The sequence below is a fragment of the Erpetoichthys calabaricus genome, chromosome 8 (genome assembly GCF_900747795.2).
Source record: "Erpetoichthys calabaricus chromosome 8, fErpCal1.3, whole genome shotgun sequence".
NCBI classification, from domain to species: Eukaryota; Metazoa; Chordata; class Cladistia; order Polypteriformes; family Polypteridae; genus Erpetoichthys; species Erpetoichthys calabaricus.
The window spans coordinates 93234877-93523234 of NC_041401.2; the positions used below are offsets into that span (position 1 = coordinate 93234877).

A 288358-nucleotide genomic window follows, 5' to 3' on the forward strand; every position below is an offset into this window, starting at 1 on the left:
CTGTGCAGGGTGTATGTTGTTCAAGTCCATCAGCGTACACTATTCCCCTCTGTTCTCAACTCACCCTTGAAGTCGTCTCATGCATCAGGTCACCAGCTCCTGTCTCCCTCACATATCCTCAGCTTCATAACAAAGTAGCTTTATGTAAAGCAACAAGGCCATCCAGCTATGCTGTTGCCTAATCGTATTTTGGTTTCATATAAACGTTTCTTTCTTCATCTTGTACAGCATTTTGAGCTACAACATTTGTATATAAATAAATGTTGTTGTTGTTGTATACATTTTCATTTAATGAGGACCACACTTTCCATGTGGTTAAAAAGGTTTAAACTAATTCTTATTTTCAATTTTAGCAGCCGCAAATTCCTTGCCAGAAGTCATTTTTCAGACAATCTTTTTGTCTAGCGTCACTTTCTTATTTACTAATCAATCACTTCTGCTAACAAATGACCAAATAACCTGATCCCATTTGCACCTGTTTGTACATCATAAGTCCATCATGGACTTTGTGGTTTGCAGAACATTCTGATGGTGCCCTAAGTAAAAAGGAAATGAACAGTTCTGATATGGTAACATTCTTTCTCTTCTTCTTCTTATTTTTCTTCATCTTTGCCCACTTCTATGTGTGGTCAATGTGCTTGATCAGCCTTCTACAAACAGTTCAATCCTGCACCTCCTCTCCAGTCAAGCATTTTTCCTTCAGATCTTCTATTACTTTATTAATCCACCTCCACTTTGGCTTCCCTCAATTTCTCTTCCTCTGTACTTTCATTCCCATCCCTCATTTGCCCGCATATTCATTGTCTTTCCTCATCACATGTCCATACAACTTCAACCTACTTTCTTGTACTTTCTTAGCTATCCCACTTTTGTTGTATCTCTGATTGTCTCATTTCTTATTCTGTCCTTTTTTATAACTCCACACATCCATCTCAACATTGTGTGTAAAATCTATGTGCTTTCGTAACCTGTCTATTCTAATACAATGTTGTGTGGAGTTTGAGCATCTGCTGACAGTGTTGAGTGCAAAAAAAAAAAATCAAAATATTTCCTTATATTGGCGAATCCCCACCCCTTGACTCCAAATCTCCAAATAGGTCAGGCAAGATGTCATCTATAACTGTCAATAATTAACGTTTGGTGCTCCTACATTGATTTAGGACTGGACTAAAACACTGCAGTCTAGAGTTCAAGGTGTTTAGCTATTAGTTCATAATAGGTAATATTTTTGAAGAAAATGGTAGTGTAACCCTGCACTTGTCTTCAAAGAGTATATACAGTCTTGAAAATAAAGGTTTCAGAGTAGTTCTTCAGAGTGATCCTATAGGGTAGCTTTTTACGTTCCTAAAAGAAACATCTACATAAAAGTTCCAGAAAGAACCTTTTGATCCATAAAAGGGTCCATAAATAATCATGAATAGATGATATTACATTTGTAAAATGCAATGTGCTTGTGATTTTAAAAAAAGAGTATCTATCATAGGCTAAGTTCAGGTTTTCTTGATCAGTATCCTACAGGTAGCCCACAATACATGAAAGATTTTTTTTCTTTTGTTCACAAGTTAGGAAAAGCCCAAAGAACCTATGTCATACATAAAGAACATTTCTGAAAATGAAACGATTCTTTGTCAAGCATGGGTCAAGCAAGGAACCACATAACCCAATAAAATGACACTGAAGAACTAGTGTTTGTAACAGTGTACAAATAGATCATTCTATACAAGTGTAACTTGAATGATCAAATTGGGTTTGCTTTTTTGTTTTTTGTTTTTTTTTTTTAAATCCCACATTGCCACTAAGCCATGACTCAATTCTATTTCCAGGTACGATATATGTTGCTGAGCAATTTATATGTCCTTCGTATTTCAAGTTATGTTCCTTTTGTAGTAAACAGAGCTGTAAAGTAGAAATGGATTCTGCATCGTGTGACCTATGATGTGTATCTTTCAGTAAAGTGCAAAGACTACTGAAAAATATGCCTTGATTATTATTATCTACATTACAGCAAATTGAATGGAACCAACCAATAATGACAATTAATGTTTCAGATGTATAATGTCTATCCATTCATCTATTACCATAAATGCTTAATACAGATTAGGTTCAAAGTGTTCCTAGTCTGTTTCAGTATCATTGGACACAAACATGAACAATGCTGCACAAGGTACCAGTCCATCAAAGGAAGCAGTTTTGAGGCACCAATCAACTTAACACACAAGTGTTTCAGATGTATTTAAGTAGAGTACCTAATGAAAAACCCCACATAGGCACGGGAGGAATGGACCAACTCCATGTTAACAGAGACCAGGCTGGAATTCAACCCAATGATTATGGAGCTGTGAGGCACTAATTCTAGGCATTGTGCCATTCAAGACTGAGAATGTAAACCCTGAATTATTGTACACTGTGCAAGGAGAAGAGGAAAAATAGTATAGGGTGACATGAGGATTTGATGTCTGAACTGAGAGTTTCATTGGGCCCATTCCAGTTTCATGCTCTTCATTTACTGTGGCACAAAGTATGCAACAAAATAAAATGACTTCACTCAAGGGAGATCAAGCCAGACGATTAACTGATACAATCCTATATCTCAATTATAAAAAAAAATCCTGTAGTGAAACAGTAGGGCATGATCTTCACGTTAAGATCACGGAAGACACTTAAAAGACCCGTGAGACTAAAGAGATTGGCCACGGAGCATCTCGCGAGGACCTTAAACATGAGACTTTGTGCCAAGAGATTGACCTAGGACTGTCTCGCGATGACGTAGAACATGAATAATCTAGGTGCAAATTCAGAAAATAAGGAAATTAATTATCAGCCCATAGCAAGTGGAATTGAAAAGAAGCACGTCCAATCCAGACAATGGCGCTATACACATGCAGAGCAGGTTAGAGATTATGAAAGCAATGGAGTTCAAAAGGCTAAAAGAAAAATGTTGGCGCGATACACATGTGGAGAAAGTTAAAGAATATGAAAGTAGGAAAATTAGAAAGTATAAAAAAAGAAAGTAAAGATCGTAGTAGCGCAAACAAATGGAAATTATTACTCAAAAAAGGGAAAATAATCACCACAGACCAGGTGTCATTGAAACAAAAGCAGGATAAAGCGAGGTCAGAAATAAAAGACAGAGTAGAAAACAAAGTAAAACATCATAAAGAGGTTAAAAAATAAGGGGGGCAAACACATGCAGAGAAGGCTAGAGATAATGAAAATTGGAATTCAAAAGCCTCAAAAAAATGTAGGTGCAAAACACATGCAGAGTAAGATACAGAATATGAAAGCAGAAAAAAACTACAGTGTCAAAACAAAGAAACTAAACATTGCATTAGCACAAAGAAAGAGAAATTATTACTCAGAGAAATAACGAAAAGGCGAATAGAGATCAAATATATGGACATAGGTGATATGTCAGAAGTATATAAATATTGTAAGGCTTTGAAGTTTAAGTCAAGAGAATTTCAAAAACGGAGTTTACCTCACATGCATTTATTGGTTACTTTGCAAAAAAAATTATTAACTGCTGATGATGTGAATCGTTTTGTCTGTGCTGAAATTCCAAACAGAGAAACCTATCCTGAATTATGGTACAAAGTCATTAAACACATGTCTCACTGACCTCATTAAAACGATTCAGCACATTGGGACTCGAAAGATTCCAAATATTGTTTTCACAGAAGTTCAGAAATAAAAGTGAAACTAATGAAATAGCAACAATTCAAAGAAAAAAAAATCTTAAAAGTGTGTATCCGGTAAAACAAAAATGGGGGTTGGCGAGCAGGGGGTGAAGCCACCTAGTTTTAAAATAAAATCAAACCAGTTGGCATTCTTCTCATGGCCTTTTGAATCACACACAACCCCATCATTATTGGTGCTCAGGTTGTGTGTCCATGTGCTTGGCCTCTGGTTGTCAACTTGAATTTGTTTTCAAACTTGGAGACATCCTTGGCCAGCTCAGTATGTTATTAGCCTTCTACTGTTCACATTTGTTTTGGACATCCTCAGTTGATCCTGTCCTGTACGTGCTGCTTTCCCCAGCTAAATACAAGCACGCTCACGCAAGCACAAATACTCATAAGGAAACACACAAGGTGGAATGAATGACAGAAGCTGCCCTGGGATTAACGCCAATCTGATTAGTTTTTTTTTTCCAGCAGCTTTGATGTGCAAATTACTCATCTGTGTTTGTCTCCTGATTACAGTTAAGTGTCACTGTAAATTTCATGAATTGGAGATGAGGATTCCCTTATGCTATTGAAGGCAACCACCACATCATATTGTGAAATATGGATTTGTTTCTCACATGATCCAATAAAAAAAACCTCATAGTAGCAATTAGAGCTTCCTGGGCTAGAATGAAGAGTAAGATTCTATATTAAGGGATGTTGGACTTGTGTTGTAACTAATACAATGCATTTTAGATAGAGGAACAAAATAAAGGTGCAACATGAAGCACATATCATGATACTGATAAAATTGCCTTGGGGGATTTGTTGACCCATCATTGTGCCGCTACGGTCACCAAGCTCCTATAAGATAAGATACAATCTTTCATTACACTCTTACATCTATACCAGAAGTAGGAGCTTTTACAGATCACTGAATTCAACCAATAAGCATCCATAGAATCCTTGGGTCACAGAGAGCTGACGCATATGAGGGCAGTTTTGAGTTAAAAGCAGGAGCCTTCCCTAGATAATGTGTTAATACTGAACACACCACTGCCTCAAGCTGCAGAGTTTTACATTCACTAATTTACCTTAAATGTCCATAATTGGGATTGGGAGAAGAGTGAAGAAAAATGTGCAAAATGTGAATGTGCACACACCATGAATGAACTATAGGTCAACTGTGAGCCAGCAGCACTAACCACGGTGCTACTGTGCTGCCCCAGAACATAACCAAAGAATTAATTGAAATTACACAATATTGGGGTTTAATATTCATGGAGACCCTCTAGGATAAAACAGCTTTTACACCACAGTCGAGAGTTGCTGGCACTAGTATCTTTCACTCCCATTGTGGCTCTCAAGCCGTTACTGCTGGCACTGCTACTGTCACAACAGAGCACAAGTAGTATGAACAACTAAACTGGGGAAGCTTCTGTGACCAAAAATGGGTGGCTAGTCTGAAGCATGGCTATACCCATTAAATAGCAGTGCAGCAATCATATGACATGAGTAGATGTTTAGAGTTTAAATCTATCCATCCATCCTTTGTTCATTTTCAAACACATCTGTCCAGTTAAAGACAACAGGGATCTGAGGCATATCCTAAAAGCATTGAAACCAGTAATGGATTTTGCACCTATCTATCACACCTATGCTCATGTTCAATCACAAGGTTAATTAAAAACAATTTACTTAAATATTACTATTTATTATAATTGAGTGTATAAAGGATAAGAACATAAGGCAATTAAAGCATCTTTCAAGGAAAAAATGAACACAGAGTCATATCTCTATGTTATGTTTATAGTTTCTCCCTGCATGCATCCACATTTATGGGAGGGCAAACTGTGTTTGGCCTTAGTCTGGTCATCCGTGAATATGCTGATGACTTGTGAGGTCTCTAAGGATAGTTCTTCAAACAATTAGAAGTGGAAACTTTCTTCAGTTTTTGACACTATACAGTCCTGGAAAAGATGAGTTGAGAACATGAATGAATTAATTATTGAAGTGCATAATTTTAGTATTTGGACAATACAAGATAGGCGTTATTATCATTGATTCATAAATCCAAGGCTCTGGGTTCAAACACATAGGCACTGCCTCAAAGGAAATTAGTCCTCTCAATGTATGCAGATTTTTTCTACGCATATCCTAAAGATATGTGGGCTTTGTTAATTGGTAATGTTAAACCTGTCCAGTATGGGGGATTGCAGGCATGTATGCAATTGTGCTCCATGATCAATTCTTATTCTCTACCATTTTACGCAGGAAGATCAGTTTGTTAGGCCAGTAAGCTTAGCATGCGTAATGGGTAAATTAATGGAACCAGTTATTAAGGAAAAGATTGAGCCTCACAAGTCAGGAAAATGTGCATTAGCTAATAAAATGGGTTCAGATGGGGAGATCATACTTCATTAATATGCTAGAATTCTATGAGGAATGAACAAAAGCCTGTGACTGGAGAGGTGCATATGATAATATTCACATTTATTTTCAGAAGGCTTTTGAGAAGGTACCACATGATAGGCTAGGCATCAAACTAACAGAAGTGGGCATTCAGAGCGCTGTGTGTAGGTGTCTACAAAATTGGCTTGAACACTAGGAACAAAGGGTTATGGTGAGAGCAACCTTTTCAGAATTAGATGATGTTAAAAGTGGGGCCCCTCAGGGGTCTGTGTTGGGGCCACTTCTCTTTATAATATATATAAATGATTTTGATAAGAATATAAACAGCAAGCTGGTTAAGTTTGCAGATCATACAAACAAGGAGGAAGAGCAGATGAATCAGCTCAGTCATTACAGAGTATCCTGGGGAACATCCAGGCTTAGGCAGGTTTGTGGCAGATGAAACTTAATGTAAATAAATGTGAAGTATTATACATTGGACACTGTTTGAGTACACTAAGGGATTCTTTCAAATTTAAAATTACAACATATGAGAAGGACCTTAGAGCTGTTGTGGACTCACCACAGTCTAAACCCAGACATTGTATAGAAGCGATCAAGGAAGGTAATAGGATATTAGGTTATATATCACAATGAGTGAAGTACAAGTCAAGAGAGGTTATGTCTTAAATTATATAATGTTCCAGTGAGGCCTCACCTGGAGTACGGTGTGCAGTTTTGATCTCCACATTATAATATTCCGGTTAACAGAAATTGCCCAAAAGTTGATAGAAATCTACGTTTTGTACCTAATACTTGTATGTAAAATTTGGTGGACCTAAGTGAAAGTGTACTCAAGTTATTGTGTTTACATGCACACTGTAAGGGATGGCTGGTAGTTTATCCAGTAACAGTAACCGAAGGGTGGGGGAAGGCAGCTTATCAGGGACACTGCCTCCCCCAGGACGATAGATGGCAGTTTCCCTGGACTGCAGCGGTGCCTCGGATGCCTGCAGGGCATTATGGGATTTGGGGTTCAGCAACACAGCCCTGCTGGGTACCGTGGGAGCCACCAGGAGACGCTGCAGGGAGTCCCTACTGTTTACATAGCCCGGAAGTACTCCAAAGTCATGGGGATGGAAGCACAGAAGTACTTATGGGCTGAAGAAAAATACAATTCTCCATCTGACCCCGATCAAGGACTATATAAAGGACTGATGGAGACCCAGCAAGCGAGCTGGAGTTGGGAGGTAGAGGACAGAACTTGCTGGGAGGTGTGGAGGAGAGATTTGGAGATTTAAATATTATTGTGATTATTTGTTTATTGTGGTGGAGGTGCTTGGGCCCTATTTGTTGGAAGAAGAGAAATTAAACAGCTTCTTGGTGTTTTAAAAACATGTTGTCAGTGTCTGTGTGTCAGGTTAAGTGCTGGTATAGCGCTATCTAGTGTTATAACACATACACACAGACATAATTCCAAAAATGGTATTTTCAGACTCAGGAGGTTTAAAACGTCAAGATTCATCAAAATCTCGAAATTGAATTGTTGAAGGATTCCAATATTTTCCCTGTACTTCATATATGAGAAAGTAAAAAATACATAGAACTGCTAGAAAAAACATCTAAAAAAGAGCAACTAGGGTGTTTCCAGAACTGAGAGGTAAAAGTTTGAGAACAGATTGAAGGCATTAAAACTTCTCAGTTTAAGCAAATGGAGATTAAAAGGTGACATGATTGAGATGTTTAAAATTATGAAGGGAATTAGTGGATCCCTGCTGCTACTGTAAAATAAATTCTTTAACAAGAACACTTGGACACATTTGGAAACTTAATTTTGTCAGAAAATTTTTTCACACAAAGAACCACAGACACACGTACACAAATTACCAATTACAGTGGTGGAGAGTTGGATTTTAGGGACCTTCAAAGTTTGACTTGATGTCATTTTGGAGAATCTTAGAGGGTACGTTTGGTGAGTCTGTTGAGTGCAACGGTCTGGACTAATCAAAATTGTTCTAATATTGTTAGAAAGATCTGCAAGATCAGTGGGTCACAAGGACACTAATATGGGAAAAAGTATGTCATGACACCAAAAAGGTTGAGAAATACTGTCCTAGATAACCAAGACCATTGAGTCATGCAGTTGTGACTGACATTGCAATGGATTCTTTTCTAGAAGGTATTTTTGATACTTATTAATTTATTCTTGTTTGTTCTGTCAAGTGTCTTTTAATGGACTGCTCTGTGTATCAACATACTATAAATAAAATAAAGATTGAATGAGTTCAGTAGTAGATGACTCAATACAAGATTGATTGATTGGAACAAAATTATTATGAGATATTTACTATACTATATCACCCATATGGGCACATAGTTGTAAGGGTTAAAATAATACTAAAAACATCTGCCTCTTGTAATATTGTGGTGCAATAATGAGAATGAATTATCCATTTTTCCTCAACCATCCTGGCCCCCAAACAGAGGTGACTGTAATTTTCTAGTTGTCATTTTTATTTATTCATATACAACTATTTTGTATGTAATAATAAATAATCCTGTGTGGCCATTAGGTAGCACTCAAGAGTCATGTCCAAATCCAGAATGAATGATAGTTAAGTTAAAACGTAGTAGTAGTAATAGCAGAAATAGATGTATTTATAGTATGAGCATCTCATTATAGAGAATAAAATGCAGTGATGTAAATCACACATGGAGAAAAGAAAAGTATGAAATAAATAGACAGAAAATAAATCCTAGAGCTGCACTGGGCCTAGCTAAACAGGCTTTAATCTCCATCTACCTGGCAAGGTACCTGATGCACTTGCCCACCTCATACTGCCGTACAAAATGTTTTTACTCACCATCTGACTTACTCCATTAGGGTCTGATCTTACTTTTTCCCAAAAGCCGAAATTTTGTCCACCAACCACTTGGCTACCCAGGAATACCCAATGGAAGGCAGCGTGGTTAGTGGTTATAAACTTTGGACTTCAGACCCTGAGGTTGTGGTTTTAAATCTTGCTATTCACTCTGTGTTATGTGTGACCATGAGCAAGTCACTTCACCTCCCTGTGCTCCAATTGGAAAAACAAAGAAATGTAACCAATTGTACTTCAGATGCTGTAAGTCACCTTCGATAAAGGTGTCAGGAAAATATATAAATGCAATATGGAGTGGTGTATGTAAATATAAGTTGGAGTAGTGGAACCCCTGGAGAAATTTTCCCAGAGCTCCCTCTAGTGTCCCTAGGTGTCCCTGCATTTCCGGGTCCCAGCTCACCTTTAAAGGACTAGGCAAACCTCAGATTACCTCCCAAGTATAATATGCAGCAAGGTGGCACATGCAACTTTATTAGACTCTCTATTCTAGGCACTCTATTCTATTAATACTACTTGCCCGAGTCCATTCATTCTTCCACTGTCTGCTTGTGATGATACTTTGACTACACTGACATTACTACACAAGTAAATCACTGTTAGTGCAGTGTTTAAGAGACCCATTTTTTGCATGAGTCCCAGAATTCCTAGAAATTCCTGTAACTCTGGCTCCAACTGAGTCTCCCTCCATACCTGTCATGCATTAAATGAAATTCTGAAATTTCATTACAATAGGAAAGAAAAAAAAATTAGATATTGGGGTTATTGTGTTGAGAAGTGAAAACATACTCTAAATAAGAATTACTATCAGCTACTGTCTTCTTCTTCTTGTTCGTCTTTCAGCTGCTCCCGTTAGGTGTTGCCACAGTGGATCATCTGTCCGCATATGGATATTGGTTACTGTAACAAAGATAAATAAATTTTATACAAATCATGCCGTATGCCAGTATCTGGGTACACACTTGCTTCAAGGAGACTTGTCACTTCAGTCTTCAGATATTCTTGCAGTTACTTTGATTCTTACATCTTATTTCTTTGTATTATTTTATGATCTGGCAAAATCATTTTGATACACAGTTAAGGAGGAAAGATAGGGCGAACACCACCAAGAATAGAAAGTGAACAAGAGGAGAACAGCAAACAGCCCTCTGTTTACTTATTCTGGTCCAGAGAAAATGAAAATGTGACAGCTGCATAGTGGGAGTACCATAAGAACATGTTTTTGTTTTACTTTTCCTTCAAACTGTAACACACTGTAACATATGTGACCATTCACCACCTATTCTAAGAGAGCACAAGTAAGAATTTCATGGTACTCTCTACAAGAGACAATAAATTTGAACTTGAACTTATACTGGAAGTTTGAAATATCTCTGAATTTCCTCCTCAAGTATTTCGAAGCATATGTCCCATTAACTGGAAACTATTTGTGTTTATATGATACATAGCTTCTGAATGAATTGCCTTAATTTTTACACTTCAGTATGCTATGTAACTCAGCATCCAAGTCTTAATCCTAAAGGACCAGAATGGTCACACCTTGACCCTACATAATGGCCAAACAATACAATGATTTCTCTAGGCAGTCATGATAGGGAGGATATCTTGGACAAGCTCAATTTAGGAAAGAGACAGACAGAAAAAGATGACACATTAGAAAGTGTGAAACTTGGGCAGGGGTGGCACGGTGGCGCAGTGGGTAGCGCTGCTGCCTCGCAGTTGGGAGACCTGGGGACCTGGGTTTGCTTCCCGGATCCTCCCTGCGTGGAGTTTGCATGTTCTCCCCGTGTCTGCGTGGGTTTCCTCCCACAGTCCAAAGACATGCTGGTTAGGTGGATTGGCAATTCTAAATTGGCCTGGGTGTGTTTGTGTGTGTCCTGCGGTGGGTTGGCACCCTGCCCGGGATTGGTTCCTGCCTTGTGCCCTGTGTTGGCTGGGATTGACTCCAGCATACCCGTGACCCTGTGTTCGGATTCAGCGGGTTGGAAAATGGATGGATGGATGGAAATTTGGGCACTATTTCTAAATTTGGTTTTGAATCTCTTCCAACCTGCCTAACCTGTAAAAAAATGAAGAGCTGGACTGTACATCGACTGTTTTTCCTTTTCTGATCTCCAGGTGTTTCTACAACCTACATATCAAGTTCAGACTTCATCAGTGAATCATAATACCGATCAGCAGATTTACAAGGCCAAAATTACGTGAAGCCTAATCTAAGGTTTGTAGGAGGGTTGCTGGCAGAAAGAAAACAATCAGATTCATCTCTTTTTTGGCAACAATATACCCACCTACATTATGTACCCATGGACTATTTTTTTTTTTTTTGCAGGATAATGTCACAAGGCTAGGAAAGTCCTGGAAAGGTTCCAGAATAATGACAGTGAATTTAGCCCAATGCAGCAGCTTCCCCTGTCACCAGATCTCAGTCAAGCTGAGCATCTGTGGGATAAAAACTAATTATCTATTCAGAGAAATACATCCAGCACCAACTAATCTACAATAATATGTGGTGTAGTGGTTTAGAAGTGAGCCAGCATCCCTGACACACACTATTGACAACTCACCAAGTCAATGTCAGGAAAATGTCATGCTGCTCTGAGGGAAAAATGAAGGGCCATTTCAATATTAGAAAGATACACTTAATAAAGTGTCCATTTAATGCAAACAACTGACACTAGTCTTAGAGAAACTTGAGATTTTCCACTGTTTTGAGTTTCCATGATGTAAACTGGTGACATTTAACATACACATATGAGCCACAATATTAAAATGACCTGTCTAATATTGTGTTTGCATCCCCTCATGCCACCAAAACAACTCACCCATCTTGGCATTGACTCCACAAGACCTCTGAAGGTGTCCTGTGGTGTCTGGCACCAAGTTGTTAACAGCAGATTCTTCAAGCCTTGTAAGTTGTAAGGGCCTCCATAGACTGGACTTGTTTTCCAGAACATTCCACAGATGCTCGGTTGTATTGAGTTCTGGGGAATTTGGAAGCCAAATAGCACCACAAACTCTTTGTCATCTTCCTTAAACCATTCCCAAACAATTTTTGCAGTGTGGCAGGGTGCATTATCCTACTGAAACAGGCCACTGCCATCAAGGAATGGTATTGCCATGAAGAGGTATTTGTGGTTTGCAACAATCTTTAAGTACAGTAGGTGTCATGTGTCAAAATAACATCCACATGAACACCTGGAACCAACACGTGCCCAGATCACACTATCTAAACCTGCTTGCCTTCTTCCCATAGTTCATCCTACTGTCATTTCTTCCCCTGGTAAATGAGGCACATAAACCTGGCCATCCATATGATCTAAAAGAGAATGTGATTCATCGAATCAGGCCACCTTCTTCCATTGTCAAGTTCTGATGTTTATGTGTTCATTGTAGGTGCTTTCATCGGTGAACATGGATCAGCATGGGCACTCTGACCAGTCTTCTGTGATGCCATACCATACACAGCAAGCTGCGATGCACTATGTGTTCTGACACCTTTCTATCATGGCCAGCATCAAGTTTTTAAGCACTTTGTGTTATTGTAGCTCTTCTGTTTAATCAGACTAAATGGCCAGCCTTTGCTCTGCACCTGCATCATGAACCTTGGGTGCCCTTGACCTTATTTGTTGGTTTACTGTTTGTCCTTCCTTGAACCACTTTTGCTTGGTACCAAACACTGCATATTGGGAGCATCCCACAAGACCTGCCATTTTGGAGATACTCTGACCAAGTCATCTAAGCATTACAATTTGGCAATTGTCAAAGCTGCTCAGATCCTTACACTTGCTAATTTTTCTCACTTCTAACAAATCACCTTCAAGATCTAACTATTCACTTGTTGCCTAAAACATCCCAACCCTTGACCAGTGCCATTGTAATGAGTTTATCACTGTTATTCATTTCACTTGTTATTGGTTTAATGTTGTGGCTAGATGGTGTAAGACTATCATCTAATAAGCATTACAATTTTTAGCTTTGAAGACCTCTGACAGATAAGGTCATGCAAAAAGAAAGTTTCCCCTTGGGGATTAATAAAATGTACTAAATACCAAGAATAAAAACATTACTAATAATAATCACTGAAGGGTTTTGAATCTCAAGGTGGTTGTGTGAAAACAGTAAATGTACTGTACAATTGTACCTCTGGTCATGACCATAATTCGTTCCAAAACTCTGGATGCAACACGATTTGGTAGCGACCCGAACGTAATTTCCCAATAATATTGTATGTAAATACAATTAATCTGTTCCAGACCGTATGAACTGTATGTAAATATGTTTTTTTTTAAGCACAAAAATAATTAATTGTACCATAGAATGCACAGTGTAATATAGTAAAATAAATGTAAAAACATTGAATAACACTGAGAAAACCTTGAACAACAGAGAAAACTAACTTTGTAAGAGTTTGCGCTAGATCCTTAAGTGTAAACACTTTTTTTATGAGTTTTAAGCACAGGGAAAAAAAATTAAATGCCACTTCTCTTGCGAAACTTTTCAAACAGTCCTCTACTGGCTTTAAATTCCTCACCTTCTCCACTCGAAGAAGGATTTTTTTTCAGTAAATCGCCATGAATCTTCCTGACTTTCTTGCATATGATCGCCTTGCTTATGATATCCTCTGCAAGTTGCTTCTCATTCAAGCACACTAACAACAGTTTTTCCACCTCTTCCAGCACTATATATTGTTTTGTCTAACAAGGTGCAAAACAATGGTTACCCCAAAATCCTGCCCGACTACACCAATTGTTTTGGCTTGGTAGAGTAATATATATATTGCTCTACTTTCCCCTATTGTATTATTAATATGTAGCCTTAGAATGCCTAATCTCACAGACTTACCACTGTTTATAAGGTACTATTGTATATAACTTATCCCTACCTTCCCTTCTATATCTATAACCTCAGGCAATTAGATGTAGTAAAAAGACAAGCAGAAGTTAAGTTACAGTTTAAACAATGTATTATTGATAATATTCATAAATAATAACAAAATGCAAAGTATATTTGAATATTGGCAACCATACAACCTGATTAAATGGTGATATGTAGTTCAGGCGGCACACAGTCTTCTAGTTACTTAAATGTCTCTAGTTAAGGCATCATTGGTGCTCAGCTTTCAGCCACATGTCTGTTCAAAATGGCTGCTGAGCTGTTCTTTTCATCATCACAGGTTAGCAAGAGAGATGCTTCTTTCAGATGTTGGTTAGTAAGAGAGAGATTGTGAGGTTAAACACATACATTTATAGATGTTCTGTCCAACCCTGAGAGCCAATAGGACATCATGGTACTTAAAGGCCTCTGAAACAAGCCAATTCCAAACAGCCATACCTCAGACCAATGCGGGAATAGAACATCTTAATACCTGCCACCCCCAAGACCATATGTCTTTAAGTCTTTCTTGCGGGGGTAGAAATGAATTAAGCAAAGAAACACTAACCAAACCGGTTTAGGGCACATCTTCCCCCAAATCCTGTCGTAAAATTCAAAAAGGCTCAGTCATAAAAGGGGGGGGGGCAAACACAAATGCCTCTCACCAAAGTAACACTAAATTACATTGCTTTGCCTAAAAATCAAATAAAATCTCACATCACAACAATATATATATACAGTTGTGGTGCCCGGCGGGCGTCCATGCCCGGCCGGGACGCCCAGGAGGAGTGGAGGAGGGCTTGTGCCTCCTCCAGGACACGAGGGGGCGTCCTCCCTGGTGGCTTTGGGGACCACGGGTACGGAGCTTGGAAGCTCAACCCTGTAGGGGCCCGTGGTCACCTCCAGGGGGCGCCCCAATGCCTTGGGAGTGTTGGCCCTCAGTGCTTCTGCCACACCGGGAAGTACTGGGGGGAAGAGACTTGAGGACACCCGGTGGACAGGGGTGTGGCTACGGAGACCCTGAGGATGCACTTGGAGCCCATCCGGGGCATATAAAAGGGGCCGCCTCCCTCCAGTCAGGGAAGCAAGAGTCGGGAGGTGGAAGACAAAGCTTGGCGGAGAGGAGTGGAGGCGGACCAAAAGACTGAGAAAGGCATTGTGTTGTGGCCAGGACTTAAATCGGTGATTGGTGCTTCGGCACTGGGTATGTGCACTTTTCTTGTAAATAAAAACGTGTGTGGTAAAACCATCATGTCTGCCTGTCTGTGTCCGGGCTGTACCCCACAATGGCATCCCAGATGGGACTCTCTGCCTGGTTCAAGGCAGGGACCCCAAAAAAATAATTTTGTGGGCAGCTCGGAGCAGCAGGTTAGCCCACACACGCTTCGCGGGAGCGACGCAGGCACAACCCCGCGTGAGCGATTCACCTCACGGCTCGCCACAGGTTCCTTAAATGGCCATGTTCTCCTGATGCGGGGAGAAGAACAAGGACTTTGCCGGAGTGCAGCGGGCTCCAGCAGGAACACTGTCGCCGAAGCCGTCCGGTTCGGCAGCGCGGCAAGGACGGCGACACAAGAAGGTGAGTCCCAGGAGGTGAGTGCCCTGCCCAATGGTTATAGGCCCCGTAGGGGCAAGCTTACCTTTTGTGTTGCAGGCAGGGACTACCTGGGACTGCGTCAGTGGCAACGGTATGCCGTGCCTCAGGCTGTCGATGGCGCCGAGGCAGCAGTAGACAGTGCCACGAGAAAGGAGTCGCTGCAGCTCGATAAGCAACAGCTGCTGCTGGAATCCAGAAAGGTACGTCGCCGCATGAGGAGACGAGGAAACAGAGCCAAAATGGCCACAGACCGGAAGCCGCTCCCAGAGACTGGCTCGGGATTGGGCGGTGTGTCTGACGTGTTCGCCGATGATTGGATGGCGGCTGGCACAAGGAATGTCAATCCCGGGCTGAGAAAGGACCCGACGGGGCCGGTTGGAAGGACCCCCAGAGAGCGGCCGGCGGATTTGCCTGAAAAAAAGGTAAGGCAACCGCCGACTGGCAATCTGTCTTTGCTCGCGGCGCTGTGTGAGTTGGAGGAATACCTCCAGCCCGCGGCGTCGTTATTCCAGGTGTTACGTGTCCTCCGAAGGCGATTGAAGGAGCTGGAGATGAAGGCGACCACGACCCTGACGTCGCTGCGGCAGTGGGCGGATCAGCGCAGCGCTGGAGGCTTCAGCCGGAGGGACGCGGCGGGGACGGTAAGTAAGACCGCCCCCGTACAAAGAAAGGGAGATCCTACCGATGGGGACCGTGATTTCAGTGATCGGGACCATGTCGGTAGGTCTCCGACAGCGGATGCTGCGGTGCAGGCTGCTCGCGTGGTGAGGGAAGCAACAGCGAGAGGGCAGGGTGGACAGGGGCTGATGAGTGCCCTGGGTCCTAGCGCCCGACGCCCCGAGCCCGCGACAGTCTCCCGTCGCTCTGCATGGACGCAGATGGGAACGGGGCTGCGCGTTTGTCATGCGCAGACTCAAACGGTCAGGGCGTCCAAGAGGGAAAGGAGGGATTGAGGGCTGAGTGCCGATTCCTCCAACAGGAAAGGACGTGCCGCTGGGTGCCTCTCCCCAGAGCCAGTGGAATGGAAAGAAAAGCAAGCGGTTCCGTCAGCTAGAGGGACACGCAACCCGCGGAGAGGGTTCCGAACAGGCAAGTTCCGGGGTCCTGGTAAAGGGGGGGAGCGCTGCCAGTACGTGGCACAGAGGGATGCCCGAGAAGGGTGTCCAGGCAGCATCTCTGCCCCTGTGTTTCTGTCTGTTGCAGGATGGGGCCCAGGACGAGCAGTAGGACCTGGTTCGTGGGAAGCCGTCCCTCATCAGAGGGACCGTCTGGCCGGACGACACTTCGCTGGCGATGGGGCAGCCTCTCAACCGGCAGAGGCTGCGAAGGCACGAGCGGCACTGAACAGCGGGGCGAGGAGATCTCGGAGGGGGTGCCGAAGAAGAGAGTTCCAGGGTGCCAGATTGGACCCTGGACAGAGAGTAGGATCCACTTCGGGATTGAGCCGCCCTAACGGGGTGTGTCGCTCGGACCATCGGGTCTTTGCTGGCGATGGGGCACTGTGGTGCGACGCCCAGGAGGAGTGGAGGAGGGCTTGTGCCTCATCCAGGACACGAGGGGGCGTCCTCCCTGGTGGCTTTGGGGACCAGCTTGGAAGCTTGGAAGCTCAACCCTGTAGGGGCCCGTGGTCACCGCCAGGGGGCACCCCAATGCCTTGGGAGTGTTGGCCCTCAGTGCTTCCGCCACACCGGGAAGTACTGGGGGGAAGAGACTTGAGGACACCCGGTGGACTTCCGGATTCACCATGGGCGCTTCCGCCACACAGGGGTGTGGCTACGGAGACCCTGAGGATGCACTTGGAGCCCATCCGGGGCATATAAAAGGGGCCGCCTCCCTCCAGTCAGGGAAGCAAGAGTCGGGAGGTGGAAGACAAAGTTTGGCGGAGAGGAGTGGAGGTGGACCAAAAGACTGAGAAAGGCATTGTGTTGTGGCCAGGACTTAAAGGGGTGATTGGTGCTGCAGCACTGGGTATGTGCACTTTTCTTGTAAATAAACACGTGTGTGGTAAAACCATCATGTCTGCCTGTCTGTGTCCGGGCTGTACCCCACACAGTATATATATATGCATACATATATTGTCATAGGAGGCAGGGGGTCAAACCCAGCCAGGATGCCTGGAAGGACCAGGAGTTGGCTTATACATCCCTCGGGCCACAAGGGGGCAACCGTCCTGGATGTTGAGTGGACCACGGGGATGGAGCAAGGAGGCTCAAGCCTATGGGGGCCCTTGGCCACCGCCAGGGGGCGCCTAGTGTGTTGTGGAGCCCGGGAGATCAACACTTCCGCCACACCTGAGAAGGTGGAGGAAGGACCTTCCAGGAACGCCCGAAGTGCTTCCGGGTGCAAGGGCAGCACTTCCGCCACACCAGGAAGTGCTGCTGGAAGAACATCATCAAGCACCTGGAGCACATCCGGGTGGAAATAAAAGGGGCCGCCTTCCTACAATCAAGGAGCTAGAGTCAGGAGCGGTAGCAGGACGAAGCTCCCATGAGGAGAGGAAAGGCGGCCCACGGAGACTGAAAGACAGGCCCGTAAGGAGGGTGATTGGTGCGGGAGCACTGTGTGTTGTGGGGACTTTATTGAAGAAAATAAACGTGTGTTTTATAAAGTGTTGGTGTCTGTCTGGTGGTGTTCGGACCCATGTCTCACAATATATATATATAGTTACCAGTAGGGGATCTCACCAAGTCCCAAACACCAGACACAGTTGCATTAACTCATTCCCCGGTTCAAATCAAGATACTTTTATTACAGAAAGTTTTCTTCTTGAATGTTTTTACAGTGAATATAAACACAATACTGTTCTCCCATCCTTCCTTCTTCCTCCACTTTTCCCCACTCCATTCCAGCATTTTATCCTCACCCACCCGAGTCCAACTTTGTGAGTACCGTTATGTGGCTTCTTTTATACTTAACCCAGTAGTACATCTGGTGCCATAACATTACATCCAGGAAGCACTTCCAGGCCAGGCTGGAGCTCTACGGAGCAGGGAAGTCACCTTCAGGCAGCAACCCTAAATGAGGAACCCCCTGAGGAACCCAACAGGGAGGCATTCCTAAACTGAAAGCCTCTTGTACATGTCCAAACTAGAGGCAGTCCAGAAGACAACTACCACCTATTGTACTGGAGGAATGACTGCTCTTTGGATGCAGTCTCCCCTACTCCATTTATTATATTTTCTTCCTGACTGGAAAACAGAAAAGGAGCCATCTCAGTGTCCTTCTGTAAAAGCTTCCCTGCTGGATAAGAGACCACCTTCCATCCCAGTCAGATGCCAGTCATCCACTACAGCATTCACAATATATATAGTGCAAAGTTTACTCACTCACTCACTCACTCACTCACTCACTCACTCACTCACTCACTCACTCACTCACTCACATGATGATGATGATGGTGCCATTGCAGAAGTGCAAGTTACCTTTGCCGAAGGCACTGACACATCCCCATACCATGACAGACCCTGGCTTTTGGACTTGTATCTGGTAACAGTCTGGATGGTCCTTTTCCTCTTTGGTCCGCAGCACACGGCGTCCATTTCTTCCAAAAAAGATGTGAAAAACCGATTCGTCTGACCACAATACACGTTTCCACTGCACAATGGACCATCCCAGATGCCTCCGAGCCCAGAGAAGTCGACGGCGCTTCTGGACACTATTTATGTAGGGCTTCCTTTTGGCACAGTACAGTTTTAGCTGGCATTTCCTAATGTAACTACGTACTGTAGTGCTTGAGAGTGACTTCCTGAAGTAGTCCTGAGCCCACGCAGTTATATCATTTATTGATGAATGACGGTTTTTAATGCAGTGCCGTCTGAGGGCTCGGAGATCACGGCCATTCAGTTTAGGCTTGCGCCCTTGGCCTTTGCGCACGGTAATTTCTCCAGATTCCCTGATTCTTTTCACTATGTTATGCACTGTAGAGGGAGAAATGCCCAAATCTCTTCCTATCTGTCTTTGAGAAACGTTTTTCTTCATCATTTCAAAGATTTTTGCCCGCACTTGGTGGCAAACTGGCGATCCTCTGCCCATCTTTGCTCCTAAAGGAGTAGGCCTTTCCTCGATGCTGCTTTTGTACCGAATCATGATTGCAATCACCTGTTAACATCACCAGTTTCAAATCACATCATTATTTAGTTATTATACCTTGTAATGGACAGCCGGGTCCCATTCCCGGCAGGGACGCCCCTGCTGCATCTGTTCCAGGGGAGCAGCCATGGTCACCTCAATACCTCCCCCGGGACGCTTGGTGGCAGCCTCCCTGGCAGCCAATGATTCCCCAACCCGGCGCATGGCTCCATGGGAGATGGAGTCCTCCACAGCCTGGTTGGGGGCTCAGATGGCTGCCAGGGGGAGCCGCATGGAGTCAGCAGCCTGGCTGGTCATATCTTCAGCCCCACCCGGAAGGGCAATTAGGACCAGGTGGCCAAGCACCTGGAACGCTTCTGGGTGGGGTATAAAAAGGGCCAGCCACCATCACTCGAGAGAGCCAGAGTCGGGAGGAGGAGGAGGAGGACTAAGCCTGAGGAGGAGTGGTGGTAAAGAAAGAAAGAAAGAAAGAAAGAAAGAAAGAAAGAAAGAAAGAAAGAAAGAAAGAAAGAAAGAAAGAAAGAAAGAAAGAAAGAAAGAAAGAAAGAGAAGAAGTGTGGTTTGTGTGCTATTGAAGGGCTTGTGGGACTGTGTTGGGCCTGTGGGACACGGGGAAGGCGTGCCCCACGGCTGAAGAAAAATAAAGGAGTGTGCTTTATTTAAGTACGTGCCTCTGTCTGAGTCTGTGCCGGGTCGGGCGCTATATAGCGCCGTTCACAACCTCATTACTACCCCTTAATTGCCCCCATCCCAACTTTTTTTGGAATGTGTTGCAAGCCTGAATGGCAAGAATGGATATTTATTTACAAATCAAATGATGTTGACAAAAAAAAACATGAATTATTTTGTGTTCATACTGTCTGCAATGAAATTAAATTTGAGGAGAATTTATAACTTGCTTTTTTCCTTTTTTATTCACATTTTCCACACTGTCCCAACTTTTTCTGATTTGGGGTTGTATATAAATAAAATATATAGTTTTTTTTGTGTGTTTATGTGTATGTTTCTTTGTTGGTATTTTATTAGTGTCATCTGTTTTGAGCAGCAGGATTCAGTTTTTTGTGCTGCTAATTCCTTAGGCTGAGTAGAAAACTTGCACTCTTCTTCCCAATGATACAATTTATTATTATTATTATTATTATTATTATTAAAGAGAATTTAAGAATTTAAGAACATTTAGCATTTTCTTTACCTGAATCTGAACCTTTACAGCGGAAGAAGTGGATTTAAAAAGAGGAGGAATAGATTCAAAGGTAGATGATATTACTTCTTAGGACTTCTTATCCAGATGGAAGGCACAGGTGCCCTGTTACTCAGGGCTTAGAACTCACAATAAGCAGCATAAGTAAATGCTTACAGCCAGGGTTTTGAATTAGTGTCTGTTCATGAGAGAACAGACTCGATAAAGTATTACTGGACTGAAGCCTAGTTGGACTTGAGCCACCTTGAGGATTAGGAGGACACTGACATGGCTACTGGAATGTGCACAGAGACATACAATGTTCAAAGTTATCCAGCAGTACAATAAAGACTTGTGGAAGGATGAAAGAGAAAGGAAAACTAGCACTGAGGGAAACAGCCCTACTGCTTGTATATTTAACTAGAATCTGCTCTCTCCCTCATGCATGTTTGTGAATACTTCCAAACAGAGATTTATTAAAGGTTTTTCTTACATTGACAAGGTTCAAAGGAGGTGTCCTTCACCGCAGTGTCTCTGTATACTTTATTTTTTTTTTCAGATGTGATTATTATTATTAGCATCTGATCTCTTTTATTTATATCACTTAAGTCAATTGATATTTCTTTTGTTTGTAAAGCACATTAAGCTGCATTCAGTGCATGAACAAATTTATTATTTTTATTTTCAGAAGGGGGTAATACCAGAAGCAAATAAATTCAGGAATATTCCCTGTCCAAAAACATTTTAAACTTTATTGAAAAGATGCCCTAATTTAAGAGTGCCATGTCTTGTCGTCACATATAGTTTGATTTGTGCTGAGTTCAATACAATACAATATGTAGGTCATACAGAGCTGCTCCTAACCATCCCCCTCCCCTTCCCTGCCCTGCACTCCCCTTTATTGGTCAATTGCATTGAATGCATCTGCACTAACAGCCATCTGCTCTCTGTCCTACATTCTTGTTCTGAAAGCTAGCAGGCCAAAACTGATGGAAATACAATAATTACAAACTTCATATTGCTTCATTGTAGAAAATCAGGAAATATTTAGCTAATAATTATAATTTTGCATAATGCAATAAAATGATATTTGAAAGTACAGAAGGTCAACAGTGCTTTGAAGTATGGCCATCTAACTTGTACTGTGTGTTTGTGGGGAAGAAACATAATGTCAACATCATAACAATAGTCTTATCTCCACCAACAACAGCCAAGAAAGCAGAAGTATGAGGCGCACCTTTCTTGTTTCAGTTTGTGTTTTGAGAATGCTTGCAGTAAACAGGGTGGAGTACTTTATTTTACAGTTTTCAAGCAAAAATGGTGAGCTTTAAATAACCTGAAAGTCAGTATATTAGACAGGAATGTGAGAGGTAACATGACTGGAAATTGGGAATTGAAACGGGTGACCTAAACTGAAGACATATTTGAAGTAGCACTGAAAGGGTGAAACAGCTTGACCCTCAAAATCCGTTCACGAGATTTATCTAATGAGTAGGTCAGCAGCTTTTCACATTCTAATTTTGGTTTACAGTAAAATGAGCCTGTAAGTATTCAGAGATGCTTACTTACTATTAAATTCCCAGTTCTGTTTTTTAATATTCTATTCATGTAGTGCGTTTTCATTTTTGGATGAATAATATAATTTTCAGTATTTGTATTCAGTCTCTCTTACACTGATCATCAGAGGTCCTTATTCTTGTGTCCCGTACTCACTCTTTCTCCATCCACATTTATCATCATTCTTTAACCTCAGTTTGTTCCTAACATATCCTCTCATCATCCTCAACTAATCAATTTTTGGCACAATTTTCTTTTTCAGTTTCCAGTGAATTTACACTATCTTTATTCGTTCTGTGATAACTAATTTTGTTGAGCATTTAGACTTAGATTTATTCATTTAGCAGCAGCTTTCATTTAAACTGACTTATGAATCATCGGTACATAACAATGAAGGCAAGGCTAGCCCATATGTTCAGATTCTTTTTGTAAGTGCTACTCAACAAGATTAATTACAAATAGTTGCAACAAAACATTACAATTTCAAATGCATAAAATTACTAGACACACATGCCACAATTTAGCTTCAGAATGGCACAGGAAAAAGGAAAGGGCTTGCCAATGATCAAAGAGAACATCAAAAGCCAATACTAACCAATACAAACTTAATCTGTATGCCAGTCTGGACAGGGAAGAAACATTATGAGGTGGTCGGTCTTGCCATTGTAGGGTGAAACTGCAGAAGAGATGAATAATCCAAAGAGAGACAGAAATTAGGTGATGTCCTGAGAGGGTCATGCAGCATTCCTGTGGATGCTAAACTGAAAGTAAATCCGTTGTATGGAAGGGTGCTTAACCCAATAACAGCCAAAGAAAGAACATGGATGAGTGGCATAATTCCAATCGATTTCATCCTGATTGAAAGGACACAGCAAGCCCAATCCCACTGGGGAAAAGTAAAACTGTCTTTTCCAACCAAAGACCACTGACCCTTGATTTGACACCTATTCCTTGAAAATTAGTATGAGGCTCAAGGGTGCAGTAACACCAGGAATCATGAGGAGACAATCTGACATAATGGCTGCAAATAACCCGAAAAGTGATCTTGGAATATAGCTACAAAGTAGCCCTGAGACAGGCGTTTAAATGTCACTCCTTACTACTGGGTCTAGAAGTATGAGGAGTGATGGACTAAGGCTTGCTTCCAATGGGAAAGTGAGGGCTGGAAAGAGAGAGGGAGAAAAGGGAGAATGTTTTACTTAGGTCTTCAGGGGGGAAAGTGGGGGGACCAACCCTATAGTCTGGGCTGCATCATTTGCTTTGCTACTTTTTGTTCGCCTTGTTTAGTTTAGTTTGAATAAACCATTCTTCTGATACATTTTAACTTGTACTTTCTAAGGTCAAAGAATTGCCGTCATCAAAACGGTATGTTGACATTGATTAGAACATAAATAAACATAGAAATCCATCTTAGTAGTGGCAGAGTAAGCCTCAAAGGGTGATCAGAGAGGGCTGGTGTCCATATTCATATTTAACATATCAAATCTATTTTGTCTGAGATGATCACCAGGATAGATTCACATATTCCCATCACTATTTTACTTTACCAATTTACATACAGCACTAGGAAAGCCTCTTAGTTCAACAGCTTTCAGGAGAATGGTGAGTTTAGGAATCAATATCTTTGAGCATGTAAACCAGGGGTCGGCAACCTATGGCACGCGTGCCACACTTGGCACGGCAAGCAATTTCAAATGGCACGCAGACTCTTCACGTTTCCTGTATAAAGTTGATTATAAATCGATTAGCGGGGTTTCCTCGTTCATTTCGGCACTTGGGCGTAGCAGGGTGCCAGCCACAGACTTATCCAGACTTGTTGTAACAGCAGTCTAAGTAGGTCAGGGGAACAGTCTATATGCGAAATCTCAGAAACTAACGACAGTAACGCCAACTAGCGAGATCAAAATTCTATTACATAAAAAATTGTGGCGCATTTGCTTTAAAACCTGTTGTGTGTATATCTGGATTTCGTTGTATACAAGCACAGATATAATTTTTCAGGTGATATTTTAACGATACCCACTATAGAACAACGTTGGTTTTTGCATTTTATAAATGTTTTCTAATATGAACATTGGTTACGACTTTCCGGTCACGTGCTGCAAATATGCAGATCTAGATCTACAAAGGCCGGATGCCGGTAGTTGAATAATATATATGGTTCATATTGATTAATCTAAATATATCCATTGTATAAAAAAACTGAGATGGTTATATTTTTATTAGTTCCTAGATCTACTTAGAAAAAACGTCAATATAATTAAGGCCCACGCTTCTAAACAAGCTGTGTACAGCGATCGGCATTATAGTGTCATTATGACTAGTTATAGCTGACAGTTTACTGACGGTTTTCCTCTCATATGCACGTATGTAGATCTATAATTCTGCGTTTAAAGGAAAGAAAAGGAAACTTGATCATCGACCATTTCAAGAAAATTGGACAAAAGAATATGGATTTGTTGGACAAAAAGATCGTGCTGTGTGTGCTTTCTGTCGTGAAAGTGTTGTGTGTCGCACATCTAGTGTACAAAGACACTTTCAAATAAAACACCAGTCTAAGTTTAAAACCTCAGAAGAGAAAAGTGAAGCTATCAAAAAAGCTATTTCTGGTTTCGAAAAACAAACTAGTATTTTGAGCAAAGCAGTTGGAATGAAGATTAAAGCTACTGAATGTAGTTATAAAATAGCTGAATGTATTGCTTTGAAAGGGAAACCGTTTACAGACGGAGAATACATCAAAGAAACTTCTTTAAGCAGTGCTGAAATTTTATTCGGTGATTTACCAAATAAGGAGATTATATTCACGCGTATTAGAGAAATACCAATTTCTGCAAGATCAGTTGAGAGGCGCATAACTGATTTAGCTGAAAATGTAACAACTAAACAAATATCTGGATTAAAACAATCTCAAGTATTTAGTGTTGCGCTTGACGAAAGCACTGATTTAAACGATTTGTCTCGCTTAGCCTTGGTTGCAAGATATCCTGAAAATAATCACATTTATGAAGAGTTGTGTTGCTTATTACCACTTCATGACACAACCAAAGCAGAAGACATTTTGACTGCATTTATTAGTTATTTTGCTAAACATGACATAGACTTAAACAAGTTATTCTGTGTGACAACCAATGGTGCTGCTGCAATGGTTGGCAAGAAGAAAGGATTTGTAAAACTTCTTGAAAATCATGTTGGCCGCAAACTTTTGAATTTTCATTGTATTATACACCAGGAGAGCCTATGTGCAAAGACCTCATCTCTGAATTTGGTCTCTGTGATGACAACTGTTGTTGAAATAGTCAACTTTATAATTTCTCATTCTTCACTGGTTCACAGGCAGTTCAAGTTTCTTTTACAAGAAATTGAGTGTGAATATGGAGATCTTCTGCTACACAGCAATGTTCGCTGGCTTAGTCGAGGCAAAGTTTTAAATAGATTTGTCAGTTGTCTTGGAGCTATTAAGGTAATAATTCATTACATTTATATAGCGCTTTTCTCAGTACTCAAAGCGCTATCCACACAGGGAGGAACCGGGAAGCGAACCCACAATCTTCCACAGTCTCCTTACTGCAAAGCAGCAGCACTACCACTGCGCCACCTGTGAGGTGTTTCTTAATGAAAAAAAGAAACATTTTCCTGAACTGAATGATGACAACTGGGTGTTAAAGTTGATGTTTCTGACTGACATAAGCACACATTTAAATGAACTTAATCTGAAATTACAAGGACAGGGACAAAGAGTACTTGATCTTTTCAGCTATTGGAAAGCATTTACAATGAAACTAGACATTTTTACCCGTGATATCAACATCAAAGCATTCAAGTACTTCCCGAATGTGAAGAATCTCTCAAATCAATTTGAAGTAAATGTAGATGAGCTTCAAGAGTACATTGAAGCACTCAAAGCAGAATTTGATAAACGAAGTAAAGACTTTCACATTCATGGATCCTTATTTTCGTATCTCATTAAGCCTGATATAATTGATTTGGAAACTACCCAGTTGGAACTATTTAGTTGGATGGATATTGATGACTTTGAAATGCAACAGATTGACTTCAGATCTTCAGAATTATGGACATCAAAATTTGTTGAACTACGGAAGTCTCTGGAAAATGAAAATCTAGAAAAGTCTGCAGCTATTCTCAGCTGTTGGACATCCCTTCCGAATTATTACATCTGTTTGAAGAAAATTGCTTTTGCTCTTCTTTCAGCTTTTGGATCAACCTATTCCTGTGAGCAAATTTTCTCTCACATGAAAGCAGTGCTAAATCCACAGCGTAGTCGCTTAACGCCTGAACATTCAGAAAATTGTGTCAAACTCAAAGTGACAAAGTATGTTGTCGATATTGAGCAACTGGCCAAGACCATGCAAGGGCAAGGCTCCCATTAATAATAAAAAAGTTTTTTTAAAAATCTTTCAAGAAACTCTATTTCTTTTAATGTTGTTTACAACTTTACATATTATTGAATATCACTATATATTAATTAATTAAAATATAAAAATAAAATATATGGTAAAATAAGCATATTGACCTCGACTTGTATAAAATGATATGTGATATTGGCACTCTGAATAATTTGAAACCTTAAGTTGGCACACAGTTAGCAAAAGGTTGCCGACCCCTGATGTAAACAATATGATTGTTTCGTAGAAGGTGAATCTTTGAAGAATAAATGGCAAGCATTGGATTTTTCTGAAATGTTAATGATTATGTGAACTTTGTGAACACAGGAAGAATAGGAAATTTTGCAGTTACATAATATTGTGGTCATCTTACTTACTCAGCTTGTCTTCAAATACAGTACTTCCTTTATTTAGTGTAGAAATCCAAACTACAAGTAGCCGTGGGCACTCTATCTCATGCTACTTGATTGTCTGAAAATGTTTGCTTACCAGAAGTCTAGGATTAAAATGCATCTGAAAATAATGGATTCCTCTTTTAACATTTTGTTGACGCCCAGCTACAGGGTACAGGGTTCAATTACAATCTGGTTAGCCTCTGTGTGTACTAGTCCCACTGTACACATGGTCTATCTTACACCTCAGAAGCATGCTTTTTTCAGTTATTTAGCTATTATAAGTTAGCCATATGTGAATGAGAAGTAATATTTTATTCAGGGTGGATTCCTACCTTGTTCAGTCGATAGTGGCGTAAGCCTGAGGTAAGGTCTCAATTCTTTTAAATAGTTTTTTAGCTGTAATTAAAGAAAACAGAGTTATTAATCAATGTTTTGTGCCTTTGTGTTCTACAAAAGTGGCTATCAGGCCTACTGGTTTTAAAACCAAAAGGCTACAACTCTTAAAAGTGGCTGTTCTTGTGAGTCTTCCAATGCTTTTGCTTAATTATTTATGACCCACTTGTGAACAAGATTAAAACTAAAAAGATGCCACTTTAAATCTCAGTTTAGACATCAACACCCTTACATGCCTCACAAAAGATTAACTAGCACAATGAGAACTTGGTTTAATATATAAAAGCTGTAAGAAACTGATCTTTAATGTGTACCCTAGAGTGGTTTACTCAATTTTGCTAACCCATTGGTTTGCTCAGAGCTATTACTTGTACAAGCAGTATATGCAGTTGTTTAGAGCCTCTCAACTACTTGGTGTCTCCATGTTTTGAGTTTTATTTTTTATTTTATTATTTATTTTAATAATCTTCTTTATTTGCAATATGATAAAAAAAACTGAGTTCAGTTCATGATTCAGACAGTCACAGCAGAAATCTGCCAGGCTGGGATAAGAAGTAGCCAGCACATTGTTAGAACATTAGAAAAGACTTGGACGATCTTCAGAACTGGGCAAATGCTTGGATAATGCTTAACATGGAAAAATGCAAAGTGCTACAAAGCTGGTAAAAGGAATGTAAATTATAAATACAAGATGGGAGGTAGATTCTTACAGGATGCAAAAACGGTTTAGGGCACAGGTGTCGAACTCCGGTCCTCAAGGGCCGCAGTGGCTGCATGTTTTCATTCTAACCATCTTCTTCATTAGTGAGCCGTTTTTACTGCTAATTAACTTCTTTTCCTTTAGTTTTAATTAACTTGACTCAGGCCCCTTAATTGTCTCTTTTTCCTTAATTAGTAGCCAAACAATAATGAGACATCAAACAAGCCACCATATGACAGAAAAACAGAAAAATCAACAGATTTGGAAATGTCTGCTGTGGCAGAATGAGAGCAGCAACAAGCCAATTAAATAATGGGCTTAATTAACAGCAAGAATCAGCTTCTCATTAAGAGACTGGTTGGAGTGAAATTGGTTGGAGTTTGAAATCCCAGTTTAGCAGGTCATCTGTTGGCTCGTTTCACGTCTCATTTCTGTTTGGCTGCCATTTAATGAAGAAACAAATCAATTCAGAGGACTGATTCCTTAAAAACAGGGCTATTAAAATGAAGGGAAAAGGAGTTAATTAGCAGTGAAAACTACTCACTGATTAGGAAAAGGGTTAGAATGAAAACCTGTAGCCACTGCGGCCCTCCAGGCCCAGAGTTCAACACCCCTGGTTTAGGGGTTTATGTTGACACAATGTTTTCATAATCTAAGCAATTTTCAGAAGCGACTAAAAAGACAAATAAAATGTTATTTTAAATGATTAAAGCCGTTGAAATATACAGTAAATCAAGGGACATTATTCTTAGACTACATAATGCACCAGTGAGACTGCATCTGGTGTACTATGAGCAGTTATGGCCACCATGCTATAAAAAAGACATAACAGCACTTGAAGCTGTGAAGAAAAGAGCAACCAGGTGCATCCCAAAATTGAAGGAAATTTCATTGTCATACTGAGACATACTCAGAGAAGTAAACCTGTTTAGTTTCGAGCAGAACAGACTGTGTGGGAACCTAGGGTATCAAAGGCATTAGTCTTACTGAAGCCAGACATACAGTATACTGTAATATATATGTCTGGAGACAAGTATGTGTAAATTTTGCTTAAAAGTGGTTGAGAACAATTAGACCACACAATGCTGTCCCATTTCAAAACCAATATCTATCTATCTATCTATCTATCTAACTCAAATAACCACTCATTACATAACCAATGTATGAAGAAGAGCATCTCTGTATGTAAAAAAATCAAACCTTAAAGCAGATGGGCTACAGCAGCAGGAGACCACTCCGAATGCCACTCCTGCTAGCTAAGAACAGGCAAATGAGGCTACAATTCACACAGGCTCGCCAAAATTGGATAAAAGAAGATTGGAAAAACGTTGCCATCAACAACATGAAAACATGGATCCATCCTGCCTTGTATTAACAGTTCAGGCTGATGGCGGTGGTGTAATGGTGTGGGGGATTTTTTCTTGGCACATTTTAGGTCCCTTAGTACCAAGTCAGCATCATTTAAATGCCACAGCCTACCTGAGTATTGTTGCTGACCATTTCCATCCCTTTATGACTGCAGTGTAGCCATCTTCTGATGGCTACTTTCAGCAGGATAACGCTCCATGTCACAAAGCTCAAATTGCCTCAAACTGGTTTCTTGAACTGGATTATGAATTCACTGTACTGAAATGGCCTCCACAGTTACTAGATCTCAATCCAACAGAACACTTTTGGGATGAAGTGGAATGTGAGATTCACATCATGAATGTGAATGTCCTGGTTTTTTAACTGGTCATTGATAATATCTTCCCCAGATTGATGATTCATTTAACTGTACTTCAAAGGATATTCAGTGACTTGGATATTCTCTTGTATTCATTCCTTGACTTGTGTTTTCCAATCACCTTTTCACTGAGTAGCTTGAAGTGTATTTTTTGTCTTCATTGTGTAGATTAGGCTACAATACTGACTCACCATCAGCTGAACCTTCCAGATAAGTGCATTTATTCTATAATTAGTTGAAACCCCACACAGGTGATCTCCATTTAACTTATTATGGGGTCTATAAAACCAATTGGCTGCAGCAGTCATGATTTAGGTGTGTCATATTAAAGTAATGTGAATACTTATACAATTAACTAGCTGTGTAAGCCCGTGCTATAAAAAGCAAAGGGTACAGGAAATTATTGAAATCATCATTAAAAAAATGAAATTTTCAGATATCAAGTAATTGAAAGTTTCTTCGGAGGTTTCGTTTTGCCGGCATGCTCGCCTCGCTTGTGTATTAGCAGTGGGAGGAAAAGTAAAAGGGAAACCATTTGCAGTTGTGCTCACCTCGCTCCTGTATTAGCCGCTAAGCAAGTGGCTCTTTCTTCGGAGGTTTCGCTTTGCTGACGTGCTGGCCTCCGCTTGCATATCCCCAGAGGTGGAGCCCTTACCCCGACTCCACCTCTCACTTCCGGACCAGAGAGACACACACATTTCCAGGCGTAGATGTTAATATATAAGATTATTTTGTGTTTTAGATTTGTAATTTATTTAGATGACTTTACATGTATCTGTTTTCCCTTTTGACTTTTTCTGTTGATCTGTGTCAAAAAAGCCACTACCAAGGGGGTGCATACTTTTTGTAGGCACTGTATACACAAAAATATATAGAATACAGTAAGAGTGTAAAAAGGAGAAGTGGATGAAATATAGCATGGATTTAAGAAATGTACTTTGAATGCCATAGTAGAATGGGCGGCATGGTGGCGCAGTGGTAGTGCTGCTGCCTCGTAGTAAGGAGACCTGGGTTCACTTCCTGGGTCCTCCCTGCGTAGAGTTTGCATGTTCTCTGCGTGGGTTTCCTCCGGGTGCTCTGGCTTCCTCCCACAGTCCAAAGACATGCAGGTTAAGTGTAATGGCGATCCTAAATTGTCCCTAGTGTGTGCTTGGTGTGTGTGGGTGCACGCCCTGCCCGGGATTTGTTCCTGCCTTGTGCCCTGTGCTGGCAGGGATTGGCTCCAGCAGACTCCTGTGACCCTGTGTTAGGATATAGCGGGTTGGATAATGGATGGATAGTATATGAATTTGAGTTAGTTGCTTATAAAGATGCATTTTAGAAATATAGATGCTTACAGAATAGTTATACCGACTTAAAAGCAGCATTCTTAAGTTAAGGTCTTACATTTCCTTTATTAATTTACAAGGCAGCTTTCCCAAGTTCAGAACACTTTAGAATATCAGGATACATCATCATTGTTTACAGGCCTAATTTTTACAGTTGGAGTACTGACAGATTAAATGACTTGCTTAGGGATAAGCAGTGAATTGAAGGCTGGAAGTGAACCAAAAACCTTGAGGTTTAAGGTTCAATACCTTATAAGCCCTATAGGACACTTTTGAAATCCTCACTTCATTCCTGCTCTATTAATTTTACTTGCAAAATCTACTGTAATATGTATGCAGTACAGATTGTTGTCTCATTTCGTAATGTAATGCGAATTGCTTTCCTACTGTCCTCCTAATGAAAGAGTCTATAGAAATGATTTAATGATCATTTTGATTGACTGATTGAATTCAAGTTAATAAATACCACTGAAGATTAAAGCCGAACAATTCTTTCACATGTACTTGAGGAGGGAGTGAGTGAATAGCAGAACGATGTTAAATGTGAGACAGGGATGAATTCCAGTACATGCCTTTCGCAGTATGTTAGCCACAAGGCACAATGATACTGGGTAATTGCATAAGAGAAGTCTCATTTCAGATTATTTTTAGCAGCTCATCTAATCAAAGTGCTATTAATATTCTTGTGAAAATGTTCATCTTAGAGGGATGCTCTAATTCCCAGAGAGGCAGGCAGCTAAAGGAGGATAAGCGAAATGGTCTGCTCTAAAATAAAACTGTGCCATGGCTCCACACTGAAGTAAAAACACGAATAGCTGTAAGGCTTAGTATTGAGGGCAGCTCAAGCCCAGATTATTTTAAAATTACACTTGCTTCTTATTTATAAGTCAGCATAATTACAGTCATATTTTCCGACATAGTAAGTTGGTGCCAGCAAGTGAATTTTCTGTCTGAATTTGTTTTTTGATTTGGTAATACATCTCTTTGACATTATTATATTCTTTCATTGAAGTTTGGCACTGAACCTTAACAATCCAATGACAGTAAACACCTGAGTGATGATGGAGATAAAAACATGTTACTCTTCAGTGAATGATCATACCGCAACTAAATAGGAAATGGTATTGTGCAACTGTGATAAAGTTAATGAGTCAATGAAGGATTAAAAGTTAATACACTTCTTACTTTTACTTTGTGTTCCAGTAGTCAAGCACATTACCTTGCTCAACTGTTAAAAAAGAAAAGGACAAGTGTCACCGGGATACAGATCCGCATGAGATGATTTCAAATTTTACCACACACCCTGTAAGTTACACACCTTTGGAATAGGACAACATATCTCCTGGAAAGCTTTGACCTGTGTCAGACCAATTCTCATACCAGCAGACCTGCATCAGCCCATCCATTCATTTTCTGTATTAGTTTTCTGTGAACCTGAATTGGACAAGCAAATGAGAAAAGTGATGTAAAAGGAGGGAGAGCTGAATGCTTTGACGCAGGTGTTATGGAACCTGAAGCTGACTGATATTTGAACACAGAAATTGTAAAACAGTTAAGCCTAGTCAACTTTTTCAGTTTTTCAGTAGTAATAATAATAATAATACATTTTATTTATATAGCGCCTTTCCCATGCTCAAGGCACTTGTAATGTAATGTGGTACAAATATCAACACCTTGGAATGCAGTAGACTTCTGTCTGATTTGTTTACTTTCTTTGTTGGATATTAATTCTGTAACTGTTATTTTACTTTTTTTGTGATATCACCATGTTGTGTAAGATAACTATTGTCAGAGCCACATCAATATTTTTCCCCTTCTTCATTTTACTTTGTGTTTTTCATTTCACCATGTTTATTTCCATTGTCATTATATAAAACATGTATTGAAAGACATAACTTAATTTTAGCTGAACGAAATCACATATCTGCTTACCTGATGTACTCCAAGTGAGGCCATGATTGGCATTAATGTTATGATTGTACTGATTGTTGCACTCACAAGAGGATAGGATTGGGAAATGACAGAGTGTGATGTAGAGAGACAAAGCAAGGAGTCATAACCGGAAGATCAATCAGAGTGAAGCATCTAAGCCCAAAATACAAACTGAATGACAAAAATCAAGGACACATGAGAATGAAAAAAAAACTCTAAAAGAGAGAAATTTGTCATAGTTTTGTTTTGAAAATTCAGACAGTTGCACTTACCAAAGAAGGATTTTAAATACTGCCACGAATTATGATGTCATGACAGTGTGACTTATGGTGCGTGCCCCCAGGAACCCATACTAACGTGCAGTAAAAATAATAAATAACAAACAATTAAACTATTAATATACTTAATGTAGCTGTGAAATGAAATCAAATAACATACACCAAGAATGAAAAAATATCCTAGCCATGAGGAATAAATTAATAAATGTGTGTTCACTCATTACATATGTCCTTACCCAAAAGTAATTTTTATTAATTAAAATAAAAAATCATTAATTAAAAAAAATAACAATGATAAACTTAACAAAACCCAAAGAAGATTAAAAAAATGAATGAATTAATTAAATACATCAAAACTCAAGAAAACTTTAAAAATTTACTGAAACTAACATAATATAATTATAAACAAATAAGTGGACTAAGAATGGGAAAATGAAAAAAAAAACAAAATCACAAAGAAATAACAAAAGCAATAAATAGAGTTGTCCTGTTTCAGTCAGGGTTCCTCTACTGGCTGGGATTTAAAGTCTTGTGCCATGTGTTTTCTGTTCATTTTTATGCCTTTTTTATGTTAATGTTGCTTTTGATGGTTATATGTATTCTTCTTTGCTTTTGATCTTGTCTTTAAGCTGCCTGTATTAGGTCCCATGTGTTTTGTGGGTGGTCCCCCAAGAGATAGTGGAATTTATCAATCACCACCACCCTATGCTTTTGTGAAGTAGTGGATTTTCAACCTATTTACTCTGTTTTTGACTTTGCTCTTCCTTCGGTTTTAAGCAACTCCATTTTGCCTTTTGTGCTGTACAAAGCTTGTTTTTGTTTCAAAGCATTTTGGGTAAGTGTTTGTCCTTGTTAGTAGCCTGGTTTAACTGTTTTCCCCTCCAGTGGAAGTGTTTTTTTTTTGGGATTTATGTGCTTTGGGACACCTAATTCACAACAAGAATAAACAACAATCTCCAAAAATGAAAGCCAAAATGCAATGTATGAAAGCCAAAAAATGTAATTAAAAAATCCATAGCATCTGAAGATTCTTCTTTTTTTAATTTGGTAAAAAAACATTATAACAAATCACAACTCAAACAAATGAGAATAATATAGCATGGACAATAGTATGGTTTGAAAACAACCCAAAAAGAACTCAGCATGCAATCACAACCTGAACAACAGAGCTTTACGACTAGAGAGCCCCATTTAAAATGGTTCAATGTACATGCAAAAACAGCATAAAAAAAAGTTCAGCATGGGCCCAGCATGTTTTTCAGAATCAGAATCAGAATCAGCTTTATTGGCCAAGTATATGTACACATACAAGGAATTGGACTCCGGTTTTACCTAGTATTGTCCCTGATGCTGTGAGATTGACTTAAGTGTTCATGAGAGTGATGGCCTGAGGAAAGAAACTGTTTACATGTCTGGTAGTTTTGGCGTACAGTGCTCTGTAGCGCCTACCAGAGGGAAGAAGTTGAAAAAGGTTGTAACCAGGGTGTGATGGGTCTACAATGATGTTTTCTGCCCGTTTCCTGACTTGAGATCTGTATAAGTCTTGAATGGAGGGCAGATCAACACCAATGATTTTTTATTTTAGAATTATATTATTGAGTTCTTGCCAAGCTCTGAAAAAGTTTTGAACATATCCTTGTCAAGAGAAACTGATTTTTTTAAAAATTTGATTTACTATAGTACACTACTCTCATGTACTTTGCCAAAAGCATTCTCTAAATATACAAAACATCTGTATATAGGACTAGGAGGAGTAGTTTAATGCAATTTATTTCCTTGTATTTTTATTTCTTTTTGAAATTTTGGAGATAACTTAAACCTTTATTTGCAGATAACCCCTATATGGAATTGTATTATTATATTATTTACTTCAAATGTCTATTACTATCTTATGAAAATAAAGATGTGAAAGGTCTAATACAGTGATAGTTATTACAGTAATCCCTCGCTATATCGTGCTTCGACTTTCGCGGTGTCACTCCATCGCGGATTTTATATGTAAGCATATTTAAATATATATTGCGGATTTTTTGCTGGTTCGCGGATTTATGTGGACAATGGGTCTTTTAATTTCTGGTACATGCTTCTTCAGTTGGTTTGCCCAGTTGATTTCATACAAGGGACGCTATTGGCAGATGGCTGAGAAGCTACCCAACCAGAGCGCATATTACGTATTAAATAAAACTCCTCAAATATATTGTGAGCACGGGGGCTGTTCGCACCCCTAGATGATACGGCCGCTCCTCAAAAAACGCTGAAAGATTACCTTCACATTGCTCTCTTCCTTGCTGGGCTTACATATGGCTGCTTTGTCAAGCGATATGCTTCCTGCACTGTGCTTCGCATACTTAAAAGATCAAACAGCACGTATTGATTTTGATTGTTTGCTTTTCTCTCTCTCTCTCTCTCTTGCTCTGACATTCTCTGCTCCTGACGGAGGGAGTATGAGCAGGGGGACTGTTTGCACCCTAAGACAATACCGACGCTTGTCTAAAAATGCTGAAAGATTACCTTCACGTTGCTCCCTTCTGTGCAGCTGCTTTATCAAGTGACATGCTTCCCACACAGTGCTTCGCATACTTAAAAGCTTGAAGGGCACGTATTGATTTTTGATTTTTTGTTTTTCTCTGTCTCTCTCTCTCTGACATTCTCTGCTCCTGACGGAGGGGGGTGTGAGCAGAGGGGCTGTTCGCACACTACCCTAGAGGATACAGACACTCCTCTAAAAAATGCTGAAAGACTACCTTTACATTGTACATCCTTGAAGCTGCTTTGTCCGGTGGTGCTTTGCATACTTAAAAGCCAAACAGCCCTATTGAATTTTGTTTGCTTTTTTCTCTCTCTCTCTGACATTCTCTGCTCCTGACGCGCACTCCTTTGAAGAGGAAGATATGTTTGCATTCTTTTAATTGTGAGATGGAACTGTCATCTCTGTCTTGTCATGGAGCACAGTTTAAACTTTTGAAAAAGAGACAAATGTTTGTTTGCAGTGTTTGAATAAAGTTCCTGTCTCTCTACAACTTCCTGTGTTTCTGTGCAAATCTGTGACCCAAGCATGACAATATAAAAATAACCATATAAACATATGGTTTCTACTTCGTGGATTTTCACCTTTCGCAGGGGGGTCTGGAACGCAACCCCCGCGATAGAGGAGGGATTACTGTATTAATAAGTATATAGTGTATACTTTCAAATGATTTATTATGTGAAAAAAAGTTATTAGATAGATAGATAGATAGATAGATAGATAGATAGATAGATAGATAGATAGATAGATAGATAGATAGATAGATAGATAGATAGATAGATAGATAGATAGATAGATAGATACTTTATTAACAACTGTTTTACAATTTTTCTTGGAGGTTATATTTTATTTGTTGCCACGGTTGTGGCCAGAACCAAGTATCATTGATATTAATAATCTGCATGGAGTGAAACATAAAACAAAACAAACTATACTAAAACAAGGTAACAGTAAAAGACTGGAACAGCACAAAGGAAGAACATTTAAAAATGTAAATGGGGTGTGGCACTATTGTGATTCTAACAGCTTAGTTAAAGAGTTTCGCTTCTTGGTATTTGCCCTTAATAGTTGTTCTTAATTTAGACTTTTCTTTTTTCTGTTTTAATTATTCCTTTCCTAATTGTTTTCTCCTTATGGCTTCTTATCTTAATTATAGTACAAATGTTCTTATTTAAAGTTAATAAATCAATATATTTATTTAACCTTTGTTTGAAATTATTGAGCTTTGGAAAGATTTTTTCCTCTTTTTGTCATAGTAATGATTTATTTTCCTAGTCACCTGTGTGTAGTGTTACCTGGCCTGTATTTATTTTTTGTTTTGTGATTGTTTTTGTTAATTTTGAATAATTTTTCATGTTTTTTTTCTGTAAGATTTGTTGTTTGGCCTTATACAATGTGACCTGCACATTTGAGATACAATTGGTTACAATTCTTTTGTTTTTCCAATTGGAGCACAGGCAGGTGAACTGACTTTCTCATGGTCACACAGGATCAGTAGTGGAATTTGAACCCACAACTTCAGTGGCTGAAGTCCAAAACCTTAATTACTACACTACACTGCCTGGCTTGTGTTAAATGTACTGTTATTTCATGTGCTTTGTGGTAGTGCCACTATGGGTGGGGATGCCTAGAATTCTCTGCTGCTGGTTCCATTTTCTGGCTTTATATTCTGTGTTAGAAGTGAGACCCTGCAGTGGAGCACTGAGTTTGTATTTGGAGTTTAAAAGTGAGTAATGCTATTTCTTGATTTTTCTGGTTTTCATAGAATTTTTCTTGGGTAGAATATTGTGAATTCTTTGCCATATTGGGTTTTAAGAAAATCGTTTTTGCCTTACTTTCCATCATTTCCCATTTTTCTATTTCTATTAATAAATCCTTCTTTTATTAAGATTACCCTTTGGATTGTCTATACAAGGCAGATATTGTACAGTTTCTCCCCCTTGTGTTATGTACTGAGGTATGTTTATTTAGACATGAGGCAACACTGAGATCACTATTGCTGAGCCCTTACTTTGTCTATTTAAGGCCACAGATGAGTATGCTCAGATCAGAAGATAATTACACTTGTGTATTTGTAAAGGAGGTTTGTAAATATTCTTATGTTCATTGGATTTTTCTGACTTTTTTGACCATTTTTGCAGTGTTTAAAGGACTGTGATTTCTGGATTTAATGTTAGGATTTTGTTTGCTTAAAGATTGCCCTTAAGGCAACTTTTTTTGCCTTTTTTGCTCCTTTGAGCATTATTTCTTGTATTTCTTTATTTTTTGCTCCCTCACCATAACCTATCGTCAATGGGGTGGGAGCGAAAGCTTTAGATTCGTCAAAAATTTCCCTGGATAATGAAAGCATCGATATCTTGATGATGGGTGTGTGTGTCTACATGTGTCTGCATGTCTGTATGTCTGTGTGTCACAGTTTCTTCAGGACGGTCAAGACCTGAAATGGCTGACCTGAAAATGAAACTTAAACCTGTTATGAAATGATGATGTGCTGATTAGTTTTTGAGCCTAATCGTGAAAGAGAAAGAGGCACTCTAGAGGAACCCTCCAATACTGTAATTCTGCAATTAATTATCAACTCTTGTCATCAATTGCTATTGTAATCACCTATTTAATGATCAGGAAGATCAGCATCAGAGCAGTAAATAATTATTGAAATGTTACAGTATAGTTTGGGTAACTTGGTTCCTAGGGCACAAAGCCTACTGACGCTCACGTCTGAATTATTTTCTATTAAACTCTTGTCTCAAAAACCAGACATAAGAATCATAAAAAGGTTTGGGGCAGCCACCCATACATTGGTATCCTGGCTGCAAAGTTGCAAAATGTATAACAGCACTGATGTGAACAAAACCAAGTCCAAAACAGAACTGAGGGAATAGGGAAAAGGTGGAGGCTTTTAAAGGGGAATACAGGAAATGAGGTCAAAGGGGTCGGGTTCATAAGGGTCTTCAACCATAGGCTCGAGCCCGGACATGAAATCACAGGGGCTGGAGCCAGCAAGGTCTTCTTCCATAGGCTCTGACCCGGAAGTGACGTCAAGAGGACCAGGTGGAATCTCCCGTGAATGGTCTGCAGGAAATTGAGAAAAAGAGTCAGTGCACGCTGTCACATCCTGGTCTGATTCGGAAATGCCCTTACTCAAGCCCTTTAGCTGCCTCCCATGCGCACGTGTTTGACAAGGCCCCCGCCTCAGCCCAGACCCGTCGGGTCAGGCGACCCTAACTGAGAGGTCATGAACCCGAGAAAGAGCATCAGCGTTGGTGTGAAGACAGCCCCGACGATGAATGAGCGAAAACTTGTACGACTGGAGGTCAAGAAACCACTGGGTGACCCGCGGATTCAACTCCTTGTGGAGGGCCATCCACTGTAAAGGTGCATGGTCCGTGACAAGGGTGAATTCCCGGCCCAACAGGTAGTACCTCAGCTGAGTAATTGTCCATTTAATCACCAAAGCCTCCCTCTCCACTGTCGCATACCTGGGGCCTCATGTATAACACCGTGCGTAGAACTCACACTATAACATGGCGTAAGCACAAAAGCGGGATTGTGCGTACGCACAGAAAAATCCAGATGCAGGAATCTGTGCGCACGCAAACTTTCACATTCTTCCACTACATAAATCCCGATCAGCGTGAAAAGTAACGCACCTGCACGTGCCTTCTGTCCCGCCCCAACTCCTCCCAGAATTACTCCTCTTTGAATATTCAAATCAATATAAATAGCCTTCTGTGAAAAGACAATGGGAAAAGCACAGGGGAAAATATAAGAATTTCAGCGAATACCAAGTGGAGGCAAAGAAAAAACGTACTATTTGTTAGTTTAAACAGTGGTATAATCAACAAAAGAAAGTTGATCGAGTGACAGAGTGTCGGAGAAACTCGAAAGCTCAAGTTCACAAAGTTGCACATTGTCCGAAATAAAAAAGAAATCACATATCAAAGTCGCTGTGAAAAGGCAAGTCGTAGCCCACCGTCTGAGTGTCATATGAAAGCTTATTAGGGTACAGACAAAAAACATAGGCACACAGTGGGAAAAAGGCATGAAATGTCAACTTTAATCTCGAAATTTCCACTTTAATCACGTAGTTTATTTTGCCATTAAAATAGAACATCATAAACTTCATCTTAAAATTGTTTATTTTACTAGTTTCTCAAGTAGCACGTTAAATGCTTTGTTCTGTATTTGATCTTCTGTGTGCTCTATGTGTGTGAATCACTACGTGCTTCCGTTCTTTCTCTTTCTCCGACAGGACACAGAATTCATTACATTCGTGATATTACAGCTCTCTGAATAATTAAAATACTGAGATGTATACGTGATATCATTTTCATGATGATAGGAATGAAAGCATGTTATTAAACATGGGAACACGGTGGCGCAGTGATTGTTCATATCTCACGCAAGAGGCTTGCTGCGCCATGTGTGACCTTCGATGAAATAATTTATTACAGAAGTACTGTCTCTTTCAAACGTACTAACCTCCAATTCCTGTCCTTACTTTTCTTTCTCCAAATACCCAATCGCCACACAATCAGCTCTGTAATAGACGTTAAGCCATCTGTAAGCTTTGAATGCCGATTCTTCAAAACTTTTAAGGAACATTGAAATATCTTCGTAGTACATGTTTAATTATTCCATCCATCTATCCTTCCAGCGTCGCGTCAGCACCAGCATTAACACAGCGCAAGGCAGGAGCTATCCATGAACTAGCTAGCGCTGCGGCACCGTGTCCTCACATGTTTAATTATTAACAATACAGATTATTTAAATGAAGTTAAAGTTTTATCTGTATACTATAAGCAACATATTTTGCTGCATTTCATCTTCAAAATGATATTGTCATCATACGCGCTTTATAAAGTTGCGCAGGTTGTGCAATATTATAACTGTAGTGTAAGTTTACAGTGAGGTAATTGTACTTATAAGTACAAACAGTTCTACAAGGAGCACTTGATGGACTGATTGAGTGCGTTTATAGTTCTTGGGATGAAACTGTTTCTGAAACGCGAGGTCCGTACAGGAAAGTCTTTGACGCTTTTTGCCGTGGTTGAGGTAGTATGTACTTGAAACTGTATACCGATAATTCTCTTTCCGATCAGCTGCTGCTGTGATTCCCCACTCAGATACAGTGATATAAATAATCCGAGTGGTGCAGTGAGAGTAATATGGAAAAAGATGATCCGCAGTGGCAACCCTTAACGGGAGCAGCTGAAAGAAGAAGAAGATGCAGTGAGCGTAACAACGCTAAAGCAGTTCTGGTATTTGGAATACTATGGCTATTCCCTGGACCATTATATTGCTACAAGTTAATTACAATCAGATGCATTACACTAATAAACAATATGCAGTTAATTTCAGTGTATTTATAAAGCCGCGTCAGGAACGTGGGTCTAAGAAAGAAAGGGTGACCACACAGGAACAGTAGCACTGTTTTGACGCTGGGTGCCGCCAATCTGCAAAACCGAGCGGAGAAATTGCGTACGCCAAGGTATGAGGTACCGTGGAAATGTGCGTGGATTTACGGCAAGTTTAGGTTTTATACATCGCGATTTGAGCGTGGAAACATTCATACGCAACATTTCTGTGCGTACGCACCATTTATACATGAGGCCCCTGGTCTCCCAGTCAAACAGTTTTCGGCTCAGGAACATGATGGGGTGTTCCACACCATCAACGCTTTGGCTCAGCACGGCCTCCAGGCCTGTGTCCGAAGCGTCCGTCTGGAGGATAAAAGGTAAAGAAAAGTTAGGTGTTTTCAAATAGGCACGGATGTAAAGGCCTGCTTCAAGTCACTAAAAGCAGCGCCTGTCTTTTCAGTCCATACCACAATGTTTGGAGCCCTCTTCTTTGTCAAATCAGTCAAGGGCACCACTCTCTCTGAGAACCAGGGCACAAACCGGCAGTAGTACCCCGCTAACCCGAGGTTCATGGTACCCCAACCCACAAGGTAGCCTAAATACTTAGCTTTGCTCAATCCAAAGAAATATTTCTTGGGATTAATCCAAAGCCTGGCCTCACCAAGTGTCCGCAATACTGATTTTACCTGCTGTAGGTGTTCCATCCATGTGCTGAAATAGATGACCACGTCATCCAGGTAGGCAGCACTGTATGAGTTATGAGGCCTGAGCACTTTGTCCACCAGACGCTAGAAGGTTGCCAGAGCCCCGTGTATCCCAAATGGAAGGCCAGTGTCCGCTAGTGCAGGCTTGTCAATCTCACTACTATTGGTGGGCAGCTTCGACTGCCATACGTGTGTCAGCGGGCCGCACTGTAACAAATACCATTATACAAAGTTACTGTAGCTTTCTTTCCAATACAGAAAACTTTAAAAAATGTAACACTTAAAGTTTAAAGTTTAAGGAAAAGTAATTTATTTCCATACAAGCTCTGTACAACAGCGTACAATTAGAGTCTTAGCCTCTTAGCTAGGTCCTTATATTATTATATTATATTCATTATATTATATTCATTGCTTATATAGGAGTCTTACAGTGTGAGATCTATTTCTTTTGTCCCGACACTTGACATCTCTTGTTATTAACCAGTTCATCAATATCAGGCTTGAAATCTTCTGCAGCTGCAACTTTTGTGAGGGATGAAAGGTGTTCAACGGTAAATCTTGAGCAATGTGGGGTTTTGGTAGCTTTCATTAACGAAAACAATTGCTCATAAAGGTAAGTGCTTCCGAACATAGACAGTACTCTCGATGCCAACTTATGGATCTGCACATACGAGGGTGGCAGGTAAACATACAAGCCTGGCACACCAACTTCGTTGTATTTTGCCTTCAGAATAGAATCTGACTGTAGTACAATCAATTCCATTTGGATATTCTCAGGCGCATTCTCAACGTCGTAAGAGTATGGTGACATAAACAGCGCAAAGTCCTGTTCATGTGAACTGAAATTACGAAAACGCTCACTGAATTCATTGCTCAGTAATTCAAGTTGGAAAACAAATCTTCCAAAAATCTAATTTTACTTTACTAAGTTTACTTCAAAGTTTATATTGTAAAATAAGCCAATATGCAAAAACCCCCTGACCTACACTAATTTTACAAACTCAAAATCACAAAAATTTGTTATTAAACAACTCAAACAACTTCTCGCATCCACTTCAGATCTTCAGCTGTAGTCTACACTAACTGTTCGTTACAATACTAACACAAAATTGCATAAAACTAGAGCAAAAAAACGTGAAAATATGCGATCTATTACTATTCGTGATGGTCAGTTCTGCCCAGTGGCCAGTCTCAGCAGCCCAGCCAGTAATGTAGCCTGCCAGGGACGGCTCTAGGCTCGTGGCGGCCCTGGGCAGAGAAAGAATCGGTGGCCCCCTTGCCCGCCAATGTCAATATGGTATCTTATGCACGGCGGATGGCCACGTCCGCTGCGGACACTGCATAGCCACCTCATGCTCATGACACACTTCTATATGCACGTGTCTGTAACTTAAAAACCAAGTGGCGGCCCATGATATTCTCATTACGGCAGAATGTTGTAACACTACATATAGCTTACTGCTCCGACTCGAGCGACATTAGTAAATACAGCGTACTAATTAACAAGAAACACAATGTTTTTCGGCCACATTGCCATCAGCTGTGTTGTTATTTTCTCTTTCTGTTTTATATTCAATATATATTGGCATGGCGGCCATGTGCAGGTGCACAGTTTGCACATGCCTAAGGCCGCCACTGCTGCCAGGCTGCTGTAGCTTAGCACTTCAGTTGCGACATCGCAGCTCATTAACTTTGGACAATGCTCGTGGCTATAATAGCAGATGACGTTTCCGGTACTGTAATGTCATGGGAAAACGCACTTTTGTCAGAAGGCAGAATTAAGAAAAGTCAATAAGTAACGGCAAAGATGCAGAATGATTCAATCACAAACGATAGTAATCATTTTATACAAGTTTAGTGCTAACTAGGATCTGTCATGCGGGCCGCACAGATTTCTGTTGCGGGCCACATGTTTGACATGCCTGCGCTAGGGGTGCTAAACGTGGTCTTAACCTTCTCGGAGTCCATTAAAGGAACCTAACAGTACCCCTTTGTCATGTCCAGTGTGGTCAAATATTGAGCCTGTCCAAGCCTCTCGAGGAGGTCGTCCACTCGTGGCATTGGATAAGCATCAAATTGGGAGACTTGATTAAGTCGACGGAAGTTGTTGCAAAACCTCCAACTCCCATCAGGCTTAGCGACCAATACAATGGGACTGGACCAGGGACTATAACTTTCCTCGATTACTCCTAGTTCCAGCATGTGCTTGATCTCAAGCTCCACTTCAGCATTTTTGGCCTTGGGAAGACGATACGGACGTTCTTGGACTATAACCCTGGGCTCTGTCACAATGTCTTGCTCAATCAGAGAGGTCCTTCCAGGGTTTTCACTCACTACCTCCAGGACGGACAGGATAACTGTTTCCAGCTCCTGTCGTTGTCTGGAACTTAAATCTGCACCGAAGTTAAGGCTAGCCGTATGAGGAATGAGTGAGCGGGGCTGACCGGAGGAGGGATCCCTGTGCTTCCACGGTTTCAGCAGATTTACATGATAAACCCACTCCCTCGGCCAATGATTGGGTTGACTCTCCAAATAGTTGACAAATCCTTTCCTCTCCTCTCCTTAAATTTGTAGGGACCTTGCCAATGGGCAAGCAACTCAGAGTTGGAGGTAGGTACTAGGACCATGATGTGATCTCCCGGGCGGAACTCCTGGAGAGACGTGCCACGGTCGTAATATTAGACCAATGCTGCTTGTGCTTCTTCCATGTGACTTTTGAGGAGGGGCCAAAATTTCCAAATCTATTGCGTAATTGTGCGATATATTCCAATATATTTGTAGAGAGAAGAGCCTTTTCTTCCCATCCTTCTTTTAAGATATCTAATATGCCTCGGGGTTGTCGCCCATACAATAATTCAAAAAGGAAGAACCCCTTGGAGGCTTGGGGGACTTCTCGATAGGCAAAAAGGATGAGGGGGGGAGCTGATCCCAGATCCTTCCATCCTTGTTGACCACCTTACGAAGCATTTGTTTGAGTGTCTGATTGAATCTCTCTACCAAACCGTTTGAGGATGATATACTGCAGTCTTTAGATGCTTTATTTTAAGTAACTTGGCAGTCTCCTTGAAAGTCTCCGAGGTAAAAGGTGTCCCTTGGTCCGTCAGGACTTCCTTAGGGATGCCTACACGTGCAAAGACCCCTACTAATTCCCGTGTGATGGCTTTAGAAGTGGCTGAGCGCAACGGAACAGCTTCGGGGTATTTGGTAGCATAATCCACAAGGACAAAAATGTACTTGTGTCCTCGGGCTGAGGGCTCTAGGGGTCTGACTAAATCGACCCCAATTCTGTGAAAGGGAACATCAATTAGGGGAATAGGAACGAGAGGAGCACGGTCCTTCCTAGGAATTTGTCGCAATTGACACTCCGGGCAGGAAGTGCAAAAGCGACGAACCTCCTCATTGATTCCCGGCCAATAAAAGCAGAGCTTGATCCACTCCAGGGTTTTCTCAGTGCCCAAATGGCCACTTAGTAGGTGGGCATGTGCTAACTCACAGACCTGCCGCTGGAAGGTCCGCAAGATTAGCAGTTGCCTCCTCTCCTGCCCATCATGCTCTGCTACGCGATACAGAAGGTAATTTTCTAACCCAAAGTGAGTACCCTGTGGCATCAACTGGTGAGTATGCTGGCCATTGACCAGGACCACTTCATTTTCGGTAAACTTAAGGGAATCGTCATTTCACTGCTCTCTTTTGAAAGAAGCCGGCGTTTCTCTAAATTGAAACTGCAAAAGGGAGAGAGGGCCCGGGCCAACCTCAAAGTGCGTGGTTTCCTTCCGTTCCGTCTCGGCGCTGGTTGATGACATATTACCATGCGATGGTCTGGGAGTTGCCACGTCACTCAGGGAAGCCACTTCGTCTCTCTCCGCCGGCTGGTTACATGGTGTGGAGGCAGCTTGAGACTGCTCATCCCCGTCTACAACTAGGCCTAAGTTAAACCCAGGAGTGATATGTGTCTCACCGCTTTTTATTTTAGACCAGTCCTGCCCCAGTATCACCGGATGTAGTGGATTCGGGAGGACGGCCACGGTTAGTTTCCGTACAGATCCTCCGTAACTGATGACACAAGTGGCGGACCTGTACCAGCGGATTTCTCCATGGACACAGGTTATACTGGTCTTAATCTTTAACCACTGTCGTGGCAGCACAAACCGGCGGATAACATTGGTAATGTTGCTGCCGGAATCGAACAAGGCTGTGGTCTTGTACCCGTTTACGATCACCACGCCTGCGCGTGGGACCGCCAATGGGTTAGTCAGAGCACACTAACCCCTCTTCCCCTCCACCTGCATTACTCCTCACTCCCAAGTGGTTTGCATGCCCGCGACTCTGGGGATGTCGGCGCTCTGGGTTGTATGGGGGGGTTCGGGGGGCTAAGTTTTGGGACGTAAGGGACGCTGAGTTTGACTAAGGGACGGTTCTGCTCCCTCAGATTGTGAGGCCGTCCTTTGTGTTTCCAGGAGCTCTATGAGCTCTGCCATGTTTTGAAATTGTTTACCCCAGACTGGCTGGGTGAAGCCACGGGGTAGTGCTTTCAGGAGCAGATAGCAGGCTGCTTGCTCTATTACTTGGGAGGGCTTGTTCTCCTGTGGCCATAGCCACTGCCCTACCTTTGCCCATAAGGACCAGGCTTGTTGAGGAGTCGGCTGCTCTGGGTTGAACCTCCAGTTTCTCACTCTAGTCACCTGCCAGTCTGGGGCACCCCTAGGTGGAAATCGGGGCTCTGGCTTCAAAGGGAGATGGGCACTCTCCTCCGAGAGCCCCTTTTGCCTCCCCCCTCTGGAGCAGCCCAATTCTGTGAGCCCCTCCCGCAAACTCCCTGGCCTGCTTAGTTTGCCTAATGAAGCGTGCGGGAGCAGAGTTCATACGGGGTCACTCCGAACCACGGAACACCCTCCCCGCCTGAAAACTCGGCCCTGGAACACTCCCACCTGGGTACATTGCAGGTCATATCCCCTTCTCTTCTGGGACCTTTCCATCCTGCCGGCTACGCCAATGTCACAAAATCTAGACATAAGAGTCATAAAAAAGGGGCCAGAGCCGGCAAGGTCTTCTTCCATAGGCTTGGACCTAGAAGTGGCATCAAAAGGACCAGGTGGAATCTCCTGTGAATGGTCTGCAGGAAAGGGAGAAAAATAGTCAGTGCACTCTGTCACATCCTTTTCTGATTCAGAAATGCCCTTACTCAAGCCCTTTAGCTGCCTCCCAGGCGCACGTGTGTGACACCCTTTTGTTTATACAGATTACATGTTGCGATTCTGTGCACAAGCTAAAGCTTTCAGCCATCTTCCTATTTTAGAGGACTTTTCTTGAATTTTGGTAGCATGTCTTCTTTTGGATCTTCTAGGCCAGAAGCCTGCAGTTTGTGGGTTGTCGTACATAGCTGGGGGTCAGACCCGGCTGGGACAACTGGAAGGACTGGGTCGTGGCATATTTGTCCTCCAGGCCACGAGGGGGCAATCGCCCTGGAGTAGAAGAGGCCCACGGAAGGGGAGCACGGAGGCTCAAGACCATTGGGGCCTCTGGTCACCGCCAGGGGGCACCCCGAGCCTCATGGAGCCCGGGACTTATTTACTTCCGCCACAACCATGGAGGATGATCCTTCCAGGGTCACCCGGAGTGTGTCCGGGTGCTCTCCTGACACTTCTGCCACACCAGGACGTGACGTCATGTAGAGCAGCTGGAGCTCATCCGGGTGAGGATAAGAGGGGCTGCCTCCCTCCAATCAATGAGCTGGAGTCGGGAGCAGGAGCAGGACGAAGCTCCTGGAGAGAGAGGACAGGTGGCCCAGGGACAAGGAGAGAGAAGGCCCAGGAGAAGGGAGACTGGGGCTAGAAGCACGTTGTGAGTTGCGCGGGACTGAGTAGTGTTGTTGTGTGGAGAAGAAAATAAAGAAGTATTTTGATAAAGATGTGGTCTCCGACTGGTGGTGTCTGGGCAAATATCACAGGGTTTAAGATGAGCCACATTTGTAGTGAGTCACCTAGGGCAAGCTGGTCAGGTTACGGACATGCCTTTATGGTCATTTTAGGGCCTTCACTCCCTTTTTGCTATGTTTGTGACTCCAAATCACAAGGTATTTGTAAGGTATTTTTAACTTGTAGTTAACTTTTGTAATTTTTAACTTGTATTTTTTTAAGTTTTGGACTTTAGTATATATTTAGTACATATTTTGAACTTTTAACATCAGTTCTCCATTTTTTAGGCCTATTTAGATCACAGCCTGCAAGTTGCTGTTGAAGAACTAGCTGGCTGCTTCTTTTAGGCAGGTCAGTAAAATCCATGACCTGTTTTTGGGTCTTTTAGAAAACTCAAACCTCCTCTTTCGCCACATCTGGAACTCTGTGTTGCAACAATATGCTGGTGATGTCACATGTCACCCCTATAAACAATGGTAATGTACTCAGAAATGTGTCTGAACATTGCAATCAAATTCTTGTGATATACAAAGAAAAGAAAAAAAACTCTCAAGAACTTTTGTTTTGGATTTCTGATTTTGTTTTCTTTTTAGTGTTCAGATTTTGTTGAAAGATTGTTTATTCCCTTGTGCTTCCGAGCCCAGTTTGCATTTTGAACGAGTTTGCAATTTATTTTAATGAGACATTCATTAACTTGTGACACTAATGCTGCCTCTAGCAAACTGGGGCCCTAAGTGGGGCCTTTTTCTTGGGCCTTCGACCGCCACTCAAGTATCCACTACATTAGTAGTTCTTAAAACAGCTTTAATTTGAACAATAAATATTCCCTATTATAAAAGAAAATCTTGAGATGAGACGAGACTATTGCCAAGAGATTTTTTTGAAGTCCTGCCCTCCTTTCAAACATTTTCAACCATGCCCACAGTCCTCTCACCTTTTATTCGTGTGAATGCTTTTGTCAGACACAGTTCCTGCGCTCTCAGCTCTTATAAATTTTTACGTTTTCTTCACTTTAAGTTCCCAATAAAAGAAGACTTATTATGTCCAAAACTTAATGAAGAATTTCATCCTGAAGGGTCATCAACAGAAGAAATGAGTATACGGGCAATCCTAGCACTGAGAAACGATGAAGTCAAATGAATTAACATGAAAATTGTCGATCGGTTACACTGCAGATTGGCTAAATGCGTATCAATAGACTATGCTGAAACAGTTGGTGGTGATTGTGCAGAAGATGAAAACATCAATTTGTAATATCCCGTAGAATATCCACAACCGTTAACACCATCCGGTCTTCCACCAGCCAAATTATTGTTGAAAGAAGGATGTATTGTAATGTTATTGCATAATTTATGTATGAGTGATGGGCTGTGTAATAGGACAAGATTAGTTGTATTCAAAATTGGTCAAACAATTCTGACAAGTAAAATTTTAACAGGCGACAAGAAAGGTAACGTAGTACATCTTCCACAGAAAACATTAGACACCAGAGGAGATCTTGACATGCCATTTGTATTAAAACATTTACAGTTTCCAGTTACAATAGGTTTTGTTATGAAAATTCACAAATCACAGGGACAAACATTTGAAAAAGTCGGTTTATTTGTAAGAGAGAAAGAAACAATATTCACTCATGGGCAGTTATACGTTTGCATTGTCACGATGTAACTCCAAACACGGAATCAAAATTCAAAGCGATATTGACAAAAAGTTAATTCCAAATATTGTTTTTACAGAAGTTTTACAGTAAAAGTATAAGTTTAAAAAGTATTTGCGTGTTAATTTCAAAGCCAGGCAGAACGAAAACGTATAACGCAACGAATACCTCTAACGCAACATGAAACATAATTTTCTTTCAATTTATTATGTTTTACCTATGGTTAATTACTCACTGTAATGTAAAATAGTTACATCTATTATGCATATGTAACAATTCCCATGAAAATAACAATCCGTATAAATTATAGATCCACTTCTCCATACGTGAGTGGCAGAGCCGTGAAGTGGCTAGCGAGTAGCGCCTGCACAGGGGTTGACAAGCGAAGCAAGCAAGGGAGAACCCCCAGTATAAAAAAATAATAAACAAAGAAGCACATATCACAGACTTACAGTAACTATAACTTTTTGATTTGTTTCCTTTATAAATTAAGGTCTGATTAGCAATAATAATAACTACTATAATATATATAAAATAAAAACTACTAATGCTAAAACTGAATATTTAAATATTTAAAATTTGTGTATTGGTGAAATTTACAAACATGTCCTGAACTGAACAACACTCAGAGCTCTTAATATGTTGACTAATGTTAGCAGCCTTTAAGAATGTGTAGAGCTCCAGAGGCTTGTGTGGCAATATCAAATAATACTCAACCATATGTCAGATAAGTACTATAACATCAGGTAATATCTGTTAAACATGTGATATCAAAACTATTACACATAATGCTATTGTTTCTCTGGTAAACTGCTAGCTTTAGTGTACAGACAATTGATGTAACATTGCATAGCTTACTGGAAGTTAAAAAATGTATATTTCTGAACACATCTTCAAGTACAACACAAAGCTGCTTCTTCATAATTTTATTTTTTCTTTTCTTGTTTGTTTTCATCTCTCTGCTCGTTAATGGAAAATGAGCACCGCAGATGACTGTCAACAACATTAATTTGACGATTCATAAAATAATAATAACACCATTAGGCAGCCCCCTCCCCATGTCGGTCCTTCAATCACAGGTCCCATGCACACTACGTGAAGGGGTAACTCTGCCTGACACACTAGGAAAACACAAAAACTTATGGGACATTCCTTTTGTCCTATTTGAACACAATGTCATGTTCGCACAGTGTTTGTGCATGAAAGCAATTCAAACCATCTCCTGTCAGTTTGCTGTTCTTGTGTTGAGACCTGGAGAGGCATTGCTTTTTCAAAAAAATAGCAAAAAGTAAAGTAAGAGTGTAAAGCAGGGGTAAGCAATGTCGGTCCTGGTGAGCCGCAGTGGCTACAGGTTTTCATTCCAACCCAATTGCTTAATTAGAAACCAATCATTGACAATCTCAGACCTTATTTAATTGTATGGCTTGTTAGTCTGTGCAATGTAAGGCTCTTATTTAGTAGATTTTTTTTCCTTTCCAAGGATATCATCCAAATGATTTAAAGCCTAAAACAGATCATTTTCAGTCTGTCACATTTTTCTATTAAGTGTTTTATTAAATCAAACAGTGCATGATGAACACACACAGATGTAACTGGAAAAAAAGCTAGCTGGAGAACTGCTGGCTGCTTTGTCTTTTACATCTTATTGCTAATAAGGAGCAATTAAAACACTGAATGCAGCAGTTTAAGATTGAAATAAGCAATTAAGGTTGGAGAACCTTAACAAGCGAGACCACTAAAATGAAGCATCAAAATGTCACTTAAGCAATATGTGCTTCATCAGCAATAATTGAGTTCTCGTTAAGGAACTGGGTTGGAACAAAAACCTGCACATACTGCAGCTCTCCAGGACCGACATTGCCCACCCCTGGTGTAAAGAAATGGGAACTATATGAAAGCCCAAAATATTGTAGTAAAGATGCCTCAACTTTGCTTTTACTTTTAGTCAGTGTTCAGGCATGTCAATATGTTTAATGGCATACATCTGGAGGACAGAATAACTGAGGCTTTCATTGTGAGGGTATTTGCAACTTTTGAATCATATTGATGGATGTCGAGTGTGTAATCCAGCAATGAGCAATACAACAACTTTACTCTAACAGTAGTATCTTTGGAAAAACGTAAAAAAATGAGGTAACAGTAGGAAGTAGTAAGAGATAAACTTGAAGAAAGAGTACTAGAGATAATTTGGTGAAAGAAACACAACTACTGTACAGCAGCAATTAGGGACCTTCTTGGTCAAAACTGGGACAAGGCAAAACAGTGTGTTTTGTTACCTGAAAATATTTAGAATTCTCATCAAGGGTATGAACCAAACGTGAATTTAACAGAAAAAGGTTGATTGACATCTTCTTGTTTCTGTGTCCATTTCAGGATTTAGAATGCACCATTATGTCTCTCTAACAGAGTTTGTCAAAAAAGGCTACAGATTTAGCCTTAGTTAAAGGTCTCTGATTCATTTCCTGTGAAATATCTCAAAGAAAAAAATCTGTAATACACCACATGCCGCAGACACAAATAGGCAGTCATGGGGACACTGACCCCAATTGTGTTTTGACCAACATCTACAATTAAGATGAGGAAGTGAAAGGAAGAAAAGAAAGGCACTGTCACAGGCTGTAGGTAGGCGTAGAGGGCCAGAAAGGGGAAAGGCCTGCCATGGGCCTAATTAACAAAAGTGCCAATTGCCTGTGTAAGACCTGCAGTAAAGCAGATTTTGGTCTCTGCTGGCAGATGGCATGTAATAACCACCAGGGAGTTCTGTTCTTTTTCACTTTCTACATATACATTGTCATAAACGTGGTGTGGGATGCTATTTATGTACAATATTGAGATTTCTGAATAACTCTGAGGCATCAGAGGATTTGAGACAGTCCCACAGATGTATAGAATACATAATATGATTTTAAGTATTATAATCCTTGTACTCCCATTTGTTTTGCACTAACAAGGTTCCCTTCGTAATTGCCCAAATCTAACTGATAGGGACCAATGTAATCTGTCGTGTATGCTACCCCAGAAGTAAAACCTCCATGGGTAAAACAACAAGAGAAAGAGAGTAAAAAGACAGAGAGAAAACTGGTAATAGTCCTACAGGTCGCCAGAGCACAAGAAGATGGTCTTTAGTCTACAGTACCAGAGAAGTGGGCAGCAGGCTGGCAAATGACAGCAGAAAGCTTACAGCTGTAACATTAGGGTTGTTGCTGACAAAGAGAAAGGGACCGTGCAGTTATAGATTAGATAGGACTCTGTCTCTGTTTTCCTTTATTAAAATTTTTGTTCTGTTATTTTTACAAATTTTTGGTTATATTCCCCATACTGATGTTTTTATTAAGTCCTGTTCATTGCTGTTTTTATTAAGTGATTTGGTTTTCTTTTTGCAATACTTTTGTAATTGACTTTAATTCTTTTGTATGTCATTCTTGTACTCTGTATGATGAGCCCAAAGTTTTGGAACCCTCTGGTGTAGCAGCTGTGAGGACCACCTTCAACCTTTTTAAAGCCACATTCCAGTGCAGAGGCATTAGCTTCTGCTTTTGCTATAAATTTGCTCTTAAAAACAACATTTTGTGTTGGCCTTTTTTATTTTGAATCCACTTCTCGCTTAAAATTTAGAATAATTTTTGAGTAAAATAAATTTACAGTTCTCCTCTCCCATTTTTGTGATTTACTACATATACACACACACGTATACAACTTCTCTTTGAATGAAAAACTGAAGAAATATTTTTGGTTCACTGCTGTACAATTTTTCCAGGTATTCCTGTTGTAGTTGCTTGCAAGATTTGCCTTATCTCTTTTTTTTAATTTTGGCTGCTTTTTATTTCTTTCCTTACCTAAGTGATTCCAGAAAGCTCCAAATATGCTGAAGTCAAGGACGAAGGCTCTGAGTTGGCTGATCCAGTACTCTTAGTGTTTCATATGCAATTTTCCACTCAATGTCGGTTTATGGCCACAAGTTAACTCAAAGATACTGAATAATGAAGCAAAATCTGTTATATTTTTCAGCAATCATCATTTTGTTGATTTTGACCAGATCCCCTACATTTGAACACTCAGATCATGACAGAGCCACCACCGTGCTTTACAGTAGCCTGCAGACTGATATAATGTACAAATGTACTTTTCCAGTTTTCCAGTTGAGGCAGCTGTCAAAAATCAAGCCTGTTTTGTCTAAACACAACCTTGAAGCAGTGATACATGCTTTTATAACCTCTTGTCTAGATTACTGCAATGTGCTTCTTTTTGGAATTAGCTAGGCCTCCATTGCTCACCTACAGCTGGTGCAAAATATTTAACTAGTACAAGTAAGCAAGAGCACATTACCCCAATTTTAGCTTCCCTTCACTGGATTCCAGTTAGTTTTCAAATCCATTTTAAGATTCTTGTATTTGTTTTTGAATACTTTAATGGTTGTGCCCCATTTTATCTGTCGGAACTGCTGCACCCATATGTACCATCTCGCTCTCTTAGGTCAGCAGACCAGATGCTTTTACTTGTTCCTAAGACACGCTGCAAACTTAGAGGTGATAGGGCTTTTTCAGTTGCAGTTCCAAAACTCTGGAACGATTTAAAATTGCACGTTCGGTAGGTTCCTGCTGTCTTTAAATCTTATTTCAAAACACACTTTTACTCCCTGGCCTTTGACCCAGTGTGAGATGTTGACTGGACCCTAGTTGACATTCTGTGTACTTTTTTTTATTATGAGTTTCTTCAGCTCTTATGTGTTTTTCTTTTTTTTTAACCCTTTTGGTTATTGTGTGTCTTATATGTTGGGTTTTATTGTACAGTACTTTGGTCAGCCCTCATGTTGTTTTTAAAGTGTTTTATAAATAAATAAATTAATAATTAAATAGATAAATGTACTTTTCACCATTTTGTCTTCTGACATATGCATGTGTTTGTAAATGTAAAATTTTTAATTTAGACTCATTGTCATTGGACACTGATTTTCATTCTGTGCTTTATAGTCTTTCACATACTTGCTGCCTTTCTGAAAGAATATTTTCTTAGCAGTAACCAAGTCTACAAGAGCATTTCATAAAGTCTTCTCTGCATGGTCAAAATGTATACTTTAGTGTTAGATGATCCTGGCAGATGTTGAGCTTGGATTTTCTTCTGCCCCTTCACAGTTGTGGAAGGATTCCACACAACACAGAGAAAGGTTTGGGGGCAGCTGCCTGTATACTTGAAATAGGCTGCCAAAATGGATGTTTAAGGTTCAAAAATGGTAGACAGACTTCAGTCCAACACAGAACAGTATAGACAGGCAAACATGGCGGTTTTAAAGCTGGGCAGAGGAAGTGATGTCATCGGGGCAGGAACTGGAAGTGATGTCATCGGGGCCAGAACTGGGAATGATGTCATCGGGGGCCAGAAACAGAAGTGAGGTCATCGGGGCTGGAACCGGAAGGGACATCATTGAGTCCAGGCAAAATTTCCTGTGGTTGGTCTGCCGATGAAAAAGAGAACGGATCAGTGCATTCTTTCACCGTCTGGTCTGGCATGGAATTATCCCTTTGTGATCCCTTCAGCTGTCTCCCATGCACACATATGTGATACAGTGTGCAGTATAATCTCTTCTGGCAGCACTTCAGGGTGTGGCGGAAGTGCTGCAATCCAAGGCTCTATAATCCTCTGGGTGCCCCCTGGTGGTGGCCATGGGCACCAACAGGGTTGAGCATCTAAGCTCTGATCCCATGGCCCCGATGGAGACCAGGGTGGCTGCCCTCTTGTGGTCCAGGGGAGGTATTGTCCCTCTCCCGGTCCTTCCAGGCATCCCGGCTGGGCAGGATACCCAGCCGTCTGCCATTATATATTGTGAATTAGGCACTGTATAGTGCCTGTCCCGGCACAGACTCACACAGAGGAACGTGTAAAAAGACCCAAAGACTTTATTTTTCTTCAGCCTGAGGGCATGTCTTCCCCGTGAACCACCCAGCCACAATACAGTCCCAAAAGCACTTAAAGTAAATCACACAACACTCCCGTTTGGCACCACCACTCCTCCCATCTAGCTTTGTCCTCCACCTCCTGACTCTAGCCTCTGAGTGGTGGTTGCTGGCCCTTTTTATAGCCCACCTGGAAGTGCTCCAGGTGCTTGATCACCTGTTTCTGATTGCACTTCCAGGCAGGGCTGTAGAGTTGTCCAGGCCAGCTCAGGGACCCATGCAGCACCCCCTGGTGGCCACCCCAGATCCCAACAGGGCTGTGGAGAACTCCATCTCCCATGGAACCCTACGGGAAACTGAGGAACCATTGTCAGCCAGGGAGGCTGTCACCAAGCGTCCCGGGGGAGGTACTGAGATGCCCATGGTTGCTCCCCCAGAACATATGTAGAAGGGGCCCGCCACAATATATATATATATATATATATATATATATATATATATATATATATATATATATATATATATATATATTGTCACACACGTGCGTATGTGAGGCAGCTAAAGGACTTGAGTAAGGGCAGTTCCAAGACATACCGGGATGTGGCAGAGTGCACTGACTCTTTTTCTCCCTTGCCTGCAGACCATTCATGGGAGATCCCACCTGGTGCTCTTGACGTCACCTCCGGGACCGAGCCAATGGAAGGAGACCTTGCTGGCTCCGGCCCCTGTGATGTCACGTCCGGGCTCGCACCAATGACAGAAGACCTTCATGAGCCCGACCTCTTTGACTTCACTTCCTGTCTTCCCCTTTAAAAGTCTCCACCTTTTCCCTGTTCCCTCAGTTCTGTTTTGGACTCGGTTTTGTGCACATCAGTGCTGAATTCATTTGCTCGACTTTGCAGCCAGGAAATTAATTACACGGGTGGCTGCCCCAAACCTTTTCATGAATCTTATGTCTGGTTTTTGTGACATTGGCGTAGTCAGCAGGATGGAGAAGTCCCAGAAGAGACGGGGACAGGACCTGCAATTCACCCAGGTGGGAGCGTACCGGGGCCGAGTTTTCAGGCGGGGAGGGGTTTCCTGTGGTTCTGAGTGACCCGGTACAAGCTCTACACCCGGCATGCTTCACTAGGCAACCTAGGCAGGCCAGGAAGTGTACAGGAGGGGCTCACAGACTTGGGCTGCTCCGGAAGGGGGAGGCAAAAGGGGCTTGTTATGTATGCTCTCTCGGAGGAGAGTGCCCGCCTCCCTGTGAAGCCAGAGCCCCGATTTCCACCTAGGGGTGCCCCAGACTGGCAGGTGACTAGATTGAGAAATTGGAGGTTCGACCCAGAGCGGCCAACCCCTCAACAAGCCTGGTCCTTATGGGCAAAGGTAGGGCAGTGGCTACGGTCACAGGAAAACAAGCCCTCCCACATAATAGAGCAGGTGGCCTGCTACCTGCTCCTGAAAACACTACCCCATGGCTTCACCCAGCCAGTCTGGGGTAAACAATTCCATAATATGGCAGAGCTCATAGAGCTCATAGAGACACAAAGGACGGCCTCGCAATCTGGGGGAGCTGAACCGTCCCTTAGTCAAACTCGACTAGAGTACATCCCAAAACCTAGCCCCCCCAGTACAATCCAGAGCTTGTGCCAACGTCCCAGGAATCGCGGGCGTGCAAACCGCTTGGGAGCAAGGAGGAATGCAGGTGGAGGGGGAGGAGTGGTTGGAGTGCTCTGACTAACCCGTAGGCGGTCCCACACACAGGCGTGGTGATCGTAAACGGGCACAAAACTACTGCTTTGTTCGATTCCAGCAGAAACATTTCCATTGTTGCCCGCTGATTTGTGCTACCGCAACAGTGCTTAAAATTTAAGACCGGCATAACCTGTGTCCACGGAGAAATCCACTGGTACAGGTCCGCCACATGTGTCATCAGTTACGGAGGATCGGTTCAGAAATTAACTGTGGCGGCCCTCCCAGATCCTCCACACCCAGGGATACTAGGGCGGGACTGGTCTAATATTAAAAGCAGTGAGACACATACCACTCCTGGGGTTAACTTGGGCCTAGTTATAGATGGGGATGAGCCGTCTCAAGCTGCCTCCACGGCGTGTAATCAGCTGGCAGAGAGAGACGAAGCGGCCGTCCTGAGTGACGCCCCGACCGTCATGTACCGACACATCATCCACCAGCGCCGCGGCAGAACAGGAGGCAACCACGCCACTTGAGGTTGATGCTGACCCTCTCTCCCTTTTGCGGTTTCAATTTAGAGAGACACCGGCTTCATTTAAAAGGGAGCAGTGGAGTGACGATTCCTTGAAGTTTGCCAAAAATGCAGTGGTCCTAGTCAACGGCCAGCACACTAACCAGTCGATGCCACAGGGTCCTCACTTTGTGTTGGAAAATGACCTTCTCTATTGCGTAGCTGAGCATGACGGGCAGGAGAGAAGGCTACTGCTAATCCTGCTGACCTTCCGGCGGCAGGTCTGTGAGTTAGCACAATGTGGAAGAGTACACTGACTCTTGTTCTCACCCTTGCCTGCAGACCATTCACGGGAGATCCCACCTGGTCCTCTTGACGTCACTTCCGGGACCGAGCCAATGGAAGGAGACCTTGCCGGCTCCGGCCCCTGTGATGTCACGTCCGGGCTCGCACCAATGACAGAAGACCTTCATGAGCCCGACCCCTTTGACTTCACTTCCTGTCTTCCCCTTTAAAAGTCTCCACCTTTTCCCTGTTCCCTCAGTTCTGTTTTGGACTTGTTTTTGTGCACATCAGTGCTGAATTCATTTGCTCGACTTTGCAGCCAGGAAATTAATTACACGGGTGGCTGCCCCAAACCTTTTCACAACTCTTATGTCTGTTTTTTGTGACAATATATATAGGAAAATAACTGAAAAACCCAAATTTTACAACAGTACAGTACCAGCATTTCAGGCATACTGGAAGTAAACCTCAGCTTTCTTCGCTCCCCACATTCCCATCAATACTTGTTATTGGGACTTCATTGTGACTCCACACCATTTCTGAAGCATGGAGCAAGAAGGGCTGTGAAGCTGCACTGACCACCCTTAAAAAAGTCAATGGAGAGGAAATTCAGATATGGGGCCAAAGAAGTTTATTAGTTACCATTGGGAATCTATGGTTTGAACACAAATTCTGGTGGTCTCTAGCACAAGAGTTGTGCATCCTTGGAACAGATTTATTGGTGGCACGCTGAGTGGTCCTGTACTTTGGAAAAGGAAAGCTGCATCTGTATAGGAGAGAAATACCTGTCGCTGGGTCATCATGACCTCAGCCTTCAAGTCATCAACACCCTTGTACCTACCAGGTTCACACCTTTGGCAAGAAACCCTGTCAGTGGCTTTCATCTTCTGGCTCAGAAAAGGTAAAAGGCAACACCACTATTTGGCAGACCCTGACACCTGAATATCAACCTGAACGGCCTCAATCTGCCACTACTGGTACAGCTGTCATCACCTTGTGGCAGTGCAGCACAGCTGATTTGCCAGAACACCAATGCCAACAACTTCACCTTTTGCTGGAGGAGAATTTGGACTTCTTTGCTTCTAGTGAAGAGGACTGCAATAAAACAAATCTGGTTCAGCACCACATCAACACAGGCAGTGCTGCCCTAATTCATGTGTGGCCACACCAGCAACTGTTCACCAAACATCAGATAGATGTAGAAATGATCAGGGAAATTGCTGAAGCAGGTGTGATTGAACCATCATCAAGCCAGTTGTCAGGTCCGGCCTTCCTTATCAAGAACACGGATGGTAGCTGATATTTTTGTTTTGACTACAGGAAGTTAAATGCTATCACAAACCTGGGCTCTGTCTCGTAAAAAAGATGCCTTTGATCATGTAAATGGCTCCAGTTGGTTCAACTCCTTTGATTTAAACAGTGGCTACTGGCAAGTCGCTTTAGCACCAGAGGCTCCAGAAAAGACTGCCTTTACCATCGGGCAATAGCTATAGCATTTTATGGTCATGCCTTTTGGACTGAGCAATACCTTGGTCACATTTGAATGTCTCATGGAACGAGTGGTGGCTGGCATTCCATTAAGCTGCTGTGTTACATATTTGGATGACATGTCAGTCCACACCCTTCACTTTGACAGAGCCCTAGCCAGCCTAAAGGAAGTGTTTGCTGCCATCTGGAACACAGGACTTAAGCTGAACCTAGCGAAGTGTCACCTACTGCTGACAGAAACCAAGTTTTTGGGTCATATGGTCACTGCAATGGGGGATAGCTACTGACCCCAAGAAGATTACTAGTGTGCGTGATTGGCTAAGGCCCAGTAATGTGCAAGAGCTTGGCAATTTCCTGGGATTAGCATCTTATTATGGGGCAGTTTGTGAGAGGATTTGCAGACACAGAAATACCACTATATGCACTGATTAACTGGAGCAGTGTGTAACAGTGGACACCAGAATGTGAAACTGTGTTCTGTCAACTAAAGGAAGCCCTTATCAATGCACCTGTTTTGCCTATCCAGATCCAATGGCATCACTCATTCTAGACACAGACTCCCTTAATCAGGACATTAGAGCAGTCTGGTCCAAGGTGGAAAGACAGATGGAAAGGGTGATCATCTACTATAGCCACTGCCTGAACTGACCAGAGCGACTACTATGTAACATGCTGGGAACACCTGTCCAAATTTAAGGATAAATCATGTATTGCACACCTAGCTTCTGAATTTCAAGAAAGTTAGAGGGTTAGCTGGCTGATATGCAGGAGTATGCAGTGCTTTCAAGTACAGAGATGGAAGTTGACACTCCAATGCTGATGCCCTTTCACAAAGACCTTTTTTCCTGAAGAACTGCAGTAACTGAACCAGAGTCAATCAAATACAGGCTATCCTCTGTGAATGCAGCGCAATACACGAGAAACTTAAAGAGATGACCACACAGCACAGCATCAGCACTGAATTCTAGAAGGCACAGGAGGAAGACACAGAATTGGCAGCAACTTGAGGATGGATAGCAGGACAGCACCTCCCATGGGCTGAAGTAATGCCTTTTCGGCCAACAGTGAAGACATACTGCTCGCAGTGGGACAGCTTTATCGAAGATGGGAAAGCCGATGCCTCAGCACCTGTGTTACCATGTCTTACAGAGAGTACACAGACCACCAATGGTGGGACATTCCCAGATACTGCAGTGTCTGAGACACCAGCTACACTGGGTAGGCTGCAGGCAGAATGTTAAGCTGTTCGTCCACTGCTGTGACGACTGCACTGCACGGAAAGGTCCCACCACTCCATTGCATGCACCTCTCCAACCTGTACAGGCAGGTATCCCAGTGGAGTGGGTGGCTGTGGACATTCTTTGCCCCTTTCCAACCACACATGCCAGGAATCAGTATGTCCTTGAGGCTATGGACTATTATACAAATTGGACCAAAGAGGCTCACTGAAGAGGTGTTCTGCCATTTTGGTGCATCTGAAGATCTCCTCAGTGACTGTGGCTTGAAACGTTGAGTCCGAACAAATGAAGGAGGTATGTTAGCTCCTCTGTGTCCACAAGACTCACACCACTCTGCTGCACCCTTAGAGTAATGGTCTTGTGAAAAGATTTAATCAGACCCTGGTAACCTATGTTTCCATTTTAACAGCAGAGCATCAAACAGATAGGGACAACATCTCTCTGCTGTACTGTGAGATTATTGCTCTGCTGTCAAGGAGTCTACTAGGTTTGCACCTTCCATGCTGATGTTCAGTCGAGAGCTGCAAACTCCTGTAACCCTGGCCCTTCGGAATCTCCCTGAGCATAAAATCAGCACAACTTTAGGACCTTGGTATGTGCAGATCTTGCAGGGGAGACTAGAGATTGCTCAAATACTAGCTCAGAACCATCAGAAGGATGCTAGTGATCAACAGACAAGGGTCTATGATAGTTGATGCCAAGGGAGACCACTACACCCTGGTGATCTGGTGTTGCTTTAAAAACCATGGCAAAAACAATACTCTGCACTTAATGATCCAACAGCTGGCATAGTCTGTGTAGGCCTACTATCCTGGCTTTGTAGTGATGGCTCAGAAAAAAACTTATGTTTTCATGCAGGACAGAGATTGAGATCTTTATGCTACAATACAAGCCATTGTCGAACAGTGTTGTACAATGCAATGTAGAAAACATCCATGGAAAAAACAATCATACATTACTCATGTCGCATAATCCATATATAAGTTATCTAGCCATGCAACATGTGCAAAACACATTAATTTTTGCTAAAATATTATTAAATATATACTTGTAGAAAAATCACAGCACATCATAAACAGGAAACACAAGTTACATGGGATTGAAATTTTGAACTGAAGATTTTTGACCAATGATTGTGGAGGAGGGGAAGATCTTCAATTCAAAAACTTCATCCAATGTGACTTGTGTTTCCTGTTTATGATGTGCACTGATTTTTCTTTTTTTGGATCTACTGTATCTATTTAACAACAGTTTAGCAATAAATACACGTTTTGCAGGTTTTGAGCATAGGATTGAATAAGTGACATGTGGATTATGGGACACAAGTGAGATTTTCTTTCTTTTTTTGTATTATATCATAAACTTTTTTATCTCAATTCTGCATAATTCACTACAAAACTACATAGGTTTTGTAACATAAAAAATATCCTTTTGGGTGCAGTATTCCTAGACAGCACTACAGGATTGTATTATGAAATGGATATTTTTAAGTTTTGTGTGCTCCAGTGGTCAATTCAAATATTTCTTGCTGGAATAATACATCTAGAAATGATGTAAATCTTAAATAAAACATGCAGATACTGTAAATACATAAAAGCAAGACTGCATACTTTTTACATGATACTGTATGGGATGAAGTGGACTTGGAAAACGGATGCAAGCATGAAGATAATTATAACAAATGGACTCACACAATGCAAAATATAATTAATTTATTACATTTTTCCAATAAGCAATGTCATAATTATAACAAAATATTGTTTCACTTTTGAAATGCTAACCAAATTTTGAAATTGGGAGTATGATTAAATACATTTAGATAAGAAAGAAAAATCATCAGTTTATTTTCTAAGCCACTTATTCCAGCAGCAGTGGATGCAAGGCAGTATCCAGGCTAGGATGGGGCACCAATCTGTTGCAGGGCATGCTCATACAGTCACAATGAACTTATTCAGAATTGCCAGTCTGCCTATCACAACCTTGAGATGAAAGTTGGAGAACATGGAAAACCTCCATTCAGGCAGAGGGAGAATGTGCAAACTTCATATGGATAGTCATTAGTTCTGGCACTTGACTCCCCAGTTCTGGGGATTTCTGGCAGCAGCACTAACTACTGCAACATTTTGCAGCCAAACAGAAAATAGGTATTTAAAAATAATAGACAAGTTGAATACTGAATAAGTTTTAAAATCCTTGGCAATATCTCCCTCCACCTCCTTAGCCAGCAAGAGTCTTATACATACAGGCCAGTCAATCTTTTTTAATCCTGTCATTCCAGTTCAACAAGCAATTCAACAAAAGGCTTGAAGGCTTGCCTTACTTACAGTATTTATTATATTTTAGGAAGCACTTACAAACACACAGTCACAGCATCACCTCTCATGATGGGATAAATTCTGACTTCATTGTTAGGTGGCAGAAGAAACTTACAGTAGTCTTACACTCAATTCTTGGGTTTAAAGACTTGGATGGGCGACTATAAAGCCATATGCCCATTAATTTCTTTTCTAGTTCAGCAATGCAGACAGCCTGAATTTAACAAGGCAGCAATGGGTACTAAAAAGGAATTACATCTAGTTGGAAATTCAGCTGCCAGGTGAATTAGCTTTTGCCTTTCCACTGTGGGATTTTTTGGGGGGGGGATTACAGTCTTTAAGAATCAACATAAAAAATTAAAAATCATGTAAAAAGAATCAATCTCCCTTACCTGGATTCAAACTGGAGTCTATGCATAATAAGACAGAACATTAACTAATGTATTATTATCAAATATAAGTTATCCATTTTACTGTCTAGCGTCATTGTGAGCCACAAATGTATTGAACGTATGCAAACAGTGGTTTTATTCTTTATACCCTTGCTCAAATCATGCCTTTTAAAATACTTAAGTGTTACACTCAATGATCTGTTTATTGAACATTTAAAATATTTTATAACATTTATCACTAAAGACACATTTAATGTAGAACATCTGTTCACATACATCCTTGTATGCTTAATAAGTTCAGAAAACTACTGGACTTGTCTTTCTAGCTATGTCAGGTCATGAGGCAGTTTCATTTGACTATTCTGGACTATACATTATGACACAGGATTCGCGCATTCAGTTGTGTCTGTCCCTTCATAGCTTACATTATGTATTCTTATGTGCTCAAGTGGGAATGGTTTCTTCTGAGATGCATTTGTTAATATGTAGTGTGTACATCATAATATTGTTCAGTGTTGACCACCTGGATCACAACTGCTAATGTATATGGTCCTAATTTATGATTTTTCTCCTTCAACCAGTTTGATGTAGTTTTGCAACTGGCTGCAGTGTCTCTATTTCATTTTACTGGATCAGTAGATCAGTACATTTATTTTCAAACCCATTGAATCCAAAACTTACTGTGGTCAGATCCTATTTCACAAAACAGTAAGCAGAAACCTTAACACAATTATATATACAGTACTGAACAATTAAAAAAATATAAAGTATCAATCAATCATTGAGTACAGAAAAACCAATATGTCAACAAAGTCTATAATTCCATTACATGGATATTATGCATTATAAAGCAGGACCAATTTTTACATAAGAAAAAACTATTATACATAAGGCAAAGAAACACATCTCAAAACCAAAACCAGATTAACAACTCAAATAGAAGAAACATGCAATAGTGAAATCAATCCACAATCAATATGTATATTGTCAAGTGTGCATGGGAGGCAGTTGATGGGCTCAAATGGTGTTATTTCTCAGTTGGACCAGGGGTTGGCACTATCAACTGATCCTTTCTCCCTTTGTCCCTTTGCAGATCAAGCAAGGAAAATGCCTCCCAATGACATCACCACTGGACCACCCACTGATATTGTTACATCCGGCTCTCTCTGATGATGTCAAATCCGCTCCAGAACCCAGCTACAGAAGACAAAATTTCCTGTGACTGCCTCCCTGATCCATCCTTTTCCTATTTCAGTTATATATATAACCCAGTCTCATCCTGCAAAGACGTGTTTGGTTGCTGATTTGCATATTTTTCAGTATACGGGATGGCCATAACCAAGCCTTTTTACGCCTTCTGCCTTTTCTTTTCACAATATATATAGAACGTTCCCATAAATTGATAAAATAATACCCACTTTTAATTATCCCACATGTCTTTACAACAAAACATAATGTTTTTTATGGCTATTCTCAATCTCTGTTATACCTTTTTTTTGTAATATGGTGACCAAAAATGCACACACTATTTGAGACAAAGCCACACTGGTGCATTGCGTAGCTTGAGCATATCCTCTCTAGACCTATATTCTACATGCCATTGTGTTTAACCTAGAAGCATATTGGCCTTTTTAACTGCTTCTTTACACTGTTGGAATATAGACAGTGATGCATTCACTTTGACCCCTATACTCTTCTTGTGAAGTGCAGTTTCAAGTTTCAGACCCCCTATTGTATATTCATTTCTAATATTTTAACTTCCTACATAACACTTTACATTTATTTACAGCATATTAAAATTCAGCTGGAACATGTTACCAGGTTTGAATGTGGTCCACACCAATCTCTTATGATTCTGATTTATGTTGTTGGGTATCTCTCATTCCACCTAGTTTAATGTCACTGAAATTGTCCACAAGGGTGTTGTGGAAGTCAAAGAGTTTTAGATATGGTTCTGTCCATTTTCCATTAGTTATTAAAAATTTATTTTAAGGGCAACAGTGACTTTTGTTAAATAACTCCCATACACTTACTAAATTGTTAAGTCCCTGATGAGTACTTCAGATCAGGGGTCTGTGGTATGCCACACTTGACTAAGACTACTTTCGCTCTTTGTATCTGTCATGTGTCAAGTTTGAAAACAGTTTTGAAATCCTTAGTGAAGATGATGTAGCCTGTGGCATTTCAAGAGAACAGATCAGTTGTTGAAACTTAATGTGGCCTTCTGGGATCTTGTAGCTTTCAGAAGGCTCTTTGGTATTTAAAGAGATTTTTGGATTAACAGCATCATTTTTTCCAAGTTTTCCTCAACAAAGAAACCCCTTAAGGTGACACACTGACCAACTGCTGCATTCTTTGTTCACCTATGACTGAGTGGCCAGTCTTACTGGGAAATGCAAAATAAGAATTGCAAATGTACTGTACACATTAGGCAATAAAGTTGAACTTGAATGCCTTATTGCATTCCTGCTCAGGTTTAAAAAACTATAAAGATTTTTCTTAGCCTTAAAGTTAAAATCATTTACTTGTGTCAGCTTGTCTCTGTGATTTCAGAATTGTCCTCTGTTAATATGGCACTTCTTCCTAACTTTCTATCATGGTTATGCCTTACCAGAGTCTACAGTTCTGGTCTGATTATGACATCCTTGATATCAGGTGTATAACAGAAATGTTTATCTGACAATTCTCATAGGATTGTTAATTTGACAATTTGAGGTACTATCTTGTGCAGCCTATGTTCGCTTGTAATGATGTGGTCTTTCATTTCATTCAATAATGTATTAAACAGGCCATCCACATGAAGTCTCCTGAACATAATAGCAAGTAGCATACCATGTCTAGTGTTTCAGAGTTTTTTTTGTCTGGAACACTATAATGTTTAAGATACACCAGGCCAATATGGTTGAACATTTAGGAAATGTTCTATTTTTGTTCTTCTCTACATGGAGATGGTGATGACCAGCACTTATCATAAAATGAAATTGTTTTAAAGAATAGCCACTAATCACTATTAGTCTGGTATTTAGTGGAGGCTCCTTCAATAAGCAGCTTATCTTTACCTATCTCTGTCAGTGTTTTTTCCTACTTCTTGTCTTGAATAACGTACTTCTTCAAAACTGTTCAATTTCCCACATTTCAAGTACGTTCTTCCCTTTGCTGAGCAATCTCTTGGTTTACTATGAGCCTTATTTTCTTAATAGAAACATCCACTGTTTCTATGTTGTGTGCTGAATGAGTGTTTTTTGTCTCTGGATTATGTGTTATTTGAGAAGGCATGAAATTCTACTAGCTGACTAATTATGTTCACTATATATATATCTACATATATGCAGAGAGAGAGACTACAAGGGGGAGCCAGGAAGTCCCAAACCACAGACACAGTAGTAATCCAGACAATATATTGTGATGCGTGAGTCGGTGTCTTGTACCACAAAGACGAGGCTGAGTTTCTGTACTTTAGCAAAACCAGCTTTATTCAAATCAAAATAGGAACAGCAATGTTATTTATTGTAGAAAGATCTACCATTCTACTTTACACAGACACAGCAAACAGGCAGGGTTGGGGCCAGGTCAGTGGCCAAGTTATAATGTTCCCTGCATCACCCATCGGGCAACTGGATTAGCAGCAGTCAGCTTGTAGTAACAGCAGTCAGCTTGTAGTTATTTCTGTGGCGCTGCGAACTTGCGGTTGCCTCAGCAAAGGACAAGCAACCCTCAACAGATTTGGCAGTCGCGCTTCTGCATGTAGTCCCATTGGGGAGGGTCTCAAAAGAGGCATATTACACCTATTCTCTCTCAACTTCACTGGCTCCCTGTTAACTACAGAATACAATACAAAATACCGCTCTTAACATTTAAAGCTCTCCACAACCTTACTCCTCCCTACCTCACTGATCTCCTCCAGATTTACACTCCCTCTCGCTTACTCAGATCTTCATCTGCAGCTCTACTTTCTGTACCACACATCAAACTCAGTTCTATGGGAGCTCGAGCATTCTCTCATAGTGCTCCTCAACTCTGGAATTCTCTTCCCTCTCATGTTCGTCAGCTTGATTCAATAGCACAGTTTAAAACTACTCTCAAAACTTATCTTTTCAAGCTGGCATATCAATTGTGAATTCTACACTGTTACTGCCTGTCATATTTGTTTATTTACTAGTTATTGCTTTGTGATTTATCATTTTCTTGTTTTTATTTAATTAATTGTTGTTTAACTTTATTGTGAGGTGACCTTGAGTGATAAGAAAAGTACCTATTAAATAAAATGTATTATTATTATTATTATTATTAATTGCGCTTCTGCGTGTCATGCCATTGGGAAGGGTCTCAAAAGGTCTTACAATATGAATAAAATAATGGTCTTTTATTCTCTTCAAGCACTTTTTCCCAAATTTCTTTCAGAAATCAGCCACAATAACCATACAAATCAATAATATATCAATAAATCATTTTCATTCCATCCTCCAATAAGTTTTGTCTGCTGCCTCCAGGCTCTGGTTCCCTGAAGTGAGGCAGCAGATTCCTTTTATGCTGCACCTAGGAATGCGTCTAGTGCCATGTCATGTCTTCCTGGGAGCACTTCCAGGCTATAGAAAAAGTAGGGAGGTCCTCTCCTTACAGCACCTTCTATTGATCTCTAGGGACTCCGACAGGACTGCACTTCTGGACTCCAAGTCACAAGCACCCCTGTGGGTGTCCCAATTGGGTTACCATATGAGGACCACTGCCACCTAGTGTGTGGGGGATGGAACCAATTCTGATCCTCAGCTTTTCCCAGTTCATCCATTATCTCATCCCGGCCAGATACAACTTTATTTCTTTGTCCTGCCGGCCAGGGACTGCAAGATGGGATGCCTCTTCTCCTTCTACAATATATATATATATATATATATATATATATATATATATATATATATATATATATATATATATATATGGTGAGGCAATACCAGGATTTTCTTACACAGTATGTCTGCAGAATTCTCTATCATATATGTTAACTTTCTTAGCTATTAATAAGTGTCCCACTTTAGTAAATGACTAGCAAAATATACTTATTCATGCACCTTTCATGTTACAAATAAAATCAATCAAACAATGGGATACTGATACTAGGTCTTGATTGGCATCAAATTGTTTTGATACCCTTGGACATCATCATCATCTGACAAAATACAGTGTAGATTTAAATGTTAAATAAAATGAGGGCCTTGCAATGCAGTCCTCAAAAAAATCTTTTGGTTATGCACTACCTAAAGTGAAACAGCAACACTTCAGGCTTACTACTGAAAAGGCTTTGAGGTGAAAAATGATGAGCTGCAGTAACATGGACAGAACATGTAAACTACACAAAAATTGCACAACTTAAACAACACACAGCACATCCGGTAGCAGTGACAAAACAAGTGGTCGTCATTTCAAAAAGGCGATGATCTTCAGGCCCAGATGCAAAATGGGCATGTTAACTTTACACAGGTGCACACACACCATATATGGCAACATAGGGACACTGCAGGGCCAATTGGTTCAGCTCCTCTGCCAAAAACAGGCTTGCAGCGCCTGAAACAAAGACAATTTCATATGCTACCAAACAACACTTTTCTAGGTAAGCAATTACATTGAGCAGGTAGAAACCTGAACAAAAACTGCTTAAGAAGACAAGGTTGAGAGTTGTTGTAAAACATTTCATAATAAATTAAATTACTAAGTGAATCTTATTATTATTTTGCACAACATCTATTGGAGTTGTGCCCCATTGGCCTTATTACAGAGAGGCCATTTGGTCTAGTTATGTATCCTACAGGAAATCTTTATCCTAGCTGTTTAGGTCATATGAATGTTCAGTTCCAGTACTGGTTACAGTAAGGATCAATACAGTACTTAACTTTTATTCATTTTCTCAAATTATTACTTCATAAAGGTACACTCCTTAACAAAGAAAGGTAATTGAGTCTGTAGCAGATGATTACTTATTAAGAGGCTTTTAAGAAACACTGTTGGTCCACCTGATAACTTACCCAGGAATGTCAGTATAGCAAAAATAACAAATCTGTATTTTTTAAAACTTTACTTTTAAATTATAATTTAAAAATAATAATTATGCATTAACTATATCGATCTGTGTACAAACATTTGTAGGTTACCTATGCCTATGATCTCCATTGCTTTGTTTTCAGCATATACTCTACCATTAAATTTGCAAGAAATGATCTTAGGGAACTTTTAGTGACTGACATGGGACTAGTTAAAAAAATTAATAAAACGCTGACACACAATGATAGGCAGTCCGCAGCCTGGGCTCTCAGGATTAGAAGACGAAACACCCTTGAGTATCTCCATGTCATACTTTGTGCTGCAGTAATAAAGAGGAAAAAAATATTATCAGAGCTTTCATCTTCTCTACCAATAAAGTGTGATTGATGTGTACTAATCTAATATTCAGTTGCCTTATTTTCCTTATTAATGAAGCGCTTGGGATGTCATGCACATTTCCCAGATACATTTATTATTTTAGTTGTGAGACACCCATGAATGCAGGAGACCTTTTCTCAGTTGTTGTGTTTGTTTATAACGTAGCTCCGCCTCAGACACCTCAAGACCACACAGTTAGCCATTACTTTATGCGAGCAACCAATTTCAAATCATCCAAAAATAAACAAGTACAATATACTCCCGCAAACAAATTAATGTTGTTTATAAACGAACCGACCAACCAGTTCACATGCAAACTACCCACACATGCATCTGACACTATCCACAATAGGAGCAGATATACTGAAGCTCATAAACAAATCATCCGCGCAAGCATGCGGCACACAATAAATAAAGAAATAAAAGGTCATATAAAAAATAGTGCATCCACAAAGGCTCCCTCGACTGATACTGTTACAAAACACACATCATTACAGCTCACACAGAAACGAGGCGTATGCACACAATCGAAAAACAATATACTGTAGCTCACAAAAAATCTATAATATATAGACGCAAAGCAATTATATTTATATATGTAAGCAAATACACTAATGGATAGTCATAAACAAATACCATTCGTACGAAAACAGAGGTACGCAATCCAGTGTAGTTTATGCACATACCAATAGAAGAATGCCAAAGGTACAAGGAAACAATTTACACGGGGAAACCAATAACATATCCGAACAATGTATATAAATCGCTACATTGTTTGTTAGTCCATGTGGGTTGACATGAAACACACTCTCCTGGTACTACTTGTAAAGCAATATAATTCAGTATCATGAACAAACTTTTTATTACTGTATAGTTGTCTATTATCACCATTTTTATGCGTTCTTTTAAATATATCTGATTACATCAGACTACCGATTAACTACAAATAATTATCGTATACCATAATTTCGTACTACGTATTGCAGAGATGCACCTGTCGATTTCAAAATGACAACGTCACTACGGCTCCATCTGGACTTCATTTCCAGCCACCTAAACTGAATATTCCAGTAGTAAGGAGGTTAATGGGATGGGGGAAATTGCTCGTATGTATTTTATTTTTGATTGGTAATAACGCGATGAACTCTTTCTTTTATTTGCGAAAAGACATGTCAATTAAAATTGGGTTGGGACCGTTTCCCTAGTGTGTCTGACATGAAGCATTTCATAGGGCGAGTAAGCAGCTGTTTATGCGCTTGATATTTTTCAGAACATTTACGATTGGTTGTTTACTGTGCGCGTGCGTTGAATTGCACTCTGAGTGGCCGTGTTTGTACCGAGGCGGGGTCGAAGGAGGGTCTTTTGGTGTTCGGCCGGCGCGTGTCCTCTTGTCTCAGTCGAAGCTTGAGCTCTATTAAGCAGAGGCACGAGTGACTGTGTGAGTGTCCGTTTGTTTTTGTGACGAAAGAAGAATTTTTCCAGTGTGGATATTATAATTATGATTGTTTTCTTCATATTTATATAAAAGATGTTATTTTCAAAAATGAAGGGATACAGAAGGACGGCGGTTTTCTGAGCAGAAGAGGAAAGAAGACAAATATCAAGAGTACACGCTGACCGTTCCTGGAAGTATTTATTTTGCCGTGCTGCCAAAGGAAATTTTAAATATATATATTTTTGTGATGCTTTGCTTTTATGTCCCTGGAGGGCGAGTGCGAGAGTCGGTGGAGGTGATGAGAGGTCGTGGTTCTTTTAAGAATTTGTATACATTTTAGAAGCGAGGGCTAACTTTCTCATCAATTGTATCTGTCTTTCGCTTCGAGGCCCAGTCAACGACGGTGCTGGTGGAGGACAGCAGATTGCGTTGACAATCCCTGGACTTGATGAGGGGGAAGAAAGAGAAAGGCTGGATTTCTTATCAGAACTGTGAGAAGATCAAAGGCTGAATTTCTTTCTTAACGTGTGAAAACCTTAGCATACGCGTTTTGTTTATTTTGATTAGTGATCACCGAAGGGGACGGAGGTGGGGGCTTTCCATAAAGTCGGAGATCAGATTAGAGGGGAGGGTGGGTGGACAGCAGGCATCCCAAAATGTTAAAGTTTTAGGGGTGGTAGGCTATACACCCTTTGATGTTGGGTGTTTGGAGAAAGGGAGGGAGGGTGGGGGGGAGGAGGGCGAGGGCATCTTTTGGCGCATCCGTTATTCTTGATTTGTGTTATTTAAAGTAATTGTTTCATTGAGATGACATCAGATTTAAAAAGTGGATTGCCAGCGTCCACAAAATAGTAATCGTAGTAGAACAAACCGAAGCGGATCACGTCAGGCTGGTGGCCGGAGGAAGATCAAGAAACTAGGTCAGGTGTTGTCATAGGCCAGGATGGAGTAGCACGTTTAATAAGGGGGTCCCTGCTGTGATCAGCGTAATTAAATGAAAACATGATTTTAGGATTTAGTGAAATATTTCTTTCTGTCTGAGCTAGCCAAACGATCGTTTGACGCTTCCACCCTTCTTCCTTTTCCCACCTGTCTTTTTGTTTTATATTTAGTAATTTTAAGAGGAGCATTTCTTTCTTCCATTTCTTTTTATTATTTTGTGTAAATGGCTCTTTGCGGAACTACGGCAACCAATGCCGCAAAGATGATGGCTGCATACAACGGCAGCGCCTCGGCAGTGGCTGCACATCACTCGCACCACCATCACCACCACCTTCCTCACCTCCCCCCTCCCCATCTGCACCACCAGCATCATCACCCCGGACAGCACCTTCTGCACCCCGGCTCGGCCGCCGCCGTGCATCCGGTGCAACAGCACGCTTCCACGGCAGCAGCGGCGGCCGCGGCGGCGGCGGCGGCAGCGGTTATGTTGAACCCAGGCCAGCAGCAACCCTACTTCCCGTCGCCGGCTCCAGGGCAGGCACCGGGTCCGGCTGCGGCTGCGGCCCCGGCTCAAGTACAGGCAGCAGCGGTCAAAGCGATTCACCACCACTCGCACTCCCATCACCTGCAGCAGCAGCAACTGGACATCGAGCCTGACAGACCGATCGGCTACGGGGCTTTCGGCGTGGTCTGGTAGGTGCAGGAAAACTGATCAGTTCATTTTTTTTTTTTTTTTTGGCTGTATGATTTATATGCAGATCGAGACTAATGTACTATTAACAAATTGATTCAACCTACCACTTTGCTTTTTCATCAAGTTCATATTAATCATGATTGCTAATTCGATTAACATTTAGAAATCTATAATATTAATTGATTTTAAATTTTAGTTGTGAAAATTTATTTCTTTTCCCACATGTGTTCTGCTCAAGTTCTAGTTCTACATAACTTGCAAGCATGTTTTTTTGGGTGTTAACAGTTCTTGTATTTCAATTTTATTCAAATGAAATAGTTACTATTAAGAACACAATCGCAAATCTGTTTTTTAATACATACTTTTTAAAGTACTTTAAGATAATCACTTGAATTCGCATAGTTATCGATAATGGGGTTGCACGTTTTTTTATTGTTATTGTACAGAATATTTAAAATTTATTAGTATTCATGTTTCTGTATTGGAAAAAAGTTGTGGACAAGTAAATGTATTTAATTCGTGGGTGTTCCCATAAGCATACATAGGTGGTAGGAATACACAACTCTCATGTGCTGCCGGAAGGGCACTTGGGATATAATTACACCTGCTGCTGCTTGGCAGTTTGGGATGATTGAGGCAGATTATGCATGATACTTAATCTATGGTTTTAAGTTACTTTTTTAAGTCTTAAATTATGTTAGCATCTAGAGGGCACACTTTTAAAGTGCATTCTGCTGTAGCTTCATTCATGGGTAAAAACCTACATTTTATACTCTCCCCATTCACACTCTAGTAGAATTAAGTTACTGCGTTAAGATGTCATTTTGGCAGTGCTGGCAAAGTAATTATTTATAGGAAGAAATGGAGCATACAACATTTTGGAGGAAAGACTAGAAGTTGATATTCATGTTTATTGTAATAAGTTTTTAAATGAGCTGTTAATTTCCATTCTCATTTTTTTTAACACTTTATAAAATTTGCATCTGTCTGAGATCCTTTTGGTGCCATCTTGAATGTGTGGTTTTTTAAGATAAGAAAAATTAGGCGTGGTGGCACATTCTAGGAAATATTATTTGTGCCACTTCTAATCCTGCTGTTCAGGAGGATGCTGACACACGAGTGTTTATGCTGTATGCGTAAGCCGTAAAGAAAAATAAAAAATGTATACTGTTGTCTGTGTCATACATATAAACACAGTCATACCATCTTGATTCAGTTCAAGATGTGAAGTCATACTTTAAGAATGCTGCAGTATAGTAAGAATTATCTGTGCCATATTACTGTGGGGTTAATAAAGTTTTACTGTCCGGTGAACATACAGTATTTATGTAACATTTTGAGAAGTAATGTTAAACATTTTTTTCTTTCTTTTTTTTTTTTTTTAAAGTGAAATCACCTGTAATCGTAAGATGCCAATGTAATTTCACAGTATTACATTTCAGAGAAATATACTGTAGCACTTGTGGCTATAAAAAAAAAAAGTGTATTTTTGGTATCTTCCATAAATAGACACTCATGCAGAGAAGCACAAAAGAGGTAGTGTGGTCATGTAGCTAAGCACTTGGATTTGAATGCCAAGGTAGCAGTTTCACATTTCTCCATTCCATTTCTTTTGTAATTCAGAACTTAAGCCCAGAAAATTCACAACATTCCCTTAAGTAGTCCTCTTGAGAGTTCTTTTATATTTCATCTGTAGACTATTCAGACTTTTCTATCATTTTTATCAATACCATGTGATGAGGCCATCAAGGTTCAGCTTTAAACTGATTCTTACACTGCAGAGCAGTAACAACTTAACGTTTATCTTTTGGGTGTGGTCAGTCTGATTGATGTGTAATTTTTGTCCTGTATCTTTTTAGCTGTAAGTAGGCATACAGTGGAACCTCGGTTCACGAACATCTCGGTACACGTACAAATCGGTTTACGACCAAAAAAGTTTGCCAAACTTTTGCCTCGGTTCACGACCACACACTCGGTATACGAACAAGCCAGTTTCCCTTTCGGTTTGTACATGTTCAGTCTCTCCCTGTGCATTTCCTGTGCAGCGAGCAAGACAGAGAGAGCGCCACATGCACACACACACACACACACACAGGCAGCGCGAGAGAGAGAGACGGGCGCACACACACAGGCAGCGCGAGAGAGAGAGACGGGCGCACACACACAGGCAGCGCGAGAGAGAGAGACGGGCGCACACACACAGGCAGCGCGAGAGAGAGAGACGGGCGCACACACACAGGCAGCGCGAGAGAGAGAGACGGGCACACACACACAGGCAGCGCGAGAGAGAGACGGGCGCACACACACAGGCAGCGCGAGAGAGAGAGACGGGCGCACACACACAGGCAGCGCGAGAGAGAGAGACGGGCGCACACACACAGGCAGCGCGAGAGAGAGAGACGGGCGCACACACACAGGCAGCGCGAGAGAGAGAGACGGGCGCACACACACAGGCAGCGCGAGAGAGAGAGACGGGCGCACACACACAGGCAGCGCGAGAGAGAGAGAGACGGGCGCACACACACAGGCAGCGCGAGAGAGAGAGAGACGGGCGCACACACACAGGCAGCGCGAGAGAGAGAGACGGGCGCACACACACAGGCAGCGCGAGAGAGAGAGAGACGGGCGCACACACACAGGCAGCGCGAGAGAGAGAGACGGGCGCACACACACAGGCAGCGCGAGAGAGAGAGACGGGCGCACACACACAGGCAGCGAGAGAGAGAGAGACGGGCGCACACACACAGGCAGGCGAGAGAGACCGAGGCCCACACACAGGCAGCGCGGGGGGGAGGGGCTGGACGCATAAGGTAGGAAGGCAGTTAAAGAATGCACTGGGCTTGATTTTGTTTTCACTTCTGTTTACAGTGATCGGTTCGTAGCGTGCATTGTTGCAGTGTTACTTTTCTTGGTGGTTTATTAAATTACGGATTTTTTCAAATGTTCATTTTTTTTCCCTGTGCTTAAAACTCATTAAAAAAAAAAAAGTGTTTTTAGCCAGCGGTTGGTAGCGCTATAGCGCAAACTATTGCAGTGTTAGTTTTCTCTGTTGTTCAAGGTTTTCTCAATGTTATTCAATGTTTTTACATTTAGTTTACTATTACGCTGTGCAGTCTGTGGTTTAATTAACTATATTTGTGCTTAAAATCTTAAAAAAAAATATATATATATATTTACATACAGTTCATATGGTCTGGAACGGATTAATTGTATTTACATACAATCCTATGGGGAAATTGCTTCGGTTCACGACCAAATCGGTTTACGACCAGAGTTTTGGAACGAATTATGGTCGTGAACCGAGGTTCCACTGTATGTCCTGAGAGACATCCCAAGTCACTGTTTGTGCTTCACTGGGTAGAGAAAGCAACTGCACATCATTTAAATATCTCTAGCTAGTATAATTTTAGTGCACTTTTATTTAAAGATGTATTTATTTGATACATTCTGTTGTTCTCTTTCTCTGGTCTTTTGTCCATCTGTATGCTTTATGAATTTTTTTTTTAAATAATGGTTTTGATAACTATTTGTTATTTTATACACTCTTTGAACTGTGTTCTGTGAATGAAGCATGTCCATCATTGTTGTAATTTAATGAGGAAGCCTTAGTGTTTCCAAACAGGAGATAATTTGAGTTGTTCTAGTACGGGCATGGTCTCTCTTCCACTCACCGTTTCTCACTACTTTGCTACCAAATGTGGTAATTGCTTTGAGTATAAAAAGCATATTTAAAAAGTTTGTCTAATGCTATATGGTGGCGATAAACAGCAGAAAGTTAAGTTGTGGCATCTTCTCTTGGGCAAATACAGTTTTGTCTGTCTATCTATCCATCCATCCATCCATCCATTGTAGCATAGGATCAATTGTGTTTGTAAAGAATTGGTAGGTAAACAAGGAAAAAAAGTTACTTGGTGGGAAGACTAGTTACATCTGAGTGGAATTTTGATTGTATAGTAACTTGCATAGATTGGAAAACTTTGTTTAGCTCTGTTTTTATCATTAATGTGTAGATATGCATTTTATTAATTGAATTGTATGTTAATATATTTAGGGCTGTTACAAACTTGTAATTTTAGCTCACGATTTAATTATCAAACAAATAATTGTGACTAACAATTTTAATTGTCTTTTTCTATTCAAATTTTTACCATAATTATAGATAATAAACCTCATGAAGAAGAGCCATTTATTGGCATTGAACATTGGAACATAAAAATTGAATTTCTTTTTGACTTTTAGGCTTTGTAAACAAAAATTGTGCAGGACAGATGTGACATCAATAACAATCCATAAGCACAGTCCCATGATCAAAATAAGCAATGTACAATGAACACCAGAGCACACCATATTTCTGTCATCTCCAACCACAGTCCATAATGCTCCTCAACGGCTAGGCAGATTCCGGGCAAGGAACATTAACATATTTACCTTATCTGGCTTAAGGCAACATCTCACTGGGGTCACTATGTTGCCAGCCATACTGATTATTCTCTCAGAGGTAGTACTTCTTGCACAAATGAACATGTATTTACTTTCTGACTTTGCCATCAAAGGGAGCCTTTGTTGGTTGTCACACCAACAGACATCAGAAACAGGTATATATGTTGCTATAGAAGATTTTTTCCCCCCACCCCAGAAAAAAAAATAAAATTACTGCATTATTTCACAGAAATATTGCCTTTTGCTGTCAGAGTGAAGTCTGCTTTTTATGTTCTGCGTGAAGCTTGCACAAGGTCAGTGACCAAAACAATACTTCAATGCTTTGGTGACCTGATCGAACAGTGAGTTGATATTCCTCTAGTCAGCACATGGCAAAGACTGGTCAATGTCACATGCCTAACAGTGTTACAGCAGAGGAAGTGAGACTCTGCTGATGGCAGAAGAGTTGTGCCTGTTATTACTGGTTTTAAGAGGGGAGAAAGAGAAGATGTAGTGTCAGCTCCTTTAACCAAAGCCAGGGGTGGGTAAATTCATTCCTGGAGGGCCGCAGTGGCTGCGGGTTTTTGTTCCAACCCAGTTGCTTAATTAGAAAACAATCCTTGCCAATAATTACATTTCATGGCTTGTTAGTGCTTTAACTCTGCTATGTCAAGTCATTCTCATATCCTAGATTTTTTTTCCATTCTAAGGATATCATCCAAATACTTTGAAGTGTAAAACGGATGGGTAATTCTCAATCCTTCACTTTTTTCTCTTCTCTTTCCTTCCAAGTATTTAATTAAACCAAATAGTGCACGATAAATACACACAGGTGTAAAGGGTAACAAGCAAAATGGATAACTGCTAGTTTCTTTTGTCATTTGCATCTTATTGCTAATAAGGAGCAATTAAAAACCAAGAATGCAGCTGTTTAAGACTTAAATAAGCAATAAGGGTTCATAATCTTAACGAGGGAGATAACTAAAATGAAGCAGAAGTGTTTCTAGAGCAATAAGTGCTTCTTATTAAGCAATTGGGTTGGAACAAAAACCTGCAGCCACTGCGGCCCTCCAGGAATGAATTTGCCCACCCCTGACCAAAGCGGTAAAGGACAGGCAAGAATAATATTCTCCTTATTGATGACCTGCATGATGAAGATATGCACATCATTTTTTTCAGGTTTATCTTGTGCTCTGGTGACCTGCTGCTCCATATTCAGCCCTTTGTTCATCATTCTGACACCCATGTAAAAAGCCCGTTCTCGAAATTCAACACTGTGGAAAACCCAGCATGCTTGAGTAGTGGCGTGTTGATGAGTCTGGTGTCATTTCTGTCATACAGTTCTGGTGACTAGTACAGATGTGTCAAATCAAAAAGTATTGAGCAAAATTTATAAGTATATATAGTGGCCTGTTTAGGGTCACAGGGAGCCAGCAATCAAGAAGCTGGTGCGCTTTAGCAGACGGCCAGGAGATGCGATCATAGGGCTTTGTAGTGCTGTGTCTGTGGCCCCTCTGCTGCTCAGGGGGTTTCTTTTTACAGTCTGCTTCTCCAGGTATTCCGTCTCCTTAAGCAGCTCCCGGCCACTTGTGGAGCTTGTCCCTCTCAGGTCCTGGCCTTAGGTTAGCTACAATATTTATAGAACACCAGAAAATGATAAAAATTTGCTGTTTTTCTGGTTATTTTCATTATGTTTTTAGGTTTATAATTAAAAACCAATGCTGGCTGGTGAAATGTGCAGTTTTTCATACAAAAGAAGAAACAGTAATGCAAAAGTAATGCACTGTTTGTAACACATTATATTTTAGTAGCATACTTTTACTGACAAAAAAGTAACTAAATAACACTTACCTTTTTTTTTTTTTTTTTTTTAATTTATTTATTTATTTAACTGTAACACTTTTAAAAGTAACCTTCTCCGAACACTGGACATCAGTAAATGAGCACCAGTCAAACCTTAAACGATGGGAAATGACATTTCTGCTTCTTCCGGTATTTTTATACAGGTGAATGGAAATGATTCTAACGATTATGCAAAATAATTGCTGGCAGCTCAAATTGTAATTGGACGATTACATAATAATTGTGAGAGGCCTGCCATTCACTATTAAAAAGTGTAAAATGTGGGAAAATTTTAATTAAGTTTCTGCTGTACTCATTTAAAAAAAAAAAAACAAAAAAAAAAACAACAAATGCTATGTGTGTGTAAAGTCAAAGCAGATAATAAAATTTTAAATGACAGTAATATAAGATTAAGAAGTCAATGTAAACAAAGAACTATGAGATTGCATGTACACACATTAAATTAACAATATGAATATATTGCAAGCTTATTAAGTATTTAGATAGTATCACTTTGTTATATGCAGACACCATGCACGAACAGTTCTGTCCCTGTTCTTGAGAAATATATTGTAATGAAAGGTGCACTCATTTCAAGAAGCAGCACTGTAAGCATGTGTTTTAGCGTATAACAAACAATGTTCTAAGTCCGCATAATCCTGAGCAGGACTGCATGAGGCAGGAGCCTAACCCAGTCAGCACAAGGTGCAAAACTGGCTAAGGCACCAGTCCATCACAAGGTGAACATGCTCTCAAAGACATGCACACACCACAAACGTGCTAGTGTCCGTTTGGCTTCGCTGTTCCACCTACCCTGCATGTCTTTGGACTGTGGAGGGAAACCCATGCAGTTATGGGGTGAACATGCAAGCTCAACACAGGATGTAAACACTAGCAGCACTACCACTGTGTCACCCTTTTTCGGCATGCATTACGAATTTTCCATTGTTCTACTTAACCACAAATCTGTCGTAGTTGCATAAAGTGTTACTTGTTTCCGATCCATTTATATTTTTGTCTGACAACTGGAATAAAGTAAAGGCATCGTAACTTTGTAAAAAATATAGAGGACTTTTCCTTCGATTAATGTTCATTTTTCAAAACCTTTGTTGCACATGTTTTTTATTGGAGTTTTGTCTTTTGATAAACGACTATACAGTTATCTGATTTTTGCTTTAAGCAGCTTTTGAATACAGATATGTATCACAGCAGGAACAGGTAATGGTTAACTGTGTCGCGGACCTAACATTACTGGGACTTGATACTGCTTGCTTAACTCTTATGCACTCTTCATATTGGACTGTGTGGTGGAATTTTAAATTACTGCTTAAATGTTTGTTTAAAGTAGTTTAACAGTTTGCATAGTATACCTTTGCAAACAGAATATTTCCAAGGTGGGTTCCCAGATAGGTTACTGATCTGCACAAGCCAACATCCTTTGAATTTCAACAGGTTTCACTTCCTCTGCTCAAAGAAATCTCACTATGGCACATTGCTCAACAATGGTGCAATCCCGCAGCAAGCATCCATGTTCATTTAATCTTGGCTTCAACTAGCCTAATGGCAGAGCGCTGCACTGTGCGTGTTCTAACTAACCATAAGCCATCACAATCGTGTTGTGTTCTGTTGCGATTATCATGTTATTTTCATTTTGCCTTTACGTTTTTATTTACTTTCGTATTTTCTTAGATAGTGGTGGTTTCCACCTCTCTTCAATCTAGTGAATGTCATTTTTGCAGTGTCTTTCTGATTGTGGAGTCATGTATACTTCTCAGAGATCAGTTTTGGGCCCACTATCCCTAATCTTGATGCATTTGTTAGGTCAGATTATTCTGAATAATATGGTGATCTACCAAAGTTCTGCAGATGATACACAGGTTTACCTATCTGTAGCATCAGATAACCCTGTTGCGTTAAACCCACTGATCCAGTGTCTTACTAGAATTATAGTAGGAATGGTAGTAATTTACTCATACTAATCAAGGAAATGGTTGAAAATTTTAGTTTTTGACAAATAAAAAGTTAACTTCTTTATTACCTTATCTTATAAACTAAGCCAAAAGAAAAGAATTTTGGCATTATTGTAGAATTTGATCTAAAGTTCATACCTCATATTAACCATTTTAATAAGACTGTTTCTTTTCATTTAAGAAAAATTATAAGAGTTAGTTGTCTTATAAGAACTCCAGAAGCTGAAAATGTAATATATGCTTTTGCTTTTAGCCAACTAGATTACTGTATTGGAATCCTAGCAGTACTACTGAAAAATGCTTAAATCAGCTGCAGCTTATTCAAAATATAGCAGATGAAACTTCACCAATAAATTGTTACGTTGATTGCCTGTATTCTTTGGAATTGATTTCAAAATTATCATATATAAAGCTCTGAAAAATCTTTCTTCTTAATATATTGGAGTGCCTAGACCATTGCATTCCTTCCTAGTCATGATGTTAGATCCCCAAACACTGGTTACTTATTATTCCAAGAGCAAAGTATAAAAGGAACTAGAGAGGGAGGCCTTTTTTCTGATATGCAGTCTGGAAAGATTTACCCATAGATATACATAGGCTAATACTGTGGAACATTAGTATTATTTTTTTTTTAACTTTTTAAAAACCCACTTTTTCTTTAATTTGACTTTTTCATAATAACCCTTTTTTGTTGCCAGGTCCAATAGTTTATAATATGTACTGCAGTGATTTGCACCTGTTAATAACTCTAGCTCTTCTCTGTTTAATTTTTCGGTTTTGTATGGTCTTGCACCACTCCTTCTGATCGATGTATTCAGCGACCAACTTTGATATTGAAAAGAGTGTGAATGCTGTTAACTTTTGATGGCTGGGGGATCTTTTGGTCTTGGAACCCTGGAGGTTTATTTTTTTTTGTTTTCCTCTCTTCCCTAGATATTCTGACCATAGCATCAAATTGTTGTAATTTACCTTTTGTAACCATTACATACTTAAAATCGGAGTTTAGTTAATAGTAATTTGAGCTATGCTTAGCGACTTGCTGGTTTTTAATTACTTGTTCGTTTATTTTACATTGTGTAAGCTTGTATCCACTTTTTTTCTATTGTAGTTCTCTTTACATTTTTGCATGAAAATGTACTATGTAAACAAACATTGTTCTTTGAGGTAAAATAAGCCTACAATTCACTGCTTGCTAGGATCCTTTGTGATCCCTAGATGAGTTTATACCAGGAACATTAAAATACAGGAAATAATGGTAAGCGTTTTATGAATCGGAAGTATGTAAACATTCACACTGAAATCTGAACATATTACTACCAAATTACAGCAAGTCAAAATAAACAGAATGAATATTTGTCTTATGTTTGGCAAATTTTGCTAAGCTGTGGAAGTTCACATAGAATGCTGTACCTCTAGAACCTGTGCTAGTGTAGCAGTTTTAAAATGGTTGCTGATGATTTGAAAGAAGACAGACACATCAGTATCTGGATTCTGCTGTTTATTCTGCAACAACGTCATCCAACTAAAAGACAAGCAGTAAGGGGCACAATCAACACACGTAGCGACAGGCGCTCTCTGTCTCCTGCAACAGCGTCATCCAGCTTTTTTAATATAATATAATATACATACAATGAAAACAAAATTACATAATATACAAAACAAAAAAAAATAGTTTTGAGAATGTTCACTAGAATAAAACATAATAAACTAACGCAGCCACATAAGCATGTAACAAAGGCAACCGGTTCTAAGATTATGTAGATGGTTGTGCTTAAATTTTGGGGACTAGGCTTCCAGATGTGCAGCAGACATTCTCCTGTTAATTTTTGAGATGCCATTCCCTTTTTCTTGTTTTTGCCTTCTTGCTGTATGGTTACTTTGTTTTATAGCTCACTTGTTTGGTTCATGTTATATTGTATGCGAAGTGGATTATAAAATAGTTTGGCACACACAGTTCGTTCAGTTTTTTTGTTTGGTTTTTGGGCATAATTTAGGATTTTGATCAGTAAATGATGTAAACTTTAATCAAATAGAGAAGACTTATTTTGCTCAAAACAGAATTATAATATGAGGTGCGATCCAAAAGTTCCCAGAATGCATTTATTCTGCAGCCAGAAGGGTAGCCGCTCGATAGCAGTTCAAGTTGTCAGAGCTGTTATCACGCGTTATAATGTCCGCGCAGTAGTTTTTCAAGTCGTAGTTCTTGTTTAAACTTCGGTTGTGTCTGAGAAGGGTTGTTCGTGAAAATGAGTGATTTGAAAGAGCAAAGAGTGTGTGTTAAATTCTGTTTTAAACTGGGGAAAAAACGGCAAAAGAAAGCCATGAAATGTTGCAACAAGCATTCCACAGGGATGTTCTAAGGCGTTTGCGAAATCGAATTCGCCGAACACATCCTTAGATGTGGGCTGACAAGTCATTTCTTTTGCATCACGACAATGCACCAACTCACACATCTCTGATTGTGTGCAAATTTTTGGCTTCTACAAAGTTTACTGCCATTCCCCACCCTCCGTACTCCCCTGATTTAGCGCCGTCTGATTTTTTTTTTTTATTTCCTAAGATGAAGATGAGGCTCAAGGGACGCAGATTTGAGACGGTGGAAGAGATCCAAGCGGTAACAACCGACGTCTTGAACACACTGACAAAAAAACGACTTCCAGAGGTGCTTCGAAAGCTTTAAATCTCGCTGGGATTGGTGTATCAACTCAGCGGGTGACTATTTTGAAGGAACTGTTCACCATTAATTGTTATTTGGTGTGTATGCTTTTAAATAAATGCATTCCGGGAACTTTTGAATCGCACCTCATAGATTACATGTGCAATGCTCCACCTGCCATACAGCAAATGCCAAGAAGTAAGTGACCTGTGTAAGGAAGGACTATGCTTACAAATTGGTCATTCCTTTGCTGAGGGGTCTAGATACTCTGAAGTGTAAGTACAGTACACTACTGTGTTCCAATAACGCATGTAAAACAACAGTGCTCCAGTCATATTGTCACTAGAACTTGAAAGTTTACATTCATATTGCCTTATAAAAGAAAAAGTAAAGTAATAAACCAACCCAAAACACTCATGCTTGCAACTGGAAAGCTGTGACTATGTCACCACTCCAATAGGAACAAACAGAAAAAAATGTAAAAACACAAACTGTTCAGTTTTAAATGCATCATTTTGAAAATTCAATTTTTTTATGAAAACGAAAACATTAAATGTTACTGTGCCTACCACCAGCCTTACCAATGTGCCTATAAGCAGATAAGCAGCCCAGCTGCAAGCAACACCATCCATGCTTATTATAGTTAAAGCTCACTGGCATCGACTGTTGTAACTATTATAAAAGACGGTAAACATTGCTTATTGTGCTCAATATATTGTGTCCTGAATCTGACAAAGTCTTGACACTTATTTTCTTAGTGGTGTGTGTTCCATGAATTTTCACACTATCTCGGTAACACTAAAGTTTGCTTTCTATCTACTTTCTTTGCTTACTGCTTGACTTTAACCTCACTGCTGCTTCCTTGCCTTTGTTATTAAACGTGCAACTGCTAGTGCTGGAGGGCTTACTGTATTAAAAAATTTTAATCATGAATGTCATCGGCTTACAAAATTATTAGGACTAGTGAAAAACCTATTTTACTTGTGTCTGTCAGAGGTCACTTTGTTATTACACTTGATTTGATTCAATTATACAAATTTCATCTACAAACATGACCTGCAATTTGATGAGGAGTGAATGCTGAAATTTTGTTTACACTGTAAAATGCTTTGTGATTGGAGATAAGGGTAGGAGGGGGCTGGGCTTGGGTTGCAACTGGCTCCTAAAATGAAACATTTAGGAGCCAAATTACAAAAACAAAATATTTTGTATTAAATAACAGACTTTTGTATCCTTTGTTCTATGCCTCTTGATCTCTATGCACATTTATTGTCTGATTCCCGCCATCCTTTAAAACTACAGTGGACCCTTGACTTCCGAACTCAATTCGTTCGTGAGGGCTGGTTGTAACTCAAGTTGGTTGTAAGTCAAGACTATTTTTCCCATAAGAAATATTGGAAATACCCATAATGTGTTCCGAACCTCCCACAGCAACACTTACTTAACCTTTTCATAATAAAAAAGGGTTGTATAATGTGCATAATTTACCAAAACACCAATAATTTTTCTAATGTACTAACCAACAAGTTATAAAAAGTGCCTAGCCTACCAGAAACAACAATTTCATACTGTACTCACCATTTAATTTGACATCTTTGGGCTGCAGGAAGGGAGGAGGAGGAGGAGAATGAAATGGAAGGTGGTTATTGTTTGGAAGGAGCCTCCTTATACAAATCTTTTCTTTGTAAAATTGTTGAGATGGATTTCGACATGCTGTACATATTAGTGAGATCGGTCACACGAACACCACTCTCATATTTCCGCACAATTTCCTTCTTCGTTTCGATTGTGATCGCTTTCTTTATCTTCGTTCTCTTCCTTCCTTAGCAATTGTCGAAAAAAATTACATAAATCACTGCACAGACCGAAATTACGTCCACAAACACATGTATCTGGGCTCCGACTGACGCTTACGAACGCTCTCGGGTGTTTGTTTACAATTGCGCAAGCGGATACACGTGACCGCATTCAGGTCGTAACGCAAGATGTTGGTCGTAAATCAAGTTGTTCGCATGTCAGGCTGGTCGTATATCAAGGGTCGACTGTATACTCTTTCTTTTTACCTGTTAGATGTACAGTGATATCTTGAGATACGAGTTTAATTTGTTCCATGACCGAGCTCGTAAGTCAAAATGCTTGTATCTCAGATTAATTTTCCCCATTGCAATTAATTGAAATGAGATTAATTCGTGCCAGCCCCCAAAAAAACCACCCCAATTTTTTGTTAAATGTTTTCAACATAAGAAAAATGTATTTATAATGAACAAATATTGTATACAAACAAAATAAAACCTAATACATAAAAGAGAATCTAAAGAAATAAACAGAAGTTGGCAAAGCCGATTAGCGTATTGTAATGTTTTTTTCTTTCACTTCACTTTTGCTTAACTTAATTTTCTTCTTCACTAGTTTTTTTCTTTTTTGCCACGCTTTCATCACTTTCATTCGCAGGGCGTTTCAATAGAAATCTGTCCAAGGAGCTTTGTTTAGTCCTCCCCTTTAGAATGTTTCTGAAATGAGTTAGGCAAGTGTCATTAAATAGCATGGCTGTATGTTCAGTTTCTTTTCAGTAAAGTCAGGCGTTAGGCAAGTGTCATTAAATAGCGCCACTGTATGATCAGTTGTAATTTTTTCAGGGTGTTTCTTTTCTTTAAAGTTCGAAACTTTTTCCCACATTGCAAACACTTCCTGTATCTCACTTTAAGAGAACCTCCTCCGCGATACCAATCTCCTGCAGAACCTCCGTATGTTGCTGCATATGTAGTTCCGTCAACTCCTCTGTCGTCAGTTCCTCGGAATGTGCGGGGACAAGCTCTTTGATGGCTCATATTTCGAATTTTGGCTCGTAACTCAAGACAAAAAATCGACCTAGTGATGGCTCGTATCTCAAAAAACTCGTACATTGGGGCACTCGTATCTCAAGGTATCACTGTATCTGCAAATTGGCCTTTGATGAGCAATTTGAGTGCTGTCCACTTAGTCTGGACAACCTCTAAATCACACCAATTGTTTGGCAAGGTGGTTTTGTAACCTGTTACTAGAGTGTAAATTTCATCCTCTCCAGAGGTGGTGATGTGATCAGGCCATCAATCACCTATCATAATTCAGAATCTTTTTTCTAGTTCCACTGTTTTTTGATTTAATCTGTTCATTTGTCTACTCTCTGTGCATCATCCTTCATGACAATATCCCCAATTTGGGTATGTAGTTCTAATTCGGTGTGTTGTATAAATTCTGCTTACAGTTTCTCATTGGCTTTTCCATCTTGCTTTTAATTGTAATGACTGGTGTTGAGCTTCGAAATTTGCTGAAGTATTTTTCACGGCAAATATGCTGCGTGCACTGGAAACCTTGTTCACTGAATATTTTCCTGGAAATTTTTGTCCAAGTTCCCCATGATGCTTTGCAAAGCCAGTATGACATCACAGAGCTGTATCTGCCATGTGCATAACTTTCATTCATGCCTACTGTGACAGCGTTTCCAATGTGACCATCACTCTCGTAACTGTACAAAGAAAGAAAATTTACATTTCAGCCGCTAAGATGCACTAAAACTGTCCACCGATGCACTTGACAGTGCTGTGCAATATTTTTCCTCCCTCTAACTGCATCGATTTCTTGAACTCACAGTTCAGTCAACCTCCAGGGATGTTTGATTGTTGTGTGTAGGTTATAAGTGAACTTAAAAAGGTAGAAATTGGTCCCAATACCACAAATGTTTAGAAACGCTGTCAGATATCCATCCCTCTTGCATTAAAATAAATATAAATAAATTACTTGCAATACTACCAGTATCAGATATCTAATACTGATCTTTGTGTGATTGCAGCACTTTATGGCTAATTATGCATGCAAATCTCAAAACAAGCCTTAAAGGAGCCCTTTCATTTTTCCTACCCTCCTCAGAAAACAAAGGACATGATGTGAAACAAGAAAAACAAAACATTTATTAGTATTTACAAGGCATTTCTCTCTTCTTGATGAAAGCAGAAGATGCATGGGAAAGACCAAATACGTTCCCGCTACATCTGGAGCCACGACTTCAAACATTGGAACAAGTCAGTGCTATGCTGTTGCTTCATTGCATTACCAATGTGTGCCCTAAGTTTGGAGCTCAGTGAGCACATTGATCTATATTTTATTTACTTTTTGCTAGTTTTAGGGATACAGTAATCCCTCCTCCATCGCAGGGGTTGCGTTCCAGAGCCACCCGCGAAATAAGAAAATCCGCAAAGTAGAAACCATATGTTTATATGGTTATTTTTATATTGTCATGCTTGGGTCACAGATTTGCGCAGAAACACAGGAGGTTGTAGAGAGACAGGAACGTTATTCAAACACTGCAAACAAACATTTTGTCTCTTTTTCAAAAGTTTAAACTGTGCTCCATGACAAGACAGAGATGACAGTTCCATCTCACAATTAAAAGAATGCAAACATATCTTCCTCTTCAAAGGAGTGCGCATCAGGAGCACAGACTGTCAGAAAGAGAGAGGAAAGCAAACAAATCAATAGGGCTGTTTGGCTTTTAAGTATGCGAAGCACCGCCGGTACAAAGCTGTTGAAGGCGGCAGCTCACACCCCCTCCGTCAGGAGCAGGGGGAGAGAGAGAGAGAGAGACAGAGAAAAACAAACAGTCAAAAATCAATACGTGCCGTTCGAGCTTTTAAGTATGCGAAGCACCGTGCAGCATGTTGCTTCACGAAGCAGCTGCACAGAAGGTAGCAACGTGAAGATAATCTTTCAGCATTTTTAGACGAGCGTCCGTATCGTCTAGGTGTGCGAACAGCCCCCCTGCTCACACCCCCTACGTCAGGATCAGAGAAAGTCAGCGCGAGAGAGAGAGAGAAAAGTAAGTTGGGTAGCTTCTGAGCCATCTGCCAATAGCGTCCCTTGTATGAAATCAACTGGGCAAACCAACTGAGGAAGCATGTACCAGAAATTAAAAGACCCATTGTCCTCAGAAATCCGCGAACCAGCAAAAATCTGCGATATATATTTAAATATGCTTACATATAAAATCCGCGATAGAGTGAAGCCGTGAAAGGCGAAGCGCGATATAGCGAGGTTCACTGTACTCCAATCGAAATTGGACAATTTCCCCCAAAAAAACAATATCTTCAGCCCCTGTTTTTCTAAGCTTTGTGGTAATTTAGTTGCAGTACTCCTTTACGCAAGGTATGCAGTAGTTGAGCCAACGCGTGTCATCTTTTTCAGCAAACTTCTTTCAGTGTAAACAAAAAAAAAAAAAAAAACTCGCCTGTATAAATATAGTAAATGTTTATTTTAACAGAAAAACTGCTATAGTGCAGTTAATTATTTAAAATGATTAAAACCTTTAAGTGCATGTATATTTACATTTTAGCAGTGTTTAATTGACAAAATACAATTAATTGAGTGAGAATATATATATAATAATTGTTAGTAAGGACTACTTTTTTAATTAAGACTTATTTCAGAGGGGTACATTAGAGAAAAAAAATGAAGCTATAAAACTATATGACAGCTTGTAGTTATGAGAAATCTTTTCTTTTATGCCATACTTATTATGGATAAGTATATTTGTACATATTTTTATTAAAGTATGAATTTCAAGGAAATTTTATTTCAGTATTTTATGGTCATTTAACCATAAGCCTACAGAATTTCATTTTGTTAATAAAAAATGAACAGTTAACTCCTGTGATCTATAGTTTAATTGTAAAAATACACTTTAATATTGGAAAGAAGACTAATGTAAAAAGTTTTTAAAGGGATAAAGAAAAAAAAAGTCTTTATTGAAGCAGTTTTGTTCTGTCTGCATCTTTTGTTGATTGAGGCATGGTGGCACAGTGGTTAGGACTTCTGCCTTACAGTTCAGATCACATATTTGGCCTCAATAATTGGTCCAGCATAGTTGGCATACTTTTTCCTAGCCCTCAGGGAAACGTAATAATCAATATAATCCACTCTCTTTTTTGTTTTTGAAGTTTCAGCAAGGTGCTCAGTATGAGGGCAGCTGTGTACTGCCCTTGTTGTGTATTTTGATCTGAACAAAGGAAAGTTTAAAAGTGTGCAGTTAATATGATACATGCAATGCTGAGTCTTTACTGCTGAAGGACTGTGGACTGCACAGCCTTACTCCACAGCAGCTGCCTTAAGCCCAAGCTTACTTTAGGGGCTGAAGAAATAGGCTTTCCAAACCAGCAGCAGAATGTCATTGACCTTTTAAATTACTGGAAAATGTTATTGTATAATCAACATAGGCTTTTCCAGTTTGTTCTGTAAACAGTAAAATGTTCTCCTCTTAGCAGTGTACCAGTTTCACCTGATGCACCCATGTTAATATTGGCTCTACCTACTCCAAATGCACAAAGTTTATATTGACACCATTTAGTCTGGTCTATATTATTTAAATAAACATTTTATTGTGTTTAGTGTTTGCTGAGCATGGCAATGTTTAAGCTTGTCCAATCCAACAAGAGTCTTACAAAAAAAAACTCCTACAATCACATCATCTCTATTTCATATATTGTCTTCAATGCATTCATTCTGTTCTTATTGCATTAGCAAGTTTTGGGAGGAATATTTTGAGAAAGGTAATTCCTTGCATGCATACATGTAGGGTTGCTCTATAATTGTTACTGTATTTGTTCTGAATGATTTTGTCCCCTCAAAATTCTCTTCGGGGATGGCTTTACAGCAAAAATTACAATACATTATTTGTAATGAAATTCATTAAGCCACAAACTCCTAAAGTACCATCCAGGCTTTTTGTTCAAACAAATTGCTTGATGTAGATAGTCGTTCAGATGCAGTGTTTCAGTAGTCACCAGTAACCTCACATCATTAATTTTTAGAATCAGTTACTATGGTCAGAGAGCCACTGGGAGTGGCATCAATCTCTAAAGTCTATAATTTTACAGTTCAGCATTATTAGATAGATAGATAGATACTTTATTAATCCCAAGGGGAAATTCACATACTCCAGCAGCACCTTACTGATACAAAAAACAATATTAAATTAAAGATTGATAATAATGCAGGTAAAAACAGACAATAAGTTTATATAATGTTAACGTTTACCCCCCCCGGGTGGAATTGAAGAGTCGCATAGTTTGGGGGAGGAACGATCTTCTCAGTCTGTCAGTGGAGCAGGACAGTGACAGCAGTCTATCGCTGAAGCTGCTCTTCTGTCTAGAGATGACACTGTTTAGTGGATGCAGTGGATTTTCCATAATTGATAGGAGCCTGCTGAGTGCCCGTCGCTCTGCCACAGATGTCAAACTGTCTAGCTCCATGCCAACAATAGAGCCTGCCTTCCTCACCAGTTTGTCCAGGCGTGAGGCATCTTTCTTCTTAATGCTGCCTCCCCAGCACACCACCGCATAGAAGAGGGCGCTCGCCACAACCGTCTGATAGAACATCTGCAGCATCTTATTGCAGATGTTGAAGGACGCCAGCCTTCTAAGGAAGTATAACCGGCTCTGTCCTTTCTTACACAGAGCATCAGTATTGGCAGTCCAGTCTAATTTATCATCCAGCTGCACTCCCAGGTATTTATAGGTCTGCACCATCTGCACACAGTCACCTCTGATGATCATGGGGTCCATGAGGGGTCTGGGCCTCCTAAAATCCACCACTAGCTCCTTGGTTTTGCTGGTGTTCAGGTGTAGGTGGTTTGAGTCACACCACATAACAAAGTCATTGATTAGGTCCCTATACTCCTCCTCATGCCCACTCCTGATGCAGCCCACGATAGCAGTGTCCTCAGCGAACTTTTGCATGTGGCAGGACTTCGAGTTGTGTTGGAAGTCCAATGTATATAGGCTGAACAGGATCGGAGAAAGTACAGTCCCTTGTGTTGCTGATCACAATGTCAGACGTGCAGTTCCCAAGACGCACATACTGAGGTCTGTCTTTAAGATAGATTTAAGAGATCAGTTAGTGCATGAAAGATTTTCAGAAGCCTTATGCATTGCCTTTATGACCCTTTTCACCTGTCAGTGCCATATGCTGCAATGAATGGATGTAAACCTGTTTACCATAGACAAGAAAAGCTTTTCTGGTACAGTTTATTTGTCAGATATGTCCAGCTTGTGTTAGAAACGCACACACACAAGTGACCTGAAAAAGCATGCTATGATAATGCATTTCACATCAAGGTGTTGTTAACCACACATCATTTTAAAGCTTCCCAAACTAGCACCTTGTTAAGACTGACATTAGTATACACTTTCACCTTGCAATTGGGTTTTCAATGTGCAGTGCTGTATTGGTCATTGTTCATGTCTATTGATCTCAGTCATGGCTATATCTAACGTATTGTCGGTTTAAATACTGAAAGGGTCATCTGAATTGAAAACATCGGCCTTCTTCCTCATAGACTGTGATTGCCTTTTTGTGCTACCATGAGCCTGGGCAATAAGGACACTTAACAGTCAAAAGTAGGTACAAAATGCAGGAGTGACTTTTATTAAAATAAAAGTATTCCAAAAGAGCAATGCATTCTTCTAGTAATCCAAACAATCCAAAATAAAATCCAGCGCTTGGGGAGGAAATTTAAATCCAATAAACAATTCTAATAAGATCCCAAGGGTAAAATACTTTTTTTCTCTCTGTCACTTCTGTCTTGCCCCACTGACCCATTTTTTGGGCATAGGCAGTGGTGTGGAAACACTGGTTAATGAGGTGCCTCTCCGGCTTGTCTTGCTGGACATCAGTGGAAAGCAGCCAGGACAAGAGGGCTGTCTCCATTTATCTTCTTTCGTCTTCCATCTTCCGGCCACAGATTCCCTAGGAGTGCAGTAAAAGTGATGCAGTCCGCCCCATGAGCACTTGTCACTCCACTCCTTAGTGGGGTTCACAAACGGTTTTGACATCTTCCTCCCACACTACCTCCTAAGCAAGTTCTGTTCTCTCCTTTTCCTCATCAGCCTTCCTTGATTAACTTTAATTTTACATCCTCTTGTTCTGCTTAGGCTGTACTTTATACCTCCGTGGGTTTCCTAATTTTGACCCATGGATAGTCCATGAGTAAACTGGAACCAACCATGCCCTTACAAGCTAGTGGGATAAGCCACAATCTCCCCATTAAACAGGGCTGTATGAACACACACACTCGCACCCAGAGAGCCTGAGCCACACTGTTTTTATTTAAAACCATGCATCGCTATGGTCCTAAAACGCCTCATCACAGGGTTCTTAAACCAGGATAGAATCTGTTTATGTGGTTATAACAATAATAATTAATAATAATACATTTTTCTGTGTTTTGGCATATAGCAGATGCAAAATCTAGAACTGTTAAGTTTAACTTTATTTGAGCAGATGTGGAAAGGTCAAAAATGGAATAAGCTGGGGAAAGTTTTTAAGTGTATAAACAGTTGAGCAGTAAGGACTAGAAATAGCAAATATTATCCCATTATATTAAAATGAAGCCGGTCCAAGTAATTATAGTCCAGTAAGCTTAATGTGTGCCACAGATAAATAAATGTAAGGAATTATTCAGGTAAAAGATAGAGCATCACATGGCAAGAACAGTAATGCTACTGAACAGTTCTGACATGGGTTCAGGAGAGGTGATTGTGTTTTACTGATATGCTGGAATTGTAAATTTTTTTTGAGGAAACAACAAAAGGATACTGTTAGAGAGCTGTATTTATCTGGATTTTTCAGAAGGCATTTCATACGATCCTCCACAAACGGTTCAGCATCAATGTAAAGTAAGTGGGAATTCATTGCATAGTATAGATGGGTGCAGAATTGGCTAAAACACAGGATGCAAAGGGTTATGGTATGAGGAGCCTTCTCAGAATTAGGTGTTAAAAGTGGTGTCCCTCAGGAGTCAATGCTAGGAGTGCTGCTTTATATAATCTCTAGATCTGAAATGGCAGATATTCTAGAATCGGTTGAATCATTGCAGGTGTACTTAGGCAGATTTGTGTCAGATGAAATATAATGTTAATAGTTGCAGGGTATTTTGTGTAGGAAGTAAAAGTGTTAGATTTGAATAATCCCTGCAAAGTTTGAAACTTGAAGTCCACTAAAAAGGCTAACAGAATGTTTGGTTATATCACATGGTGTGTAGAGCACATGTCAGTGGAGGTTATGCTCAAGCTTTAAACCACACTAGTGTTGGGGCACTTTCATTATCCCTGTATATTCTGAAGCAAAACAAAAAAATGTGGTGCAAACATTATATCTTGTCAGACTGGAATCCAAGATGAGCCTGAGGTGAGATGGAATAGAAGATGCATACATGGGATTCAGGCAGGAAGAGGCGGGTCCAGGAGGGCACATGCCGGAAGTGACATCAGTGGTGGAACTGATGTCAATCTTCCATCCTGCTGAGGGAGGAGAAGCATTGGGCAGCAGTGACAACCCCAGGACCGGAGGAGAATTGCCGTCATCAGAGCCCCTCGGCTGTCAACGAAATGCACTTGTGTGACACTTGCCAATACTAATTCTAGTTACTGCATACTTTAAAAAAATATATAACTTAAAATGTTCTTCAGTTGTTACTTTAAACTAGTCTTATTATCATTGTAGTTATTGACTGAGCTGCGGGTTCATAAGCAGGGAAAAGCACACACAATGGGTGAAAAAAAGGGAAAAGTGTTCCTTGATAAACATAGCAGCTGATCCCATTTCTCCATTCTCAGCTTTGCTTCAATCACACTGCTCCAATCCATCTCATTGTGCCCCTGCTGCAGCGCTTCATTTCCATCTCGCTCACCCCAACTTGTTCTCTTCATTTTGCAACATCCGCACCAGTTCAGAGTCTCCTTGTGCTTACTTGGGGTCCACCCTCTTGATTCCCACCTTTTTGCAACTGGGGAGGAGGCTTTATATTTTAAAGATGCAACGACCCAGGGCACCCTACCAGTCCATCAATGGAGTATTTAAAAATGAAGTACAGTGATCCCTCGCTATATCGCGCTTCGCCTTTCGCGGCTTCACTCTATCGCGGATTTTATATGTAAGCATATTTAAATATATATTGCGGATTTTTTGCTGGTTCGCAGATTTCTGAGGACAATGGGTCTTTTAATTTCTGGTACATGCTTCCTCAGTTGGTTTGCCCAGTTGATTTCATACAAGGGACGCTATTGGCAGATGGCTGAGAAGCTACCCAACTTACTTTTCTCTCTCTCTCTCTTGCGCTGACTTCTCTGATCCTGACGTAGGGGGTGTGAGCAGGGGGGCTGTTCGCACACCTAGACGATACGGACGCTCGTCTAAAAATGCTGAAAGATTATCTTCACGTTGCTACCTTCTGTGCAGCTGCTTCGTGAAGCGACATGCTGCACGGTGCTTCGCATACTTAAAAGCTCGAAGGGCACGTATTGATTTTTGACTGTTTGTTTTTCTCTGTCTCTCTCTCTCTCTCTCTCTCTCTCTCTCTCTCTCTCTCTCTCTCCTGCTCCTGACGGAGGGGGTGTGAGCTGCCGCCTTCAACAGCTTTGTACCGGCGGTGCTTCACATACTTAAAAGCCAAACAACCCTATTGATTTGTTTGCTTTCCTCTCTCTTTCTGACAGTCTGTGCTCCTGATGCGCACTCCTTTGAAGAGGAAGATATGTTTGCATTCTTTTAATTGTGAGACAGAACTGTCATCTCTGTCTTGTCATGGAGCACAGTTTAAACTTTTGAAAAAGAGACAAATGTTTGTTTGCAGTGTTTGAATAACGTTCCTGTCTCTCTACAACCTCCTGTGTTTCTGCGCAAATCTGTGACCCAAGCATGACTATAAAAATAACCATATAAACATATGGTTTCTACTTTGCGGGTGGCTCTGGAACGCAACCCCCGCGATGGAGGAGGGATTACTGTACACTGATGTCCTTAAACATCTGAATTGGAGTCCTAATTTTAACTCCATGGAAAATCTATGGTGAGATCTAAAATTGATGTCTGCTGCCTCCCCCAACTGACCTGACAGAGCCTGAACATTTTGTTCAAAGAAGAATGGGCAAATCTTGATCTTTAATGTTGCATAATATTAATAGACTTGTACAAAATACTATTTGCTGTAATGGCTGCAAGGTGTGGTTCAAGCAAGTACCGAACAGGGGAATGAATACTTATAAAATTCAATAACTGGAATAAACATTTTCTATTTTAATGGTTTATAGTCTTATTTCTTTTTTGGTTAGTACTTTAAAAGTGAGTGTTGGATTTACAAATAAAAACTTATCAAAATCCCAGGTTGTTGTGATTTATTTATGTGCAAAAAGGGTTAGATATATCTCATATCCTATAGAAGTGTATCAGCCTGGCCCTGAACATGACCAAGTCAAAATAACTCACCTGTTCGTACTGGATACAGAAACTGGTAACTGCTTAGATATGTTGACTAGATTAGACCACAATACTGAACTTTTTACTTGAAAAGTTTAATAGCATCATTGCTTTCAGGGAAGTTGTGGGAATTGTAAGCAGATCACTGTTACTATGTACAAAAATATTTGTTATGACTGTTGGGATCAGTGTTTGTTGTGGTCACAATCGCAACCCTCTTCCTAACTTTTGTATCTATCCAAGTAATCGTGGGATCGGACTTACCATCTGCTATAAAAAGGGCCTTCTGATTAAATTTCTGACCAATATTATGATTACTGTTTCCAACTTTAGTTGCTACTAAAAATATTATAGCTATTGTCATACTCAACAAAAAATTTGGAGGACGATAAAATGGACAGACAAAAAATGGGAATAGGAATAAATGTAAAATAAATATTTCCTGTCAGCAGTATTATGTAAATAAAAATCTTAAAAATTAGATCAATAGAATCAAATGCTTGTGCCAAACAAACTGTATATTGGATAGATCATTAAAAAATGCAAAAAAGATTATATTTTCATATGAATGCTGAGCACTGTGAAACATACAGTATGTATCAGATTACAAGTAAAATATTGCTTTGATTTTTATGGAGACTGTTATTAGGTATGCCTAAGTGGGGGAGATTAGGGAATGAGAATCCCCTTGATGAATAAGGAATGACTGCATGCTTTAAGTCACTGTTGCATTTTGAAAGAGAAAGAGAAGACCAGAAGAGGCTGTGTTTTCCCTGTATTAAAAACTGAAGTGCAAGTCAGAAAGAAGCTGCACTTCAGTCCCTCCGAGTAGTGAATATAATGGTAGGACAAAACAATTTGCTTCATTATAAGATGAGGTGATTGTTTATCTTCTGCAGCTCACACAGTTTATAACAATTTTGTTGAACTTCATTATTTTTTATCCTTGAATGTAATTATTTAATTTTTGGGTGAGAGGGGTGATATACTTATGATGCAATATCTATATTTGTCAGATAGTTAATGTATTGATACTGTGCACAATTAATCATTAATACATTTTTTGTTTGAAAAATGGTTCTTTCCATGTATACAGTATATATAAATACATTGTAAGGGTATCTACTAAGGACGTTTTAATTAAATAATTTTAATTTTTTTTTTGTGCAAGCGGTGTTGTATCATTTGTTTTTGCCCTTATTTTTATTTTCCTTTGTTTAATTCTTTAAAATGTAATTTTGTGGTTATGGGTGAGTGATTTATTTGAAACGTCATAACTGATTTGAATGTCGAGTTCATTGTTTGAATAAAGCGAGAGCTCCTTACTTTTTTTTTTTTTTTTTTTTTTTTTTTTTGTACTATTTGCTCATTTTTACTTTTGATTTATTGCATATTATTGTACTTTTAGCTGTGTGTGGTTTTTGGGACAAAAAATAACCTGAAGACTCCCTAGCAGTTTTATTATATTCATGAACTTGGAGAAGTGTCAGGTAATTTGCAAAAATTACCCAGGACATTGGACATGGATCCACCTGTGCTTTCTGCACCACTGGCTTTCGTAAGAAGAAACAGGTGATACCATATCTTAGCTGTATCGTTGGCATATGAATCCTATTAATCTATGTTGCTGAGGTGTCTCACTTGTACGTTGTTGAGCCACAACATTTGCATTCTTTCAACTTTGTGTCTGTTCATCTGTGAAATTAGCACAACGTTGTTGCTGTGTGGTGGCAATTGCAAACGTTTTTCATATATATATAATCTCTTTCCTGTTTTTCACTGTGGATGGTGTAAAAATGATAATTTTAAAGTGTTCTCTTATTTGCTGTTACATTTTACTTTTAATGGTATGGTCAGATTTAATTTTGCTTATGTCTAGGTTTGTTTATTCAAGGTCAAAGTTTATCACGAAAATTGCATTTTTTTTTTTTTTTTTTTTTTACTTTTGGTTATTTAAAGAAACACGAAAAGTTTGGAGTAACAAATCAGTTTTTATACTGAAATACATATGTATAGATTCCATTTGTATTTAAAGATCTAATCTATTACTTGGTCCCCTTCATGAAATAATGAGCCCAAAAGTGTTTGCATTTTTTAAAAAATGAACTTTGAGTCTCAAAAAGGCATGCAGGGTGAGGGGCAAGGAGACACTCTAAATTATCATTTTTGAACTGTTTGTCATGAAGAAAAGGGAAAATTTTTTTTTGTGCTCTGGAAGGTCCAAGTAATTCATATGCCAGGTTTCATTAAAATCAGTCATATTGCACCAGGAAGCAGTTACCCCCCATTTTGAACAGTTGTTCATTTTAATTTTTGCATTGATTTAAAAAAAACAAAAAAAAAAAGTAAAACGTTTCACTTTTGTCAAAATTAACTGAAGTACTGGTTTGGCCAAAGCTACGTTTTTCCTTTGTTTCCCTTTTCTTGTTTGTTCTAATCCTTTAATGTAGTTTGAAGTTTATTTTTCTTAAGTATGAATACGAAATATTTAGGATGCTTTCAAACACCATATGAAATCAAACTGACCTTTGTAAGTGTGAGTACTGAGAATAATTTACGTAGCTGAAATAAAAACTGGTTATTCTAGTTAATCTAAGAATTCATTTATTTAGGATGTCATTTAACAATATTTAATACATATTGTTGAAGATTTTGCCAAGCAAGGACTAGACCTTAATCTAGTCCAAAAAACACTTAATCGTTAAAGGTTCTTGCATCTTTTAAGCATGTGTCCTTGCAGAAAATCCTACTCAATAATTACTAATGGTGTTAGGGCTGCCATATGGCTGTCTTCATGATCCTATTTTAAAAAGGTTTACATTTAGGGCTGATAAGATGTTTACAAACACAAAGTAGTGTCGTATATCATATCTGTAGCTTGACAGCATTATTTTTGAAAGTAGTCATTTTTAAATGAATAGCAGAACCCCATTTACTAGCATAACATGCTGAAACCTGCTTAATGCAATGGAGGTCATCAGAGGCTGATGTCTATTTTGGCAGGATTGGGCTGAAGTTGGGTGACAATCTTAGACAAGTTTCTAGTCAATTGCAGGGCTCATTTATGCAGTCATACTTGTACAATGCTATTTTTGAATTACTGACTAAACTGACCTGCATGTTTTTGGGGATATGGAAAGAGAACCTAAGCAGATGCAGTGAAAACATGTGAACTCTTTACTGATAAATCCTGGGAGGGTGAAATGGACTCAATATTCTGGATGTGTGGGGCAGCACAGCACCGTAGACTTTGAAAACTTCCAAAAAAGCCGGCAAATAACTACTCTTTCAAGACTAGTTTCAGATGCATTATATATAATACACCTAATAGACTTTCACTTCCAGTGTAGCATTTCTGCTGCTCCTGTTATATATTTTGAAAATCAACACAATCATCTCAAAATACTGATAAATAAATACGGCACTGTTCCTTGAAGGAGTTAATCTGCTTGCACAGAATTAAATTTTTTGATTTACAAAAAGTGCCTGTGTTTCTGTTATTTTTGTAAGCACCTTTTGAATCATTTGATTGTAAAGGGATAGTCATAACCTATGCTACCATTATTATAAGCAGACTGTTTTGTAACATGTGACTTCAGATCCAATTAGGAAAGGCTTCAGGTCCCTCTGACCCTGTTTTGGGGTAAGTGGGCTTAAAGGATGAAACATTTAGAATTCATGTTGAAATGATAATGGTTAAAGCAATTTCTTAGCTTTGAATCCTCACTCAGACATCACAATCAGGATAATTTTTTTTTAAAAATTTTCCAGTGGTTTAAACACCATTCTGCCTCATTGAATGGTGCAAAAGCTCAAGGTTTCGAATCTTGATACTCCCACAATCTCCTGGATCATGACCAACAGACAAACAGAAGTTTGTGGGCATGAGGGACTGTGTATTAGAAATGGCGGTGTGTAATACTAGTTTACCCTCAACACTACTGACTTCTATCACAATATCAGCACGTGCCATTTACAGACATTTTCATATGACTTGTCCATCATTACTGCATTAATAATGGAGATGAGTCAGAGTACAGGAAAGTTGTGGAGGACTTTGTCTTGTTGTGCAGGGACAACAACCTGCAACTCAGTATGATCAAGATAAAAGAACTGGTGGTGGACGTGCGATGTGTCAAAAAAACCTCGGAGACCAGCCTTCATTTAGAGGAAGGATGTGGAAGTGGTGCAGAGCTACAAGTACCTGGTGGTTCATATAAACAACAACTAGACTGGTATGACAACACAAGTGGCACTGTACAAAAAGGGCCAGAGCAGATGGTACTTGCTAAGGAGACTCCGGTCATTTGATATGTGTAGCAAGTTGATGGAAATGTTCTACCTGTCCATAGTAGCCAGTGTGGTCTCCTGTGGAAGCAACTTGAGTACAAAAGAAGCACAATTCCTGAACAAACTTACCAGGAAAGCCTGCTCCATCACAGGGTGAACTCTGGACACACTGGAGGCTGTTGTGAAAAATATGATAATGGCAAAACTGGATGCTGTCATGAAAAAGTCCCCTCCATTCCCTCCAGTAGGCGCTCTCTTGGAGCACTTTTAGCTGCAGGCTCATTCCACCAGGGTGTGCTAAGAAGCACCTCTGGAGGTCTTTTCTGCCCACTCCTATTTTGCCATTCAGTTCTTCCACCTGATGTTTTTTTTTTATTTATTTATTGATTAGCTGGCTCCATTACCTTTCCTGTTAGTCTGTATATGTGTTTTATGTTTCTGCTGCTGTATGCATTTGAATTTCCCCAGTTTTATATAATCTTGTCTAATCTAATGTCATTAAACTGTAATAATAAACAACAATAACTGAAGAGCATAGTTTAGAATTCTTTTGTCTGATTACAGAGGATGCTGAATTTAGTTAAAAAAAAAAAAGGTAGGAATAGAAAACTGACGAGACAAAACATCAAAAAACTGAAACAACCAAACTTGTGCGCTTTCTACAGCAAAACACATCCGTGGTTGGATAAAGGGACTGCTCAGAAACAAGGGGACATGGTAGCAGAATTCTCAAGCAAAGATGGCAGTTTAGGAAAAGTGAAGATGCTTTAAAATTTGTGTGAGACCATAAAAGTAGAAGGAAGCAAAGTTACATGCCAAAAAAGCAGTGGCAAGAGCATAACAAGCCAGAAAAAATCATGAGGTTTGATGCAGTCCTGCTTAGTCTTAAGGCAGAGGTCCTGTTGCAATATTTTTTGTTAGATGCCAGAGATCCTCTACAATTTTTTTAGTTCCGGTGCCGCTGAGAGTGGCAGCCTTTTTCAGCAGCTCCGTGTATGACTGTATGTGTATGACTTTATTTTTTCTACTTTTTCTACTTTTATTTTTCTCTTTTTTTTTTTAATTGATCACTCCTATTTTATTTTTTAAATGTGAATTTCCCCTTGGGATTAATAAAGTATCTCTATCTATCTATCTATCTATCTATCTATCTATCTATCTATCTATCTATCTATCTATCTATCTATCTATCTATCTATCTATCTATCTATCTATCTATCTATCTATCTATCTATCTATCTATCTATCTATCTATCTATCTATCTATCTATCTATCTATCTATCTATCTATCTATCTATCTATCTATCTATCTATCTATCTATCTATCTATCTATCTATCTATCTATCTATCTATCTATCTATCTATCTATCTATCTATCTATCTATCTATCTATCTATCTATCTATCTATCTATCTATCTATCTATCTATCTATCTATCTATCTATCTATCTATCTATCTATCTATCTATCTATCTATCTATCTATCTATCTATCTATCTATCTATCTATCTATCTATCTATCTATCTATCTATCTATCTATCTATCTATCTATCTATCTATCTATCTATCTATCTATCTATCTATCTATCTATCTATCTATCTATCTATCTATCTACCTACCTACCTACCTACCTACCTACCTACCTACCTACCTACCTACCTACCTACCTACCTACCTACCTTATGCCAAGGAGACTTCTAAGTGAATAATGTCTGCATATTACACTGTTAGTTTAAAGTAGTTTGTATGAGTTTTTATTTTGAAATTCACTATATGTAGTGATAAACTGAAGTCTAAATGTTTTGTTACCCTGACTGATGCATACTTTAACTGAATTAAAAAAGTACAATCAAAAGTAAATTATGTACAGTTAGGTCCATAAATATTTGGACAGAAACAACTTTTTTCTAATTTTGGTTCTGTACATTACCACAATGAATTTTAAATGAAACAACTCGGATGCAGTTGAAGTGCAGACTTTCAGCTTTAATTCAGTGGGGTGAACAAAACGATTGCATAAACATGTGAGGCAACTAAAGCATTTTTTTAACACAATCCCTTCATTTCAGGGGCTCAAAAGTAATTGGACAAATTAAATAACTGGAAATAAAATGTTCATTTCTAATACTTGGTTGAAAACCCTTTGCTGGCAATGACAGCCTGAAGTCTTGAACTCATGGACATCACCAGATGCTGGGTTTCCTCCTTTTTAATTCTCTGCCAGGCCTTTACTGCAGCAGCTTTCAGTTGCTGTTTGTTTGTGGGCCTTTCTGTCTGAGGTTTAGTCTTCAACAAGTGAAATGCATGCTCAATTGGGTTAAGATCAGGTGACTGACTTGGCCATTCAAGAATTTTCCACTTCTTTGCTTTAATAAACTCCTGGGTTGCTTTGGCTGTATGTTTTGGGTCATTGTCCATCTGTATCATGAAACGCTGCCCAATCAATTTGACTGCATTTAGCTGGATTTGAGCAGACAGTCCTGTCTGGCCTGTGTCACATCATCAATAAACACTAGTGTCCCAGTGCCACTGGCAGCCATGCACACCCAAGCCATCACACTTCCTCCACCATGTTTTACAGATGATGTGGTATGCTTTGGATAATGAGCTGTTCCACGCCTTCTCCATACTTTTTTCTTGCCATCATTCTGGTAGAGGTTGATCTTGGTTTCATCTGTCCAAAGAATGTTTTTCCAAAACTGTGCTGGCTTTTTTAGATGTTCTTTAGCAAAGTTCAATCTAGCCTTTCTATTCTTGAGGCTTATGAGTGGCTTGCACCTTGCAGTGCACCCTCTGTATTTACTTTCATGCAGTCTTCTCTTTATGGTAGACTTGGATATCGATACACCTACCCCCTGGAGAGTGTTGTTCACCTGGTTGGCTGTTGTGAAGGGGTTTCTCTTCACCATGGACATGATTCTGCGATCATCCACCACTGTTGTCTTCCGTGGACGTCCAGGTCATTTTGCGTTGCTGAGTTCACCAATGCTTGCTTTCTTTCTCAGGATGTACCAAATTGTAGATTTTGCCACTCGTAGCAATTTCTTGGATGGGTTTTTTCTGTTTTCGCAGCTTAAGGATGGCTTCTTTCACCAGCATGGAGAGCTCCTTTGACCGCATGTTGTCTGTTCACAGCAAAATCTTCCACTTGCAAGCACCACACCTCAACACATACAAGCCAGTATTACTGTCAGAAGAGATTAAAGGCATATTACCGACGCGCACGCCTGTATTACTGCATGATAAAATTAAAGGTATATTACGGATGTACAAGCCAGCGGACGTACAAGACGGTATCCTTCAATAAGGGCACGCACAGGCATCCTTCAATAAGGGCGCGCACAAAAAGGCGAGCCTCAAAAGGGTGACCTCAATTGGGCGCGGCGAATAAAGGCGTGCGTAAATAAAGATCTGCACCTTTGTTGCTCTTCACATATTCCAGAGCCATTTGAACTAAATTATCTACAAACGCCTTTATTCGCCGCACTCAATTGAGGTCGCCCTTTTGAAGCTCGCCTTTTTGTGTGCGCCCTTATTGAATAGAGCCGTACAAGACAGTATTACTGTCACAGAAAATTAAAGACACACAATACACGGCAGCAGCCCATGAAGAACGGTCAGCTCAGCAAGTAAACATCAACAAAAGAAAGGCTGAAAGAAAGAAAAATACGACCAACAAAAAGAATGAGGTCAAAGTCCCTTGCCATTTAATATAGACTGTTCCTACTAATGTTTATGCACTACTGTTCTAGTGCCTGTTATTGTAACGGGCTAAATGACTAGTATATAATATATATATTAATATATTAATATATATATATATATATATATATATATATATATATATATATATATATATATATATAAATATATAAATAAAAAAATAAAACCTGAACAAGAAATATATAAAGCATATACCTTGAAAATGTCTGTTGTATAGATTATACAGTAAAAAATAGAGATCAACAATAAAGAATCAACATTCAAAGAACTATTCTTCATAATTTGTTTGGTTCCTCTTTGGGTAAAAAAACAAGCAAGCCCAACTAGACTTTAACATTGTCATTCAAAACATCTTTGTGAACATGAAGAAAAATTGTGTAAAGACAAACCAAAGAAAATTTAGATCTATGTTAACTTAATACTGCCTCAGCAAGTCCTATAATATAGCCTACTAAAGAAAGCTTTTACACTTGTCACATTACTTATTTACAAAATCCCCTTTTTATAGAAATCTATGTTATTGGTGAATTTTTTTTTTAAATGATACTCTAAAGAAGTATTATATAAACATAAGTATTTGTATTAAACAAACTGTCTCTCACTCCATTGCTTTCTAAATTTCCAGATTTATAACATTTCAGCATTTATTGATGAAAAGATGTAAAAATAATGCTTATTATTGCCTACTTATAGCCTGTCGATTTTTATAAAGCGTTTGACTCAGTTGATCGACCTGCCCTGTGGGACATCCTGAGGATTTGCGGGATCCCCTCGAGGTTGCTGGATATCATGGCCGGCCTATACACTGGTACTGTGAGTGCTGTGCAGAGTGGAGGCAGAACCTCTGTGTTTTTCCCAGGTGACTTTGGAGTTCATCAGGGGTGTGCTCTTGCTCCTACTCTGTTCAATGCTTGTATGGACTGGGTGTTGGGGAAGGTCGTGAGGTCCAGTTGCTGTGGGGCATCAGTTGGTGAAGAAAGATTCACAGATCTTGACTTTGCTGACGATGCTGTGATCTTCGCGGAGTCAATGGAGGCTCTGATCGGGGCGCTCAAGAGACTGAGCGAGGAGTCCGAGTGTCTGGGCTTGTGAGCATCCTGGATAAAAACCAAGATCCAGACCTTTAATGACCTTTTGGGCACAGCCATCAGCAGTGTCTGTCTGCGGACACAGTGTCGACCTTGCCGAGAGGTTTACGTACCTTGGCAGTGACATTCATGTCTCTGGTGACTCTTCCTATGAAGTCAGTAGACGGATTGGGAGAGCATGGGGGGGGGGGGTCATGACGTCACTGGAAAGGGGTGTGTGCTGCTCCCGATATCTATGCAAAAGGGTGAAGGTCTAAGTCTTTAGAGTCCTGGTGCTTCCTGTCTTGCTATATAGTTGCGAGACATGGACGCTATCCAGCGACCTGAGATGAAGACTGGACTCCTTTGGTACTGTGTCTCTCTGGAAAATCCTTGGGAACCTTTGGTTTGATGTTGTGTCAAATGAGCGGTTGCTCATGGGGTCCCGAATGAGGCACATTACCTGCATTGTGAGGGAGCGTTAGTTACAGCACTACGGCCATGTAGCGCGTTTCCGCGAGGGTGATCCGGCTTGTAAGATCCTCATTGTTGGGGACCTGAGTGGCTGGACCAGTCCAAGGGGTCACCCACGTAACACCTGGCTGCAGCAGATAGAGGGTCGCTTTCGGAGGGTGGGACTATGCTGTGTGTCTGCCTGGAGGGTTGCCAACCGGAATCCCGAGCTGTGTCGTCATGTAGTGGGAGCGGCAACACACTGTACCAGTGCATGCTCCCCAACTTGACTTGATTGCCTACTTTATAACTTATTTATACTTCATTTTTTCCTACTTTTTTGAAAAACTCTCTGGTCCTCAGTTTTCCATTGGTGCCCAGAAGAATGGGCTTATTTTGCTTATACTGTAGGTTAATCCAGGGGTACCTTATTACCATTATTGTTGCTGTTTGAATAGTGATACTCTGTTTTATCACCTTCTTCAGTTATTACAGAGGTGGAGGAATGGCCCTCTTCAAAGTCTAAAGGTGTGATCAATTCTAAAAATTTCAGAGAGGATCAGGGTTCATTTTGAAATTGAAAGATGTATACTTAAACCGTTTTGGAGGGTTGGTTGGGGTATGTTTTGTTAGGGTATTATGGATAGTGGATGTGACAAGTGCCGGCTTGTATCAAAAGGTAATGTAATGCCCACATCATGCTTTGTTTCTTTGCAATAAGTAACAGGCTGCTTTCTAATATTTTCAACCGCAGTAAAAATGATACAGTGATCCCTCGCTATATCGCGCTTCGCCTTTCGCGGCTTCACTCTATCGCGGATTTTATATGAAAGCATATTTAAATATATATCGCGGATTTTTTGCTGGTTCGCGGATTTCTGAGGACAATGGGTCTTTTAATTTCTGGTACATGCTTCCTCAGTTGGTTTGCCCAGTTGATTTCATACAAGGGACACTATTGGCAGATGGCTGAGAAGCTACCCAACTTACTTTTTTTCTCTCTCTCTCTCTCTCTCTTGCGCTGACTTTCTCTGATCCTGACGTAGGGGGTGTGAGCAGGGGGTGCTGTTCGCACACCTAGACGCTACGGACGCTTGTCTAAAAATGCTGAAAGATTATCCTCACGTTGCTACCTTCTGTGTGCAGCTGCTTCCTGAAGCGACATGCTGCACCGTGCTTCGCATACTTAAAAGCTCAAAGGGCACGTATTGATTTTTCACTGTTTGTTTTCCTCTCTCTCTCTCTCTCTCTCTCTCTCTCTCTCTCTCTCTCTCTCTCTCTCTCTCTCTCTCTCTCTCTCTCTCTCTCTCTCTCTCTCTCTCTCTCTCTCCCTGCTCCTGACGGAGGGGGTGTGAGCTGCCGCCTTCAACAGCTTTGTACCGGCGGTGCTTCGCATACTTAAAAGCCAAACAGCCCTATTGATTTGTTTGGTTTTCTCTCACTTTCTGACATTCAGTGCTCCTGACGCGCACTCCTTTGAAGAGATATGTTTGCATTCTTTTAATTGTGAGACAGAACTGTCATCTCTGTCTTGTCATGGAGCACAGTTTAAACTTTTGAAAAAGAGACAAATGTTTGTTTGCAGTGTTTGAATAACGTTCCTGTCTCTCTACAACCACCTGTGTTTCTGCGCAAATCTGTGACCCAAGCATGACAATATAAAAATAACCATATAAACATGGTTTCTACTTCGCGGATTTTCTTATTTCACGGGTGGCTCTGGAACGCAACCCCCGCGATGGAGGAGGGATTACTGTATACAAAAATTTCAATTGTTGTCTCGTTTCTACTGGTATACTGCACACCACTAATTTAGACTACCAAACAGTTTAAGTAAAACATATAGGTGTGTATCTGAAATACATAGACCCATATACATTTCATTGTAACTTATTTTGTTAGGATAGTTTTACATTATAATATATAATGATAGTTCTAATCATGTTTCTGTATATGGTCGCGTATTTAGTGGTAAGTGATTTAGGACGATTTTATGAGAAAGGAGGTATTTAAAGAAGAAGTACAACGTGGACTGTTAGTAGTATGTTAAGAAAATGAAGTTAAATAGGGTAGTTTTTGAAAAGTACAATTAAAATATCCTATAAACAACATGAAAATAAGTTTACCACTAAATACCTTTTTTGGTATGTAAAGAAAGGTTTGGTGGACTTGTGACTAAGGCTGTTATGTTATTTGAAATATGATTATTGGTTAGATTGCCTACAAAAAAATGTCCATAAATCAGAATCTGTGATTCCTTGGTTTATGTTGTACTGAATGATGACCAGTGCTGACAATTAAGGGAGTTCTTGGAAAACTTGGTTTTGGTGTGAGGAATTCTGAAAGCAATAAATTCTGCAGATTGGTAATGCAGTGGAAATGGCCCACTATGAATTATGCAAACATTTGCTTTTCCTTCCGTACATTACAATCTCAACATGTTAAAGATAGTGTGAACCAGATGAGAATAGCACATGCTAACAGCACATTGCTGAACCAACCACATAGCAAACCACCTGGATTGGGACCCGAGTGCAGCGGGTGACACCTCAGCACCACACTGGAAAAGAGGTATTGCAGAAAGTGTAATGATCCTACTTGAAGGTATTTATGTATTATGACCTTGGTTATTGTTTTGTCCCGGGACATAAAGTGCCAAGGCTGAATTCTTGGAACCTGGCAAAGAGTGTTGTAGTATAGTTTTCTGAAATTTGAGTCGATTATCATGTGCTTCTGGAGGCTTTCACAGCCAGTAATATTTTTGAATAAGATGCTTTTATGTTTGCACATCATGGCGAAGTTTTATTTTGTGTTCCTCCTTGCAAAATTTCTCAGTCTTTGTCCAGGTAGTTGGAAAAGGGAGATACACAGAATTTTAAAGTCATGGTGGAGATATTTGCAAATTAAACACCTTGGGCAACTTAAGGATAGGCTATATTAAAGCCTCTTTATTGTTGCTTGGGCATTGTGGTCTAAATCACGGCCCCATTAAAATACAAATTGCTTCTTCACTTTCATTTTTCTAGCAGACCATCACAGGTTTTTATGTAATTTTTTTTAGTTTTCCCATTAATCTTTCAGTTATACAGATAAAGTTGCCAATTGTTTAAATAGCATTAAACCACCACCAGGTGTGACAGTTTCTGTGCACTGATTTATGCATGTATACTGTTCAACGCCAGGGCAGAAGGTTCCATTTTCTTCACAATAGAGCAAAAGACTTTCCAGTCAAGCTGCAATAACTAATCTATGATATCAATATGTATTATTGATTAATTGACTAGTTATGTCACATGCACACCTACATCAGTTTTGTGAGAGAGGGGAAAACGCATTTGAGCTGGGGGGGAAAAAAATAATAAAGGAAATGGTTGTAGCCAAACTTGGTAGAACATACCATAAAAATAAAGTAGGATATTTAGTAACAAAAGCTTCTTGTAGCTTTTTTTATTTTTGTCATGTTTTTGTTTTGTAATTATTATGCTTTAATTATAGTTGCTTTATTTACTTTTTTAAATTATGCCATAGTTTGCACAAATTCACACTTTTAAGTAGCATCATTGTTTGTGCAAGATCAATTTAATACAAAAACTCCTACATAGAGATGTTTTAAGCCGAGTGGCAGTGCTGCAGTGGCTATTATCACATGCTTAGTAGCTTCTTCATTTTCATGCACCCAAGTGTTTCGTTTTTTTATTTTTTTTGATGTTTTAAATGGTTAGTGGTGTTTCCATTCCATCTTTAGCCTCCACAGCTCAACATAATAGTTTGAAAAGTATTATTTCTTGAATAAAGTTGGAAACTCAGAAACCAATCAAATTCCAAATAACTAAGTATCCCTTGTTAATGAAGATATAACACCCTAGGTAGATAGGTTGGGAGCATGCTGTGATGCAGCACATTGATGCAGCACATTGCCGCACCCATCACATAACGAACCACCTGGATTGGGACCCGAGTGCAGAGGGAGAACTGCATATTTATTTATTTATTTATTTATTAAATGGTGGCTGGAGTTTTCCCTGCAAGTTGGAGATCTGCTTGCAGGGTTGGAATAATGTTATACCCAGGACGAAGCCATTGCAGGTTTAAGGTCTTCTTTACCCTGTCTTTTATGCATCAGCTGCATTTCTTTTTTTTTTTTTTTTTTCCTTTTATTTCTTCCTCAAGCCATGAAGCTAACAGCACTTAAATTTAGGCATGGTTATTACTACTGCTTTAACAGTGTCTAGTATTTAACAGTGACACATGGGTTGCTGAGTATGTTCAACCCAAAATCAAATTTATAAGTGTATTTCAACACACATGACTCGGCTCATCATGTTGATTTGAAGAATGTGACAGCTAGTGCTGGGCGGTATACTGGTTCATACCAAAAAACGTTTTTTATTTTTGTTATGATATGGATTTTTCTTATAAAGCAACACCGGTTTAAATAACCTAAGCAATGTTCGAAATGTGGCGCAGCGGGAAACTGTTTAAGGGGGGACCTTTTTGACTGCTGCACTGCTAAACACGCATGCAATGGAGTACATGCGTTATTGGAGGTATTGAACGGTGAAAATGGACAGACATTCCGAAACTGAAGCTGTAACAGACCCAGAAGAACTTTTGCCGAAAAAAGGAGCCGTGTCTATTGTCTGGAGATACTTTGGTTTTAAAAGGTCAGATGTGGACCATTATGTTCAAATGTGTGAATACTGTTTCTATACTACTGGATAATACTGCAAGCCAAGTTGTACTTGTTTTATTTTTTTCAGTACTGTGTAATAGTCTGATGACATGTTGAATCTATTCTCGACATTTCCACTTTAATCTCGACGCTTATGACGAGTTTATTCTCGCCGTTTATGTCAAGATTAAAGTCATGTTGACTTTGTTCTCGTAATTTGTCGTTAATGTAGAACATCGTAAACTAAACTTCATCTTAAAATGAATATTTAATTTACTAGATTTTCTGAAACCCCTTCATAAGTTATGTAGCACATTAAATGCTTTGTGTTAAGTGTTCCCCAAGCCATGTTAATCGCTACGTGCTTCTTAAATTGACTTCCTCATGCACAAAGAGGAACAGCGATCACCACACAGAATACATTAATTTCATGATATTCCTGCTCCCTGAACATTTAGAATGCTAAGATTAAATACTTGATATCATTTTCATGATGAAATGCATTAAAGCATGTACTGTGTTAGTCATGTGGGGACACAGTTGCGTGGAGGTTGCACTGCTGCCTCACAGCAAGGGGGTCCCGGGTGTTCCCTGCCTTGAATTTGCATGTTTTTCTGGTGGGCTTACTCGGCGTGCTTCAGTTTTCTTTCAAAGTCATGTAGGATGTGGGGTTTTATTCTGTTATATTGACCCTGCTAGTGTATGTATTGCTCGTATTCGCCCTGCGATGTACTGGCGCCCCGTTCAGGATTTCCTCCTGCCTCTCACACAATGCTTGCTGGGATGGGTGCAACCCTGAATGAATGGCATAATTAAACATGTATAATGAAGATTTTTTTTAAAGTTCTGAATACTCTGTGGTCTAACTTTATAACTAGTTTTAATTTCACAAAGATGTTTATCGTGTGGTGATTGGTTATGTGGAGAAAGAGAAAGGAAGGATAGGAGCTGGGGGTTTGGTATATCAGACAGAGATGGCACGCATGCAATAAAGAGAGTCCGCTCAGAAGAACATCCATTGAATTCTGTGTTGTGACATTTCTGTGGAAATGTTGAGAATAAAGTCAACATGTCGACTTTATTCTCGACAGTTTATTTTTCTTCACTGTGTCCGGATTTTTTTCTTCTTCACCGTGGCCCTAATACGCTTCTGTAGGGCTATACCACAAATAGCATTATAAATGCAAGTTGCTGTTTTATTATTTATGTATATAGCTTAGCTTGAAGCAAGGTACAAATTAATGCAGTTTGCCTTAATGATGGTTCAGTTGGTAAAGATGTCATCACCAAGTTGTACTTGTTTTATTTTATTTTATTTTTATTTGATGAATACTGTGTAATGCACCTGGGCTTGAAGTAATAGTATTATTACTGGAAGTTGCACTAATATTTATTTTATTGTTATTATTTATTAGTATAAATATTATGCAGTTTAATAATGGTAAAGATGATTAAAAAGTCACATTAACATGTCAGTGGACAGAGATTGTTAACATTAACAGAAAATGTAGTTGGTTTACAAAAAATATTTACTATTTATTCCTTTTCTAAGACATGTTCAGTGCAATACAACTTTTGACAATCACCTCTGGATATTTTACTAAGTCTAAGTGCCTCTTTGGATAGTTGAAAATACAGTATGTTGTCAAAATTTTAGTTTAAGTTGTTTGCAAAATTTGTTCAATAAAAAGGCTCTATATTTTGACGGCATCTGTCATGCAGTGTGATTCCTTCTCTTCATTAGTGCCACCCCCTTGAAAACTATCACTTTATGGGGCCATGCAAACCTGTATTAGTACTTGTGTGCACATTAAAATTTTTTTTTTTTGTACAATGTACAATTCTCATGACAGTGGAATAGGTTATTCTTAGCCTGTCTACTGCAGTAATTGCAGTGGAAAATGTGGTTAACATCCATTCATGCATGGGGGGGAAAAAATACCGTTGAATACAGTGAAACCGGTATAATTTTGAAAAATACTGTGATATAGAATTTTGGTCATACCGCCTAGCACTAGTGACAACCAAGTCTTCTTATAAGATACTATATCTGATGGGTTAGTGGAAATGAAGGGAAATCTTTGGGGCTACAAAAATAATGATTTATTGCTGAAAATGAATTACTATACACTGCATTCATGACACTCCTTAAATGTCTGAATATGATGGAAGTCCATCAGTACAACAACTAAAAAAAAAAAGCAGCAAAAACACTTAAAGCATTTATTTGAAGAAATACTGGAATGCAGTATCCAATTATCATTACATTATTATAGCTCTCACCAGTGGCTAATTCTGGATGAATCCACTGTGTTATGAAGACTGTTCTGAATTAATGTTTTTGTAGTTGAAAATAATTATGTATAATGAGCAAAAAAAAAACCCACAAGAAAACAAGCCAACATGGACCGCTTGCAAAAGCTTGTCCTTTAGAAGCGACTCAGGTTAGAAATGGACTGGTGACATGCAAGGCCTATTAAACCAAGATTAATCTGTGAACATTTCACAGTTCAATTTGAAAAGTTTTAGAAGATTTTTTCTTGGGAAGCTAAGCCAAAAAGACTGAGGAGAAACTCTTTAACAAAAAAATTTAAAAAACCTCAATGTTTCTATCTAAAATTGACATCCCCTCCACTTACCCTGACTGGGTTCTTGCCAAGGTTATTATAGTTAATGAAAACTAAAATCAAAACAGAAACTATTCTTAAAAAAACATTTTCGTAAACTGAAATAAAATAATTAACAAAACCGAAATGAAAAACTAAAACTAAACTTTTAAAGTAGCTGGAAAAACTAACTGAAATAAAATAATTTACTAAAAATATTTTTATTTTAAATTTTTGAATGAATATTCTTGCCGTTTTGTCTTTAACCCTTGTAACTTTTAACTCTAAAACAGAAAGTAATCCGCCACAAGCCCACCTGCATGTATTCATCCAGTGAACTGTGGCTGATGAAGGAGGTCAGGTGTTTAAAGCATTTGCGGTGACAGAGCAAGCTGAATATGGGCGTGTGCAAGATAAAAAGCGATTTACTGTTTCGCCTTTCTTTGCCCTTGTTGTATATCAAGATGTAATTCAAACACCTGAAATCGGAATGTGCTGGTCAACAAAACCTTTATCACATGGACAGAAAAAAAAAGAGTGAGTAACGTTTGTTTATTTCTCAGGTGCCTGCTTTTTGTTGAAAATAATTCACCTGCCACTTCACACAGGAGAAATCCTTTTTGAAAATAAAACAGCACTGATCGAGAGACTGACGGTCATCATACAAGATCAGCATATTGTTACTGACTAATCACTTTTGCTTTAAAATGGTCGTTTAACAATGAAGTGATACAAACCTTGTAAAATTCCTGTGTTGGTAAAGTCTCTACTGAACTGCAGGTAGGTAGGAGAAGAGAGTCTACCAACTAGTGAAAAACAAAACATACTAATGTGTTTTTGTATTCTATATTTATTAATTTATCTTTTTTTACTTTATATTCAATGCTCAAAATACCTGATATTGTGAAAATAATCCAGTAGCAGAAATATGTATTAATATTTGTCCCTCTTTTTTCAATTTTTCTGTCTCTCTCAAAATATAGTTGAAATACCATATTCTTTTTGTTCTTAACATCAGCCATATCATACATATTTCATACCAGGGATTTTTCCTGACTTGCATCCAAGCCTGCTGGGGTAGGCTCCAGGTTTCCTGCAATTCTACTATGGATAAACAGGTTTAGATAATGTATATATTATTCCTAATGTCAGATGCTATCTCTGTCGTTTTGTGCCCGTCCACACACTGATTACTTACTCTTGCTCTGGTCATTTAAGGGTTTACTGTACTTATTCATGGGCTGTTTAAGTCTCACTGCTCCTCCTAACCTTGACACTAAATACTTTTTTCTTTGTTTCCTTTAATACAGCTAGGTGGGGTCTGCACACTAATTCAAGTCTAAGACCCCAATTCTTCCTAAGCCCCCATGATTTTCATGATCACACCTGTCAGAGCACAGTAGAATCTATTTTCTGATTTTTAAAATATTTTTTCAGGCCTGCAGGTGGTAAAGTTCTGTCTATAAATTGTATGTGCCTGAGATGGAACCTGAGATCAATATGGCTGGTAGAAAATAACAAAGCCCAGTATGGGAGATCTGCAGTGGGTTGGTGCCTTGCCTGGGGTTTGTTTCCTGCCTTGCGCCCTGTGTTGGCTGGGATTGGCTCCAGCAGACCCCCATGACCCTGTAGTTAGTGATATAGTGGGTTGGATAATGAATGGATGGATGGAGTATGGGAGATATTTCAATGCAATATTTAAGGCATTCATTATAAGTCCATTGTCTTGGATAGGAATGCAAGATAATATCGGATTTATATCTGTATCAGCAGATAATGGGTTAAAATAAATGACTCGGCATCGGACCGATGACTAAATTTGACCGATAATTCGAACCGATAGGGACAAAAGTGTGAAATTTCAATACCACCAACTTAATTACACACTTGAAGACATGCTATCCTGACAAATATACAGAATTCGCAGTTACTCAACGTGTTGATCAGTTACTTGAAAAGCTCAAACATTTACTGCAAAGGTGATGGAATTTATTGCTCTGGACGATCAGCCATTTTCTGTTGTAGAAGATACGGGATTTCGAAGGCTGTTTGAGCATCTTGAGCCCCGTTACCAGATACCCAGTTGCTGTTATTTTTCTGACAAAATGCTTCCAGAGTTATATAAGATTGTGGAAAGTCATGTGCACAAACTCCTTGCTGAAGATGTCACAGCCATAAGCTTTACCACTGATATATGGACATCTGATACGAGTGCTATTAGTATGCTTAGTTTAACTGCTCAGTGGATCGACCGCAAGTTTGAATTGCAGAAAGCAATCTTGCATGCCCAAGAATGCTCTGGATCACACACAGGTGCTGCACTCTCTGTGGCGTTTAAAAGAATGGAAAATACCCAAAGAGGATGTTCATGTAGTATTACGAGACAACACACGCAATGTTGCAAAGACTATGGAGGAATGCGGGATCCCAAGTTTGCCATGTATGGCTCATACTTTACAGCTTGCCTTGAACGACGACGTACTATCCCAGTGCAGCATTTCGGATGCAGTACCGATCGGCAGAGAAAGCATTCACAATTAGCCAGCTTGCGCCTCAAAACTATACAAACTGAACTTGGTATGCAGCTGAAAATGCTTCAACAAGACGTTTGGACTAGATGGAATAGCACATTCTATATGCTGCAAAGCTTGCTGGAGCAGAAAAGAGCCCTTGGAGCTTATGCCTCCAATTTAGAGTTACCTGCAACTCTAATGCATAATCAGTGGGGTTTGATTGAGAATATAATCACACTCCTTGCTCCATTTGAACATCTGACAAAAGAAATTTGCCAGTCTGAAGCCTTGGCTTCTAACGTTATTCTCTCAGTTAATGCTTTAAAACAACTGTTGACTAAAAGTGCTCATACTGACTTCGGAGTCGAAACCAGTAAAACCGGTAAAAGCGCTCTCTTGGAGGCTGTAAACAATCGTTTCATTGAGATTTACACAGAACCCATGTACTGTGTTGCCACTATTGTAGACCCGAGATACAAAGACTGCTATTTCAATGCAGATGTAAAATCACTGGCACTCAAAATGTTGCAAGCTCAGATGGAACTTGCATCGAACGAAATGCAAATGAGTGAATCACAGATAGATTGTCCACAACAGAACAGGGACAAGATAAATGACAAGGTGGCATGCATGCTCTTTGAAATGTACAACGAAATTCTTGAACAGAACACATTGATGCCTCAGGAAAACAGCCAGATGACAACAGAGGCGGGTTAAAAAAAAAAAAAAAAGAAGAAGCTCTGTGGAGATCATTACAACATTGTTTTAAGTAAATAACTAGGGCTTTTGGATCGAATATCACTATTCTAACATACAGTAATTTGAATGTATAAAAAATCTTGGAAGGTAAGAAAGAAAAATGGCAATTGAATGTAAAAGAGCGGTTGTTGGTTTTATCTCGCAGTAACTTTGGCTTTGTGTTACTTAAGACGTGCTGGACACTATTGTGGGATTTTACAGATATGTTTTTGCACGTAACATTTTAGGATCAGCCTATACGTGTTTCTGAATTGTTAACCCATATTGTTATTAGTCGTTAGTTAAACGGCCGGCATCGTCTGTTTTAAACACACCCATTTTAAAGATTGCTAGTTTTCATCAAGCGACTGAGCCAACTATAGCCTCTTCTTTGCTTCATATTTTTGTTCGGTGCATGTTAATTAAATAGTTTCGTAAATAAACACTTAAACTTATGTTGCATTTTTTTTTGTTACTTTGAAATATGCTGTCTGCTAATTGATTATAATACACAAAATACTTAAGACCACCACAAAGTAACATTTAATACACTTGTTTCATTTGTAAAACACGTAAAGGGTCACAATGCTTCAGTTTATTTACTGTAAAAAATAGACAAAGGGATATAAGGTCCTCCGGTCTCTAGGAAAAAAAGAAAAAAATGACTGCATTTACTTTGTTTGAGCAATCACTGACAATTTTGTTTGTTTTTCTTTTGAACATTGTTGTTAGAAAGTGCCAGTGCAGTGCGTGTCTTATTTCTCTTTGCGTTGCATTTCGTGGGAGAGCCATTCACATTCATGGAAGCCACTGTTTTCACCTGAGTCTCTTAAGCAATAATGAGCAACTTGTAAGCAGATCATGATCTACAGTGAAAAGCAAAAATATTAATCATAAAATGTTTCAAAAAACAGCAAATACAATACAATACAGACATGCATTCAATTCAAATGCCATATACTTATTTTTATTGTAAGGATTCTAATCTTAATCTGACAGCCCTGGTAATGCTGTATATGTATGCATACTACTCGGCAGGTGCAGGGATTTCTTTCTGAAGCACCAATCCCGAGGAATGAAAATCCACTGAAACAACTGGAGTCGGTTTCCTACCATTGCCAAAGTAGCACGCAAGTTCCTGTCAGCCCCATGTACTACTGTACAGCGAGAGATTCAGTTTGGCTTCTAATGTAATCAACGAAAAGAGAAACAGAATTTCCTGCGACAAGGCAGAGATGCTCTTGTTCGTTAAGAAACCCCCCCCATCATGCTTAAAAAAAATAGGAAAGAATGATAAGCCTCCAGCAAAAAAGTTATTTATTTCTTTACCGTTGTACGCTTTTCTGTTTTTTTAAATTTATAGATTGGTTAGATTTATTCCATCAAAAAGAAAGAAAAAAAGTATTATGTAGTATTTAATACTGCAGACTGTAAAACAAAGGATCAGATAGCCAGCCAAATGTGGTTGAGCAGAAGCCATTTTAATGATTGTAAATAATCTGCAAAAGTTGTTATTCTTAAGGGGTATTGCTTATTTCATTGTCATTGTACATTTTACCGTTTGTTTTTTCATTTTTAATTTTTTTGATTATTGTTGAATTTGTTGTATTTGTTCCATCAGAAAGAAAGAGAAAAGTGTTATTTAAAGCAACAACCTGCAAAACTGTTTCCCGTATAACCAACGTGTAGCCAGCCAAATGTGGCAGATATCATTTGTTTTTAATGATTGAATGTGGTGTGCAGAATTGTTATACAAATAAATGTTCACTTTGTCTAATTCTTGTCCAGACAGATCAAGTCTCATTTTTCTCTGTGTCTTTATACATATGTATATCGGCATCGGTAGATAAGTACATAGACATTACCAAATATGGCAGATATCATTTGTTTTTAATGATTGAATGTGGTGTGCAAAATTGTTATACAAATAAATGTTCACTTTGTCTGTAATTCTTGTCCAGACAGATCAATTCTCCTTTTTCTCCATGTCTTATAAATTTGTGTATTGGCATCAGAAGATAATTACATAGACATTATCGGATATCAGCATTGGCCCAAAATTCCCATATTGGAGCATCCCTAGTCTTGGAGCAGGATATGTTGTGTGCAGTGGACATTTAGAGTAAAAAACCCTCAAACCTAAATTTCATTACAAATTGGTCCATTCTGGGCAATAAAAGGAAAAGATAAAAAGTACCAACAGTCCACGCACATTTGTTCAGCACAAATGACATAGAAAATATTTAAAAAATTTATAAAACTGTATAAAATTGTTCATATTCGGTATCTGGTTTTGATTATGCTTGTTTTAATCAGACAAAAACAAAACTAGATAGTAAACCATGTAGTGTAGTAATCTTCCAGTAACATTAAACTCATGTTATATCCAAATCCTACAAAACTAAACTCCATAGTAGCTCTTTAACCACACCTTAATTACTAAAACTAAAACTGAAACTGATAGATATAAAAATAAAATAGAAATGTCTTTGTGAAATAAAAACTAAATTAAAACTAAAAATACACAATGAAGGAAAACTAAAACTAAACTAAATTTCAAAGTAAGATCAGAAAAAATGTAGAAATAAAAACTAATATAAAAAGGCAAAACTTGCAGCCTGAGGAGATGTCCCTCTGACAGGTGCAGTTAACCATCTATTCCTGGCTCAGGTTACTGAGCCCTCAGCAACCATTCCAAGCTGCACCCATCTCCTGCCGCAAGTCCCTCGGTGTCTGTGGGAGAAACTGTATATTGGGCCACTCCTACTCACAGGAAATCATTCTGTAGAAGTGCCCCTTCCTAAGCCTGCCTCTATTTTGCTCGGGATGGCGATCTCCCCTCCTGTCTCTCTTTTGGCCTTTCTTTTTCATCTCCTTCTAACCTCTGTTCTCCTTCTTATCTTTCTGTCCCTCTCTGCCGTGCAGGCTCCCTTTATCTTCTGATTTGATTGGGCACAGATGTGATATGCCAGCCCTCTGAGGCTTGAATGAGGAACCTGACTGACACTCGCATTTGCATGTGTATGCACAATCAGTCAGGCACTCCAACCATCTCCAGAGTGGCACAGGCCTACACACACCCGCACCTGATTCCGACACTACACGCTCACGAGCGTTGAATATTTATTTAAAATCTGCTAGACGCCATAGACCCCTTATCACATGCTCTCTGTTTTGAAATATTTAAACAAACAATAAATAGGTATGCTTTTCAAAGATAAACTCAAGTGAATATGAATTTGAACATGTCCAGATGTTGGTTTGAGTGGGTAAATGTAGCCCTATTGAAAAATGTAGTTAAGTCTGTAACTCCATATATGTAATTAAATTGTTTTAAAAAATTACTTTCGTATGTATTTTTTTTATGGGTGTAAGAGCATAAGTTGGTTGAACACTTCTTTACTGTTAAGGAGAGGAACAATTTAAACAATATTAGATTTTTTTTACATAACACTGCATAATGTTTTGGTACAGATATACTGGAATTAATGTTTGTGATATGATTTAAAAAGGACCACTTCCAGAAAAGCAATGTAAATATAAAATGTGTATAAAGCAATAATACAGCAGAACAGCAAAATTCATCAAATTCTTTTCAATTGAACCAGCTGTTTTTAAATATGAAAGCAAAAGAAAACAAGTTGTTGTTGGCTAAATATGAAAGGATCTGATCCAAACAGTTAGTATTGTGCAATGCCTTTGTACTTAAATATTGATCACTTCCTTTTTGTGCATCTACCATTTTTTCATTTATATCAAACATGGACTTTAACTGATGTGTCCGATTATATACAGTATTGTCTGTGTGTGGCATGGAAAGCAGTTGTAGTAAGATCAGAAATTATACTGTATGCTGTAGTTTATCTTTTGTATCTTTTAATGTTCTGTAGCATTTTTATAATTCTTTTTCTGATATACTAATACTTTTTTTTTTTTTTTTTTTTTTTAAGGTCAGTGACAGATCCTAGAGATGGGAAAAGAGTTGCCCTTAAAAAGATGCCCAATGTCTTCCAGAATCTGGTATCATGCAAGAGGGTCTTCCGGGAGCTTAAGATGCTTTGTTTTTTTAAGCACGATAATGTAAGTTTCTTCTCCCTAAGTAATGTTTTTCAGATAATACATATGCCAAAAAAATCTAATTTTAGTCCACAATCAGTTTACTCAAAAAATAAATTGTATACTTATATATACTGTAGATCTTTTTAGATTATTATGGAAATCATGATTTATGTTGCTATAAAGCTTTGTGAGTTGGTCTGTTATAGATTAATTGCCCTGTTTGAATGTTTACTTACTTTTAGCCTTTTCATTTTAATATTTTCACTTAAGTGTAAGAAATTGCTCTAGCATGTCAATTTGTACAATAATTGTTCCAAATGTTTTTTAAGAAATAATGAAGGTTTTGCTGTGGAGGGAAAAGGTTAATCTATCTTAATTTGAGCCTTTCCTGGCTAATAAAGACATCCTGTTTAATGATGTGTTTTCATACTTTTAATTAATGTACTATGCAGTCTTACTTAAGTTAAAACACAGCTGTTTTATTTCTTTTGAGATTTTTTCTTTTGATTTTGATAAAACCTTGCTTATAGGAAAAATGTAATAATGTAATACAGTGAAGCTTAATATATAGGGTGCTCCATGCCTTTTTAAATTTATACCATTACTATATTACCATTTTTACTTTTAATAAAGGTGTGTTTGTAAAGCATTACTTATTTGTAAGTTGTATGCTATTGCTTAAAAGAGACATGAAAATTCAAACAAATGTGACACTTGAAAACAGCTCTTCACAAAAAAAAAAAAACAGATTAGTGTATATAAATTGACAAGATCAAAGAATATGCCCATCTAAGGACACTTTGCACCTCTGGTAATGCATGTAAAAATCCTTTTTTTTTTTTTTTTTTAAAAACGTTAATATTTTTTGGATAGCTTTGGTAGTAGACCAGTTCTGCTGTACACAGCTTGATAAATTGCAGTACAGGATGCCGGTTCAGTTCAACAGGTGAGAGTATTTGGTCAGGGAATAACATACAGGACTAAACTAACCTGAGTTTCTCTCATTTGTCCCTTTACAGTTGCAATAGTAATGTAATACATGTGACCTGAATTAAATGTAAATGTTTTTTTTTTTCTTCAAATGCTACATTGCTTTAAGGAGTATGTGCCAAGCCTGCAGCCAATTAACACTGTGCATGAAATCACGAGTTAGCTAAGGTTGCTAAATAAGCATTGCTTTCTCTAAATACGCTGTTTTAAATGAGTGTTTTAAAGCTGTAAATATAATAAAAGAAAAATCATAATTAATGTGGTTATTTTTCATAATGAGAATGAAAAACTGAGTTTTCCAAATGGTACAAACGATATAACATGGTATATGGACATTTATAACTTGAAATTGTATTCCAAAAACCAGGATTATCTATAAATTAAAAAAATATATATCTTGCTTACTCTGGTTTTTTACATTGGAATCAACAGGGCTAGGATAAAGCTGAAAACAGAAGCCTTAAACTTATCATATTAGTCTGTTTTTCAAACCAAGATAGTTGCAGAGTATTGATCTGCATCTTGTAATTACACGCATTGTAAAATAAATTATACATGTCATTTCTGAACAAAAAACACCAATATTATGGGGTTCAGACATTTTAAAAGAAAACCAGTTGTGCATACTACCTCATAAAAGGTATCTTTTCTTCAAGAAAAATAGCAGCACTAATATGCAATAAAACACTTATTTTCAGATCCCTTTTGTTATCACAAGCATGTGCCGGAAACTTGGAAGACATCTTTTTTTGTATCGAAACTCAGGATATATCCAGCAAGTTTTAGGCTTTTATTTTCCGGTGGTGCTTCTTGCTCCATTGCCTCCATTATAAAGTGCCAGCACAGGCAAGATGTTTTTGAAAATTTGTAGAATACGCTATACTTTGCAACACAATTCACATGGCAAATGCATATATATGTTGGTGAAGAAGTAACCTTGACTTGAAAAATACCATACTTACCCTTTCATGGGTTTATCATAAAGCAGCAATAAGTCAGGGATCTCCAGTTCAGCAATGAATCAAAACAGAATTGGCATCAGAGGGATACTTTTAGGGTGTTGGAGAAGTGTTTATGTACTTAGTACAACTAATTAATCCAAGACTAGTGCGGTAGATAAAAAAAAAAAAAAAAAGTCTGTACTAAAATGCATTACGAAACATTGTGTTTTAAGGCATTTTCATACTCATGGTCAATTTACTTTGTCCCAAACCAAGAGATGATTATTAGTTTGTTTTAATCTCCAGGTAATTCAGTTGTATTTTAGACAGCAAATTTTCAAGCAAACCAGATATAACCATAAACGCTCCTTGGGTTGGTCATGGACTTTAATTCAGTGGGCAGAAACTTTTTTTTTTCCCTCTGTATAAATCATTAATATTCAACAAGAACTGCATTTGTGCACCGCAGTATTTGCCATGCTTCTGTGGTTTGTTTATTGAGCAGAACGTCATTTATATGATAACTAGAAAAATAACAGGAAAATGTGTTACATTGCATGCCACAGATCTGACACATTTCATTTGTGACTCAATGGCAAACTCTGCTGAGTTTTTACGGTAATGTGGCTCATTTAAACTTAAAACAGTGAATGACTCTTATGAATTTAATTTCACTGTATGATGCTTTGTATTTACTATTTAGCTTATCCCATATCACATGTCTACTGTATTTAGACCAGTAACTATCTGTTAATAAGTTTCACTTTGTACTCTTTGATTACCATTTACTATGTAGCATCAAAGTTAACTTGCCTCCAGTGTCCCATCGTGCCCAAAATGTGATTGCATTGAGGATGCCCCAACTTTGTGTTTCATTCTTGCAATATAAGATTAGGAGTTTTCATCATTGTTTGCAAAGGCGTTAGTTTCTTACTAACTCTGTATATGGTTGGTTCGACCTACCTAAACACATGTTAGTCAAGACCAGTGATTCTTAACTTTTTTTGAGTCACATACGCCTTTAAGAATCTGATGAAAGCTATGGACTCCCTTCCCCAGAAATATTCACATAAACACAACTTCGCATGCAATGAATATAATGTACTTTATTTATAGAGATTTGATAGTCTCATATATAAATGACTTACACAAAGTATTATTAAACTTTAAAGTAAACAATCTTAAAAAAAACCCAAAAAACTCCTTTTTTTATGCAAAAAGCAATGTCCACTCATAATTATGAAATACAATCCCCTTGTGCAAATTAAAACAGATATACAGTAATCCTTCGCTATATCGCGCTTCGACTTTCGCGGCTTCACTCTATCGCTGATTTTATATGTAAGCATATTTAAATTTATATCGCGGATTTTTTGCTGGTTCGCGGATTTCTGCAGACAATGAATGGGTCTTTTAAGTTCTGGTACATGCTTCCTTGGTTGGTTTGCCCAGTTGATTTCATACAAGGGACGCTATTGGCAGATGGCTGAGAAGCTACCCAACCAGAGCGCAGAGAGGCTGTTCGCACACTGATCTAGAGGATACGGACGCTCCTCTAAAAAATGCTGAAAGACTACCTTTACATTGTACCGGCGGTGCTTCGAATACTTAAAAGCCAAACAGCCCTATTGATTTTTGTTTGCTTTTTTCTCTCTCTCTCTCTCTCTGACATTCTCTGCTCCTGACGCGTACTCCATTGAAGAGGAAGATATGTTTGCATTCTTTTAATTGTGAGATGGAACTGTCATCTCTGTCTTGTCATGGAGCACAGTTTAAACTTTTGAAAAAGAGACAAATGTTTGTTTGCAGTGTTTGAATAAAGTTCCTGTCTCTCTACACCCTCCTGTGTTTCTGTGCAAATCTGTGACCCAAGCATGACAATATAAAAATAACCATATAAACATATGGTTTCTACTTCGCGGATTTTCACCTTTCGCGGGGGGTTCTGGAACGCAACCCCCGCGATCGAGGAGGGATTACTGTACTACTACTACATTTTTTACTACCATTTCTACTACTACTATATTATCTACTCTAAATCAATAGTAACAGACTGTATAGGCATCCATGGACCTCAGGCTAAGAACCCCTGGTCTAGACCTTTTTTTACATGGTTAACTACTGATCTACTTGGTCTGATTGTGTGATAACCCTCAGAGCCTCTTGTGATAACCCTCTTTCTCTAATTAGGTGCTAGGATTGATCTTATTGACTGCTACTTGTGCAAGTTACTTTATGCAAACTTACATGCATTTGTGGATTTATTTTTATAATGAGTCTAACTACTTACCAGAAGAGATACAATTAAAATACAATACAGTTTATTTTTGTATAGCTCAAAATCACCCAAGAAGTGCCGCAATGGGCTTTAACAGGCCCTGTCTCTCTTGACAGCCCCCCAGCCTTGACTCTCTAAGAAGACAAGGAAAAACTCCCAAAAAAAACCCTTGTAGGGAAAAAATGGAAGAAAGAAACCTTGGGAAAGGCAGTTCAAAGAGAGACCCCTTTCCAGGTAGGTTGGGATTGCAGTGGGTGTCAAAAAGAAGGGGGTCAATACAATACAATACACAGTACACAACACAAGTAATCCTCAATACAGTATAAAAATAAAAATATCACAAATACGGAGAAGAATTTAACAGTAGATAATACCACATAATATGATTTGGATTTGTTTAGAGTCCTGGAGACCTCAGCCATCAAGCTGCCTCCCCCAATTGGCAATTCCACAGCTGAGACAGCGCTGGACCAGCCAGTCCGATGAAAGGACCCATCTACCCAACCATTCCTGCGATCCTCCATCAGGGATGAGTTTACCTTAGGCAGGCAAAACAACTTGGCAGGTGGGCCGTGGCACCAAGTGCCACAAATGAGTACTGAGAAGAGAAACAGAATAGGTGAGGGTTAGTAAAAATTATAACTATCATGTTACTTATGTTTTAGTGCTAATGACTAACAACAGAGATGCAGTCTATACAGTTAATCAGCAGCTCTAGTCAGGATATGCTAAACTGAAGTAGTGAGTCTTCAGTTGGGATTTGAAAGCTGAGACCGAAGATCTCTTATAGTAGCAGGCAGACCATTCCACAGTTTAGGGCCCCTGTAACTAAAACTCGGCCTCCCACTGTTATTTTATTAATCCTTGGAATCATAAGCAGACCAGCATCTTGAGATCTTAATGTGCGCTCTGTTTTGTAAGTCATGATGTTTTCCATAATGCAGTTCTGGGATCTGTAGTTAAGAGTGTTACTTTGTTGAATCACATTTATACCTCATGGAAACTGCTACATGGTTTGTTTGGTACTGCACCAAAACCACGATGCCTCAAGAAGCAGAAGGCAATCCATGTTAATGATGACAATACAAGAGTTGCATAATACTGTATGTCTGAAGTAACATGATGCTGGGTTGCTTAGTGGAAGGTAAAACAACCATTCTTTTGCATTCATACATCAATTTTGCCTTTTGAATATAATGTTTTTATAATACATTTAAATTATATTCAAATATGGCATTCAATGTGACAAACCCTTATACAGTATACTGTGTATTTATATAATATATATAATTAAAATTGTGTTCAGAATCTGCCACATGCTGTCATTTGGCGAGTTTCTTGCATTCAAAAGAACTAAAACTGCTTTAGTCTTTTGTTGGAAAGTTCCAGAAATTAAAGAAAAAATTAATTTAAGAAAAAGTACAAAGCTAACTAAATGAGTGTTAACACTGGTCAAAAACTGGGCTGTGAACGAAAGATTGTATTAAATGAACTTTAAATTATAATGCAAAAATGTGAGCTTAGCAACATGCTCAGGCTAAGGCTTACTGTCTGCTCTGGAGGTATCTTGCCTGCTTCAGAGAATATCTACTTTGAATATGACAAGAACCATATAAGTAGGACTTTGCTAGCCTGGTCAAAGTGGACACTCTAGCCTTGTTAATCTTCCACCATCACAGTTTGCTTCTGTGTGAAGTATGTGAAAGTTTCATTCCTTAAGACTTTTCCATGAGCATCTTTATCACCAAGAATTGAGTCAAGTACGGAGACAGCAGTAATGTTGGAGCTGGGACTGCTGCTGGCCCAACTTTTTTCATTTGGAATACTAGCATATGCACTCTGGTTTGTACATGAAAGACTTCCATAAGCATCAGAAATTCCAGATAAAAATACCGTATTGCTTGTGTTTTTGGCTTTTTTTTGATGAACATAAGAAAGTCACTCTCCTGGGTAGAACTCATAGCCTTGTTGTCAATTCAAAATCTTTGCTAACTTCAGGGAAAAAATGTAATAGTAAAGTACAGATTTTTTTTTTTGGCTGTACACACCTGAGCAACTAAGCTGTGCAATATGAGCAATGATATGAACATGTTAAATAGTATGGAAAGCTCTTTTTTCAGGAGCTAGGGTTGTCTTTGTGAATGTATTTTAAAATTTTAAAGTAAATGTTTTTCTTTAAGTATAACATTCACAGAGGTTGGGAAGTAAACTCTTTTCTAATACAGAGAGTACTACATATTTGCAACACTTATCCACATAAATGAAGGCAAACTGCACTGTATCATGCTGTACACCTCTAAACATGTGCTTCTACCTATGCTATTTTCATTAATATCTAAAATATTCAATCTTATTCCATAATAAATTGAATGATCATTATATTGAATGTGTATGGGCACAAGTCATGTGTTTGGCCTAGTTTTGTGGTTCTTGGATATTGGAGCCATTCAGGACTTTTTATTTCACCACTAACAATACTATCTTACTATGCTGATTCTTCTTTGCCATCTGCCTTGTTTCCAACATGGAATCCAGGAAACTGATTTTTTTTTTTAAAATGTCCAAGCCAATTGGTCTTTTATACTTTTGTAGAATTAGTTTGTATTTAGCCCTTAACTGCTGTTGCCTGTATTATTTGTTCAAATATGTTTCCCTCTGTCAATAAACAGATGCAGAGAAAGAACACTTAATATAAAAACCTAAATAGTCAATGCTTACAACCTTTTGTTGTTGGTGTTATCAGCATCATTGATTAGTTCTTACACCTCTATAATTGAATCATTTGTTCCTTGTATGTTTTTAAATCAGTTCTGTACTCTGTCCTGAAATAGCAAACAAAATTTAACTCCTCATAAAATAGATCCATACACCAAGGTTATTATAGTTTTGCCTTTTTATATTAGTTTTTATTTCTATATTTTTTCTGACCTTACTTGGTCTAGTTTTAGTTTTCCTTCATCATGTATTTTTAGTTTTAGTTTAGTTTTTATTTCACAAAGACATTTCTATTTTATTTTTATATATATTAGTTTCAGTTTTAGTTTTAGTAATTATGGCATGGAGCGCCTATACGGAGTTAGTTTTGTGTCACAATCAGACAGAACTATACACTTAAAAACAGATTTGGATATGAGTTTAATGTTAGTAAACCAGGCAGTGTAGTAAGCTTCCACTATCTGGTTTTGTTTTTTGTCTGATAAAAACAAGCATAATCAAAACCTAGATACTGAATATGAATAATTTTACACAATTGTATAATTTTTAAAATATTTTCTCATGAAAATCACAGGGGCTTAGGAAAAACAGGACTCTTAGACTTGAATGAGTGTGCAGACCCCACCTGGCTGTATTGAGGGAAAGAAAGAACAAGCATGCAGTGTCCTGGTTAGAGGTAGTGAGTCTTGAATAGCCCACCATAAGAACAGTAAACCCATAATGAGCAGGGCAAGAGCAGGTAATAGTAATACGGACAGGCACAAAACAACAGAGACAGCATCTGAGATTAAGAACAATATATACATTATCTAAACCTGTTTATCCAGAGCAGGATCACAGGAAACCTGGAGCCTACCCCAGCAGGTTTGGATGTAAGGCAGGAAAACTCCCTGGTATGCAAAACGTATGATATGGCTGATATTAAGAACATAAATATGATATTTCAACTATCTATTTTGAGAGAGAAAGAGAAAAACATTGAAAAAAGGGAGACAAATATTTTAAAATATAATTCTGCTAATGGATTACTTTCACAATATCAGGCATTTTGAGTTGTGAATATGAACTAAAAAAGATAAATTAATAAATGTAGAATAAATAGAAAAACCCATTAGAATGTTTAGTTTTTCATCACTTGTCAGACTCTCTACCTTTGTTTGTATTGCTTCGTTGTTAAACGATGTTTTTAAAGCAAAAGTGATTGGTCAGCCACAATATTCTGATCTTTTATGTTGACCTTGTCAGTCTCTCGAGCAGTGCTGTTTTTTTTTTTTTTCAAAAATCAGGAGTGGTCTCCCTCGACTCTCTTGTATACTCAGATATGGGGATGGATATTTGAGGAGTAAACCGCAAGACAATGATTATATTGTTATATTATGTACATTAAGGAACCATCAACAACAAATCAAATTAATAATATATTGAAAAATTATTATAAAAGTAATGTTGAATAAATCGGACTCTGCAGCTGCATAAATAAAAAAAAAAATCATATGTGTTTAGGTGAAGTACCACTTCCGGGTGATGGATTTGGCCCAAAAGTTTATACAGACCTATAATTATGGTTTAACAACCACATGCCAAATTTCATCCATCTATCTAGTTGCGTTTTTGAGTTATCGTGTTTATATACACACACACAGACACACGCGCGCACACACACACAATTCCAAAAAGCAGTATTTTTGGACTCTGTGAGGTCTAGAACGTGAAGATTCATCAAAATATTGCGGTTGAATTTTTTCATGATTACTATACTTTCTCTATACAGTGATCCCTCGCTATATCGCGCTTCGCCTTTCGCGGCTTCACTCCATCGCGGATTTTATATGTAAGCATATTTAAATATATATCGCGGATTTTTTGCTGGTTCGCGGATTTCTGCGGACAATGGGTCTTTTAATTTCTGGTACATGCTTCCTCAGTTGGTTTGCCCACTTGATTTCATACAAGGGACGCTACCCAGCTTACTTTTCTCTCTCTCTTGCGCTGACTTTCTCTGATCCTGACGTAGGGGGATTGAGCAGGGGGGCTGTTCGCACACCTAGACGATACGGACGCTCGTCTAAAAATGCTGAAAGATTATCTTCACGTTGCTATCTTTTGTGCAGCTGCTTCCTGAAACGACATGCTGCACGGTGCTTCGCATACTTAAAAGCTCGAAGGGCACGTATTGATTTTTGATTGAAAAACCAAACTCTGTCTCTCTCTATCTCTCTCTCTCTCTCTCTTTCTCTGCTCCTGACAGAGGGGGTGTGAGCTGCCACCTTCAACAGCTTTGTGCCGCGGTGCTTCGCATACTTAAAAGCCAAACAGCCCTATTGATTTGTTTGCTTTTCTCTATCTATGTGACATTATCTGCTCCTGACGCGCACTCCTTTGAAGAGGAAGATATGTTTGCATTCTTTTAATTGTGAGATGGAACTGTCATCTCTGTCTTGTCATGGAGCACAGTTTAAACTTTTGAAAAAGAGACAAATGCTTGTTTGCAGTGTTTGAATAACGTTCCTGTCTCTCTACAACCTCCTGTGTTTCTGCGCAAATCTGTGACCCAAGCATGACAATATAAAAATAACCATATAAACATATGGTTTCTACTTCGCGGATTTTCTTATTTCGCGGGTGGCTCTGGAACGCAACCCCCGCGATGGAGGAGGGATTACTGTACTTCATATATAAGAACGTAAAAACGATTTCTCCTGTGCGAAGTGGCAGGTGAATTGCTGTCAACAAAAAGCAGTAACCTGAGAAATAAATTGAAAAGTTATTTACTCGTGATTTTTCTGTCCATACGGTAAAGTTTTTGTTGAACAGCACATTCTGATTTCAGCCGTTGTACAGTGTCCATTTTAGGACATCCTCCTCCCTCCGACAAAAACAAGTGCAAAGAAAGGCAGCACGCAAATCGCTTTCTATTTCTCACACTTTACGCATTTGCACTCAGCTTGCTCTGTCTCCGCAAATGATGTGTGAACAGCTGCCCTCCGTCACCAGCCACCATTCCCTGGATGAATATGTGCGGGGACGGCTCGTGGTGGATGACTTTCTGTTTTAGAGTTAAAACTTACAAGGGTTAAAGACTAACAAGAATATTCATTCAAAAATGAAAACTAAAAATATTTTAGTAAATTATTATTTTATTTCAGTTTACGAAAATATTTTTTTAATAATAGTTTCAGTTTTGATTTTAGTTTTCGTTAACTATAATAACTTTGCCATGCATTGCACCTTTTGCAGTGGTGTGAAAATCTTTCTATAAGAAAAAAGTTGTTTAACACTAGAATTACCAGAGCCTATGAAAAAACCCGTAGATCCGTCCCACCTTAAATCGCTTCTTAAATCCGTTCGCACCTCTCCGCCAGCATCTTTTGTCTTCTAAATGTTCAGATAAAGACAAGCTGCAAGCAGCCGGCTATTCCATCCCCCCACCGACTTAGTACGTGCACGAACTTCTCCCAGCTCATGCCTTGATTGATTATCTGGGATTGAAGTACAGTTTTATAGTGGAAATAATAGATCGTTATTTGGAACACACGCATTTCATGTGTGTTCCGTTTCTACAGTAATCTGTGTAAACACATTTTTAAAACAGAAACGTTTTTCATATTCTAGTAGTAAATGACAAAATGTAGGCATAAACTATATAATGTATGAAGCCTGAAGTCCAAATATCAAAGAAACGCTTTCACAAAAGGTACAAATATAACACAACAAGTGCACTTTTATTCAAAAATATAACTGCAGGAGGCATGCATGCATGCGACATTGACACATATTTACTATTACTGCCGCCGTGGCGCAACAGTATCAGCTGCTGACTGGGAATCGAAAGATTACGAGTTCGATCCTGTATGACTCCCTTTTGAGAAGTGAACTGCTCTTATTCTTACTATTTTAGAATAAAAACATATGTTTGATTTCAGTCTGTAACAGCCGGTGTAATTTATGATACTTGTAAAGGTTAGCTTTGTCTTTTTTTATTTTTTTTATTCACTTTTCATTCTCTCAGTCACGTTCAGGATCCTTCCCCTCCCCTCCCCATCTGACACTGCTGTTTTCACATACACTGCAGAGCTATAGTGCGTCTTTATCACGATACATACTACCGCTGTTTCTTTTGTACTCCAGGACATGCAGAGGAAAGCATAGTAAAGGGCAGTAACTTCAGCGCTATATGAAATCATCAGACACTCCCCATCTGACACTGCTGTTTTCACATAGATGCGCTATTATGCAATATTTTTTTTTTAAACAAACAGCGTCAGATCGGGTGTGAATTTATACTGCCGCTGTTAGAGTCAAATCAGAAGCTGAATAAGCTCCTGTTCTGACTCTAAGTAAAAAGCATGAATTAATCAACAGAAATAACCACGATTGACATTTTAAACTTAATGATTTACAGTGCATACCAGTTTATAAATTTTATGTCCGTTTGAGGTTAAAAAGAAAAAAAAAATAACACTTTCTCTCCAGCTGGGAATCGAACTCGGGTCTCTGAGGCACGGTAGGGTTGCTGCACTCTGAGTCAGCAAATCTTAACGTTACGCCACAGAAGGTGTTGTATCGTTATTGAACCTTTTGTGAAAGTGTTTATTTGATCTTTGGACTTCAGGCTTCACACATTCTATAGTTTATGCCTACATTTTGTAATATTTATTACTAAAATATGAAAAAGTTTCTGTTTTAACAATGTGTTTACAGTGATTACTGTAGAAATGGAACACACATGAAATGCATGTGTTCCAAATAACGATCTATTATTTCCATGGTGTGGGATGGACTAGCCAGCTGCTTGCTGCTCGTCTTAATCAGCACATTTAGAAGACAAAAGATGCTGGCGGAGAGGTGAGAATGGTTTTAAGGTGGGCCAGATCTACGAGTTTTTTCATAGACTCTGGTAATTCTAATGTTAACTCATGCTAATTGATCAAAATAACCTATTCATGTGGAAAGGCACACGTATTTCCCAGCACCTTTTGATTTTTCATTTGCTCGTTACTTAAGTTGTGCATTTTCAGAAAGAGCAAGTTATGGTATTGTGATGGACGACCGGCTATGGATTCCGGTCGCCACCCCCAGGCCGCTAGGAGGAGCCCTCCGTACAGCATGATGGTGCCCCGAGTTCCAGCAGGGCCTCATGGACTTTGTACTTTCTATACACAGCCCTGCTGGATACCTTGGGGACCACCGGGAGTCGCTGTAGGGGGGCTAGTGGGCTCTTGTGTGCCCTATAACCCGGGAGTGCGTCAGCATCACGTGTCCGGAAGGAACGACGTGCTCCCGGGATGATGAAAAGGACGGTTTGCCCTGACCCGGAAGGAAAACGGACTTGTGGGTTTGGCCAGGAACCACTTCCGGGTCGGGGCTATAAAAGGATTGTGGGAAGCCCAGAACACTGAGCTGAGCTGGGAGGTAGGGTGGCGACGTGTCTGGGCGAGGAGGATTGGTTTATTGAATAGTTTATTGTGTATATGAGTAGTGTGGTGTGTGGAGTGCTTTGTGCACATTATAATAACAAAATAAATAGTTATTATACATTCACCTGGTCATCAGAGTGGTACCTGAGGGTTCGAGAGGTGGACAAAAGCCTTAACTGCTACAGTATATACGATGTATTTAGACCCCCTAATCTTTTTCACATTTTGCTGTGTTGCAGCATAATGCCTTAATAGTTTAAAATTATTTTTTTCCCTCATTAAGCAACACCCAGTTTCCCCAGAATGACATAGCAAAAACAGAAAGTTAAAAATCTTTGCATATTATTAACTAAAAGTAAAAAAACTCAAATATCACACTGACACAAGTATTCAGACTCTTTACTCAATCACTTAGTTGAAGCACCTTTGACAATAATTACAGCTTAGACAGTTCTTGGTATGACTAGCTTCACACACTTGGATTTGGAGATTTTCTGCCATTCTTCTTTGGAGATCCTATCAAATTGTGTCATGTTGGATGGAGCGCTTCTTTTTAACTTGGACCTGAGAGTACTTCTGGCACATCAGCACTGTAACCAGAAAGCATTTCTGGTCAGGCAGAACTTCTGTCCGAAAGGGGAGCCTTCCCCGAGCAGCTACCTCTAATGGCACCCAATGATCCCAACAGGGCTGTCCACCAGAACTACAACTTCCATGCAACCTTGTGGGTTGTCTACATGGCAGCCAAGCAAGAGGGGTGCTGCCACCCAGTGTATTGGCAGGAACTCATGGCTGCCAGGGGCAGTCTCCCTGTGAACTTCCATATTAATGACCTCTCAGCAAGGATTGCCGTCTGTCTACATCCCCCTTTATAATTTACCACAGGTGGACTCCAAACAAGGTGTAAACACATTTCAATGATGTTCAATAGGATGGGATGCACCTGAGCCAAATTTCATAGAAAAGGGCCTGAATAGTTGTATTAAAGTGATATTTCAGTGTTTATTTTTAATAAATTAGTAAAACTTTTTAATATTCTTTTTTTGCTTTGTCATTCTATTAAGTGTTGTTTGATGAGGTGAAAAAATAAAATGATTTCAGCAGAAGGCTGCAACCTAACACAATGTGAAAAAAGTGAATGGGTCTGAATACTTTATGAAGGCACCACATATAACAAGGTACCTTTTGGCTGACATTTTAATTTCAATTAGGATTAATAATTATAATTTATAATAATCCTTTTTAATCGACAGTTTCTGTATTAAATGCCTCTGTTACTGTTTAAGCCTAATGAATCAAGTTTATTTCTAATTCCCTTACTGTATCCATTTTTGTCAATAACTAAGATTTCTGTTTTCTCCTTATGTTGTTTCAGAAAATTAATACTCCTCGACTCAGAAACACAAATAAGACATTGGGTCAGTGAACCAGTAGAGTTGGGGTTCATCAGGTGCTATTGATAAATATAGTTGTGTGTCATCAGCATAGCTGTGGTAGCTCACATTATGCCTTGACATAATCTGACCTAATTAAAGCATGTAGATCGAAAAGAACAGTGGACCCAGAATAGATGCTTGTGAAACACCATATAGAATATCATGTGTCTTCTAAGTATAATTACCACAACTAACAAAGAATTTTCTACCTGTTAAGTAAGAGTCAAACCAATTTAAGACATAACCAGAGAAGCCCACCCACTGACTAAGGCGATTTATAAGAATATTGTGATCAGTGGTACCAAATGTGGCACTCCGATCTAAGAGGATCAGAAAATATAAACGGGCTCTGTCCTCATTAACCACCAAGTCATTAACTATTTTAACCAGTGCAGTTTCTGTACTGTGATTTGTTCTAAAACCTGACTGAAACTTATCAAGAATAGCATGTTTATTCAAGTGATCATTTACTGTAACTGCAAAATGACTGTCTTTTCAAGAATTTTACATAAGGCAGGTTAGTCTAGAAATGGGTCTAAAATTGTCAAACATTGGAGTCAAGATTATTTTTCTTGAGCAGGGGTTTAACAACAGCAGTCTTAAGACAGTCTGGGAAGAGCCACACACCTAATGATGAATTTACTATGTCAAGCACACTATCAATTAGCACGTTGGGTACTTCTTTGAAAAAGCTTATTGCTTTTAGGTCAAAGATGCAGGTGAAGGGTTTCATTTGAGAAATTATTCTATATTGATCGAGTAAAGCTATCCTGATGAAAGAATTTCATTCACTTAAAATGGAATACCGGGATTTAATAGGATCAGTATTGGGGCATGCACTATATTTTTGCTAATATCATTAATTTTGTGATTTTAAAAAAAAAAAAAAAAAATTGCAAAAGCCTCAAGTTTCACTGGAAGTTTTTTGGAGGCATTCCATTGAATGACCTCAGTTTAGCAAACGATCAATAGTAGAGAATAAAACACTTGGATTACCAGCATTATTAGTTATAATTTCTGTTGTTGTATTCTGTTATTTTAGCCTTCAATATTTAAATAAATAATTACTAGTAAATTACTGCATTGTTTCCTGAAGTAGTTTTTTGTTTTCTTGTTTGTATATACCGGTACACTGAATTATATGTTAATGTATTATTTATTGGGTGGTGCAGTGGTAGTGCTGCTGCCTCGCAGTTAGGAGACCTGGGTTCGCTTCCTGGGTCCTCCCTGCGTGGAGTTTGCATGTTGTCTGCGTGGGTTTCCTCTGGGTGCTCCGGTTTCCTCCCACAGTCCAAAGACATGCAAGTTAGGTGCATTGGCAATTCTAAATTGTCCCTAGTGTGTGCTTGGTGTGTATGTGTGTGTGTCCTGCGGTTAGCTGGCGCCCTGCCTGGGGTTCGTTTCCTGCCTTGCGCCCTGTGTTGGCTGGGATTGGCTCCAGCAGACCCCCGTGACCCTGTAGTTAGGATATAAAGGATATAACGGGTTGGATAATGGATAGATGGATGTTTTTATTCATACATTTGTCACTTGAAGACTATGGTCTTGTTTATACTTCAAGCTCAGAACACGTACACGCACACATCATGGCTGCCACATGTTCCCAGCGTTCATTTGACGCGTCCTCTGAGCACCTCCTCAGAAATTAGCGCGATGCATGCGTGAGTTGCAGTACCAGCAAAAGGTCAGGGGGCACAATGTGATAAAAGTTGGAATGTGACGTCCGAGTCTATGTTTACTATCTACAAGTGACAGAAAGCCGCTTTGAGGATCTTCCGGGATCAATGTGCACGCTTCGATGTTTGATGAATGGTTCGATGTGGTGAAGCAAAATGCCGAAATACAAATACATTCGTGGTGCTGTTATATTCAGGCATCGCATATTTCCCTTTTTTTTTTTTTTTTTTTTTTTTTTTTTTCCTCTCTCATCAGAATGTATGGCAGTGTATTTGAGCCAAAGAAAAAAAAAATTAAGGACATAGTGAAAAGGTGTATTTTGTAATTAAAGTGGATATTTCGGCTTTAATCTCGAAATGTTCACTTTAACCTCGTAGTTTACTTTATTATTAAAGTAGACCGTCATAAACGTCATCTTAAAACCAACCAAGTTGTTAAGCGCAATTTGCATTTTGGGGTTCCTCCTGAACTGACAGCAGCAATTGCCACACAGAACACCATTACATTTATGATATTCCCGCTCTCTGTACATTTAGAATCCTTAGGTTTATATTTGATATCACTTTCATGATATGTGTTAAACTATGTATATTACATTTCACAGATAAGTCGTTAACTTCATTTAAATAATGAATTCTGATAGTGCTGTCACAACATGTGTAATTATTATCTGCCTCGCAGGGAGTCACGTCCCTTGTGTTCCTTGCCTGGAGGTTACATGTTTTGCTGGTGGGTTTCCACAGTGTGATCCGGCTTCCTTCCAAAGATATGAAGGATTGGGGATTTGGTGACACTGAAATGACACTAGTGTGTGTGTGTGTGTGTGTGTGATTGTGTTCACCTTGCGATGAGCTGATGCCCCGTCCAGGGATTGTTTCTGTCTCATGTCCAATGCTTGCAGGAATGGGTGCATCCCTGGATTGATGGATTTAATCATTAAACATCCTTTTCAGAGATATTGCGGCAAGGTGTTTCAGGCAAAGCTGAACCTGTTCCCACCGTGATATCTTGCACTGCCACCTGGTGGAATCTTCGATATTTACATAAAGTATGCGCGCAAGTATGAACAGTACAACGCTTGCTTGCTCAATGAAGCTGCAAAAATGAAAAGTAAAATGCATTTCCACTTTGCATTTTCATTTTAAAGTTCTCAACATGCAAATAGTGAGGGTCAATGGGCGGGGCTTTGTACCTTGATTTCCCACAATTCTTTGTCCTTCGTAGCTGTACAGCCACTTTGATTGATAGAATAATTCTCACTTTGACTGTTTTTAATTCACATGATTTTGATCTATTCACCCCCGTACTGCAAGCTTCACAGCGAAACTGTCTCACAAAATCCGAAGACAACACATAATTGTATTTCTGAAGTAATTAATGTGCAATTTAGCTACAATATTTAACATGACAGAAATTAGCCTTTATTATTTCATAATTTTCATCTACTGAATTTACACTGAAGTAGAAATGGGACACTTTGTATTTCTGTAGTATTATAGTGTAGCATCAGCACAGGGTACCGCAATGGGTGGATTCCCTGCTCTTTACGTGGCTCTTTGAAGTGTCTTGCGCTCCTTAAAAGTACTGCAGATTTAAAGGACTATGATTCAAAATCACTTGAACTAAACACAGTCAAAGTGAGAAGTATTCAATTGATTGAAGTGGCTCTACAGCTATGAAGGACAAAAAAATTATGGAACATTGCTAAGCCCCGCCCATTGACCCCTGCTATTTGCATGTTGCAGTCCTTTTAAGGATAGCAAGACACCTCAAAGAGCCATGTAAAGAGCAGGAAATCCAGCCATTGCGCTACCCTGTGCTGACACTACACTATAATACTACAAAAATACCAAGATTCCCATTTCTACTTCAGTGTAAATAGATGTAAATTATGAAATAATAAAGGCTAATTTCTGTAATGTTAAATGTTGTAGTTAAACTGCACATTAATTGCTTAAGGACTACAATTATGCATGGTCTTCGGATTTGGTGAGACAGTTTTGCTGTGAAGCTCACAGTACGGGAGTGAAAAGATCAAAATCACGTGAATTAAATACAGTCGAAATGAGAAGTATTCCATTGATTTGAAGTGGCTATGAAGGACAAAAAATTGTGGATAGTCGCTAAGCCCCACCCATTGACCCTTGTTATTTGCATGTTGAGAACTTGAAAATACAAAGTAGAAAATGAAAATTCAATGAGCAGCAGGTGGCACAAGTGTTTATTTGCATTTTACTTTTAATTTTTGCAGCTTCATTACAGTTCAGGCTGAAAATGAAATTGTGAATGGGGTATTTTATTTTAATTTTAATTTTTGCAGCATTCTTGTGCGCAGACTTTAAATATGAAATTGCAAAAGAGAGATTGTATTTTCATTTTATTATTTTAATTTTCATTTCCTTTTTTTGCAGAAAATATCTCATGTACTTAGACCTACAGTGGATTCAGAAAGTATTTACAGTAATCCCTCCTCCATCGCGGGGGTTGCGTTCCAGAGCCACCCGCGAAATAAGAAAATCCGCGAAGTAGAAACCATATGTTTATATGGTTATTTTTATATTGTCATGCTTGGGTCACAGATTTGCGCAGAAACACAGGAGGTTGTAGAGAGACAGGAACGTTATTCAAACACTGCAAACAAGCATTTGTCTCTTTTTCAAAAGTTTAAACTGTGCTCCATGACAAGACAGAGATGACAGTTCCATCTCACAATTAAAAGAATGCAAACATATCTTCCTCTTCAAAGGAGTGCGTGTCAGGAGCAGTGACTGTCACAGAGATAGCCCTATTGATTTGTTTGCATTTCTCTCTGTTTGGCTTTTAAGTATGCGAAGCACCGCGGCACAAAGCTGTTGAAGGCGGCAGCTCACACCCCCTCCGTCAGGAGCAGATAAAGAGAGAGAGAGAGATAGAGAGACAGAGTTTGTTTTTCAAGCACAAATCAATACGTGCCCTTCGAGCTTTTAAGTATGCGAAGCACTGTGCAGCATGTCGTTTCAGAAAGCAGCTGCACAAAAGATAGCAACGTGAAGATAATCTTTCAGCATTTTTAGACGAGCGTCCGTATCGTCTAGGTGTGCGAACAGCCCCCCTGCTCAATCCCCCTACGTCAGGATCACAGAAAGTCAGCGCAAGAGAGAGAGAGAGAAAGTAAGCTGGGTAGCTTCTCAGCCATCTGCCAATAGCGTCCCTTGTATGAAATCAACTGGGCAAACCAACTGAGGAAGCATGTACCAGAAATTAAAAGACCCATTGTCCGCAGAAACCCGCGAAGCAGCGAAAAATCCGCGATATATATTTAAATATGCTTACATATAAAATCCGCGATGGAGTGAAGCCGCGAAAGGCGAAGCGCGATATAGCGAGGGATTACTGTATTCCACTTCACATTCTGCACACTTTACTGTGTTTTTAATAGCCAAACTAAGAATGCTTTAACATTAATGCTAAAAAGCACATGAGTGCTTGCTTAATTTTAGAATACTAGCATTTCATAGCTACATTGATAATTGACAATTCTGTTTAACCACTTAAAGCTAGGTTATAATGGAACTTCCTTATTGCTCAGCTTTATCAGAACTGCAATAATCAAATTTTACATAGCTAAAAACAAGTGTTTGATTTGTCCTTGTTTTCAGTGGGAAAATAACATACAGTATTTTAAATGTTCATGTTCCACATTTGCATGTTTGACATATGAACGTATGACTGTATGTTATATAGACAGCTTATAAGAGAAACTCTGAGAAACTTGACAAGGTACACAAGCCTTGAACAGAAACAATTTATGTAAGAACTTTTTTATTATCAATTTTTCTTTATTTTTGTGTAAACTACTTTTCTTTGAAATTTCACTTAAAGTTTTAAAATGAAGATACTTGAGCTGTGGAATTATTTACATGTACACGTGGCAATGAGTCAAACTAATTGCCTGAAGCTCATGAAAAAGCACAGGCTGTGTAATTTATGAAAACCAGGCGAAACCAGCTGCAGTGTTGTACATTTCATTTTAAGTCAATACATGTGCCATTCTTAATCACTAAGAAATTTTAAAGAGTATGGCACAGTTTGGGAGTTGGCACAAAGTAGGCTGTCTTCAAAGCCTGAGTGATTGTGCAAGATGAAGAAATCTAGTGAGGGAGGCCATCAAGACACCTTTGATAACTTTGACAAATAAGCTACTGTGGATAAGATTGGAGAGAATGTACATACCACTTCTGTTACATCAGTAGCAGGTTTATGGCAGAGTGGCAAGTAGAAAGCTGTTTATATATAATATAATAATACAAAACACATCAGAATCAGAATTCATTTTTATTGACGAGGTACACTAATGTGTACTAGAACTTGGTAGTTTACTAGTACCTTGTGCCATGTACAAGGAGAGAACACAGAATACAAAAAGATAAATATAAGAAGATAAAATATAAAATGAGAAAATATGATGCAGCATACAAGGGCGGTACAAAAATAGAGAGACAATAGGATTAAAATCTGCAATCAGTCTAGTGTGCAGGTAGACGTTTACTGGAGAACAGGCGATGCCCTGGGTGAGCCGGATCAGCAATGATCTTAGTGGCCCTCTTCCTTATCCTGGACTTATATAGGACTTCAGTGTGCGGTAAGTTACTTTCCTTTCACAGGTTTCAATGATGCATTACAGATTGGTCGTAGCCCGAAGAGAGGCAGCATTAATCTAGACAGTTATAGACGATGTTAGAATGGACTTAATGATGGCTGTGTAGAATTGAACCAGTTGTTTAAGGGAGTCTGAATTTCCTCAGCTGCCATTGTATCAGTAAATGGGAGGGATTTTATTGACTTGAAGTGATTTTAGCTTAAAGTTTATGAAGAATAAAGTCATCATCATAATCTGATTTATCGTACCGTCTGCACATAGTCATTTTATTCACCGATGTTGTTTTCAGTTGCTGAAAAATAAATACAGTACTGCTTAAAATCAATATAAAAAAAAAACAGTAAATCAAATTCATTATATCAGTGTCAGGAATTTTTTAGACAGACTCTTTAAAGCTGCTTTCACAACAATATACAGTGCATCTGGAAAGTATTCACAGCGCATCACTTTTTCCACATTTTGTTATGTTATAGCCTTATTCCAAAATTCATTAAATGATTAAATTCATTTTTTTCCTCAGAATTCTGCACACAACACCCCATAATGACAATGTGAAAAAAGTTTATTTGAGGTTTTTGCAAATTTATTAAAAATAAAAAAACTGAGAAAGCACATGTACATAAGTATTCACAGCCTTTGCCGTGAAGCTCGAAATTGAGCTCAGGTGCATCCTGTTTCCCGTGATCATCATTGAGATGTTTCTGTAGCTTAATTGGAGTCCACCTGTGGTAAATTCAGTTGACTGGACATGATTTGGAAAGGCACACACCTGTCTATATAAGGTCCCACAGTTGACAGTTCATGTCAGAGCACAAACCAAGCATGAAGTCAAAAGAATTGTCTGTAGACCTCCGAGACAGTATTGTCTTGAGGCACATATCTGGTGAAGGTTACAGAAAAATTTCTGCTGCTTTGAAGGTCCCAATGAGCACAGTGGCCTCCATCATCTGTAAGTGGAAGAAGTTTGAAACCACCAGGACTCTTTCTAGAGCTGGCCGGCCATCTAAACTGAGCGATCGGGGGAGAAGGGCCTTAGTCAGGGAGGTGACCAAGAACCCGATGGTCACTCTGTCAGAGCTCCAGAGGTCCTCTGTGGAGAGAGGAGAACCTTCTAGAAGGACAACCATCTCTGCAGCAATCCACCAATCAGGCCTGTATGGTAGAGTGGCCAGACGGAAGCCACTCCTTAGTAAAAGGCACATGGCAGTCCGCCTGGAGTTTGCCAAAAGGCACCTGAAGGACTCTCAGATCATGAGAAAGAAAATTCTCTGGTCTGATGAGACAAAGATTGAACTCTTTGGTGTGAATGCCAGGCGTCACGTTTGGAGGAAACCTGGCACCATCCCTACAGTGAAGCATGGTGGTGGCAACATCATGCTGTGGGGATGTTTTTCAGCGGCAGGAACTGGAGACTAGTCAGGATAAAGGGAAAGATGACTGCAGCAATGTACAGAGACATCCTGGATGAAAACCTGCTCCAGAGCGCTCTTGACCTCAGACTGGGGCGACGGTTCATCTTTCAGCAGGACAACGACCCTAAGCACACAGCCAAGATATCAAAGAAGTAGCTTCAGGACAACTCTGTGAATGTCCTTGAGTGGCCCAGCCAGAGCCCAGACTTGAATCCGATTGAACTCCAACCTGATGGAGCTTGAGAGGTGCTGCAAAGAGGAATGGGCGAAACTGGCCAAGGATAGGTGTGCCAAGCTTGTGGCATCACACACACACACACACACACACATGAGAGAGAGAGACAGACACGCGTGTGCACGCGTGAGAGTGAAATAGACACACACACAAACACGAGAGAGAGAGAGAGACACAGACATGAGAAAGAGAGAGAGACACACACACACACACACACGAGAGAGACACACACACGAGAACGAGAGAGGCACACACACACACACACGAGAAAGAGAGAGAGACACACACATACATGAGAGAGAAAAAGAGAGACACACACACACACGAGAGAGAAAAAGAGACACGGGCACGCGCGTGCCAGAGAGGGCTGGCCACATAATCCACTGTAATCATGTTTTACAACAAAACAACAGAAAAATTTAACTGAAAAAATGAACTTGGCAACAAAATGTAGACTACACTCATGCTCGCAACTTGCAGTTCTTGTTGCAGATTGATGCATTTTTTTTTTTTTTTTTTTTGCGGTGGGACGTCGGATAATACAGAATGTTGGATAAGCGAAGGTCGAATAAGCAAGACTGTACTGTATCTTCATCCTTAATAACTAGTATAGTATATTTTCATGCTTAGATATTGATAGAATATCAGGAAAGGTTTACACGTTTCCTTTGATAAAGATTATGATTTATACATAGAAAGAGTACTGTGTTACTCTTAATATCATTTTGAAGCATTGTTGTTCATGCACATTGTCTATACAAACGTCTTTAACGATCTAGATCAGGGGTTCTCTATCTGTGGCCCATCTCACTTGACCATGCAAGCGTGGTCATGCTCCTAGATGTTACTGACATGGAATGACATATCATATGCATTGGTCATTTCTCCACATATTTATATTTAGCAGTTGTTTGTTTAAAATCTTATTACAGTTAAAGGCTCAAAATCCTCCTGTAATTTGTGTGTCTGTCAGATCATTTTATTTGAACATTTTACAATATTTCCTGAATGATTCTAATTGTATTTCCCACTCAGTGTATAAGGCGAAAAACGCACAAACAGCAGACAATTAGGAGGTTGGGCTTGCAAAAGAGGAGGGGTGATGGAAATCAAGAAGCATTGCATTCTGAATCCAGAAGAACAGAAAATTCAGAGATGAAGTGACCTGTGTATAAACTAAGTTTTAGTGGTATGAAAACAACAATTCAGTTTGCTGACCCTTCCTGGTATAGGCAGCCCCTTTTATATGTGCGCACACTTTCTATGCAATGTTCCAAATGTAGTCACATTTTCAGGCACATCTCACGGTCAGTAATCTGCAATCACAGCTTCATTCGCTGTCACTTGCTTGTCACCTGACTATATAAAGATTTAGTCACCTCTAGACCGCATCAGATAGCTCACTAAAATATTTTTTTGTTAATTATAAAAGTTAACCATTTTATTTTGAAAGCTTTTCAAGTTTTGCTCTTACTAATTGTAAAAAAAATGTTCAAGTTACTTTTTGTTTAATGTTCTTCTTCATTGGTGTTTTTGTAATGATTTGATCTTAAATATTATTAAGCAAGAATTGAATTCATTATCCGATAAATATGTTCTTTGTTATGTGTAAGTGTAGCATTTTGTGTCTTTTTCAAGGAAACGTGTTCATTTCTTATTGTGGTGGAGCCAAATTAGCTTGTTGACAGCTACGGGAAAAATAAAAAATTTGGAACCACTTGTCTATGCTTGGTGAACCTGATGGAGGTTGAGAAGTGCTGCAAAGAGGAATGGGCGAAACTGGCCAAAGATAGGTGTGCCAAGCTTGTGGCATCATATTCAAAAACACTTGAGGCTGTAATTGCTGCCAAAGGTGCATCGACAAAGTATTGAGCAAAGGCTGTGAATATTTATGTACATGGGATTTCTCAGTTTTTTTATTTTTAATAAATTTGCAAAAACCTCAAGTAAACGTTTTTCACTTTGTCAGTGTTGTGTGCAGAATTCTGAGGATAAAATGAATTTAATCCATTTTGGAATAAGGCTGTAACATAAGAAAATTTGGAAAAAGTGATACGCTGTGAATACTTTCCGGATGCACTGTATTTTCCCTCTCTTAAAATTCTGTAAGCTTTTAATTTTCTCTTGGGGAAAAATGAAGTACACCTGTCTATCCATCTAAACCACCAAAGATAATAAATACTGTGTAAAGAAATGGGTATTTAAATAAAATCCTTGAAATTCCTAATTGCACTCTAATTGAAAAATAGATTTTAATATAAATCCATCCTCACCAACGCCCTACAGGACTAAGATTGAGGACATTTGTTGTGAAACACTGCTGGTCATACTTATTGTTGTAGGACTTGGCAGCTTTTTCAAAACTGATAAGACACGAGCCAAAATGTCAAAGTTCATTCAAATAAATAAATAAAAAATCTAAAGATTTTATTTTTACATTCAATTTTGACCAGTGAACTCTAAATACAAAAACCACTGATATACTGTAATTTATAATCAGAATGTTAAAAGTTCTCAGTCCTAAACATAAGAGAATAAACTGCTTTCACATTTTTATTCTTTAAAATCAGATATAGTATTAGTGTGGAAGACCTGTTTAATTAATAAGGATTAATTTAGGCTGCAAAGGGATTGGGTCAGCTAAGTCTTTTACTGCACTTTTAGATTTTAAGATCTCTCCAGAGATGTTCAATCGGATTCAAGTCTGGGCTCTGGCTGGGCCACTCAGGGACATTCACAGAGTTGTCCTGAAGCCACTCCTTTGATATCTTGGCTGTGTGCTTAGGGCCGTTGTCCTGCTGAAAGATGAACTGTCGCCCCAGTCTGAGGTCAAGAGCGCTCTGGAGCAGGTTTTCATCCAGGATGTCTCTGTACATTCCTGCAGTCATCTTTCCTTTTATCCTGACTAGTCTCCCAGTTCCTGCCGCTGAAAAACATCCCCACAGCATGATGCTGCCACCACCATGCTTCACAGTAGGGATGGTGCCAGGTTTCCTCCAAACGTGACGCCTGGCATTCACACCAAAGAGTTCAATCTTTGTCCCATCAGACCAGAGAATTTTCTTTCTCATGGTCTGAGAGTCCTTCAGGTGCCTTTTGGCAAACTCCAGGCGGGCTGCCATGTGCCTTTTACTAAGGAGTGGCTTCCGTCTGGCCACTGTACCATACAGGCCTGATTGGTGGATTGCTGCAGAGATGGTTGTCCTTCTGGAAGGTTCTCCTCTCTCCTCTGGAGCTCTGACAGAGTGACCATCGGGTTCTTGGTCACCTCCCTGACTAAGGCCCTTCTCCCCCGATCGCTCAGTTTACGTGGCCGGCCAGCTCTAGGAAGAGTCCTGGTGGTTTCGAACTTCTGCCATTTATGGATGATAGAGGCCACTGTGCTCATTGGGACCTTCAAAGCAGCAGAAATTTTTCTGTAACCTTCCCCAGATTTGTGCCTCGAGACAATCCTGTCTCGGAGGTCTACAGACAATTCCTTTCATTTCATGCTTGGTTTGTGCTCTGACATGATCTGTCAACTGTGGGACCTTATATAGAAAGGTGTGTGCCTTTCCAAATCATGTCCAACCAACTGAATTTACCACAGGTGGACTCCAATTAAGCTGCAGAAACATCTCAAGAATGATCAGGGGAAACAGGATGCACCTGAGCTCAATTTCGAGCTTCATGGCAAAGGCTATGAATACTTATGTACATGTGCTTTCTCAATTTTTTTTATTTTTTAATAAATTTGCAAAAATCTCAAGTAAACTTTTTTCACATTGTCATTATGGGGTGTTGTGTGTAGAATTCTGAGGAAAAAAATGAATTTAATCCATTTTGGAATAAAGCTGTAACATAACAAAATGTGGAAAAAGTGATGCGCTGTGAATACTTTCCGGATGCAGTGTATATTTGCACACCTGCCCAGATGTACATATAATGCATTAACTTTGAATACAGCAGGTCCAGCTTGTTGTGTCCACAAAATGAACATGCCATTAAAAGTTTGTTCCATTCAGACTTGCCAGATTAAAGTCACCAGCATTTACATTGACTCATCTTTACAGTACTGATAACAGAGTGAATCATTTCTATGGCTGTTTAAAAATAAACATCAACAGGATGATGCAGCTCACTTCTAGGCAGTAACATGGACGAATTAAGTCAGCATTTCAAAGTCTGGTTCACACATAGCAGCTTAATTTGTAATGTGCTTGCTTGCTTGTATTTGTCATTCACATAAACCTCCAGACTTAGATTTATGATAATGCATAAATACAAAATCAAGAAAAATGGTAATAATGAAAAAGTGCATAAAATAGAGAGATAACCAAGAACTAATTCCTCATGTAATAGGATAAAACAAGAACAAAATAAATGTACTCGGATACAGTATGTACAAATAAAGTTCTGTCTGTCTGGCTTAGGCGTGGGTGATTTAGACTGTGAGAAACAATTAAAGTACTTGATTATATCAAAGTCTTTAATTTGAATTTAAACAATTCAGATTTTTAAATCTATCTAACTGAGAAAAGGCAAAGAATTTCAGAGATTTGGAGTAAAAATAATTAAAGGCACGGGCTCCAAAGAATTATTATCTGTAAGTTGGAATGGACAAAAGATGGACATCAGCAAAGAATAGAGTTGGCGTATAGACCCTAATTAAATCTACTAAAAGGAGATGAGCCCCACCTTAGAACAGTGTAGCTATTGGGCAATACTTTTTTCCAAACATTTAGATAAGAAAGGTAAATGTGAAATACAGTATATCTTCAATTTGAGAACATTTTAATGTCTAAATTTGTTTTTTTCAATAATGAAGTAATTGCTTATATTTTAAAAGAATAAAACGCCAGAGGTTAATGGTAGATTTATTATATGTAAAAGGACAGGGCAAAGATGAACATGTTGGATTCTAAAAAAAGAGGTGTGAATTGCATCAAGAGAACAATAAATAGGTTTAAGGGAGTTCAATACTTAACCCTAAGTCAGCAACATTTACAATAGTGAAAAGAGTGAGACTGAAAAGCAGTTATTCATATGAGAGTATGCAGGTTTTTAATGTTATGGTAAAATAACACGATTTTGGAATGGGTAAAGCAAAGGCGGAGTGTGGTGATATTAATCTTGGCAGGACAGAGAATAATGATAATTAATTCTGATAAACCTTAAATTCTTTGTGATAACTTTTGCTTTTTCTAATCAAACCTCTGTGTAAATCCCAATTGATTTGATTGCTGTTTGTTTTTAAATGTGAACATTTCCTATTTTGTTGATTTAAGACTTTTAGTAAACCGAGGAAAGTATGTTGGATTTTTTTTTATAGTAGTGGGTAGTGGGTTTAACTGGGACAGAGTCCCAGGTACTGCAAATAATGAATGCTTAAAAAGACTAAGACAATAGTTTACATCAGTGTTTCCCAAACTTTTTCGATTCTTGGCAGGCTTGCTGAATCCAGGTTTTCCAAAGGCACCAGTCCTGTCAAATTCTAACAAGTATACTTTGCGAAATATCCAATCATTTTTTTTAATTAAAGGGTTAGGTAAAAATAAATAAGTATTTAAGATCACAAAAAATGTAATCGAACAAATTCAACTAATTATAATTAGTGGATGGATAAGCCTGTTGATCACCGCACATTTTCTCAAATCTTGAAATCAAACTGGACACAGCCACTCTTACTTCCTTCTCCACATTGATTTTCGCGTGACACTTCGTTTTTTTCACGGCGATCGCCAAAAACTCAGCTTTGCACAAATAATAAGTCTCAAATGGAATTAAAATTCTCTGAGCTTTACCACACAGAAGTGGATATTCATCTTTTACGAATATCCAAAATTCAGTTAATTCCATGCTGCTAAATTTTATTTTCAACGTATTGTTGCGATAACAACTCAATAAGGTTTTCTTCTTCTGAAACAGTAAATTCAGATGGAGCACTGCCATTAAATGGATCTTGAATCCATGCAAATGTATCGATATTATCATTTTGAAAATGCAGGTAATATTCCATTACAACAAATATCTTTACAACGAAATGTTCATTACAATGAAGTATTTTTATGGTCCCGACAGCTTCCCCATATGACACAAGTCTATAGAAATCTCGTTACTACAAAGTACATTCAGCAGATACTTTCATTACAACAAAGTGCACAAATGACCTTGAAATGCCTGAATGAATCATGCACAGAGCAGTTAGTTCTGTGGCTGCAGCTCAGTTGTGCACAATGATCACCAAACAGAAACACTGTAATTTTTTTTTCTTTCTTCAAACTTTCCTCAAACTGGTTTTTTTTTGCCTTTTTTGTTTCCTGTGGTTTTCAGTGATGCCTTTTGCTTATTGCTCGTCAACATTTGAAAAACATCCATTGGAATTTAACTCATTGTCACCCTCCTATAGAAACGGCAGACACGAAAAAACAATAACAGTTCATATTAGAAAAAAAAAACTTTAATTTTCTGCAGCTCTCGATTGCAGCAAAAAGGAAAAAGACGTTGCCAGTGAATTCGGAATTTCGCCATTGACACTGTCAACTTTCTTGAAAGACAGAGCAAAAAAAAATCTCAGGTTGCAAACGTATGTGTACTGCTGCATTTGAAGAGGTCGATAAAGCCGTTTTTATGTGGTTCAGTGATGCTCGTTCAAGAAACATTCCTATTAATGCGGCACTCATTCAAGAAAATGTGAGTTTTGTAAACTTTCTTGGGACATCCCACAAATAGACAGCAAACCGAAGTGCGATCTCCGCGTCAGTATGGGGCAATAGCAGGCTCACAGATATGCTGCGTCCCTCCGCCAAAGTAAACAGAAAAGATCTCGATGGGTGATTCAAGGTTAGGAGCATTCATCCATCCATCCATTTTTCAACCCGCTGAATCCGAACACATGGTCACGAGGGTCTGCTGGAGCCAATCCCAGCCAACACAGGGCACAAGGCAGGAACCAATCCCGGGCAGGGTGCCAACCCACCGCAGGACACACACAAACACCAAGCATACACTAGGGCCAATTTAGAATTGCCAGTCCACCTAACCAGCATGTCTTTGGACTGTGGGAGGAAACCGGAGTGCCCGGAGGAAAACCACGCAGACACAGGGAGAACATGCAAACTCCACGCAGGGAGGGCCCGGGAAGCGAACCCGGGTCCCCAGGTCTCCCAACTGCGAGGCAGCAGCGCTACCCACTGCGCCACCGTGCCGCCCAGGTTAGGAGCATGTACATTGTAAATGCAGATAACAGAATTACTTGATCACTGACCTGCATTACCCTGCCTGACTGCTGTGTCTCTGTATAATAGAGTTGCAGATCACGCTACAATAAATAAAGCTGCTGTTCCTGTTTCAAGCTGAATAAAGCTGGTTTTGCTAAAGTACTGAGACTCAGCCTCGTGTTTTGGGGTGCAAGACAGGGACTTATAGCGCGACCCCGAATCTTTTATGATTTGCTTCTGTGGCGCTTCACTGCAGAGCTGTGAGCCTCCTATTGCCCTGCCCCAGCAACAGACAAACAATCTTCCACAGACGCTGCAATCGCGCTTCAGGATGCACTTCAGCGTGTCGTTCCCATTGGGTGGGGGGGGTTCTCAAAAGAGTTCAGAAACCTCACAATATGAAGAAACAAAAAGGGGGATTCGGCTTCTGATTGATAACTCTGCTGCCCACAACATGCTTCCACATTTAGATAATGTTCGCATTGAATTCCTCCCACCCAATTGCATGGCAGCTCTTCTGCCACTGGGTTTGGGCATCATTCGCACCCTGAAAGTGTATTATCACAAGGAAATGCTGAGAAAAATTCTCGTCAGCATAACTTGTAGGCAGGAGGAGAATAAAATTAATGCGAAAGAAGCTATTGAAATGATTGCTAAAGCACTATAGCAACAAATACAGAATTTCATTACAGCAAAAGTTTCGTTACAACAAAATATTTTTTAGGTCCCTGGGAGTTTGTTGTAACGGAATTTTACCTGTATTTCTCAAACCAGGTGATAAGCTGTGATAAGTGTTCTTCAAAAATAGATTTCATACTTCGAGAGAAATCAACTCCATTGAAGGTCAAAAACCTGCAAGGGGATACACTCTTTACCTCCATCTTCATTCATTCATTCATTTTTTCCCCCCATAGTTTTTTTTGTTTTTGTTTTTTTTAATAAAAGTTTCAATTGACTTTAAAAGGTACATTGTGCTTCGCTGCAGGGAGAGATTCAGAGCATTCAGCTTTTCAAAAATATCACTTAAATATGCTAGTTTTATGAAAAAATCTTCATTCACAAATTTTTTGGTATACTTGTGGTCTTCCTCTTTAAGAAAAATATAAATTTCCTGTCGCAGTTCAAACATATGTAACAAAATGTTACCATGACAGAGGCATCATGAAGTTCTGTAGTACAACAAAGACGTGTGCTCAAGAGCCCATATCCTCACATAATTTTTTGAAAAACCATGCCTTAAACAGCCGAGTTTTTATAAAGTTTACTACATTCACTACATGTTCTAAGACCTGGTTCAATGTAGAGATTCAGATATTTTGACGCGAGTACTTCCCTGTGAATAATGCAATGGGTGCATTGCCTGCAAACTTCCATAACAGCTGGTCATAGAACCAACAGTACGTACATCAGCGCAGTGATACTTTTACAAAAGAGAATATCTTCTACAATCTTATTGCCATCTGTAAACCGTACATATATCAAGTGAGCATCATTATTATCATCTGTGGCCTCATCCAGATGCAACCCAAATTCCTTCCATTTTATTTTTTTAAATTAATTGATCATCGAGGTCCTCCGCTATGTGCTATATTCTGCAAATGATGGTGTTATTGGACAAAGGCACTTTTGAAAGCAGTTTCCCAGCAGACTAACAGATCATAATGTTCACTATATCTACAGCAGCCAGTAGGATGAGTTCTTCTGTGATGGTATGAATTTTGCAATTAAATGTGCCACTTGTAAGATCCTAGCAAAGAATTGCTTGGTATTTGAAGTCTGCTTATAAAAACTACCTTTTTGTTGATTTAACTCTTTTAACTTTCTGGTAAAGTAGTTACGAGATTTACTAACCATGCTGGGATGATTGGTTTCTAAATGGTGTTTCAACTTACTTGGTAGCATGCACTCTGGTGCCAAAACTTTCATAAATAGTACACACTGTGGCCTCTCTTCACCATTGACATCTGTTGATGTAAAACCAAAGTCCAAATAACTGTCGTCATATTTTAGATTTTTCGCTTCTTCACACTCTTACCACTGGTTGATGGTGTGACCTCTTTATTTTCACTCTCACAACACTTATTACTGTTTAGTAAAAAAAGATCCATTTTTAAAAATACATAAGAGAAGAAATATTTCAAAAACTTCACTTGACTTAATCACAAGAGTATTCAGTTGATACAATTTCCAAAAACTAATTCATCACTAAGACTGTGTGAAACTGACAGCTATTTATATAGGAACACAAAGTACCGAGAAAGTTCGACAAACTACTGAAACAATCGAGAAACTTAATTATTGTAGAGCGCCTTCTAGTGACCATTTGTAGAGGCTTCCACAAAGAGTTATTACTAAGTGAGTTACTGGTTTGCACCAGGTCTGCCAGATGTTGAGTCCTATCACATTGAATTGAAAATGGAAATAAAATTATGAAAATTTAGTAATATTTCGCGGCACACACTTTGGGAACCACTGGTTTACATCATAATTTTTAAAATAAATCCGAATTCATCAACACTTAAGTTTCTAGCTGGCCATATACTAACTTACACATGGTAATAATCTGACATGTTATGAAAAAGCATAATTTGAAAGAGCATTTTTTTAATAGCAATATCAATCATGTTATCTTTAACATGAGATAAGCTTATCCTGGATTCATAATTCTTTAAAATCACCAGGCATGATTTAAACATCATAATTAAAAAAAGAAAAAAATATTTGAGTTAAATCAGTATTTATCAAGACTTAAGGGACAAAAACTGATTAAACTTTCATCCAGGAATGTCAATAATTCTAGGTTGTAGCTGGTGATCTGACGCATTTTTGGCACAAATGAATAATTTGGATTTTTTTTGTTTAATAAGATCTAATATGTTTAACATGAGTTTGAGAAAAAAAAAATAACTTGAGTTAAGTTAAAAGTAGTGATCATAAAATGTGTTGTTAAAAAAAAAAAAAAAAGTTAAAATCCCCCATTACAATTAATCTTCTGCATTGAGACAGCCTAGAAATAAATGACAAAAATAATAATAATACATTACATTTATATTGTGCGTTTCTCACTACTCAAAGCACTACCACACAGGGACGACCCTAGATACGAAACCATGGTCTCTTTCCTGCAAGGCAGTAACGCTACTGCTGCACCACATGTGTGGTTACTTAAGAATGCAGAATTTCTTCTTGCATTTCACAGTTAGTAAATTACTGCAATTATAAAGGAAGTATTCAAAGGAATAACAACTATGCTGTATTTAAATGAGCTGAAATTATTGATGGAAAAATAACACTTTTAAAATTAATTGAAGAGTGAATAGTTAAAAACTGGAAGAGTCTTATTGTATAATGACTGTATGTTTAGAAAAACGGCAGACATTCTCCATCCCAACATAGTTGAATGAGTCTCACAAGTTGAGCATATAATGATCACAGGAACTGTGCTAATAGTAATAAGGTGAAATGCTTGTTGAAGTCCTGGAAATTGCTGTTTAAATAAACAGTGCTGCTGCAGTTTGAATCTAGCATGGTAACTGAAAAAAGGAGGAATCCGTGGTGTTTTTAATAGTCACAGCTGTAAACTGCAAACATACCCCAGTATATAAAACTGCAGATTCCAGGAGTTGGCTAGGATCCATCCAAGCTCCATCTAATGTGAAAATGTGCATAAAATCTGGCCCATATTCATTATGTAATGAACAATAACTGAGCAAGCTCTGCCATTAAAAAGTTAATTCCTGGAACACCCAGAGAGGCCCAAGCAAGGACTCAATAGACCAGGATTGTCAAGTTCCCATCTTGAAGAGCCAGAGTGACAGCAGATATACTTATTCCTTCCACATGCTTCATTAGTACCCAGTTACTATTACTAATAGAACAGACTTCATTGTCTTCATTTTAATTGACTTGCCTTCTAAAGACTGGCCTAAGGGGTTTGGCGTTATTTTTGGCACCTAAATTACATACCCAAAAATGAATGGCTATTGTTATGCCTATGCATATTTAATCAAGGAGCTTCAAATGACTAAAGAGTAAGGAGAATAACAATTCAAGTTATTAAAATCAATATCTGCTTTGGAGAGAGTCAGCAGCAACAAGTTTCTTGGGGTGTATATTTCTGATGACCTCTCCTGGATAATTAACACCAGCTCTATTTTCAAGAAGGCACAATAATGCCTAGTTTTTCTGTGGACACTGAAGCGAATGAGCCTTCCACCTACCCAGTCTTACCACCTTTTGCAGAGAAACTATGAAAAGTGTTCTGACAAACTGCAGCTTGGGATCAGCAAAGCCCAAGAGCGCAAGTCTCTGCAGCATGTAGTGAGGACTGCTGAGAGGATTATTGGGGTCTCCCTCTCCTCAATCCAGGACATCTTTCAAACACACTGTCTGTGTAGAGCCTATGCAATTGTCAAAGATGTTTCTCATCCATCACAACCAGCACAGCCAGGTCCTATGACAGCTGCTTTCCTCAAGCTGTCAAACTTTTGAACTTCTTCATGTCACCCAGTACCATATCCCTATAACATGTATCCCCCAATTATATACTGTCACTTTGCGCTCTAATATGAATGTCAAGCTTTGTTTTCAAGCTTTGTAGTCCTGCATCTTTAGTCTTGTTATACTGTATTGTTGCTTTGGTTTTTGGTAATGTTATGGTGTGTGTCAAATGTAATATTGTTTTGCCTATGCACCGAGGACTGTAAGGAACAAAATTTTGTTCAGTCATATACAATAATCCCTCCTCAATCACGGGGGTTGCGTTCCAGAAGGTGAAAATCCGCAAAGTAGAAACCATATGTTTATATGGTTATTTTTATATTGTCATGCTTGGGTCACAGATTTGCACAGAAACACAGGAGGTTGTAGAGAGACAGGAACTTTATTCAAACACTGCAAACAAACATTTGTCTCTTTTTCAAAAGTTTAAACTGTGCTCCATGACAAGACAGAGATGACAGTTCAGTCTCACAATTAAAAGAATGCAAACTTATCTTCCTCTTCAAAGGAGTGCGCGTCAGGAGCAGAGAATGTCAGAGAGAGAGAGAAAGAAAAAAGCAAACAAAAAATCAATAGGGCTGTTTGGCTTTGAAGTATGCGAAGCACGGCCGGTACAAAGTAAAGGTAGTCTTTCAGCATTTTTTAGAGGAGCGTCCGTATCCTCTAGGTCAGTGTGCGAACAGCCCCTCTGCTCACACCCCCTCCGTCAGGAGCAGAGAATGTCAGAGAGAGAGCGAGAGACAGAGAAAAAACAATCAAAAATCAATACATGCCCTTTGAGCTTTTAAGTATGCGAAGCACAGTGCAGGAAGCATGTCGCTTGATAAAGCAGCTGCACAGAATGGAGCTACGTGAAGGTAATCTGTCAGCATTTTTAGACGAGCGTCCGTATCGTCTTGGGGTGCGAACAGCCCCCCTGCTCACACCCCCTCCGTCAGGAGCAGAGAATGTCAGAGCGAGAAAGCAAACAATCAAAAATGAATACGTGCTGTTTGATCTTTTAAATATGCGAAGCACAGTGCAGGAAGCATATCGCTTGACAAATCAGCCATATGTAAGCCCAGCAAGAAAGAGAGCAATGTGAAGGTAATCTTTCAGCGTTTATTGAGGAGCGGCCGTATCCTCTAGGGGTGCGGACAGCCCCCTTGCTCACAATATATTTGAGGAGTTTTATTTAATACGTGCTCTGGTTGGGTAGCTTCTCAGCCATCTGCCAATAGCGTCCCATGTATGAAATCAACTGGGCAAACCAACCGAGGAAGCATGTACCAGAAATTAAAAGACCCATTCATTGTCCGCAGAAATCCGTGAACCAGCAAAAAATCCGCGATATATATTTAAATATGCTTACATATAAAATCCGCGATAGAGTGAAGCCGCGAAAGTCGAAGCGCGATATAGCGAGGGATTACTGTACTATGTATATGAATGAATGATAATAAAAATTAAGTTGAGTTAACAAAAAGTCGAATAAAACGTTTGCTTCACATCAGTATCAACTAAATAAAATGGGAAAAAAAATTAGGGGTTTTAGGAATTCCTTAATAAAAACTGGATTTTACAGTATATAACCAAGATGTTATGATGCACAACCCTGGAATCCATTTCCTTTTGTGCCCCAATCTGTCAGCTATCATTATACCAAGTTTGCATATCCCATAGCATTGCAAAGTTATACTGTTTGGTACAAGGTGTCCCCTTTTTACAAACTAAATATTTAGTCTTTTGCACCTAAGCAAACCCTCAAAATAAGTATTGCTGTTGCAGTTATATATTTTTTAGGAAAAAAAATATATACAAACAATTACACGCACAAACTATATAATCATCTGAAGCAAGAAGTAAACAATTTGTAATATGTATGTGTAATTATGTGCTAATCCAAAACTTTACATTGAAAATGATTTTGTATGCCAGTCCTTGTAACAATTTTTGTTTACCACTTGACACAGAGTAACCTGAAAGTTTGAACAACAGATTGGGTGTTTTGTGCTGCAATTCACACATCTGTGGCTCAGTCTTCATATTTCATATCACTGGATTTGTGTAGCTTTTATAGGACTTCCTCAATTATATGTTTTAATTTAAAGAAGACATCTCCCTAGTACAAACTTTAGGTCTTTGTGCTCATCATCCAAACAATCTGCATGCACTCTCACAGAAGCTTGTGTGTAACAATGTAAATGTTATGTAAAGATTAGCTGTTGCATATACAATATATGTCCTGCCTTTTTTGCACATCTGTGACATATAGTACAAATGACCAGCCATAGATTGGAAAGGTGTCAAACTCGGCAATCCAATGTTAATGAGTGTTTCACTGTATGTGTCTCAAGGTAGGTGAGATCTTTGATAAAAGCAGATTCACTCATCTATGATGTGCTGCTTGCCTCATCATATAGATGTGCAAATGACATATTTTGTTGATGGAAGAGAGCAAAAACATGGGAACCTATGGTTTTTGAAAGGATACACTCTTGGGTATATAAAAATGGCATTATTGATTTTGATTGACTTGTGGGTTTATTACAACATACACAAACAACTTGGAAATATGGTGGTAGTGCCGGTTGAACACCTAATGCATAAGTGGTTACTTAGAAGTCAAACGATGTTAAAGACACAATCCTAAATGTCTTAAAAACAATTATAAATCAATAGGGCAGCCAAGATAAAAGCATGGTTTATTTAATAATCCAAAAAGTACCAAAAAGTTCCACTAAAATCTAAATGGATAACAGACACTCATCACTAAAAACACAGAAACTCACAGCAGCAGTGGTAGCAGCCATATCGGGTTAGCAGGTTCATTCTTTATCAGTTATTGCTGATAATGCAACATACTTTTTGAGGATGAATTTTTGTTCATTTATTTTGTAAGATTGAGATGTAATTTAAGGTGAAATGTGCCTTCCATGAAAAAAACATTAGAAATAAAAGTAGTGGTGTCCAATTCTGCCGCTTTTACTTTGTCAGTGCAGTTGAATCTCTGAGGCATGGTTTCATAACGTGTTCATGTTTTTATATACAGAGTCTCAAAGAATATTTGAAATCTAAATATTTTCTCCTTGCTTTGTCTGCAGTTGTTGAAGAGGCAGCATTCACTGAATGGGACAAAACCTAAGACAATGACTGTTGTTTTGCTGCATTTATAAAACAAATTTGATTCTTAGATGCTGTAGGCACTAAAATGAATATACAAATTTTTGCCCTCATGAGGAGGCTAAGAGATATTTATAACAGTAATACTGAAACATTTATTTGTTAACAGTGCTCATATTTGCTAGCTTAGGATTTTATCATGCTTTCTGCAAGATCACTGCAGGCACAAAGTATATATTGCCCTTAGCAATACATAAAAGTATTACAAGGGCAAACATTGTATGAGGAATTAGGGAGGTCCTCTACAAATATTTAAGAAAGTATGGTAAGAATAGCCATATTTTTTAAATGTTTGGCATTGAAACTGCTCCTCTCTCTTGGGACTGGAAAATGTTGGCGGATCAAAAGTTTCACCTGTTTTCTTAGTAAAAGGTATGAAGTGCACAATGTACATGAACAGGTTATCTTATATGAAAGGGAGGCCACATGACTGCTGATCTCAATTCTCTTTTTGGGTAAAATTTTGGCAAATAAACAGTTGATCTTGAATGCTACTTTTCCATATCTTAGCTTCTGTCTTCCTTAAAATAGGCGATTAAAACAATGTAAGCATTTTGACCAATAATTTTGCAGGGTTGTTGCAGTTAAACATAGTGAGTACATAATCTATAACATGCAGAGTTGCAGCATTCCAACAGACTTTATTGAATGAGCAAAAATTCAAATATGATCTAAACTTTTCAAACTATGCTGAAACCACCCACAACCTAACCTTGTCTTTAATTGTAATGCTAAAAAGAAGAGTAATATTTATGTTTACTTAAGGTTCATATTTAAGGGAAAAAAATCTTGTTAGAGTAAGATACCTTGTTGGAGAGCAGAGTTAAAGCCAATACCCGTTTATTTTTCCCCCATACATGTTTATATCAGCCTGCTTTCTCCCCTCACCCCCAGTGATTACATTTTATACACTCTGTTGATTCACAGTATGCTTTTGAATTATATGTACAGTGTTGTGAAAAAACTGCCTGCTTTGTAATTTCCTGTATTAAATAAAAATTTAGTACATATTTTTACTTGCGTCATTTATTGAATTAGCAAAGTATATAACATCAGTTGTGTGGGAGAGTAAAGTAATTCCATTGATTCAGCATAGCCAGGAAGGTTGGGGGTTGGAGATTTTGGCTATAGGGATGAATGCTAGCAGGATTTTAGGGAGATTTGGTCCAATTAAAACTTAGAAGATGCCCTGTGAATTATCAGAAGGAGTTGTCAATCATAGAGCTAGCTCTGCCAGTAAATCCTACTACCATGTCCTTATCTGCATCCTTATCTCCTGGTTTTTGTGGCAGAGGATTAAATAGAGTTTCCTAAGACTGAAAAACAGAATATCTTGGCTAAGAAAAGAACATTCCTATAGGAACCCGACATTCATTCCCAAAAGAAACCTGCTGCCTCGTTGTTAAGACTGTTTAGTCAAAGCTAGGCCTACTACATCAAACTGTACTTTATGTCAGCAGTGTGGTCACAAAGCTCGATCCCTGATGAGTAGAGGAATTTTGGAAAAGCTAGGGATTACCTGTAGGCAACTTGTGCTTGGGTCCACCCACTGGGCTGAAAAGGAGACTATGTATAACATAGAATACACAACTTGGGCTAAAGAAATGAGTGAAAGAGTGGAGTATTAGGTTTGTTACTCATAACGTAGTATTCAAGATGGACAGGATGAGATGGATTGTGTTTACTGCATACATCTTTTCTTTCTCTTTACAGGAGATAGTGAGTGGTTTTACATTATATTGGTATGGATCACACAATGGAGGAGATGGTGTCTTAGTAATAGTGAGGAAAGAATTGAGGAGTAAGATAATGGAAACTAGGAGGGTTAGTGATAGGTTTCTTAACATAAGAATACTATTCGAAGGTGAAATTATGAATGTAATATTGACTTAGGCATCTCAAATGGAATGAATAGAATACATCTTTTAGAGACCAGCTAGAAGCAGAAATGATTGTCATGATTTGACTCTTTTTAAATTTTATAGTAATTTCTTGGCCTCAAAAATTATTAAGCTAGCTTTTTGCCATTTTGTGTGTGTGTGTGTGTGTTGATGATGATAAATTAGCTCAACAACCCTTGGAGAAGAGACAGTACTCTCACACCCCAAAGACATCAAGTGTTTTTGTCACTTCTGTTCATTGACTATTTAATAATCTAACAATACAGCAATTGGTATAGGGCCTTAAACAGTTCAAACAGAACTTCAGAAAGTGTATGCCCAATAAATATAATAGACAATCGAGCTGTGGTAACCTCTGTTAAAAGGCAAAGGAAGAGCTACAGTATAAAGAAACAACTTACATAATCCTTTAAGCACACACTAGCTTTAATTAAACATACTTTCATGAAGGCAATTGCAGTTTGCCATAGTTGTCCATGTTTCATGTACACTGCAATCTTTATCATCAAAATAGGCATTTTTCTCTGTGTGTCTTTCCTGCTCATCCCATAACCCTCTAGAGGGAGCCTTGTATTTTAGCTCTGGCCCTATAACAAGCACTCCAAGGTTTTCCTACCTCATTCTCAGTGGTAGTGATATTAGATCAGATAAACTTTATTAATCCCAAAAGGGAAATTTTAGATGCATACAGAATCCGAAACATAAACAAAAATCCAGACTCACTGGACAAATAATCAATTAATCAATCAATAAATGTATATTGTGCAGAAATTGTAAAATTAACAGTACACTGGCTACTGTGGACTTTGTGAGACTTTCCCGGACACCACCAGTCGGAGACCACATCTTTATAAAAAGCACATGTTTATTAAACATTAAATAAACACAAATCCACACAGCACACAATGCCCAAAGCAGTAATCACCCCAAAATCAAGTCTTTCTCAGTCCTTGGCCGCCTTTCCTCTCATCCTGGGAGCTTTGTCCTTCTCCCACTCCCGACTCTGGCTCACTAACTGTAAGGAGGCGGCCCCTTTTATTCCTGCCCGGATGTGCTCCAGGTGGCTGATGATGTCCATCCGGCAGCACTTCCTGGTGTGGCGGAAATGCTGCCCTTTGAACTGGAAGCACTCCGGGCGTCCCTGGCCGATCCCTCCGCCATCTTGCCAAGTGTGGCGGAAGTAATCACATCCGGGTCTCCTGAGGCTTAAAACGCCCACTGGCGGTGGCCACGGTTCCCAATAGGTCAAATCCTCTTTGTCCCTTTCCTGTGGTCCTTTTTTTATCCAGGGCGGCTGCCCCCATGTGCCCCGGAAGCTGATTCATGTCTCTTTCCAGTCCCTCCAGGCATCCCGGCCAGGTAATGACCTCCGTCATCTGTGACAACTTTTAGAATATTTCCAGCAGCTTGCTGCATACATCAAAAGACTCGAGTCTCCTCAGGAAGTATAGTCTGCTCTCGCCCCGGTTGTACAGCGTCACTGTGTTGTCACACCAGTCCAGTTTGCTGTTTATGTACTCTGCATCAATTCTACATCTTCCCCTTGAATGGTGACTGGTCACAGAGTCTCTTCGACATGCCCAAAGTCCACCAACTAGTTTTTTGTCTTGCTGATGTTGAGTTACATGTGGGCCTCCCTACACCACAATACAAAGTCCTCCACAAACCTCCTGACTAGTCTCCATTATTTATGCAGCCTATGATGGAGGAGTCATCTGATAATTTCATAGGTGCCAAGCATTGGTATTAGACTGAAAACCCATTGTGTAGAGGATAAGCAGGAAGGGAGACAGGACAATTCCCTGTTGCGCTCCAGTGTTATGTAACACCATTTCTGAAACACAGTCATTTAGCCTCATGAACAGATAGTCTTTGATCCAGGAGATTGTGGTGGCATCAAGACACACAGCCTTATGATTTTTTCCCAGTGGAAAAAATCAAAGAACATTGTCCTGAATGTGGTGCTGGCTTTGTCCTAGTGGGAGTAGGCTGTGTGGAGCTCGTAGATCAGAGCATCTTCCACACCTATCTGTGCCTAATATGCAAACTGCAGTGGATCAAGATGTTCTGAAACCAAGGGTCAAGCTGTTTCAAGGCCAGCCTGTCGAAGATTTTCATGATGTATGAAATAATAGCAAGTGGTCTGTAGGACTGCACAGGATGATTTCCACAGCAGGGAAACCTTCTGCAAACTCTGGGAAAAGAGCAGGTGTTGAAGGACCCAACAGAGCTGATTGGCACACATTTTCAGCACCCTGGGGCTGATTCCATCCCGCACTACATGAACAAATGTAACTACTTTTTTTCCTCTGTCTTTAATTGATGCTGTCATAACAATTACAAGTAATCTCAACATTATTTCAAAATGTTATTTTTATTTTATTCATTCATCTGTTTGCTGGGACCACTTAAGCCTAGTACAAGGCTGTAAGGTGCAAGGCTTGTACAAGAAGCATCAATCACTAGGCACACTAAGCTTGACATGCTAACACACATTCACTTACATAATACTCCTTTTATTGACACTGCAGTAAAGCTCCAGAAGTTGAAATTAAACTTTTTTTTCAAAATAATCACTCTCAATACTAATGTGGGGAAGGTGGTAGCAAAGGGCCCTTTAATTTAGTCTATATTTATAGACTAAATTGACATAAATAAGGCTGTAAAACACTTTGCGCGGAGTGCTTTGATCACTTCACCTCATGGTCATAAGATCATTTCTAATACAGTCAGTGGAGTGGTTGGAAATGTAAACTCCATGTGTTGAAAACAACACACATGAGCACGTTTAAATGTAAAAGAGCATCCATTTTGCATGTTCTTGGAAGTGTGCACGCTTCACTTGAGCTCTAAGCCTGATTATATGTTTCTCGAACATGATGAAATTAACTAAAAAGAGCAGTGTCTTTTTAAAGAAGCAATTTTATTTGATACTAGCAAAATACCCGCGCTTCGCAGCGGAGAAGTAGTGTGTTAAAGAGGTTATGAAAAAAAAAGGAAACATTTTAAAAATAACGTAACATGATTGTCAATGTAATTGTGTTGTCATTGTTATGAGTGTTGCTGTGTTTTTATATATATAAAATACACACACACACATATAAACATATATATACATATACATATACACATATATATACATATCTACATATATATATATATATATATATATATATATATATATATATATATATATACATATACACATCCACATATCAACATATATATATACACATATATACACACACACACGCTTTATGGGTGATGATTGTTTTACTCTTTATTTTATTTTATTGTAGAATCAACTCCTATCTGCGCACAGCAGGGCAGCCGTGGGCGGATGCGTATGGTGTATTCACTCCATGTTATCGTGCATTGCGCTGTCAGTGGTATTTTGATAAAAGAATTTGAACAACATATAAGAAGTGTATAAATTATTAAACAGTAAAACATTAATATTTAAGAAGTAAAGTTACATTAAGTACTACTGCAGTGCCTTCGGGTATACCTCATTTTTTGTTTGCCCATTACATGCTTAAATGTATACATTTTTTGGTGCACCTACCCAAGAACACGCGACATATAACCGAGCGTGGGAGAAGCATGGATTTTAAACACGCGTTGAGTTCATCTGCTGGTCTCCCTCGTGGAATAACTGGTAATGTTTGACTAAAATCTACAGCGAGTAAAACGACATTACCTCCTTTTTTTTTTTTTTACGATCTCTGAGATCTTGCTTTTTTCGGTTCAAGGCTTCATAAGCTCTTTTATGTTGTATGGTGTACTTATCCCAAACCATCATCTTTGAATGTTGCAAGACTTTCGCCTTGTATGTAGATCGGGGTAATTACATTCATTGCATTCCTAGTCTGAATCACAATCTGATTGTATGGGTGGTTACCTGGCACTGTAGGGTTGCCACCCATCCTTTAAAATACGGAATCGTGCCGCGTTTGAGAATGAAATTGTGCGTCCCGTTTTGAATCAATACTGGACGGGATTTATCCCGTATTTTTTTTATCATTTTTTTTTTAAAGCAGCGTCTCATGCAAATCATCCCACACGCATTTTATGAAGATGCCTCCTTTCGTACTTTTGATTGGGTAATACTTGATGTCATCGTTAGTTTGATTGGTGTTTTTAACTGTCCAGTGAGGAGGGCGTGTCTTTTAAGTACAGTCTGCAAAGTGTTGGCACTGAGATGTGGCGTCAGCGCCATAGTTGAAGCCCCTAACGTTGCGGTCAGCAAGTCGGCTAACATCCGCCATGTGCCGTCTTTCAGTTGCGAGAAGCAGATCATAGAATGGTTGAAACTGTTGCCCCTAACGTTGCGCCACGGCGTGTGGTTCGTTTATACCTCGTGTCTTCTCATTAAACTTTTATCTCGCGAATATGTTATTGCAATCCACAGCGGGAGCGTTTCTATAAACTTAATTTAAACTTACGTTTTACACCGTGCTTTGTTTCCCTTATGAACATGCTTGTATGCTTAACTCGCTCCGTTCTCAATTGTTTAATTAATTTTTTGCTCTTCGCTGTTTGCGGCTGTTCCTCCATTTCCCCCTACTTCGTTCTTTTATCTCGCGAATATGTTATTGCAATCCTTAACGGGAGCGTTTCAATAAACTGATTGAAAATAGTTTTGCATTTACCTTTTTAGTAAAAGGATTGAAAATAGTTTTGCATTTACCATTTTAGTAAAAGGCGAGCTTTTAAGCCTGAGAAATCACCCCGTAAATGCACACGTTTAATTGGACATGTGTTAATATGTATGGTTACACAGTATTAAAAGACAGTGAACAATCGTCAGTTACCTTTCTTCCCGCGTTTGATAAAAGGTGAGCTTTTAAGCCTGAGAAATCACCCCGTAAATGCACACGTTTAATTGCACATGTGTTAATATGTATGCTTACACAGTATTAAAAGACAGTCAAAAATTAACGTCATTTACCTTCGTTCCCGCGTGTGACTCGTGCTGTAAATGTCTTCCTTGTTTTTAGTTCACGTGATTACGTAGGAGGCGTGATGACGCGTACGTGACTCCGCCTCCTCCATTACAGTGTATGGACAAAAAATATGTTCCAGTTATGACCATTACGCTTTGAATTTCGAAATGAAACCTGCCTAACTTTTGTAAGTAAGCTGTAAGGAATGAGCCTGCCAAATTTCAGCCTTCCACCTACACGGGAAGTTGGAGAATTAGTGATGAGTGAGTCAGTCAGTCAGTGAGTGAGTGAGTGAGTGAGTCAGTGAGGGCTTTGCCTTTTATTAGTATAGATGAATGAAGACATTTATTTATGAATTACTGTTCAAGACTCTGAAAACTCAAAGCAAAATACTTTGTATTATAGAAAAGGCACACATATCTTTGGGCTATCCGTATTACAGTGTGCTGTATGTTTTGATTTTTCTGATTGCATATCATTTGAAGCACTTAACGTTAACTGATATTTGTTATTGTCACACATTTTTGATTGCATTTTTGTGGATTGACCAAGAAACCAAAAGTTACTTTGTCGTTCTTCTGAACGCCAGCTGTCATTATAAATGTACTTAATAATATGAGAAGGTGAGTTGTCACTCCAAATCTTCCCATAGAATATGTATGCAGTCAAACTCCAGTAACTTAAAAAAGAAAGTAAAATAAAATTTAAAAATATAACAACTGAATACAACAGAGTTAGTGCTGGCTGACTGCCGCCATCTGCTGGCATAAAGATGTTTTCTTATTAGTGAGCGAAGCTTCCCAGGCTCTTATGACATGGCCAACTTCAGAGCTTTCTGGACTGTGCCACATTTCTATAGATTCAGCTACTCTTTTTATCGTAATGGCTAATGCTGCTACCATGCAAATCCAGTATTTTGAGATCAAATGCATTGTTCATATGGCATTTGCACATTTCTCTTATTATCTATGTGGACTTTCCTCTGAGTACTCCTTTTTAACTCCCACATCCCAGCAGATGTGCAAGTTACATTAACTGCTGATTCTGCATTGGTTGTGTGTGTGTGAGTGTGAGAGAGAGAGGGAGATTGGGGGGTATGGGGGGGGGGGGGGGGCTGTAATGGATTGGTGCTGTTTTCTGCCTTATGCCAAGTGCTGATGCAATGGGATCCAGCTTCCTATGAGACCTATTTTATTTCTTTTAATGGAAAGAAAATGAGATACAGTACCAGCATAGGAGAAATTCCATGTTAAAAACTTTCTACTGTATCTTAAATAAACAGCTATTTGAAGACCTTCAGTCTTCTAAAATTGTCCTTTTTGCCTGATGATCTGACACACTTACATGCTATGAGTATAAAAACCCATGTCTGTATTTTATTTTTCATTTTTGGTTGGTTGTTTTAGTCTTTTTTCCCACTGAATTCAAGTACAATTTGCTTTATTATAGAAATGTTTTTCTTTGCATTTGGGTAAGAGGTAACTGAAATATATACTATACATATGAGACAATACAAACTTTTACAGTGTAGTAAAGGCAGTTAAATAGCAGAACAGAAAGAATATATATCTAGTTTTGATAGAGGATACAATTTAGCAGAAATTGTTGAACAAAAAAATTATAGCAGTGACTTTAAGTAGGTATTAGTAGTAGTGTGTTGTTAATTAGGGATGCTCCAATCAGGTTTTTTAAGGCAGCTACAGATCACTGATTTCATGTTATTTGATTGTCCAATTCCAATTTTTTATTTTTTTTTCTCTACTTTATTCATTTAAAAACCTTTTTACACTAAGCTTCAGCATAACCAGATGCATAGAAACCTTGTGTCTTATATTAAAGTGTATTTTTATAATTAAACTATAGACCTTGGATGTTCTGTTCATTTTTTATTAACAAAAATAAATTCTGTAGGCTATTTGTTCAGTGGCCGTAAAAATATTAAAATAAGTAGTTTTCTTAAATTACACACTTTAACTAATGAATTTCCCCTTGGGATTAATAAAGTATCTATCTATCTATCTATCTATCTATCTATCTATCTATCTATCTATCTATCTATCTATCTATCTATCTATCTATCTATCTATCTATCTATCTAATAAAATATGTAAAAAAATATATGTATCCATTATACATAAGGGCATAAAAGAAAATAAAATGCTTCTCATAATTACAATCTGTCGTATTGTTTATCTCTAACAACTATATATACACATACACACACACGCTCGCGAGCATATTTTCAGTTGTGTGTGATAGGTGAAGCGACAATGATTTTTTTGGCGAGAGTACTTTCAGTTTTGTGTGGTAGGTGACTCGTTATGTCACTCCAATAAAATGTCACTTCTTTAATTCGGTATTTATGTCACTCCTTTGTTATGTAACTCCTATGAAGTGTCACTCCTTTGATACAGACATATATATACACATACACACACATACACATACATACACACACACACACACACACACACTCCCTCATACAAAAATCAGTTCATTGATATTAAAGTAAATATACATGCACTCATAGGTTTTAATCATTTTTAATCATTACTTGCACTACAGCTTTTTTGATGTTAAAATAAACATTAACTGTATTTGTACAGGGGTGTTTTTGTTCAGTGTATCAGCTAGACATTCTTAATTCTTGAGGTGCAATTATAAATATGGAATACCTTTTTAATTATGTAGTTCTTGTTTATTACTAAAACCTATGCTGCATGGCACAGCAAGAAATAATAAACAAGTACAAATCAATCCATCCATGCATTATCCAACCCGCTATATCCTAACTACAGGGTCACGGGGGTCTGCTGGAGCCAACCCCAGCCAACACAGGGCGCAAGGCAGGAAACAAACCCCAGGCAGGGCGCCAGCCCACCGCGGGGCACACACACACCAAGCACACACTAGGGACAATTTAGAATCTCCAATGCACCTAACCTGCATGTCTTTGGACCGTGGGAGGAAACTGGAGCACCCGGAGGAAACCCACGCAGACACGGGGAGAACATGCAAACTCCACACAGGGAGGACCTAGGAAGTGAACCCAGACAAGTACAAATCATTAAAAAAAAAAAAAAAAGCCGCAAAAATATAAAATGTTCATAAGTTGTTTATGACGAAGACACAAAACTAACATGTATAACAGGATTATTAGTAATAGACAAATTTTGCTGTTAAGCTAACATTTTTCATTTTTCTATTGCAAATGTAAGCTGCTGCAGTTAAAACAAGATAGCTATCCAAACTAAAACGCTATTTGCTTTAATTAGAGGAAAATATCTATCTATCTCTCTCTCTCTCTCTCTCTCTCTCTCTCTCTCTCTCTCTCTCTCTCTCTCTCTCTCTCTCTCTCTCTCTATCTTAAAAAAGTAGCATTATTGGTGTCTAATTGCACAGGAAGACTTCTCTGATTTCTTTTTCTCAGTTTATTGCTCCACTTTCTTCAACGTAAATGCTAATATTCCAATCGCCTCTCTCTAGCTCCTATATGGAAAAGTCCGTACTGCTAAAACAAGCCACAACTTCCTGCTCTTTGTTTACACTGCAGGAATGAAAAAAGATGTGCGAAAAAAAAGATGTGTGCTGGCTGAACTACCATAATTCATTGCATAAAGGAGCACTGCGACTAAATTACCATAAAGTTTAGAAAAGCAGGGTCTGAAAAGATCGCTTTTTTTTATCAATCAATTTACCGATCATCAATGGAGTCTTTTTTTGTGAAAATCGGCTGATTTGTATCAGCAGCCAATCGATCATAGCATCCCTGTTGTTAAAAGATTACAACTGGCATGAGAGCTTTAGTGATTTTATAATATCTGTATATTGAACATTTTTTGCACACATGGTTTGTTACCATTTCTTTTGCATTTTTTTATACATTGTTCAGCATTTTCTGTAAACTATGGCTCAAAGGTTAATCTCAATGTTTTCATTTATTTGTCACGTTAAAGGTACAGCAGTGTTGATTGAATATACTGGTTTTCTTATTTAATATTTACTCTGCACCTAAAATAACAACCATGACAAGATACTGTGTAAACATTATGCAAATACAGGCAGCACCATTCAATACGTTTTAAAGAGTTAAAAGGATTTTATCTATTCAGCCAGCCAGAAGTGATTTTAATTCACTAAAAAGAACAAGGTAAAGTGTGTTTTAATAAATAGCAGACAACAAAATGCTATAAAAAAGAGTGGAGATTATTTTTTAATCTATGGCAAGAAGAAATGGACTTTACTACTGTATATCTTTTTCCACATTTCAAACTTCCTTTATTAAAAAGAAGCAAATCTTAAAATAATCAGTATCTGACTACATAAACACTGTATATTTGAAAAACATCACAGATACAGCTACTGTTTTTTCAATTTTGATAAAATATATCAGGCAATGTGGCAAAACGCTGTGTGCTTTGTAAGAGGCAGTTTGTAAGTGTTCTCGATATTTAAATGAAGACTAATGCAGCCCAAAGTACATAACAAGATGGAAGAACAAATAAAGCAATTCCCATCTAGTTGTGTGAAATACCAAGCACAACAGCAAGAGTTCACATAATTGTGCATAACTTGAAAGTTTTTGTGCATATTATTTATTTTATGCTGTCCGATTTTTGACTTGAATGCAGAATGAGCACAATGTTATGGAATACTATGAATTTATGGTTCTACATTATGAACACTATTTTTCTTTCACCACACTTATTCTACACTTTACAGAATTTCATAACTACATTATTTCAGAATATTATACAATATTGCCAAGGCAATTAATTCTATTACTATGAATTTTAGCAAATCTGTCTGCTCCTTTGTCCATGTCCAAGCCATCTGTGTGTTGATGTCATTAATGTAAAGAAAATACATAAGTATTAGCAAAACTCATCTACATTTATATTGCTTAGTATGAACAAGTACTTTTATTAGCTGGTCAGTTTACCAGAACTTTTCATCAGTTATTACATTTTATTTATCATCTTTTGTAACTACGTTCTGTATTTCTATATGGTTTTGTTTTCTAAATAAAGAAAGAACAGGACTTAAGCAACAATAGAAGTGAATCAGGCTGTTTTGTATTGTGCCATAAAAAACAACCAAAAAAAGCGGAAGATTGCAATGCCACTTGTATATCTGTGATGGTCATAACCGTTGAACTGACTCTCCTTCATTGTCAAATATGGCAGTGAGAATAATTGCACTGCCTTCGTACAGTAACCTTATTAAACAAGTGTTTCGTGATGATGGGATAATAATTCTGCCACGTTTTTCACAAATAAGTAATGAAACTAAATTTGTTGCCAGTGCAATACATGTTAAAAAATGGGATTGTTAAAAAAATGTAATTAGTTAATAAATATACAAAATTATCTAGCACATGGTTACTTCTCGGCATGGAGGCCAAGGTTTATGTCCTAGATCCTCCTTACATGGAGTTTGTATGTTCAAACCATATTCATGTGAGTTTCCTCCCACAGTCTAGATATCCAGGTTAGGTGAATTGGCGGTGTTAAACTGGCCCGTGTGTGTGTTTGACCTAATTGGCTGGCGCCCTGTCCAAGGGTTGTTTCTGCATTGTGCCCTATGCGTACTGGAATAGGCTCCGACTTCCCTGCAACTGTAGTCAGGGTACAGTGGGTTTAGAAAATGTATGTATAGATACTCTGAAATAACATATCCTTTCAAAGTTTTTCTTTAAATACTGTGCGTATTAGACATATTGCTCTTAGTCTATATGAAAATTATTCAAAGTAAATGAATTATTTTATATACCAATCACTGTTATTTTTTAATAATAATTTTCTCTGGGAAAGTTTATTCTTAGCTTAGATATTATTGTACATCATACATTACCATAATTAGAATTTTTGCAAATAGTAGTGACAATGTTAGTACGTTTTTAGTGAAGTGTTGAAGTCAAAGATGACTTGGTGTGACTTGCTTGAATAAAACCAATTAGTCAACTTGACATGCTTGGATAAAAACAGCAACTCAAACTGACTTGCCTGAATGTAATCCTTATAACTTGAGACTCAGCTTGAAATTTGTAGGTTAGGACTTGAAGCTTACTTGAGGCTTGCATATGTACAACTTAGTCCCATCTCTGCAGCACAGCATAAACAATGATAAACGAGAAAACCATTGCCCATAGGCCTCCCTATACTGAATTTGTCCCTGTCCAACACACAGGGTGTCTAGAGCACTTATCCACCAGTATACTCCCCTCTAAACATCTACTCCACACCTTTCTCGACACTTTTTTCCTCCCATCTTCATCTTCCCAACACCCATTCTATAAATCTAAGCTTGTTGGGCCTTTCATAAGACGGGGATTTTTTTGAATTACTTACAGAGTGACCTCCTGAATTATTAGAGTCAGGAATACCATCTGGAACTGTTGAGACTTTCCTTCCATTATTCCCTCATATGTCCCTTCAGTTTTCTATCATAATTTAAAAGGCCAGACAGTTCAGGTCTGTTTAGACTTGTAATTACCCTCTACAGTGAGTCCTTCTGCACAAAAGATTCCTGTGCTGAATTTGCACAGATAAATGGGTAATTTCAGAATATGATATTGGGCAGTCAACCAGCAGCTTTCATTTGTAACTTGGTTAGCACTGCTCTCACATTATTTTCTTTGTAACTGTATCTGATGCAGCAGATTTCTAAGAGTAATCAATTATCTTGTGACTTCCTGACTGATTTACCAACTCAACAGGTACTTTAAGTTAAAGGGCAGAGATTTCAAACAAAGTATTTTTGATGTGGTCAAAATAAAAGATATGCAAGATTTTTGCAGTTTATTTCATTAAAAAATAAGATGTTCCATCTTCATTTGGAAAAAAAATGAAGAATTTATTTTTCAAATGTTCCCTTAATTACATAATTTAATGTTTGTTTTTCACCAGGTCCTCTCCGCACTTGACATACTACAGCCCCCACACATCGATTACTTTGAAGAAATGTATCCTTCTTCCATGATGCTATGCAGAAGCAATCATGATGAGAAATCTAATACAGTTAAGTGAATAGTAATCTAGTTGCTGGAAACTCCTTCTAGAATTAGATTGTTATCCACCATTAAGTGTTAATGTGTTCATCACTCTGAAGGTAAGGGAACATTAAAAATTGGAAAATAAAAATTTGAAATACTTATATTGAAGTTTTATTGATTTATAAGTAATTTTTCAATGTAATCATTCTAAACTAGTGACTGGAATTAAAGCACCATGCTCTGAGGCTTATATTGGTTAACATCACGCTCTTTCAGTAAATGTTTGATGATTATTTATCTTTTTTGTAACTGTGGTAGAAATCAACATCTTAATTATAGAAAGATAAATCAGGCAAGAGAAAAGCTGTTTATTGTATCTTTTAATTACTCCTCAGCAAAATGTGTTAGAGGGAGCATTCTCCAGAAGAAGTCTGTTACAGCATGGACAAAGAATAGAGGTTCATTTTTATAAACTATTGAATTTACATACAGTGTCAATCAATGGTTGTTTTACACCCAAATGACTTATATAAAATAAAAAGTCTATTATATTCTGGTTGTTCCTATACCTTTGAGTTGAGCCACCACCCTTGACATTTCTATACATATAACAACTGTCCATTCTGGTTTTTATAGGACATCTGGTGACTTCTTTGTCTTCTCTTAGTCATCTTGCAGTACATTTTGTTGTTTACTTGACCTTTATCTGGTTTCCTGATATGTCTGAAAAGGTTCCTGACATTTAGTAACCATTTATGCTTTGTCTTTAAGATGAATGCTATGTTACAGTAAAATGTATTCTTCCACATTACCTCTCATTTCAAGAATTTGCAAACAATAGTTCCTTTAAGGCAGGTGTAATATTGATTTAAATTTATATGGTTGAAGTTGTACAAGACCATCACGTGCTGTCATTTTTAAAATATACTGTAATATGTATTGTAACATTTACAGGCAAGAAGAGTATTTTCTTAAGCCAATATTTTTTTTGTATAGTGATTAGCAGTGAGTTTTTAATGTAATTAAGACCTTGTCAGGAAATGGTTCCTGATAGCAGTTAAATAAAATGATGCACACAGAACCTTCAGAAACTTATTAACAGTAGTCAAGTGGTTGATACAAGTCATTGGAAAAATACATTGCACTCATGACTTCAGCTGTTGTAGTTGCCAAGATTAATTTTTCCTCTTTATTTTGGTGGTTAAATTAGTTAGATAATTAAAAAAAATATAGCTATTGACACTGTACTAGGAATATGGATAAGTATCAAATAAAAAAATGTGACTTTTCCCTTTTTCTGTACTTTTTGTCGTTTTATCCTTGCTTTTTTAGAAATGTCTCATGACACATACTAAATTTGCTTTTTAAATAGAATTTAGCAACATAGTAAGCCTTCACAACAGCATCAGAATGTACTGTACGGCAGCATATTTGAGTTGCAGAGAAAAAAAATTAAGGACATGGTGAAAAGGTCTGTTTTGTGATTAAAGTCGAAATTTTGGCTTTAATCTCGAAATGTCCACTTTAACCTTGTAGTACATTTTATCATTAAAGTAGACCATCGTAAATGTCATCTTAATACTGACACAGTTGTTAAAATCTGTGTGCTTCTGGGGCTTCCTCCTGAACTGACTGCAGCAATTGTCACACAGAACATATAAAATTTATGATTTTCCATCTCTCTGCACATTTAGAATCCTTAGATTTATACTTGATATCACTTTCATGATGAAATGCATTAAAGTATTTACATTTTACAGATAAGTCGTTAACTTCATTTAAATAATGAATACTGATAATAATTACACATGCTGTGGCGGCACGGTGGCAGAGTGGCAGTACTGGTGCCTCGCAGGGAGTCACGTTCCTGGTGTTCCCTGCCTGGAGTTTGCATATTTTCCTGGTGGGTTTCCAAAGACATGAAGGTTTGGGGATTTGGTGATGCTAAAATTATGCTAATGTTTGTGTATGCTTGTGTTCACCTTGTGATGAGCTGATGCCCCGTCCAGGGATTGTTTCTGTCTCACACCCGAAGCTCGCTGGAATGGTTGCATCCCTAGATTGATGGATGTAATCATTAAACATCCTTTTCAGAGATATTGTGGCAAGGTGTCCTCAGAATTTAATGGATGTTTCAGGCAATTCACAACACAGTGAAGCCAAATGTTTTCTCACCATGATGATATCTCGCACTGCCATCTGGTGGAATCTTCCAGATTTACGTAAAATATGTGCACAAGTATAAATAGTACAATGCTTGCATAGCAGTAGAGACTGCTGGAGCACTAGTTGCGTCGCATGAAGTATAAACCTGGCCTTAATGGTACGACTCGCTTCTCTGAGAATGATGCATCAACCTGTGACTGTTTAGTTTTATTGAGGAATTAGATGATATGAACCTGACCTCCATTAAATTCCAATTGAGGCTTACAGTATTTCTTAAATATGTTACTTATTTCTTGGTGTTCATTACCTTTAATTCCAACTGCTTTGTTAGTCTCTGCAGTTGCATTTAGAAGTCCTTTTTTGTATGTATTGATCTAAAGCCCTTTCTCATGCTTTATAATAAGAGTGGCATGACTTAATAAATAACTTGCTCTGTTTTTTATGTACTGTCCAGGTGTTGCTCTTGCTTAGTGCCCAGTGTATGCTGGGGTAAGCTCCAGCTTCACCACAGCCTTGCCCGGGATAAGTGGGGAGATGGAAGGATATATTTTTTTTTTTTTTAGTTTATAATTGGGTGATTTTTCTTTGATCAGTATTTCATACGCTTTGAGTCACCAAATTTATTTTTAAGTAAACCATATGAAATTCTGTAGTTGTCTACTTGGATTTACTCTCAAGTATACTGTGTTCTGTCAGAGATATATCAGGAGAGGCGCTGGTCTTTATGAAAATATCTCTTTTGTAGAAGTGAATTTAATTAAGTGATTTGATAGTATTAATGGGTCAAGTTGCCAGTGGTACGTTGCATTATTGGTGATTTGAGTTCCAAAATAAAAGGAGCATTTTCTGAGATGACAATAAAAACAGGCTTGCAATATTTGACAAAGGACATAAAGGTGAAGTACTCAATTTATAAATAAGTATGATAAACTGGCAAAAAAAGGAATATTGTCTTGAACTTGGATGAAGAAACCATCATGGGTCTGAAAGATTTAGTTTCTTAGTAAAATGAGAAATGATTGTGTCAGTTGTAGATATTATTGTTGTTAAGTTGTTAATAACCTAAGTAAATCAGGGTTGAATACACAGTTTATATCTCCTTCTGTTCTCAAGTTATGAGAGCTTAAATGGAGAATACTTGCAAAAACTTCAACCATTACTCCTTTGCCATCCAAATCTGATGTATATATTAACAAAAAATAATTTTGCTTTGTATAGTTTACCCACTACTACAATAGAGTGCCCTTTGTGGTTCTATACTGTCTTAGTAGCTGTGATGGGGATTGCTTTGTGATTTCAAATTAACATTTGTGTGACCTTTTTTCAGTGGAGAAACTTGTCCAACCTTACCTCTTTTTACGTCAAGATTGACCCTTTATATTTAAGTGTATTTTTTGCAAAAATACTATTTCAGACCTATTAGGAAGCCGAGTTTCAAAGGCACTTCGGCTTGCAAAATTTAATGAATGGTGCAAGTTTTTTATGGTTGTTGGAAATTTGGAGTTCAACTTTTCAATTAAGAAAAGAAAAAATCTTTTTAATTTTCAAAATTTTAGTCAGAATTTCATAGTTCACATGGCTGAGGCCTGCCACTAGTAATGTGACCAGCAGTGCTTCCGGAATGTTATTTTGGGCACAGAGTAAGATTAATGTTTATCCATCCATCCATCCATCCATCCATTGTCTCCCGCTTATCCGAGGTCGGGTCGCAGGGGCAGCAGCTTGAGCAGAGATGCCCAGACTTCCCTCTCCCCGGCCACTTCTTCTAGCTCTTCCGGGAGAATCCCAAGGCGTTCCCAGGCCAGTCGAGAGACATAGTCCCTCCAACGTGTCCTGGGTCTTCCCCGGGGCCTCCTCCCGGTTAGTCGTGCCCGGAACACCTCACCAGGGAGGCGTCCAGGAGGCATCCTGATCAGATGCCGAGCCACCTCATCTGACTCCTCTCGATGCGGAGGAGCAGCGGCTCTACTCTGAGCCCCTCCCGGATGACTGAGCTTCTCACCCTATCTTTAAGGGAAAGCCCAGACACCCTGCGGAGGAAACTCATTTCAGCCGCTTGTATTCGCGATCTCGTTCTTTCGGTCACTACCCATAGCTCATGACCATAGGTGAGGGTAGGAACATAGATCGACTGGTAAATTGAGAGCTTCGCCTTGCGGCTCAGCTCCTTTTTCACCACTACAGACCGATGCAGCGCCCGCATTACTGCGGATGCCGCACCGATCCGCCTGTCGATCTCACGCTCCATTCTTCCCTCACTCGTGAACAAGACCCCGAGATACTTGAACTCCTCCACTTGGGGCAGGATCTCGCTACCAACCCTGAGAGGGCACTCCACCCTTTTCCAGCTGAGGACCATGGTCTCGGATTTGGAGGTGCTGATTCTCATCCCAGCCGCTTCACACTCGGCTGCGAACCGATCCAGAGAGAGTTGAAGATCACGGCCTGATGAAGCAAACAGGACAACATCATCTGCAAAAAGCAGTGACCCAATCCTGAACCCACCAAACCGGACCCCCTCAACGCCCTGGCTGCGCCTAGAAATTCTGTCCATAAAAGTTATGAACAGAATCGGTGACAAAGGGCAGCCCTGGCGGAGTCCAACTCTCACTGGAAATGGGTTCGACTTACTGCCGGCAATGCGGACCAAGCTCTGGCACCGATCGTACAGGGACCGAACAGCCCTTATCAGGGGGGCCGGTACCCCATACTCTCGGAGCACCCCCCACAGGATTCCCCGAGGGACACGGTCGAATGCCTTTTCCAAGTCCACAAAACACATGTAGACTGGTTGGGCAAACTCCCATACACCCTCCAGGACCCTGCTAAGGATATAGAGCTGGTCCACTGTTCCGCGACCAGGACGAAAACCACACTGTTCCTCCTGAATCCGAGGCTCGACTATCCGCCGGACCCTCCTCTCCAGGACCCCTGAATAGACTTTTCCAGGGAGGCTGAGGAGTGTGATCCCTCTGTAGTTGGAACACACCCTCCGATCCCCCTTCTTAAAGAGGGGGACTACCACCCTGGTCTGCCAATCCAGAGGCACTGTCCCTGATGTCCATGCGATGTTGCAGAGGCGTGTCAACCAAGACAGTCCTACAACATCCAGAGCCTTGAGGAACTCCGGGCGTATCTCATCCACCCCCGGGGCCCTGCCACCAAGGAGTTTTTTGACCACCTCGGTGACCTCAGTCCCAGAGATGGGGGAGCCCACCTCTGAGTCCCCAGGCTCTGCTTCCTCATTGGAAGGCATGTTAATGGGATTGAGGAGGTCTTCGAAGTACTCCCCCCACCGACCCACAACGTCCCAAGTCGAGGTCAGCAGCGCACCATCCCCACCATATACAGTGTTGACACTGCACTGCTTCCCCTTCCTGAGATGCCGGATGGTGGACCAGAATCTCCTCAAAGCCGTCCGAAAGTTGTTCTCCATGGCCTCCCCAAACTCCTCCCACGCCCGAGTTTTTGCCTCAGCAACCACCAAAGCCGCATTCCGCTTGGCCTGCCGGTACCTATCAGCTGCCTCCAGGGTCCCACAGGACAAAAGGGTCCTGCAGGACTCCTTCTTCAGCTTGATGGCATCCTTCACCGCCGGTGTCCACCAACGGGTTCGGGGATTGCCGCCACGACAGGCACCGACCACCTTACGGCCACAGCTCCGGTCAGCTGCCTCAACAATAGAGGCACGGAACATGGCCCATTCGGACTCAATGTCCCCCACCTCCCTCGGGATGTGGTCGAAGTTCTGCTGGAGGTGGGAGTTGAAGCTACTTCTGACAGGGGGCTCTGCCAGACGTTCCCAGCAGACACTCACAACACGTTTGGGCCTACCACGCCTGACCGGCATCCTCCCCCACCATCGAAGCCAACTCACCACCAGGTGGTGATCAGTTGACAGCTCCGCCCCTCTCTTCACCCGAGTGTCCAAGACATGTGGCCGCAAGTCCGACGACACGACCACAAAGTCGATCATCGAACTGAGGCCTAGGGTGTCCTGGTGCCAAGTGCACATATGAACACCCCTATGCTTGAACATGGTGTTCGTTATGGACAATCCGTGACGAGCACAGAAGTCCAATAACAAAACACCGCTCGGGTTCAGATGAGGGGGGGCCATTCCTCCCAATCACGCCCTTCCAGGTCTCACTGTCATTGCCCACGTGCGCATTGAAGTCTCCCAGCAGAACGAGGGAGTCCCCAGAAGGTATGCCCTCTAGCACCCCCTCCAGGGACTCCAAAAAGGGTGGGTACTCCGAACTGCTGTTCGGTGCATACGCACAAACAACAGTTAGGACCCGTCCCCCCACCTGAAGGCGAAGGGAGTCTACCCTCTCGTCCACCGGGGTAAACCCCAATGTACAGGCTCCAAGTTGGGGGGCAATAAGTATACCCACACCTGCTCTGCGCCTCTCACCGGGGGCAACTCCAGAGTGGTACAGAGTCCAGCCCCTCTCAAGGAGATTGGTTCCAGAGTCCAAGCTGTGCGTCGAGGTGAGTCCGACTATATCTAGCCGGAACCTCTCAACTTCGCGCACTAGCTCAGGCTCCTTCCCCTTCAGAGAGGTGACATTCCACGTCCCAAGAGCCAGCTTCTGTAGCCGAGGATCGGACCGCCAAGGTCCCCGCCTTCGGCCACCACCCAACTCACACTGCACCCGACCTCCTTGGCCCCTCCCATAGGTGGTGAGCCCATGGGAAGGGGGGACCCACGTTGCCTCTTCGGGCTGTGCCCGGCCGAGCCCCATGGGTGCAGGCCCGGCCACCAGGCGCTCGCCATCGAGCCCCACCTCCAGGCCTGGCTCCAGAGTGGGGCCCCGGTGACCCGCGTCCGGGCAAGGGAAAACGCCGTCCAAAATTGTTTTTCATCATAGGAGGTTTTGTTTAACCGCTCTTTGTCTCATCCCTCACCTAGGACCAGTTTGCCTTGGGTGGCCCTACCAGGGGCATAAAGCCCCGGACAACAGAGCTCCTAGGATCATTGGGACACGCAAACCCCTCCACCACGATAAGGTGGCGGTTAAAGGAGGGGGATTAATGTTTAGTATTTGTTTATATCACTTTCAGTGTAATCCCTGTTTTTTAGGTGTACATTCAGTAAATTGCATTAATGATTTCACAGGAAAATCTTCTGTCCATTTCAGTTTTCATAAACCTTAGAACAAAGCACTATTCAACATCCATATTATGACAATTTACATTTTCCTCCCACTTCTTTGATGCCAAAATTGAGCTTTATCTTATTTCTAAAGATTTTAAATCAAACATTAGCACTTGCTAACCATTTAATCACAAATCAGTATTTAAGTTGGCATTATGTTAGTGTAGGGAGATTAACCTATCTAACACTGGATGACGTGGGACTAGACAATGGATGGGTAACTTTCAAACAATAGATTTTGTCAGTATCGTCTTTACAAATAATACAGTTGATTGATTAACTCTTTTAGGGCTAATTTTTTTTTTGTTTCTTTTCTCCCAGGGCTGAATATTTTTCCAAAAACTAACATTTTTTAAAAAAGAACACAAAGCAATTGTTTAACATATCAAATCAACAAAAAATATTTACTTTTGACAAATGTTACTGTCTTGCATGTTGTATGAGCCTGAATTCTCTATGTGTTGTTTTGGTGCCTATTTTTCAATTGTCTGTTGCTGCATTTTCTAACATATATTGTTAGTGTGTACTGTAGAGAGACAAGTCACCCATTTGCCATCGTGCCATGCCACTGCCACCAAGTTTTCTGCCTGCATGAAAACCGTATTGTCACCTCTTTTCATCTTCTGAAACTTTATGAACTTTATGTATGGCATTATAGCCTGGCTCACCCCATGGGATTTGCTTCTGTTTATTACAGAAGTGAATAAAACTTGGCAGCAGCACGTACCTAAGCCACCAGGGGACAAAACACGTTTGGACCAATGCTCCCTGAAGTTATATCACCAGTTCTGTCCCATCTCTATTTGTAATGCCACAGCGCGCTTCATCTCGTCTTTCGTTGTGGGTTTCCACTTTGAATAACGAGAATGCGATGCAAACGCAGCCCGCGATTCAAAAAAAATCTCTGCCTACCTGTTTGTCTCGTCTGACAGTAGCTGAAAAGCAGCATCAGGAGAGAGCAGCCTGAAGTACAGCAGCTGGTGATCTGTCGTGTCCAAAAGCAAGCCATGCCGTCTTGTAAACTCCGGTAGCCATATCGGCTCTCAACGGATCAATGTATGTGTATTTATCCCACGTGAACCTTGCCGTAGATGCATCGGCTGCGTGAAGGCACTCAACTGGCAGCAGATCCGCTAGCGCGGCATCGGCTGGTGTCTGATCAGCTGATGCCTGCTTCTAACTCTCTTGCTCGATCTCCTGATCACTGCCAATAAAGTCCGATTCTGAAAAATCAAGAGTCCGACTCCGCGGTAATGCGCAAAACAACGTCTGCCAAGTGTTTTCTTTTCTGCACTTGCTTCGCTGCCTTTTCACATGTTGGTGCCATCTTGCCATTGTTTACATTTCGCAACTCACGCACACGCAATGTTTATTTGCCGAGTCAACGAGTCTAGCATTCCTCCAAGCACAGAGGGAATGCCTGTGACGTGACAGTGAGATTTGTCGCCATTAACAGCTGATTGTCGCCCTTTATCCCTGGATGTCGACTTTTGTCGACATTCGCCTTCAACCCCTCCTGTCGACAAAAGTCGACATCCGCCCTAAAAGAGTTAAACTGTAGCAAGCAGAGCTAATGAACAATTCAGTAATTAATACAAAGATAATTTAAATGTTTACTGATAGTTTTTATTGTTCTTCTTGTAATTTATAATCTTTCAGTATGTTTATTTAGGTAAGAAAATGCTACAAATCTATTTTAATAAAATATTAGATTATTTGGTAAATATTTGTCATTTTAAATATGTTTGTGTAACATTGTTTTGAAATACTGTCTTTTTAGGGCTGATGTTAAGATGGATGCTCTGCTTCCTACAAAAGATCCTCATACATTTAAGTGGTATAAGTGTTTGTAGTTTGTGCTTTCTGATGCTAGATTGGTTTGATGTTTTGCTAAAATTATATACAAAAGAACTATACAAATAATATATACAAAAGAACTATACAAATAATATTTACAAAACAAATCCATCAACTAAAGTACTATTAAGGTACTTTGTAAATTTTATTAAACCATCACCTATTTAATGACAATATTACATCAGTATTTTTTGGCTAACAATAGCTGTGGCCAAATTGCAACAGTGGAGAGGAAAACAAAAACCCCAAGAAAAAAGTCATTCAGTTCCATGCGTGAACAGTTAAACCAATTTGTGATAGCAAACTCAAAAATAATTGTAGCTTTACTTATTTTATGTTTAAACCAAACTACCCTTACATGACCTTTTTATGTGTATTTTGTAGAACATTTTACTATTCTTGTTTCTTGTTTATATTACATTCTGTCTGTTTTCATCAGTATGCGTGAATTGGTGACAATGTTCACCTCTGAAAAAGAGCTATCTAGCAGGTGAGAGCAGCTGGAAAAATGAAAAAACAAACACTATATTAAGTAAAAAAAAATGTACTCAATATATAGAAATATACAAGAACTGTACAAGAAATATTTAAGATGTATAAATATCTATGTATAACTTAACGTGTGTATTGACTGTGAGAGTGTTTTATTATTAAAGGGCATTTATTGTCTTAGACAACTGAAATGGTGTAAGATGGGGGCTTGTCTTATTTAAAGAGTTTCAGTAGAGAAAGGTTGAAACCAGTGAACTTTTCTTTACTTTATTTAACAATGACTATAACAGCAAATATTTAGATTTTATTTTACCCTGGAAAATGTTGTTGCAGCTGAGTCTTTTTTTGGCATCCCTTTTTTAATGTGACTTTTGATGGAAGCAAACCTGTTTTAGCACTAACAAGGTTAGTTCCTGGAAACTAGGTCTCGCAATGTAAATATCAGATTTTAGTTTTTGTTTGACTAATAATATGTATGAAAATGTAAAAGTGAAAAGGTGTGTTTAAGAAGGTATTCAAAATACTCTGGGGTGTTAGTGTAACATTTATATTATTTGAAATTTGTGTTGCAAAAAAAGCTTAATTTCTTTAAGTCTGTATTAACAGTGAGGTAGAATGAACAAGATTCTTATTTGATACTTGTTTCTTTTTCACTGTAGCCAATAAGTAGAATTTCTTTTTTATCCTTGTTCAGATACTCTACATCCATTCTGTAATGCTAGGCAGACATTTAATCATTAGCATTTGTATCAACTGTTGCTGTCTGCAAAGCTGTGGAAATTCACTCTATGTTGATGAATGACCTATAGGGTGCATGTGTAATGAAAATATTAATGGACCAGGGATTGATCTTTTGGGCACACAATACTGTATGTAAGGGATGTTTTGATACAAGATTTTCTGTATTTGACACCAATCCCAGTGAAATTTCACAACACTCAATACTCCTTTAAGAAAAGAAACTCCTTTCACAGGCTTTTTTTATTAAAAATAACTCCATTATTCAAGTGGACAATATTGTGCCTTTTCCTGTAATAGAATATAAAATAACAAAATCATGCATATTGGCTCATAATGACAATTATGCAAATAGATTTTTACTAATGATCAGAATTAAAATGTTTTAATTTTACTTACACTTCCAAAATTTTCAGGCCTGCCAATTAGAGGGTTGAAAGCTTTTTATTCAGCTGGAAAAAATATTTTTGACTAACACCCAAATGGTAAGGTAATAATAATTATAATTCTGTGCCAGTATATGGAAAATCAGTAGAAATTGTAATGAGCATATTTTTTTATTTAGTTTGGGAAAAAAATTGAGATACACATTATTTCAATATCTCCACTGACTACTAAGTTATGAATCGAATCACATGCTTATCTGTGACTAATCTGAATTAATACCATTCACAAAAAATAAATAAAAAATCAGCCTTCAGCCTGACCATAGCTTTAGAAATTAATGCTTTTATGTGTTTACAGGATACTGTATATGGATACTAATCCGGAAGTCAGTATTTTTTGGGGAAAAAAAAGCCAACTTGTAGTTTCAAAAGATATATTAGCTGTGTAAATATAAAGAGAGAAACAGTGAATAGTGCACTCTTTTATTTTAGTCCTGTTGAACTTTGTGCTGTATTCCTAAACTGACAACAGTGGGTGTATGTAATTAGTGGAGTTTTGCTAAAACTGTCATGTAATGACAACAAAAAACAATTATTTGAACATACAAGGGTTGATAAAGTTTTGAGCCTCACAGATTAAAAGACTCACTAATAGAACTATATGTTTTATTTTTTTACCAAAATCCCTATGAACATAAACTCTAATATGCTTGTTTTGTCCTGTTTCTGAAACCCCTCTTCTGTACATGAATTGATGATGCTTTCATCATTGGCATAACTTGCCCATGGAAACAATGTTATTTTTGATTAATTTTTTTACATTTTGTTTCTGTACTCTTTCATCTGTCAATTAATGTTCAATGTAGTTTTATGAAGTTTTGGTCAGATGGATTGGTTATTGGCGATATTTTTGCCTCAGAAGAATTGAATAGGATTAGAAAAGAGTACATTAGAGGATCAGCTCAAGTTGGATGGTTGGGAGACAAAGTCAGAGAGGCGAGATTGTGTTGGTTTGGACATGTGCAGAGGATGTTAAGGATAGAGCTGCCAGGTAAGAGGAAAAGAGGAAGGCCTAAGAGGAGGTTTATTGATGTGATGAGAGAGGACATGCAGGTGATGGGTGTAACAGATGCAGACGACAAAAGGATATAGAAAAAGATGATCCGCTGTGGCAACCCCTAACGAGAGTAGCCAAAAGAACTGGATTGTTCTTGGTACACCTTGACTTGATGTGACTAAATCTCCAAAGGTGTATTGTTCTTTAACAACAGAAATTCTGTGTTAGCATGGTACTTGATACCGAATTTTTCAAAATCCATGATGACTGTGTTCTACAGTGTAGTACACATATTTTAGTATGCAGGAGCTAATCTTTGGCTACTTACAAAGTCAGTGTTGCAGAACAACCCTTTCATATTCAAGCTCTAAATATTTTGATCCCTTCCCCCTTGTACAGTATTTTTAGTAAATTTTATAGTGTGTAATAGAGTTTTATTTTGAATATCAGATAGCATGACTCACTATAGTCAGGCAACTTTGAGCTGTTCCTTGTGTGTTAGTGTAAATGTAACTGTATCTGTATCATGACAATGCCAGCACGCAACAAGGAACAGCTGAGAGAGAGGTTTACTACATTGTCAGTTTAATCTAGTGGGAATTGATGATAATGGTAGAACGAATAATTAAACTGTCAAATGCTGTGGTAAGCCTCACCTGGGATTACACAGGAAAGTTTTACAATAAACATGAATTTTAGATTTATATGCCCTCTTTTTCTCTAGCATTTCGAATCATGAAGAAATAAGTTACTTATTTCTGACCTGGAGTAGTTCAAGTTCAACATTTTCCAGACTGTTATTTGAAAAGCCTTAAATTAAAATAAGCTACAAGATTTAATTACACACAAGTGCAGCTCCATTTTTTCTTAAATTCACTCCAGTTTCTTTCTACTGTATGTGGCCACTGTTCAGTACTTTACAGTTAAAAACAACAGATTTAGCTAACAAAATATAATACTGTAGGTGCATACAGTAAATTATTTTAACAAACTGGATTATCATGTGATATAAAAATGCATACAAAGCAAAAAAAAAAAAAAAATTAAACATCATGCCACAGACTAGTTTAACAAGCCGTATTGTTACAACAGGTTACATAAGCCTTTCATTGTAGTTAAAATGTTTGCAGTGACTGAAAAATATTATGTTTAGAACTTTATTTCAGTGTGTTATTTATGGTAATAGTTTGCACTTAATTTGACGACAAGGCAAATCATGCTTATGTTTTGGTAGTGGCGGAGTTTATGAATAAAAATGTATTGCCTGTTTTATCATTTAAACCTTTCCTATGCCTTTAGTCCCTACATTCTTAAATATACAAATTATAAATACTCAGGTTTGCTAAGATGGATTATGTATTATTGGTACTTGTTTTTAGCATATTTCTTTGTTTGAGGGGTGTTTTTTTCTGACTAGTGTGGCTCTATATAAGGAATTTTGTTTTAAATAATCCACATATTTTATTGTTGTTATTGGAAGACGTGTTTGGTTAATTGTAAAATCAAATTTTCCAGCATTAATAAAGATTTTTGTTAAAAGTTTTTCAGTATTTTATTTCTTTTAAGATCTTTCTGTTTTGTATGTCTCAGCCTTTTTATCATATATCCAAAAACGTGTTTTTTTGTTTTTTTTTTAAATTATATGATATGGAAGTTTTAAAGTTGTTACATGGAAGGGATAATTTGTGCAGGCTCAGAATCTACAGCATTTTTTATTGGCTTTTATTTTGTCTGTCTTCCTCTTTTGGTACATGAAAATATAATTATTTAATTACTTGAAGTTGTTTTTTACTGTACTAATTTGTAAGATTTTTCTAGACAGATGTATAATTATATTAATTTTCATAGACTTGGCTGTCTGATGTTATCCTTCCACTATCTGTAAACTAATTTGTAAATTGTACAATGCTGTCTTATCCACTAGAGATAATCCTGGCCATATGTTGGCTTTGGTTAAATCTTTTCTCTCTGAAATGACTGATCTCTATCTACTGCTTATGTGTTTGTTTACCAGACACTGAAAATAGCAGTTACACTTACGTAGCTCTTCAATGGCTTAACTTAAGACATGCTTTTCTCTCATGCATTTATCTGTTGTTTTATATTTCATAATTTTTTTTGGAAAGTTCAGTTAGAAGGACTTGTTGTCTTGCAGTGAATAGACATCAGTTAAAAGATTACGTTCCTAAGTGTTTCTGTAAAGCCAAAATAATTGCCAATTTAATTATGTTTGATATCATTTTTATTTTTCTCTTTATGTTATCAAGTAATTTGTGGATACACAAAACACATTAACCAGAAACCAAGGTATGATATAAAATGCTAGAAACCAGTTTGTAGAGTTTTACTGTTTTGATGCTGTAAAATTTCTTTCATAGCCTTTAATGTTTTCATGTAAACCACCATATTACAATTAACTTGAGTACAACCTTAAGCAATTGAAATTGATTGATGTTGCAGACAAGCAGCTGATATGATGCAGTGTTCCCTGCTGCTTGCTTGCGACTCTGCCTAGCAGTTCACTTTTATTAAGTATATAGTTTTTTGCTGTCAAAAGCTATTATTGTATGAGTAAAAGAGGCAAATATACAAGCTGAAAAAAAATTATTCAAGTTAAGTTTGAAACAATAAATTAATACAGAATGTTTCTTTTTTTTAAGACCAGTGATTCTGAATATCTGTCAGTGCTTTTAAATGGAATGTTTCTGAAATGTGTTCAGTGTAGTGCACTGCAAGAAGCAAAGAAAATAAATAGTTTATTACTAAGAAAATGAATAGTTTTAGCAATGAGTTCTATATAAAAATATTTTATTGCTCTTTTGAGGTGCAATAGATTTCATAGTTAACACGTTTGCAAAATGTTTTCTGTAAGAATGACACGAGATGCAAGTTAATATGATTTATTATTGAAAATGATAAAAGCTAGTTTGTATTTTTTATTTACTGCCTTAGTAGCTTCCATGTAATTTGATTGTAAATTTCTAAAAATTGTAAACTTTGAAAACCTATCAGGCTGTTTACTTCTATACAAAATACTATATTTCATTCTTTGTCAAAATATCAACAATCATTATATAAAAATATATTTGCTTCATTGTATTTTGTATTACATTACATCTATTAGAAAATGTATACAGTGCTATGAAAATATTTCATGAATGCTTCTTGTCTTTGGCCTATATTTCATAGTAGATAAAGGGCACCTGATTGAATAAATAAAATATATATACAGTGGAACCTTGGTTCACGAACGTCTCGGTACACATACAAATCGGTTTACAACCAAAAAGTTCACCAATCTTTTGCCTCGGTTCATGACTACTTGTTGTTTGAACAAGCCAGTTTCCCTTTGGGTTTGTACATGTTCAGTCTCTCCCTGTGCATTTCCTGTGCAGCAAGCAAGAGAGAGAGTGCGACACACACACACATAGGCAGTGCGAGAGAGAGAAGCACACACACAGGCAGCGCGAAAGAGAGACAGACGCACACACACAGGCAGCACGAGAGAGAAACAGACGCACACACATAGGCAGCGCGAGAGAGAGACGCGCACACACACAGGCAGGCGAGAGAGACAGAGGCACACACACAGGCAGCGCGGGGGGGGGGAGGGGCTGGACGCATAAGGTAGGAAGGCAGTTAAAGAATGCACTGGGCTTCATTTTGTTTTCACTTCTGTTTACAGCGATCGGTTCGTAGCGTGCATTGTTGCAATGTTACTCTTCTTGGTGGTTTATTAAATTACGGATTTTTTCAAATGTTCTTTTTTTTTTCCCCTGTGCTTAAAACTCATTAAAAAAAAAAAAAGTGTTTTTAGCCAGTGTTTGGTAGCACTATAGCGCGAACTATTGCAGTGTTAAGTTTACTCTGTTGTTCAAGGTTTTCTCAGAGTTATTCAATGTTTTTACATTTAGTTTACTATTATGCTCTGCATTCTATGGTTTAATTAACTATATTTGTGCTTAAAAACTTAAAAAAAATATATACATACAGTTCGTATGGTCTGGGATGGATTAATTGTATTTACATACAATCCTATGGGGGAAATTGCTTCAGTTCACGACCAAATTGGTTTACAAGCAGAGTTTTGGAACGAATTATGGTTGTGAACCGAGGTTCCACTAATATATATATAAAATATATAATATTTATATATACATTTTTTTATTCTGTCTGATGAAACAAAGTTATCCAAGAGCAATTGGCAATGTGTATATAAATGAATTGACCACAAGTTATGTTAACTCTCTTAAAGGAATGATTAGATTCAAGTGAATCAAAACGGCCAGCCAACCCTGCTCAGTATCAGTATCACTTATCGTGACCCTTGCTGCCAGAGTTAAATTGCCAACACAAAGTTTCAACAAGCAAATAATTCCACGATTAAAGGAAATTGCTGAAGAGATCAGAATGGCATACTAGGTCCCACACTTAATTTTTTCTTTTTTTTAAGTTGTAAATTCAGTAGAGGTGCTGTATCAGGAGCTTAAATGTATAGTTTATTTTCAAAAACCTAAAAGTATTTCTAAATTAAAGCAGCTCTCTCAGGAAGAGCGGATTAAAATGTATCTAAAGAGATTTGAGATTCTAATACTACATTGTAGAAAATATTTGGCAGCAGCTATTGTATTTAAAGGTGGAGCAACCAATGTAAAGTGCAAAGAGGGCAGTTACTTTTCCCAGATAATGCCAGCTGGTGTTAGATAAATTTGTTCATTCGGTAAATAAAATTAAAAAACACTATTATATGCACACTCATATTTCCTTTATCTAATATTAGATTTTACATGAAGACCTGAAAGCATTTAATGTGAAATATTTGAAACTGTAGAGGTAATCAGGAAGTGGCCAAATGCTTTCTCATGGCACTATTTATCTGTATATGTGGCTTCCTTGGTTATGACCACATACAGATATATCAGTACACATTAAATTGACTTAATTATAATTGAGTTTGAAACTGGGAGGTTTTTTGTTTTTGTTCAATAGAAGATCATTTGGTTTTGAACAGTTAAATAATTTGCTAGATTTAGATACTTAAGAGATGAAGAAATATTTAAATACTCATATATTATTAACTTTATTAACTCAAAAGAATGTCACAATGGCACAGTGCACTTAGTGCTCTTAATACACGTTTCACGTAGTAAAAACTATATATCTGTTTTTGCCCAGCCGTTTATATTGTCAAGTGCAACAGAATTTTTTTTTTTTAACTTGCATGCCTCTCACACTCTAGTGACAGTAGTACAATACCAACACAGATGGTAAATACAGCCCCAGAAATTATATGCGAGAATTATTGAAGAATGAGTGGTTGTTGACCAGCCCTATGTCCCGTGCATTAAAAGGATCTCTGAATCTAGTGCTGCATGAGCTAATAGTCTTGTATCATTTGCCAGAAAGTAGTAAAGGGAAAATTGATTATTCAGAATGAGATCTTTAGGGTTAGTAGCTCCTTCTTAAACAGGTTAAAAAAATCATGAATGCTTACTATGATATTTAAAAGGATTAGCAATCATAAGTAATTGCTGGGAATTGACTGCAGAGACAACAACAAAAAAAAAAAACATACAAGAACCAACTCATAACATGTCACCACTCTCCAGTGCCTTGATGATGAAGTTACATTTTAGGTGTGTTCACGTGTAATGTGAAGAGCATCTACTGCAGTTACCCATGCCTGTCTGTCCATCTGTCTGTCTACATTAAACAATTCTGTTCGCAGTTGGCACAGTTATTTTTCAAGGAAATATACTAGGACACATTTTTATTTAGTTATCTTGAGGGGAGGGCACTGTACAATTTTTTTTTTTTTGGAATTGTAAAATCTCCTATTGAAACACACTGGTGAATTGGCAAACTTAAAACAGGAAACCTCCTGTGTGGCTTTAATTACATATTAATTTACTGTTTCAAGTTTACCTTGAGAGAGAGGTCACTTCAACTTGTATAATTTGTAAATTTTTCTTTTACTTATCCAGCAGCCACTTCTGAAAACAAAACAAATCCCCAATGCAAGTTCATTTAACCATGCTTTAAGGAACATGTTGTTGGCAGTAAGGACTGTATTTGGTTACCATTTATCTGTGCCCAAAGAGAATGAAAGTAAAATATTTAAAATAAGTGTCAGCTTTGGTATTCCCATTATAAATTATAAAGTCAGCTTGTATAAAGATTTCAGAAAAATTATTAATAATAATAAATAAATAATAGGTCACTGGAGCTGCTTACTGTTGGCCATGTTATATACAATTGCTCACAAGTGAAATATTCCTGCATTAGATGAAGTCTTGCTTTTCCTTGTGATACGGCTTTCGATTTTTGGTCATTACAAAACACAGTTTTACAGGAACCTGTATTCTCTTGAACTGAAACAGGTAATCAGAATTAAAATTGGAGTATGTCCAGTATTATTATTATTAGATGTTTACAATTTTCACTTGTTTAAATTGTTCACTTTTCTTTTTGTTATTTTTTTATCATCAGTTTTGTGTTCAAACTTTTTTAGGATTTTTTTTGGCCATAGGCAAAATCATACAGCCATTAATCAAGAGTTGAATGAGCTGCTAAGAATAAACAAGTATTATTGCCCAGGGCAGTTTAATATCTGTAAAATATGATAAAGCAGGTATACAAAATTATCAAAAGGAAAAGAATCTAAAGCTAATGCATTATATTTATATATAATATAAATGCATATATATAAACAAGTACCACTATAGCTCATTGAGCCCACCTGAAGTAACTGTTCACAATTTGTAGATCCAGTAAGCTTCTCTCCTTAATAGGAGATTGTTGTAATCTCCACTTCTGGTGTGTGATTTAACAGTTTCAATAACAAAGTGTTTCAGCTCCACTTTAATGTGCATTTTATCAGTAAATTTTCTTGACAATGGGTACTTTTCAGATTGAGTGCATATGTTGGTTTTATGTTGCTTTGTATGCAAAGTTGAGTTTTACCAAAGTAAATATGGCCAAGGGCAAAGTAAAATGTAAATTACCCTTTTTATATTGCAGCATAATTCAGATTTGTTGGTATATATTCTCATTTATTCATAAACAGGATTAAGAGAAGCACTTTAAAACACTGGCATATTTTACAGTTCTACCTAGATTTATCTTTTCCTGCAGCGTAGATGTACTGAATTGGGTAGACAAAACAAGCTTGGATGGCAACAGACAGACCACTAGTCATCATGCATGGATAAAGCTCTGACATTTTTCATGTTTAAGCTGTACTTGCTGAAGTAATGTTTTTAAAGGTAACAGCATTAATGTCAAATGCATATACTTAGCATTGACACATCATTCAAACTGCAATACAAAAGGTATAATTCCACTTCTGCCTCTACTTCACTTTCCCTCACTGAACTGTTACAGGGCTTGCAAACCATTGAGTTTTACATATTCACTGAGCTTTGCTGTACTTTCTTTTTCCATTTCAGACCTCACTGTACATGGCAGACATGATCACATCTCTTTTTTCCTGTCCAGAACACCAGCCGTTCTTCACTAGTCTGTCCACCATATTGTTTAATGCTGCTGTGTGGCCTGTCATTTCCTTCTGCCAAATTTATCAGTAAATTTCCAGATCTGGGGTCACATTTATAAAACTTGCATACGCTCAAAAAAGCCCCCCAAAATGTCTGTGCACAATTTTCCACACAAAACTTGGGATTTATAAAAGAAAACAGGAGAGTGGGTGTATATTTATGGCAACTACAAACCATGCATATGGAACATTTCAGAAAAAGTGGGAAATCGCAACACCCTTGATAAAGTAGAAAAAGGTAGCCAAAACACCTAAATGATGATTCATAAGCATAATAATTCATATTAGGAGCTGTTTTTTTTTAATATGCATTGTTTTGATAAATGTATTAAGCCTCAAAAGTGATGAATTTAACATATACACTCTATGGTAGTTGCCTTTTAAAAGGATCAATGCTGCGTATTTGCATTGAAGAACTTACTTAGGTTTTCCTCAGTTTATATCAGCTACCTGTTGTTAATTCTCAGGATTAGAAGCCATCAATAATTGTATTAAGTAAAAATTTGGGTGTAATTCACTCTCTGCGTACAGAAAGCGATAAATATCTTGAACTATAGCATATTCTTGGCCTAATGGTTTAAAACAACATATATTTTTTGACATTACTTGGAGAGTATATAGTAGGCAATAAATTGTTCAGGACTGGCAGGATTTTTTTTTTTTTTTTTTTTTGGCCCATAATGATGACGATTGACTTGTGAGTCATTTTAGACCACCATGAGCCATTCTCTTGTAACAATGTGCCTAATTGGGAGTGGAATTACAAAGACAGACAGCCCAAAGTGGGGCTACATCCGCTCTTGTACCATGGTTTTTATTAACAGATGGCTTTTTGGAAACTAGCCAACAGGTCAGGAATATCTCAGTCAAGTTTTAGTCTCCAGCATGCCCATTGTGCTGAAAGCCATAAACCAACTGCTGAGGCACTACATTAATTTTTTATATGGTTTGGGTGTACAGGTCAAGATTGAAAGGCAATTTACAGTGGTGTCCAGTTTTCCTAAGTTAATCAAGGTAATTAACTGCACTCATACAGTAGTAAGGGCATCTAGTGAGAATGAAGCTGCTTTTGTTAAGCAGTTACATTCCATTAACATACAAGTAATCTGTGATGCCCAGATGAGACTGACAAATGTCAGGATTGTTCTGGCATAATGGTATATAACTTGGCAGCTCTGATTATAGATGCTATTCAGATATCAAAATTAGAGTGTAGATGTGTTTTGTTTTTTTTTTTTGTTTTTTTTTTTTTCCTTCTCCTGTTGCACTCTACCGGTGATGAGAGATCCAATTCTTTTCCTGGTAGAGCTCACCACGTTTACAGCAGCAGTATCATGTTACCATTCAACATATTTGCGCTTGTGGCATCTGCACTTAGGTCACCATGTGAAGGTGTCTTTGTGTACCTCCACTTTAAAAACGAGAACTTCTGCACTCTTCAAAGTTTTTGCTATTTGCTTTTCTTCTCGGTTTTTACAGTTGCCTTACCCTACAGGCAAATCTATATTTGTGTGAGGTTGATTAGTATAAACCATATGTGGTTGTTTCAGGATGGTAAACAGGCAGAGTACACACAGACAAGTTAATTGTGATTTGTAAAGTTTAAATTGTATACAAATGTGCATACTGCAGGTTTTACCTTGAGAATTCAAAAAAATTATAAAGCCTAAAATTTCTAAATTTTTAGAAATATTTTAAAAAATGATGCAGTTACATATGAATCCAGATCAAAATAAGCAGAAAAAAGTTTTCATATATTGTAACTAATGGTTAAAAAAAAGGAAAATAAGTCAAAGCCAGTTGTGAAGATTGGGTGTCATTATGATTTATACTGTATGATCATTATTGTAAATGTTCTGTTCTAGTTTTGATAATTTTTAAGTATAGTTCTGCTTCTAACTTCAATCTGTTCCTGTATTTACTTTAAAGAAAGTATAGAGGTTGCCAAACATTGGCAACTTTGTCTAAAACAATAGCTTTCCACTCATGGTTGATATAACTAATAATACAATGAAATGTTAAATATTTGTTTTATCGTTAAAATTTGTCTTCCTTGTATATTAGTCTGTCAGTTTCTTAAACTTTTCTAAAAGTGGCGGCACAAAAAAAAAAATGACAACTAAAAATCTTGAAATGTTAGCTGACCAGACCTGAAAGAGAGGGACATGGACAATGCTTGGCAGCCTGCATGTGCAGGTTGGGGAGGTGGTGATGAGAAAGACCACACTCGTGTGAGATTCTCATTTTCACAGAAATCCATTGGTCTCGGTGTGAATTATGTTATTGACAGGGAGCTGTTCATCGTTGAGGCAATGGGTGCTTTGAAAGACTTCATTTTGGAAAGATAAGAGTTTCAGAGCAGAAGCCCTGTGAAACAGGTTGAACCAGTGATTCATGTTCAGCTGCAGTGTATCCTTTTAAGTCTCACTTTTTACCCTTTTTTTCTCTACCGTGCAGCTACTCTTTTGTATGACTACATTGATATGCGATTACTTTCATGTAACAACTTAAGAACATTTTCATTTACTTTTGTATTTATTTAAAAACTAGGCAATTTAATGACAATTTTTAATTTTGAAATTGATATTTTTAATAATGTCAGCACTGCCCAGCCTGCAAACCCTAGTTGACATAGATGGGAAAGGGTGTCAAGCAACAAATGCATTAAATCTAATTAAGGAAAACAAAACTTGTTATATCTTTGAAAATTAATCACATGCATTAATGCATTAACTTTGGCAGCCCTATTTTTATGCATAGTCACAAGTACAGGTGCAAGTCCCACTTACACATTTCACTTTCAGTGTTATGGGACATGCCTTCAAAATATTGAAACTACAGAAGTTTGCCTCTTCTGTAGTGGCATTGCAGCTTGTCCATCTCACATTAGATGTCTTTACCACTCATGCAGATTCTTTCCTACTCTCCTGGGAATCGTCTGGCACAGCCCCAATCTGATCTAGAGCTGCAGTGTTTTGCTGCTCTCCCATAATGTGCTGCAGCTTCCGCTGGATCATAACCTCATGCATTTTTTTCTTGCATTGTTTACCTAAATAACAGTCTTTTGTGTTTATCTTGCATTTCCCTTTATTAACTCATTCTCTGTTTTATGCGATGTTCTACTTGTATGTGATGTTAACTACTAATTACATTTTTGTTAACTTTTTTTCTGCTGCACTTTGAAAAACAAAAAAACTAATACAGATTTCCCTGGACTAGTACATGTTTCATCCTAATAGTCCATCAATTTTTTTTTTTTTTTTTTACATTTTAGCCATGTCAATGCATGGTTGATGCACTGCACAAAACCAATTAATTAAAAAAAATCTATTGTAAATATATAGTCATAATGTTTATCATGCCTTTTTAATCCTTGTAATCATGTTTCTGTTACTTTATTTTCAATTAAAGTTAATTTTAATCATATTTAAAGTAACAGGTTTTCACAGAAAACTATTCTTTCATGGAATCCGTTGAAAATATTTTATTTCTTTAGTTGAATTTTCAGTTACTGATTTAATTGAAATGATTAAAATGAAATTAACAGCAAACTGTTTTCCAAACCTTGCTCTTTGATTGTCATAGAGTTGGCAAATAAGTGAGTAAACAAATTGGCTTTGGTCAACCAGTTTGGAGGACACTGATGTGAACTAAATCATATGAAAGTTAATTTTCTGATCCATTATGTTTTTCTAGTGGATCATATAATAACGGATGTCAATGTAAGAACCTATTGCTTCCATCTCAACTTTAAAGCTTAAACATAAACTAGAGTGGTCAAGTCCTATAAGCTAAATAAATAAATTGTATATCAACAAAGCTACTTGCAGGCTATATTATCTTGCAAACTTTATATCTATAATGGAACTGAAAAAGCAGACTAATGGCACATTATGTCATCCTAGACAATAAATAACTTGTATCGAGCCTTCACAATGAAGCAAATCATGAACTTTGAGGGCTTTCAAATTAATTTTTTTCCCCCTCTGACCTCAAAAGTTTAAATGGAAGGGGTGCCAAACTAGGAGTTCATTAATGGATAGAACAGGAGTTGGAGATATTAACTACAGGACAATAGGGGCTTCAAGCCTACAACAGATACCTCAAACCAGTGCTAGCAGCAGGTGGTAAGCCCAAAGGCCTGGAACTGTAGGGTAACCTTGAGAACCCTTAGGTCACCAGTGCATTTAGATCTCTCATGTGTCTTGCAAAGGGAGACAATTTATGCTTAAGGTCTGTAAAGGCTTAATGGAAATAAGATTCTCACTGCATTGTAATTGCTGACTTTCCTAGTTTTGTGTTCACCTAAACTGTTTTAATATATTTTATTACCCATGTCCTCACTTACTAATTGCAGATGACACTTTCTGGTGAGATCAAAAGTAAGATTACAAAAAGTAAATTAAAACATTTTCAGAAGGTTTTTCCAAATTCAGTGGTGTTCTTCTAAATTGTATTGATTTTGTTTATTTACATGTATTTCCCTAAACTTGTTGACTAAAGAATTTTAAAATTGAAAAAACATTAACTTGTACTAAAATTCTTCCTCTCTTATCCTGTCATTCAGGTTTTCATTTCATTGCTTTGCTCTACTTTTTAGCTATCTTTAACTTATTGGCTCTTCACATTTAAACTGGTCTGGTTTAATGTTTGGTGTTGGAAGAATGAGTTCAGTAGGATTGTCTTGGTTTACTTTTATGTCACAAGCTAAAAAATCCATTAATTTATCTAGACAATAATCTGATGGCTTCTGTTCAAGTTAATTTCACCTCTGAGCCACTTAGTAAGAAGAGCTTCTCTGCTAATGTGCAGCAAGCCTTGAACAGTGCAGGTGTTTTTCAGACACTCATTTAACCTAAGATGGTTTAGCTGGCATGGCAACTACAAGCTGAGACATCTGGAACACATTATGCTACAGATTCAAATTCAAAAGGATTTAAACCTAATAAGAGCACTACTCGCACCAGATCACGATGTCCTTGTGAAACAGGGATATTTACTTTGCTACAGTGATGAAAATATATTTTGCCTGAATCAGGGGAAGAACAGCAAAATAAACATTAGTAGTCATCTCTGATAGTTGTAAGCTTTTGCAAAAATGATCATGAAATTTATTATGACTGCAATGTATATTTTTGAACTTTATTAACCATTATAGAGATGTATAGATTTTTTTATTGAAGGAAACGTAGAAACAATGCTATAGTTTGTAACAGTTTTGTATAATATAAAATAGGTTGACTTTTTTTACTGTTTTTTGCTAAAACAGTACATTTAAAGAAATACATCTTATATATCACATTTAAAATGTTAAAGTAATTTATTGTTTATTGAAGCTGGAATTTCAGTTCTAATAAATACAATGTTTAAAGCAAGTTTTATATCATTTTTGCAGTAGCAGTGTTGAGGAGCTGACAAATATTGCATTCTGTTTGTTTAAAAAAAAAAAACAGTCAAGTGGTTCAGAAATATCTATTTTTAAAAATGTGAATGTAGTGTGAACAAATTTAGTAAATGTAATGAAGCTGATTGGTAAACATTGTTTCTGGATTGGATTGGATTTACAGTAATCCCTTCTCGATTGCGAAAGGTGACAATCCGCGAAGTAAAAACCATATGTTCATATGGTTATTTTTATATATTGTAAGCCCTTATAAACTCTCCCACACTATTATAAACATTTCCCGCACAATTATACAGCATAAACCCTTTGTATTCTCTTAGATATTAGGTAAGATTCGTTGAAATTATGTATGTAAACACACTGTTTATATACAGTAAAACCTAAATATTATTTTAAAGATATCGAGCGTCTCCGATATCACATATGTTACAGCCATTACGACAGACAGGCCACCAGCAATAAATACGTACAATGCAAGAAAAATTATATACAGTAAAATGTGTGTACAGTTACACTAAATTATGTACATGTAATAAGTACTGTACATAGAAAATTAATTATGGTTTCTCACCAACAATCGGACGACTTGTCCGATAATGATGAGTATAATTTTACTGCACAACAAAGGAGAGCGTTACAGCTCTTCTAAAGGAGCCTCTTCAGGCGATTGTGTAGCACCGCCGTTGTTCTTCTTCCAGCAGTCTTCAATCCAAATCCCTAAAGCAGATTCCATCTGGACTACCGCCTTATTACATCCATTTAGAACTTGTTTTGCACCCTGGTTAAAGGAGACTGCGGCCGTAGATCTTATATTCTTTTCCTCCTTTTTAAATAAAAAGAATCGTGGACTCATTGATGCCATAATGGCGTCCTACAGCGGTGTAGCTGTTCCCTTCCTTCAACATATCCAAAACTTTTACCTTTTCGGCAATCGTTAGCATCTTCCATTGGCGCTTGGCCACAGCCCCTGAAGCAGTAGCAGGAGCACATTGATGCTGAATGAACGAGACGAGACTTCCTGGTTAACGCAGCGGAATTGAATTCGTCGCTCCGTCGCTGAGCCAATCAGCACACAGGAACTTAACTGCGTGCTCTGATTGGGTAGCTTCTCAGCCATCCGCCAATAGCGTCCCTTGTATAAAATCAACCGGGCAAACCAACTGATGTACCAGAAGTAAAAAGACCCGTTGTCCACAGAAACCTGCAAAGCAGTGAAAAATCCGCGTTATATATTTAGATATGCTTACTAGTGCTGGCGGTATACCGGTTCATACCAAAAACTGTTTTTTATTTTTGTTATGATATGGATTTTTCTTATACTGGAACACCGGTTTAAATAGCCTAAACAACATTTGGAACGTGGCGCAGCGGGAAACTGTTTAAGGGGGACCTTTTTCACTGGTGCACCACAAAATACGCATCCAACAGAGTACATGTGTTAGTGGAGGTATTGAGCGGTGAAAATGGACAGGGAACATTCTGAAACGGAAGCTGTAGCAGACGATAAAGTTGCACATGATAACACAGAAGAACTTTTGACGAAAAAAGGTGCTGTGTCTGTTAACTGTAGATACTTTGGTTTTAAAAGGTCGGATGTGGAGCATTATGTTCAAATGTATGAATACTGTTTCTATACTACTGGATAATACTGCAAGCCAAGTTGTACTTGTTTTATTTTTTTATTTTTTTTCAATACTGTGTAATGTATCTGGTTACTGTGTAATACTGTGACGGTGCCGGTCCCCTACAGACTCCTTCTTCCCACATGGGAGTCTGTTGAACCAACACCGTCGATAGTTATGACCAAGATGAGCTGGGAAATCTCATTGAAGCCAGGGGATGTTGGAAAGTGCTCAAGTGCTTTTGTTAAAAACGGTCAAAGTAAAACCAAAAGTGTCCGTTGGACAGTGTTCAGAAAAATACAGTACTCAAATAAATAGCAAATCCATAAAGCCAGTGAAATGTGGGGATAAAATCCATAATAAATATATACGTTAAAATGCTGTCTCTCTCCTTACCCGATCGCAGCACACCAACTTCTGTCTCCACGGCTCACCCTTCACTGGCGTTGTTGACGGAGCCTTGGCAGCACGAACTGCTTTCTGCCAACCCCGGTTTTAGCTGCCGCCACACTGCACAGCCAGACCGTCCGAGGTCGGCACACCTCCCGTCTTCCTTCGTGCTCACTCAGTCACTCCTCAGATCCATTTGGAGGTCTTGCATTACGCTCGCCCCACTGCACACGCTTACTCAGGCGATCTAGGGGCTGGTTCACCCCACTAAGCCTGCACTCCCTCATGGAGCCCCAGTTCGTGCTGCCTTCTCCTTCCTGGTGTCTGGATCGTCTCCCATGACTGCCTTTTCCCTTCTTTAACCTCCTTGTGTTCTATCTTTTCTTTTTTCCTTCCCCCATCCTACTGGCCCATAAATATACGTCTTCATCCGTGGGCTCAGCGCCTTATTCACACGGCACACTAAGCCGACGAAGCAATTGAGAATGATCAGATGCGACTCGCCCAAATCACCTCATCAACTCCCTGCGGTCGAGCAATCGCGCCCACGAAGACAGACACGGCGAACTGGATTTAAAAACGGACCTTTTTTTTTTTTTTTTTTTTTTTTTGACCCACTAAACAACAAATAGTATTATAAATGCAAGTTGCAGTTTTATTATATATTATATATTATATATATATATATATATATATATATATATATATATAGCTTAGCTTGAAGCAAGGTCTATATTAATGCAATTTGCCTTAATGACATTGCATGAAGTGAAGTGCCGCTGTGCTTTTTTGACAAGGAAGGTGGTGTTTTGTTAGGTCATCCATGGTGTGCACCCCCAGGAACTTGGACAGGTTCTTGTTATCACATCAGACAACAAGTTGATTCACTTAGGCTCTGTGGGCCGAGTCATTATAATTTGTACAATTAGAAAAGTTAGATTGAAAGGTGATTTCTGTACCTATATCAGAATGTGTACAGTACTTTATGATTATTATTTAAATCAGATGAAACAGATATTATATTTAGGCAAGTTGTTGTTATAATCTTTTACAATACTTACTGTATGATGCTTCTGTTACATTACATTTAATCAAAGACCTCCTTTTCTTTCTGTGTTTTTATAAATTTCAATAAACCTAAGAGGGTATCTTCATGTAATGGGAATATGTCTGTTACCACCTAGATTAGAGCCATATATTTTATTCTATTCAGATATTTTAGTACTTTATTTTTTACCTCTTTCTCTTTGTTTTATGCCTCTTCACTATTAATGTGCAGAGCAATACAGAAGTAGCTATAGTGTTTTAGAGTTAAAAATAGGGATAGTTGCTGACCTTGTTCCCCTGTCCAAGGGACAAAAATGAACTGTCATTGAGCATTGAGCTTTGGATCATTTCAGAAAAAGGCTTCTTCAGTTCACTATTGATCTTAAAACTAAATCTTCAATGCATGTGAAAGTAAGAATTGTTGTGATACTAAAATTTCAAACTTTGATAAGTAGTACTAGGGTGTTACTAGGGTGTTGTACCGTGTTAGCCATTATGAATGTATAGAAAAGCCAAGCAAAATGACACCTTTTATTGGCTAACTAAAAAGATTACAATATGCAAGCTTTCGAGGCAACTCAGGCCCCTTCTTCAGGCAAGATACTAAAAAAAATATTGAAATTCAATACAATTTTCAAAACCCAATACAGTATATAATGTAACTAAATATATTTTTTATATAAATTGCAATTTGGTATGCATTAAAATCATAACATTGATTGAAACAAATAATAGAAATTTTAGTCATTAAATGCAAATACTTAAAGTAGTGTAATCTTTTGATATGGTATGATGAAAGTTCTGTAAACAATAAAAATCTATTTTTTTTTTACATTGATGAAAACAAATACTGTAGTTCAAGGAAACATTACAAATGTCAGTTGTATTAGTATTGCAGTCTTTCAAAAACAGTCTGTACATATATTAAAACAAATATTAAATAAACATTCAAGTAAAGAACATTAATGTGGTCTTTTGTAAGCAGTTGTTCAGAAAGGCCACTCACAAACAAACTACAGTAATCCCTCGCTATATCGCGCTTCGACTTTCGCGGCTTCACTCTATCACGGATTTTATATGTAAGCATATTTAAATATATGTCGCAGATTTTTTGCTGGTTCGTGGATTTCTGCGGACAATGGCTCTTTTAATTTCTGGTACATGCTTCCTCAGTTGGTTTGCCCAGTTAATTTCATACAAGGGATGCTATTGGCAGATGGCTGAGAAGCTACCCAACCAGAGCGGGTATTACGTATTAAATAAAACTCCTCAAATATATTGTGAGCACGGGGGCTGTTCGCACCCCTAGAGGATATGGCCGCTCCTCAAAAAACACTGAAAAATTACCTTCACATTGCTCCCTTCCTTGCTGGGCTTACATGTGGCTGCTTTGTCAAGCGATATGCTTCCCGCACGGTGCTTTGCATACTTAAAAGATCAAACAGCACGCATTGATTGTTGATTGTTTGCTTTTCTCTCTCTCTCTCTCTTGCTCTGACATTCTCTGCTACTGACGGGGGGAGTATGAGCAGGGGGACTGTTCGCACCCCTAGACAATACGGACGCTCGTCTAAAAATGCTGAAAGATTATCTTCACATTGCTCCGTTCCGTGCAGCTGCTTTGTCAAGTGACATGCTTCCCGCATGGTGGTTCGCATACTTAAAAGCTCGAAGGGCACGTATTGATTTTTGATTGTTTTTCTCTGTCTCTCTCACTCTTTCTGACATTCTCTGCTCCTGACGGAGGGGGTGTGAGCAGAGGGGCTGTTCGCACACTGGCCTAGAGGATGTGGACGCTCCTCTAAAAAATGCTAAAAGACTACCTTCACATTGCTCCCTTCCTTGCAGCTGCTTTGTCCGGCGGTGCTTCGCATACTTAAAAGCCAAACAGCCCTATTGATTTTTGATTGTTTGCTTTTTTCTCTCTCTCTCTCTGACGTTCTGTGCTCCTGATGCGCACTCCTTTGAAGAGGAAGATATGTTTGCATTCTTTTAATTGTGAGATGGAACTGTCATCTCTGTCTTGTCATGGAGGACAGTTTAAACTTTTGAAAAAGAGACAAATGTTTGTTTGCAGTGTTTGAATAAAGTTCCTGTCTCTCTACAACCTCCTGTGTTTCTGTGCAAATCTGTGACCCAAGCATGACAATATAAAAATAACCATATAAACATATGGTTTCTACTTCGTGGATTTTCACATTTCGCGGGGGGTTCTGGAACGCGGAGGGATTACTGTACTAACACACTTAAAGGCTTTACGTAAATGCAGACAGTATACATTGCATTTGTGTATAAATAATCTGCAATGCAATTGTAACTTCAATATATTTTGGAAGAGAGACTAGCATATCAACATACACTTTCTTGAGGCTTTTGCATGCTTTTGTTGGACTATAGATGAGTCCTGACTTACTAAATACACACTCTAAAGCACAGCTGGAAGTATACGAGTACATAGAGTGAGTAGTGCCACATTTTATGCAGATGAGCACTGAAACATTACGGCACCTTACAATATATCCTAAATGTGGTAAAATATAATTTTTAAATTGGAATAAATAAGTTTTGTGCTGCTTCAGCAGGGTTTGCTGTGAGGCTTTAAAAGTGGAGGGTGTATTAGAGGTGTAGTACTAAGGGGGTGTTGCCTCTGAATGAACAGCAAAGAATAAAAGTGACCCATACATAGAAATAGAGACCCCTTTCATGATAGATTAAACATTTTACTGGAATACAAAAATACATTTTAACCTATAGAAAAAGTCAATGTCACATCCTTACTTTAAACGCAACAGTTTATCGTTTTATACTTATTAATGTCTATATTTTAGAAATAAGATACCTCTTGATATTTTTGTATTGCAGTTCTTGCATACAGGGTTGCATGAATCTTGGAGTTTCCCATCCCTGTTTGCTCCGGCTGCCCTGTTTGTCAGTTAAGTGTACTATTGAAGGCTCTGACACTGCTCTAACTGCCATCTTATTAACATTTGTGTGTTGATGGAAATGGGGCTCCCCATTGGCATGCCTTCTTTCTGTCTATAGTATTTTCCATTAAAGTGGAAGTGGGTTTTCTGGCAAAGTGATATTAGATGCATTATGTCCGTAGAATTCCGGGCAGATCACATCACACAGTTTCATTTTGTAGTAATCTTGTACGTTTAAATGGTTTACTCCGGGTGGTGTTAATTTTATTTAGGTGGTTTTTGTTGGTTTACTTGCTGTTTGCTCATAGGTAATGGTGTTGTAGAGCATATCCTCTATTGCGGTGACATACTGCTCTTTATCCACTACAACTGTCATGCCTTCTTTGTTGGCTGGTGTAATAACAAAGCTGTTGTCATTTCACAGCGATCTTAAAGCTCTCTGTTCTTTTTTAAAAATACGAACAGTCGAATATCTTACATGTGACTGGCTGGCCATGGCACACCTTACTTCTTGTGCATTGTCTGCCAGTGTCTTTTTGGTTTGTATGATGTGTTCTAGGGAGCGTAGAAATTTCATATTGGAGGCATCTTTGTGATTTACACTAGAATTACCAGAGCCTATGAAAAAACTCCGGCCCACCTTAAATCGCTTCTTAAATCCGTTCACACCTCTCCGCCAGCATCCTTTGTCCTCTAAATGTGCTGATAAAAGACAAGCTGCCAGCAGCCGGCTATTCCATCCCCCCCACCGACTTAGAATGTGCGCAAACTTTTCCCAGCTCATGCCTTGATTGATTATCTGGGAGGGAAGTGGAGTTTTAGAGTGGAAATAATAGATCGTTATTTGGAACACACGCATTTTATGTGTGTTCTGTTTCTACAGTAATCTGTGTAAACACATTGTTAAAACAGAAACTTTTTCATATTTTAGTAATAAATGTTACAAAATGTAGTAGGCATAAACTATAGAATGTGTAAAGCCTGAGTTCCAAAGATCAAATAAACACTTTCACAAAAGCTTCAAGGATGCTACAACAGTTTCCGTGGCGTAGAGCGCTAAGATTTGCCTCTTAGAGCGCAGCAGCTTTGCCGTGCCTGACAGACCTGAGTTCAATTCCCTGCTGGGGATAAAGTGTTCCTTTTTTTTTTTTTTTCTTTATAACCTCAAACGGACATAAAATTTATAAATTGGTATGCACTGTCAGTTAATGAGATTGTTATATTTTCATGTGGGATGCTCCTTTAAAAAATTTTTTTTAACAATTGAGACTGCAATTAACATGAACAACTGTCCCTATAACTTTTATTTTTAAGATCCATAACACACAGACAGTCAGACCACTGCGTAATAGAGAGACAGAGAGGCAGAGATGTATAAATAAACAGGGAAGCCACATGTACTGAAAGAAAAAAAAAAAGATCAACATGTGCGTTGTTCCTGCTGCACTGAATAAGCTCACATGCTCTAACATCACCCCTCCCCCCGATCTGACTCTCTAAGTAACAGCATAAGTACAGACGCAAACGAAGTGCATGTTTGTACTGTATAATATTAACAAAAAGAGCAGCTTACTACTGAAAACGGCAAATATAGGAGTGAGTGGGGATCGATCCGGTGACTCTTGATTACACTTGGTTTGCGTCTGTACTTGTGCTGTTACTTAGAGAGTAAATGATTTCCTTTTTTAGTTCTCATTTTTAAAAAGTTGCTCAAATCCACTTATTGCCTACTTGTACTACAGCAAATGATAGAATTACAGATTACGAAACATTTTCTGTTACATTCCGAAAGGATGCAGCCAACTCCAGAATTAAGTATTTGCTCAACGACTTTATTCTTCTGAAATATTTTTTTCATTACTTGTATATCTCTTAGTCTTAAGAACAAGTATAGTATGGGCAATAGTGCATTCTCTGTGCCTGCTCCTGTATTGTGTAATGCTCTTAGTCAAAGCACTGTGAGGTTAAATCATAGGCTGTCTTTAAAAATAGACTCACAATATTTAATATATGTGTAAACTTGTTGATTTTTCTTTCTGTTTGAACTCTTATCCCTTTTATGTATTTATTTATGTCTTGCATGTACTCTGGAGTTCTAAAATCCAAGAGTATAGTTGAATTGTAGGTTTTAAATAAAGGTAATAATACTGTAAGCCATTTTAAACTTAACAGGATATTTATTATTTTCCCATTGATTTATAAATATTGTCACAGGTTTCCCTTTAATATTTCAAAGTAGATAGTTTGTAAAAAAGAAAAAAAAAACTTTACGCAGTTAACAAGGGGCAAACATGTAATTTCTGAGGTTATTCCATTAATATATTCTCTGCTTTTGGAAAGATGTTGTAGAAAAATAAAGTGACATGAATAGGCAGTTACAGTGGAACCTTGGGTCATGAACATCTCTGAACACATACAAATTGGGTGACGAACAAGTCAGTTTCCCTTCCGATTCGTACACGCCGATGATTTCCACACGTGTTCAGGCTCTCCCTGTGCATTCGCTGTGAACTCTTTGTGCTCTATTTCGTTTCCCTTCTGGTTCGTACGGACCAGTGATTTACGCACGTGTTCAGTCTCTCCCTGTACCAGTACAGTACATTGTTCTCGGTCAGACGTGCATCGCGCAGAGGGACTTTACCTCAAAACTGTAATCTTCTCTCCACCCAGTTCCTCCTCACTTCCTTCATGCCAGAACACAACTCATGCAAGGTTAGTTTTTGTATAAATTATGGATTTTTCAAATGTTCATTTTTTTCCCTGTGCTTAAAACTCATTAAAAAAAGTGTTTACAGTGATTGGTTCATAAGGCTATTAGCGTGAACTCCTGCAATGTTACTTTCTTGGTTGTTTATGGTTGGTTTTTAATAAAGTTCGGATTTGTTCAAATGTTCCTTTTTTTTTCCCTGTGCTTAAAACTCATTAAAAAAAGTGTTGACAGTGATTGGTTCATAAGGCTATTAGCGTGAACTCCTGCAATGTTACTTTCTTGGTTGTTTATGGTTGGTTTTTAATAAAGTTCGGATTTGTTCAAATGTTCCTTTTTTTCCCCTGTGCTTAAAACTCATTAAAAAAAGTGTTTACAGCGATCAGTTCATAAGGCTATTAGCGTGAACTCCTTTAATGTTACTTTCTTGGTTGTTTATGGTTGGTTTTTAAATAAAGTTCGGATTTGTTCAAATGTTCCTTTTTTCCCTGTGCTTAACACTCATTTAAAAAAAGTGTTTACAGTGATTGGTTCGTAAGGCTATTAGCGTGAACTCCTGCAATGTTACTTTCTTGTTTATTTATGGTTGGTTTTTAATAAAGTTCAGATTTGTTCAAATGTTCCTTTTTTTCCCCTGTGTTTAAAACTCATTAAAAAAAAAAAAGTGTTTATAGCGATCGGTTCGTAAGGCTATTAGCGTGAACTCTTGCAATGTTAGTTTTCTCTTTTCAAGGTTTTCTCAGTGTTATTCAATGTATAATGAACTATTTTTGTGCTTAAAAACTTTAAAAAAAAATATATATTTACATTCAGCTCGTACGGTCTGGAACGGATTAATTGTATTTACATACAGTCCTAGGGGGGGAAATTACTTCGGGTCACAACCAAATCAGGTTGCGACCAGAGTTTTGGAACGAATTACGGTCGTGACCCGAGGTTCCACTGTACCTTCAAACCAGACCAATAGTAGTCAACTCCTAAAGAATGTATGACAGAAAAAGGTTGAGAACTCCAAATCTCTTGCTTATTTTAGCGTATGTAATTTTGAGATTAGCAAGTAGCAGCAACTCTCCCAAAAATGAAGGATATATTTTAATGCAATGAGTTTTTTGGGGGCATTGTAAGCTTACGGCATGTCTGCCTGTTTGTTCTGTTGCTGGTGTTTCATACTGGTTAGGCTGTCATACTTTATTCTTAATTTTTTAGCTACATTATGATCAGAAATATGGAATTACAAATGGAAAAACATTAAATAAAGACATTTTGTATAAATCTTTAAGCACTCTTCATTCTTGTATGCGGGTCTTTTTATGAATTGGGCACCATTTATAATCATTGTTTCAATGCCAATCCTTCCTTTTTCTGACTCTGCTTGGTGGGAAAGTGATACCTTCTCAGCATTGTAGAATGCAATGCAGAAAATAATCATGGGTAAGCATCAAAATTAAGACATAGCAGACTCAGGCTTAAAACCACACTTGCCTATATTAAGCTAATTCGAAATCACACACAATCTAATATGCGCTCTTTTAAGTTGTTTGAGCAATTTTCCTCAATTCTGTGAACTGAATGAATTCATTACTAGACTAGCTATTTTCTTATAGCTATTGTAATGTACCACAGTGAAACCAAATATGACAAATTTGTAAAATTTCAACCAATCATATTTTGTTTTATTTCAATTACTAGTGTTAGAGCAGATTTATTGGCAGTGTTTAATCTTGTTCATTTCAATACTCCAAAGTATGTAGACACCATTACCAACTTTACCTATTTGTCACAAAATACATTACGTATGTTAACAGATTTTAATGTAATGGAATTTACCCTTAAATGAAAATGTTGTTTTATCATTTTACTGTTATCTACAATTCTGTATCAGATGCATGTTTTTATGTTTATATATTTTTCTCTTTCCTTAACTTCCTTCAAATCTCAGCTATGTTGTAACAGAGTTGATGCAAAGTGACCTTCATAAGATTATTGTGTCACCACAACCACTTAGTTCAGACCATGTGAAAGTTTTCTTATATCAAATACTAAGAGGTAAGTGCATCTGTTTTATTAAACTAAAATTAATTGAACCTTTGTACACTATTTACTTCTTGCACCACCTGGTCAGAATATAGTAATCTGTCCTAATTTACCCCATAGTTAATTTATTCCAAGTGCAGTTGATAGGCACACCCTCTGTTTCTAACTAAGGTACTATAAAAAGTGGTACCATCATAACAGAGTTGGGCATGAGCTTAATTATCTGTTTTAATTACCTTTAGATGTTTTAAAGTAAGTTAGCTATTCTCACCACTTTGAGAATGGAGATGTGCTGCATATTGATTAGCATATGAAAGTCAGAATTTCACTGTACTCTGTACACATGATATTAATGACCCTGTAACCCTGTAGTTAAAGGGTGTCTCTGAAGACTTTCACTCATTCAAGTCGTGTTTATGTCTTTTAGTCTCAAGTCAAAAACAAGTGGACTTACTGTGCATTCCTGGAGACATTCAGATCAGTAATGATCTTCAGGAATACATAGCAAGTCATGTTGCTTTAGATTTCCTGCTAATAGATGTAGTTAAATGAGACTTTTTTTCTCTACTTTTACATCATGTAATGTCAAGAAAACCTGCTTTTTTATCTTTTTCTCTCCCAGAACAGAAATTTCATACATTTTATTGCTCAACATTTTGTCAGCTTTATTTGTTTAAGCATATCTCTTTTCCTACCAAAATAGGTTGTAAAGAGTTAACATTTTTCTGTTCAGTTAAGTATTATGTTGATATCTCCAGGAGGTGTTAACATTTTAGATGCCTTTTCTAATGAAATTATTTGTAATTTTAAGTACAGCATTATGCTCAAAAAATCCAGAACCTTTTTGGTATAAACAAATATTTTTTACAAAGCTCTGGATTTATTGTGAACTTGTGGCATATATAAAATGGTGCCCTGTGACATATCCAACTGGGCGTTTTGGTAAATTATGCCTCATTTAGACATTCATATTGTGGAAATTGCAGCGTACATCATAGAATGTCTATAGTATGTCATATTGTCATTTCCAGCAGATGAGTAAAAAATGTAGTTAAGCATTCAACTAATAAATAGCCACAGGAAACCATGAGCAACTAGTTATTATGCTGGAAGGAAGCCCAAATCATTCTGCCTACACTGATCTGGTGCTGTTCTAAAATCCACGATTGTCCATGTAGCCTTCATGTGCAAATCTCTTGGTCATGACACCCAAAAGTAAAAAGGCTTTATATGAATGAGTTGATACTAGTTAGTGAGGCAGGTGGTAAACGTTGTAATGGACTTTTGTCTAAAGTCGAATATTTGTTGGTCTAGTGTGCTATTTGGAAATAACTGGAGGGTACCACACCTCTGATATTGATTTACAGCATTCCTGGAGAAAAGAAATTTCTGTCAAAATCTGAATTCCAATGAGCCTGATAAATTGGCTCCCCTTTTTGCACATTCTGCAATGTAATTTGACACATGCTGGGTTTTAGCAGCTCTAATAAGAGCACATTATTTTAAACTCAACAGTCTTCATTCCAGATTTAAATTATATGACTGATAGATTATCCTTACACTAACAGTAAATGTTTCCATAATTTTGTAGCTATAAATTCAACTCATTTGTCAGTTTTACTCAGTTGAAATTTTTAGCATAGCTGACTTTTACGACCATAGTAGGCAATCCAGAATGTATTCATTGATTTATTCCCTTTTGCCCTAAACGTAAATGGAAGCCTGTTTAAAGACTTATGAACATCAGTTGGTTGTCATCAGAATGGTCACAATTTCACATACTGTACATATGTCTAACATTGGGTTAACATTGGCTTTATGAAAGCTAATATTTGAATTCAATTCATTTATATTTGTACAGCTGGTGAAATTGCCATCAAAGCAACTAACTGTAGAACACTTATCCTGATTTCACTTTAATCTATCTCTGCTTGGTTATCTTTGCGTAAGATTATATTCATTCCTGGCCATTCTTATATATAGTATTGCACTCCTCTGATTAACTATTGATGGTACTGTGATGTTTAACTTTCTTGACTAGCATTTGAAAGTAACATTCTAGATAAAATATGAAACCAGGGATATCAATTTAAATTGTATATATTGTGTATCATAGCTAACTAACACAAATAGTTAATATTAATCCTAGTATATTTCAATAGTGAACATCCAACAGAGAGTTTACATTTAATATTACTGTACCACACCAAGTATTATACAGTTTACATGTAGATGGACCTTTGCTTGTAAATGAATTATGCTCTATCAATTGAATACAGTATGTGTAGTTTTTTGGTGTTTTTAATAGCTTAAAATGGCTTAATATTAGCATTAGTGGAATATTAGCTATATCACATTGAATTTGTCAATAAATATTGGCTGTAAAAGAACAGCGGCCAACTGGAAATGTTGTCATAATTAAACATTGAAAATTTGCAGTCTTCACTTGATAGATCAACAAAAGAGACAGACAGAGACCAAAAGAGATAGCATTGAGATGGTATTTGTTATGCACATGTATAAATAACAGTGGTTTTATGGCTCAATAATGTCTCCAATTGATTCATTAGATTGCTTCTTCAGGCCACGTGCAAACAAACCTGTTTGACTATGCAGTAATCCCTCCTCGATCGCGGGGGTTGTGTTCCAGAACCCCCTGCGAAAGGTGAAAATCTGCAAAGTAAAAACCATATGGTCATATGCTTATTTTTATATATTTTAAGCCCTTATAAATTCTCCCACACTATTATAAACGTTTCCCACATAATTATACAGCATAAACCCTTTGTATTCTCTTAGATATTAGGTAAGATTCGTTGAAATTATGTACGTATGTAAACACACTGTTTATATACAGTAAAACCTAAATATTATTTTAAAGATATCGAGCGTCTCCGATATCACATATGTTACAGCCATTACGACAGACAGGCCACCAGCAATAAATACGTACAATGCAAGAAAAATTGTATACAGTAAAATGTGTGTACAGTGACACTAAACTATGTACATGTAATAAGTACTGTACGTAGATAATTAATTATGGTTACTCACCAACAATGACACAACGACTTGTCTGATAACGATGAGTTTAATTTTACTGCACAACAAAGGAGAGTGTTACAGCTCTTCTAAAGGAGCCTCTTCAGGCGATTGTGTAGCACTGCCGTGTTTCTTCCTCCGGCAGTCTTCAATCCAAATCCCTAAAGCAGATTCCATCCGGACTACCGCCTCATTACATCCACTTACAACATGTTTTGTGCCCTGGTTAAAGGACACTGCGGCTGTAGATCTTATATGCTTTTCCTCCTTTTTAAATAAAAAGAATCGTGGACTCAATGATGCCATAATGGCGTCCTACAGCGGTGTAGCTGTTCCCTTCCTTCAACATATCCAAAACTTTTACCTTTTCGGCAATCGTTAGCATCTTCCGTTTGCACTTGGGCACAGCCCCTGAAGAAGTAGCAGGAGCAGATCGTTTTGGATCCATAACGAAAGGCTTGACTATGCACAAAGATAAACAAAAAAGAGCACAAAAGTTAACTCTTTACACAGCGAAACATGTTGATGCTGAATGAGCGAGACGAGACTTCCTGGTTAACGCAGCAGAATCTAATTTGGCGCTCCGTCGCTGAGCCAATCAGCACACAGGAACTTAACTGCTTGCTCTGATTGGGTAGCTACTCAGCCATCCCCCAATAGCGTCCCTTGTATGAAATCAACTGGGCAAACCGACTGAGGAAGCATGTACCAGAAGTAAAAAGACCCATTGTCCACAGAAACCCGAGAAGCAGCGAAAAATCCGTGTTATATATTTAGATATGCTTACATATAAAATCCGCGATAGAGTGAAGCCGCAAAAGTCGAAGCGCAATACAGCGAGGGATTACTGTACAACCAGGTTGTCCATAGTTTTGTTTCTTTTTTTTTTTGTATCAGGGATACGTAAACTGAGATTCTTTAGGTAATATCATTATGATTAAGATCAAATATAAAAATTATTGCTCATTATGTAGTCTAACTTAACTTGAAGAGAGATCAGTGTCTTTTGCTTGGGGGACATATTGGCATGAGTTTCAGCAATAAAGATGAACTTTTTTTATTTATTTATTTATTTTTTTTTTGTAGAAACAGTAGCTAAGCTGATGATGGCATGAAAGCCTGAGGTACAGATCATAATCTAGAAATGACTGTTAGCTAAAGTACAGACTCTTTGACTGTAATGTCAGAGAATCAATTCACCATTATTGAAATACCAAAAGATGGAATTTCTAAAAGACCTGTGTCCGATACACTTCTGGATGCTTGTATAATCAATATCAAAGTTTAGTAATCTTGTTCTGGTAACTCTTGGTTGTGTATCACATTGTTAAGGTAATTTACATAAATTATTCCTTTATTCTGGCATTACATCATGTCCATTTCTCTTAGCATGTGGTGATACAATATTGTCCTATACACATGGAGAATTAAGTACTGTACATTATGAAACAAGGAATATGTAATGTCTCAGCATATATGTGTATGATTATATTGGTGCCAAACATATTAAGAAAATCCAACCAAGAGATTATTTAAGTGCTTACCTGATTTATTCATATAGTACTATAAAGCAAATACTGTAATCCCTTGCTATATCGCGCTTCAACTTTTGCGGCTTGACTCTATCGTGGATTTTATATGTAAGCATATTTAAATACAGGATGGTCCAGATCTAATTATGCAATTTTCATTACGCTATAACATATTAAGCTTATTACATAGAGAATTCACAAAAAATTATTTTTGTTGCCGATAGATGGCAGCACCAGCCCTGCATTCGTTTATTGTAAGATAATTCGAACAATTCTTTTGTCTTGCATTGTTTTCCTGCATTGCATTAAAAGTTGCATAGTTAGATCTGGACCACCCTATATATATCACGGATTTTTCTCTGGTTTGTGGGTTTCTGTGGACAGTGTATCTTTTAATTTCTGGTACATGCTGTCTCAGTTGGTTTGCCCAGTTGATTTCATACAAGGGATGCTATCGGCGGATGGCTGAGAAGCTACCCAATCAGAGCATGTATTACATATTAAATAAAACTCCTCAAATATATTGTGAGCAGGGGGGCTGTTTGCACCCCTAGAGGATACAGATGCTCCTCTAAAAAAACGGCTGAAAGACTACCTTCACATCGCTCCCTTCCTTGCTGGGCTTACTTGTTGGTGCTTTGTCATGCAATATGCTTCCCGCATGGTGCTTCGCATACTTAAAAGCCCGAACAGCACCTATCGGTTTTTGATTGTTTGCTTTTCTCTCTCTCTCTCTCTCTCTCTCTCTCTGACATTTATACTTAAAAGCCTGAATAGCTGCTATTGATTTTTGATTGTTTGCTTTTCTCTTTCTCTCTCTGACATTCTCTGCTCCTGACACGCACTCCTTTGAAGAGGAACATATGTTTGCATTCTTTTAATTGTGAGACGGAACGATCATCTCTGTCTTATGTCATGGAGCACGTTTAAACTTTTGCGATCCCTCCTGGGTATCTGACGTAGCTGGCAGACTGGGCAAGACTGACAGAAACTTCTGACCTCCTCGTTGATCCCGGGCCAATAGAACCGGAGTTTCACTCGCTCCAAAGTTTTCTCAGCCCTGAGGTGGGCGTGAGCTGGTTCGCAAACCTCCTGCCGGTAGGTCCGTGGGACTAACAACAACTTCCGCACCTTGCCTTCGTGTTCCGCAACTCGGTACAGCAGATCATTCTCTAAGACAAAGTAGGGTCCCGGTGCCGGGGAATCTGCCGACGATATGCCGTCTACAGATACGATGGCATTCCTGGCAAACTTCAGGGAATCATCATTCCACTGTTCTCTTTTAAATGACGCTGGTGTAGAGCGAAACTGATATATATAGATATAGATAGATATACATAATATAATATTAGGTCTGGGAATCGATTTATAAAAAAAAAAAAAAAAAAATAGTCATGTAATTGTGTACAATTAATCACGATTAAATGCATCTAATATTAAAACATGCAACCATATTTAACATAAATTTTATGTAATCTAAATCATGAAGTAAATATACACTGAATCACAAAATTAATGTATAATCAACACAAAGGAATTTTAAAAAATTTAATGGCATATTTTAAACTTAAATAATGACCTGAAATCTGTCCTTTTAACAAAACACTACTTGAGCAAGTACAACTTGAATTAGAATGCTGTCTTAAAAGGCAAGTTGAAAAGAAGGCAATAAGAAAACTAGACCAAAGTATCAATTCTCAAATTGGTATGACATATGAGACATAGACGTGTCAAAGTAAAATTAAAACAAATCAAAACAACTATAGACTTTGAATGCATTGCTAAAGACTGACTTAATTGAAATAAGCATCTCTTTAATGAGCATACTTGTGTTAAAACTCCGCAAATGGCATCCTCAATTGTTCATTACCATCAACGACTTTATAATTATACTCTAAAGAAGTGTTTCTCAACTGGTGCGCAATGAGAGCTAGCCAGGGGTGCCATATAGGACCGCCTGTATGAGTGCACAAAGGGACAAAGCAGCTGAGAAATGCATCCAAAGTGCTCACTAAGTGCTGTGTCTGTGAACACCAACCTTCAAGCTGTTTTTTCCTTTCTTCCAGGCGCCTGTGATAATCCTGCCCCTTCGGACAATTTAGCAAGTGTATCGATTTAATGTTTTTGTGGTTGGTAGAATCGTGATGTGCCTTGGGATTTTTTGAGTTACAGAAAGTGTGCCACAAAAAAAAAGAAAGTTGGAAAACACTGCTCTACCTACACCTTTGCACCTGGCATGCTAAAAAAAGATCTCCATAGGTGTTATCTTGATTAAAAACTGACACTGTATATTACTTGGGTTGGTATGTTGTGTTCTTTGAATAAATTAACCAACATACTGGAAACTGGAATAAAGGGTAGGATTAATCATTATACTTTTGTAGAATTTTGTCATCATATTAGGGCAGTAAGCACTGTAAGCTACTTGACAGACTGGCAGTTAAATACAGTGGTACTAGAGACTTATCTTGGTTTTAATGCCACTCAAAGAAAACATATTTTGCACATATGTGATATAACATTGATTCAATCTTCTTACTGAAACATAACATAAAGAAAGAGAGAGAGAGAGCATACTTTTCACCTTCACAACTTTTCTTTAATATTGCTTCAGGACTACCATAAACCCCCTTCATCCCACTCTTCTGCACCTGTGTTGGTGGGTATAAATCAAGGAAGTGAATGCCGCCAGTACCATGTACTGACCTGTGTAATTTGAAACTTTTAAATAAAATTTTATTTGTCAAAACTTTTAAAGGTAGTATTTAAATATGGTACTAGATGTGTATGTAATTCTTTAGATTCACACTTTATGGAGCAATAATACAAAAAAGTTACTCAAAAAAAACGTTTATTTTGGGACATGGGAAGGCTTGAGCCCGCAACCTTTTGAATAGGAGTCAGCAGTTCTTACCACTGTATTGCCCAAGAAGTTGCAACAACAAAGCACACTAACCCAATTTCTATTTCTTCGGTTATAGTCTTGAATAAAAGCGCACTTGTTCAATTATATATGTACCTTTTGTGAAAATTCTTATTTGATATTTGGACTTCAGTCTTCACACATTATACACTTCATGTCAAAATTTTGTCGTTAGTACTAAAACATGAAAGAGGTTCATCTTTCAGGTATGTGTTCAACATTTCTTGCATTTCCTGTCATCCTACACTTACATAGATCTTTGTAGACACGGAACACACATGAACTGCATTTGTTCCAAATAATGATATATTTTTTAGCCTATACAGCTCTAGGTACTACCTCACTCTCTGATAAACAAGGCTTGAGCTGGGAGAGGTTTTTGCCATTTCTGCGACGGTGGGAGGATGGGATAGCAGGCTGCTTGGGCTAATCGACACATTTACAAAACAAAAGACTCTGACAGAGAGGTGTGAACGGTTTACGAGTTTTTTTGTAAGCTTTGGTAATTCTAGTGTTATGGCATCAGTGCTAAGCAATGTGTAGCTGTGGAAAAATTAAAGAGGACAACTGGAACTCCTTAAAAATTATAGTGTCTTCAAAGAAAAACTTATACTTTTTAAAAAATTATGTAGGTAATCAATTTTCCAGTATAGGTGACTATTGTATTATTTTTGTTCCTTGACTATTTATCTTTTGTTTTTTATGTTTCTGCCACTGTATGCATCTAAAGTTTCCCCTGGGACTGACCTAAAAATACTAAAGTTATACTTTAAAAAGTGCAACACTTTAATTATAGTAGGTGGGCCGTATTCAATAGACTCATCTTTGAATCCTTGATGCATCACATTTGGATCAGACATTGAGTTTTCATTCAAAATTTTATTTCCATCTCAGATGAGTATTTGTAATTTGAGTATGTTATGTAAACAATATGCAATGATCTTTCTGCTAGGATTTATGTTTAATCAAAAGTTGACTTTACTGAATTTACTGTGTTACATGTTTGTACACAGTGTGCAGGTTATTACTATAAATAAACCTACCATACTGTAATTCAGTGCTGAATGCGCAAGGTACACACAGCAGGAACCTTAATGGTTACCAAATGTGAAAATACAGTGGTGTGAAAAACTATTTGCCCCCTTCCTGATTTCTTATTCTTTTGCATGTTTGTCACACAAAATGTTTCTGATCATCAAACACATTTAACCATTAGTCAAATATAACACAAGTAAACACAAAATGCAGTTTTTAAATGATGGTTTTTATTATTTAGGGAGAAAAAAAATCCAAACCTACATGGCCCTGTGTGAAAAAGTAATTGCCCCCTTGTTAAAAAATAACCTAACTGTGGTGTATCACACCTGAGTTCAATTTCCGTAGCCACCCCCAGGCCTGATTACTGCCACACCTGTTTCAATCAAGAAATCACTTAAATAGGAGCTGCCTGACACAGAGAAGTAGACCAAAAGCACCTCAAAAGCTAGACATCATGCCAAGATCCAAAGAAATTCAGGAACAAATGAGAACAGAAGTAATTGAGATCTATCAGTCTGGTAAAGGTTATAAAGCCATTTCTAAAGCTTTGGGACTCCAGCGAACCACAGTGAGAGCCATTATCCACAAATGGCAAAAACATGGAACAGGGGTGAACCTTCCCAGGAGTGGCCGGCCAAACAAAATTACCCCAAGAGCGCAGAGACGACTCATCCGAGAGGTCACAAAAGACCCCAGGACAACGTCTAAAGAACTGCAGGCCTCACTTGCCTCAATTAAGGTCAGTGTTCACGACTCCACCATAAGAAAGAGACTGGGCAAAAACGGTCTGCATGGCAGATTTCCAAGACGCAAACCACTGTTAAGCAAAAAGAACATTAGGGCTCGTCTCAGTTTTGCTAAGAAACATCTCAATGATTGCCAAGACTTTTGGGAAAATACCTTGTGGACTGATGAGACAAAAGTTGAACTTTTTGGAAGGCAAATGTCCCGTTACATCTGGCGTAAAAGGAACACAGCATTTCAGAAAAAGAACATCATACCAACAGTAAAATATGGTGGTGGTAGTGTGATGGTCTGGGGTTGTTTTGCTGCTTCAGGACCTGGAAGGCTTGCTGTGATAGATGGAACCATGAATTCTACTGTCTACCAAAAAATCCTGAAGGAGAATGTCCGGCCATCTGTTCGTCAACTCAAGCTGAAGCGATCTTGGGTGCTGCAACAGGACAATGACCCAAAACACACCAGCAAATCCACCTCTGAATGGCTGAAGAAAAACAAAATGAAGACTTTGGAGTGGCCTAGTCAAAGTCCTGACCTGATTCCAATTGAGATGCTATGGCATGACCTTAAAAAGGCGGTTCATGCTAGAAAACCCTCAAATAAAGCTGAATTACAACAATTTTGCAAAGATGAGTGGGCCAAAATTCCTCCAGAGCGCTGTAAAAGACTCATTGCAAGTTATCGCAAACGCTTGATTGCAGTTATTGCTGCTAAGGGTGGCCCAACCAGTTATTAGGTTCAGGGGGCAATTACTTTTTCACACAGGGCCATGTAGGTTTGGATTTTTTTTTCTCCCTAAATAATAAAAACCACCATTTACAAACTGCATTTTGTGTTTACTTGTGTTATATTTGACTAATGGTTAAATGTGTTTGATGATCAGAAACATTTTGTGTGACAAACATGCAAAAGAATAAGAAATCAGGAAGGGGGCAAATAGTTTTTCACACCACTGTATGCTATAGTTATTATAGTTATTTTCACTGCTAAATCTGGTTGTGAGCTTTCAGATTTTTTTGTTACATTTTTTTTTATATTTCTTCCCCATTTTCATCCTTTGAACAGGGTATAAGTATTGGAAAAAGGTAAAATTAATGTTGTAGAAACAACCTTTTTCATGCTTTCTGAGTGCTTTAGCTCATGAGCCTAAATGTTGGTGATATCTCTTGGCTCACACACCACCTGAAGTTGGCTTGATAAAACCCTGTAGACTATACAGTAGTCAGCGCTTGCCTTTGCTGAAGCTCATAGATTGTTGTAATGATGACTAGCTGCCATTTCCTATGTGTACAGGGTTTTTTTTTTTTTGTTTTGTTTATAATAACCGAGCATTAAAAGCAGCAAGCTAAGTTCAATTCTCCTGTACCCAGTGCAACAGTTTTTAAGTATATAGTATTCTTCATGGCTACTGTAGGTTTATAAATACTATTTTGTAATACCCAATATTGTCTTTCAGTCAATAGCTATTTTAATTTACAGACAAAGAAATATATTTACAACAGTATAATGGTCATTGTTCTCCTTTTTCAAATGTAGTATGAATGTGAAAATAAAAAATTAGTAAATAACATTACTTTTCTATTTTTGTAGGTCTGAAATACCTTCATTCTGCAGGCATTTTACATAGAGATATTAAACCAGGAAACCTCCTTGTTAATAGTAACTGTGTCCTTAAGGTAAATCTCCAAAATCTATTAATTATGACTTTTGAGAATTGCAAAATGTGAATTTATCTATGTCAATAGTTGCCAGTTAGACATTAAAGAGGACTTGACGGTATTTCATAAGTGATTCTTTCCCATTACAATTACAATTAATAAATACATACATAAATAAAATTAAACTTGTCCTGTAGTTAGAAATAGATTTCAGCTTCATGGTATTGGTAAAACAGTTTCTAACTCTTAGCCAGCTGATAGGAGATTAATACAGTAGTTGTGTAGACTTTTCTTGTGAGGTTAATTCCTACATTTTCTTATATAAGTAGTTGTCTGCTGTCCGTATACAATATTATACTTCTTGTTTTGAAGGTTCTACTTAAAATTGACTCTAGAGGTAGATATTGGGATGTGAAGGCTATCTTAAGCTAAACCTGCCATTCTTAAGTGCCCCCCCTATATCATACAAATAGACACAATACATGGGCGAGAGACTACATGTGGCCATTGGAAAATGTAAAAGCACTTTGCTTACACCCATAGATTTCAAATGAACAAACTGCATCCTGTATAAAATGGTGCAAAATTAGCATGTCTTAAACACTCATTGCCAAAAGATTACCAAGACAAGATGGATTACAGAAAAAACTAGTGTGGGACATCTGAGATACAGAGTTGTCAGACTGCATCTTATTTCCAAAACTGGAATAACATTGTCCACAACCAAAATGATGAGCCGTGTGTCTTAAAAAATATTTATTTTGCAAAGCATTAAGTACACACAAAGTAAGGTTAAGAAAGACCACTCCAAACACAGTGAACAAACAAAACAAAAGTCTAATTTTACTTCTATGACTTTTACACATAGATTTGAATTCTTGTTTTCAGGTATGGTGGTTGGAGTGGCCAACTCAAGTACCTTCTACATGTCATTCTCACATCCTTTTTCTTTTAGGCCATTGTGATATCCTTCAGTCAGTGATTCTTCACCACAAACTTTTATCCTGCTCAAAATCTCAGCTAAGTTTGTGCATTGAGGTGGCTTTAAACCTCATCTTACAGTTAGTTTGAGGCCAGCAATGTCTTTACATGATGACCCCTAAAAGCTGGGAAGCAAAGTCTTTCTGGATCATGTAATTAAATTGGCAAAATGGTCTCTTTTTTTCCCTGGCTTAAAGATACTGTACGAGCTACCCAGTAACACCACAGTGATCTTGTGAGCCTTATATTATTTTCCATGTACCTCACCCCTTTCTGTGTCAACAGAAGGTCATATATCCTAAGCTCAACTAGTTTTATATGCATTTTATTTTTCTGGAGAAGCATTGCATACCTCCACCTAGTATTTCACTCTTTCTGGCAAGCACACACACACACACACAAAGGTGCTGTTGTATAAGCACTCTTAGAAATATATCACAGTGGAACCTTTGCTCCTGAAAACCATTTGCTAATCAAACGCCACATCACAATGGGAAGATGGCTTACTTGTATGTATTTTACCCTATTTTCTTACGCTGCAAAAAGCAAGAAATAACAGATATGTTCAATATCAAATGGTATATAACTAACCAAAATCATCATATCGGTAACAAACTTATCAACTGGTGTGCAGGAAAGACATCCCGTTGAAAAATATGTTTATGGATTAAAACTACTGCCCTTCTGCTGATCAGCCATTAACACATTGATTTACTGGTGACATCCTAGATGTTACCATTGCGTCTAGGTAGCTTTCCTTCAGTACACCCATAGTTTCAAATGAATGACTTTTGAATCTGAATTGACTTTATAATATACCAAATCATCTGCTGTAGCAGCCAGCAAAGCCATCTTGTGTGTTACCATAACTGAAGCACCTCTTTGATGTAGGGATCTCTGCACTATTGACTTTGTTTTTACAATGATGAGTTAACAAACGTTTTACATTCAGTTGCAAAAACTTTTTTTTTAAAAGGCCTGATTCATACCTGTCTCTACCCATGGGAGAGTCAATCTTCATTAGTCACTGTGACTAATGTTAAAAGGGGTAATAGAAGAACCATTTGTAATCATCTCCTACTTATCCCTGAAACTCAAGACACTCGTAACAGCCCTCTTGTTGACTACAACAGTAGCAGGAAGATTAAATAAATTAAAATACCCTACTGATAGAGTAACATAAAAACTGTATACTGTTAGGAACTAGTCCATAATAAGGAAGGAAATTACTGTATAAGAAATGGCAATAAACACATGGTACTTATTTACATCTCCTGTCAGTTGTTTAAGAGTCTGCATGTGCATTATTTATTTTTTAAATTTAATTTAAATATATATTTGTGCATATACTTTCCATGGTCTACTTCCCTGTTAAAAGTGTTTCCCTCATTGTTTCATTTCCTTTCCAGAATTTTTGGGTTATTCTTTCCAGTATGCTCAATATTAAGTTTCTATATAAAAATGTAAGCAATAATAAGAACTTTACTGCACTGACATGAAAAAATGAAACATTTTTTTTTGTTTTTCTTCAAAGAAACTCATATTTTTAAATTCTATTTCGTAATTCTTTTTAATGCCTGCAATAGATTTGTGACTTTGGTCTAGCCAGAGTAGAAGAGCTTGATGAATCTCGTCATATGACTCAGGAAGTTGTCACACAGTATTACCGAGCTCCAGAGATCCTAATGGGAAGCCGTCACTACTCCAATGCCATTGATATCTGGTCAGTTGGTTGTATCTTCGCTGAGCTACTTGGAAGAAGAATACTTTTTCAGGCACAAAGTCCTATTCAGCAGGTTAGTATAACACTAAAATATAAAATTTAAAAAAATATAAACAAGTATTTATACTGCTTATAGTAAAACATGTTATTTTTGTCTACTAGTCATATTTGCAGGTAGTAAGAGTATCTTGGCTTTTCTCTGTTTTTACCTCAATTGTTCAGGATTTCTTTTCAATAGAAAAGGTGTATGGTTTTTTAGTAATGAACATATAGATTAATGTTGTATTAGTATTATCACACTGAAGTGTGTGTTTACAGAATATTAGATTGTTTAAAATCTGAGGTTCATCATAAGGGCATAGTGTAGTAATAAAGTGTTTAGAGAATTTAAGGCTGTGTTTGTTTAAGAATGTGGTTGCAGTACCACAATTAATTTTCTAAGCATTGTAAGGTAAATGTGATTGCTTAATATAATCCACAGATCTGAAATAATTTGATATTTTGTTTTTTTGTGATGTATGATCTAATTAATTTCATCAATTACATTGTGATTTACAGTTGGATCTGATCACAGATCTGCTGGGAACACCCTCTCTAGAAGCCATGCGAACTGCGTGTGAAGGCGCCAAAGCGCATATACTCAGGAGTCCTCATAAGCAGGTAGGCAAACTCAAATACAAATATTGTAGACAAAAAGGAGTTTTGAGTACAAACATGTTGGAAGTGAGATAATGTCAGATGTACTCAATTTGACATTTTTATTGAGGTCTCTTTCAAATTTGTCATGTTTAGATGCTGCACTTAGAATAGATCAAAGGATTGACCAAACATATTACAGAGAGAAAAACCAGCCAAGAGTAATTGTTCTGAAGGTCATGCCACATGTAGAAGCGAACCCTACTGTATCTTTACTGGAAGTTTAAACATCTTGCACTATCTTTGGCAATGTCTCCATCAGTAAAGTGACAAGTCAGTTTCTATTGCTCCTTGCATAATCCTACTGCCAGGGTAAAAATAGTCTGTATAGTATTGCTATATAGTTCAGTGAAGCCCATACTGTATGCATCTTTTCCATGACAAGTCCATGAACCTAGAAGGACTTTCTGTATGTTTGAGGGGCCTGTATTTTTTTAAAACCAAAAAGCCGTGGACAAAGCCAATAGATGTTCTGCTTGCAAATTGTTGATAATTTCATGAGTGTGTTTGTGTGTGTCATGGTCGTGTCCTTTGTTGACTTTTCCTAAATTGCTGCATTGCAAATGATTATATTGTTATAACTTTAAAATTCTGTTTAGATAATGTAATTAATGACTGCATTAGCTTATCCTGCCGCTTTTTTTGACATTATTGAACATTGTTGCCCAAATGTGAATTTCTATCTCTTCTGCAGACAGCTAAAAAAATAATCACATAGAAAATGTTACATTTACAGTCACTCACATGGTTTCACAATGTGTCATCAAGAAAATATAAAAATCTGGAAAACTGACAGTGGTATACAGTAATCCCTCCTCCATCGCGGGGGTTGCGTTCTAGAGCCACCCGCGAAATAAGAAAATCCGCGAAGTAGAAACCATATGTTTATATGGTTATTTTTATATTGTCATGCTTGGGTCACAGATTTGAGCAGAAACACAGGAGGTTGTAGAGAGACAGGAACGTTATTCAAACACTGCAAACAAACATTTGTCTCTTTTTCAAAAGTTTAAAGTGTGCTCCATGACAAAACAGAGATGACCGTTCCATCTCACAATTAAAAGAATGCAAACATATCTTCCTCTTCAAAGGAGTGCACGTCAGGAACAGATAATGTCACATTGATAAAGAAAAGCAAACAAATCAATAGGGCTGTTTGGCTTTTAAGTATGCGAAGCACCGCGGCACAAAGCTGTTGAAGGCGGCAGCTCACACCCCCTCCGTCAGGAGCAGACAAAGAGAGAGAGAGACAGAGTTTGTTTTTCAATCAAAAATCAATACGTGTCCTTCGAGCTTTTAAGTATGCAAAGCACCGTGCAGCATGTCGCTTCAGGAAGCAGCTGCACAAAAGATAGCAACGTGAAGATAATCTTTCAGCATTTTTAGACGAGCATCCGTATTGTCTAGGTGTTGGAACAGCCCCCCTGCTCAATCCCCCTACGTCAGGATCAGAGAAAGTCAGCGCAAGAGAGAGAGAAAAGTAAGCTGGGTAGCTTCTCAGCCATCTGCCAATAGCGTCCCTTGTATGAAATCAACTGGGCAAACCAACTGAGGAAGCATGTACCAGAAATTAAAAGACCCATTGTCCGCAGAAATCCGCGAACCAGCAAAAAATCCACGATATATATTTAAATATGCTTACATATAAAATCCGCGATGGAGTGAAGCCGCGAAAGGCGAAGCGCGATATAGCGAGGGATCACTGTAGTTATTTTAGTTACATAAAAGCCAAATATAAACTCATTTGTAATGACAGTAAAATGTTTTTGTGTAACTTGGAATACAAAATACACAACTAACATCAATTTGTTATGGGGTAAAGAGGAAAACAAACTTACAAGATAGCACATCGTGGACAGTAAAAGTAGTAAGTGAAAAACACAGCACTGTAAGGCAGCTCACTCACAATGATTTCACAGATTAATCAGAAGCAACATCCATTAATAAATAATTTGATTTGAGTACCGCTGTATTGAAAAGCTGGTGTAGGCCTACATATTGAATTGCATTCACACACAGTCATATGTATTGAATTATATACACGCATAGTGGTTTAACAGCAGATGCACGCTCAAATAATATTTTTTTTTTTACTAAACAGTGACTCATTCACTGCCAAGTCTTTTTATATCTTCAGCACAATACAATCTCAGATATGTGTCATCATCCTCATTTAACATAAACAAAAAAAACCCACTGTTGATTATTGCATTTGTAAGTAAACTCAGAACATTAATGTTAATGAACAGTTATTTCTGATTAATTGTATATGCTCTTTCATTCGGTGTTGAGCAAATCTGACAAGTCTGGAATTCAATTTTGGATAGCTATTGATGTGAATAACACATTTATACTAAATGCTGTTTCCCCTATTTGGAGAACAATCTCACTCATTTACCAGGGAAAGACAGTCTTCAACTATGAAGATGCAGCTTATTGAGCCTTTCACAGGTAATAGAAGAAATGTTGCATCTGACAATATTTTCATATCACTTTCCATGGGAAATGACCTATTGCCAAAAAGTCAAACCTACTCTGTTCTGAACTATAAACAAAATGAGATGGAAACAGCCACACCAGTCTGAAAGGCAACAAAGGAGATGGTCAAGAGCAGACTAATAAAAATAGTAATTTCTCCACTTTACCATTCAGCATGCTTTGCAATTGTGTCTGCACAACCCATTGCTTACGATTAGTGTTTGGATACAGTTTACAAAGCTAACTTTACAGAAAAGAGTAAATTAAAAAGAAACTGGCATAAGAAATGTAAGCATTAGGTTAATTGTCAACTTTAAACTGCCTTTAAAATGTGGGTGTGTGCACAAGAGACCCTGCCTAGCTCTTGATGCTGCTAGGGTATGTTCCAACTGCAACCCTGAATTTAATTATGCAATTTTCAGAATATAATGTCATTTTGTGTTGCCTCTATATCGCTAGCTATGTATTATAAACATCAGAAATTTAGCATTTATGTACTGACATAGCAAGATGTTTTATTTTATAGTGTGATTTTATTTGCCAAAATAATTCTTACTACATTTAAATGCTTAATGATTTTTTCCATGCCAACATGTACTTTCTTTGAGACAATTAGTGTCCTCGAAGTTTGATTATATAAGTAAATTTGACTCTGTAAATTTAAACTGATCTAAGTGAGTTTCTGACCAGTGCACTAAATTAAAGCTTAGGATTGTGTGGTGCTCTGCAATACACTGGGACTACAAACGTTTGTAAGGTGGTTTAATACAGGTTACTCAGTGCAGACACATCTCTTTACCACAATCGAAACATTTAACTTGTTGTTCTCCTAGATTTTTTAATTGTTTATGACATTCTCTTGAATGCTTAAGGGTTTGGTTTCTGTAAGAGGAGGTATTTTACTATGTAGTCAGAAAAAATACACTGGGAATGTTCTTTTCGTGTCATATAACATTTATAGCCAGTGTTCTGCTCAATAACCAAATGGAAAACACAAACATCTTCAAATGTAATATTTGTGAAATATCTAATATGAAATTAGGCTTCACACAAAGGTGCTTAAGTGATCAGCTAGTTGGTCATTCTTTTCATACACTATAGTAGCTTAAGCCTGTAGGCCTTGTGTCATCACATTATACTTTTAAATTAAACTGAATATTGTCATGTCTGTTTATCTTCGTACATCTTATAGGTTCAACATGAGGAAAACATCTATGGTTTCCAATTGATGTAAATGTTTAATATGGAGTGTAGCTCAAACAAATTTTCTGAACTCAGTATTTTCATTCCTTACTGCAAGAGTCTTCAGTTTGATATTGGCTTTGGTCCAATTAAATTAACAAACAAATTCAGTGGGCCAGTCTTTCAGCACAATTAGGTCAAATATCATTCTTTCCTTTGGCTGATGATATTCATTTAATTGTATGTTGCACACTGAGAGGCTTTTTCCCTGTTGGTTAACTCTGTAAAAAATCAGTAATTGATATTCACTCAAACCAATTTGTTGGTTTGCTTAATTGTCTAGATTTGTGCTTTAATGATGGAAATTAATGACAATATTTACCCACTTGGTTACTTTAAATAGTAAAAAAAATTACTTCACCAAAGAAAAGTAACTTCACAGCATCAGGATTATTAAGAAAGGCAGATGCTTTGAAAATCTTTTACTTCCAGTTTCATATACAGAATTATCAGAAAAACTACTGGAGGTGCTATTTATACAGTAGCAAGAGTTCACATTCTTCAGTGTGGCTGCCAAATACCACACCTATTTGTTAAGAACATCAAAATTGACTTAAAGGAAATCTAGTGCTATGACACTCAAAAAATCCCTAGATCATCAAAGCTTTTTAATAAAATCTTGAGCAAGCAAATTACACATTATAATGGCCTTGTGCAGCAATAACAATTTGTGTAATAATACTCCATCATCATTTCAGATCTGCAAAGACATGCCCACATATACTGTATATTCAAATGTAGAGGACACTGGGAAAGACTGTTAAATTACATTTACAAAAATATTATAATCTCAAACTTCATGGTTAACATTTAAGTAGTTGGTTAAAGATTTCCAGTTTTGTTATGTTGCTACATTCTGCTTCTTTTTATACAGTTCATACCCAGTTTTCAATATGCAAAGTAATATGTTAGTTTAGTTGTCTTTGGCCTTGTGTCTCCTTCATTAAACACAACACTGAGATAGTTCTTATATGGAAAAGCTAGCATTGCTTAATAGTGACGGTGTAGCTGTTTATGTAAACATTTGAGGTTTTGGACATTTATCGTGTGGTGGACTGATAGAGCTTAAAAATTGGTAAGTAAAGCACTACTTTTTACTGTTATAGGTAAAACCAACTATGTGAATTTTTCTGTTTTAGAGTGATTATCACTGGACTCCGGTTCAGCTGCTATAGTCTGACATGGTTCTGCTGATTTATGTCTGATAATTAGAACATTGTAATTTTTAGAACATTATGATAATTAGAACATTGCGCTTTAAATGTATATGTAATATGTTTGATTTTTTTCTTGTCTTTTCAGCCCTCTCTTCCTGTTTTGTATACCCTGTCAAGCCAGGCTACTCATGAGGCAGTTCATCTTCTTTGTCGGATGCTTGTCTTTGATCCAGTGAGTATTCCTCTTTTATATTATACTCTGTTATTTTGAAGGGCATGTTTTCATTTTGCTAATAATTATTTTAGTGTATACTAGGGGGCTTTGCCCCCTGCTCGCTTCACTCACCAACCCCCAGGTTTGGTCCTGGGGAAATACAATTTAAAGTGTTTTTTTTTTCTATGAGAATTGTTACATATGCAGTATGTTCACTTTTTATTTTAAAACTTCAGTAAAACAATATTTGGAATGAAGTTTTCTTCAAGATCGCATTGAATTTTGGTTCCTTGTTTAGTCTCACAGCGTGATAATGCAACGTATAACTGGCCGTGAGTGAATATCATTTCTCTGTCTCTTATAAATAAACCGACTTTTTCAAATGTGATTTGTTAATTGTAATTGCAAACGCTATTCTCACGGGAAACTCTAGATGTTTTAATATGAATGGCATATCAAGATCTCCTTTTTGCCCGAACACTGTTTCGAGTTCATTCAATAAAAATAAAACTTTCTGATAAAATAAAACTTTCTGATAAAACAATCTAGTTACGGAAGTGGGAGTATCCAGAGCCAATGTAGCCGGTGGCATTGTTGTCAAGAAGCTGTGGATTTCTGGCCATTGTGGATTGCACGTCATTGTAATAAATAAATCTGGCCGACTGTTAATTCTGCATATTGACATTGCATCATGATATAACTGTTGCAATGTTCTTGGACTACCTTGATATGATGATGGTAATATTACTGCTTTACCTATTTTGAATTTGTCTGAACTATTGATATTTGAATTTTGAACATGATCAATGAGACCTTGTATATGTTCCGTTCTAAGTTTAGCTTGATTCGATTTAATAAAGGAGACGATTAGCTGCGACTTTTACATACGCATTAATAATGTAATGTTGCAATAGACATTGGGATGATAGAAGTGGGTTAAATACATGGGAACGTATTGCTGATTTTGACCCAAAATAATGTGTAGGTGTTATTCGTTTTTCTGAATGCATTTGTTTCATATTGTACGACCATCCGGTTTCGCCATCTGGGAAAAGCAAAAGAAAGAGTAAAGGGTCGGGATGTGGCGATGTATTTGACATAAATGACGAATCATGCTTTGCCTTTGGATATACACGAAAATCTTACTCTGTCTTGGATGTCTTTCTAAATTATTATCGCTGACAATTCGTCACAAGTTGGTTTATTATAAATGCGATTGTGATCTTTCGGATACATATAGAAATCCAAGAAAATTTCTTTGTTCATGTTTTCCTGATAAATTTTGTGGCAAAATAAAATGGATGGATAGGTAGATAGATACTTTATTAATCCCATGGGGAAATTCACAAGTATAGTCACAAGTGCAAGAAATACACTCAGTACAGGCAAACAGTGAAGTTATTTTTCAGAAAATATATCTATGAAGTGACTTGTCAAAGCATATTTTTTCTACTGCAAACGTAACAATCTGAGTTTTAGTACTTTGAAATAAACATTTGACAGTAAATAAAATTTCCAAATTTAGGAATTGTTATTCAGTAAAAATAAAGTGTCCAAATAATTTTACAAGGAACTGTATAGTGAGTAAATGCACAAATACACATCAGTATAAAAATACAGAATTAAACACTAGCTGTAGGGAGTATAGAACATATTACACCTTCCATTGATAATTGTACAGATCCAAATACATACTGATTTGTGTGTAGGGTAAATATTTTTGAATATGGAATTTGGAAAAATGCAGCTATATAGATTTACATTTTTATCGTTGACTGAAATAGTGCCATTTGACAACTGGAGACATCATGTCACGATGACCTTGAAATGCTTTTTTACAGTAGCTCTCAGTGTGTTAGAAATGTTTTCACAAAATCATGGGTCTTCATAACTCGGTGCTCAGCCATACCAATTGCAGCACATTGTGATTGTAAAGATTGACCAAGAGATGAACCCGGCAACAATGGTTCTAGCAAGGTCCTCAGTAGTGATCTGTGCTCAGTGCAACACCATCTGTAGAGACATGGTGCATTTAACTGGTAATGCCTTACTCCATGGACTAATGTCTCATGTGTTTGCAAAGTAAATCTTGACATTTATGATTTTGGCATATAATGATTAATAAATTAAAATATCCTTCAAATAGTTCATGAAGCAAGTAAGGCTTCATTTGATCAAGTTCCCAGTTTTTCTGGCCTCAGTCCAGAATTCCTCTCTTTGGTTGTGTGGCTAAGCGCTCCCTAATAGTCACAAGCCTTGGACTCCCTCTGCTCAGCAGATGGGCAGCTTCAGAGCTACAACTGCAAATTTCCGTGTGTGCAACATTAGGCATGAAATGTTTATTAGTAGCCTGGAATTTTTTTTCTTTGTTTCAGAATAAGTAAATATACAGTATATGAAGAATCTGATCCGTAAATTGGAATTGATATCCATTATGATGTTAACCTCATTAATTGTATTGATACTTATTCTTAGAAATAAGATCCATATGTGGAGCCCTCATCTAAGTGTTGGAATCCTTAATTGCTCTTTTACGTCGCTGAAAAATGCAGTTGATTTTTTATCACCTTGTACCTAAAGGGAGGTGCGACTTTTTTTTAAATTGGACTATTAAGATAAAGTGTTTAAATAGTCATAAAATCTGACACCTTTTGTTTCTAATATGAATGCAATAAAATGATGGAAAGACAACAAAAATGCTTGTTTTCTTGTTTGCTGTTCTTGTAAATAACAACAGCCTTTTAATGCTTACAAAGTAACATGGCAGCATTTTAAGCAGCAAGACCCAAGAGGAGTGAGGTAGTGATATGAAGAAATGCTACTGAAAAGAGGCTAAAATATCAAGCACTAAATTTGCTCTCTTTAAGACAAACAGGCACCAGATAGATAGGCAACTTGTAAATTGTTTGTATATTTAATGTATATAATTTGTTATTCTTTCATAATTCTTAATGAAAATAAGTACATTCCATTATGTGTTACAAATGTGCATAGTCCTATGTGTATATAGATAGATGTAGATGCAGATAAAGATATAGGCATATTTATATAGAAATACAGATATAGAGATACAGATATACAGTAGATATACAGGTATATAAGTGTATAGATATACTGTAGCTATATGTACTTAAAGGTAAATGGACATACAGAGAGAGAGATACTGTAGACCTGTAGAATACAAGTGCAATTAAATGCAAACGGATGGAAAAAAAAGTATATAAAATTATTGTAATGATGGCCGGCTTAGTCTGGTTTACACCTTCTGCTCTAAGATTAGATCTTTTAACATTTTTAGTCTTCCTCTTCCACGTTAGTCGGGGTATCCCGCTCTGACAACACTGTATACCAGCATTGCACACACAAACAATACAGCCCCGTACACCTGAGATGAACATATGATACTATGTGCCAGCTTATGAAGCCAGTGGAATTAGATTTATCTGTTCAGCTATGGTACATTTCCATCATGTTGTGAGTATGGTGATATGCTTTTGTGCCCATCTGGAGGTGAGTTAAAAGTATACGATCTTATATATGTAAGGTACAAATCTGCTATCACCTAGTAGCCATCCACTACCAAAATCACTGTTTTTTGCACTATGAAACACTGCTTAATTGTCTCAGATAAGGGCATCTTGTATACTCAGAGGCCACTTTGCCACGATATCTGTAAAAAGTGCTTGGAGATTACAAACCACGTGTATGTTTAAAACTGATGCTAGGCTCCAAGAAGCAGGGAATACTATGTGAATAAATGTCAGTTAAACCAAATTAATTAACCTAAATAGTGTGTATGGGTTGGATTCATTCTGGTGGCTGGTGTCGGAGACAAAGATATCCACAGATATTGTTCTGAGTATCTTTTATTTTTATTGCACCTGCATTATTTCTCCAAAAACGTAACAACCCCCAATTCTGGTCTTTCCCTTTTCATCCTACCGTCTTCTGTCTTTAACCAGTTTCAATATGGAAGACATCTTTGCCCAAGTAAAGCTAGCTGCAACCCTAGAAAGCAGATTCTTTTAAAATTTAAAGAACTTACAAATGACATTGACTTACAAATTTTGAATTATTAACAGCTATAATTATGTAAGCAAACTTAACAATTTATCTATATAATGTGATTGTACAAATGCATAACTGCATTTCTTCATGAAAATTGTGCACATCATCTATTTAAATATAAATTTTAGTATTTTAAATTTTCAGAGGATTTTTCGTAATGTGAATTTGTGGAGCTTGGCCTAGTAACTGCTGTTTGTAGCTACATTTGGTACAAGAATTAGCCAGCTTGAGAAAAACTTTCAAATTACTGATTTAATGTGCTACTTTATCTGTGATCGGATTAAGAAAGATTACTATGTTTTGACTAGAGGGGTTAGAAATAAACAATGTGCAAAGGTGGAATTCAATTTAGATTAGTTAACTTGATCAAGGTGTATTTGCCAGATCCAAGGTTCCAGTACGCCCAGCCAAATTCATGTCTGTTTGGGGAAAACAAAAAATAGAATAAGACATGATAAGAATTTGTAATTTAAAAGAATATTAAACTTGTATGGAAGGCAGGATAAGTAATATTTCATTAGACTTATGGCAACTAGTTTGTAACAAACCATACTGGCTTCAGAGCAACTATTTTTAATTGTTGTATTCATATTATTATTCCCGTAGATTATATTTTGCCTGCAGAAAAATAAAAACTGTCCATGGTTTGTTATATTAAATATATACCTTTTACAGTATATTAGAAATATGTCTTGTGTCAGTTTGAAATAGTACATGAATTCATTCCTGTTATTTATTTTAAGAAAACCGCACATGCTATAATAGATTTGATATTCCTCACCACCACATTCTTTATTTTTTTTAGAATTAAACCTTAGAAGTCTGCATTTGCTCTCTCCTTCATAAGGCATATGTGTAGTAATTATTTTTATGTTCTAAGTGGTACTCCAGATACATAAGAGTGTTTAATTTATCCAACACTTTTTTTCTTTTATTCCAGTCAAAAAGAATATCTGCTAAAGATGCCTTGGCTCACCCATACTTAGATGAGGGCAGGTTACGCTACCACACCTGCATGTGCAAATGCTGTTATACCACTTCTTCTGGCCGGGTTTATACCAGTGACTTTGAGCCAATTACTAATCCCAAATTTGATGATGGGTTTGAAAAGAACCTCACTTCAGTTCGTCAGGTTAAAGGTAAAATAATCTTATTAGAAAAATTACATTGAATGTATATTATTCATGTTTGTTAATTTTGGTTTTACATTTTGTTTGTCAGTGAATTAATATGCATCTTTTGGACATTCGTATGCAAAGAAAAGTATTAGAGGAAAAATATGCATGTGTTTGGTAATTCTTTTATTTGTTGGTAGGTAAAGTAAAAAAAAAAAAAAAGTGCTATAAATATCCATCCATTTTCCAACCTGCTGAATCTGAACACAGGGTCACGGGGGGTCTGCTGGAGCCAATCCCAGCCAACACAGGGCACAAGGCAGAAACCAATCCTGGGCAGGCCGCCAACACACCTAAGGACACACACACACACACACACACACACACACACACCCACACACCAGGCACACACTAGGGCCAATTTAGAATCACCAATCCACCTAACCTGCATGTCTTTGGACTGTAGGAGGAAACTGGAGCACCTGGAGGAAACCCACACAGATACAGGGAGAACATGCAAACTCCACACAGGGAGGACCCGGGAAGCAAACCCGGGCCTCCTTACTGCGAGACAGTAGCGCTACCTCTGCGCCACCATGCCGCCCTGCTATAATCATATGTGAAAAAATATATTCAGTTCTTAAACTCTACTGAAGTCTTGCCAGTCAATAGGGTAATTAGGGTGTGCAGTTTGATTAACAATCACACTTATATTAATCTGACAAACTTTAGCTTTTACCATTAGAGTCAATCCTAAAAGTCTTCAGAAATAAACTGATGATTAAAAGTAAACCTTTTCGATGGACATTGTCTTTGTTGGAGACAAGCTTAAAACTGCTTTACACAGTAATATCTTTATTCCACTGGTCAAGTGTACCTATCACGTAGCCAGCTCATGACACTATTTCACTCAAGATATCGGCCACATCAAGGACATCAAAGACAAAGACCTGCAAATCCTGTGAAACCCAAAAGCCATCCTCCAACACTGGAGTCAATATATCTCAACAATCTGCAGCAATGAATTTCTGCACCCTCCAATAGCAACTGGAGAACTTATCTCTAGTCCTGTCCCACTAATAACAACACCAAAGCGAATGCCCAAACTACTGCCCTATACATCTGCTATGCCACACAATTAAGAAATTTGAATGCGCCCTTGAAAGTTACCTTCACACCATTGTTAGCAACATTACCAAGCAATGGGGTTTGTTAAGAGTATAAAACAGACATGATTTAAGCTGCCCGCCTGCCTAAGGAGAGCCATCACGAAAAGAGTAAATTGATCCATATGGTATTCTTGGATCTGGAGAAGGCATTCAATAGGATCCCCCCTCAAATTTACTTGGTCAATCCTTTCATCCCATTACATTCTTAAAGCCTATGTGCACTTGAAGCCAGCGTCAGAGATATCATACAGTGTCCCAGTGTGTTGTTGACATTTACTCTACCAGGTTGGTGTGCATCAAGAATCAGCTGTCATCCATTTATTCTTTACCCTCTACTTGTACATGGCCATGGCAGAGATCCAAACGCTGCACATCGATAATATCCTGTTTATAAAAGAAACATGTCAAGACCTCAAACTCCACACACAACAAAAGATGTTTTTGGAGTGGAATGGATTTTGCCTGAAACTCCAGAAGACAGAATACTTGAAATAAGCATTGATACACAAGACCTCAATAAGTCCACTAATTTCAATAACCTAGGTTGCTCATCCGCTTCAGTGGTGACACCTTTCCTTATCCTTGTGCATGAGTCAATGTGGTATGGCTTAAATGGCCCCAGGTTACTGGAGTCCTCAGTGAATGCAAGAGGCCAAGATACCTCAAGGCAAGACATCAGTCAAACCGTCGCTCAGTATGGTACAGAGTGTTTGCCAATGACTTTGAAACACGAAAAAGCACTTCATATTATGAAAATATGGGTGCTCCGCTGGACACTTGGGTAACATGACTCAACCATGTGTTCAATATAGACATACCATGGATCATGGGAGTTGCCAGTCTCTGATGGTATAAGCATGTGATCCACTACAACAAACAGACAGTCGCAAAGAGCACCCTCTGCCTTAGTACAAGAGAGAAGCAATTATGTGGAGTCCCAAAGAAAAGTTGGCTTGATCAAATAAAAGAAGACGAGATAAATAAATGCCTCTCCTGAAAATACCCTCAACTAGAGCAAGTAGATAGAGAATTATTATTTCACACAGGGATGGTATTGCATTGTTAAATAAATAAATTAAATGATTTGTTTATTGATGGTTCCTTGTATTCAGTATTAGATTTTAGTTAAAAATCTACCAATATTTACTGTGGAAAATATGAAATAATGTAAAAAAAATTGGACAGGGAACAAATACTTTTTTCTAGGTGTTATGATTATAATATTTAAATATCCTGTTTTTTTTTTTCTTTTTAATTATCTTCAATACAGAGATCATTCACCAGTTTATCCTGGAAGAACAGAAAGGAAATCGAGTGCCCCTCTGCATCAACCCTCAGTCTGCTGCTTTTAAAAGCTTTATTAGGTATGGACACCAGCACAGGCATCTTGTTGTATATTGTTTGTCAATAATGTTGTTATTTTAAAGCATTTAATGCATAAATCTGTTATACATGCATTAAAGTACATACTCATAAATATGTATATTGTGAATTTGCAATTTAGTTATATCTGTGAGGCAGCACAGAGTGTGCAATGGTTAGTGCTACTGCCTCATAGCCCCTGAAAACTGGATTTGAATTATGATGTAATCATTACCTACGTGGGGTTTACATATTCTTTTTATGTTCTACTGATGAATTTAATTTGGGTCAGAATGAGTAAGTATATGTTTAAGTGTAAGGATGCCAGGATAGGTACCTGTGAAATGGAATAAATGGAATCAAAAATGGATAAACAGATCAGTCACTTACTTCTAGTTTTTGGTCTCTCCATATGTCCCTTCAATAAGCCTCCATTCTGCCTCTGCCTGTTTGCTGACTGTTCCCCACTCTTGCCAGAAGTGCCAGGAGTTGACCAGGGCTTCTCTGTTTTGCTCCTAAGCTTTAGAATGATCTCTCTTTGGCTATTCAAACTGCACCCAATTTACTCATGTTTTGTTGTAATTTGAAAATGCACCTCTTCATTAAATGTTTTGGAACTGTTTAGTTTCTTCTCTACAGGATAGCTGCTGGTGTACTAGCACTGTGTTTAGAATACTGATTATTGCTTTAGTCAAGTTTCAGGTATACATCTATAGTAGTAATACTACTCTCTCTTGCAAATTTTTTACATTTTGTTCTCTGTTGCTTTTGATGCTTGCACTTCATTCGTGTATGTATTTTATCCTGCTTTGGATAAAGGCATATTCTAAATAAATAATAACTAATGTTTTTTCTCCACTGTTTGTAGTTCTACTGTGGCTCAGCCATCTGAGATGCCTCCCTCACCTCTCGTCTGGGAATAAGTTTGGACTACTGACGACAAGAGTAGCAATTCACTGGAATACAAAAGATTTTGGATTTTTTTGTTTTGTTTTATTTTTTCTTTTGTTTTTCTTTTAATAATGTGTGTACTGTAATTTTACTAATGAAGTTTTAAATAACCAGCCACTGCTAATTGCATAGAATCTTTCATTCATATTATATATGAACATAATTTAAGTGGATGCATATATAAAATTTAGGTAGGAAATAGAGATAGCAGTGGTTGAGTATTAAAAATGAAAAAGTTGAACAGCAAAAAATAATGTGAATAATGGCTTTAATAGCTGTAATTCAGAATGAAAAATACTTGGACTGTGGTGAAACTGAACCAAAATAATTAATTTATTTAAATAGTGGAAGAAAATATGATGGATGAAGAGAAAGCCTGAGCCATTCCTTCAAGATATTTATTCCTGCAAAACTGAATAAGAAGTTCGATGAGACCAATTGCACAGTGCCCGCTGGCCGTGGCTGATAAGAAAGTGGGTGGATCAGTTGGCATCGAAAACTTTGTAGCAGCTTCTTGTCCTGCGCTGAGCTCAAACTGCGTTGTGTGCTGTTCTGAGAGGAGGTTGTTGTTTCTGAGAAAGCAGACTCCCTGGATTTCTTCTTCAGTGAAGCCCAGCATTAGTTCTGTTCTCTGCACAATGCACATAGTATACACCCACTTGTATAATTGCTAAATATAATTATTTAATATATTTTTAGAAGTTTCCTCATTATTTCTTAAATCCTTTAGCATGCATTACTCATGACCCATTAACTATAACATGTACATAAATTCAGTCATGTTTAGGTTTAAATAAAAAAGAATCTTACTGTATAGAGGTGATCTAGCCTGCACATTTCTAGGGCTGTGAATTTTGTGACATACAGTATTTTTTTTCCCTCCCCCTTTTACATTTTACTTAACAGGAAAAAATGCAGCCATGCAAGACAAGATATTTTATTTATGTCTTAACAGAATCAGATTTTTTATTTATTTAATTTAGTATGTTTGGACAATTCCTTTCTTGTTTAGATCAATTCTGAATTATGCTCTATATATGTATATAATGGACTCACTTTGAAGGCCGCTACCTCCTAAACTATATAACTAGGTTTGTTTACCTCCACATTTTTATTTTATAACTGTGGAGCTTTAAAACTTGAATGTCCCTTCCACCTTTTTATATATAATACATAAAGCCACACATCAAAGAGTTTCTTTTCCACCAAAGTAAAAAAAAAAAAAAAAGTGTATTGGACATTTTTTAAGAAGGAAATAATAAATGCCTATACTTCTGTTTAAGCAAAACACACTGTTTAATCATGAATTCTCGACTGTTAAATTCACTTTATTCATGTTATTTATCAGTGACCCCTAAGGATTTAACAGATGATTCAGAAGTTTTTTGTAGATATTTTAACAATAATGAAACTACAGTGTAAAAAACACAGTTGTTCTTCCATTTGAAGGGCTGTGTATAGTGAGAGAGGGAGGCTGAATGTGCTTATTTGACACTTTCTCTATGGATATTCACATGCTGTCTAATAAAGCAATGTCTAGACGACATCAGACTGAATTCGGTGTGGCTAAATGGCATACCTTTTTATAAAATCTTTTGAAGTCACACACTACCCTTTCAGTTTAGGGTGAATGCCCATTTCTGGGGTTAAGCTTTATATTTGGGTTTTCACTAAATTCTTGGAAGGATTTGTGTTTATTAAAACAAAAATGAAAGTCTCAAGCATGTTATATTATCCTACACAACTGCAGGCCACTTGCTGAAATTGTAGATTTTAAATAAAGTGGTGAGAATTCATTAAATGTTACGTTTTAAAATAATTTATAGTTTTCATGTTTTTCCATTTTTTTTCTGTTATTTTTGAGCATTCTCTTTGAGAACTCCTTCGAGAACAAACAAACTGCTTGCTTTCTGTTGTATAAAATGGTCTTTCAGTTACATTTGGTACAGCTAATAAACTGGGGAGGTAAGTAGAAAGTGACAACTGTTTTCATTAAGTAAATAGACTAAACAGCAGTCATAATTTCTCTTACATGGGAATTTGTCACAGTTTACTTCCATAATCTCTTTTGTTTTACATAAAAAGATATTGGGGGAAAAATGGGCTGAACTGGAGTGTGTTTCACAGAAGTGTTATAATGCTAACAACATTGTAAACTACATCTTAAAATCAGTTATTAATTTACAAGTGTTTTTCAAAACCTATTTAACTAAATTGTTAAATCCTTCATAATCTACATGCTCCTGACCCAATTGTTAATAAGTAAGCACTGCTTAAACTGGCTACCTCTTGTTCCAGCTGTAGCAGCAGACAGCAGTTCCCCAGACAGAGCTCATGACAGTTCCCAAGATTTACAATTGAGGTGATATTTTCAAGGTGAAATGCATTAATATATTTGTGATATTACATTTTATAAATGACTGTAACTGTTAATTCCAGAAACACAATATTTCTGTGTTCTTTAAATGTTGAGAAGAATCTGCAGTTGTAGCTTTCTTTACTTTGACAGGGTCATTTTCTGAGTTGCAGTTGGTTTTAGGGAGAAGCAGTAAAGAAAAACCGTGGAAGGACAAAAACGCGAGGTTGGTAAGTTTGAGTAGATATGGTATGACTACAATAAAAGCAACTTATTAAGAACAATGTCAGTTGAAATCTATGTATGAGTCTCTGACCACCACCTCACAAACCCAACACTTGCACATTTATTCAGATAAATTCAGTTGGTCATAACCCATACTTATTCATAGTCCAGCCTCCTATATAATTACAGCTGCCTTTAAAGGCTTGTTTCAGTTTTCTTTTTTCTGTCACTAAAAATATTACAGCAAAGTGGTCAGGGAGTATTCACACATCCTTCATCTGAACCAGTTTGACAGATGAGAAAAGAAAACAAATAGCAAGTTTGGTGGTGGATGACTATTGGGTAAGCGTGGGTACCCCAACATGCAATCTGTAGACACATGTAACTAACTCTCAAGACAGTTGCCAAAGAACAGTACAATGCCACACATAACTAAAACTGCAGCCTTATAGAACGCAAGGTATGGATACAAGCATAGCTTCATGGAAAATGCACTTCCACTGTTTTCATAAATCATAAGGTGGCATTAGACTTTTACCTTTGCCATACTGCACTATGATTGTTTTGTGTGCTATTGATACTACACAACATTGTTATTGGAGCCCATTGAAGAAGAAGAAGAAGGGAAGATAGAGTTTGCAAATATCAAACTCCGGATCTTAGATCAGAAGGAGTGTAGCAGGCTGGTGAGTAGGCCCCCCTCATTATTGTTTTTTCACAGTTAATTGTTTTTTATTCACCAGTGTCAAATTGAGAGACTTTGCTTGCATTCCATGGTATTTAAATTATTTCATATACAGTACTTTTAAGAAATAAACACCATGTGCACTTTCAGAACATGGGAATTTTGTATAAAAGTTTACTCATCTTCATTAAGGTATTGTTACAAAATAACAGATTATATAAATTCAAAATATTCTTGAACAATTTTAAAATTATTTGGCTCACCAGGTGGTTTCTGTGTGTCTGAAAGAGAGTAAAGATGAATTGTAGTGTGCGGCTGGTTATTCTCCTCACTCTCTTATCTCACCTTTGTTTTTTCCCCTTGTGGGGAAGGCTATTGTGTGGGCTTAGTAAACAACATTTATTTGTTACCTAAGAGAAGAAACTTCTTCAGAGAAAGTGGGTTTTGTTATAAGGTGTATGTCTAATTTCTTTTGCATTTGTCTTATAAACAATATCCTCACAGGTGGCGCAGTGGTAGTGCTGCTGCTTTGCAGTAAGGAGACTGTGGAAGATTGTGGGTTCGCTTCCTGGTTCCTCCCTGTGTGGATAGCGCTTTGAGTACTGAGAAAAGCGCTATATAAATGTAATGAATTATTATTATTAATAGGTTTCTGAGTTGTGTTTAATTAAACACTTTTTGTTAAATGTTAATAACATTTTGATTGACTAAATCTTATCCAATAGCATGTAACTTCCTCCATGAGACCAACAGACAGCTCCATTTCAGTCCGGCAAGGATGCCACCAATTTGCAGATATAGACAACATCAATTTTCATCCAGTTTTTCAGCACCACATCCAGTAGCTTGGACAGAATGGTCAGATGGCTCTGCTAGTGTTTCATTGGTAGGAATTTAAATCTGGGGATTTTGCAAGCCAGTTGAGATGCAAGAATGCTTTACAATGTTCTTTGTGCCAGGTGATTGGAAGACTTGGGTAGCCATTCTTTGTTCACTCTGGAGATGAAGTCCAAAAGTTAACACATGGTCACATGGAAGCCTAGTGTAACCCTTCTGGTTCAAGTACATTTCTTGAAACTATAACTCCTCCAGAACATTGGAGAGCTGCCTTGCCCTTGATGTACCTTCTACCTTTCATCAATCAAGTACAAACGGAAACTCAGCTCATCAAACCACATAACACATTTCCAGCTGCCAACAGTCCAATGTTTGTTGCTTCACACCCTCTGTAACTGAGCAGCTTTGTGAATAGCTCTTAGTACGGGCCTTTTCCACAATACTCTGCTTAAGATATGGCTTGCAGGTCCATTCTGAGTGTTCATTCAGAAATGTCTTGTGAACCTTCATTGACTACAGGAATTTCTTCATGGTGGCAAAGTGGTTTACTGCAGGTTGCATAACATAATATGTGACACGCAACCACGCTCCCTATCTTTGAGCACCGCCTTTCAACTGCAGTTCTGGCAACAATTACCAGTTAAATGTGATGTACGCAACTGCATAAAGACCCATTGGAAAGTAAGCTTCAACACACCTGCAGAGTTGGCACCTTTCTGTACACTCTGCCCTTTGGCACAGTTGAACACAATAACCCCTTTTTGCAATCATTTACATCTTTTGTGCAAATAATTTTTTATGGATAGAAACAAGTACCCGTGACACACCTCTACTCTTTGTCAGTTTTACAAACCCTGTAGCACATGATGCAGCTACAGTAGTTGTAGAATAGTATTCATACAAGTGTGTCCTTTCTTTGGGGTCTGAAGTATGTATCACCTCTTACATGGATGGTGATTAATTTTTTTGTCAGGTGAGCTTAATATGGGCAACACCCTCAAAGTCACAAAAAAAAATGTGTAGATAATCTTGCTGGCAGTGGCTTGGGCATTGAATATTTTTGTGTGCTGGAGAATCGTGACATCTTTTCAGTTGTTTGGACTCTGGGTCATGGTGATGTATTCACATTTCATCTTCTGTTGATGAATGCACAGTATCACTTTTCAGTCAGTTGTCAATATTAGAGAATTGTCAGACATTGGATGGGTCATTTTAGAGGGGTGTGCTGTGTCTTGACATTGGCATGTGAAGGAGCTGGTCCTGGCACATATTTACTAGGTGAGACTAAATCTTTGAAGACACATTTTTCTTTATAGAGTGTTACTTGATTTTGCTGTTTCTAAAACGAGATATATATGCTATAAACCACAAATGCTGGAAACTTGTAATTCACATGTTTTTGACAAAGAAGGAAATATTTATCCACCTATAAAAATCATCACAATAGAAGACCCCTTTCAGGTTCTGGCTGAAGACATTTTAATAACTCCTCTTATGTTTTTTAGAAAATAGATGAGCAAATGTAAACCCATCCATCCATTTTCCAACCCGCTGAATCCGAACACCCACACACCAAGCACACACTAAGGCCAATTTAGAATCACCAATCCACCTAACCCAAACATAAAAAAGCCAACAGTGTACAAATATTTTGTCTAGCTTGGCAAATGGGGCTTACATTTCTGTACTTAACATTTTGTCTAGTTATCTTGCATTTTAAAGGGCAGAACTTCTTATGAGTTCTTGCTCATACTCTTTATCTCAATGACATGCTAGTTTGCGGATAGCTTATCTTCTTGTGTTCTTTGACATAGCTTTTAAAGTAATGAGAGTTCCTCACTCACTGCAGACTTTAGCATCATTTTACAAGTTGTGTGTGGTGAGTAGAAGTCAACAAACATAATAAAATGGTGTGAGGCCTCCTAACTCTTCCACAATATGTAGGCCAGGACCTTCACCGGCATGTGCAAAAGAGGCTCACCACAATCCATCATACTCTAGAAGCTAACTGCTGGTTCCAGCCTAGCAGGCCTCAAAAATGGAAAGCTGTCTTAGATAAATACAAAAATCCCAAAATATATCAAAGGGCCAGTGTGAAAAGGGCAATTAAATAATCTTTATAAGTGAGTTTTATTTGATGATATAGCAGTTACAAGCAAAATGCTAAAAAGAGCAAAAATAGGCAATCAAGTCAACAAAAACTCAATCCAGAAGACAAAAAGCCTTAAACACAAGCAAGAAAATCACAAAAAATATCAAAACACTCTTATCTCCAAACACAAGCGCAATGATTTCCTGATCTGAGCTTACTCATCTCTGGCCATAAATAGCCAGATTTAGGGCTCAGAAGGAATGATGTCAGGATGGCCCTGCCTCCTGGGGCTCCACCCACAAAACACAATGAAAGGAATCTCAGTTATTAAAGGGAAAATACAGTTATGAACGTAACTGAATATACACAACAATATGAGAAATATTCATTCAAAAGAGACGGTCATAAAATGCACATACTGTACGTAAATATGGACTCTCAGTCAATTTCTGTGTATGAAACAGTAGAAGCACAGTGAAAAACAAAAAAATTCCTCAGTGTTACAAATGCAATTTGACCTTATTATGTGTCAATGCAGCAGTCTAAGTCTTAAATTGGCGATGATATGATGGGACTTGCACACTGTATCTGTATGCAGCCATAATTTCCAGGTAAATGCAGAGTGTCTACAGTCCTACTTTGAATCCCAATGATGTTTTGTTTTTACTTTTTTTCTGCTTTAAGCGAATGCGTATCACTAATCATTTTATTATGTTCATAATCACCCTGAGGTCCTCAGTTTTTCCTGCACTTCCTCTACATGCATAACTGAGTCATTGGCTATGTAGAACTATATATTTCTTCTTAAGGAATGACAGACCAGAGCTGGTGCCAAAGGCAGGTAAGTTTGGAGTTTGGCAATAAGTTTTTCTTCTGTTGCACACAAAAGGTGTGTTTAAAATCTTGTGAAGGGCATAAACAGAAAAATTAGTTTGGCTATGATGAAATGCCCTGAATAGTGAAGCGAAACAGGCAAATTTCAATTCATATGCAATTTTGAAAACTGGCACTAAAATGTGTTTTGTAACGGTTAAGTGTGAAACTGCTTAGAGAGTTTTTCTGATATTTAAAAGGTTCTTTTTGGGGATGGAAAACAAAGAATACTACTCCTTATCGCCTTGTTCATACTTCTGTGTTTGCCTGTGTTCTTAGCTGCAGCTGTGTAAAGCATGGAATCTGTACCACGCTGGGAAATTTTATAAATTTTATTTATGTCTCTCATTCACATTCCAAAGGAGGAATGTTGCATGTTTTTTAAATAATGGGACATCTACACAAACACACACAAAACCGTACTGTAAAAGACCAATGTTTTAAGATAATGTTAATTGTAAATGCACACTTACTGTAGTTTGAATGAATGTAGGTTTCACATAGATTATGGAAGATGCTGTTTTACCCAGAATAAGCTAAGTAGTTAATGGAATAAACTTAATGCTTTGCTATACTTCTGCATAGAATACCCGCAGATTGTAGTTAAGGAGAGAGGTATTAAGGGCATATACTGTACTTCTCTGATCCGATGTACATACGTCAAACATAGGTCCGAGTGTGTGATAACATATACAAAGTTTAAGAAATTTAAACCTTAACTGAACATAATAGACAAGAAGTTTGTGTATGTGTGTGTGTGTGTTTATTATCAACTTTCTTTATTTTTTTGTGTGACCTGTAGGCTTTGAATTCAACTTTTAAAATGAAGACACTTGGACTGTGTATTTGGAAATCCTCAACAAGCGCAGCTACATTTTCAGTCTGAAAACTGCCACTAAGAGATTTTAAGTGCCTGACAAAGTTGTCTCATATTTCGGAAACAAAAGTGGAAAACCTGAAGGACTCGAGTTAAAAGAACTGTGATGAACAACGTACGGTGCCATACACTTTCATTTACCTGCAAATTTGTTGCTGTTTGGCTGATAAAGACTGAACATAGAAGTGCGCCATGAAGCTTGAGAAGCACCAACATTCCTTCAAGACAGACTGAAAGAAATAAGTTTAGTTTAGTCATCTTAAATAACCTTGCAAATACGGAAGGTGCCGTCACCAGAGTAGTGTAGATGCTTTTAATGTGCATTAGTTGAAACAATGGAGCTGTGGAGTCCACACTCTGAAAGAACAATCCAAGCTTTAATAATGCAAAGAAGGTCAACAGAAAGCAGTCCAGAATTCAATCAGCTTAAAGAAGCCATAGAGAAGAAGTCTGAACAGCTTTTTAGCATCGTAAGTGTCATTGAAAGTCTTAAAGAACATGAAGAAAATCACAATAGAGTAACAAAATTAATCAAAGTTTAGCTATCTAAAGTATAATGAGATTATGAAAGCCTCAATGTTAGACTAATGTCTTTTCTTCATTCTGATGAGGACAGAACAAAGTACAGTAAGGACTATGGAAGTACACATATTAACTGCTGGAAAACCTTTCTGGTAGCTGCATTTTGAACCATTTTAAACTATTTGATTAGCACAGCTACATGTACCTTTGTCCACATTACTTTCTCCACAGGCTTCTGCTAGTTGAAGATGTAAGCAATTTACTGATTTTTTTTTTCTCCCCCCCCCACAAGAGATTCATATATAAATGCTAAATGACAAGCAGACACATGCCAAGTTAATGTATTGAAACACTTCCTAATGGGGACTAAATCTTATGTAAATGTAAATGGGATATATTTTGCTGAGAGCGAAACACATTTTACTTTCTGAATTTCTTTCTGAAGCAATACAGTGTTTCACTGCAAATTCAGTTTTCTACAGATTGTTTCACTGAAAATTTTAACTTTGCTCATCATTGGCATTGAAATACACTGCTGTGTGAGGTCCTTGATCTCAGATGCATTCCCTGAAATGAGCAGTTTCATGTATATAGATTTCCAGACACTTTTGACTAAAAATGCAGCAATAAAGTTTTTGAACGTGTAGAAGTAATGTTAAGCTGTCCAGCATGACCAGATATGCCTGTGTTGTTACTGGCAGTGTGACTGTGCGGGTCGGCCTCGCACTACCAGATCCTTCTTGGGAGCCTCTTGAACCTGTTACAGCTGATAACGTAACCAAGGGATGAGCCAGCAGATGAGGACACAACACACAAAGCAAGGGGTTGATGCAAAAGTGCTCCAGTGGTTTTATTTAAAACAAAACAGTGTTCAAAACAAAGTGCAGTGCTCAAAACTCTACAATAAATAATCCCTTTAAAACAGTGACTGTCCATGCATTAAAAATCCAGATTAAAATGATATTAAAACCAATAGCCATCGCGTCCTTCATATTCTGTTGAACAAGCCCAGCACCTCTCCAACTCAGTCTCCCCAGCTCACCCATTGCTTACTCAGCTGGTGGAGACTTAAGCAATCGTGGTCCTCACCACCTGGCCCCATCTTAGATGCCTCCAAGTGGCATCGGCCAGACCACTGTATTTGGTTGTCATCCAGTCTTCTTTCTCACACCTCTGGTGTACCCCTGAGGTAGGACGCCACCTCAGTCATTCCCACTCCTCAACAATTAATCGGTGTAGGATAAGCCTAGAGTGCCGATCCTTTGCACCCTCGCTGGCCAAAGACAGTTGTGCCTCACACCCACACTGCCTGGCTCATCCTGCTTCTTTCCACAATGCTGGTCTCACGACTCTGTCTCCTCTAATGCTTTTCACGGGGCACAGGTGCAAACACTCTGCATCCTCTCTGAGGAATTAAGAAGATTATCATGATCAAGCAGGTGCCGTCCTCTGAGCGAAGCGTGCTCGCACCTCATTAGAGCTTGCACTCGTGCAGTGCATGATTATTTAAAATCAGCACACCGCTACGGACCACTTATCACAAAGGGTGGCTCTGGCTTGTAAAGAACTTGCATTATTTGTGTGGTAGGAGATCATAGAGGTTTATGGAAGAAAGCTGCCATGAAAGAATACCTTTGAGTGAGAGGGAGAGAATGAGTCAGGCTTTCTTTCCTATTATTTTTCTTGAAGTGAATTGTTATAGGATCTGCAAAAGAATTTTGAGTGCTTTACTATGGAAGTCAGCTTCCTTGTTGCAAATATGGTACCTTGTTAAAACAGAAATGTTTTTAGAGATCTTGAGTTGAAAAAACTTCAAAGATCACTCAGGTTTCTGGTACTGTACAGAACAAAACCACTTGGAGTGAAATGGTGGGAATGAAGTCTTGTATTCTCCATGACAACATGGGGAAACCAATTGGTGGTCACAGTATCTCAGTGGCCTTTGCAAAAGACAATCTCAACACCATGGCCAAATGTCAACCATAACCATGCAAACCACAAAGCATAGTCATGGTACTTCTGTATTCTCTGTTAGCTGAAAATGGACCTAACATTCCAGCTGTTGTATACTGCAATGCAGAGAGCTAGCAGCCATACCTGATGAGATTAACTGGAAAATTATTTTCTTTCTTTTTGTACCATTAGGCATCAATAAAAATTAACTGGTAGGAAGCCATTATTTAAACTGAAGCTTTCATCTGAGAACTGAAATGTGATATTGAATGTAGATAAATATAAGTATTTAGTGAGGACTTTTCATTTGTGTTTAAAAAAAAAAAAAAATGAGAACACTGACATTATTAATTATCACTAACAATATTGTGATGCCACAGACCAGCAACCATGGTCACCTTCTTGTATCTGGGCATCAATAGTCATGACCAGGACAAGTGAGTCAGTCAAATCTGACTTGCTTTCAAATGCTATAGCAGGGTTTACTAAAGAAGTGAGAATAAAATTGCAAGAAGGTGCAAAACAATTTTTAAATAAGTCAAACAATTGTATTCCAATAAATGAATCCAAATAATATATTAAAATCATCAGTACTTAAAGTTGTAACCACTTCAGCATTCTTCTTCATTCATTCAATTTCTATTTCATTCTCTCAGTCCTTGTTAAGACCACAGCCCACCACATCCTGATCCACCAGGCAGACCATGAACTGCCACCTGAGTCGGTCAGGGTGGTTCCAAAGCTGCCTCGTTAATCTCACCCTCGCTTGGATGCTACCGCATCTTGACCCTCCCACCTACACCTTGTTCCAGCTGTGCCTTTCTCCATTCTCATCATCTCCACAATAGCAAACTTAAATATTACCATGGACCCTCTCCAGAACCTCCTTATATCCGTCAGTCTTGCTGTTCTTTGAATATTCAGCCTGACTGAAGCTTTCCTTTCCCTTCAAAATCTTTTAATTCTCCTTCCAGCGATCACTATCTCAACGAAACCAAATTTCTTCCAACCCTAACCCGCTCTCCTTTATACTTCAATCATCCTGTGGCTGCTGCCCATCGATTGCAACGTTGCTGGTGACCTGGCAATCCTCTTGTTAAGCCAGCGCACCCTTTCACATTTGGGCTGTGCACCAGGACAAGCAGAATGGATTGTGTTAAATAAATTAACAATTAAAACACCCTCAACCTTCGTCTCACAACAAATGCACAACTTCTTATCTCTTATCGTACCGTCTCCAAATCTTATTGCAGTATGGCCTGCAGTGTGTTAATGGAATACACCACTTAAACTTTAGCAGTCCACACACGTCTCATTTTTTTAAAAATATGCACCATCTAAATGAGAAAATGTGGTATGATGGCCATCAATAACTGATCATTAGGATTTATTAAATTTCTCATAGTCATAGTTAAGCATACAAGTCAGCATTTACTGGCGTCATTTCATATCTCTTCAATTGACTTGTCTCTATGTTCCACTGATTCCATAACATTTATAAAGTCTTCCAAACAAAGATGGTGTGCAACTGTTTCTGTGGACTTCTGGGAAAATTTATGAGTTTACTGTCTGCTACAGATTTCATTACAAACTTTGCTGTTTCTAGCATTTAAATCTATAATTATGTTTTTTTTTCAGGTGATGTTGATGTCAAATGGTATCAGAATAACCTGATGCCAATCAAGACAGACCAGGTGCCAGGATTTCACTGTTTGACTTCTTGTGACATAACTAGCAAAATGTGTAATTCACACACCTTTTATTAGCAAAAAAGGACAGACGCAGAGCCAGCACCACCATTAAGGTGAATTAGGAATTTGCCTATGGCACAGATCATAAAGGGAGGGAAAACCTAAAGCTACCAAAGAGTCAGTTGGCACACTAATAAATTTGGCCTAGGGTGCAAAATAACCAAGCACCAGCACTGGACTGACGTTATTAACTAGGTAAGTGACTGTTAATGTTAGAGGAGTCTACACCCATATAGGAAAATGTGGGTATGATCACAAGAAATGTCATGCCCATACTGCCACTGACACTGTTTTGATGGTATAGTTAACGGATGCAATTCCAAGCCCCTTTGCACATTTGATAGACTAGTAAAAAGAACAGGTTTTAGTTCTCCAAATTTTCTTCTTTTCAGGTAAACATAATGAGAGAAAACCCAGTGGGTAAGGTCCATAGCAGCACAACTGCTCTGTTTTCTAAAGCAGTGCCCTATTACTTGTGCCTGCAGTTTGCCATTTCTTTTTGTCCGCCTTAGACCCTGTATACTAAAACTCTGCAATATGATACAGTCATTGTCATATTTCAATGTAGGCCAGAATAATATGAAAACATCTGACATATGTTTGGATACGTATGTGAAGAACAAAGACAAAGCAGCATTTCTCCTTGAGATTACATGCTGTTGCTGGGTTAGCACTGGGCTGGCCATGTTGTAAATGTCAGATATCTCCAGGTTTTGCTAGGTTCCCACCAGCACTACCCAGCTGAATGGCCCTTCAAAGTAGCCAGTGGGTGACTGCTTTGGGTTGGGACATCCCCAAGGGGACTGTACCATTAAGTGCAAAATGGAAAACTAAGGAATGGCCCTGGTGCTGTGCTTTGCAGGTTGACTTTGCCCTCAGGCACACTTGTTCATAGTTAATTTTTCACAGGCAAGAACAGTTAAAACAAACTCAAATGTTTTTCCTGAGCAAATTGCTATTTTAATCAATAGTAACTGAATGCCACGAAAAAAGGTAGTGTTTGCTCTCAGGATTTGGTCTGATAGCCTTTGCCCTTCCCTAAATGCTGTTTATAGTTAACATTTTTTTTGCCAGGTAAGGTGCTTCCAAAAGTATGCTATGGATTTGTTTTCTCCCAAAGAGGTGTGCATTAGATTAAATAGCACCTCAGGTGTGGGTGGGGACTGCACGGGACCTGCAATGGACTGGCATCCCTCCATGCCATGCTGTGCATTTAATGCCACTGGCATAAGAAATAGCTCCTCTCAACTGTTTGTTTTTTCTTTATAACTTTGAATTTCGTTCTGAAACATTTTTGATTTGTAAGAATACTACTGATTTCTGTCATTAGAGGGCAGCAGAAATATTCACGGCCCATATCTACTATTGAGGGGGTGCAGAGATTTGATTTGGTGATGCATAATATCAAGAAGTGAAACAATTAAAAAATTTAAACTGTGGGTAACATTCCTCACTCTGGTGAGCTGAAATTATCATGAAATGTTCATTAAATCAGGAATAACAGGGTCTTGAGCTTTGTACGTGGATCTTAAGATCAGAATACTAAAAATACAGACAGCAAAGAAATAGCTCTGCTGCTGACTCTAACCGGTAAAAATGCATCAGACATTTAGAAAGAAAGTAGCCTGTGAAGAATGAGACAAACTGCATGTTGTACTGGAAGGAAACGCTGAGCAGAACAGAAACGGAAAGCCTGGTGCCAATTTCAGAGATTCTTTTGACAGTTCACTACCAATCATTCTGTCATATGCAAGATGTGTAACAGTTTACATCCATCTGGCTTTGTGGCTATATAATAAATGGTGTTCATTGTGCAAAGTAACAAGTTAGGAAGGCCCCCTACATTTCATCAAACATCTGAGAACTTCAAAAACTGTGAAGATGACTTGGCAACACAAGGTGGAGTAAGATAAGGGACCGAACAATGATGAAGTAAGTTGCGTGGCTGAAGCAACAACAACAAAAAAAAAAGGGTGAAGTAAGCTTTGTGGTGGTAGCAGTGCACCAAATAAATGCTCTGCAATAGGACATACATTGGAAATTCAAAGGAATTCAGACCCCTTCCCCTTCTACACTTTTTATTGTGTTGCATATTGTAATCTTTTTAGTTAGCCAATAAAAGGTGTCATTTTGCTTGGCTTTTCTTTGTGTTGGAAATGTAATTTTAAAAGGATAAATTTGCCATATTTTTTTTCCCCCCATCAACCTACACTCAAAACCGTTAGTGACAAAATGAAAACATGTTTTCAGAAAGATTTGTAAATTTATTAAATGTTAAAAACTGAAATCTCTCATTGACATTACTTAAGTATTCAGGGCCTTTGCTGTGCCACTCCAAATTATGATCAGATGCATCCTGCTTGCTATAATTCTCATTGTGATAGGTCTAGGATTTAATTGGAGTCCACCTGTTGCAAACTGAATCAATTGGACATCATTTAGAAAGGCACATACAGTTAGGTCCATAAATATTTGGACAGAGACAACTTTTTTCTAATTTTGGTTATGTACATTACCACGATGAATTTTAAATGAAACAACTCAGATGCAGTTGAAGTGCAGACTTTCAGCTTTAATTCAGGTGGGGTGAACAAAATGATTGCATAAAAATGTGAGGCAGCTAAAGCATTTTTTAACACAGTCCCTTCATTTCAGGGGCTCAAAAGTAATTGGACAATTGACTGAAAGGCTATTTCATGGGCAGGTGTGGGCAAGTCCATCATTATGCCAGTATCAATTAAGCAGATAAAAGGCCTGGAGTTGATTTGAGGTGTGGTGCTTGCATGTGGAAGATTTTGCTGTGAACAGACAACATGCGGTCAAAGGAGCTCTCCATGCAGGTGAAAGAAGCCATCCTTAAGCTGCGAAAACAGAAAAAACCCATCCGAGAAATTGTTACAATATTACGAGTGGCAAAATCTACAGTTTGGTACATCCTGAGAAAGAAAGCAAGCACTGGTGAACTCAGCAACGCAAAAAGACCTGGACGTCCACGGAAGACAACAGTGGTGGATGATCGCAGAATCATTTCCATGGTGAAGAGAAACCTCTTCACAACAGCCAACCAAGTGAACAACACTCTCCAGGGGGTAGGCGTATCGATATCCAAGTCTACCATAAAGAGAAGACTGCATGAAAGTAAATACAGAGGGTGCACTGCAAGGTGCAAGCCACTCATAAGCCTCAAGAATAGAAAGGCTAGATTGGACTTTGCTAAAGAACATCTAAAAAAGCCAGCACAGTTCTGGAAAAACATTCTTTGGACAGATGAAACCAAGATCAACCTCTACCAGAATGATGGCAAGAAAAAAGTGTGGAGAAGGCGTGGAACAGCTCATTATCCAAAGCATACCACATCATCTATAAAACACGGTGGAGGCAGTATGATGGCTTGGGCGTGCATGGCTTCCAGTGGCACTGGGACACTAGTGTTTATTGATGATGTGACACAGGACAGAAGCAGCCAAATGAATTCTGAGGTGTTCAGAGACATACTGTCTGCTCAAATCCAGCTAAATGCAGTCAAATTGATTGGGCGGCGTTTCATGATACAGATGGACAATGACCCAGTCTATGAAAACTGAAGTGATTCACCCCCTACTGAAAAAACCTGGGGTTGACCCTACTGACTTTAATAATTTCCGACCAATTTCTAATCTTCCTTTTATTTCAAAGGTTCTTGAAAAAACTGTGGCTTCCCAACTTCATCAGTATTTATCTGCTAACAGTTTATACGAACCATTCCAGTCAGGCTTCCGACGTTTTCACAGCACTGAGACGGCACTAGTTAAGATCACTAATGATCTTTTAGTGGCTGCAGACTCAGGCCTAATCACAATCCTTGTTGTTCTTGACCTCAGTGCTGCATTTGACACTGTCTGTCATTTCACCCTGCTAAAAAGGCTATCTGCACTAGGTATTTCTCACATTCCGTTAACTTGGTTTAAGTCATATCTTACAGACAGAACTCAATTCATTCAGCTGGATACATGTACCTCCACTCCCACTCCTGTAGTATCTGGGGTTCCTCAGGGTTCTGTCCTTGTCCCCTTGCTGTTTATCATTTATCTGCTTCCTTTGGGTGTCATTTTTCGTAAATGGAAGATAAACTTTCATTGTTACGCAGATGACACCCAGTTATATATTTCCACTTCACCATCTGCATCGCTTCCACCATCCTCACTTACTGATTGCCTTGCTGAGATCAAGTCTTGGTTATCTTCCAACTTCTTGCAGTTGAACTCTAATAAAACTGAGGTGCTTCTTATGGGCACGAAATCTGCAATAGCAAAGGCATCAAAGATCTCAGTATTAATAGACAATACTTCTGTTACCTGTACTGATCAGATAAAAAGCCTTGGTGTAATTCTGGACAGCACGTTATCTTTCCAGTCTCACATCAGTTCTGTTACTCGAGCAGCTTACTTTCACCTGCGAAATATTAATCGCTTGCGTCCATTTCTGTCAAATCACTCTACTGCCATTTTAGTCAACAGTTTGGTCACCTCCCGCCTGGACTATTGCAATTCACTTCTCTTTGGTCTGCCTCAAAAGTTACTACATAAACTTCAACTTGTTCAAAATTCGGCTGCTCGTATAATTACTAAAACACCCTATTCTGATCATATTACACCCGTTATTCAGCAGCTTCATTGGCTGCCAATAAAGTTTAGGGTCAGCTACAAAATTTTAGTCCTTACATATAAGGCCATTCATAATCTTGCCCCCACATACCTCTCACAGCTCCTACAAGTCACTAAACCCTCTTGTATGCTCAGATCCTCTTTTTCCATTAACTTAAATAATCCACCAGCACGTCTTGTTACGATGGGATATCGCGCATTTAGCAGATCGGCACCTTCCTTATGGAACTCATTACCTGCTTATCTTAGGAATATGACTACCCTTCACCAATTTCAGGCTAATCTTAAAACTTATCTGTTCAAAATTGCTTATTCATTGTAACTGTTATTGGTGTTTTATCTGATGTTTTATTTGGATTTTAAATTTTCTAGTTATTGAATGTTTATTTTTTAACCTGATTGTACAGTGACCTTGAGTTTTTTGAAAGGCGCTTCAAATAAAATGTATTATTATTATTATTATTATTGACCCAAAACATACAGCCAAAGCAACCCAGGAGTTTATTAAAGCAAAGAAGTGGAAAATTCTTGAATGGCCAAGTCAGTCACCTGATCTTAACCCAATTGAGCATGCATTTCATTTGTTAAAGACTAAACTTCGGACAGAAAGGCCCACAAACAAACATCACCTGAAAGCTACTGCAGTAAAGGCCTGGCAGAGCATTAAAAAGGAGGAAACCCAGCATCTGGTGATGTCCATGAGTTCAAGACTTCAGGCTGTCATTGCCAGCAAACGGTTTTCAACCAAGTATTAGAAATGAACATTTTATTTCCAGTTATTTAATTTGTCCAATTACTTTTGAGCCCCTGAAATGAAGGGATTGTGTTAAAAAATGCTTTAGTTGCCTCACATTTTTATGCAATCGTTTTGTTCACCCCACTGAATTAAAGCTGAAAGTCTGCACTTCAACTGCATCTGAGTTGTTTCATTTAAAATTCATTGTGGTAATGTACAGAACCAAAATTAGAAAAAAGTTGTCTTTGTCCAAATATTTATGGACCTTACTGTACCTGTGTAAATAATGTCCTACAGTTTATAGTGCATGTCACAAGTGCAGGAAACTCTCTGTAGACCACCGCAATCAAATTATAGTGAAGCATAGTTCAGAGCAAGGGTATAAAATTTCTAAAGCTTTGAGTGTTCCCAGAAGAAGTTCAAAGAAGTTATGAACCACCAAGACTCTTCCTAGAGTTGGTCATCTAGCCAAACTGAGTAACAGGGCAAAAAGGGCCTTGTTCAGTAAGGTGACCAAGATTTAATGGTCACTCAAACAGCTTCATAAGTTCTTTGGTCAGATAGGAGACCCTTTCAGAAGAACAATCTCAGGAGTACTCCATCAATCAGTCCTTTATGATAGCATGGTTAGGCCACTCTTGCCAAATGTCATCTAAAGGACTCTGAGGTCATGAGGAAAAAGATTCTCTGGTCTGATGTGACAAAAAATTGAACTCTTTGAGTAAGAGACTGATCAGAATTAAGGAAAGGATGAATTTACCCAAATACAGAGAGGTGATTGAAGAAAGCCTCAGACTGGGGTGGCGTTCTCCTTTCAGCACAACAGTGGTGCTACAAAGCATATAGCCAAGGCAACACTGGAGTCTTCAGCACAAGTCCTTGAGTGGCCCAGACTTAAACTCCATAGAACAGGGGTCCCCAACTCTGGTCCTGGAGGATCACAGTGGTTGCAGGTTTTCATTCTAATCGTTTTCTTAATTAGTGGCCTGTCTTTATTGCTAATTAACTTCTTTTGAATTCATTTTAATTGACTTTTTTTTTTTTAAGGTTTGTTCCTCTGATTTGCTTCATTTCTTTCCTTATACGGAAGTGAAATGTAAAGTGAGTGAGCCAACAGAAGACCAACTAAGTCAGGGCCTCAAACTCCAATCAATTTCACTCCAAACAGTTGCTTAATTAGGTTCCAAGTCTTGTTGTTAATTAAACCCATTTTTGAATTCCTTGGTGTGTTGCTGCTTTCATTGTGCAATAGCAGATATTTCCGGAACTGCTGATTTTCCCTTTTCTAAGAGCACTGTTAAAATGTTTTGAGGACCTGAGCAAATCAACATTCCTGAGATCTTCATCTTTCTTTTAATTTCACGTATTGAATAATGGACACAGTTTGCTGGTCATGTTTTGGCTCATTTTGTATCTTAGTATTGTTTAGGAGCTAATTAAGGAAAAAGAAACAAGGGATCTGAGTCTTCAAACCCTGGGCAGTGCACATACACTAGGGACAATTTAGAATCGCCAGTGCACCTAACTTGCATGTCTTTGGACTGTGGGAGGAAACCGGAGTACCTGGAGGAAACCCACGCAGACACGGGGAGAACATGCAAACTCCAGCCAGGGAGAACCTGGGAAGCGAACCCGGGTCTCCTAACTGCGAGGCAGCAGTGCTATCACTGCGCCACCGTGCCGCCCCCAGCAATTCAATTAAAATGAATTAATTCAAAATAAGTTAATTAGCAGCAAAAACAGGTCATTAATTAAGAAAAGGGTCAGAATGAAAACCTGCAGCCACTGGAGCCCTCCAGGACCGGGGTTGTGGACCCCTGCCATAGAACATGTGTGGAGAGACCTGAGGATGGCAGTTTACAGATCTTCCCGATCCAATCTAACAGGGCTTGTGAGGATCTGCCCAAATCAGGTGTTCAAAGCATGTAGAGACTTGCCCACAAAGACTCGAAGCATTGTTGCCAAAGCAGCTTCTACAAAGAACTGAATTAAGGATCAGAATACTTAATGTGAATGGGAGATTTCAGACTTTGAATTTTAATAAATTTGCATACCTTTCACTTTGTCATTATTGCCTACTGAGTGTAGACTGATGGGCAAAAATAGCCAGTTTATCCATTTAAAATTAAATTTCCTGCTAAATAAAGTGTGCAGAAAGTGAAGAGGTCTTGATAGTTTCTGAATCCACTGTAGTGCTACAAGGGGAACTGCAGTAACTATTTTTCTATGAAAGAGTGTCTCATTAATGAAAAGGGCAGATGTACTGTAACTGTTCAATAAACATTTTGCAAAGCTCTTCCTGTGCTTCACAAAGAGATCAGATGTACAAAAAAGTCATAATGCAATATAAACCTGCGAGCACTCGCCCAAGAGAAGTAAAGCACATTTAATGTTAATGCTGAACTGCTTCACAACTTGAGAATAATGTAAATAAAATATTCAAAAAGTTGAAAGGGTGAGAAAACCTACACACCTACTTATACATTAATACCTTTAAATTTCAAGAATGGGAACGTGTTATACATTCAGAAGATCTAAGAGTTTTGAATAGTTAAACCAAAGGAGAGTATTACAAGTTGAAGATGAAACCTTACATTGTTACTAAAATGAAAGTACAGCATTAGGCCGGAAAATAAATTAATAAAACCAAATACTAGCCATGTTAAACAGATGTAAAAATTCTTTATGTAACTGAACAGATAAAGCACTCCTACAAAAGAATAAAATATTTTTTATCGCTGCTTAGACATTACACACTGTGACAGTGGTGGGTTAAAAAAAAAGCTGTGTTAGGATTCATAATGCACAACGATAGACGATATTAATGACTTATCCTGTTTCTATCTGTAATGTTCATAGTCAGACATTCTTACTATTTCAGGAAAAATAACACTCACAATGGCACACTTATGGTAGAGCTATTGGCTTTTGTTGCAGTCTTATTTTTAGTATGCATAAAAAAGAATAGACTAAATGGCTTGTTGTGTCATTTGAACTTTTACATATACATACTAAATATTTTTGGAATACTTCTTCACAGTTGCTGTTTATTATACTGTTTTTTCTATTCTCTTTGCTAATTGCAGGCATTGGCTTAAGCAAGCCCAAACTGGGGAGTTGATTTTTAAAGTTCAAATTGCAATCAATGTCCCAAAATATATTAAAATTGTGTTATAAGGGAGAGAAACACCACCAATCTCTGGCCTGTAGAGATAATACAAACATGAATCTTTATACACAAATGATTAATTAAAATAAATGTAAGTGCAAAAAGGATCTGCCTAAAAGGCAATCAGAGGTGAACAAGTCCCAGTACACAAGTAGCAGTATCCAGTAACCGGAAAGACAAATCAAATGAAGCGTCTCACACTCTCAATGGTCCACTGCTGGATTTCTCACTGACCTGAATATAAAGGCAGAGGGAAGGCCCAGCAGCAGTGATGTCAGGGTGGCCCTGCCTCCTGAGGCTCCACTCACATAATACAAGGGATGGATTAACATTTAAAGACAGGACATGATAAACAAACTGAACAGAAATAACATAAAAATAATTCAACATTGATGAAAAAACAATAAAATGGAAAGTAAACATAAATCCAGACTGTAACATAACAGCTACATAAGTAGAGAAAATGTTTTAAAAGGTAAGGAAAACAAGTGGCTCCCTCTATATAAGAAGGTCTGAAGTCACAGGTAGCACTAGTTAATTAGTCTTAATTAGTTTTGAATGACAAGGCTTTTGAACACTCACTTTTTGATTAATTGGCTTCATTCTAGCGTAACATAGGTATGCAAAATTAAAATAAAACTGGGTTTATTTGTATTCTATCACAAAATTGAAAAGAACTTTAGTTAACATTTAACAAATTACACAATTTATTCATGTGTACAATATTATACTAATGCAATATAACATGAAGCTATTTTGGCAAACTAATATTTTTAAACATATATAAAGAAAAAAAATTCATATTAATTGAGTTACATTTAACTTCTTTAGTTTTTGTCACTTGTTTTTTTTATTTTTTTTTTATCCAAATCTTTGTTTGGTGGGCTGTTGTTTTTACACTTCTTCTGGTGCATCGCTATGAATCTTCCAGCAGAAGCCCACCTGCCTCCTTTCCATGTCCTTGATATCCTATAATAATAAAAATAATCCTTATGGATTCCTTCACCACTGCCCTTCACTCTCCGCTCCAAGACTATCAGTGAAAAATATTAGATGCAAATCCAGGAAGTGAACTTTGAGACTCTTGTTGCAACCCAGTTCCTTAAACTTAACTAATATATTTTTCTTTTTTTTTTTTTTAATGGTAGCATTTTTTGTTAGTTTATAAACAATACATACAAATCATATCGGAGCCTTTCATTTCCAGGTCCTTCATTGCCTCATCAGATTTTGCATCAGAAATATGTTTTATAATATCAGGACCAGCAAAAATACCCTCTTCCAATTTAGCCTCAAACAAAGCTTCAAACTTTCAGCACAAACACATCAGACAGGCTCCATCCTTGGATAGTGCTTTGACAAACTACTTCATTAAAGCAAGCTTAATATGAAGTGGCAGTAGCAGCGCTTTATCTGGGTCCACCAGGCTTGATCTGATGGTGTTTTTGGCACCAAGCTGTAGCTTTTTTTCTAGCTGGCCAGAACCCAATGTCAATTCTTGGGAATTTTGTTTGTCCTGACTGCTGAGCTTGTAAAATACACAAGATTTTCATGTCCCCACATTTGAACCAGCTGTGTTCATTGTAGTTAATTTTCTCAAGAAGGGATTCAAAACTTTAAACATAGATTTTAATATTAGAACATTAAATTCAACCAAATTATCATTAAAATATTAATATTGTAATAGACATAATGGATGAACTGGCATCCCAACTGAGATGAAGAGTAGTACTTTAAAATGCCAGTAGGCCATTATAGAAAGATGGCGCAGAAGGTGGTGTATCCCAGCCAGAACTATTCCTATTCCCTTTCCAGTGAGAGAGAAAATATAATGAACGTACTGGAGGAGGCTATCTGCCAAGAACAGTTGTTCCCCCAGTAGAATAGGTGGCAGAACTCCTCTGGACTGACTCTAGCTAGGATAACCACAAAGCTGTTTGGGTGCGCTGCCCAGAGAGAACTCTCATATTTTATGGCAGTTCCACATGGCCTTGAAGGTCTGGCACGAGAAGTACTCCCAAGTCCAGCATAAAGGAAGCCACTTCGCCTCACCCAGGCCATTTGGAGTCGGGAGAGGTGAAGGACAACGCTCACTTGGGAGGTTTGGAGAAGATGAGTAGAGAGAGAAAGAACAAGAATGAGAAACTGTGAAGGCATTGTGCTTGATACAAATAAGCGTTTTGAAGTGTTTTGGACTTTTGTCTGCATGGTTGTGTTTGGATATTGGGATTCTCTTATGCCCACATCAATTATAGTATGAAAATAATTTTATAAAAGCCTATAATTGACAGCTAAAAATTGTGCTTTGTGAAACAACCTTAACATGATGGAGAAAATTGGTTTTTATTTTTGAATTCAGCACCTATAAATATATAGAAATTACATCAAAAAATCTGAATAATTTTTTCAAAGCATACTTGTGACTTGATGGAGAAACATAATGGTTGCAGCAAAATGATGTGGGACTGCGGGGACAGGAAACTGGTCAGAATTGAGGGGAAAAATGAATGTAGCCAAATAGAGACAGGCCTTTGAAGAGATCCTACTTCAGGGTGCACATAACCTCGGACTGTGGCAGAGGTTCACCTTTCAGCATGGCAATGATCTGAAGCATACAGCCAACACAATGCGAGAGTGACTTCGGGACCCTGAACAAAAGGGGAACAACACCATTCAATGACGTATAATCTTAAATAATCCCACCCCATTGTTATTGCCATGGACCACCTGGCTAACCCTAATCCTCCCCACTCTCTTCTTATTGATAAATCTTGCACCCAGGTCTTGCCCAGGTGCAGTCTGCGGACTTTCCTTGAGCCCCAGGAGGATCTCCAGATCCTCCACTTCACCTGCCACATCTCCAAAGACAAGCAGGTCAAGCTAAGTGGTGTTTCCAAATGGGCCCCATATGAGTGCCAGAGTGTGTGTGTATGAGAGGAGACCCTCCATTGAAATTTCACCTTGTCCATGGCTGTGTTGAGTGGGTTGAGTGGCCCCAAGGTTGTTAATGATGATGATGATGATGAGTTTGGCAGGTGTGGATTACTATATCATACAAAGTTGTGCTATTATTTAGTTGACCTTACTGTGCTGCCTTGAGCTCTTGCTGTGTTATGTTCATTCAGATATTCCAATGAAAGGCACTATATAACATCATCACTATGAGAGGCAGTATATTAAAAGACATTAATTATTCTGTTAAAACAAACTCCTTACTACTCATCCATGAGGTGGACTGTCTGGGCATCACTCTGTGGGCTGTGCCAGGCTGAATGATGCCTTGTGCCCGCTGTGATTATGATGTACTATAGACAGGTTAAAGTGAAAGGTGCTATATAAAAGGTGTGAGAAGCACTACATAGTGTATGCGAAAGGCTTTACAGAATGCATAAAAATGAAAGGTGATATAATACATACATTTGCAAGTTATTATATTGGAGAGAGATTGGAAAGGCACTATATAATATATAAGTTCATAAACATGAAGGGACATATACAATAGATATGACAGTCAAATATAAATATGAAAGGCACCAGTGAATAGTTAACAAAGGTGCTCTATAAGCGATAGACAGAGTGAAAGGCACTATGTAATGGACAGGCAGAAAGCAATGGCACTATTTAAAGGTGCTATGTAATAAATAGATGTGAGAGGCACTAGACAGATTAGCAGACATGAAAGGTGCCATATCATTTATAATATAAACAGATTTTTTGAGAATAGGTTCAAGACTTGGGGGTACCACAAAAGGTACAAAACAAAGAATTCACCTCGAAAAGTTAAAAAATAGACTAGGAAAGGCCAGAGTGGAGCCCTTCTTATCTCTCACATACTTGAGGGTCAAATAGGGACACCAACTGCAATCAGGGCGGGGTTATATGCATTTCTGGGCACAGAAGGGTTGTGGCTTGGGCAGTCTGCTGTCCTTTGGAGCTGCAGATGAGCAACAGCTAGGAAGGTATGAAAGGCGATACTGTATGTAATGGATGGGTGGATAGATCAGATGTAAACAGTACTATATATTAGATAGGAATGAAGGAATATAGTAGATATGGAAGACGTTATATCTTTTTGAATGTGGTCTCAAATCTCAAACTAGACTCTTTATGTGTAGCTCTAAGCTGGCACAACGAGCTGCTTACTTCCCTCTTAGTGTGTGCAAGAAGCCTTGAGGACCCTCATGTTCTGTGAATTTCCGTCTGATTGATGATGGCCTTGATAGATTCTTGTAACTAAGGACAGATGAACAAATCTTGTGTTGTTCTTTATGGTTTTGAACTTCTCATCTGTGATGCTTCATTTTGTCCCCATGTCCTGTCACATTTGTTGTTCCTAAATAGTCCAACAGGATGATTATGTTAAGGCTAATCTGGGATTTCAAACTCCAACCAATTTCACTCCAGCAGTCTCTTAATAAGAAGCTGATTCTTGCTGTTAATTAAACCCGTTATTTCATTCCATGGCTTGTTGCTGCTCTCATTCTGTCACAGCAGACATTTCCAAAATTGTTGATTGTTTTGTTTTTTCTAAGAACACCATCAAAATGTTTTGGTGATCAACCTTACCGAGGCCTTCACCTTTATTTTCAGATATTGTGTGATGAGCACAGGTGAGCTGGTCATGTGGCAGCTCGTTTTGTGTCTCCTTATTGTTTGGCTGCTAATTAAGGAAAAAGAGACAACTAAAGGGTATGAGTCAAGTTAATTAAAACTAAGGCAAAATAAATTAATTAGCAGCAAAAACTGGTCACTAATGAAGAAGATGGTTAGAATGAAAACCTGCAGCCACTGAGGCCCTCCAGGACTGGAGTTTGACACCCATGCTGTATAATATCAATCAAATGAACCTGTGATAGGCAGTTTTAAGGGGTCAGTACTTAAGGGCGTTTATTCTCATTGTACTCCATGGCCTAAGTGAGAGGATGGTCATGTGACTCTGTGTGAAGCACTGCAAGGCGCTCTATCAACGGGTCTCTTTGTACCATGTGCTCCCACTGCTACTGTTTAAAATATCATTTGAAGAAAGGTCATCTCTAGAACAAAGGCTTTTAAAAGTTGTGCAACACTGACACTGAGTGGGCTAAATGGAAACTGCACCCAATTAAATAGTACGTGAACCAACCATTTTATTAAAAGAAGAATGCTTTATTTCAATTAAAAAATGATGAAATTCAATAGTACAAATATGTTGTTTAGATATAAATTACAAAAACTTCACTAACATCTATACATATCAAAACAAACACAATTGTGTACAACATTGTGGTTCTAGGATAATAAAAAAATGGAAGAGAGTAAAAATGAAGACATATGTTGTATGAGAGGATTGCTTTAGATTTACTGGAATATTTTATATTACTAATCACAGTGTCATTTTTTTAGCTGCTGTCTTTTTAAAATATGTGTAGCATGTGTAGTGTTTGTAATTATTTTTAATTTTATGCAAATGCAAAACAAATGAAGAATAATTTTGGGTGCATTTTACAGAAAGATCACTTAACATCAACATTACATTCTTTAAGAAGCCTCTAACAGGCTAAAATTTATGAATTATCTTAAAATAATTTTTACCTTATTAGTTAGAAAACAATTTTGCTGTGGGAACCAAACTCTTTTCCAGTTTGTATTTTGCAGTAAATTGTTCCAATAAGAGAGTATCCAAATAACATAGAGTGAATACGCAGTGGTAGTCAAAGTGAGTAGATCATGAGTTCATGTCCCGGGTCCTCCCTGCATGGAGAGTGCTTTGAGTAGTGACAAAAGTGCTATATTAATGTAAAGAATTATTATTATTATTATTATTATTATTGGTAGCAGGAAATTAAATCTGAAGAGGTGCTAAAGGAAGCGGCTCAGGAGTGTCACTGCTGGGGGTGCCTTGTGACCACCATTCTTAAAAATCATACATTCTGTTGTGTGAAAAAGTAAGTGCATCCCATGAAATGTTTGTTCTTCATATCAAGGTTTGCTCTTCATTTAAACAGTATGTATAGATAAAGGTGATCTAACGTAACAATCATCATTTACATTTTGCATTCCATTGTATCAATTAAGTAAACATCAATGCAAAATTCACAAGTGGAGAAAGTGAGTACATCCCTACATTTATCATTACCTCGAATACCTAAAATTATAATCTGAACCTGTCTTACTTGAACATCAGGCATTTCATTTAGTTTGCACTTTGTTATTGAAGTGTATGTTGTCACCATGCTGAGATCAAAAGAGCTTTCAAAGACACTCCCAAAGAAGGTTATAGATTCTTATGAGTCTGGGAAGCGATTTTTTAAAAAATTCTCCAAACAATTGGAACTCAACCATTCCACTGTCCTGAAGATGGTCTATAAGTAGAGACGATTTCAAACAACTACCAACTTGTATACTGTAGGCCAGGCCGCCCCAGCAAGTTCAGCCTAAGAACAGAATGCAATGCTGAAAGAAGTCTCTAAAAATCCCAGAATTTTATCACAGGACCTGCAGGTACCTCTTGCCACTGTTGATGTCAAAGGGCTTGAGTCTACCATTATAAAGTGACTGCACAAATTAGATCTACCCGGGGGAGGTGCCAGGAGGAAACCATTGCTGTTTCAGACTTCAGTGGATAACTGCAAGAGATGAGGGACTGTTCTAATTTTTGTCTTTACCAAAAAAGGTCCTGCTTAATAACATCTCTGGCATGTCCATTCAGTTGTATGGACTGACCACTAAATTTCCCACTAATGGGAATGGCATATTGGTTCATCTGCGGTGGGTTGGCACCCTGCCCGGGATTGTTTCCTGCCTTGTGCCCTGTGTTGGCTGGGATTGGCTCCAGCAGACCCCCGTGACCCTGTGTTCGGATTCAGCGGGTTGGAAAATGGATGGATGGATGGATGGATATTGGTTCATTTTTCATTGAAGAAATTATTGCAAAGTCAAATTTTCATTTTTTTTTACATTACCATTATCTAAAGATACTGTTCAAATGAAGGTCAAACCTTTAAATTTTAATAATAAAAAAAAACTTCCTGTTTCACATGACTCTATGTCAGATAGTTGTGGAGGCAAAGAACCAAGATTAACATCAGGTAAATCAATATATCAGCTTTATTGGAGAGCAGACAGACACCAGCGCAAGTGAGATTACAATTCTGATTAATTAATTCAAGCCTTTTTTATGCATAAATTCAATCAAGCAAAAAAAAAAAAAACTTCCCTAAATCTTTCTGGAATTTTCCAGACGTTACTTCACCTTCCATGGTTTAAGATAGAAAAGGGAACCATCTTGTTTATCTTCCCTCAGCAGGAATTGCAACATGTCAACAGACCGTTCCAACCTAGAATTGACACAGATTTATTTCAGAATATCAACTTATGCAAGCCACTTTAAGCAGTAAACAATCCCAAGAAGCCCAGCACATTTAACTGTAGCAACACTTGATGTGACTTCAGTTCATCCAACGCTAAAGCTAACTAAACTGATGTGCTTCTTCCTCCCATGATGAGGAAGGTGGCCATGCCTTCAGAAATGTTTGAACTCAGTATGTCAAAAAAACCCTCTCACCCTGTAGATTACCCAGTGTACCATAGCTAGAGTTCACTCCAGATATATTAAATTCCTAGGTAAGATTTTAGGCTTGGTGTGGCCACTGCTTATTTTGTTATTTACATGCGTGGTGTCAGTATGTAGCAGCCACAAGGCACCAGGATTATCACTGTCATACAATGGTGATTTATTTATTTCATTTAGGGGACCCCCAGAACACACCTAGCCTTGATTCAGCACACACAAATAGAGATGCGTGACTCAGAAGTTAGACAAATGGAAATAAATATATTAAATGCCAAAAACATTAAACAAATGATGCAAACACTGGAAAGATTAACCCCAAATAAGATAATTACTTAAATAACACGGTCACAAAAGAAACCCAACAAAACACTAAGCACAACATGATCAGCTGTAAAATCTCACAACAAAGTCTAAACACAGTCAAGTTTCCCAAATGCAGTTGACGGTAAAAAATTAAATGATATCCGTGGCAAACAGCCTCTTGAATATTTTGTAATATTAAGTCCTACAGTGTAGTTGTAAGTAGAAGTTGAGAGTGCTCCACAGACAGAGACGTTTTCCAACCCAGACGAAACCACAAACAAACAGGCGCAGGACAAGAGCATAATTCCAGAGTTAACTGTAACCCTCGTGATGAATGCAACTGTAATTCAACTGTGGGATGACAGCAGTGAAACAAAAAAGTACGAGACAGCTGCAGCCCCAACGCCTTCTTACAGCTCACTTTTAAATCCAGTGCCTCATCTTCTATCTCCCAGCAACCCCTGTGGGAACAACCAAAGTTGCCCAGTGGAATAATTCTCCCATGGCTGCTTGGAATTGCAGTCCATTTTAAGTAGCACTGCTAAACTCCCCACCTCCAGGCCGTTGTGTGTTCCATTGAAGTCTTGCAGTTGGCATTGTTGAACATTTGTGCTTTTTTGGTTCCCAGCAATCCCCAATCGATAGAATATGTGCCTGTTTGATACAAAATGGTGGCTGGACCAACATATTTAAGACCCTGTTTAGCCATGAATTTGTCTGAGGTTTTGGAGAGGGGGTGTGCCCTGATGCAGACTTTCTCCCCAACTGAGAACTGAGCAGGCTTGTGTCTCAGGTTGTACCCAGTTATCTGGACTAGGCTGCCATCGTCCTTCCCTTCACCTGTTGTTTAATGTTTGTGGAAGATCTGGAGTTGTTTGTGCAATGGTGAGTCAAATTTTTAGTGGATTGTGACCAAATACCCTTTTAAGAGGACCGTTAAGTTGTCTGCTTAGAGGTAATAATGTGTTTCGTCTATTCCTGATAGTGGTCTCCTACGCAAGATGTGATCATGGTCTGAAGGGGCTGGTTCACCCTCTCAGTATGATTGGATTGGGGGTGGTCCATAGTAGCCTTCTTGTGGACCACTCCACAACTATTTACAGAATTCTTCAGCCGCTGAGCCAGTAAACTGCGGACAGTGGTGATGTTCTTCACTGCCCACGTATCCTTTTGCATAGATTTACACCACTTTTCAAACAATGCCAGTGTGCATCAAGGCAACCTCTAACTCCAATGAAGTCATTGTCTTACCTAGGAGTCATCTTAAAGAATGTCTTTATGTACACTTACCCTGTTCTGCTTAATATGGTAGATAGTTCCGTTTCTTCAGTGTGTGTTCCTGTTTAGTACTGCTTGTATTCAACAACTTTTGAAGCAACCAACACTTGATCCAGCAGATCTACGAGTATCTCTAAGATATCTTTACTTTCTAAAAGCCTTGAAAGAGTGACAACAAAATAACTTGAAGGATCTTTAGAGAACAATACAATTTTTGAAAAATTTCAAGCAGGTTTTTTGAAGGCATTACAGTATAGAAAGTAAACTACTAAGAGTAAGAAAAAAGTCTGAATTAATAAGCTGCCCCAATGTGGGTTGTTCACAAGAAATGTAACGATTTATTTTATGAGGTAGATGTACATAATAAACAAGAAAAGTTGCATTAAATATTTAAAATATTGCAACATGGGCTTCAATTTAAATGTGTAAAGTCAAAATATTCATAATAGTAATACAAATATGCCATTTTCCGCTATCGGAGAGAGGTTCATACACGCTAACGCAAGGCCCCAACTAAAAGGACAAAAGACAAAAATAAATTCATATGAGGTGGACCCAAAAATAATTGGATTGGTAAAAAAAATATATTTATTGATGAATTACAGCATTCTAAACATTGTCACCTTCTATATACTCCCCCTCCCAATCTGTACACTGCTCCATACGTATCTTCCATTGAACAGTGCTGGAAGTATTCTTGCTTGAGGCACTTCAACAGGCTTGCCATTTCTGTCTTCACTTTATCCATTAAAGAAAAATGTGTTTCCTTCAGGTCACTTTTGATTTTCGAGAATAAGTAAAAACCACAGGGAGCTAAATCGGGCAGATAGGGAGGATGATCAAGGACAGGAATGTTTTTGTCAAAAACTGCTTTACGGAAAAAGCATAGTGCGCGGGAATGTTGTCTTGTCTTGTGTTGCTGTTTGATTTTTTTCACCCGACATTATCGCAGCAACTCGTGTAGCGACTGTTGTGCAAATACTGACTGGGCTATTCACAGGATAGGGCGTGTAGGAGGGGATATAGTTCTATGATTCACGTCCTGCCGACCTCCAGACGGTTTTCCAGGAAAGCCCCAAGCCCAGTCCAGTTATTTTTGTGTCTCATAATCACAGACCTTTAAAACAGTCTTAAACAACACCCCACCTCCTTATGTTTGAAATTTGTTGTTTCTATCCTTCTGGAAGTAGCTCTTAAAGGGCTAGAGCCACTGCTAAAGAATCGTATGTCAAAAATATTATCATATAACCATGTAACCTCAACTTCAAAACACCATAAAGCAACACTCCACATGCCTACAGTATATTACCAATCCCCTTTTTTTTTCAAAGTTTTGTGAAAAGGAGTAACTTTGACCCCTTGTATCCCATTAGGGGGTGAATGCCTGTGGTCGGTCGATGTGGCCTCCACAGCTTCAAATCCTTCTGTTCATTTTTGCTGAAGATACTAATAAGTTTACTTACAAAACTCTGCTTTCAAGTGCACATGCAGGTGATCGTTGCATGTCAGTATTCCTCAATTTATGCACATCCTTTCATATTGTTGAATATATCATTTGAATTATTAGAGTGAGACTCTTGGCTGGAGGGAACTCGTGAGGACTTACTGACAAAAGTGCATGCAGGAAAAATACTTACAGCCAGTGAGCTGCTCTTTCCACCTCAGACAGTCGTCATGGAGAAAAACATATAAATTTAATTAATAATAATAGTAATAAAAATTTTTATTTATTTTGCGTCTTTCTCATGCTCAAGGCATTTAACAATTCCATGGATGAAAAGGTTCACCTGCACATTTAAATGTTATTAGCCTTAGGTTTTGAACCTTATGATTAACTGGTTAATCCTGTGTACCGGGTCAAATTCTTCTCGCAGAATAGATTTTGAAAAAAATATATATATATTGTTATTTGTAAACTTGTTCTGCATTATTTGTTACTAAAGAGTCTCCCAGACTGATGTTTACTTGATTATGTTGACTTACTGTATTTGAAAGGCACTTTAGATAAAAGCATCTGCTAAGCAACTAGGTCAGGTCAGGCCTGCTCAGGTTGGGGGCATGCACTGGTATAGCACGTTGCCCCATCTACCACACAACGAAACAGCTTGGGATCCTGGTTGGCAACCCCCCAGGCAGACACAGGGTCCAGTCCCACCCTCCAGAAATGACCATCTATCTGCCACAGCCAGTTGTTACGTGGGTGTCCCCTTGGCCTGGTCTAGCCACTTGGGTCCTCAACAATAAGGATCCTGTGAGCCGGATCATCCTCGGGGTTTCACCCCACATGGCCATAGTAACTGGTGCTCTTTAACAATACAGGATACAGTACCAAAGGAGACAAATCTTCGTCTCAAGTCACTGGATAGCAAATAAGCAACTAGATGTAAATGTAAAGCCAGTACACTCCACTGGTATCTGCTGAAACTGTCAGAAATTTGAATTCTACCATGAAACAGTTTTTGAGCCTTACTGCACACTCCTACATCCAAATCAAGACATGTCCAGCATGCAACAGATAACAACAACATATGGATGGGTGCTGCTTTCAGATTTGTTGCAAGGTATTGCACATAATACGTAATGCACATTACGTTTACTCTTTTATTTCTAGTATTTTGATTTTGTTGTTTCTGTTTATTTGTGTATACTGTTATAGTGTTTCACTTCACATTGTATATTTTATTTTGCTGCATTTTCATTATATATATTTTGTAAAGGATGCAACAACCAAAGATAATGAGTGGAGGCACCACCTTGGCAACTCCATATAAATGGATGAAATAAAACACAAAATAAAACATGCAATTGTTGTGGATTTGTCTTTTCAGACCAGAATTCAATCTCAAGCTGGGAACAAGATGATTAAGAGGTCAATGAGGCAGGAAAGGGTGGGTCCAGGTGGCCAGATGAAGTGATCTCAACAATGGAGTGATTGTCAATCTTCCGTTCTGCAGCAAGAGAAGAAGAGAAGGTATTAGCACATAGCACCAACCGCTGGTCCAGTGGGTACTTACCATCTCCAAAGCCCTTAAGCTGTCTGCTATGCACACGCACGTGACATAATATATATACCTGTATGTATATATATATATATGTATTTTTTATATCATTCAAGTAAATAAAATAAACCCCAAGCAGGTAGGTTGAAACATTTGTTGCAGTACAAATTTTTCCTCCGTGCCTTTGTCACTTCATATTTGTCATTGTGCTTTTGTCCCACACACTTTTGTAATGCCGCTGATCTTGAGTTATTCTTCCCTGATCTATCAAATAGAAGATTTTAGGTTGTGATTGGGATCAACATATCATTATATGCAGCAAACACTTGTGGCATGTTGGGGTCTATTCTGAGGTCAGCTTTGTTTTCATTATGGATGCTGCCACTTGGCCAAATTATTTGATGGCGCAGCATAAATTTCCATTGTTATGATGATGATACCCCGTTATGTCTTTCTCTCAAGTCTAAAGGTTTTAGTAAACTTGCTGTGTTGCATGACTGTTATTAAGGGTTACCCCCACATGCTTTTTCTTTTGAAATTTGTCATTTCTAATCTTCTGAAAGTAGCTCTTACAGGGCTATGGCTGCTGCTAAAGAATCAAAAATCAATAACACTACCATATTCATGATCAGCAATCTCAAAATAGCATAAAGCAACACCCCGCATGCCTAGATTACCAATCCCTTTTTTTTTCAAAGTGAATCAAAGTTTTTGATTATTGGTCTTGATTGCGTTGTCTGTCAATTTGGGGATACAGTATATTAAGGATGTTGTCTTCTACTTTTCAGCCACAGGCTAAGAACATAAAGGGAAATTGTTAATTCAGATCTTAATTTTGAATGTCATGCAAAAAACTAATAGAGTCTTTGATCATCTTTGAACCAATCTAAGTTTAGCTTTGTTTCTAACTTTTGGGAATACAGTAAAAACCATGCAAGGATTTACTGTTACTTCAGAATTCTTTTTATTAAGACAAATCATTTTGCCCTTATTACTCCACTTGTTGTCTCCGTCAGGGAATTGTCCTTTAAACAACAGCTGCGATCACCACTGCAGTGGTTACAATGGATGTCATTTTTAACAACAGATTTGAATGAGCCTGTATGTGAGCAAGTTATGAGAGCTGTATTTCATGATGGCTAGGAAAATCAGCAAATCTATAAAATTCACAGTTTACACCAATCAACAGAGACAGAATTGTGCAGCCCATCATACAACCCATGTTTTATATAAAAAGAAATGTACCAAATTTGTAGATAGATTAAAAGTCTTTGGCAAAACATCATATCATTAAATAGGAACTTCTTATACTGCCCATACAGCACATGATCTCCTCACCTCCATGATAATTGTGCTGGCATAGGAAGTTTTGGGAAACATCTCCCTACACTAGTTACCAGTAATATTTAGATTCAACAATTTTAAGATTTCATTAATTACATACAGAGTATTACATGGCTCAGCTTAAGACTTTACTTCAGTTCTTCAGCCGTTATTGACCCCCAGATCACTTGGACAATCAGATCGATTTTGTTGCCTCTTCTTACATTTGAGTAAACATATAAAGGTGAAGGGCGGCATGGTGGCGCAGTGGTAGCGCTGCTGCCTCGCAGTTAGGAGACCCAGGTTTGCTTCCTTGGTCCTCCCTGTGTGGAGTTTGCATGTTCTCCCCATGTCTGCGTGGGTTTACTCCGGGTACTCCGGTTTTCTCCCACAGTCCAAAGACATTTAGGTTAGGTTAAGTTAGGTGCATTGGCGATCCTGAATTGTCCCTAGTGTGTGCTTGGTGTGCGTGCGTGCCCTGCTGTAGGCTGGCACCCTACCCAGGGTTTGTTTCCTGCCTTGCGCCCTGTGTTGGCTGGGACTGGCTCCAGCAGACCCCCCGTGACCCTGTAGTTTGGATATAGCGGGTTGGATAATGAATGGATGGAAATCATGTCTTAAAACAATTTCCATATACTAGCCTTTTTTTCAAACCAAACAGAATGAAAACGTATGACTCAATGAATACCTCTAACGCAACATGAAACATAATTTTCTTTCAATTTATTACGTTTTACTATTTGTTACTATGGTTAATTGCTCGCTGTAATGTAATAAGTCGGTTTATTTATTAGAGAGAAAGAAGTGATGTTCACTCACAGGCAGTTATACATTGTGTTGTCACGATTTAAGTCCAAACATGGTTAATTATGGTTAATTTCTCTCTGTAATGTAAAATAGTTCTATTATGCATATGTAACAGTTCCCATGAAAATAACAATCGCTTTAAATTGTACATCCGGTTACCCAGTTAGCGAGTGAAGCGAGCAGAAGGCAGAGCCTCCTAGTATTTAAATATTATAATCACAACATCATGGAATGAGGTTTTGGGTTTTGAAAAGTTGTCGTCTCTTGACAGTGCCCTGTTATGCCTGATATTCTCAGTAGATCGGTATACGGCTTGATGTATATTTTTATGTCTGCTATGACCATTTAGGGTCTTGAAGAAATATATTTCTGATTTGCGAGTTAATTTCAGCTAATCATATATATACTGTAAATATAGTGGTATTTAAATTTGCTGGCCTGTACATTCTTCTTTGTGATTCAGTTTGTTCATTTCATATTGAAACATCTGAGCCTGACTCTTCTCATGAGCCTCCTTATACAAAATATGTCGAATGGACTGTTTTAAATATTCACAGCCACTTTTTTCCCCACTTCTTATTATATTTCAATCCTTTGAAATACAGTTATTGAGCTCCATAACACATTTTCGTGTTCATTCCTTTTCTCACAACAGACTGACGACCATAGCTACTTTGTAATTGTGTTCTGACACATGAGGGATGTTCAGAAACTTGTGGGTTCATTGTAGATATCAGACGTCCAGGGTCATCTTACTGCTGTAGTCATCTATCAAATTGTCCTGTTTGGAAACTAATTTGTGAAGTAAAAACTGAAAAAGATAAAAAGATGGTTGAGGAGAATAGTGATAGTATTAAACTTATTCATGCTGTTTCATTGCATAAACACATTTAACATTTTGTCAGCACATTTATGTTGCTCACAAAATTCCATGCAAATGATCTTTTGTTTTTCTAGATTATTAAGCAAGGTTGACACTCCATGTATTTGCAAAATGTGCACTCTATTAAAAAAACTTAAAGAAGAACTCAAAGGACTTCTCTCTGATTACATACCTGTGTGACAGTGTGGGTCCTGCTCCACACTCCCACTTCCAGATTCGGGAGCCCTCGAACCCAACACCACCAGTAATGTAACCAGATGAACTGGCAGATGGGGACAAATCAAACTGAGCTTTTATTAAAAACAGGCCAAACAAAACCAAAACAGTGTCCATAGTGCAGTGCTTTAAAAACAGAACATAAATAAATAATGCATAAAAACAACAAGTGAAGGTTAAAATCCCAAATAAATAAATCCATTAAAACAAGGTTAAAAACAACAGTCCTTTATAAAAACCTGGTGCCCTCTTTCTTCTACCTGGTGGCTCCCCTGCTTCTCCCTTCGGGCTTTGCAACAGGGGAGTTGCCCTACCTGCAGCTACAGCTGACCTTCACCTGGTCCGGTAGCCTTCCATCCCCTGGCTTCGTATAGCTCCTGCCAGACCAAGACTCTGGTTCCCCAGCGACCAGGGCACTCACGCTGGGGCTCACTCTCCCAGCCCTCCCTGACTCCCGCTGCCTTACACAGTGAGCCAACAACCATCCGGGACACTCCAGCTCCTGAGATTGCTCAGATGGAGCGACCACTTCCTGTTGCCCCCAACCGAGTGTCGGCCATGCACTCTTGCTGAGGGGCTCTCCTCTCAGCTGCATTGCCTTCCAGCAAGCCTGCTCACGCTCGCTCCTGCACCAGCTCTTCACTTCTCCAGCCTTTTCTTTGTCTTTCTCTCCTTTCTTTTTTGTTATCCCCCATTCCGCACTAGCACTCCTCCTACTTATAATGGGCAAGTGGCACAGGTGTGGCGATTAACACCTCCCGGCATCAATTACAGACATGGGCGATCCTGCACCTGTGCACTTCAGTGCGGAAACGCCCCACCTGTATCACACCTGGGAACGGCTCCAGCCAGACTACCATGCCCCCTCCTTAAGCCGCAAGTGCGGTGATTATTTATGTAAAAAACTGCCCATTCATTTAGAGCTGTGGACCCTCTATACCACAACTTGATGTATCTTCTGTCAAGAACCTCAAATGAGAACACAAAGAAGGACTGAATAGCTAACTGAATCGCCTTTTATTTTCTTTGGCATTGGTCATATTTTTAATAGAATCAACTTGTCAGTGGCAACTGGAAACTGGAAGAAACTCTGACAAGAAGAGATCTGGCAGACCCAAAGTCACAATCCAATCAGAAGACAAGTTTCTGAGGGTTCATCAGCTTGCGTGATAGACACCTCAAGTACAGCCTAACAATGTTGGAAAAAAATCAAGTGTCAGTTTCTCATGGAAAGAGGAGACTTTGTCCAGTCTGCAGTAGTTCCATGGCCCTATTTTGTCCTTTAAAGGAATGGCTTTCTTACTACCACTCACCCAGTCAAATCTGCGGCACAAACACAGAAACTCCACCAGTCCTAAACAAAAGGGCAGTCCTGGTAATCGTAAGGCCTCCTGTACTGTTTGGGACAAAGGCTAATTTTTTTCTTGAATTACCCCTCTGCTCCACAGTTTAAAATTACAGATCAAACACTTCAGACGTGACTAAAGTGCACATTGCAGACTTTCATTTAAGGGTATTTGCACACATTTCGGTCACAACACTTTTTCTTCATGGTCCCCCCATTTCAGGGCACCATAATGTTTGGGACAATTGGCATCACAGGTGTTTGTGATTACTCAGGTGTATTTCATTGCTTCATTAGTGCAGGCATAAGATACCTAAGCTTGGATACCCTTTTGGAGTCTGTAGTTGCCACTATTCAACATGAGGACAAGAGCTGTGCCAATGAAAGTCAAAGAAGCCATTATGAGGCTGAAAAACAACAAATAAAAAAAATTAGTAAAACCTTAGGATTACTTAAATCAACTGTCTGGAACATCATTAATTAGAAAGAACGCACTGGTGACCTCAGTAATTGACTGGAATCCCCACTATGGTAAAGAAAAAGCTCCAAATCCCTGTCTAGCAGATTAGAAACAGTGATCAGTTGGCAGAGGCTACTATCTGTTGAAGACTTCATGAACTGAAATACAGAGGCCTCACTGCAAGATGCAAACCACTAGTTATCAACAAAAAAGGTAGCCACATTACAGTTTGTGAAAAATTACTTTAAAAGAGCCTACAGAATTGTGGAAAAGGGGTCTTTTGCACAGACAAGACAAAAATGAATCTGTATCAGAGTGATAGGAAGAGCAAAGTGTGGAGAAGAAAAGGAACTGCCCAAGATCTAAAGCATACCAGCTCATCTGTTAAACATGGTGGTGGGGTGGGGGGTGTTATGGCTTGGGCATGTATGGCCATCACAAGTATTGCTACCTTTATGTTCTTTGATGATATAACTGCTGACAGCAGATGCACAATGAATTCCGAGGTGTATGGAAACATCTTATCTGCTCAAGTTCCATTAAATACCTCTCAAACACCTTGGAAGACGCTCCATTCTACAATAAGGTAATGATCCCAAACATGCTGCTAAGGCAATACAGGAGCCAGCCACCCAATTTAAATTCAATTAAACATGCCTTCCATATGCTGAAGAGAAAACCTAAGGGGACAAGCCCACGAAATAAGCAGGGGCTGAAGATGGTTGCGTTAGAGCCATAGCAGGGCATCAACAGAGAAGACAGTCAGCACCTGGTGATGTCTATGAATCACAGCCTTGAAGCAGTCATTGCATGAAAGGGATATGCAATAAAGTACTAAATGTGAAATGGGGGGATCATATAGAAAAAGTGTTTGCAAATACCCTTTATGTAAAGTCTGGATTGTGCACTTTAATCACATCTGAATTGTTTGATTTGTAATTTTAAACTGTGTAGCAGAGGGGTAAATCAAGGAGAAATGTGTCTTTGTCCCAAACATTATGGAGGGCACTGTATATGGACTGCAAGCATAAGGGATTCTCAACATGCAGAAGCAAAAACCAAAAGAAAGAGCAGTTATTAATCAAAAATTTTAAGGGACATGAATTTAAGGAAAGTTTAGCTTTTATTTCTTTAAAGTTCTCATTTGTTAGGTTGCACTTTCATGTGATTTAAAAATAACCTATACAAAATAACTGCAAAAAAAAAACATTAAATCCTCACCTTTGTGAATTCAGATTAATTTAACACCCTGATACGCCCTTACTTTTCTCAGCTTGCCTATTGCATCTCATTATACATGGAAGTTAATAAGTCATTCTTTGTTTGTCTTCAGCTACTCTAACACCAGTCTTAGCTTCTCTTCACTGACTTCCTGTCCGCTACTGGACTTTACTGTTTGTTTTTATGTCCCTGAATGGTTTAGCTCCCTTTTATCTCACTGACTTCTAACACTCCTTATACTCCTTATGATCACTGTGGTCTCTCTGGCCAGAAATTATTGGTTGTGCTGAGATCTAGACTTAAGTTTAGAGGGGACTGTGTTTTTGCATTACTTGCCCCTAAGCTTTGGAATAGTCTGCCTTTTTATTTTAGGTAAGCACCAACTTTGGTCACTTTTCAATCCAACTTGAAAGCCTGTTTTTTGCCTCAGCTTTTCAAAATTGTATATGAGTATTTATTTTTGGTGTATTTATTTTTATATATACTGTATATACTTTATGTATTTGGTGTATTTATTGAAGTCACTTTGATTGACTTCTGTTGTTTTTAAATGTGCCCTATAAATAAAATTGACTCAACATTTCTTTATATGCCATGAGATGTCAGTAACAATGTTTGGTCACATGAGGGCAGCATTGCCACAGAACAAGTTGCATGTGTTACACTTCAGATTCCTCTTCTGCCTGTAAGAGTAACAAATGTATATATTCATGTTCCTCTGTGTTTCCTGATGGTTTGTCATAATATGTATAATAATTGGGTGTCTCCCTTTGATAATTTGTGAGTGTCCCACTGTGGGGTCCAAAAATAGCAATACTGAAGATGTGCTAGTCAAAACAAAACTGAAGCATCGTTTTGGGTCATATTTTATCAGGCAAAATGAGGCTCAGCATAGCTGTATTATGGGTGTGCAAACACAGAATGCAAGCAGGACTGATGAGGGAAATACCTCAATCTCAGAGCTCAGTATCAAGGGAAAAACAACTCATTTGCCTCAAGTTCACTTCCTATGTCCTTGTTCAATAATAGCTTTCAGGTCGATCCCTTCATTGAGGGTGTCTGTCTATTTCATGGTGGAGGATAGTGAAGGAAACAATTGGCAATATCCAATCTTTTTAAAACTTACTCCTAGTCTTTTGCTGTGTCATGTTGGTATAGTGTTTAGCAATGCTGCCTCACAGCTCCAAAGACCACTGCTTAGCTCTTGGGTGGAGGTTATGATAATCGCAATGTATCCATTGGTCACCAGGGGGTGCTGCAGGACCCCAAACTCCCAACACACGAGCCCGGAGACAGGTTCACTAAGCACAGTGAGCTTTTTACTGTGGGAAACTCTTTACCTTGCAAGCGTTTTCCACACCACAACACTTAATACTCTATATTCTGTCTCTCTCTTTCTTTTCCTCTTCCTCTCTGCTCTACACAGCAAGCTTCATCCTCCTCCTCCTGACTCTGGGTCCTAAACTGAAGCTGGGCTGTGTGGTTTATGTTACATCTGGGAGCACTTACCGATGTCCTGAAACTGTGGCTCAGAAGCACTTCCAGGTGAACTTGGAACCTGGCACAGCAGGGCTTTCCACTTCCCTCAGCGCCCAGAACCGGCACCTGTGGAACCCAACAGGGCTGAGCTAGTGGACTTCAGTTCTCAAGAGGCCCTGTGGGAAACCATAGCGATACTGCAATCTAGGGGGGCTGTCATCTAGCATTCCGTGGGAGACAATGCCCAGCATAAACTGTCTCCACCTGTTCTTCCATACTGTCAGCGTCCCAGCCAGGCAAAGTTCCTAGTATAGCTCCAGCTGGGTTGCTGGTCCCCATGTGGTATATGTCACATGATATAGGCTTTGTAGTGGTACTTTTGTACTCTGTTATACCTCAAAGTGATATATGATCTGGACACATGACAGTGATGTCTCTACAAATCCTTGGTTTCTACTGTATTGGTATGCTTAGTGCTAATCTGCATAACGTTATCTGTTAGTTCCCAAATTAAACTCGCATGCTAGGATGGAATCCAGCTCCCTGAGATCTGTGGAGCAAGTTCTCTTCTTCTCAAGTCAGGTTTGTGATGGTTAAAATGTTTTGGAAAAATGAATCATTCGACAAATGATAAGGTACTTTTCAATTTGAAACATTTTCAAAAGATGTGACCACTTACTAGCCTTTGTCAGCTGTGGATAGCCCAATGTTATTAAATGTTTTACCATAAATAACAGCACTAATTCATTTTAATGAAACACAGAGGCATTTTTCCCAGTTTTACATTTGTTATTGTCCACAGTGTCTAGTGTGTTCTCCAAACCGCATAGCGCAAAAAAGGTCTGCAACTTGAATTAAACGACTACATGATTAAAAAGCCAGACCTAGAAATCATTACCCGAAGTCCCCTAATGAGCTTTTAATAGACTGGATCCCATTAGAAGACATTTATTTTGTTTGTGGACTGTAATTAAAGGAGAAAAAGGTTTCTGTTAAATGTCTTTAATTACAACAAAAAAGACTTGGAAGTATACAGCCATATACTAAGACCTTACAGCCATTGCAAAATGTAACTTCAGAAATTCAGGAAATTACATTTAATTCAATGAGATTCCTTCTAATTCCATATTATTTGTTGTTTCCTACCGCGTATCTGAGAATACATGTAGTGATAAATATTTTCAGCACAGAATATCATTAAAGCTACCTTTTATGTGGTATTTGATGTATGAAGGATAGTTGATATAAAGTAAACTAAATAAAAATGAAAATCTGAGATTGACCAGTAAGGAAAATGGGGTGAGCAGTAAAATCGTAGAACCAAGATATCAGAAAAACTCTCTGTTAAGGTATGGGTTGGACTACACTGTCCCTTCTGGTAAAGGATCATAGAGTCATTATAGGTTTATATGGTCATTATTGTCACCTGTACAGAGTACACCTGAAATCCTTACTTGCATGTCATGTTCAACATGCAACAAACACCTCACTGCTCTCTAGTGTCATAACTAGTGAGCAAAACTATCCTACATGTCTTCTATATATGAAAAACATATTTATGATACCATTGCAAAGATAATGTTACAGTTCTACTTACTCTTGAAAACTTTTCTAGGGTGTACTGTATCATCAAGTAAGTACTGTTTTTAATAAGTGGTGTTCATACTAGTTTATAGTATGTACTATAAGGATACAGCATTACACAGGGGTTTTTGGTTTGCTTGAACATTTGAAAATAAATAAATAATTTGACACCCATAAATGTAAGCATGTAAGTTATAGAATCAATTTGTAATGCTTCACTGTAATAAATGATGTCTAATACCGTTAGGGTTAATAATAAGTAATGTTTCATAGACAAATTCATGCTCTTTTATTCAGATCTGTCACACTATTTTATTGCATCAATAAGATAAAATCTCTCAGGCTCAAGTAACAGCCTTACCTTCTCGGTACTCACATGTGGCACTTGGTGCCACTGTCCTGATGCCAAGTTGTTTGCCTGCCTAAGGGGTAGAAGGGTCCTTTCATCTGATTGGCCAGCGCAGCACTGACTTAGTTCTGGAATGGCCAGCAGGGGGGAAGTAGCTTGATTGCAAAAGTCTGCAGGACTCTTAACAAATCTGAATCCTGTTATGTGATATAATCTACTCTTGCATTTTGCTCTGTTCTTGTACTATTGCCATTGTATTTAATTGAGGATTACTACATGCCCAACCTACCTGGAAAGGGGTCTCTCTCTGAACTGCCTTTCCCAAGGTTTCTTCCATTTTTTCCCTATAAGTCCAGGCTCTTCTTGGAGAGTCAAGGCTGGGGGACTGTCAAAAAATAGGACCTGTTAAAGCCCACTGTGGCACTTCTTGAGTGACTTTGGGCTATAGAAAAATAAATTGTACTATATTGTAAAAATGTACTCCACAGATGGAGATGAGCCAGGGAGAGTGAGATTTTGGGATGCAAGTCAAATGTCAAACTGCCACATGTGAAATCACAAGGCTCTCACCTTTAACACAAGCACATTTGTCCTTCTTTTTGTTAAAAAGTCAAGAACCAATTCAGCATGATCATATAGAATTCTGGGTAACATTGCTTTAATCAAATTCCAACCAACAATATTGTGGTTTGAAAAATAATTTTGCAAAATTCTTTGTAACAAAATGAAAGGTGAGTTGAGAACTAATTCTTCATAACATGTAATCATAATACAAATACATTACATTTTAAATGCATTTGATGTTTTACTGTCTTTTGTTTGCTTTATAATGTTTTATGTATAAAGTTCATTAGTCAAGACAATTTTCTCAACTCTTGGAAAGGAGCTTGAATTTAGCGGGGATCAATTCTATGCCCCATCATTCCAATGCAATTCCAGTTCTATTTCCTTAGACGAGGGTGCAACAACTTCAATAATCATTTCAACTCCAGGAATTGAACTGGAATTTACAGTGCATTCTCAATTCAATTCATTAAAGGCCCCAAGAGTGCCCAGTATACCCTGGCTCTGCCTATCAGGGATTTTCCCATTGCCACAGCAGATCATCTTGTTCCATATCTTCCTGTTCTCTGCATTTTGCTCTGTCACACCCATCATCTGCATGTCCACTTTCACCACATCCATAAACCTTCTCTTAGGCCTTCCTCTTTTCCTCTTGCCTGGCAGCTCTATCTTTAACATCCTTTTAGATAGATAGATAGATAGATAGATAGATAGATAGATAGATAGATAGATAGATAGATAGATAGATAGATAGATAGATAGATAGATAGATAGATAGATAGATAGATAGATAGATAGATACTTTATTAATCCCAGGGGGAAATTCACATATTCCAGCAGCAAAAATATTAAATTAAAGAGTAATAAAAAAAAAAAAAAAAAAAATGCAGATAAAAAAACAGACAATAACTTGAATAATGTTCAACGTTTACCCCCTCTGGTGGAATTGAAGAGTCGCATAGTTTGGGGGAGGAATGATCTTCTCAGTCTGTCAGTGGAGCAGGACAGTGACAGCAGTCTGTCACTGAAACTGCTCCTCTGTCTGGAGATGACACTGTTTAATGGATGTAGTGGATTCTCCATAATTGATAGGAGCCTGCTGAGTGCCCGTTGCTCTGCTACGGATGTCAGACCGTCCAGCTCTATGCCAACAATAGAGCCTTTTCCCAATATACTCAGCATCTCTCCTCTGCACATGTCCAAACCAATGCAATCTCGCCTCTCTGACTTTGTCTCCCAACCGTTCAACTTGAGCTGATCCTCTAATGTACTCATTTCCTATCCTATCCATCCTCATCACACCCAATGCAAATCTTAGCATCTTTAACTCTGCCACCTCCAGCTCTGTCTCCTACTTTCTGGTCAGTGCCACCATCTCCAACCCTTATAACATAGCTGGTCTCACTACTGTCCTGTAGACCTTCCCTTTCTCTCTTACTGATACCCGTCTGTCACAAATTACTCCTGACACTCTTTTCCACCCTGCCTGCACTCTCTTTTTCATCTCTTTTCCACAATCCCTGTTACACTGTACTGTTGATCCCAAGTATTTAAACTCATCCACCTTCACCAACTGTACTCCCAACATCCTCAACATTCCAATGACCTCCCTCTCATTTACACACATGTATTCTGTCTTGTTCCTACTGACTTTCATTGCTCTCCTCTCCAGAACATATCTCTGCCTCTTCAGGGTCTCCTCAACCTGCTCCCTACTATCACTACAGATCACAATGTCATCAGCAAACATCATAGTCCACGGGGACTCCTGTCTAATCTCATCTGTCAACCTGTCCATCACCATTGCAGATAAGAAAGGGCTCAGAGCCAATCCCTGATGTAATCCCACCTGCACGTTGAATGCATCCATCAATCCTACCGCAGACCTCACCACAGTCACACTTCCCTCGTACATATCCTGTACAACTCATACATACTTCTCTGCCACTCCCGACTTCCTCATACAATACCACAACTCCTCTCGATGCACCCTGTCATGTGCTTTCTCTAGGTTCACAAAGACACAATTCAGCTCCTTCTGGCCTTCTCTATACTTCTCCATCAACACCCTCAGAGCAAACATTGCATCTCTGGTGCCCTTTCTCTGCATTAAACCTCCCTTCTTAACCTAGCTTCCACTACTCTTTCTCATAACTTCATGCTGTGGCTCATCAATTTTATCCCAGTGTAATTACTACAGCTCTGCACATCCCCCTTATTCTTAAAACTCCGTACCAGTACACTTCTTCTCCACTTCTCAGACATCCTCTCACTTTCCAAGATTGCATTAAACAATCTGGTTTAAAAACTCCACTACCATCTCTCCTAAACACCTCCATGCTTCCACAGGTATGTCATCTGGACCAACGGCCTTTCCATTCTTCATCCTCTTCACAGTTGTCCTCACTTCCTCCTTGCTAATACGTTGCACTTCTTGATTCACTATCTCCACATTATCCAACCTTCTCTTTCTCTGTTATTCTCTTCATTCATCAGCCTCTCAAAGTACTCTTTCCATCTGCTCAACACACCCTCCTTGCTTGTGAATACGTTTCCATCTTTATCCTTTATGACCCTAACCTGCTGCACATCTTTCCCAGCTCGGACACTCTGTCTAGCCAATTGGTACAGGTCCTTTGCTCTCCCCTTAGTGTCCAAACTTTAATACGACTCATCCTACGCCTTTTCTTTAGCCTTCGCCACCTCGCTCTTCACCTTGCACCTTATTTCCTTGTACTCTTGTCAACTTTCTGAATCTCTCTGACTATCCCACTTCTTCTTCGTCATCCTCTTCCTCTGTATACTCTCCTGTACTTCGCCATTCCACCACCAGGTTTCCTCTTCCTCCTTCCTCTGTCCAGATGTCACACCAAGCACCCTTTTTGCTGCCACCCTTACTACTTCTGCTGTAGTTGCCCAGCTGCCTGGTAACTCTTCACTGCCATCTAGTGCGTGTCTCACCTTCTCCTTGAACTCAACCTTGCAGTCTTCCTTTTTCAATTTCCACCATTTGATCCTTGGCTTTGCCCTCTCTCTCTTCCTCTTCTTGATCACCAACATCATCCTACAGACCACCATCTTATGTGGCCTAACTACACTTCCATCCATCCATTTTCCAACCCGCTGAATCCGAACACAGGGTCACGGGGGTCTGCTGGAGCCAATCCCAGCCAACACAGGGCACAAGGCAGGGAACCAATCCTAGGCAGGGTGCCAACCCACTGCAGCCTAACTACACTTTCCCCAGCCAACACTTAGCGGGCTTTAATCTCCTTCTGATTGACTCTTCTGCATACCTGTGTGCATTTTCCTCCACTCTTGTATGTCACCCTATGTTCCTCCCTCTTCTTAAAATATGTATTCACCACAGCCATGCCCATCCTTTTCGCAAAATCCACTATCATCTGACCTTCTTCTTTCTTCTCCTTGACACCATACCTACCCATCACCTCCTTGTCTGTTCTTTTCCCTTCACCAACATGTCCATTGAAATCTGGCTCAATCACCACTTTCTGTACCTTAGGTACATTGTTCATCACTTCATCCAACTCACTCCAGAAATCTTCTTTCTCATCCATTGCACACCCAACATGTGGAGCATATTCACTAACAACATTCATCATCACACCTCCAATTTCCAGCTTTATAATCATTACTCTGTCTGACACTCTTTTCACCTCCAAAACACTCTTGACATACTGTTTCTTCAGAATAACCCCTACCCCATTTCTCCTCCCTTCCACACCATAATAGAACAATTTGAATCCTCCTCCAATCCACCTGGCCTTACTCCCCTTCCATTTAGTCTCTTGCACACACAATATCAGCCTTACTTCTCTCCATCAAATCAGCTAACTCTCTCCCCTTACCAGTCATACTGCCCACATTCAAAGTTCCTACCCTCAGTTCCACTCTCTTTACCTTCCTCCTCTCCTCTTCCTCCAGACACGTCTCCCCCCTCTTCTTCTTCTCCTTCTTTGGCCAACAGTAGCCCAGTTTCCGCCAGCACCCTGTTGATTAACAGTACTGGTGGCGGCTGTTGTTAACCTGGGCCTCGACCGATCCGATATGGAAATTGGTATTGTTGTCCATATATTGATCTGGCAAAATTTTACACCAGGTGCCCAAAGAAACACACTGGATTGTGCATCCCCTTTGGCTGGGTTCTATAAAACACAAATAAATATGTACAAAACCAACCAATATTAATCAAAAATAAAAGAATGACAAACAGCACAAGAACAATAATAATTCAAAAACAACAAAAGTACATAAAATGATAGCAGACATAAACCACTGAACAGGACCGACTGAAACCTGAAGTAATAATATTGTAGGTATTGAAAACCTAAAAAGGTTGTCAAGCTGAATTTTGTTCTTTCTTTGTATTGACACCAGAAGTGAAAGATGGTAAACTGATGATAATCAGCAAGGTACCCTGGGCCTGAAGAGTAGGTGGCAGACAAATGAAATGAGGTGGTGTGCATAAAATAAGAGGAGTGGTAGCATTATGAAGGTATGTGCACAAAATCAGTAGGGTGACAACATAAAGAAGCACAAAAGACAAGAGCTGAAAGCAAATTGGCATGAACTGTATGGATAAGGCAGGCAAGAATGCTGGTTGGTAGAGTGCGTTGTCAGTCACTCCTGAGTGGACGTCTGATAACTGTAGTGACATGAACAGACTGGAAATTTAATCTGCCTGTTTTTTATTTTAAATATGTGTATTCACGTTTAATGTTATTATGTTCTAAATTCCTGTAGTATGGGAGCTTATCATGTAGCTTTTGTTACAAACAACCTTTCATTTTTATCATAGCATGCATTAACACAGGAGAGCGTCATTTTCAAAACTGGATTCCGTTCCATTTCTAGTTATGAAAGAAAAACTTTAAAATCACAATTGTTACTGCATCCTGTACAAATACAACAGACAGGCTTATGCTGTTCATGACGGTGCTTATTACAAAATCAGTGGTACCTCAGAACAATAAAGCTAAGTTTACATTAACATAGGCATATTTGTCTGGATGAATTAACCTTTATGAAGTTATTGAGGAGCTGAAGTGAGGCAAACACCAGCCCTCATCATATATACAGTATGTAACCACTCTTGCATACACCAGACACGTTTAAAGTCAGTAAGCATGTTTTTGAATATTGCCAGTCTGATATAACAATTAAAAAGTCATCAATGCAATAAAGATTTAATACCCAAGTTTATGTCCAGAACTATTTCATTATGTGTTTGGACCATTTTGGTTCACATTGTTGTTATTCTCAAGGTTTACAGAACAAAGAGTTAATTTTTATTTCACTACAATTATAATGCGCTTCAAAATGAAATTCTTGCAAAGGACACCCACCGTCTCAGTGAAATGAGTAATCAAATGCTGCCTTCTGAAACCTCATTACTTAATTACACCTTTCTTATTATACAATGAAAACATACTAGGAGTCTGTTTTATACTTATCAGACTGCATTGATCGGGTTTCCGTATGGAGCCCAATTACTACCTTTTCATTATGGCATGTGTTGATTGCCAAGCTGAGTGCCAATTTTGTCATGTATTGTATAATGCAAGGAACTTTGAACAAATACTGAAACTTGCCTAACTGTACAATCCAAAACATTAACTGTAACTGAAAGATGCACGCCATTGGCCTAGCATCCTGGATGTCCTTGTCTCTGCTCACTGTCTAAGTAGATAGATAGATAGATAGATAGATAGATAGATAGATAGATAGATAGATAGATAGATAGATAGATAGATAGATAGATAGATAGATAGATAGATAGATAGATAGATAGATAGATAGATAGATACTTTATTAATCCCAAGGGGAAATTCACAAGTAGTTTTCTCATCCAGGTACTCCAGTTTGGATCTACACCTGATCTCCAGACTAATAAAGGCAAATCAATACTGTCACACAAATCAATACAAGAAAGAAAGGCTATAAATAATTTAAGCATACCAAACAACTTTGACCCTGATATTGCAAATTCTCATTCTTAAATGTTGTATTTCGTGGAAAAGAAGAAGGAAAAAAAGATGATGTCCATAATAGTGGGCTCTTCCTTTTCTCATCATCTGTCCCTCTAACACATTTATTATTATTATGCAGTGTTAAACATTAAGCAGTTAAAATAATTATATACAGCTATAACAATTCAAAAACACTAAAATGAAAAATAGTCAAAAACTGCTAAATAATTGACAATCATGGTAGGCTAAAAACCTGCTTCTATTTGAAGATTTATGGAATAAAAGCATACAGCAATGCCAGACCTTGTACTTGAACATTACTGTCAAGGAATGGCAGCAATGAACAGCTTCAAGTAAGCATAACTATGAAAAGGGGAATTAACAAAGCCACAAATAAAATGCACGTTGTTATCTCAGGCAGGGTTCATTCCCCGGCTTAAGTATATTTTTCTTTCTTCTGTTGCTTTTGAATTATTAGTTATCATGTAGTTGTAATTGTTATGTATATTGTCATGTGGTTTGATGATTTAGTGTTTCTGTATTATGTATTTAAGTTGTCTAAATATACCCCATTGTGTTTCATGAACGGAACCTTAAGATGTGGGCCCACCACATTCTGATCATTTTGTATCTCTGGTTTAGATATATATTGGTTTAAATAGATTGGTTTAGATATATACTGTACATCGATTCAGATACATCCGTTCAGATATATACTGTATACTGACTGCGATACACCCATTTAGATATGTAAGTCGGTTCAGATGTATACATCGGTTTGAATAGAATGCTTGTGATTTACGGGCAGGTACAGAGTCTCCATTCTGCTTCATCTTTTCTTTAACATTGTTGTCATTATTGTACATGCTTTTTACATTAGTTGGAGTAGGATTGAGTGAGGTGAGGAGGTGGTGATCTGTGCGAGTGTTTTAAATACTGAAAGAAAAAAAGCAATTTTGATTCAAGGACCCCCAACCAAGACAGGATGCGAAATAAAACGCATCCGAATAAGATCTGGACTGCCAAGGATAAAACATAATAATAATCTGTTCAAACAAATTAATTCGGAGTGGAGCTTCATACTACTGAAATAAGAGTCAGGGAAAAAAATTAAAATAATTAATTCGAACGAATTACGTAATTTGTTTGAATAAGTTATGTAATTTGTTCGAACAAGTTAATAATTCATAAAAAGAAAAAAGTAGCTTTGGCAGAAGGTGTCTTCTGTAGCCCTCAGGTAAAAAGCAGCAAAGAGAGCTACAGCACTTGATGTTATGATTATACCTTAAGTGTCTGATCCACACTGTATCGTTTTTGTTGCCAGTTGTCCGGATGCCAGCCAGGGGATTGCCTTCGTGCAGCGTGACGCGTGATGTCATGGCACTACACGTTAAATACCGCTATGTCGCTCATCTCAATATCCATGTTTGGATAAACAAAGAAACAACCTTTGATTCATGTCATGTTTCTTTATACTGTTTTTATGGTATCAAATTTCCTGGCATGACCTTTTGACTTGTTTTATATTTCTGCTTAGTCACTTTCAATCACTCTGTCTTTCCGGTAACAAATTTAGCTTTGTTTTTCAACCTGATTTCATTTCCTGGTATCAATACCTGTCTTCCTCTTATTTGTTTGGCTCCACCATACAATCTGAGAGCAAAAATTAATTTAGAAGTCCTGTCCCTATAATCAAAGAACATAAACAGTAAGTTATCTGGAGTAAAGAAAAAACAGAAAATAAAATCTAATGAGGACAAAGTCAAGGGAGTGGCAAACACACAGAAAAACAGGAACTGCACAAGAAACAGCAAAAGATCCAATAATCCCTAGTGCCATTAAGGTGTACACAGGTTTATAATAAAACAGAATCTTCAGGATCATTTGCAATTTTTATTGAAAAAAAAAAACAAAAATAGTCAAAGGCCTGGTGATTTACCAAATATAGAACACTTAAGAACCAATGGAAACATACTAATAAACAACTGACTAGTATTAAGGAGCAGAATCTCCTTAAATATCATTTGAACAATTGGCCTAATATGACTAGTGTAATTGTTGCTGCCAAGCAACATCACACATATTTTCATATTGTATTGTAGGTGTATCCCAAGAAAACTGGAAACTGGAAAAACGTTAATGGTTATAGCTGAAAGAGCATTAGAAATTTTAGGAAAAGTACTTCAGTACTTGTAGTGATGAGTCCTAGGTGTTTAAATACCTGAATTTTTAAGTTTCACAATGCATTAAGCAATAATGCTATAAAATGTGAATTTATTTAAATCCAATGAATCGTGTGTATCTGTGGTTTCTTATATGAATTTAAATTAATTTACCACAGAAATATATTTACAAGGCTGACACAGTAGTTGATGCTACTGCCTAATAGCTGTGGAAGACCATGTTCAAATCTCAGTCTCATCACTGTCAATGTGTGTGCACATTCCTTAAATGGCCACAGAGATCTTTTCCAAGTTCATCACTTTTCTTCCTACATTCCTAGGATATTAATTAGTATTACGAATCAGGAAGTTGACCTGGTATGAATCTGTGTGGTTTGGGCAGGAGTACCCTCTAATGTCCTGGTAACCCTGACTAGGTCTGGTTTTTGCCTTTCACATCGGAATAAGCAGATTAAGTGAATGAATGAAAAATATTCCCCAGAAGTCATTACTACAAGGCAAGATGCAGAAATTTAACTGAGATAATACACTATTGAAGGATTCTGGAAGTGTTAAAGAAGTGGTGCATGCAAAATTTGTATCTTAAAATGAAAGTGTAATGTAAGTACCCATCCATTTATCCCTTCCTCTTCCAACCCACTATTCCATTTCAGTATCATGAGAAGCAAGTGCTTATCCTGGGATGAGACATCAGTCTGACTAGGGTCCTCTTATACACTCACTCAGTTTTCTTACATTTTGTACAAATCTTGTAATATGTCCATGTATGCTTTACCTGCGACTGTCAGAGAGGTGCCTGGTTTTTGCTCTGGCTCTCCCTTTTATATGATGCGTATCCATCTGCCCCTTGCCCTGTAACATCAGTTAGGCAACTCTAACAGAAAGAAGAAATAATAATAGATTTCAGTACAATTCCATCAAGCTCCTCTTGCTTTTTTATTAGCTATAGTTTCTTATTTAAAGTTTATTCAGACTTTCTAATATTTTTTAAACTTTATCTGTCTTTTGAATTTTGCCTTTTAAACCCTTTTTCCGGTGCTTGCTTTTTTTGGATTTCAGACCCCTCCCTGCCTGGTTTACTGGTTTTCTCTTTTGCGTTATAAAATGTAATCAATTATTTATATACAGAATACTATGTAATGTTTCTTGCTTGGTTTTTCTTTGTTCCTGTGTCTGTTTCTGCTTTTGCGGATTTGCATTCCCACTTTGGCCCATTCTGAGTGTGACACATTAGATTACTTTTCTACTCTCCACATTCTCTGAGCAGGCATCCGGTTATGAACCCCAGTTTGGTTGATGCAAGTCTAAGAAAAGAAAAACTAAGTTTAATGTTCTTCAGTTTTTAGGAGAGCTTCAGCGTAAACTTGGAACATTGGACATTAGGTTGAAGGCAACTCTGGACTAGGCACTAGCTAATAGCAGGCAAACTAGCTGACAAACTGCAAATGGCCATAATTGATGTACACTGTATAGGGATATTTGTAATTACTTTGTTTTAGCCTATGGTGTAGACTGTTGTAGAGCAATAAAACTTAGCAACATACAGTGCATCCGGAAAGTATTCACAGCACATCACTTTTTCCACATTTTATGTTACAGCCTTATTCCAAAATGGATTACGTTCATTTTTTTCCTCAGAATTCTACACACAACACCCCATAATGACAACATGAAAAAAGTTTACTTGAGGTTTTTGCAAATTTATTAAAAATAAAAAAACTGAGAAATCACATGTACATAAGTATTCACAGCCTTTGCTCAATACTTTGTCGATGCACCTTTGGCAGCAATTACAGCCTCAAGTCTTTTTGAATATGATGCCACAAGCTTGGCACACCTATCCTTGGCCAGTTTCGCCCATTCCTCTTTGCAGTACCTCTCAAGCTCCATCAGGTTGGATGGGAAGCGTCGGTGCACAGCCATTTTAAGATCTCTCCAGAGATGTTCAATCGGATTCAAGTCTGGGCTCTGACTGGGCCACTCAAGGACATTCACAGAGTTGTCCTGAAGCCACTCCTTTGATATCTTGGCTGTGTGCTTAGGGTTGTTGTCCTGCTGAAAGATGAACCGTCACCCCAGTCTGAGGTAAAGAGCGCTCTGGAGCAGGTTTTCATCCAGGATGTCTCTGTACATTGCTGCAGTCATCTTTCCCTTTATCCTGACTAGTCTCCCAGTCTCTGCCGCTGAAAAACATCCCCACAACATGATGCTGCCACCACCATGCTTCACTGTAGGGATGGTATTGGCCTGGTGATGAGCAGTGCCTGCAGAGTTCAATGAAAGAGTTCAATCTTTGTCTCATCAGACCAGAGAATTTTCTTTCTCATGGTCTGAGAGTCCTTCAGGTGCCTTTTGGTAAACTCCAGGCGGGCTGCCATGTGCCTTTTACTAAGGAGTGGCTTCCGTCTGGCCACTCTACCATACAGGCCTGATTGGTGGATTGCTGCAGAGATGGTTATCCTTCTGGAAGGTTCTCCTCTCTCCACAGAGGACCTCTGGAGCTCTGACAGAGTGACCATCGGGTTCTTGGTCACCTCCCTGACTAAGGCCCTTCTCCCCTGATCGTTCAGTTTAGATGGCCGGCCAGCTCTATGAAGAGTCCTGGTGGTTTTGAACTTCTTCCACTTACGGATGATGGAGGCCACTGTGCTCATTGGGACCTTAAAAGCAGCAGAAATTTTTCTGTAACCTTCCCCAGATTTGTGCCTCGAGACAATCCTGTCTCGGAGGTCTACAGACAATTCCTTTGACTTCATGCTTGGTTTGTGCTCTGACATTAACTGTCAACTGTGGGACCTTATATAGACAGGTGTGTGCCTTTCCAAATCATGTCTAATCAACTGAATTTACCACAGGTGGACTCCAATTAAGCTGCAGAAACATCTCAAGGATGATCAGGGGAAACAG

General features: G+C 38.4%; 1 protein-coding gene across 1 annotated transcript; it reads left to right on the forward strand.

The window, feature by feature from the left end:
• The first annotated feature begins 71917 nt into the window (after window positions 1-71917).
• Window positions 71918-236015, forward strand: nlk2 (nemo-like kinase, type 2). Its single transcript, XM_028807112.2, has 11 exons — window positions 71918-72829; window positions 120016-120145; window positions 170481-170536; window positions 206012-206118; window positions 216973-217058; window positions 219608-219817; window positions 220303-220404; window positions 225463-225549; window positions 230540-230738; window positions 233154-233247; window positions 234114-236015. Exons 1-11 carry the CDS (start codon window positions 72360-72362, stop codon window positions 234166-234168), a joined length of 1596 nt encoding a protein of 531 aa, XP_028662945.1. The 5' UTR covers window positions 71918-72359; the 3' UTR covers window positions 234169-236015.
• The last annotated feature ends 52343 nt before the right edge of the window (window positions 236016-288358 follow it).

Excerpts from the sequence above, each read along its gene's own strand:
- nlk2 (XM_028807112.2), top strand. The coding sequence starts at position 72,360 with ATGGCTCTTTGCGGAACTACGGCAACCAATGCCGCAAAGATGATGGCT. Across the intron at positions 170,537-206,011 it reads ATCGATTACTTTGAAGAAAT|CTATGTTGTAACAGAGTTGA; the intron begins GTATCCTTCTTC and ends TTCAAATCTCAG. Across the intron at positions 233,248-234,113 it reads GCTTTTAAAAGCTTTATTAG|TTCTACTGTGGCTCAGCCAT; the intron begins GTATGGACACCA and ends CACTGTTTGTAG.